General features: G+C 37.5%; 4 protein-coding genes and 1 long non-coding RNA gene across 9 annotated transcripts in view; 4 read left to right on the forward strand and 1 right to left on the reverse strand.

Annotated features, from left to right (window-relative positions):
* The first annotated feature begins 6,966 nt into the window (after positions 1–6,966).
* Positions 6,967–24,402, forward strand: LOC109246234 (guanylate-binding protein 1-like). Its single transcript, XM_019414076.2, has 11 exons — positions 6,967–7,151; positions 13,348–13,556; positions 14,837–14,964; positions 16,373–16,482; positions 16,752–16,948; positions 17,535–17,777; positions 19,263–19,543; positions 21,103–21,315; positions 22,098–22,200; positions 22,439–22,632; positions 23,227–24,402. Exons 2-11 carry the CDS (start codon positions 13,367–13,369, stop codon positions 23,341–23,343), a joined length of 1,776 nt encoding a protein of 591 aa, XP_019269621.1. The 5' UTR covers positions 6,967–7,151; positions 13,348–13,366; the 3' UTR covers positions 23,344–24,402.
* Positions 24,403–31,533: 7,131 nt separating this feature from the next.
* LOC109246233 (uncharacterized) lies at positions 31,534–34,299 on the forward strand. Its single transcript, XR_002071273.2, has 2 exons — positions 31,534–33,216; positions 33,304–34,299. It is a non-coding gene; the product is annotated as an uncharacterized LOC109246233 (long non-coding RNA).
* An 8,501-nt stretch (positions 34,300–42,800) lies between these two features.
* Positions 42,801–115,986, forward strand: KYAT3 (kynurenine aminotransferase 3). 4 transcript variants are annotated; one of them, XM_019414072.2, is made up of 14 exons: positions 42,801–43,074; positions 49,384–49,483; positions 79,473–79,531; positions 80,318–80,462; positions 84,083–84,232; positions 88,248–88,334; positions 89,581–89,706; positions 89,806–89,926; positions 97,503–97,579; positions 98,977–99,066; positions 104,681–104,867; positions 108,847–108,923; positions 109,199–109,285; positions 115,425–115,986. In XM_019414072.2, exons 2-14 carry the CDS (start codon positions 49,385–49,387, stop codon positions 115,485–115,487), a joined length of 1,368 nt encoding a protein of 455 aa, XP_019269617.2. In that variant the 5' UTR covers positions 42,801–43,074; position 49,384; the 3' UTR covers positions 115,488–115,986. The 4 variants fall into 4 exon arrangements, with proteins under 4 accessions (XP_019269617.2, XP_019269618.2, XP_019269619.2 ...); XM_019414073.2 differs by lacking the exon at positions 42,801–43,074 and adding an exon at positions 43,362–43,485; XM_019414074.2 differs by lacking the exon at positions 42,801–43,074 and adding an exon at positions 43,786–44,129.
* Positions 115,987–137,230: 21,244 nt separating this feature from the next.
* Positions 137,231–169,649, forward strand: GTF2B (general transcription factor IIB). Its single transcript, XM_019414071.2, has 7 exons — positions 137,231–137,363; positions 142,271–142,377; positions 160,303–160,436; positions 164,315–164,461; positions 164,594–164,723; positions 166,961–167,242; positions 169,223–169,649. Exons 1-7 carry the CDS (start codon positions 137,347–137,349, stop codon positions 169,354–169,356), a joined length of 951 nt encoding a protein of 316 aa, XP_019269616.1. The 5' UTR covers positions 137,231–137,346; the 3' UTR covers positions 169,357–169,649.
* A 29,626-nt stretch (positions 169,650–199,275) lies between these two features.
* PKN2 (protein kinase N2) overlaps positions 199,276–288,358 on the reverse strand; it is a 127,975-nt gene continuing 38,892 nt past the window's right edge. Inside the window, exons 2-22 of one of the 2 annotated variants that reach the window (XM_019414068.2) lie at positions 279,042–279,342; positions 261,429–261,583; positions 253,644–253,761; positions 253,193–253,338; positions 252,888–253,101; positions 243,236–243,421; positions 242,204–242,313; positions 225,663–225,806; positions 225,269–225,344; positions 224,496–224,670; positions 224,130–224,256; positions 223,517–223,647; positions 223,359–223,434; positions 223,188–223,279; positions 216,849–217,025; positions 212,214–212,276; positions 210,958–211,034; positions 205,773–205,915; positions 202,407–202,514; positions 201,951–202,031; positions 199,276–201,865 (exon numbers count right to left, since the gene is read on the reverse strand). In XM_019414068.2, coding sequence (XP_019269613.2) covers positions 201,662–201,865; positions 201,951–202,031; positions 202,407–202,514; positions 205,773–205,915; positions 210,958–211,034; positions 212,214–212,276; positions 216,849–217,025; positions 223,188–223,279; positions 223,359–223,434; positions 223,517–223,647; positions 224,130–224,256; positions 224,496–224,670; positions 225,269–225,344; positions 225,663–225,806; positions 242,204–242,313; positions 243,236–243,421; positions 252,888–253,101; positions 253,193–253,338; positions 253,644–253,761; positions 261,429–261,583; positions 279,042–279,342 — 2,904 coding nt within the window. In that variant the 3' untranslated portion in view covers positions 199,276–201,661. The remainder of the gene's footprint in view (positions 201,866–201,950; positions 202,032–202,406; positions 202,515–205,772; positions 205,916–210,957; positions 211,035–212,213; positions 212,277–216,848; positions 217,026–223,187; positions 223,280–223,358; positions 223,435–223,516; positions 223,648–224,129; positions 224,257–224,495; positions 224,671–225,268; positions 225,345–225,662; positions 225,807–242,203; positions 242,314–243,235; positions 243,422–252,887; positions 253,102–253,192; positions 253,339–253,643; positions 253,762–261,428; positions 261,584–279,041; positions 279,343–288,358) is intronic. The other variant, XM_053892852.1, reaches the window with a different exon arrangement.

Consider the following 288,358-nt stretch of genomic DNA (forward strand, 5'->3'; position numbering starts at 1 on the left):
TGTCCGACTTCAGCTCAGGTCACGATCTCGCGGTCCGTGAGTTCGAGCCCCGCGACGGGCTCTGGGCTGATGGCTCGGAGCCTGGAGCCTGTTTCCGATTCTGTGTCTCCCTCTCTCTCTGCCCCTCCCCTGTTCATGCTCTGTCCCTCTCTGTCTCAAAAATAAATAAACATTAAAAAAATAAATAAATAAAATAAAATAAAATAAAAGAAGAAGTCCCTCGAAAAATTCTCAAGTCTGACATTAAAAAAAAAAAAAAGCACAAAAACGGTACACAACTCATTTTACTACACAGGAAGGAGCTTTTTCTTAACATCTGGCCTGTTTCTGAGAAACTAAGAGCCTGTTCCTGCTTTCATTTTCAACCGACATGTGTTCAGTAAAAATAGGTTCAAGTTGTCTTTAACTGAGACAAGAAATTCCTTACTAATAAGAAAAAGTAGAGAAGAACCAGACTTTTAATTTATAAAAGAACTAATCAGACTGTCATATTTAGCGCGGATATGGGAGAGACATACATCACCAGTCTTCTAGTCCACTTTTGCAGGTACAGAGCCATGAATGAACTTAATTTGACCTTCCCCTTTTAATACACTGACTTATCATTCAAGGAAATCTCAACTGTCAGTCTTGTGGCCCAGTGAACTGCCATTTAAAAAACATCTTTAAATTCCAGTTAGTTAACATATGGTATAATATTAGTTTCACGTGTACAAATAAAAAATTAAAATAAAGAATTCCAGATATATAAAAACTGAGAATTTTTTTTTACATGTTTATTTATTTTGGAGTGGGGAGGGTCAGAGACAGAGAGGGAGACAGAGGATCTGAAGCAGGCTCTATGCTGATAGTAGAAAGCCTGATACAAGGCTCAAACCCACAAAATATGAGATCATGACCTAAGCTGAAGTTGGATGCTTAACTGACTGAGCCACCCAGGTACCCCAAAACAGAATTTTTTGCTAGCAGACCCATCTCATGAGAAATAGTAAAAGAAATTCTTCAGACTGAAAGTGAACCCAGATAATAAATGCATGCATATAAAAAGAGAAAGAAAACTAGTAAATTATGTAATTATAAGACAGTATAAATACATATTTGTTTCCTTATCTTAACTGATTTTTAAAATAAGTAAATAAATAAATAAAATAAAAAATATCTTTAACCTGTATTAACTGGTCTGTAAAATGCAGATAATAATATCTACCTCATAAGCATGTACTGAGGGTAAATTCAATTTAGTTAGTAACACCTGTAAGGAATTAGCACAATGTCTACCATACAGCAGGCACCAGATGCATTTTACTTATTATAATATGAACTTAAGCTTCAATGCCTCAACAAAGCTTATATACTGTGAGATAACAATGTGATAAAAATAATTATATAAATATATGTTCTTTTTCAATAGTAATAAGTTTTTTTTTCACGTTTATTTATTCTGAGAGAGAGAGCATGCAAGAAGGGGAGGGACAGAGAGAGAGGGGGAGACACAGAATCTGATGCAGGCTCCAGGCTCTGAGCTGTCAGCATGGAACCCAACACCGGGCTGGAACTCACAAGCTGTGAGATCATGACTTGAGTCAAAGTCAGATGCTCAATCAACTGAGCCACCCAGGTTCCCCAGTATTAATACAAAATTGTCTATTAATACAGCACAGTATTTTCTACCTCTCAGCGTAGGTCAGATTTTAAACAGCATGATTCCACCTGTTCAGGGCGATGTGAAAGTACAGGTGCTTTTATATGCACTTGGAGAGTAGGAGAGTGCAAACATTTCCAGAAGCAAATTTTATAGTATGTCTCAAAAGTCTCCAAAAAGAACATAACCTTTAACCAACATGTTCACTTTCCCAATTTGATCCACTTAATCACGAATACTTACTAAAGGCCTATCATGTGTCATGCACTGTTTTTGAGGGATTCAAAAGTCAAAAAGAAACAGAAATCTCTGCCTTCGTGGAAGTAACATTTTAGTAGGCAATAAAAACATAAACTATCCAGAATATCAGATGACAGTTTCTATGCAGGAAAGTGAAGCAGGAATAGGGGAGAACAAGTGCTGGCAATTTGAAGAAGAGCAATTTTATATAAAGGATCAGAAACAGCACCGATGAAGTGACATTTCAGTGAGGATCGAAAACTGTAAGGGAGAAGGTCATTGGATATCTAGGGAAACAGCATAAGTTGCAGGGGAAACAGCAAGTGCAAAGGCCCTAGGGAAGGAGCATGACCAGCGTGTTTCAGAGAGGCCAGGAGAGGGAAGTTATAGGGAAGAAACCCCAATCCTATAGCCCCTGTAATCTCTTGTGAGAACACGGCTTTTACATTACTAAAGCAAGATGCTAACCACCTGAGATGAGTTCAGGCCTTCTCTGAACTGTCCACTACAGCCAGAGCTGGAATTGGAAGTGAGATTGAGAGGATTCAAGTTAGCGCACCAGAAACATCTAAAATGGTCCACCCCTTGCATCATTCTGATCACTGTGCCCTATATTAAATGCAATCCATCATCGTATCTTCAAATTGGTGAGTAGCTACAATTCTATAAAGGACTTAATACACATGACTTGGTATATGCCACAGACTTTAACTCCTACAACTTGTCACAGGTCATAGTTGATGTTCATCATCTCCCTCCTCCACCATCCATTCTAGATTTTCCTTGTCATAAACAAAAGCAGGCATCCCACTTAAAAAAAATTTTTTTTAAAGTTTATTTATTTTTGAGACAGAGAGAGACAGAGCATGAACAGGGGAGGGTCAGAGAGAGGGAGACACAGAATCTGAAACAGGCTCCAGGCTCTGAGCTGTCAGCACAGAGCCTGACGCGGGGCTCGAACTCACAGACCACGAGATCACGACCTGAGCCGAAGTCGGCCGCTTAACCGACTGAGCCACCCAGGCGCCCCAAGCATCCCACTTTAGCTTTTCAACCGTGTGCCTAAAATACTCCTTCTACAAAACCAGACTAACCCAAAGAGAAAATATAACTGGAAAGATACTTAAAGGTTTGATAACTTCAGGTACTAGAAGGTCAGCATATCATCTGATGAAAAAGGTAATGAGCTCCTATGGGGACAGCACATTCTACTTATTAATGTTTATAAAAAGTGCACGCAGCCCTAAGCGTGCCTGGCTGGCTCAGTTAGCCACGCATGTGACTTTTGGTCTCAGGGTTGTGAGTTTGAGCCCCATATTGGGTGAAAAATTACTTAAAAATAAAATCTTTTTTTAAAAAAGAGTGCATGCAGCCCTTTGTCTTTGTTTTTTGTATGGCTGCATTGGCATATGACAAACTCACAGTAATGTCCACAAATACTGTCTCATGGCAAGTTACAATCACCCAGACCATATTTCACATTGTTGAATAAAGTCACCGATAAGAAGGGGTGCTTGGGTGGCTCAGTCGGTTAAGGGTCCAACTCCAGATGAGGTCATGATCTCATGGTTTGTGAGTTTGAACCCTGCATCAGGCTCTGTGCTGACAGCTCAGAGCCCGGAGCCTGCTTCAGATTCTTTGTCCCTCTCTCTGCTCCTCCCTGCTTGCACTCTGTCTCTTGCTGTCTGTCAAAAAAAAAACAAACAACAAATTAAAAAAAATTTAAAGGTACAGATAAGTTATTGCAATTGGAAAAAACCCACAACTTTCTCATGGTTTTCTGTAATAACTTAAATACACAATATTGCCAATTGATCAGTATTTGTTGAAATCGTGGAAAACGTATAGTAATGGAGTAACATTTGGACTCTACTTAACACTTGACTTTATGTTTTCCTTATATTTTGACTAATTCATTATAATCTGGGACACAGATATGATATTTTGTTGTTGTTGTTGTTGTTTTTAATTTTAGCATTTTTCCAAGTAGCCATGCAAAAGTGGCTTAAGTCTAGCAAATAGTTTGATGATTCCCATGACATTTTCATTATTGGAAGAACATCATTTTTCATCATGATGTTCAGTAGAGCAAACCTCATTTTAAAATATAATAATCGCAGGGGCACCTGGGTGGTTCAGTCAGGTAAGCATCCGACTTCAGCTCAGGTCATGATCTTGTGGTCCATGAGTTTTAGCCCTGCATCTGGCTCTGGGCTGACAGCTCAGCGCCTGAAGCCTGTTTTGGATCCTGTGTCTCCCTTTCTCTCTGTGCCCCTCCCCCAGTGGTGCTCTCTCTCTGCCTCTCAAAAATGAATAAACGTTAAAAAAATTTCTTTAAGCATGTTATAATTGCAGTGTTCCTGGTTGACTCAGTCGATTGAGTGTCTGACTCTTGATTTCAGCTCAGGTCATGATCACAGGGTCATGGGATCAAGCCCCATGTCAGGCTTCATGCTGAACATGGAGGCTGCTTAGGATTCTCTCTCTCCCTCTGCCCCTGTCCCCTGCTGACGCTGTATCTCCCACTCTCTCTCTAAAATAAAAAAAATTGAGTGCCCAGGTGGCTCATTTGGTTAAGCATCCAACTCTTGATTTTGGCTCAGGTCATGATCTCATGGTTTGTGAGTTCAAGCCTTGCATCTGATCTGAGCTCCCAGTGTGGTGCCTGGTTGGAATTCTTTTTCTCTTCTCGCTTTGCCCCTCCCCTGCTCTCTCTCTCTCTCTCTCTCTCGCTCTCTCTGTTTCTCAAAATAAATAAATAAATAAGTAAACATTTTTTAAAATAAATAAATTAAATTAAATTAAAAATTTTTAATGTAATAATTGCAGCAATCCCTTCAAAATAATGGTCAAGTTTCTTCAAGACATTAGTAAATACTTTTATATTTTATTTACATTGAATTCAAGTAAATTCAAGGTTTTTTATGCTCTGTGGAGTCTTCAACAAATTTTGAAGATTCTTTTTTTTCACTCACTTTGAAAACTACATGTCATATGTAACATCTGTACTGTTGTAAACATTTCACTAACTGAACAATATATACAAACTTTTAGTTCTGGAATAGACTAGCTAGGATCTCATAATAGTTTGAACAACTCTTACAATTTGAATATTGTTTATTAGGTCAGAGACAAATGCAGGCCTGAGTAGTCCCAACAGAATGACTCCAATCCCTCATCGTAAAAGCTTAAAGAATGGCACCAAAGGATATCACAAGTCTTGATTCAAACTTCCATCATTTCATGATAAAGTGGATAGACATATGGAAAAAAGACATTAACTACTCATTTGGACACCTGAATGGCTCAGTCAGTTAAGCATCCAACTCTTGGTTTCATCTCAGGTCATGATCTCACAGTTCATGGGTTTGAGCCCTGTGGGTTCAGGCTCTGCACTGACAGCTTGGAGCCTGCTTGAGGGTCTCTCTCCCTTCTCTCTCTCTCTCTGCCCCTACCCCGCTTGCACTCTCTCTCTCTAAATAAATAAACTTAAAAAATTTTTTTAAGTTTACATATTCAAATTGCCAAAAGTGTGGGGTTTCTTGCATAGTTGGGGTCATTTTATACTTAGTCACATAATATCCATTGAACTTCTACTCTATGCCAAATCCTATTGTAAGTGCTGTGAATACATTAGTTAACTGCTTTTATGAATTTGAATTTCAGGTATCATAAGGGGGAAAAATCAAGGTGATGTGAAGGAGATTTGCAAAGGATTCACAGGAGACCAACAGAATAAAAAGGGATCTTGCCAAGATCAAGGGTAAGAAAGTTTCAGATCTGTAAAGTTGTGCCTCAAGGATCAAGGCAGGAAGGAACTGGGTGTGTCCCAGCAACAGAAAGTCCAAGCTAACTCATTTTTCAAAGCAAATTTCAAAAAGGAAAAAGAAAAGAGAGTATTCAGTTCTATTTGTTAAGTTTCTCACACTGGCTTCCGGGTATAGAGATCTGGGATCAGCAGAAAACCTAATCAATCTCTCCCTTTCTCCTCATTTCCCTATTCCTTCCTTTCAGAAGCAATGTGAAAGAGGAGAAAAAGCAGAGAATTTAAAGGTAAAATGAGTTTAGGGGCACCAGGGTGGCTCAGTCAGTTGAGCATCCAACTCTTGATTTCAGCTCAGGTCATGATCCCAGATTGTGAGACCAAGCCCCATCTTGGCTTCCATGCTGAGCATACAGCCTGCTTAGGATTCTCTTTTTCTCTTTCTCTCTCCCTCTGCCCCTCTCCCAGCTTGAATTCTCTAAAACAAAACAAAACAAAAGGTAAAAAGAGCTTAAAATTTGATTCCCACCCCTGTGACTTGCTCAATGAATATGGACCGGCATACTTACCCTCCCTCAAGCCTCCTTGTTTTCACTGTAAGATGAAGACATTGTTGCTTATTTTGCATTATTGTAATCAAAAATGAATTAGACTTGAAACACACATAGTTCTTTGCAAACAATCAAGAAATAAACCCATTACTTCTTTTGCTATTCACTCAGAAAGCCTAGAAAGGCAGTGGAGTGAAGTAGCTTCACAAGAGTGTTTGGGATCAAGAATGATTCAGTTCAGATTACTTATATATACTACTGTGATTTGGGTTGAGACATTCAACTTTTCTGTTCCTGTTTCTATAAAAACATGGGGAAATGTTTAGCATATGATATGTTATAAAACCCACATAAAGCAGTCAGCATAGAGCCTCAAACATGTGTGCAATTCTTGGAGCCCCTTCCTGACTGTGCACTGGGTATTAGTGCCAGGTGCTGGGTGTTTGTGACTGTGTGTGTGGCATATTCTTCTCCTCACTTGCTGTATGTATAAAGCCAGGTCCACTGTATGTTCATCACGTGAGGAAATTAGACCTAAAAATTCACATGATGCTTCCTCACTCTAGGTTTCTCAACCTGAACCCCAACTCTGAGCTCCATTTCATTGTATTTGCATATCTGATAGACATTCTTTAAAATCAGCGAGCGTTCTCTGAAATCTCTTTCAAAAAAATGTGAAGGTTCTGGTTGAGAAATTGTGTTAAACCCATATACCCTCCCACTAGCACAGCCTCCAGAAATTCCTTTTATGGTCTTTGAATAATTGTTTTGTGTCCCAATGCTTTCAGTTTCAGATAAAGTCTGTTACAGTGGTTGCTTTGCTTCTAGTTTGTCTTTAAAGGAAATCTGGAAAGTCCAATGACATTACACAAGTAAAATAAAAGATCCATGATCCAGTGAGAGAGGGAGAAGTAACAGAAACTGCTCCACCTAACTGAAGAGGAAAAAATAAAAGGTAAGAACTCCACTTCATTATCAAAGCAGCTTTTTCTTCAGCTTTAAAGGAGCTCTGTTCCAGGAAATGGGGCTCATGACAAGGTTGGGGCAGGGATGGGAAAGGATTTTATAAAGGTCAGTTTTCTTAAAAAGTGACCAGCCTAAGGGCACCTGGGTGCCTCAGTTGGTTGAACATCCGACTTCAGCTCAGGTCATGATCTCACAATTCATTAGTTTCAGCCCCACGTCGGTCTCTCTGCTGTCAGCACAGAGCCTGCTTTGGATCCTCTGTCCCCCTCTGTCTCTGTCCCTCCCCCTGCACTCTCTCTCAAAAATAAATACACATTAAAAAAAAAAAGTGATCAGCATCAAGACGGGCTGCAGTTGAGCCTGCTGTGGGATACTAGGTCGGATAATGAAATACTGGGGTCATCAGATGGTAGCATGTTCCTACCTGTTACTACTGTGCTTGTGTGAAATTAGGCACCAGCAGACATGGGGATAAATGAAGTTTGAAGTGCATTAGGATTGTCTTTCTTTTTGCTGACTTTGTCTGTGTTGACTGGGGACACAGTTAAATTCCCATTATCTTTGATAGAACTTGCTCAGTACAGATCTGACTGCAGCTAAGAAACTGAAAGGCTGCAAATATGTTATATTCATGAGAAGGAAAGAATAGTAAATGAGGTGTGGTGTGGTGAACAGCCACGCGACACTGATTTTTTTTAATGTTTATTTATTTTGAGAGAGAGAGAGAGAGTGCATGAACAGGGGAGGGGCAGGGAGAAGGAGAGAGAGAATCCCAAGTAGGCTCTGAGATGCCAGTGAAGAGCCCAACACAGTGTGCAAACTCACGAAACCATGAGATCGTGAGCTGAGCCAAGATAGAGTCTTGAGCCACTGAGGTATCCCCACCTGGTACTGTTAAAGACAGAGAAAGAAAAATCTGAAACCCAGAGCTAAAGGTGAAGATTTATGAAAACATCATTCTTTTTAATCACACACTTGAACTTTGTCTCAAAGTGTATTTCTTCCTTCAGAAATAGTCCAGGTTCAGTAGATCCAATTACTTAGTGCCAACTTACTCCTTACCCCTTACAAGTAGAATCTGGAGCCCATTTGACTAGAAAGCTTCCTTTTTAAAGAATCTACTGTGATGCATCACTAAGGGCTACATCTTTGTTTGCCTTGACCTCTCTGTGCTCTCAATCAGTTCCAATCTTGCCTTCTGGAAACTCCTGCCCTGAATTCCTTGGCTTGGCACGAGCTTTATTTATCTTGCCTGACAACTCTCTCTCCTTTCCAGTTTCACTTTCCCTTAATCTCTCATCCCTCTTCCCCACCGTCTATTCTCCTCTTCCTGCTTCTCCTTCTCTACAAAATGGAAGAGCAGAACAAAACAGAAAACCTAGAAATGTATGCTGAAAATACAAATATTTCCTTGAACAACTTGCCCTTTACCTCTCCTGATCTGCCTCCTGATTTTTTTTTTTTTTTAGTTTCAGGTGTACAGTATAATGATTCAACAATTCTATACATTACTCAGTGCTCATCACAATAAGTACACTCTTAATCCCCTCACCTGTTTCACCCCAAACCCTACCCACCTTGCCTCCAGCAGCTTCCAATTTCTTTTCTATATTTAAGAGTCTGGGTGGGGTTTTTTTGCATTTTTTTACCCTCTTTTTTGCTTTGTTTGCTTTGTTTCTTAAATTAATTTCATATATGAGTGAAATCATATGGTATTTGTCTTTCTCTAACTGACTTATTTCAGTTAGGATTATACCCTCTATATCCACCCATGTTGTTGAAAATAGCAAGATCTCATTCTTTTTTATGGCTGAGTAGTATTACATTGTGTATATACACCATTTCCTCTTTATCCATTCATCTATAGATGGACGTTTGGATTGCTTCCATAGTTTGGCTATTGTAAATAATGATGCAGTAAACAAAAGGATGCATATATCCTTTCAAATTACTGTTTTTGTTTTATTTGGGTAAATACCCAGTAGTGCAATTACTGGATCACATGGTAGTTCTATTTTTGAGGAACCTCCATACTGTTTTCCAGAGTGACTGTACCAGTTTGTATTCCACCCCCCAGCAGTTCGCCAGAATCCTTTTCTCCACATCCTCGACAACTTTCTTGAGTTTTTTATTTTGGACATTCTGATAGGTATAAGATGATACTCATTGTGATTTTGATTTGCATGTCTCTGATGAGTAGTAATGTCAAGCATCTTTTAATGTGTCTATTGACCATCTGTATGTCTTCTTTGGAAAAATGTCTATTCACGTCTTCTGCCCATTTTTAATTGGATTATTGGTTTTTGGGTGTTGAGTTGTATAAGTTCTTTATAGATTTTGGATATTAACCCCTTATCAAATATATCATTTGCAAATATCTTCTCCAATTCAGTAGATTGTCTTTTTGTTTTGTTGATGGTTTCCTTTTCTGTGCAAAAGCTTCTTATTTTAATGGAGTCTCAATAGTTTATCTTTGCTTATGTTTCACTTGCCTCAGGAGACATATCTAGAAAACTGTTTCTATAGCTGATGTCAAAGAAATTACTGCCTGTGTTTACTCCTAGGAATTTTGTGGTTTCATGTCTCATATTAAAGTCTTTAATCCATTTTGAGTTTATTTTTGTATATGGCTAAGAAAATGGTCCAATTTCATTATTTTGCATAGAGCTGTCCAGTTTTCCAACACCATTTGTTGAAGAGACTGTCTTTTTCCTATTATTGTATATTCTTACTTCCTTTATTGTAGGTCATTTGACCATAAAAGCATGAATTTATTTCTGGACTCTCTATTCTATACTATTGATCTATGTGTCTCTTTTTGTGCCAGTACCATACTGTTTTGATTGCTACAGCTTTTTTGTATATCTTGAATTCTGAGATTGTGATACCTCCAGTTTTGTTCTTCTTTTTCAAAATTGCTTTGGCTATTTGTAGTTCCATACAAATTTTAGGATTGTTTGTTCTACTTCTATGAAAAAGGCTATTGGTGTTTTGATAGAAATTGCACTGGGGTGCCTGGAAGTCTCAGTCAGTTGAGCGACTGACCAGCTCAGGTCATGATCTCATGGTCTGTGAGTTCAAACCCCAAGTCGGGCTCTGTGCTGACAGCTCGGTGCCTGGAGCCTGCTTCATATTCTGTGTCTCCCTCTCTCTCTGCACTTCCTCTGCTCTCACTCTAGCTCTCTCTCAAAAATAAATATTTAAAAAATAAAAAATAAAAAAATTGCATTAACTTTGTAGATTTCTTTAGGTAGTATGGACATTTTAACACTACTCATTCTCCCAATCAGTGAGCACAAAGTATCTTTCCATTTGTTTGTCTCACTGAGATCCTCCACTCTTTTCTCAAGTCCAGTAAATATCTTTATGCTCATTACTTTGAATTCTCTGTCAGGCATATTTCTTATCTCCATTTCATTTAGCTCTTGTACTGTGATTTTTGTCTTGTTCTTTCATCTGGAACATATTCCTCTGTTTCTTCATTTTGTATAACATTCTGCACTTGTTTCTGTGTGTTAGGAAAGTTAGCTATGTCTCCTGATCTTGAAAATAGTGGCCTTATGAAGAAGAGGTTTTATAGTGTCCTCTAGTGCAATGTCCCCCCTTCACCAGAACATGGCACTTTCAGGGGTGTCTCGTATGTGTGTTGTGTTAGTTTATTTTTGTGGCTGAGCCATGTTTGCCTTCAGTGAATTGTCTGAAACGGCCCTCTTTCCCTATTATGAGCAGGGTTTGGTCTCTGTGCTCTTACAGGGCCAGTCTGGGGCAGCCTTGGGCTTGTAGCTAGGTCAAACCAGATGCCTGCTCTCAACCCATTTGCCAGAACTGTGGTCACACTGAACTGCATGGTGCTCTTCCTGCATTGTTCCCTTAGATGCTTTCATTGGTGGACAAAGCCTACAGTTAGACCCCAGTCTGATCCCAGTCTGTCTTTCAGGGTTGCAGGTAACCCAAACTACAGGGCTCTTCCTTTGTGCTGCCCCTTGTGAGGTTGGTTGGTAGAGCTAGCAGTCTGATCGGATGTCTGCCCCAGCCCACCATTGAGCCTGCAGTTAAATTGGTGTGTGTGCTTTTCTTCCCCCTCCCAGTCAATGTGGAGTGGTGCTGGCCACTGTTGGTGCTGCTTGAAGGATGAGACCTGGCCAGAGCATTTTGAAGGAACTTCTCTTGAGTGGGGTGTGTTGGATGGAGGGGATCTGCAGGAGAACAGGGCACATGGTGTTAGCAAACTAGATGATGTGTGGTCGTGCTAGTTCCCACAGGTGTCCATGTAGCTAATCTGGGGTTAGGAGAGAGAAATGGCACCTACCAGTTATTTAGTTCTTGGAGAAGTCTCCTAAAGATCCCTGCCCCTACTGCACACATTCTGAGATTAGTAAATAAATCTCCTCATACACCCGAGGTGCCTCTCAAATTACTGCTTCTATGCTGTATCTCAGTGGGATTGTTTGTTCTGCTGGATCTATAGGGGTAGGGACTCAGTTTTCTATTACCCTCCATGCTCTCTAATATTTTTCTTAAGATGTTAAGCCCTACTGATGGTAAAAACCTGAAAGTTTAAGCCCTCTGATTTTCAAAGCCAAATGTAATGGGGACTTTAATTCCCCACTACATGTGCAGGTACCCCATGTCTCAAGTGCCCAGTGTGGGGTCTGCTCCTCTCCCTTCTCTGTACTTAGGGTATCCACAAGCAGTTAGTCTTGCAGATTAGCTTAGTTTCCAACCAGACTTCACCTTTGCTACTGTTTTTGATGTGGCCTCCTCTCTACGATTAACCGTAGACAGTCTGTTCTGCCAGTCTTTGGTTCATTTTCTGGGTTAATTACACTGGTGTGGCTGTTATTTAGGTGGGACAAGGTGAGCTTAGGATCCTCCTACTCTGCCATCTTCCCAGGGTCCTCTGACTCCTGACCTTTTAATCCTTATTTCATAGTCTTTTGTTCCCTTATCACATATATATAAATATGATTTTTAGCCATGGTAAGTATTTCCAGTAGTGCACTTGTACCCCCATGTAGCTGGAGGCTAACTTACTGTGAAGTTAATGAAGTTTAAAGGCCCCTTGTTTATAAAAGCCCATGCCAAGGCTTTCGAAGGGTCCCTGGTCATGTGTTCCAGATGGTCATATGTTTTTATAAAATTTGCAAAAGTAAGTTATATTGGTTTCACTTTTGGAATGGCAATTTGAGAAGTTCTGTGGACCCTCATTCTAGCAAAACAAGCATATCTATCAGGGGAGAAACACATTTAAAATCTATGGGAACTGTTCAAAGGGCATGCATGAAATAATGTACAAAAGTATTCATAGTAAGAATTAATGAATAAATAAATCAACATTGAATTTTTACATATAACCGGAATGTAAAATAAATACCTCTAAATTCTATTCTATTTTCCATTTAACATTTACTCTAAATTTTTTTAAGTTTTTCTATTATATTGAGAGAGAGCATGCACACATGCATATGTGCATGTGAGCAGGGGAGAGGCACAGAGAGAGAGGAAGAGAGAGAATGCCAAGCAGGCTCTGTGCTATAAGCGTGGCCCAATGCAGGGCTCAATCCCACAAACTGTGAGATCATTACCTGAGCCAAAATCAAAGAGGTGGATTCATAACCAACTAAGCCACACAAGCACCCCTGCTTTACTCTAAATTTTAAATTTTTTAAAACATTTATTCATTTTTGAGAGACAGAGAGAGATGGAATGTGAATCAGGGAGGCGCAGAGAGAGGAGACACAAAATATGAAGCAGGCTCCAGGCTCTGAACTGTCAGCACAGAGCCCGATGCGGGGCTCGAAATCACGGACCACAAGATCATGACCTGAGCTGAAGTCGGACGCTTAGCCGACTGAACCACCCAGGCACCCCTCTAAATTTTTTAATGAGAATACAAAAGGAAAGTTTTCCATGGTGAATTTAATGACCGATTTTGTTCATGAGAGTGGCTGAACATTCATAAGATATGGTCATACCAATATTTTTTCAATGGACTACTTTGATAATACTTCTGTAACTTTCTAAAATGATACAGATCTTACCCTCATCTATCTCAATGTTGACACAAAACTTATGTCCATGTTGTGGAAACTGAGGACTCCAGCTTCTGAATGTAAAATAACCTGGTGAGGTTCTTGATCTAATTGGACTGGAAATTTTATTTCATCCCATCTCTTCCCTTGCAGACCAGGGAACACTCTGAACATGGCCTCAGAGATCCACATGCCGGCCCCAGTGTGCCTCATTGAGAACACTGAAGGGCAACTGGTGGCTAATCAGGAAGCTTTGGAGATCCTGTCAGGCACCAAGAATCCTCTCGTGGTGGTGGCTATTGTGGGCCTCTACCGCACAGGCAAATCCTACCTGATGAACAAGCTGGCTGGGAAGAACAAGGGTGAGTGGCACCAAAAAGCTCCGAGGAGTCCCTTCTGTCCACTGACACTGCCTGCATTGAACGTGGTGATGCAAGGACAGAAAGTTAGAGAACGTGGAGGAATATTGAAAGTTATCTTTTAATCCACGATTATGCTCTTATCTTCACTATAATCTGAAAGAGGCAGTTCATCACTCTTCCCACTTTGCCTTAGTTTCCTCTTTTAAAAGCATAAATTGTTCCTTTCCTAGAAAGACTAGTGCAGTAATAAAAATAATTAATGTACATAATAAGACATTTACTAAAATGTTCATGTAGCAAAAGCAAGTTTCCACTGGTTATTAAGATGCAAAGAATGTTTAAGTCTGTATTGGCTTTTTTTTTCATTGTTGTAAAATATACATAACATAAAACTTACCATTGGAATCATTTTTAAGTGTACGTATAGTTCTATGGCATTAAGTAAATTCACACTGTTATGCAGCCATCACCATCATGCATCTCCCTAATTTTTTCATCTTCTTCAACAGAAACTCTGTACCCATTAAACAATAACTCCCCAGCCCTTGGCAACCACCATTCTACATACTATCTCTATGAATTGGACTGTTCTAGGAATCTCGTTTGAGAGGAATCAGACATTATTTGTCCTTTGTGATTTGCTTAATGTGATTTGGCACAATGTCTTCGGTGTTGTACCCTGTGTCAGAATTCTCTCCCTTTTTAAGGCTGACTAACTAATATGTGCATACTGATTTGTTTATCCCTTCATCTATTGAAGGACTCTTGGGTTGCCTCCACCTTTTGGCTATTATGGATAATGTTGCTAAAAACACGAGGGTACAAATATCTGTTCAAATCCCTACTTTCGTTTTGTGAGGGTTATATATCTCCAAATCATAGGGTAATTCTATTTTAATTTTTTTTAAGAAGCCATCATATTGTTTTCCACAGCAAGTGTATCATTTTACATTCTCACCAGAAATACACAAGGTTTCTAATATCCCCACATCCTCCCCAACACTTCCTATTTTCTGGGTTTTTGATAGTGGTCATCCCAATGAGTGTGAAGTAGTATCTCATTGTGGTTTTAATTTGTTTTTTCCCTAATGACTAATGATGATGAGCATCTTTTCATTTGATTATTGGTCGTTTGTATATTTGCTTTGGAGAAATATCTATTCAAGTCCTTTGCTCTTGTTTTAATCAGGTTGTTTTTTTTTTGTGCGTTGCATTGTAAGATTTCTAGTTCCATCTGCTATTAAAACACCACCTTCTCTTATCCCCACTCTCCCTCACAGGCTTCTCTCTGGGCTCCACGGTGCAGTCTCACACCAAAGGAATCTGGATGTGGTGTGTGCCTCATCCCAAGAAGCCAGACCACACCCTAGTTCTTCTTGACACGGAGGGCCTGGGAGATGTAGAGAAGGTAAGGATTGAGGATTCAGTTTTGAAATAAGACCCTCATCCCTGAATATTCTCTACACAATTTAATTTTTCTTTAAATAAGAACTTACACTTAACCATAATATGTTTTTGTTTTTGTTTTTGTTTTATTTCTGTTTATGTGCCCTCCGACCAAGTTTAGCAACCAGGGATCAGGAAAATGTTTATAAGGCAGAATTCTAGAAGAAGATCATAGTGGTCAGTAGTAATTAGTAATATTCCAATGATTAACAATAGGCTGTGTGTGGGCCACCTGTGTGGCTCAGCCCGTTAGGTGTCCAACTTCGCCTCAGGTCATGATCTCAGGGTTCGTGAGTTCGAGCCCTGCGTTGGGCTCTGTGCTGACAGCTCAGAGCCTGGAGCTTGCTTCAGATTCTGGGTCTCCTTCTTTCTCTGCCCCGCCCCCACTTGTACTCTGTCTTTCTCTTTCTCAAAAATAATAAATAAACATTAAAACTATTTTTTAAAAAAGATTGTATGCTAAACCAGTTAACCCAGAAGCTTAAAGGTAGAACAAATAAAATCAATGTCACGAGTTGAATCCTGCAGAGAATTTTAGTTAAAATTTTAGGTTCTGAAGTTCTATACCCTTGTGTTTAAATGTAAACCCTGTCACTAACTCAGTGGCCTTAGCAAATTATTTGACCTCTTTTAACCTCAGCTTTCTGAATTTGTAAAACAGATGTAGTAGATCTTTATTTGACTCATAGTGTTGTTTTGGATAAGATAAGTAATGGAAAATGTTAGGTGCCTAATAATTGCTCAGTAAAATAGCTACAGGTATTATTACTCTCACATAAGTCAATTTTGCTGTAAAAAGGAAGAGAAAATTCTAAATTTATTATTTTTTTAAATGTTTATTTATTTTTGAGAGAGACAGTGAGACAGAGTGCAAACAGCGGAGGGGGAGAGAGAGAGGGAGACACAGAATCTGCAGCAAGCTGCAGGCTCTGAGCTGTCAGCACAAGCCTGACGCAGGGCTTGAATTCACGAGCCGCGACATCATGACCTGAACTGAAGTCAGATACTCAACTGACTGAGCCACGCAGGTGCCCTGAAAATTCTAAATTTAAATTATATTTAAAGCCTTAGAAAGCCTACCAACCTTTACTATTGGTTTTGTAATTATCTGCCAATGATGATAAGAAGACCTAGTGAGAATCAGTGTAAATTAAAAATACTAATCATAAAATGATCCAAAATCCAAATCCCACTAATATTTTCGTTTGGATTTGGTTTTCTCATATAGGTCATTAATCTTAAAAAACAAAAAAAAAAACCAAAAACCTCTAGTTAAATAAGCATCTTTTTACTGCTGCTGATCTAGAAAGTCAGGATCTAGATATCAGGAGAGTGAAACCTAACAGGCTTGCACATGTTCTGATTCACAGGGTGACAACCAGAACGATTCCTGGATCTTTGCCTTAGCAATACTCCTGAGCAGCACCTTTGTGTACAATAGCATGGGAACCATCAACCAGCAGGCCATGGACCAACTGCAGTATCCTTTTTGTAGTTCAAAATAGCCTCAAAGTAAGAGGGAAGAATTGTATTTAAAAACCAGCTGCTTGGTTGTGAATCCTGGTGAATCAAGCACAAAAAGAGAAAACATGAAAAATAATTCAAGGGCAGGGGAAAGATTCTATGTACCCACTAGAAAATTGATGCTTGGGTTAAAAACAAAGGTGAAGTGAAGGTTTTAATATGTGGAACCAATATGGGATGGGGACACTATTCTTTGATGTCAGTTTTCCTTAGTTTGCTACTCAGCTATGTGACAGAGCTGTCAGATCGGATCAGGGCGAAATCCTCCCCTAATTCCAATGGGATTGAAGATTCAGCAGACTTTGTGAGCTTCTTTCCAGATTTTGTGTGGACGCTGAGGGATTTCTCCTTAGAACTGGAAGCAGACGGACTACCCATCACAGCTGATGAGTACCTGGAGAATTCACTCAAGCTTAAACAAGGTAAAAGGGACTTAGAAATAAATGGAGATAATAAAACATAAGAAACTATTATTTTGTCCGTGTTCCATTTACAGTTTTCTTACATTTATAGTTTTCTATTTCTTCTTAGCTGGCCATCAGTAAGAATTAATGCTTGTTTAATACATGAATTAATAGATTTGATTTTAAATTATATTCTCCTCTCTTCTAAGAATAGTTTCTTTCTCTTTTATTTTTCCCTGTGCTATTATCAGATTGATTTTATCTCCCTGAATAGGGCTTGTGATTAGCCAAAGAATATGGAGAAGAATAGGCGTTGTCTGGAAGAAAATAGGTAAAAGCATGAATAGTGCTCTAGTTCAGGGGTTGGCAAATTATGGCTCACAGGCAAATGATGGCCAACCCAGACCACCAGCTGTCTTTGTAGATAAGGTTTTATTGGAATAATGCTATGCCCACTCATTTATAGATTGTCTATGGCTGCTTTCTTGCTGCAATAGCAGAATTGAGTACTTGGAGAAGAGACCACCTGGTTTGCAAAACCTAAAATATTTACTGTTTGGTCCTTTACAGAAAAAGTTTGCAAGCCTTTTTTATCTTCCTGCAGGTACCACTCAAAGTGATCAAAATTTTAATCTGCCCCGACTCTGTATCCGGAAGTTCTTTCCGAAGAAGAAATGCTTTATCTTTGATCGACCCACTCATCGGAAGAAGCTAGGCCAGCTTGAGACACTGCATGATAATGACCTGGATCCTGAATTTGTGCAACAAGCTTCAGCCTTCTGTTCCTACATCTTTAAGAATTCCAAAACTAAAACTCTCTCAGGAGGCATCAAAGTCAATGGACCTCGTGAGTCCTCTTCCCAGTCTTTTTCTTCCATTGTTAAGACTAAAGGAGAGTAGAATTACATCCACCTAGTTTCAGCTTTAAAAAATGTGAATCTAGGGGCGCCTGGGTGGCTCAGTTGGTTAAAGTGGCTGACTTCGGCTCAGGTCATGATCTCGCAGTCTGTGAGTTCAAGCCCCACGTCAGGCTCTGTGCTGACAGCTCAGAGCCTGGAGCCTGTTTCAGATTCTGTGTCTCCCTCTCTCTGACCCTCCCCTGTTCATGCTCTGTCTCTCTCTGTCTCAAAAATAAATAAACATTAAAAAAAATGTGAATCTACTGCTATTTCCATGTTAAATTCTTGATGACATCAACATTTCTAATAGATTTTACTAGTCAAATTTCTTGGGTGAGAAAAGATAGGAAAGGCTAAAGAAATCAAGTTCTATTTCTTAAAATTGCCCTATTTATTAGGACCTGCATTGTCCAATATGGTAGCCACTTACACAAGTGTAGCTATCTCAATTTAAGTGTGAGCTAATTAAAATTACAGAAAATTTAAAATTCTGGGATGCTTGGGTAGCTCAGTGGGTTAAACGTCTGACTTTGGCTCGGGTCATGATCTCACAGTTCATGGGTTCAAGCTCCGGGCTCTGTGCTGACAACTCAGAGCCTGGAGGCTGCTTTGGATTCTGTGTCTCCCTGTCTCTCTGCCCCTCCCCGACTTGTGCTCTGTCTCTCTCTCTCTCCCTCAAAATTAAATAAACATTTAAAAAAATTTTTTTAAGAAAACTTAAAATTCCAATTACACAGATTTATTTATTTATTTGTTTATTTATATCTTAATATGAAATTTATTGTCAAATTGGTTTCCATACAACACCCAGTGCTCATCCCACCAGTGCCCTCCTCAATGCCCACCACCCACTTTCCCCTCCCTCCCACCCCCATCAACCCTCAGTTTATCCTCAGTTTTTAAGAGTCTCTTGTGGTTATATATTTCAAAAGCCTATACCTACATGTGGCTAATAGCTGGATGACATAGAATATTTCCATCATAACAGAAAGTTGTCTTGGACCACGCTTTGCTAGAATAAACAAAATCGAGTATCCTTTTGATTTTTCCCACAACAATGATCAAATGCTTGCCACAGACCAGGGCTGATGATAGAGATGTAAATTAGAGAGGTATGGTTCCTGTCCTAATGGTACTTAAGGGTAAAGTGAATGAAAACACTCAGTAAACATAGGCCTATGCTATCTAGAACAGATTCTCAACCTTTGATGTGTAAACATATCACCTGGACATCTTGCCAGAGAGGAGGGTCTAATTCACTTGATCTGGGTCAGAGGCTGAGAATCGACATTTCTAGCAAGGCTCCAGGTGATGTTGAGGACATTGATGCTTTGAGGCAAATGGGTGGTAGTAGACATGATCAGAATCACACAGAATGGAATGTTTCCTCATCCCACCTACAACAAGCAACATTATTTGTTCTCTGTTTGTAGGTCTAGAGAAACTGGTGCAGACCTATGTCGATGCCATCAGCCGTGGAGATCTGCCCTGCATGGAGAATGCAATCCTGGCCTTGGCCCAGATTGAGAATGCAGCCGCAGTGCAAAAGGCCATTGCCCACTATGACCAGCAGATGGGCCAGATGCTGCAGCTGCCCACAGAAACCCTCCAGGAGCTACTGAACCTGCACAGGGCCTGTGAGAAAGAGGCCATTGAACTCTTCATGAGGAATTCCTTCAAAGACAGAGACCATTTATGTCAAAAGGACTTAGCGGTAATTTTTTCTCAAGTTCTTATGGATTAGGGTCTTGGAAAGCAGAGTACTACCGGAAAATGAAATGGGTATTTATTTTGAAAGAGGCAATTCCTACTAGACTTTAAAATGGTGATAACCACTCTTTGTTTTTATCATAAAAAGAAGAACAAATTTTATTACAATGAACTCAAAGGTTTTTTTTCCTATTGTTTTTAATATATGAAATTTATTGTCAAATTGGTTTCCATACAACACCCAGTGCTCATCCCAAAAGATGCCCTCTTCAATACCCATCACCCACCCCCCCTCCCTCCCACCCCCGATCAACCCTCAGTTTGTTCTCAGTTTTTAACAGTCTCTTATGCTTTGGCTCTCTCCCACTCTAACCTCTTTTTTTTTTTCTCCTTCCCCTCTCCCATGGGTTTCTGTTAAGTTTCTCAGGATCCACATAAGAGTGAAAACATATGGTATCTGTCTTTCTGTGTATGGCTTATTTCACTTAGCATAACACTCTCCAGTTCCATCCACGTTGCTACAAAGGGCCATATTTCGTTCTTTCTCATTGCCACGTAGTACTCCATTGTGTATATAAACCACAATTTCTTTATCCATTCATCAGCTGATGGACATTTAAGCTCTTTCCATAATTTGGCTATTGTTGAGAGTGCTGCTATAAACATTGGGGTACAAGTGCCCCTATGCATCAGTACTCCTGTATCCCTTGGGTAAATTCCTAGCAGTGCTACTGCTGGGTCATAGGGTAGGTCTATTTTTAATTTTTTGAGGAACCTCCACACTGTTTTGCAGAGTGGCTGCACCAGTTTGCATTCCCACCAACAGTGCAAGAGGGTTCCCGTTTCTCCACATCCTCGCCAACATCTATAGTCTCCTGATGTGTTCATTTTGGCCACTCTGACTGGCGTGAGGTGATATCTGAGTGTGGTTTTGATTTGTATTTCCCTGATGAGGAGCGACGTTGAGCATCTTTTCATGTGCCTGTTGGCCATCCGGATGTCTTCTTTAGAGAAGTGTCTATTCATGTTTTCTGCCCATTTCTGCACTGGATTATTTGTTTTTGGGTGTGGAGTTTGATGAGTTCTTTATAGATTTTGGATTGAACTCAAAGTTTTAAAACATTTTTTTCATGAATAATATTCTTCCTCTTAATTTACCTAAATTCACATAAGTCACAATCAGAGCTTCTAAATCAAATGCCCACTTATTACCTGACTGATTTGATATCCTAATCAATCAGGATATTGCCCTGATTATCCATATGCAGGCTTATGTTGAGCCACATTTATTCCATATGCAATCACTGGCCCAATTTGAAAAGCAGAAGTTTATCTCTAAAGGTATAGCAAGAAAGCTAGCAATCTCTGCTCTGAACTTCACCTCTAAGGAGAAAGGGACTTCAGTAAAAGTCAGGAGCAGGAGGAAGGATATGGTCCTGTTGGGGTGCCTGTGACTTTTTCTAGGGTCATAGGCTTATTTCTGAGAAGCCCTTCCAGATATTCTAAGGTCATGCTAACATCTTTTCCCTGTTATTCTTTTTACCTCCTATTTTTACATCAAAGGCCCAGCTGGAAAAAAAGCGAGATGACTTTTGTAAACAGAATGTGCAGGCATCAACAGATCGTTGCTCAGATTTACTTAAGGATATTTTCAGTCCTCTTGAAGAAGCTGTGAAGCAGGGGGTTTATTCTAAACCAGGAGGGTACCGTCTCCTCATCCAGAAAATACAAGAGCTGAAGACAAAATATCTTCAGCAACCTAATAAAGGGATACAGGTAACCAAGATTTATGTTCTGATTCTGGAAAGCTGCTGACATGCCTCCTTGAAAGACTAAAATAACCACGTGTAATTGCACACCTTGTGAGAACAACAGCATTCATACTTTCATTCAGTAAACATGTATAGGGAACCAATTACACCAGATACGTCCTATGTGCTCATCCAAGAGTGCACTCAATTAATAATTGAGTTATTAATTGGGTTTTCAGATCAACCACAAAGTTGTTATTGCAATTCACTACTGTGGCTGGATCTTTATGCTGCAAGGAACAGAAACCCATTTTCTTAAACAAAAATGGGAATTCATCAGTTTAGGCTTTAAACTGGCTTTAAGGACAACTGGATCCAAGATTTCAAATAATGTCATCATCTGTCTGTCTGTCTGTTACTCCCCTCAACCCTACACTTCCTTCTTTCCTATTCTCCCTCCACCTTTTCTCTGATCTGCTTTCTCCATAATGACTTCTTTTTCAACAACTCACTCCTTAGGGGGCCAGAGCACCAACACCTCCAAAATTAGAGCCCTCATTCTAAAAAAACAAAGAATGTCTGTTTCCCAGTGTCTATCTCAGTCTCTTATAAAGGATTCTGCTTAGTAGGCTGCCATGATTGGCCAGCTCAGAGCATGTGTCCATGCCTGTGGCAAGGAGTCTTGACCACCAGGCACACTAAGGCCAAGAGGAGCAATTCCTAGAGGAAAAGATGATAGGAAGACAAACAGGAACGAGTGCTTATATCCATTTCCTATTACCAACTCCATGCTCTCTGGGTCCTAAGGCTGAAGAGGTTCTTCAGGAATACTTGAAGTCCAAGGAGTCTGTGACTGATGCGATTCTACAGACAGACCAGACTCTCACAGAAAAGGAAAAGGAGATTGAAGGTGAGGAGCCAGTCAAGAGATTAGATAGCCTCAAGAGTTCTTAAAGCTTAAATAATTTGGCCGGGTAAGCCTGGGATCCTTAAACTGGGGCAAGGTGAACAACAATGCCCCTTACTTGCTGAAGTCATTTCTGAGTAGGGCATATGTAGTCAACAGCAACAATGACCGGTAAGTGTGCAAGGAAGAAAGGGACAACATGCTTACTCACATACATTTGTCTTCTTTTTCCTCCTCTCAGTGGAACGTGTGAAAGCTGAATCTGCACAGGCTGCAGCAAAAGTACTAGAAGAAATGCAAATAAAGAATCAGCAATTGATGGAACAGAAAGAAAGGAGTCATCAGGAACATGTGAGACAATTAACTGAGAAGATGGAAAGGGATAGAGTCCAGTGGCTGGATGAACAAGAGAGAATTCTAGCTTTCAAACTTCAGGTATTTAATTGTACTGCCCTAAGGTTTCTGTTTTCTGTTTTCTCTCCACTCTCCCTCATCATATCTTAGTGTGGCAGTGATAACATGATGCCTACAAGAAGGACCTTGCTTGCCACTTGTACTTTTCAATTTCTGTCTGCCTGCCTGACCTGGCCCCTGCCTCTATCTGGTTATTAAAAGATTTATTTGTGGTTAGGTCACATCCAGTCCTCTATCTGTACATCCTTTCATCCATGGTAGCTGTTCTCTGCTAGGCATTCTGAAAAATCTCTTATATGGATCTCTTGCTTAATACTATACGAAGCAAGAACTGCTGTGTCTCTATTACTTACGAAAAGAAACAGAAGTTCAGAAAGGATTAAGGAACTTTTATAGGGTCACACAACTTGGTAAGATATCTGAACTGTCTTCACCACTTAGTGGAAATGTAATCACAGAGCTAAGACACCCAAGAGAACATATAATGAAACTTAAGGGTAGAGAAAATGTCAAGAAGAAATTTAATACTAAAAAAAATGAATGCGGAAACTAGCTATAAATTAGAGATTTACTTCAGTCCTACACTTTATTCAGTCTCCAATTGTCCCTTTTTAGGAACAGGCTCGTCTACTAAAGGAAGGATTCCAAAATGAGAGCAAACGACTTCACACTGAGATACAAAATATCCAGAAGAGCATGGAAAAACCAAGGAAAACATGTTTCTTAAGCTGAAGACCTAAAGAATAGAGCTCCTGATCATTCTTATCCAAGGCATAACTTAAGTAACCTTTGAATTTGGAAAAATATCATTACACTCGAAAGTAACTGGATTTTGCATTTTTATAACACTAGAAATTTGCAAAGATGTGCAGTACTGTAATTAAAAATCATATCCATCTTCCAAAAAAATATTATAAATTGTATGACAACGGTCAGTTTTACCTCTCTAACACAAAAAGTATATGAGCTGGTACCATTCAGGAAAAATTTATTCCTCTAGGTGACTACTAGTAGACAAAGGGAAACTGAACAAAGTCTTAGGTAAAAGTTTAGGAACATAGTTGGGCTTCAGTCTGGCCAAGTGTACAATGGATTTCAGTGTCAGGAGGACCATCCTAGCTTCTTAGTGAAAGCAAAGTGCAGTTTTCCATTATACCACAGCTGCACCATCTGTGAGCAATGATGTGATCACTAGGCCCTAGGAATAGACAATCCTCCCTGGATTCTAAGCAGAAGCAAACCACCTTATATAGAGATCTAGAATCTACAGAATTTTCATAAGAAGGTAGAAGAAACCATTAGCATGAATAGGGATTGGATCACAAACAAATGGGCCAAAAAAGGAAACTCCTTTTTTACTTAATTCACCCAGGTTGTAACTTTAATGGTACATTTTAGAGGTTTAGATAATTGACACTGGACTGAACATAGTAACATGATGACAATTATGCATTATGTGTTTGTAACAATATATAATTCACAAAGATGGACTTTAAATGATGACAGATAACATACTAGAAAACTGAACTAAGTTAATTAATAGATCATTTAAGATCCTATAAATTAGGCAACCTTTTTCCACTTCTCAACAGTCTATACTTGAAAGTTTGCTGATTTTCCCCAAAGTGATTATAGATTGTTTTTTATATTTTTTGAATAACAAAACAATGCTCTTGGTATTAGTATGCACAGACTTTCTCCTAATTTTCTAAACTCCTAGGTAAATGGTTGATATTTTTCAAAATGATTAAAAATTATTTTTAAGCTGAAAATAAAATATGCTTCACTGGGCTTTTTTTTTTTTTTTTTTTTTCAGTTTTCACCCAAAAATAAGACTTTACTCTTCACACCAATGGTTGGCTAACTCATCTGCAAAAGACCGGGTAGTGGCTATTCATGACTTTGTAGGCCCTACAGTCTCTGTCTCAACTGCTCAATTCTGCCATGTAGTGTGAGAGCAGTCATAGACAATACATAAATGGTTGGACATGGCTGTGTTCCAATAAAACTTTATTTTAAAAAATAAGTAGCACTCATAAGCCATAGTTTCCAGATTATTGCTCTATAAAAACATTGGTCAAAGTCTATGTATCCGCCTTATGTTGCTTACATTTGTAAGGAAATGTGTATTAAATTGTATGTTAAGATCTTGAAAATATTATACAATGTTTCAAGATATTAGAAGATGAGAGAAATGCAGAGACGTAGCTAATGCCATTAAATCCACATTAATAAGCCTGATTTGCTGATTGCATAGGGACATTTTCTTCCAATGAACCCCCTTACCTCCTATTACATGGTGAATACCTCTTTCCACAGTTAAACACATGCTACTAAGCAGTATTTTTTCATTTGACTGCTTTCACTGGAGATCAGGGAGATCTACGGCACATATGTAGGTATGCACACAGACCCACAATGCTTATATAAATAGGCTTTGTCTTTTCTTATCCAAGCTGCATTGCAACAAAGGAGTAAATAAAATACATTTTTATTAACTAAAGAAACTTCATGGTAGAAAGAACACATATGCCTTCAAAACCAAGTAGTGGTCTCTTTAATAACCATTTAAAAATACTAACATTAAGGGGCGCCTGGGTGGCTCAGTCAGTTAAGTGTCTGACTCTAGACTTTGGCTCAGATCATGATCTCATGATTTGTGAGTTTGATTCCTGCATCAGGCTCCATGCTGGCAATGTGGAGCCTGCTTGGGATCCTATCTCTATCTCCTTTGCCCCTCCCCAGCTCTTTCTCAAAATAAGTTTTTAAAAAACCTTAAAAATAATAACACTGAAACTAAGCAAAATTACATAACTTCCTTTCTAGCTTGATAGCATGAGTCTATACCAGATTTCAAATCATCTGACGCCTGGTTTAATGCTTTTTCTATACTATCTCCAGGAACAAAATGAAGCTGTCTCCAGGGAGGCATGTTGCTTTCACCAGTAGTCTTCAACCCCACCGTGCATTAAAACCAATTTATTAAATATAAAGATTCTCTGGGCCCTAGCCTTCCCTTGACTTTCTGATATAGTAAATTTGAGATGGGTCATCGGGTGATATCTGCCAAAGCTAGCATATGTTAGGACCTATATTTGCTGACCCTTATGATGTTCTTGTGTCAAAATTCTTTTTAACTTGGGCAGGTATATTTTCTACTGTTTAAGTGACAGTCTGTTACTTTTCCTTCTATGGGTTTAATGAAAAGATATATAAGGTCCATTGATATAGTGGGAGGGGCTGAAAACTATCCTCCACATATTCAGGTCAAGGGTCAATTAGGCCACACAAGCTCAGAGCCTGGAGCCTGCTTCAGATTCTGTGTCTCCCTCTCTCAGCCCCTCCCCACTTATACTCTGTCTCTCAAAACTAAATAAACATTAGAAAAATTTTTTAAAGATTTAAAAAAAGAATCAATTAGGCCAATTAAGGTATTGACTGAAAAATAAACACAAAGATAAAAATTTAAGAAACCTTTTAAATATTTGATAGACAGATAAACTAAAACTCAATACTGTTACCACTCTGCATGCATAATTTCAACAAATTAGATGAAATGGACTAATTTCTAAAAAAAACCCCACAAACTACTAAAACCCACCTTAGGTGAAATAGATGATCTGAATTGTACTGTAACTTCTAAATTGAATTCTAATTGAATTTGTAGTTTAAAAAGAATCTGAACTGAAATCCATAAGATAATGGAATAGGAAATCCTGGCTCTCATCTACACCAATAAAAGAATGCTATTTCACTTTGCTGGTATCAGTCCCTGCCACAAGTTGAAACAGCTTAGCATCTAGAGAAAAATTTTGCTCAGCCCACGACTTTTCCCTCAGGGGCAAAATATAAGGGAAGCAACCATCTGATATCATCCTCACTTTTCCGGATGCTGCCCAAAAGACCTACTCGAGAGTGATGAGGCAAGCAGCAAAGTTAGAATGCCTGGGGGCGACTTTGAACAAAGAAAAGGGCAGGACCTCTCAGCTGACTGCATAGCTCTATGGGATTAAGAGAAGTTACATGATTGTGAGAGTTAGAGGAAGGGAGACAAGTAGAGCTTGCACCCAGTGCCATTCCAGTACATCCTGGCATTTTAGTTTATTGTCCTAGGGAAAAGAAGCAGGCAGCTCTCAACAGCTGGCATGGCTCTATGGGATAGGAAGAGACACACAATCCAGAATCTTCTTCAGAAGGGAGGGAGAAAAATGGAACTCAACAACTTCTCATTTCAGTACTGTGACCCAGAAAAAATGTGGCAGGAGGTTTGTGGTGGCCGGCATAACTCTGTGAAATTGGAAGACGGCCCATAACCCTGAGATTTCTCCCCTGGAAGAGAGGGAGAGGACTGGAATATGTTTCTAATACACCACCCTATCAATGCACTGCTCTAAGGAAAAAGAAAGCAGGCTTACAGCAGCCAACATGACTCTGTGAAATTGAAAGAAGGTATACCACCCTGAAATCTCTTCCCTAGAAGGAAGGGAGATTGGGAGGTCCACATCCACAGAAAACATTTGACAGGCCCCCAGGATCTCCAGCTGGGCTGACCAATAAATGTCTTTTCCTGCCAAAACCAGTCTGTAAAGACTGGAAGAGGTGAATGCTTCATCCTGTGCACAGAAACCAGTGCAAAGTTATAAGGAACATGAAGAGTCAGGGAAATATGATGCAACCAAATAAACAAAATAAATCTTCAATAACCAACCCTAAAGAAATGGAGAACTGTAAACTGCCTGACAAAGAATTCAAAATAATACTCTTAAAGCTCAATGAACTACAAGAGAACACAGACAACTAAAAAAAATCAAGAAAATACATGAACAAAATGAGAATATGAAGAAAGGAATAGAAACCATAAAAAATAATCAAGCAGAAAATCTGGAGTTGAAGGATACAACTGACCGCCCCCCCCCAAAAAAAAAATCAAAAGCTTCAACAGCAGACTTAATTATTCAGAAATAATCAATGACCTTTTCGTGGAAATGAAAGGTAAAGCATAGGATATATAGTCAATGGCCTTTTAACAGCATTCTATGAGGACAGATGGTACCTACACTTGCAGCGAGCACAGCATAATATATACACAGTTGTGGAATCACTATGTTGTACACCTGAAACTGACGTGACATTGTATGCCAACTATACACAAATACAAAAATAAATACCCTCAGGAGGTTGGTATTCGAAGAAGTTATGAGTGGGGTGCCTGGGTGGGTGGCTCAGTCGGTGAAGAGTCCAACCTCAGCTCAGGTCATGATCTTGTGGTTCGTGAGTTTGAGCCCTGTCTAGACCTGGAGCCTGCTTCGGATTCTGTGTCTTCCTCTCTGCCCCTCCCCCATTCACCCTCTGTCTCTCTCTTTCTCAAAAAGAAATAAACATTTTAAAAATTTAAAATAAATAAATACGAAGTTATGAGTGAAGTTTTATATAAAGTGAAAAACTAATGGCTGAATTTATCTGTGTTAAAATTTTGAATTTCATAGTCTACACTTGTTTTTCAATTTGCAACCCTATATATAGTTGTCCTCAATTTGCTTTGCCAAATTGTAATCTTTTTTCCTCTGTGTTATATGTATAGTATAAATTCCCCAAAGGCAGAATAAAATCCAAAAAATGTTCGTTAAAATATTTGCAAAGTCTGAGGATAGGAAAAGTGTTGAACATGTAAGAGATTTATTGGAATCTCAGCTTGAATTCTAACTGCAAGTACTTATGAAAATGTAAATATTAACATGAAATATCTGGCAGTTCTTATAATAAGTGTAAATTGAATTAGAAAAAAAATCAATGGCCTTGAAAACAGGTCATTTGAAATTAGCCAGTTAGAGGAATAAAAAGAAAAAGAGTAAGGAAAGCATATGGGACCTATCGGATATCATCAAGCAAAGAAATATATGCATTATGGGAGTAAAAGAGGAGAAAACAGATAAGGACAGAAACTTTATTTACAGAAATAATGGCTGAAAATTCCCCAAATCTTGGGAGGGATGTGGACATCCACATTCATGAAACTAAAGGACCCTAAGCAAAATCAACCAAAGAAGATTGTCTCAAGAAACATTATAGTCAAATTCTCAAAATTCAAAGACAAAAGAGCTTTGAATGCAGCAAGGGAAAAGTGATTTGTCACATACAAGGGAATCCTCAGAAGGCTATCAGTGAATTTTTTTTTCTTTTTATTTAAAAAAAATTTTTAGGGGTGCCTGGGTGGCTCAGTTGGTTAAGCATCCAACTTTGGCTCAGGTCATGATCTCACAGTTCATGGGTTTAAACCCCACATCAGGCTCTGTGCTGACAGCTCAGAGCCTGGAGCCTGTTTCAGGATTCTGTGTCTCCCTCTGTCTCTGCTCCTTCTTAATTCATGCTGTTTCTCTCTCTCTCTCTCAAATGTTTTAATAAACACTAAAAAAAAAAAAAAATAAACATAAGAATATTTATGAGGTAATACATTAAGACTCCCCAGTGGTTTTTTTGTTTTGCTTGATTTACCTGCTAGCACTGGTTTGATGATAACAAGTAAGTTTTTGTCTCAATGATTGCAGACCGGTGTAGAAACAAGGGGCCTAGTCCAAGTCCGTCGTTGGGAGGAGACCATAAGGAGAGGGAGTGGGAACAGGATGAAGGTGTAGGCTGAGCAAGGTGGCCCGAGTGATGCCTCTTAGAGGACTGGGAGGTCCATGTACAGCCTGACTGCAGAGAGGACACAGCTATAATTTACCTCCAGGGCCTTTTTAGGACTGCTGCACCCCCGCCCCTCCTCTCTCACAAGGGGGTCGGAACTGATAGGTTCCATAGCAATCATTTCTTCTGCCCTCTCCTTTCATACCAACAGCTACCCTGGGTAACAGTATTATAACAGGACAGTGACATACAGGTATGCCTTTGTCCTGAGAAGAAGTAAGACATTTAAACTTTATTATAACTGAACAAATAAAACCTGAGTTTTAATACCTTTATTAAATGTCTGAATTACTTGTCTAAATCTTATTACCATAATAGCTTAGATATAAAATAAAATACCAATATTTTTCTCCACTAATAATAGACACATAGGAAAAAGCAAACATCAAGAAGCAAGAGAGGTCCATTTTCTCCTCTCTTTGGGGAAAACATTTTATAATTGTTTTTAAACTTCACCTTTGTTTGGAGGGATACTATGCAGGCCTGTACTTGAAAATGAATTTTTTTATGTTAAAACAACTTGTAGTAAGTATAACAATGTTTGGCGAAACAGTGTTTAATCCTGGTTACAGGTGGTTTTTGCTGAAAAGAGCATAAGTCCAAAAGAAAATAGAAAGTGCTTATAAGAACTATGATAGTTTTTGGCTCCTAGCATGTATATGTTAAATCCACGTATACTTTTTATATACTTTATAATGAATTTCATACTCTACCAGTAAGGTCTTCAGAGGACATTTACTATTACTGCACAAAATGCCCAAGCATTTCTATTAGGTAAAATTGCAAGTAAAACAGCTTACAATAAAAATTTCTTTGGCGTTCTTTCACTAGCAATTTTATCATTACCTGATGAAATAAAAATCTTTCAGTAAAACCAATTGATGTAAGTGATACATATACTAGAATTCATATTTTAAAAAATTTTTATATTTATTTTTGAGAGAGAAAGAGAGAATGCAAGCAGGGGAGGGGCAGAGAGAGAGACACACACAGAATCCGAAGCAGGCTGCAGGCTCCAGGCTTACAAGGTGTCAGCAGAGAACTCGACATGAGGCTTAAACTCATGAACCATGAGATCATGACCTGAACTGAAGTTGGACGCTTAACCAACTAAGCCACTCAAGTGCCCTTCAGGGAATTTCTTAACAGAACCTTTGCAGGGAGATGATATATTCAAAGTGCAAAAAAAAAAAAAAAAAATGCCAACCAAGAACACTATGCCTGGCAAAGTTGTCCTTCAGAAATGAAGAAGAGATAAAGACATTCTCAAACAAAAGCTGAGGGACTTCACAAATCCTGCCTTACAAGGAGTGTTCAAGGGACTTCTACAAGTCAAAACAAAAAGAGTACTAAGTAACAAAATGAAAACGTATGAAAGTGTTAAGCTCACTGATAAAGGTAAATATATGATCAAATTTAGAATATGCTAATATGGTAATGATGGTGCATAAATCACATTTAACTCTAGTATAAAAGTTAAATTACAAAATTATTAAAATAACTAAAACAATAATTTGTTGATGGATACACAATATTAAAAGATGTAAAGTATGGCATAAGTAGTATAAAATGTGGGAGAGAGACAAGATGTAAGAGTGTAGTTTTGGTATGTGATTGAAGTTAAGTTGTTACCAGCTTAAAATAGACTATAATAAATATAATTTTATGTATGCTTTATGGTAATCACAAAGAAAAATTCTCTAGTAGATACATAATACATAAAAAGAAAAGAATCAAAACATGCATTTTTTGTAAAAAATCAACAAATCACAAAGGAAGACAGCATGAGAGGAAAAAAGGAACAAAGAAACTACAAAACAGTCAGAAAACAACAAAATGGCAGGTATAAGTCCTTACCTATCTTAATTATTTTCAAAGTAAACTAATTAAATTCTCTAAGACAGAGAAGCTGAATGGATTTTAAAAAACAGGAATTAAAATCCTTTAAAATTAAAAAGAACAGACTCCAACAGTATGCTGCCTACTAGAGATTCCATTTAGCTTTAAGGACACACACAGACTAAACTTTGTTTATGAGTTCTAAGAATTTTTATGAAGCTTTGGTACATGATTGAAGTTGTTACCAGCTTAAAATAGGCTGTAATAAATGTGTTTTATGTACGCTTCATGTGAAGTTTTATGAAGTTTCTACATACAGGATCTTGTTATCTGCAAACAGATAATTTTCTTCATGCTTTCTGATTTGAATTTCTTTCTTTTTTTTTTTTTTTAAGGAAAACATGATTTAAATGCGTTTGGAAAGTGTTTTTTATTTTATTTTATTATTTTTTTTTTTTTGAAAGAGAGAGAGTGCAAGTCAGGGAAGTATACAGGGAGACAGAGGGAGAGAATCTTAAGCAGACTCCACACTCAGCACAGAGCCCAATGCAGGGCTCGATCTCACAACATGAGCCAAACTCAAGAGATCATGACATGAGCCAAACTCAAGAATTGGGCACTTAACTGACTGAGCCACCCAGGGGCACCTGATTTGGATTACTTTTATTTATTTCTATTGCCTAATTGTTTTGGCTAGGGCTCCAGTACTATGTTGAATAGAGGTGGTGAGAATGGGTATCCTTGTCTTGTTCCTGATCATCACTGAGTATAATGTTAACTGTGGGCTGTTATATATGGTCTGTACTCTGTTGAGGTACATTCTTGTATACCTAGTTTATGAGTATTATTTTATCATAAAAAGATGTTGATTTTTGTCAAATGTTTTATATGCATATATCGAGATGATCATATGATTTTTATCCTTAATTATATTAACGTGGTGTATCATGTTTATGGATTTCCTTATGCTGAGCCATCCTTGCATCACAGAGAAAAATCAACTAATATTTGACAAGGATGCCAAGAATACACAGTGGGGGAAATTATAGTCTCTTCCACAAATGCTGTTGGGGAAAAATAGATATCATATGCAAAAAAATTAAATTGCACCCTTCCTTTACACCATCCACAAAAATCAACTCAAAATGAATTAAAGACTTCAACACAAGACCTGAAATGGTAAAATTCTTAGAGAAAAACAGAGCAGATCTTTTTGACATTGGTCTTGATGATGTTTTCTTAGATAGGACACCAAAAATACAGGCCACAAAATCAAAAATAGACAGATAAGACTACACCAAGCTTCTGCAAAGCAAAGGAAACAAGAGAATGAAAAGGCAACCTATGGAATGAAAGAAAATATTTGCAAATCATATATCTGATTTGGGCTATATGCCCTTGATCAACTGAGGTTTATTAATTAATGTAATTCACCATACTAAAAGTCTGAGGAATAAAGACCACTTAATTATATAAATAAATGCAGATAAACCTCAACAAAATAATATAGCCGTTCGTGATAAAACTCTAAGCAAACTCGGAGTAAAAATTAACTTCTTTGAGCTGATAAAGGCATCTACAAAAGCCCTACAGATAACATCATATTTAATGATGAAAAACTGCTTTGCCACTAACTCAGAACAAAGCAAGTAAGTCTAGTCTCACCACTCCTGTTCAACACCACCCATCCAGAAAATCCCAGGGAATCTACCAAAACAACCTCTTTGAACTAATAGGTCATAAGATATAAGATCAACACACAAATCAATCTTCAGGACTCCATCTCCTGTTCTGTTGATCTATGTGCTCATTTTTGTGCCAATACTATACTGTTTTGATTAATTACAGTTTGTAATATACCTTGAAATCTGGGATTGTGATACTCCAGGTTTGTTGTATAATATTGTAATATGTTGTATAGTGCCAGATGGTGGTGACCGCAGTTATGGTAAACATTGGGTAATGTGGAGAATTGTCCAATCAATATTTTTGAAACAGTGCTGACAATACTGACCCCATCATTGACTGTGTGTTCCAGGCCCCTTGGTGATTAGCTTACATACCTTGGAAATGCCCATCAAGGTAGGGATTTGGGGGGAGGGGGGCTTGCTTTGGCCTCCCAGGAATCTGTTAGAGATAAAGTATTTCTTTCCTCTTCCTGATGCATAGGTAGTACCACAAGCACTAACTGAAGTAGCCGTCAGTTAGGTGCTCGCAAGCCCTTTGAGGAACACGCAGACCCTTTGAGCTCACTACAGTGCCCCTTTTGTGTGGCCCCTCGCTCTATAAAATCTGTGGACTAAGGTCTGAATTTTGTGGAGCGTAACTATGCAGGTGACATGGATCATCCTCCACCGGATCCTTCCTGTCAGTAAGTTTCCCTGAGTAAAACTGTGCAAACTGTATGGAGTGGCCTGCTTTATTTTCCAGTCTCAAAGTGGCTTCTCAGTTTGGGGGACACTTTCCTGTCTCTTCTCTACCTTCTAACAAAGTTATATGATGTGGGAATAATGGGGTTCAGAGCCCATGGCCAAGAAAGAATTCTTGAGACATCTTCAGTGCAAAAAGGTGGTTTTATTAAAGCACAGAGACAGGACCCATGGGCAGAGAGAGCTACACTAGGGTTGTGAGCAGTGGCTGATTATATATTTTCAGATTGGGAGGGGGTTAGGGATAGCGTAAGTCTATAAGGAATTTTGCAAGCAAGGTTTCCAGGACTTGAAGGGGGCTAGCTGTTGTTAGGAAAAGGTCATTTATTACTGTCTAGGGAAACCTCAGTCACGGACCCTCCAGATGTATATCAGTGGGCCATATCCTTGGAAGATGATTGCTAACATCTATCTTGAGGGGAGGGGACAGAGATAAAGGATGTTTCCAAAGGAATTTTTATATGTTAAAGTAGACTTACAGGATCCTGGGGGGTCAGGATGATGTTAAGCTAAAATTGCCTTTTGCCTTTATCAAAGTGTTAGCATCGAGGCAGCTGAGCTCCCAAAGGAAGGTCACTCTGCCTGTTTCAAAGATTTGTCAGTGAGTTGTAGATAGTAGGGAAATTTAACTTGTTCTTATTGCCTTTGTTTCCCACATCATTGTACACTTGAAATTAACATAACATTGAATGTCAGTTTTACTTCAGTAATAATAAAAAATGTATCTTCAACTGCATTTTTATATACAAGTAATGAACAATTGGAAGCCAGAATTTAAAAAAACAATGCCATTTACAACAACACAAGAAATACTTAGGTATAAATCTAACAAAACATTCAACAGAATCTCTATGCTGAAAATTATTCTAAGACCAAGAGATTTTAGGATAGACCATGACCCATGAACCTCCTTAGATTCTCTCCCCTAGCAGTTTTTACAATGTTCCTTCTACTGGCTGTAGAGAAGGTTCAAGACCCTTTTTTATCTAGTATTAGCCCTGACAAAAGTATATGCCTAACATTGGTTAAGTTCCATTGAGCACTAAAAATATGTCCATTGTGTGTGTTAGGATTTCTCCAAGTAGAAAGAGGAAAAAATATGACCCTGAACTCAGAATGACAAAAAATATTTCTACTCGATTTGCACACACACACACACACACACACACACACACACACACACACAACCTTCCCATCCACTGGGAGTTCTTTGACAAAAAGGAATTCATAGAACACAAGAAAAGGAAAACTCACCCAAGTTTTTATTATGGAGATTTTTTTCACCAGCCAAACATCAAAACAGAGTCCCTAGGGAGTTAGATGAGACCACCTGGAAAACAGCAATTGCTTGGGCTAAAGGGATCCTTTCATTCAAAAGGTACTTGTTGAGTACCTATCAGGTACTCTGTCAAGGACTGGGAAGCATTGTTGTACTTCTTATTCAAGAAACTAATAGTCTAGTGGTGAATACAGATATTAAACAAATATCTGTATTCAGATTGGGATTCTTCCTCTCTCTCTCTTTCTCTCTCTGCCCATCCCCTGCTCATGCTCTCTCTCTTAAAATAAATAAGTAAATATTTTTTAAAAGATACATTCAGATATTAAGTAAGTAAGTAAATAAATAAATAAATAAATAAGGGTAAATACCCAGGAAATTGAGGGGAGAGGATTTCTATGATTTAGGAAGGAGCTGATCTAATTCACCTACCCCAAGATACCTCTTGTTGGCTCTGTAGTACATCTTAACTATATTTCCCCCTTTCTGTAAGCTGGTAGAAAAAGAAAATCTGAATAAGGAGGGAGAGATAAGAAAAGAGAGATAGCCTATCACCTGGCCCCCAAACACAACTTTAACAGCATATCAGGCACTCAACATCATTCTTTTTGAGAGGATTGGTGAGACATAAAAAAAAGTAATGAGCTCTATCTAGTGGCCAACAGTTTAATTTTCCTTCACAGTATTTTATCACTGATATATTGCCTGTCTCCCCCATTAGAATAGAAGCTCCATGTGGGCAGAACTGTTTTGTCTATAAGGGTGCCTGGCATAGTAAGTAGCTCATACCATGATTATTTTTAAACATGTGAGTATCAGCGCAACTCCATTCTCAATGCTTCTCCCTGAAAGTTTACCTTTTGGTTATTTAACATCATATTGAATATTTCAGGAATTTGATAGCTGTTTATATTCTTATAGTATTTATTTTTAATTTTTTTTATTTTTATGTATTTTTGAGAGAGAGAGAGAGACAGAGTGTGAGCAAGGGAGGAGCAGAGAGAGAGGGCGACACAGAATCTGAAGCAGGCTCCAGGCTCCTAGCTGTTAGCACAGAGCCCAATGAGGGACTCAAACCCATGAACTACAAGATCATGACCTGAGCCAAAGTAGGATGCTCAACCAGGCATCCAGGCCCCCCTATGGTGATGGACTTTTGATCCCTCACTTTGTCATAGTGTCAATGTCTTTTTGGCACTGCTGCCTGTCCAGTCAGTACTACATGCCTTATGCTGGGTGGATTTCCAGAGCAATGGCAGGAAAGTAACACCAGATTCTCTAGGTCTGTAAGCAAGAAATAATAATGAAATCCTATGTGGGAAGGGAGAGGGAGAAGATTCTCCTTTAAACAGTACAAGAATAGGGGTGCCTGGGTGGCTCAATCAGCTCAGCGTCCAACTTCGGCTCAGATCATGATCTCGTGGTTTGTGGGTTTGAGCCCTGCATCAGGCTCTGTGCTGAGAGCTTGAAGCCGGGAGCCTGATTCGGAATCTGTGTCTCCATCTCTCTTTGCTCCTCCCCTGCTCACACTCTGTCTCTGTCTCTGTCTCTGAAAAATAAATAAACATTAAAAAAATTTTTTTAATTAAAAGAAAAGTCCATCACCATAGAAACCCTTCAGCAGCTGAGAATCTGCATATAGCCTTAAAGAGAGAGGCCTCTGAAAGATTAAGAGCTCCATTCTGAATGTGAGTCAAGAATTCCAGAGGCAAAGTCAGACTGAGAAAGAACGCATAATACCTCACTAAGCAGAGCAATTTCTACCAGTTTCTAATGTAATGATACTTGTGTGAGGACATTTTCTAACGTTATTTAGCTGGAAACCACACACCTAGCCTGTCATAATGGGCACAGTACTTGCAAAAGCTTTCACAAGGATAATTTTTATTATTATATTTTACATTTGGACCCCATGTTTTGAACTATTTTTCCCTACCAAATTGACTTTTAAAGTCAACATTTATTCTTTTTAAAAACTGTTCAAAGATTATGAAGATTATAGAAGTAACCAATGCTAAAGGCTAAATTGCTATAAATCCAGCCAAATGTATATGCGGAAAGACAGCTGGACAGACAGATAAATAGATACATAGGTAGGCTTTCTATGGGTAAATGTTCAATTTCCATTATGGTTTTTGAAATACTTAAACTGTTTGTACAGCTATTATTTATCTGGCTGGAAAGCATTAATTTACTATAATAATACCTACACACATGCACGCACACACACACACATACACACACAGAGAACATTGGATTTAAAATAGCTCCATGAGGCTGAACACTGAACATAACTTTTTGTGACATATGTATGTATATTATATATACACACATACCTTATAGAATGATTATTAAGATCAATTTAATTACCATGTTCATCATCTCACATAGTTGGCATAGTTAACTGTGTGTGTATGTGTGTGTGTGTGTATGTGTGTTGAGAATGTTGAAGATCTACTCTCATCAGCTTTCAAGAACATAACTCTTTTTTTTTAAGATTTTTTCTTTTTTTGAGAAAGAGAGAGAGGAGCAGAGGACAGGCAGAGAGAGGTAGAGAGAGAATCTTAGCCCAGTGCAGAGCCCAATACAGGGCTCAATCTCATGACCGTGAGGTCATGACCTGAGCCAAAATTAAGAGTTGGATACTTAAGCGACTGAGCCACCTAGGTGCCACTTAAAGATTTTCTTTTTAAGTAATCCCTACACCCAACATGGGGTTTGAATTTACAACCCTGAGATCAAGAGTCTCATGCTTTGCTGACTGAAACATCTAGGTGCCCCTCAAGAACATAACTCTTGGGGCGCTTGGTGCTGTCAGCGAGGGGTCTGCTTCGGATCCTCTGTCCCCCTCCCTCTCTACCCCTCCCCTGCTCACGTTCTCTGAAAATTAATTTAAAAAAATTTAAAAATAAAAAAGAATGTAACTTTTAAAAAAATAATTAATCTTAATAGCAGGAATGTCAGGTAGCAAAAAAAGCTTTAGGAATTTACAAACCCAGATTTCACTTTCTCTCCTAGAGCAGGTCCTTTTTAGTATCTCCCTAGGGTCATGAGGTAAAAGAAGAATGCTCTGTTTGCCTGCCTCTTAGCACCTACAGGTGACAGACACCTTTTGAGAAGCATTGCCAGGTAATGAGGCTTAGCTTCCACCTTGTTCTCCTCCCTGTCACTCCTCTATTGTCACCTGGAAAGTAAAGTGGCATGCTTTTGGTAAGTAAATTAGAAGAGTCAGTAAACCATTACAGCCATAGTACAACATGTCAGAAAATCCGTATAAAAAAGTTAAGGGGCACCTGGGTGGCTCAGTCAGTTGAGCATCCGACTTCGGCTCAGGTCATGATCTCGCGGTTTCTGAGTTCAAGCCCTGCGTCGGGCTCTGTGCTGACAGCTCAGAGCCTGGAGCCTGCTTCAGATTCTGTGTCCCCTTCTCTTTCCACCCCATGCCTGCTTGTGCTCTGTCTCTCTCTGTCTTTCAAAAATGAATAAACATTAAAAAAAAATTTTTTAAAGAGTTAAAATTGAAGTTGACTTATCTCTTATTTAAATATAGTAGGTCTGGGGCTGGAGTAGTGGCTCCATCATGTCAGGGCCCAGGCTCCTTCTCTCCCATTCTATTGCTCTGCCATCTTCAATGTGCAGATTCCACGTGCTGGTCCAAGCAATCGTGTCTGCACTCAAACTGTCAGGGAAACTGCAAAACAAGGGAGCAATAAGGGCATGCTAGCCCTTTAAGACTTTTCCTGAATGAAGCACACATAGTTTCCCTTATACCCCAGTGGCCAGAATTTAGTCTTATGGCCAACGTAGCTACGACAGAGGCTGGAAATATAATCTCTATCCCAGTAGCCACAAACTCTGCTGAAATTTGAAATTTCTGTCATCAGCTAGACTCCAAGAGCTGACCTTTACTGCTCACCTGCTTGTACCCACTGAGACATTTGTCCCACATTTTTCCTTAAACTTTTTTTCCAGCTTATCTCTTAACTCAGGCAAATGATCCTACAGGCGTAGCACCCCATTATGGAAACTGAAACTGCCCCTCAAGCAATAATGACTGCCCAGAGGAAGAGCTCCTGGGGCCCAGACCACCCAGACCCAGTTTGAGTTATAAACCCCCTACTCACACCTCCCCAGGTGAACAATGGAATGACCTCTGGAATGACGGAGATATACCTTTACCTCATTATAATACTAAAATCTCTGCCCAAGGAGGGCACAAGCCTCCTTTATATAACATACAGGTCATGTACAGGCAAGTTTCCTCAAGGCGCAGGTGTGACCTAACGCCCGCCTCTACGAACGGTGCCAAGGCTTCCCTTTCTAAATGTTCATCCTAACCCTAGATAAAAGGAACCCATTCACCCCTACTCAGGGAGTCAGAACTTTGGAAGTTATTCCCTGGGATCTTACTTGCTTATTTGCTGCAAATAAAGTTTCCTTTGTGTGACAATTCACCTGGTGTAGTTTCTATCCGTGAGTCACCGAGAACAAACTCGCATTAGTTCAGTTCTATTACTAGAGTGTGGTAGGGTCCCCTCCCTAAGGAAAGAAGAAAAAAAAAACAAAAAAAAACTCAAGGCAACCTGGCTATACCCATACGTGACAACATCCCTCACGATCTTGTAACATGAGACACTCAATCAGACTACATGTTTGTGTGTTACCATATATGGGAGACAAAGAAGTGAAAAATATGTTTAAAAAAACCCTTGCCACGTGGCATTCGGGGTTGAGTTCTCTGAGTACGAACCCACCTGCGTGGTGCCGGCAGGACTAAAGTTGCTTCCTGGAAAGAAAAGTCTCAGTGTCATGACTCTGCCAGAATCCTGCTACATGACTTGGGGGTTCTCCTCCGGGATTCGGAGACAGTGCATTTCCACCCCGTTTGCCACCAGGGATGAGAACCTCAGGGCAAGAGGCGGCTCACCTGGCGCCAGCAGACCCCTGGATCCGCAGGGGACTATCCCTTCCCGCGATCTGGGGCGAGAACCGCCTGTGCGCTAACGGAATCCCGTAAAGGCCAGGAACCAGCTCGGGGAGCGCCGTCAGACTGGCAAGAACCCGGTTCGTTTTGGCAGACCTGCCCGTAAGAGGCAGAAGGGGAGCCTGATCACCTCCCAGAGTTGCCCTAGTAGTTGCATAAGGGGCGAGGAACGAAGCTGCAACTCTAAGGTGTTGGGCGCTGGACAATGGGTGGCAGGTTGGAGTCGCCGTGTGACTGTGTATGGGGACTTGTCTGTCCTTCACTTCCTGGGTAAATGACTATGATCATTAGAGCCAACTGTCTTGGTTATTCTACCTCAGAATGGGGACTTTAAGGAATAGTCCCAAGCGGCTGCTGAAACTCCTTTTCTTTCACGGAAATTCCCTGTCTTCTCCGACTGACATGGACTAATTTCACTGGTGGAAAACAAAACAAAAGAAACTTGGAGTCTGCCCCTCTGTCTGAGCTGACAAGATTTAAAACTGGGAATTCTCTTTCTCTGCCTTCTGCTGGCACCTGGTCTCTTCTGCCTTCCCTTCCCCTCCTCCTATTTCTACACCACCTGGGGCGCAGCCGGCAGAACTGGCTCCTCAATGCCTCAGGCACCATCAGCTCCTCCCACCCTAGATGTCAAGGAGCAAAGACCATCACCGATGTCAGATTTCCCCACCAACATTCCAGGTAAAAATTAACCATGCCTTACCTGGACTCATCAAATAGCCTTATGTGGACTCAAGTAAAACGTATTCAGTGTTTAAGCTAATTTAAGTTTGTTGGTTTGAGATAGACAATGTTTATCAACATCAAAAAAATTAAAACAAAAACTTTTATTCTACCTACATTTGCTGAAGATCAAATAAGCTCATGTTATCTCTGTTCCAATTTGTTAACAAAAGGATGACTTAAAGTGATGGCTAATTTTGTCCATCTCAAAGCTTTCATGGGTAGGGGCGCCTGGGTGGCTCAGTCGGTTAAGCATCCGACTTCAGCTCAGGTCACGATCTCAGGATCCGTAAGTTTGAGCCCCGCGTCGGGCTCTGGGCTGATGGCTCAGAGCCTGGAGCCTGCTTCCGATTCTGTGTCTCCCTCTCTCTCTGACCCTCCCCCGTTCATGCTCTGTCTCTCTCTGTCTCAAAAATAAATAAACGTTAAAAAAAATAATTAAAAAAAAATAAGGTCATTGTATACGTTTCATTAGATTGCCAGAGGGGCCAGAGCACAAAAAACGGTTAGGAGGCCCTGAGTTAGCCCTTTTGTGTTACTACACCCTGAATCCAGTTCTTTGCCTCCATGAACCTCAGTCTGCCCATCTGTCAACCAAGAACATTAATGGCTATGTTACAAGATTATTGTAATGTTTAAATGAAATAAACAATGTCCAGCCCGCTGCTTAACACAACAACAACAAAAAAAACCACACCAAGATTATTGTGAAAACTACAAAAATACTAAATTTCCTCCTCTCCCATCTAGTCAAATTGTTGCCTCTTTTCCAATTACGGATTTAGCCTTGCAATTATCCTCCCCTTCTTCTATGTAAGAATACAATACCTCATTTTACAATTACCCCTACTTCCTGACAACACCCAAAACAGAATGAACCTCCCTTTCTTTGAACCCTCCTCCAAAATCACCGAATACAAGCCCAGGTTTTATAAGTCATTTCTAACATCCTGTTACTGAATGATCCATGCTTCCCCAAGGTGTGTGTGTTCTCCCTCATTGCAACGAATAGTATACCTAACTTTCTGACTACAGTTGTGTTTTCTGTGGTCTTTGGGACCACCAATATTCTCCATATTTGCTGGAAAATACTGACAGATGAATGGGCTCACAATAGTTCACAATATAAAGGTAGGTCCTCTGAAGTACCCAGCAATTTCTTCATTCACTTAATCATATTTTTTTTAATTAAAAAAAATGTTTATTTATTTTTGAGAGAAAGAGATAAAGAGAGAGTGCAAGCAGGGAAGGGGCAGAGAGAGAGGGAGACACAGAATCTGAAGCAGGCTCCAGGCTCTGAGCTGTCAGCACAGAGCCGGACCGGGAGGTTGAACCCACCGGGATCTGTGAGATCATGACCTGAGCCGAAGTCAGACTTAACCGACTGAACCACACAGGCGCCCCTCACCTAATCATCTTATGACCCTCCTTGTACCTAGTTTAAGAGTGTATTCCTTTGGGGCGCCTGCGTGGCCCAGTAGGTTAAGCGTCAAGCTCAGGTCATGATCTCACCCATGGTGAGTTCAAGCCCCACATCGGGCTCTTGACAGCTCCGAGCCTGGAGCCTGCTTCAGATTCTGTCTCTCTTTCTCTCTCTCTGCCCCTCCCCTACTCACGTTCTGTCTCTCAAAAATAAAATAAGCATTTAAAAAAAAAAAGTATATTCCTTCAACCAAAGATTATCTTTGTTCTTTCCTCTAGGCCTGAGTACGATGCTACTGCCACACTCACTCCATCTACCCTCTCATCTTCTTAAAATAGGAGAGGAAGAAAATCCAATTGTGAAATTCGATTTTTAACAGAAACTGTGCTTTCGCTAGCATCGCCTCCCCCAAAGACATGTGGTGTCCTTAACTCTCCAGCGATTTTTTTGTTCAATTTTAAAATCTCCTGTATTTTCCTTGGTGGCACATTCCCTTCTCAGTTCTTTAATCAAACCCATTTTACTGTTCAGAAATGTAAATTCCTGCTTTTTTTCTCACCCCTGTCCCAGATGACGAATTACATCTACAAACCCCTTTTCACACTCTGTTTAGTGTCGCCCTCTCTCAAAAAACCTTAGCATTATTCTCACTACAACTTTTCTCTGGCCTAAGCCCAGGGCCCCGCGGTTTACCCTTTCTTCCAAATCAGCCCTCTTCCTCTAACATCCAATTAGGGCCCAGGGCCTAAATTTCATAGCCAATCCGCGGCCACATCCAAGGCCCCTCCTCGACCCCACCCCCCTGCCCAGCCCAGCCTCTGTTCCTCTGACCTAACACCGCCCCCGCACCTCCACCTGCCCCGAGCAGTTCGCGATCTTCTCAGGCCCTCCAGCCCCTTTCAGCGCCTTCCGTCCCACCCCGCATCCCTTGGCATCCAGTCCTCGCTCGCGGCCGACGCCTCAGCCAATCCGCGTGCTGCATCCCGACCCCGCGGGCACCCGCGCCCAGACTCCGCCCCCACGCCCGAATCCTGACCCACCCGGCCCTGAAGCGCAGGCGTGACCCGAGCCGGGGGAGGCGAGACTGGCTCTCGCGTGGGAGGTGAGTGGGGTGTCAGGGGGGCGCTCCGGGTCCCGGCGCGCGGAGTCGTGTGGAGCGAGGCCGGGAGGGAGGCGGCCGGAGTCGGGCTCCCGGCGAGCCGGAGAGGCCGACTGGATCTCCTTCAGGACGGGGACTAGCGTTTGGGAGCAGGCGGCGTGACCCGGGGCTGGGTCCCTTGATCCGCACTCTGGCGCTGCGGGGCGCCCGCGCTGGCGTTGTTTCCTCTGGAGAGGTGGCTGGCTTGGCAGGTGGGGCCCCAGCACCCCGGTCACCCCCCCCCCCCCCAAAAAAAGCCTTTTTGCCCCTTTTGCTCTTGATTTTACAACTTTGGCATTTTGAAAACACCGACAACAGTTCATCCAAAACCGGGATTCCTAACTGGAAAGGAAACGAAGGCTGTTCACTTGCCGTGTAAGTGAAGTGTGGAGTCTGAAGTGTGTGGTTAGAAAAGCAGCCCAATCTGCCGCTCCACGAGTGCGACCCCCCGCCCTTGGGCTGCCTCCCGGGCACGGGGGCGCCTGTCCCCCTCTGCGGCCTGAGGCCAGAATTGGGCAGCCCGCCCACTTCCACGGCAGGCGCCAACCGAGCACAAAGTCACTTCGTGTTGTGCTAGAACCTCATTCCTTCTCATGGAAACAAGGCAGCCACACTTCTTCCCCCAATCAGATTTATATTCGCCGAAGATCGGCTTTTTAACAGTTTCAGGATCCTGCCTCCTTAAGTGTGGTGCGGGCTAAATATGGTTCGGGTTTCCCGTTCTTGCTCCAGTGACAGGGCTTTGAGGCCTGTTATTCCCACTGTACTTCCACGTCCAGTACCTGTTCACCTAGATGCCCTCTGTTGCACCAGGGAACTTTGCAAACAAAAGTTTGGAAGAAGTGGGCCGACAGGGAGAGCGTAAGGTAGAAATAATCTTTGTTCAAACTGCTAACGTGGGCTGTGCATTGGCGTCAGCCTTTTTTGGAGTCACCTCACCTTGAGGCTTGCAGTTAATCTGAGCGATCTGAACATCGTCAGATTAAACCTTTTCGTCCCCACAAGCAAAGCAGTTATATGTAAATTGATCATTTGGGTTTAAGGCCAGAGTTTCAAACTGATAAGATTAATTTTGACTGCTTTGCTTACATTGTAGCTCTGGGTTCTGCTCCCCGCCCCCACCGACAATTCTCGACCCTTCTCAGCTTGTGGCACACACACCTTCTGTATCTTGGTTTTAAATACTCTACTCCAATGATGAGAAATAGTTTAATTTTATATTGATCATGATTATTTCAATATGGAGCTGACCTTATGTATAATATGCTGTAATCAGGTTTACCAGATCGCCTTGCTATACAATTGCCTGGTTTTCTTCTCAGAGCATTGTTTTTAAGGAGAAGCTAGTAAAATATAGTGAAAATGTTGTTTAGGGTTAAAAGCCATATACCTTTGATTTTTTTTCTGACTTTTCAATGACATCCGAATTTGTTCAGTTATTTTTATTATTTGTAAATATACATATGGAATGTTAATTGCATTAGAAAGTGCTGGTCAAAATGTGTTTATGTAAACTGCAGAAGAAAAACAGCTTCAGAGGTTCTGAATCTATATCTGTCAGCCTACTTAGATTTCTTTGGAGCCTTTTTTTTTCTTTCCCCCCACGGATACCCCACAATTTCTCCCACAAACAGATTACCTAGTGAGAGAGTAATGGTTGAGGAGAGAGCCCAGATCTGGGTATTGAGAAATTCTATCATTTAGTGGCAGGTTGGAGGAGAGGTAGGAGGGAAATGAGGGATCCTATTACGTCCAAAGCCAAGAGAACACGGGTGTTTCTGGGAGGAGATAGGACTTACCCAGTAGTATCTGAAGCTGCAGAGAGCTCAAGGGTCAGAACTGACTTGAGCAAGATCTGCCTCTGTGGAGTAATGGGTACAAAAGTCAGATTGCATACAGGAAGAATGAAATCTTGCCATTTGCAACTAACTATGTGGATGGAACTGGAGGGCATTATGCTAAGCGAAATTAGTCAGAAAAAGACAAATATCATATAACTTCACTCATATGAGGAATTTAAGATACAAAACAGATGAATAAGAGGGAAGGGAAGCAAAAATAATATAAAAACAGGGAGGGGGCAAAACATAAGAGACTCTTAAATATGGAGGAAAAACAGGGTTGCTGGAGGGGTTGTGGGAAGGGGATGGGCTAAATGGGTAAGGGGCATTAAGGAATCTACTCCTGAAATCATTGTTGGACCATATGCTAACTTGGGTGTAAAATAAACAATAGATAAATTAAAAAAAAAAAAAAAGACTACATCAGGTTGAAGAGTATGTAGATTGAGGGAAAGGAGACAACTAATCTGTCTTTTTAAAAGTTTTGCTCTTAAGAGAAAGTAACAGGAAGGTTTTGATTTGAAGAGGAATTGTACGATAGGGAGGAGAAGTTAGAGTCAAGAGTTTAATTCTTGGTTGGTGTTTTGTATTTGCTGTTTTTTGTAACTGGAAGAGATGTGAGCAAGGAAAGTTGCATTTACAAGAGAAAGGGTAATAATCATTGGAGAAAGATCTCTGTAGTGCTAGGAGTGAATGAGATCTAAGCCATGGGAGGAAGAATTATCCTTTTGTGGGAGGGTGAGTTCCTGTAGTATAGAAAGGAAGGGAAAAAGGATTCTTTGGGCTTGGTGTTTTCTATTTGGGTAAATTGAGATGGTAAATCTGATGGCTTCTATTTTCTCTATGATAGGAAGCAAGGGCATCTATTTAGAACAAAGCTTTTAGGTTAGAGGAGTGTGGGAAAAATTAAAATCTGGACTGTAGGAGAGAAGTGTGGCCTGCCCTCTTAGGGTTTCCAGCTGGGCCTTAGAATTATACTGACATAAGGCAGATAGTAGGAGAAGCGTACAAAGAAGCGGCCAAAACAACTGCTTTTATACTAGGTTGAACGTGGAGAGGCAATTGTGGGAAAGTAACTAAAATATTTAGGTAAGCTAAAGGAAGATAAGGATTATTTTAACAAGGCCTCTTTTTACAAAATTCTCTCAGCTTCAGTTTACCATCTAAGAGTGTTCCTTTTCTCCTGTAAGGGAAGGCACCTTTCACATGGAAATTTTATCTCCTGTTTTCAGGAAGAAAAGGAAGGATCAGATTGCTCTTTTTGGCATTTGCTATTTTTCAAGTGCCTTTAGCTCAAAATAATTCTTATTCCAAAGTGGCGTATTTTGGGGTGGCATATCCTGCCATCCTTCCCCTACAAAATAGAGTATAACGCTGCAGAGTGTTGGGGGTCAATTCGAAGTTAATGGCCATGTATTTATGGTGAAACCACGCATCCTGTATGACCTTCCCCAGCTTGGGAAAACCAAACACTGTAGATGAGTTGATCCAGGGCTAGAGTGTTACAGACAGGTGAGAGGCTAGACAGGGTGGGGTAGGGCATTGTCTAGAAGATTACTGAAGTGATGAACTGGCATCTATATTGGAAAATAAAGGAAAGTGCAGGCTGATTGGGAAAAGGAAAGGCAGCCTCCTAGAGATCTTGATAATACTGAAGAATAGAATAATTAATTGAAAGGAAAGATAGTTTATGGTCAAAGAGCAGAATGTTTCAATCAGTTATTTTGCAATTAGACCCGACTGAGGTAATGGCAAGGTGCAGTGTATGGTAGCAGGAGAGAGTCTAAGGTGGAATGGAGCAGAAGAGCAGTGGACATGGGGATGTCACCTGTTGGGTGGATCATCTCTGAAGCCATTGAAATTACCTGGAATGGTCACAGTATTGAGTTGAGAATACTGTGCGTACTGACAAAGTCCTTAATAAGGACAGGGAGTTACCAGCAGGACAGAAAATAATGTCAGATGAGGGAAGTAATAGTCTGGCAGTAGTAAAATGGATGGCAAGAAAGAGTTAGGTGGGGCATATATGAGCAGAAGCCAACACTGAGGAACATAGAAGTGATATGTTCAGGAAACGGTTAAGATTTGTGTTAAAACAAGGAGAATACTCTGAGAACATAAAGATATATTGGAATTTGCTGATTATGGTCCACCTGTTCTAAAAGACACAATGGAAGGTTTGGAACGTGGAAGAGAAATGGAGAACTGGGTCAGTTGCCTGCAAGTACATTGTATTATGGAGGTAATAACGCTGTTGAAGGTAGATAGAGAGGAGGCGAGATTTAGGCTTTGTGATTTCCAGATGAAAACAGGTAGATTGAGTGTCAACTTCCTAAGGAGAATGGGCACTGAGGCCTGGTGGCCAGAGATTTCCCAAGAGCTGGAGTCTAAGCTCCACTCGTGATCAGTCAGTGACTTACCAGCACCTTCTGGATTTACCTTCAAACCAAGGACTGATGTATTCACCTGTTTTGAAAAATGAGGGAACTGACGTTCAGCAAGAGTCAGCAACTTCTCCAAGGATAGAAAACTTTTTAAAATATCAGAATAAGGACTCGAATCCAGGTATCCTGATTCCTAGTACTGTCCCCGCACCCCTGCCCAGTTCTTCTCCAGAAGGTGGAACAGGTCTCTCTCATTTGTCCACTTAGAAGAAAATATTTTGCTTATACTTAGTCTAAATACCTAAGGAATTAGGCTGAACTGAAATAAATGAACATTGATTTGCTGGGGGGGAGAGGGGGGAGCAGCTAATTATCCTAAATCAAATAGCTCCATGATACTCAATAAAGATTTTTTTATATTGTTCCCTTTGTTTGGTAATACCTTTTCTTAAAACTATCCACGTTGCCTAAACTAGTTAATAATTTATTCCTGAATAGAACAGTTAATGATGCAAGAATAAGCATTCCTTAATTTAAGAAAACCTGTTCTTCAACTTGAAAGACTTAAAACATAAGGGGTAATTATTTACTTTACAAAAGGAATCAATATTTCATAAAAAGATTCATAAATAGCCACTGATACCATTAATTTGTAATGTGATTTGATGTATTTATTCAGTAATTTAACATTTTATTTATCAAGTGCATACTATTTGCCAGAGAATGCAGTAGTAAACTAAATACACCAGGCCCTGCACATGAAGCATCAAATGAGTGAATGAATGACCAACCAAACAACAACAACAAAAGTGCTTTGCAGAAAATTAAAATAGGCTGATGTGATAGAATGGCTGAGAGGCTGTTGTTGTTTTTTAATTTTTTAATGTTTATTATTTATTTTTGAGAGAGACAGAGACAGAGACGGAGTGCAAGCAGGGGAGGGGCAGAGAGAGGAAGACACAGAACCTGAAGCAGGTTCCAGGCTCCAAGCTGTCAGCACAGATCCGGATGCAGGGCTTGAACTCTCAAACTGCGAGATCATGACCTGAGCCAAAGTCAGATGTTTAACCAACTGAGCCACCCAGGCACCCCTAAGAGGCTGTTGTTTTAAGCTCAGATATTGCTGACAAGGTCAGGATTTTATATTTAACTTCTTAAGAAACTTCAATATATTATTTCTCACATTTAAAGCTTTCTGTAGCCTTAACATTTTGGTAACTCAAAGAGAGTCCTAGCTAGCTTTGGTGGATTCCTTTAAATCTGTAGAGTATGTCTCTTCTAAAGTTTAATTAACCACTGGAGATAGAGGAAATGACACCCACTGATACAAGATTCTCAGACTAAAACTTCTTCTAAGTAAGAAGTTTCTGTTTACCTGAATGCTCTTAGAAAGTTGAGTTGTCTTCTAATTCCAGGTGACAGTATAATAATAGAATTTCATATTGCTTTGGTAACAGTTTTCCTTATAAGTAGAGACGTAATTCAGAATGCATGCCTGTTATGTGACTAGAATCTATTGAAATAGCTTGCTACCTTTCTATGGGATTGTTGAGGAAAGTGCCGTCTGAAAATAACCTAAAATTCATTCGTATATTCTTTATGTTTGTCAAGGACCTGCTATAATGCTTTTCAAACAACTTGCTAAACTCTAACCACTTTAATTTACTGTCACAAATTGTGCTTTTTTATATGACTTTATCCGGACGATTCTGAAATTTGAGTAGTTCCTAGGTTGAAATATCCTGGTTTTTATAGCTGCTATAAATGAAACTTCTACTTACTGTAATTTTATGCTCTTGACTAAATTAGAGCTTTTTATTTTTTGAATTCACAATATGCTTACACACCTCTAGTTTAAAATGACATATCCATAAATTTTTATAAGATAAAGAGGGTTCTAGTGATGAGAGGTTATATGTAGAAAGAGAACTGTGAAAAAGTTTTACTTATATTTTGTGTAAGCTTATGGTCTATTAGCTAGCTGTAAGTGTCTGATAGTGATGTGTCATATATTTTCTTCTTGTTAACATATTTCTTTTATCCTGCAGCATGTTTTTGGCCCAGAGGAGACTTTGCTCCCTTGAAAGTAGAGCAAAATTCCTGAAGACAATTTATTCTTCAAAAATCCTCGGACTTCCTACTTCTGCTGTAGGTATTGCTTAATCACTTATACAGATACGTATTGTACTTATCCTGCCATGTCAAAAAAGGATACAATTTTCTGGGTACTTTAGAAGCATTTTATTGGAATGAGTATTTCTATGATGTGTAAGCTGAAGGTATTGCTGGTCATTGCTGGAACTGACATTCACTGAGCTGCTTGCTGTTTAAGTATCATAGTGCTGGCTGTTGCATACTCATTGTCTCCTTTTATCTTTGCATAACTCTTCAAGTTATGAATTGTTATATTCTTGCGTTACAAGTGAGAAACTGGAGACTTAGACAGGTGTAGTAACTTCCCCAAGGTCACAGCTTTTAAATGGCATAATCAAAATGCCCACTCACCCCTGTCTAGCTCTGGCACTCTCAAGGGCACTCCCTGCCCACTCGAGATAGGAAGTTATAGTGAATGTAAGTGCTGGCCCTGTGACTTCCAGTTTATTAGAAAATATGGCAGATTGAGGAACAGATGATGTGAGAGCATGGAAAAGCAAACAATCCAAAATGTGGGTCATAACAAGATAGATTAAGTGACCCAGTCAGTGGCATGGGAAAAAAGTTGGGGGAGGGATATTTCAGAAGGACTGCTCTAGGATGAAAAGAGGCTTCAGAACTTCATCCAGCAAATACAGCATGTAGACCTTGTTTAGGAACTTGATTGCAATCAACTGAAATGCAAAAAAGGTATTTTTAAAGACAGAAAAATATGGATATGAATTGGGTATTAGATGGTTACAAAAACAAAGTCCAACTGAGAAAATTTGCAGATCTAACTGGCTTTATTAAATGATTCATGAACCGGCACCCTCCCATCCAGTGAGCAGAGAGGAGCCCCAAGGAGTTGTACAAAATGGAAGGCTTTTGTGGAAAGGAGGGTGGGGAAAGGAAGTTATTAGCAAAATGAAAGGATTGCTCCATGCCAGGAGCAATTACTTCATCTTTCTTTGAGGGATAGGGTGACCCATGTGGTAGACTCATTGGCAACTAATTGAAAAATTCCTGGCTGACTGATTAAGACTACATTTCTGAGGGAAGTTGATGGTGCAGTTAGATTAGGTATTAAGCCCCCGTTTGGCAACTTGGTCTAAGTGACATTATTTTGGGCCTGTGGTTTTGTTTTTAACAATTCTCTCGATTCTCCAAGTAACTGAGAGATGTGATCAAAATTTAAGGCATTAGTGCCACTCTCAGTTACCACTCTGAAGTTGACAGTTTTGTTCTTTTAGGTGGTGTCTATAGGTTACGATATTCCTCCTTAACCTCTTGATACTCACAGGTCATAACTTCCAGTTTACACTCATTAAGTTGGTCACTTTCGTCATTCCTTAAACAGCCCAGTCATTTGCTTCGTAATTAGTAGAGGGAGATATGATTACTATAAGGAGGATAATTCCCAGTGTTTGGAGTGCACTCTGAAGCCATTGTCCAAAGACTCAAACCAATCAAAATCCACAAAGTCAAAGAAAGACTCCAAGGAAGGAATCACCTTTTCACCTTTTTCCTTTGGTCTTATGTAATTGAGTTCTTCCCCAGAGATACTAACCCTGGTATAGCAGGTGGTGTTGGCCTCAGCACAGACACCTCCTTGTTCAAGTAAAAGATAATCAAGAGTTATTCTAATATCGAGGACAACTTTTGCCAGAGAGGCTAAAGATCTTTGTAGGACAACTATCCCATTAGCAACAGATTCTTCATTATCTTCAAGAGTTTGGGAGAGGTTTCTGATCACATCCTCCTTTTCATTAACTCCTAACCCGGGAATCATGACCCTGCCAAAGGAAGCAAATCCCAAATCCTGACTGCCTCCTGGTAGGTCTTTTTTAACTCAACGGTATAAATTCAGGGGAGTCGACCAATGAGATGTCTTAGTTTGCTTGTGAAAAGTTAAGGGTACAGTTAGATAACTTAAGAGGCCTTGCCCAGCTTGTGCCAACGAGGCATTCACAGGCCCAAAGAGAATGATAATTGCCACAAAGACACACAAACCATTCCCATTAGGATGGGATTATTGCATTTGCCCTCTCACCTGTCACCCCAGCCTGGGGTCAGTTAGATTTTCAGCACAATGGGAAGAACATTTCTAAACTGAAAGAATGAGTCCTTATAATACCCTGCAAAGATGGGTGTTGCTGGTGAGATGTCTTAGAGAATGGGAGCAGATGTGAGCTAGATGATGAGGAGAACGAGGATGTTCAAATAACAAGATTTATAGAAGTGATTGTATCTAATTGGGTGCTACACTTACAATTGAAGAAAGAAAAAAAGCACAGTTTGTTCTATCTATAAAAGTTGAAATCAGTGGGAGACTTCAGGGGGTGCAGAGTTAATTGTAGTTTTCAGTGACATTAGGAAAAGAAGAGAAATAAGTCACAGGGAGGACCAGGGCTCTCTAACATCCTGGACAGATTGGAATCTGATGACAGATCCAGCAGTCTGAAAGATTACTCCCCTTTCCCTCTTAGCAATGGCCTGGGAGATACAGATGAAGGTCTTGTCTTTCCAGGCTGATGCCAAAGGAAAGAAAGAGGAGAAAAAATTTCATGTTAAAGTATGAAGTCTTGATCTGGTGTCTTGGGAAGAAGCAGTTCACTTCGATGTCAGCTACTTGTCTTGTCAATTTGATTTATATGTCTCCAGCATCTTTACAGGAGCAGAGGTCAAGTGAGGCTGCCTTGTCTTTAGCTGTATGATATGTATGCAAGGCTTAATGCCCTCTAGTTTTTCAACAGTGTCAGTGGTCAGGAATACTTGGTAAGGTCCTTTCCAATGTGGCTCTAGAGCTGCTTTTTTTTTTCCCCCTTCTCAGTGGTGTTTCCAAAATACCCAGTCCCCAGGCTCCAGAGTGACCAACAGGATCCTTGGAACTGGGGTCAGAGAAAGCTTCTTTAACCTGTTGATGGTAGGCCTTAGCATTAGACATTAAAGACTCACAGTAGGGGCGCCTGGGTGGCTTGATTGAGCAACCGACTTCAGCTTGGGTCACAATCTCACAGGTCGTGAGTTCAAGCCCCGCGTCGGGCTCTGTGCTTACAGCTCAGAGCCTAGACCCTGCTTCGGATTCTGTCTCCCTCTCTCTCTGCCCCGCCCCCACTCACATTCTGTGTCTCTCTCAAAAATAAATAAACATTAAAAAAAAAAAAAGACTCACAGTAGCTAGTCATACTGGCATGAGGTGACAAGCAGAAAGTTGCATGCCAATAGAAGTTGGCTTGCGGGGCGCCTGGGTGGCTCAGTCGGTTAAGCGGCCGACTTCGGCTCAGGTCACGATCTCACGGTCCGTGAGTTCGAGCCCCGCGTCGCGCTCTGTGCCAGCAGCTCAGAGCCTGGAGCCTGCTTCAGATTCTGTGTCTCCCTCTCTCTCTGCCCCTCCCCTGTTCATGCTCTGTCTCTCTCTGTCTCAAAAATAAATAAACGTTAAAACAAAAAAAATTAAAAAAAAAAAAAAAAAAGAAGTTGGCTTGCAGGTGGCTATCTCATGTAGAGTGAGTTTATGTTTTCCAAGGGGGACATTGTGAATCATCAGCAGAGCCAGTGGCAGAACCTTAGACCAAGGGAGTCCAGCGGTTTCAGTAAGCTCAGAGATTTTAAGTTGGAAAATTGCATTAGTTCTTTCAACCTTGCCCAATGAATTGAGGCAATAGGAAAAGTGATATGTCTGAGATGTTTGTAAGGCCTTTATTAAAGCTTGTATGATTCTCCCAATGAAGTGGATGCCTTGATCACTAGAAATTATGGAAAGTATACCCCAAATGGGAAACATGTTTTCTACCAGTTTCTTTGTCACTTGAGGGAGTAAGCCTTGCAGCAGGGGAAAGCTTCAGCCCATCTGGAAAATATACAAACAATAACAAGAACATATTGATAACCCCAGAATGGTGGCAGTTGAATGAAGTCCAGCTGTAGGTGTTCAAAGGGTCCATAGGAGGCTGGGAACAAAAATAGGTTTTCTAGAACTGTGGTCCTGACAGGTTAGACACTGATGGTAAACTGTGGTTTGTTTGTTTGTTTGTTTGTTTGTTTGTTTTTGGCAGTCTTGTAGAAGTTTCTCCACCAATGTTTGTTTATAATTTGAGTTATGTTAAACCTACCATGGTGGGTGAAGGAATGTAAAAATCAAAAAATGGGATTTGCCAAGGAGCCGGAAAGAACCAAGCAGCCATCATGGGCTTCCCGTATCCTTGACTGTTCATTGAATTTACAAGCGTTATTTGCACATCCTAATTTTTCTGATTCAGGAGCAAACTGTTACCATGTCGCAAGGACATCAGGATGGCAAAGGTCTGGCAACAAAGGGACGTTTTTTTGTAGAAGCAGAATGGACTTTATCCACATGTGCCACATCCTTTACAGATTCTCTTGCTGCTGCCTCTGCATGAAAGTCAGCTGGGGCATGTCCCTGATGTTCAGGTTTAATCCTTTTAGTATGTGTCTCTACTTGAGGACAGGAACTTCAGAAGATAGAGTAAGGTCGTGTATGCGTCCATTTTTCCTTGGGGTCCCAGTGGACATGAAAAAACCCCTTTGTTTCCATAACATTCCAAACTCATGGATTACCCCAGTGGCATATCCTTCAGCAGTGTAAATATTAACAATGTGCCCTTTTGAAAACTGACCTGCGCTGGTGAGGGTCTGGTGCTCTGCTTGTTGGGCTGATTTAGCTTTTGGCACATTTCCCTTTCCGGATAGTTCATATTGGGTGGTAACAGCATAATCAGCCTGGAACTTCCATTTTCATTTTTACAGTATGACCCATCAAAAAACAAGATTAGATCAGAATTAGTCAAAGGGGTGTCCTTTAGATCAGGACACAGTGTCCTGAAATGGGACGTTAGTACCTCACAGTAGTGAGGCTCACCTTCATTAGGCAGGGGGGCCCTAATGTGTCAGGTCTAAGAATATTGCAACATTTAAGATGAAGATTGGTGGTGAAAGCAGAAGGACTTTGAGTTTAGTGGGTCAATTCAGAGTTAGGAAGGCTTTGGACAGCATGTGGGGTTTGTAAGTAGACATCCCTTCCAGAATGTTAGATCAGCTGAGGCTTCTGACTGAAGCTGCATCTTGCCTTAAAGCAGCTGGGATAGACTGAAGCACCTGAATCAAGCTGCATACTATAATGGGCAACAAGCCTTTGTCACCATCTTGTGTGAGCATCTCCAGGACTTGGTTATTTTTCATGTATAAATTAGGCGAACGATTTTTGAATAGTTCAGCTTCCCTGGGGCAGGTGGCTCTTGTAAGGCTTGTTTCGGTTTTAGAAAGGTCTGTTTATGTAGATCATCCCGGGGAAAGGGGTCCAGGAACCAAAATGGTAATAAGTTCATAAGATGGGGAAGCACATAAAAATTAGCAACCCATAGTCTGTGACATCAGCTAGACCTAGAACTCCATGAAGCTGTCACTTTGTTGTAGGCCTAGGAAATTCCTGGATTAGTCTAATTCTTTTTGGAGATAGCCAGATCCCACCAGTACTTACATCATGATCTAAGTAATAAACAGTGTCTGAGGATGATTGCGATTCTTCAGATACCTTATGTCCTTTTCAACTAACTGTTGTAGCAAATAAATGGGATCTTGTATGGATGCCTTCTTAGTAACAGAGCACAGCAAGAGACTGCCCACATGCTATAAAAGAGTTCATTACCTGGGGAACTGGAGGGTATTTCTGTCTTTGTGGAGCAGCTGGGAGAAATAAGAAGGGGACTCAATGAGCCTTGGCCTCTGTACCCAACTGTTCGGGTGTATTGTTGATCATTCTGAGTAAAGGCAAATAGATCTTGTCTGTCAGGATCTGCAGGGATGCTGAAAGAGGCTGAATGGAGGTCTGCCACAGCGAACAATTTTGAGTCAGGTGGAACTTGGGACAAAAGGCATGTTTGGAAAAAAGGGGAATAACTGTCTTGTTAATAGATCTGAAGTCCTGGACAAATTGCTATTCCCTCCCATTAGGTTTCTGGACTGGCAAGCCCCTTGAGTGTTAGAAGGCCTCCTACAGAATTGGTTAACTCCTGGCTGATTAGGTCTTCTCGTATTGGTTGGAGGCCTTGCATGGATGCTGAGGAAATTCGGGAGGAAGTTTAGTCACATCTATACGTATTTTTATACGCACTGCGCTTTTTATCCTTCCATTGTCTATACTGGAAGCAGCTCATCGAATTTCAGGCATCTTGATTAAATTAAGGAACTTCTGTTAGAATTCTTCTATTTCGGGACACCTGGGTGGCTCAGTCAGTTGGGCATCTGACTTTGGCTCGGGTCATGATCTCACAGCTTGTGGGTTCGAGCCCCGTGTCAGTCTCTGTGCTGACAGCTCAGAGCCTGGAGCCTGCTTCGGATTCTGTGTCTCCCTCTCTGTCTCTGCCCCTCCCCCGCGCTCGCTCTCTCTCTCTCTCTCTCTCTCTCTCAAATAAATAAGCATTAAAAAAAAAATCTTCTATTTCAAGGACAGAATGGAAAGAACATGAAAGATCAGGTTCAGGTTGGTCAGGGAGCTCCAAAGTGAGGTCTTCCTTGGAGGCAACCCATATTAACCCTTTGAGTTTGGACGGGGATGGTTACCTGATAGAATGACTAGGGCTATGTCACACAGCAAAAAGGAATGTTTTTCAGTAAAAGGTTCCAAAGTCATTGGTACTGGTTGAGGTAGAATTTCTCTCTGAATTTTGTTAGCCACCCCCACAGTGGCAACTTCTTTTTCTCTCTGAGGGAACTGTTGCCCTATGAGAGTGAACTTTAAAGTACAAAGTGTGGTGGGGTGGCTGGGTATCTCACTCGGTTAAAAATCTGATTTTGGCTCAGGTTGTGATCTTGTGGTTGGGCTCTGTGCTGACAGCTCAGAGCCTGGAGCCTGCTTGGGATTGTGTCTCCCTCTTTATCTGCCCCACTGCTTGCACTCTGTCTCTGTCTCTGTCTCTCAAAAATAAATAAACATTAAAAAGAAAAAAAAAGAAGATAGAAAGTGTAGCTGCAACTTCAGGCAGCTTAATTTCAAAAGGTAGTTCTTGAACAGTCTCTTCAGAGTATAAAGGCAGTTCAGACACAGAATTAGTAAAACCTAGCACCCAGGTAAAAAAGGATAGAGTGGAGCAGTAGGGGTCACATCAGTCTTAATGTCTTTTGTTTCAGGTACCTCTGCTGTTTTTACTTTTTCATTAGCCTTTTGTAATGAATCTTTTAATGAAGCTATTTTAGAACCTTGAAGTCTTTTGGAAACTTTTGTATACCAATTAAAATAGGTATCCTATTCTGTTCCTTTAATTTGGGAACCTTTCTTTTCTTTTATTTTAAAGTTTATTTATTTATTTTTAGAGAGGGAAAGCACAAGTCAGGGAGGGGCAGAGAAGGGGGGTGGGGGGAGAGAGAGAAAGAAAAAGAATCCCAAGCAGGCTCTGCACTATCATCACAGAGCCCCAAGCAGGGCTTGAACCCATGAACCATGAGATCATGCTCTGAGCTGAAGTTGGACAGTTAACCTACTGGCACCTAGGCACCCGTGGGAATCTTTATTTTTAAGTGTACTTTGCAAATAAATGATCTTGTCTAACTGGAATCTTCCCCTTAATGGCCATTGCAATTCTAGGTGTTCTTAGTAATATTTTGCCATTTCTATAGATATTACAGCTCCCAGCACTATAGTTTTTAGACCTAACATAAGCATGCTTGACTCTAGAATTCAAGGATCCATCCCATTAGCCTTTGAGTCTCTCAGAGCTGAACTAACACCTAAAATGATGTGCCTTGGGGTTGAGAATTGTGTATTTTACAGTGCACCTTGTTGAATGGAAGTTTTCTTGAGGTTGGCGGGTGACCTAGTGTTAATCCAACTTGTCCATGACCAACTTCTCATAGGAATCTTCTTAAGGTGGCAAGCACTCCAACAGCTCTTAAATGCCCCACCCATGGTCACCAATTTTTGCAGCGTTTTGGTCTCCAAGATCCCTGCTAGCAGTAACCTTTATTTACACAAGCAAAACAAGACAAATGTGCACCTTAACATACCAGCAATAACCAAAACGTGAGGCATTTAAAGCATTGCTAGCCAATAGAAGGCCTCATGTGCACTGCTAGCAATTCCCAGTGTGTACTAAACCAGCAGACTCCACAGTCAGGGAGACTGTGGATAGGAAACTGGGAGAGGATTCCGACATGGACTTACAGACTGAGCCAACAGCTAGGGACTGGTGTTTCTTTAGAGCCTTCTCTGTCAGTCTAGACTGACTCCTTAACCCTGGGCTGGAAAGCCAATTAGATGCGTAGCTTGAACACAAAAAGAGCAAAACTGAAACCGAGACAGACTTACCTATGGATCCAAGGAAATAATGTTAATTAGGCATGATAATGACATCAAAGTTCTATAAGAAAATGTTGATAATTTTTAGAGCTATATGCCAAGTATATAGGGGCAGAAGGACTTAAAGTCTAAGATTTGTTTACTCAGCAATAAAAATGATTTTAAAAGAAGTGGAGAGATGAAGCAAATGAGGTAAAATTGTGATGTGTGTATGAGTATTTTATATTAGGTTGCATCATATGACACTGTCGTTTTCATAGGTCAAAATGGATGAATAGTGGCACTTTCACGTTCAACCTAATTCTAATCTCTCAACTTTTCTGTAGGTTTGAAATTTTACAAAAACCATCACTAGCTTCTCCCTCTACTTGTGAATACTATGATTTCTACCTCATAAACGTCTTGAATTCTAGCTCTCCTCTTTATTACCACTGTAACTATCAGGAAAATGCCTACAGTTCACTGGAGCCTTTGCAGTGAACATAGTCAACACAGATAAGTAAGCATTCTTCCTGCCTTAGGCAGATGAAAATAAGCAGGCTCATCAGTGTTATCAAGGGTAGCATTGACAAGTTTAAATCAAGAGATAGTGGACCTAGCTAGACTCCTTCCTGTAGACCTGTTTTCTCTAGAAATCCTCATCCACACCATCATTAATATCATTGGAAAGTTACATAAAAGTCATCTCTGAGGAAAGGACTGTAATGGACGTTGGGCTGCACTTTATCTGTATCACTTGCTTTATTTTTTTATTTTTTAATTAAAATTTTTTTTTAACGTTTAGCCCAATGCGGGGCTTGAGCTCACAATCCTGAAATCAAGACCTGAGCTGAGGTCAATAGTCGGACACTTAACCCACTGAGCCACCCAGGTGCCCCTCTTTTCTGCTTTCTAAGTAGACAACTAGGTTTTAAGTATGTGGTGTGTACCAAGAACTTTTTCACTATGGATTTAACTTATTTAATTATCACAACAGCGGCACAGGACAGGCATTCATTTTCCTTATAAACAGATGAGGAAATTGAGTTTCAGAGAAGAACCTGCTACTTTGCATAGCCAGTAGGTTTTGTTTTGTTTTAATTTTTTATTTGAGAGAGAGAGAGAGAGAGAGAGAGAGAGAGAGAGAGAGAGTGAGCGAGCATGCTTATACGTGAGCTGGGGACAGGGAGAGAAGGAAAGAGGAAAATCTTAATCAAGCTCCATGCTGAGCATGGGGCCTGACTCGGGGCCAATTCTTTTACCTCAGGATCGTGACCTGAGCAGAAATCAAGAGTCAAACAATCAACCGACTGAGCCACCCAGGTGCCCCTGCTAGTAGTTTTGATGTTTAATTTCAAAGTAAGATCTACCTGGCTTGAAAGTTCATTGTGTTAAACAAGTTTGGAAATTTTAATTGGCATGTAGGCGTATATTCCAGGACACAGATTGGTGGGACCCCAATCTGCTTTACATATCTTCCTGGTGTTAGTGCCCAGTAGAAACCTGAGACCTGTTGTACAGTCTTAAATCCAAATTCACAAGAGTTGTCCTGATTGGTTTAGCCTGACTCAGTCGATTCCTAATCTAATAAACTGTGGGGGAGGGGGGGGTGAGATTATATAGTCCAGACAGGCAGAGGTTTCACCCCTGTGAATATAGGTGGGGACAATAAACTCACTTATACTCAGTCTTGGCTTGGACCCAATTTTCAAAGAGAATAAATCAGGCTTTTTTTTTTTTTCCTTGACCTGAGTCCATTTTTTTTGGTATTTCCATTCTGTATTTACCTACTCTGCCAGCTCCCAGGTTTGAAGACTCTTATTTCCAATAAGCTTGTTTTTCTATAGGTATTGGTAAAAGATAATTTTCAGAAAAAAGGCAGAATCATGACTTATACAAATGTAAAGATGCATATGTATTAAAGATTTTTATTTTATTCATATGAGAGAACAAACAAGTTATGACCAGTTCAAAGGAAAGTAAAAAAGCATAAATTTGTATGTGATAAAGGAATTGAATTGCAAATGAAGGTAAAACTCATTTTTCCACTGGATGGAGGGAAGTCAATCAAAACTCTGGAACCATTTTGCCTGTCAGTTACCTTCAGTCTACAAAGGTATAAAATATGTCAAAGACCAATTTTAGCTCTGCTGGACTCAGCCCTGGAAGGGTGTGTTCATGTAGCCACTGCATAGTTCTCCCTTAAAGAACACATTTTTCCTCTTACATATTATCTCTCAGAGGGGATCCAAATTCCTTCCCTTTCACTCACTTATTTAGTCAACAAATATCAAATAGCTACAGCATATTAGACACAAGTAATTATAATTTGAAACAACTGTATATGTTGCTTAAAAATTCCAGTTAAATATATGTGCCTTTGATTTATAAATTGGATTTTTATGTAATTAGTTTTTCTCCTTGTATATCTTAAGTCATCAATCCCTGCTCTACATTTGCACTTCTGAGTTTTAACTTTGTTCTTCTACCATTACAGGAACAGGAACATTCTATGCCATCTAGTGGCAAAAGAGTGTGATTTGTCTGTGTTTTGTTTTGTTTTTGCAGAGGTGGGGGAGTTGGAATATATAAATCATCATACCTTGGAAAACATCTAAAATCTATGAGATAATTCTGTTATTATCTGCTTGCTTGAGAAGTATTTTGTCCAAAGGGAGAAAGAAGACATTTCAGCATACCCTGGAAGCTTTTTTTTTTTTAATTAAAAAAACTTATTTTCCATTTATTAATAGACTATCTTTTAGAGTATTATATGTTCAGAGCGAAACTGAGCAGAAACTAGAGAATTCCCATCTATCCCCTGCCCTCCCACATGCACAGCCTCCCCTATTATCAGTATCCGCTACCACAGTGGTACATTTATTACAATTGATGAACCCATAGTGATGCATCATTGTTACCCAATGTTCATAGTTTTTATTAGTGTTCATTCATATTGTTGTACATTCTGGGGATTTTGACAAAGGTATGAGGGAATGCACCTTCATAGTATTATGCAGAATAGTTTCACTGCCCTAAAAATCCTGTTTTCTACCTATTCATACCTTCTTCTGCCCAAGCCCTGGCATACACTGATCTTTTTACTGTCTTCATGATTTTGCCCTTAAGGTTCCCTCTTGTCATCTTTGCCTGATGCCTCATTTCTTTTTAGCACTGAATAACATTCTGTCATCTGGTTCTACCACAGTTTATCCATTTGCCTACTGAATGGTATCTTGGTTGCTTCTAAGTTTTGGCAATTACAAATTGCCAAACATCACACACGGGATTTTTTTATGAACATAATTCTTCAACTGCTTTGTGTGAAATACCAATGAGAGTGATTGCTGGATTGTATAGAATTTTAGTTTTATAAGAAACTACCCTGGCAGCTTTTTAAAATCAGCTTTATCAAAATACAATTAATGGTATCCACTTAGGCTATAAAATTCTATGATGATTTGAAGAAGTATCATAAAACCACTGCTAAAATCAACATATAGAATGTGGTCAAGATTCCTCCTGTTCCTTTGCGGTTCATCCCTCACTGTTGATTGGCTCTGGCTCCATACGTTAGTTTTCTTTGTAAAAAAATATTATTTTGTATTAATTGGATTATAATAGTATGTACTATGTCATCTTTTTTTTTCACATGCATAATGATTTTTAAATTTACTCATGTTGTGATGTATCATTAGTTCATTCCTTTTTTTAAAAACAATTTTTAATGTTTATTTTTAAGAGAGAGGAGGGGTACAGAGAGAGGGAGACACAGAATCCAAAGCAGGCTCCAGGCTCTGAGCTGTCAGCACAGAGCCTGATGCAGGGCTCAGACTCACAAACCACGAGATCGTGACCTGAGCTGAAGTTGGACGCCTAACGGGCTGAGCCACCAAAGTGCCCCAGTAGTTCATTCCTTTTTATTACTGACTAGTATCACATTATATGGATATACCATCATTTATTTATCCATTTACCTGTTAATGGGCTTTTAGATTGTTTCCAGGTTTTGCTATTGTGAGTAAAACTGTTGTGAACATCTGTATACAAGCCATTGTGTAGACATATGCTTTCATTTCTTTTAGGTAAACACCTAACAGTGGAATGGTTGGGTTGTACTATACATTTACATTCAATTTTTAAGTAACTGCTAAGTAGCTTCCAAAGTGGTTGTACCATTTTACATGCCCACCAGGTTCCTGTGAGTTCCAGGCTGCCCCACATCCTTACCAACACTCACTATCAACATTTTTAGCCATTCTCATGGGTATTTAGTAGCACCTCATTATGGTTTTAATTTGCATTTTCCCAATGACTAATGACATTGAGCATCTTTTATGTGCTTCTGGCCATTCATATATTTTCTACAAAGTGGCTGTCAAATCTTGTTTACCTTCTCTTGAGTTGTAAAAGTTCTTTATATATTCCAAATAGTTTTTTGTAAGATATATGTTGTAATTCTTTCCCCCTTCTGTGGCTTACCTGGCAACTATTTAAGATTTGTGAGCCCATTGAATGATATTTAGGGGGAAGGAAAAATAATTCTGTTGTCTACCCTCCTAGGTTTTCTGGCTGAGACCCTGCAAATTAGACTTACAAAGACAGAGTAACAAGAGTAAAAGAAACATACTTAATTAACATGTAACATGTGCATTGTACATACAAACGGGAGAGCTCAGTAATGAGTAACTCAAAGGGGTGCTTTCGGTTTGAATAGCATCTTAAGAAAGAACAGTAAAGGGACGCCTGGGTGGCTCAGTCACTTAAGCGGCCAACTTCTGCTCAGGTCATGATCTCATGGTTCTTGGGTTCGAGCCCCATGTTGGGCTCTGTGCTGGCAGTTCAGAGCCTGGAGCCTGTTTCAGATTCTCCTTCTCTCTCTGTCCCTCCCCCACTTGCTCATGCTTTCTCTCTCTCTCTCTCTCTCAAAAATAAATAAACATTAAAAAAAAATTTTTAACTAAAAAAAATAAAAGCATGGGAAACAGAAACACCGTGAATGCAATTAGAGAAAGGCAAGTGGTCTTATACTGTTGATTCACTGTATGTGAGGGGATGGCATGGTGGGAGAGAAGACTGGAAATAAATTAAGGGCCTTGAATGCCAGGTTTGAATTTGAACTTTGTTCCATAGTTTGAGGAAAGTCAATAAAGATTTTAGAGCAAAGTGGTAGCATCCCCTAATCTATTTTATAGCTCTGTAGTGATGGGTGATGGGTTAGAGGGAGGATGTCATTGAGGTATTTAAAAATAAGGATAGTTAAAAAGAAGTAGGATTTCATTGTGTTCAGAAAATACTTGTGAATGCAACCTGCCAAAAACCATTTTAGATACCAGAGATACAGCACTGAACAACACAAGTCCTTATTATCTGAAGTTTTCATTTTAGTGAGCAAGATAGATAATTAAGGAGTAATAATTTCAAGTAGTGGTAAATGTCATAAGAAAATAAAATAGAAATAAGCTAAAATTATTGGTGGGGCTAGTGGGAGAGAGGCAATAATATTAGGGCATATAGTTTTGGAAGCCCTCTCTGAGGTTATATTTCAGTATTGTGTACATGTGTGTATTTAACCACACAAATATTTATTTCTATAGTAAGGAAAAAACCTCATTTTCGTCTTCTCCAAGGTACCATGAGGTCTGACTACACGGGTGCACACACACAGCTTCCTTGCTATGCGCCGTTGCTTATCCAGCATTCACCCCAAGGAAACAAGCAGGGTGAAGAGGGGTGGGGTGCGGAGTCATATTGAATAGAGTGACATAAAGAGGCAGGCACATGAAGATCTAAGAGAAGGGCATTCCAGGCAGAGCACACAGCAATTACAAAGTTTTTTTTTTTTAATAAATTTTTTTTTTAACATTTATTTGTTATTGAGAGACAGAGACAGAACGTGAGCAGGGGAGGGGCAGAGAGAGAGGGAGACACAGAATCCGAAGCAGGCTCCAGGCTCTGAGCTGTCAACACAGAAGGGGCTCGAACTCAGAAACCATGAGATCATGACCTGAGCCGAAGTCGGTTGCCCAACCAACTGAGCCACTCAGGCACCCCCAAAGTTTTTTTTTTGTTTTTTGTTTTTTTGTTTTTTTTTTGAGAGAGAGAGAGCAAGTGGGAGAGGGCAGAGAAAGAGGGAGAGAGAAAGAATCCCAATTAGGCTCTGAGCTGTCAGCGTGGCGCCCGAACTCAGAAACTGTGAGATCATGACCTGAGCTGAAACCAAGAGTTGGACACTTAACCAACTGAGCCACCCAGGCGCCCCACAAAGGCTTTTATGTCATCAACTTTGCTACAGTAACAAAACCCACCAAATCTTACCTTCTTAGGTCACTAAACACTGCATTCTCACCCATAAGACATACAGGCTACAAATAAGTACTGGCTTTGCTCCAGTTTGCAACTCCACTCTGTCTTTTTAATCTAGGATTGAGGCTAAAGGAGTAGCCCCTGTCTGAGACATGGTCTTCTCATAGTAAAGGACAGAAGAAATTAAGGCTGAGCCAAAACCATGCAAAAGTACTTACAGCTTCTTGAACATAGTATATGTCACATCCACTTGCACTCAATTGACCAGAGCAAATCACATGGCCAATCTCAAAGTCATTCCTTCCGACAAGGAGAGGTGAATATATAGGGTAATAATATATGATAGATAGGAGCAAACTGGGTGTGTTTAAGATATGGAAAGATTGAAAGGCTCAATGGGAATAGGGAATCTTGGTTTGTTTTGCTTACTGGTATATCCCAAGCCAAAGAGTGCCTTGTACACAATAGGTATTCAATAAATATTTGTTGTGTGAATGAACGAAAGCCAATGTGGTTAGAATGTAAAGAAGACATGAGCTTGCAGTTAGCAGCAATGGGGGAGATTGGGTAGAAATGTAGTTGAAGTGGATGAGGTACAGGTGTCTGGCTTCACTTACCCTTGAGCCTGGGTACACTTCTCTCCTTCTCATGGTGACACGAGCTTTCTTTTTATTTATTTTTATTAATGTTTATTTATTCTTGAGAGAGATAGAAAGATAGAGTGCCAGTGGAGGAGGGGCCAAGAGAGATGGGGACACAGAATCTGAAGCAGGCTCCGGGCTGTCAGCATAGAGCCTGACACTGGGCTTGAACTCATGAACCGTGAGATCTCAGCCCGAGCTGAAATCAGACACTTAACTGAATGCGCCACCCAGGAGCCCCCCTAATAAATTCCCCTTTTTGCCAAAACTGTTTCAGATGGAGTTTCTGTGCAACAAGAGAGCTGATTAACAGAGCCTGGGAGCTTCAAAGGCATCTATGCACTGGTCTGTTTATCACTCTTAAAGCTAGGAAAGAGTATATAGCAAAGTTTCTTTTTAGTCAGGTTAGGGAACATTCAAATTTCTAGCAAATTCAAACTGGTAAAGTGTCAATAAATTATGCAGTTTATTATACAGTAAATTATGCGGTTATGCACATTTTCTTTTTAAAATAGATCCATATTTTTAAAAAATATGGATCTTCTACTCTTAGGAAGCAAGTGTTAAGGAATGAAGGGAAACGATACTACGTGTCATCATGGTGGTTGTTGGAACATCAAATTTTATACCTTATATTTTCTATAAAAGTAATCAAAAGTTGTGTGGTTAGGTAGTTTAGCTGGAACTAGATGACTATAATATTGATGACATTTCATTTTTTCTTGTGGTAATGAATACTTTACAATGTTACAATAGGGCATTCACCTTCCACATCAGACTTTAAAGGAAACAGAGCAGGAACCCTATAATTAAATGCACAGTGGAAACACACTGGAAATAACAAATGTTCAAACAATGAATGACTAAAATGTATGGATACTTATGTATCCATAAGTAACCTGAAATAATGTCTGCTAATTAAAAGTGAAAGTTTTATGATGACTAAGAAAAACTTAAAAAAAATTTTTTTTTTTACGTTTTATTGTATTTTTGAGAGACAGAGTGTGGGTGGGGGACGGACAGAGAGAGAGGGAGACACAGAATGTGAAGCAGGCTTCAGGCTTCAAGTCGTCAGCACAGGGCCCGACGCTGGGCTCAAACTCACGAACCATGAGATCATGACCTGAATCGAAGTCAGACGCTTAACCAACTGAGCTACCCAGGTGCCCCGATGACTAAGAAAATTAGTAAAATGTTTAAGGTACTCTGCTAAAAGACAAGGCAAATGTTTAAAAAATCACATGTGATTGCAACTATACCGAATTCATAGATCTGAAAGATAATAGATGTTTTGGCTGCCCAGCAGCTGGGCACCACATCAAGGGGGTGCCCACTACAAGCTTGTTTACTTCCTTCTCCAGCCTGGTCTTGACGCACAGGGTCTGTCTGCTTCTCATGTCTGATTATTGTCTTCACCTCTCTAACCACTAGCTTTGTTTTTTTCTGTTTCTGACCTTTTCTTGCACTCTTTATCTTTGTTACACTTGACTCAGTCCATGCTTCATAGATGTTAACAGCCTCAGCTTCCCCAGCTTCAACCCACCTTTCGGGGAAACTTTTTCTACACCTATTCTATCCCACCTATATGCAGCATGTCTTACAGACAGAGTCTTCACAATATATGCAGTTGAAACTTTAGTATTCTAGAGTCTTAGGATAATGGGTAATATTTTCTTTTCTTTCCAAAGTTTCCTTGTTCCAACACCATTGCAATAAACATTTTAAAGACAATAGCAATAGGCCTTTTTCTCATTTCTGCCAAGAGTGGCACCTAGTGGTGATTCTTTAGAACTGCACTTTTCAGCCACAAGTTGATTTAAAAAAAAAAAGAAAGAAATCAAAGAAGCAGATGCTACTATTACTACTACTATTACTACTATTCACTAGCAGTTTTGTGTTTATAATATAACAGTATAATATATGTATGCCAGGAATTAATCTACCTGGGAGCAGAAACCACCTCATGGAGTTAGCTGGCTCAGAAATTATACAAGCCTTGCAGATTTCCCAACATACATGTAAGGCAATTCCCCATAGGAATCCAGTTTTCTTCACATTTTAAAAAATTTATTTATTGTTTAATTTACTACATCCAAGTTAGTTAGCATATAGTGCAACAATGATTTCAGGAGTAGATTCCTTAATGCCCCTTACTCATTTATGCCATCCCCCCTCCCATAACCTCTCCAGCAATGCTGTTTGTTCTCTATATTTAAGAGTCTTATGTTTTGGCCCTCTCCTGTTCTATATTATTTTTGCTTCCCTTCCCTTATGTTCATATGTTTTATACCTTAAATTCATCATCTAAGTGAAGTCATGATATTTGTCTTTTTCTGAGTAATTTCGCTTAATATAATATCCTCCAGTTCCATCCACAGAGTTGCAAATGGATTGCCTTTTTGATTGCCGAGTAATACTCCATTATATATATATATCACATCTTCTTTATCCATTCATTCATCGATGGACACTTGGGTTCTTTCCATACATTGGCTATTGTCGATAGTGCTGCTATAAACATTGGGGTGCACGTGCCCCTTCAAAACAGCATACCTGTATCCCCTGGATAAATTACTAGTAGTGCGATTGCTGGATTGTAGGGTGGTTCTGTTTTTTATTTGAGGAACCTCTATACTGTTTTCAAGAGTGGCTGCACCAGTTTGATTCCCACCAGTAGTGTAAAAGGGTTCTTCTTTATCTGCATCCTGGCAACATCCATTGTTTCCTGAGTTGTTAATGTTAGCCATTCTGACATGTGTGAGTTGGTATCTCATTGTGGTTTTGATTTGTATTTCCCTGAGGATGAGTGATGTTGAGCATTTTTCATGTGTCGGTTAGCCATCTAGATGTCTTCCTTGGAGAAGTGTCTATTCGTGTCTTTTGCCCATTTGTCCACTGGATTATTTGTTTTTTGGGTGTTGAGTTTGGTAAGTTCCTCACAGATTTTAGATACTAACCCTTTATCTGATATGTCATTTGCAAATATCTTCTCCCATTCCATCGGTTGCCTTTTAGTTTTGCCGATTGTTTCTTTCCTTGTGCAGAAGCTTTTTATCTTGATGAGGTCCCAATAGTTTCATTTTTGCTTTTGTTTCCCTTGGCTCTGGAGATCTGTTGAGTAAGAAGTTGTTGCAGCCGAGGTCAAAGAGGTTTTTGCCTGCTTTCTCCTTGAAGATTTTGATGGCTTCCTGTCTTACATTTAGGTCTTTCATACATTCTGAGTTGAATTTTGTGTATGGTGTAAGAAAGTGATCCAGGTTCTTTGTTTTTTTGTTGGTTTTTTTTTTGCATGTCACTGTCCACTTTTCCCAGCACCATTTGCTAAAGAGACTGTCTTTATTCCATTAGATATTCTTTCCTGCTTTGTCAAAGATTAGTTGGCCGTACACTTGGGGGTCCATTTCTGGGTTCTCTATTCTGTTCCATTGATATGAATGTCTGTTCTTGTGCCAGTATCATATTGTCTTGATTACAGCTTTGTAGTACGTCTTGAAGTCCGGGATTGAGATGCCTCCAGCTTCAGTTTTCTCTTTCAAGATTACTTTGGCTATTCGGCTATTTTATGGTCCCATACAAATTTTAGGATTGTCTGTTCTAGCTCTGTGAAGAATGCTGTTGTTATTTTGATAGGGATTGCATTGAATATGTAGATTGCTTTGGGTAGTATTGACATTTTAACAATGTTTGTTCTTCTGATTCAGAAGCATGGAATATATTTCCATTTTTTTGTGTCTTCTGTTTTTTCATAATCTTCTGTAGTTTTCAGTGTATAGATTTTTCCCTCTTTGGTTAGGTTTATTCCTAGGTATTTTATTGTTTTTTTTTGTGTGTGCAGTTGTAAATGGGATCAATTCCTTGATTTCTCTTTCTGTTGCTTCATTGTTTGTGTATAGGAATGCAACTGATTTCTGTGCATTTATTTTATATCCTGTGACTTTGCTGAACTCATGGATCAGTTCTAGCAGTTTTTTGGTGGAATCTTTTGGGTTTTCCATGTAGAGTATCATGTCATCTGCAAAAAGTGAAAGTTTGACTTCCTCCTTGCCGATTTGGATGCCTTTTATTCCTTTGTGTTGTCTGATTGCTAAGGCTAAAACTTCCAATACTATGTTAACAGTGGCAAGAGTGGACATCCCTGTTGTGTTCGTGACCTTACGGAGAAAGCTCTGTTTCCCCCATTGAGGATGATATTGGCAGTGGGTCTTTCATATATGGCTTTTATGATCTTGAGGTATGATCCTTCTGTCTCTATTTTCTTGAGGGTTTTTATCAAGAAAGGATGCTGTATTTTGTCAAATGCTTTCTCTGCATCTATTGAGAGGATCATGTGGTTCTTGTCCTTTCTTTTATTGATGTGATGTGTTACATTGATTATTTTGCTGATATTGAACCTGCCCTGCATCCCAGGTATAAATCCCACTTGGTCGTGGTGAATAATTTTTTTTTTTTTAATTTTTTTTTTTTTAACGTTTATTTATTTTTTTGAGACAGAGAGAGACAGAGCATGAACGGGGGAGGGTCACAGAGAGAGGGAGACACAGAATCCGAAACAGGCTCCAGGCTCTGAGCTGTCCGCACAGAGCCCGACGCAGGGCTCGAACCCACAGACCGCGAGATCATGACCTGAGCCGAAGTCGGATGCTCAACCGACCGAGCCACCCAGGCGCCCCGGTGAATAATTTTTTTAATGTATTGTTGGATCTGGTTGGCTAGTATCTTGTTGAGGATTTTTGCATCCATGTTCATCAAAGAAATTGGTCTGTAGTTTTAGTGGGGTCTTTGTCTGGTTTTGGAATCAAGGTGATGCTGGCTTCATAGAAAGAGTTTGGAAGTTTTCCTTCCATTTCTATATTTTGGAATGGTTTCAAGAGACTAGGTGTTAACTCTTCTTTAAATGTTTGGTAGAATTCCCCCTGGAAAGCTCTCTGGCCCTGGACTCTTGTTTTTTTTGGGAGATTTTTGATTACTACTTCAATTTCTTTACTGGTTATGGGTCTGTTCAAATTTTCTATTTTCTTCCTGTTTCCGTTTTGGTAGTTTATATGTTTCTAGGAATTTGTCCACTTCTTCCAAATTGCCCATTTTATTGGCATATAATTGCTCATAAGATTCTCTTGTTACTGTTTGTATTTCTGCAGTGTTTGGTTGTGATCTCTACTCTTTCATTCTTGATTTTATTTATTTGGGTCCTTTTTCTTTTTGCTCAAACTGGCTAGGGGCTTATCAATTTTGTTAATTCTTTTCTTTTTTTAAAATTTATTTATTTTTGAGAGAGAGACAGAAACAGTGTGAGTGGGGGAGGGGCAGAGAGAGAGACACACACACACAGAATCTGAAGCAGGCTCCAGGCTCTGAGCTGTCAGCACAGAGCCCGATGCGGGGCTCGAACCCATGAACCGTGAGATCATGACTTGAGCTGAAGTCGAACGCTCAACCAACTGAGCCACCCAGGTGCCCCCCCCCGCCCCACAGTTTTAGTAATTCTTTCAAGGAACCAGCTTCTGGTTTCATTGATCTGTTCTACTGTTTTTTTGGTTTTGATAGCATTGGTTTCTGCTCTAATCTTTATTATTTCCTGCTTTCAGCTGGTTTTCGGTTTTATTTGCTGTTCTTTTTCCAGGTCTTTGAGCTGTGAGGTTAGGTTGTGTAACAGACCTTTCTTCCTTCTATAGGAAGGTCTGAATTGCTATATACTTCCCTCTTATGACCACCTTTGCTGCATCCCAGAGGTTTTAGGCTGTGGTATTACCATTTCCATGGCTTCCATGTGCTTTTTAATTTCCTCTTTAATGTCTTGGTTAGCCTATTCATTCTTTCAAAAAAAATTTTTTTTAATGTTTATTTATTATTGGAAGACAGACACAGAGTGTAAGCAGGGGAGGGGTAGGCAGAGGGGCAGACACAGAATCTGAAGTAGGCTCCAGGCTCTGAGCTGTCAGCACAGAGCTTGACACGGGGCTCGAGCCCACAAACTGTGAGATCATGACCTGAGCTGAAGTCGGTCGTCCAACCAACTGAGCCACCCAGGCACCCCACCTATACTCCAAGTATTTGTTATCTTTCCAAATTTTTTCTTATGGTTGATTTTGAGTTTCATAACGTTGTGGTCTGAAAATATGCATGGTATGATCTCAATCTTTTTGTACTTGAGGGCTGATTTGTGTTCCAGTTTGTGATCTATTCTGTGATCTATTCTGGAGTTCCATGTGCACTCAAGAAGAATGCATATACTTCGGCTTTTGGATGAAATGTTCTGAATATATCTGTTAAGTCCATCTGGCCCAGTGTGTCATTCAAAGCCCTTGTTTCCTTGTTGATTTTCTGTTTAGATGATCTCCTTTGCTGTAAGTGGAGTGTTGAAGTCCCCTACTATTATGATGTTATTGTCAATGAGTTTCTTTGACACAATGTTTGTGATTAATTGGTTTATATATTTGGGTGCTTGCACGTTGGGGGCATAAATGTTTACATTTGTTGAGGCTTCTTGATTATGATATAATACAATTCTTCACCTCTTGTTACAATCTTTATCTTAAAATCTAGATTGTCTGATATAAGTATGGTTACCACGGCTTTCTTTTGGCGACTATTAGCATGATAGATGGTTCTCCATCCCCTTATTTTCAATCTGAAGGTGTCTTTAGGCTTAATATGGGTCTCTTGTAAACAGCATATAGATGGATCTTGTTTTCTTATCCGTTCTGTTATATTCTGTCTGTTGATTGGAGCGTTTAGACCATTGACATTTAGAGTGAGTACTGAAAGATATGATTTATTGCCTTTCTGTCACCTATAGAGTTGGAGTTTCTGGTAATGTTCTCTGGTGCTTTCTAGTCTTTGTTGCTTTTGGTCTTTTTTTTTTTTCCCCCTCATCTTTTCTCTCCTCAGAGAGAAGTTAAAATTTCTTGCACGGCTGGTTCACTAGTCACAAACTCCTTTGATTTTTGTTTGTCTCGGAAACTTTTTATCTCCTTCTATTTTGAATGACAGCCTTGCTGCATAGAGAATTCTTGGCTGCATATTCTTCCCATTCAGCACATTGACTATATCCTACCACTCCTTTCTGGCCTGCCAAGTTTCTTTGGATAGGTCTGCTGTGAACCTGATATGTCTTCCCTTGTAGGTTAGGGACTTCTTTTTTTCCCTTGCTGCTTTCATAATTCTTTCCTTGCCTGAGTATTTTGTGAATTTGACTATGGTATGGTCGGTTTTTGTTGAATCTAATGGGAGTCCTCTGTACTTACTGGATTTTGATGACTGTCTTTCCCCTGGTTAGGAAAGTTTTCTGCTATGATGTGCTCACATAAATTTTCTACCCCTTTTTCTCTCTCTTCATCTTCTGGGAACCCTGTGATTCTTATTTCTTTTTAAAGAGTCACTGAGTTCTCCAATTTTTATTTCATACTCTTTTGCCATAGTCTCCTTCTTTTTATCTGTTTCATTATTCTCCATAAGTTTGTCCTCTGTATCGCTGATTTGCTACTCTGCCTCATCCATCCTTGCCGCCATGGCATCCACTCGAGATTGCAGCTCAGTTGTAGCATTTCTTATTTCATCCTGACTAGTTTTTACTTCTTTTATCTCTGCAGAAAGGGATTCTAATCTATTTTCCACCTCAGCTAGTATTCTTAGTATCATGATTCTAAAGTCTGGTTCAGACATCTTGCTTGTATCTGTGTTGATTAAGTCCCTGGCTCTCATTTCTTCCTGTTCTTTCTTTTGGGGTGAATTCCTTTGTTTCATCATTTTGGAGAAGAAAAGGAATTAATAAAGTAAAAAAATAATAAAATTAAAAACAACTCAAAGACATCAAATAAAGTTTGCTAGATCCTAGGTGTGTTTTGGTGTGGTTGTTGAAAGAAGCTTGATAGATTAGAGAAAAAAGGGAAAGATAAGGAGAAAAAAAGGAAAACTTCTGGAAATTTGAAAAAATGAATACAATAAAATAGAATAAAATGAAATGATAAAAGTAAAACAATTTAAAAAATTTACAAAAAAGTAAAAAATGTAGAAAAAATTTAAAGAAAAATTTTTTAATATAAATGGAAAATACAAGTAGATTTTTTTCTCTTTTCTGTATTCAAGAGTAAGAAAAGAAAAAGGAAAAAATTGAGTAAAAGAACCAGCGAACAGAATGCAGTATGATTGAAATTATATCTGTTTTCCCAGAGAAGTCAAGCTATGAAGTACTTTATAGTCTGCAAACTAAGCAGGCAGAGAGACTTGCGTTTGTCAAGAACACTGTTGGCCTAGTTGGGCAGGGCTTAGTGTAACAGGTCCATTCTCCACTTGATGGCCCTGCTTAGCTTACTGGGCTGGAGTGCTGTGGCGCATGTAGACATGTATGCTTATCCGCAGGAAGGGTGAAAATGGCATCACCCAGCTACCCAATCTCTTGTATTGGAACTCTGTGCTCTCCACAACCGGCACCCTCCTTTGTCTCTGGCTTCCGTCCACTCCCCACTTCTAAACTGCCTGTGATAAAGCCGTCAGGCTGCCAAGCAGCACCTCCCTCTTGAGTTTTATCTCAAATGGGGCTGTGTTTCCCAACCCCTCACTTCTATGGGACTGCAGCTTTGACTCACTCAGATCTTCTGGGGGAGGGTCTTACTGAGCAATGGCCAAGTGCCAGCCATCCCTCAAAATGTTCAGGAGACTGCACTGCTGCCAATGCCCAGAGCCTGTGTCTGGGTGCCAGCCTGCCCTGGAAGAAGTTCACGCGATTGTGTAGCAGCAGTGTTTCAGGGTTTATGGAAAATCACAACACACATCTGGCACCAGGCTTCCCCTGTAACGTCTTTGTTCCAGCACCAGTGAATGTGGTTGTTCTCCAGAGTCCACTGGGACCTTTTCCTGTGGGGTGACTGCACAGTCTCTACCAGATGTCCTACTAACAGGGGAACCGCCTCTCCCCATGTGGCCTGAGGACCTCTCCAACCTTGCTCTCTGCTCCTGGGGATTCTCCCTTTCCACCAGAGCACCTCCAGATATTGAGTTGTGACGTTTCAGACTCCGCTCCCCCTGTTTATAGAGTCTTAATGGAATTTAAACACTCTTCTTTCTCCTTTCTCCCTTTTGTGTTCAGTCTCTGCGGCTATTTCCACTTTTCCACTTTCTTTCCAGCTGCTTTTTTTTTGGGGGGGGGGTGCTTTTCTTGTACTCTTCCCCCATCTCCATCCTCTCTCTGCAAGGAAAAACAGCTCCCTGCCCTCCACAGCTTCTCTCTCCCCCAGTTCTCCTCTCCATGCTGCGTACCTGCCAAGTTCTGTGGTTTAGATTGTGCAGATTGTTGTGTTAATCCTCAAATCAGTTTTCTAGGTGTGCAGGATGGTTTAGTGTTGATCTGCCTGTATTTCAGGGTTGAGAGACGCAATAAAAAATCAGTTTTATTTTCATTTCCTAAGACTGGATCTCCTCTGAACAGTAATTCTTATATAGTGAGAATTTGCATCTTCTGCTGAATCCTGATGTTTTTGGACACTATAGGGTGTCTTGTAAATGTTCACCACTGTTTTAATTTCCTCGGGCTGCCTTAACCGTACTACAAACTGAGTGGCGTAAGCAACAAAACTGTATCAGCTCACAGTTCTGTAGGCTTAAATTCCAAGAGCAAAGTGTACCAGGGTTGGTTTCTTTTGTATGATGTCAGAAAGAGTCTGTTGATGCTTTTCCCCTAGTTTCTGGTGGTTTGCTGTCAATCTTTGGCATTCCCTGACTCTCTTCTTTCATCTTCATGTGGCATTCTCCCTGTATACCAGACCGTCTCTAAATTTACCCTTTTTATAAGGCCACTGTCATATTGGATTAGCGCCTCCCCTCCCCCCACCAACCCGTGACCTTAATTTAACCAATTACGGCTGCAGTGAACTTATTTCCAAATAAGATCACATTCTGAGGTACTGGGTGGTAGGGCCTCAACATGAATTTGGAGGGGACACAGTCCAACCCACGGCAATCCTTGTACTTTCAGACTTTCATTTCTGCTATGTTGGTATTAGGCTTAGCCATGAAATTGCTTTGGCCAATATAATGTGAGGAGAAGTGGTGTGTGCAGTTTAAGCAGAGACTAAAAATTTGTTTCCCTCTGCTATGAATCTGACAGTATTCCAAATAGAGACTATTTCACCAGCTTATGTCTCAGAGTGACTGTGACATGGAGCAGAGTAGCAGCTGACATTGAGTGGATCTGTTGTATGAAAAAGAAATAAACCTTCATGATTTTAAGCCACCAAGACTTTGAGGTCATTTGTTACTGAAGCATATATTAACTTAAGCTGACTGACACAGTAAATACCTAACTTAAGCTGATACCGTAAATTCACTTCTAATGTGGAGGTTTTCTTCATTCATCAGATATTTGTTGAAAAATTACTATGTGATAGGCCTAGTTTTATGTGTTGGACACTGTGATAGTTAATTTTATATCAATTTGACGAGGTCAAGGAACCCAGGTGTTTGTTCAAACATCAGTCTGGATGTCTCTGAAGGTGTTTATCAAGTGAGATTAACATTTAAATCAGTGGACTTTAAGTAAATTGTCCTCTATATAATGTGAATGGGCCTGATCCAATCAGTTGAAGGCCTTAGGAGAAAAAAAGACTAACACTCCCCTAGGAAAAGGGAATTCTGCCGCCAGACTGCTTTCAGACTCTGAGCTGTAAAATCAACTCTTCTTGGGTCTCCAGTCTCCTGGACTGCTCTGCAGATTTCAAACTTGCTGACCCCCACAAGTCACATGAGCCAATTCTTTAAATAAATCACTGTATATATGCACATCCTATTGGTTCTGTTTCTTTGCAGAAACTTGATTAATACACATATCAGCAAACAAGCTAGAAATAATCCTCAGAGATTATAGTCTAAGGAAGGATGTACATAAATAAAGAGGAAAATTACAGTGTTATGTAGTAAATGCTGGAAAATACTCCATGTAATAGGAGTACATAGAAAGAGCATATAACCTTGACTTACGGAGTCAGAAAACAGTCTCTGGAGGAAATGAAGTCTAACATGAGAACTGAAAGTGGCAAGTGGATTAGGAGTTAGCCAAATGCAGAAGCAGGGTGGTGGGGACCAGGGATTGAATTGAGTATAGGACATGCATTCTCAGTAGAGGAATTATTGCCCTTAAGGGGAGAAAACTGGTATTTGGCAGGTGAAATCAACCATAACTATTACAACTTCTTGTGACCTTGTAAAACTGAATCCTTACTGACAAATTCATACTCCTTCATTTATGGGGCAGTGGGGGAGATGAATAGAAGAAACATCTAAAAGGTCTTCTTAAGGGGGCAGTGACGAAAAAGGTTGAGAACATTGGTGTAGAAAGACCATTAAGGTAGAGGAATGATCACATGGAAGCTACAGAAGTAAACTAGTATATAATAACTAGTATATACTAACTAATTTACTAAATAGTATACTTAGGTCTATCCTTAATCTTTGGGGACTTTTGAAAGTAGAATATATTATTATGTAAAGGAACTATTCATGTTTATGTTACCTTCCTGCATTTAACCTCTTCCATAGGGACCTATTTCACCTGTAAACATCTGTTTCTATTTGCAAAGTCTTTCAGTAGCCATGATGACTGATCCTATCTGTGCTTTGCTAGTTATGTCATGTATCAGATCCAAGAGTTACTAATTTCTATAGTATGACTGATTTATATACTATGACTATTTCTATACCATTAGAATGGTTGGGGTATAGGGGTGGGACAAAGCAGAAGCAGGGAGGTGGTGAGAGAAGAGGCTGTTCTGAACACAAATTTTAAAATTAAATCTGGAAATGTGATTTGCCTTCAGTTACCTAAATAAGGAAAATTGGACTTTATGTCTAAATTATCTGCTGCAGACTTTGCTCACTTTTTAAATATATGAATCTGTCCTTTGTGTGTGTAGACACATGCTGAATGAATCATTAAGTTTTAAACATTTTCTTAGAAATGTTGTTTCTAAGGACAGTTGTTAAAATATCTTTTTCTGTCTATCATGCCAGGACTTTTTAGTTTTATAATTGTAGTTTCTAGAATAGCATCATGTTCAGGTGGGTACTTAATCATAAAGCTATTCTGGAAGGTGCATTAGCCTCTGGAGAATTTGCATGTGATTTACGTCACTGGAGTTTCAAAGATTAAAAAATAGAAGAGTAAAAAGATATTCTTCTGGGCTCCATTGTTGGAATGCACAATGGTCTATTTAGTAACCGTTATCATTATCTTCCTCCCAGATTGAATTAAAATTACTTTAATATTCTATTAGGAAAATCTTTGTAAAAATGCTGCCAATCATTTTTATTTTTCCCCCAGCAGCTTGTTAACAGTGAATTCAAGGCTAATTCAGTGCTTTGGGAATATAGTATAAACTTAATTTTAAAATCTAGAGAACTAAGAAATTGTATGTTATACCATCAATTTTAACTTTTAATATTTTTCTACCATATCCCTAGCTTGCTTGATGTAAGTAGACTTGATCTAAATTAAAAAAAAATTTTTTTTTAATGTTTATTTTTGGGAGAGAGAGAGAGAGGGAGGGACAGAGAGAGAGAGAGAGAGAGAGAGAGAGAGAAAATCTAAAGCAGGCTCCAGGCCTCATGCTGTCAGCACAGAACCAAACATGGGGCTTGAACCCACGAACCGCGAAATCATGACCTGAGCTGAAGTTGGACTCTTAACCAACTGAGCCACCCAGGCGCCTCCGACTTGATCTAAATTTATAATATACTTTTCTTAGGAGGCAGCATTCTTGTACTATTTTTTGTAAGGTCTTTTTACATAAAAGACAGTATATAGAAATAGGTCTGAGTATGTACTCTGGAGTCAAACTGCCTGGGTTCAAATCCTGAGTTGAATCTGTTTGGGTTTTGGAGCGCCTGGGTGACTGAGTGGGTTAAGCCTCCAACTCTTGATTTCAGCTCAGGTCATGATCTCACAGTTTTATGAGTTCAAGCCTCGCATCGGGCTCTGTGCTGACTGTGCAGAGTCTGCTTGGAATTTTCTCCTCTCTCTCTGCCTCTACCCACTTGCACTCTCTCAGTCTCTCTCAAAACAAATATGTAAAATAAATTAAAAAAAAAAAAGAATCTGTGTGGGTTAAAATGTTACACAAGCTTTTATAAACTTGGGCAGATGAGTAAAGTTCGGTAACTTTATCCTCTGTACCTCACTTTACTCCAATGTAAATGATGGCTGATAAGAGAACTACCACATAGAGTTGTTGTGAATTGTAAATGAGTTAATTATGTAAAACACTTAGAACAGTACCTGGTATGTACTCAGTACTCAATAATGTGAACTATTGGGGCACCTGGGTGGCTCAGTCAGTTAGGCAGCCGACTTTGGCTCAGGTCGTGATCTCGCAGTCTGGGAGTTGGAGCCCTGCATCAGGCTCTATGCTGACAGCTCAGAGCCTGGAGCCTGCATCAGATTCTGTGTCTCCTTCTCTCTCTGCCCCTCTCCCATTCGTGCTCTGTCTCTCTCACTCTCAAAAATAGATAAACATAAAAAAATTTAAAAAAAAGTTAATGTGACTATCAACAATAGCCAAAGTATGGAAAGAGCCCAAATGTCCATCGATGGATGAATGGATAAAGAAAATGTGGTGTGTGTGTGTGTGTGTGTGTGTGTGTGTGTGTGTGTGTGTGTATACACACACACACACACACACACACAATTGAGTATTACTCGGCAATCAAAAAGAATGAAATCTTGCCATTTGCAACTACGTGGATGGAACTGGAGGGTATTATGCTAAGTGAAATTAGTCAGAGAAAGACAAAAATCATATGATTTCACTCATATGAGCACTTTAAGAAACAAAACAGATGAACATAAGGGAAAGGAAACAAAAATAATATAAAAACAGGGAGGGGGACAAAATAGAAGAGACTTACAAATATGGAGAACAAACTGAGGGTTACTGGAGGGGTTGTGTGTGGCGGGGGCGGGTGGTGGGCTAAATGGGTAAGGGGCATTAAGGAATCTACTCCTGAAATCATTGTTTACTATATGCTAACTAATTTGGATGTAAATTTTAAAAAATAAAAGATAAAATTAAAAAAAAATGATGTGAGCTATTACTATTTGGAGCTCTGTATTGAGTTTTAAAACCATTTGTTGAGTGCTTCTTGTATGCAATACAAGGAACTTACTTGTGGAGCTGTTCATACATCTTACCTAAAATGATCTTCAGAGAATGACTCAAGGTATTTTTTTAAACTGACTTTTTTTTTTTTAGTATCATTATTGTTCTCTTCAGTACATTTCAGGCCTTCATATTAGTTTATGTTGTTTAGGCTAGGATGATATTTTTGTTCTTATGTGAGAAGATAAACATCTATGGTTCCTTAGAAAAAGCATTCCTTGGGGCAGTTGGTGGGAGAGGACTTCCTCTTCAGAATTTTGTATTGACAAATGCTACACATAGCATTTGTCATTGTGGCACTGCTTTTTCTGTGGTGACAATAGGAAAAAGGTAGTTACCCATGATTTTCTGACTTTTTGAAAACATTTTAAATGTTTTACTTATTTGTGAGAGAGAGAGAGAGAGAGAGAGAGCATGCGCAGGTGGGAAAAAGAGAGGGAGACAGAGGATCCCAAGCGGACTCTGCGATGATAGCAGAGAGCCCATTGTGGAGCTCGAACTCAGGAACCATGAGATCATGACTGGAGCTGAAGTTGGATGCTCAACCAACTGAACCACCCAGGCGCCCCTTGAATTTTTATTAAAGAAATTTAAAAACTTTCAATATTTATATCTTTCAGAAAATGTCTTTGAAAATCACCAATGCAAAACGAATTGAAGGCCTTGATAGTAATGTGTGGTGAGTACCTCAGAGTAAACAATAATAATTTGGTGAAGTTTTTTTTCCTATACATTTTATATACACACCTATATTGGGAATTTTTAGCCTTATCTACAGTCTACAAATAAAAGCACTTATTTTAATTTATTCATTAAGTGGAATTGTAAGGAAGTTAAGGATCCATACACTGATTTATTCATTTAGCACATGTGTTAAGCCTGCAAATAGAGAAAAGGACAAATTTGGATGATGCCCACATGGCACTTAATTTGTAGTCCATTAGCTAGCAGCCGCTGGTGTGGTTGAGGAAAAAAAATAGATGATGAAACTGTCGGTGTCATGGAATTGAGATTTGTAAGAAATTTTTAAGTTAATTAATTCAGCTATCATCTTATTAGGTAAAGTCATTTTGTAGGTGGTAAAATTTTGGGGGGGAACTCATTTTTTTTTTTTTTTTATTTGTAAGACTAAAGTAGGTCTTAGTTTTTCAGTTTTAATGTTAAGATTATGAGGTATAAGGGATGCCTGGGTGGCTCATTCGGTTAAGCATCCAACACTGGGTTTCAGCTCAGGTCATGATCTCATAGTTTCATGAGTTTGAGCCACGTGTCGGGCTCTGTGCTGACAGTGCTGAGCCTGCTTTGGATTTTCTATCTCCCTCTTTCTTTCCTCCTCCTCCACTCATGCTGTCTCTCTTTCTCTCTCAAAGTAAATAAATAACATTTTATAAAAAGTAAAAAAGATTATGAGGCATAAAAATCTAACTTTGTAATTATGGTACTTATTAGTATTTTTTAATTTTAGGATTGAATTTACCAAGTTGGCCGCAGACCCCTCTGTTGTGAATCTTGGCCAAGGCCTTCCAGATATATCCCCTCCTATATATGTAAAGGAAGAATTATCAAAGATTGCAGCAATCGATAGCCTGAACCAGTATACACGAGGCTTTGTAAGTATATTAAGACCATGTGTGACATGAACTTGTATTTTATGTTGTATTGTGTGTGAAAGGTGAAGTGAACTTCTATCACTTCTCTGTAATTGGCTTTCTGGGGCCAACTGTCCCAAACAGATAATCAGAGAAACCCCCATCCTTGCCCTGATCTCCTAGAAGGAGCCATCCCCAACTTCTAACGCCTCCATAGTCCTTTACCATTGTTCCAGCATAGGGTCTAATGGCAACAAGGAAGAGAGAATATTCTCTTTTTTCCTCCAGTTTTTTTTTCTTAATTGCAGTGGAGTTAACATTCAGTGTTATGTTAGTTTCAGGTATACAGAATAATGATTCAGCAATTCTGTACATTACTCAGTGCTCATCATGGTACATGTACTTTTAGTCTCTATAACCTATTCACTCGTCCTCCTACTCATCTCCCCTCTGCTAACAGATTAGTTTGTTCTCTATAGTTAAGAGTCTGGTTTTTGGCTTGTCTCTGTCCCTCTCTCTTTTTTTCCCTTTGTTTTGTTTCTTAAATTCCACATCTTAGTGCAATCATAAGGTATTTGTCTTTCTCTAGCTGTCTTCTTTGTTTAGCATTATACTCTAGCTCCATCCATGTTTCATTCTTTGTTATGGCTGAGTAATATTCCATTGTATATATTTATACCAACTCTTCTTTTCCATTCATTCTATTGATGGACACTTGGGCTGCTTCCATAGTTTGGCTATTGTAAATAGCGCTGCTATTAATATAGGGGTGCATATATCTTTTCAAATTAGTGTTTTCAAATTTATTGGGTAAGTATCCAGTGGAATTACTGGATCCTATGGTAACTCTGTTTAATTTTCTGAGGAAGCTCTGTACTGTTCCACAGTGGCTGTACCAATTGGCATTCACACCGCTAGTGCTAGAACTTCCTTTCTTCACCTCCTTGCCAACACTTGTTGTTTCTTGAGTTTTTTATTTTTGCCATTCTGACAGCTATAAGGTGATATTTCATTGTGGTTTTGATTTGCATTTACAATTCTATTTTTAATTTTTTGAGGAACCTCTATGCTGTCTTCCACAGTGACTATACCAATTTGCAGAGAATATTCTCTCAATGCACATATTTTCTCTGCCATTAACACATGCATTTATTAGGCCATCAGCACTGGCCTCTTAATTAATAACCTCTTTTTCCAATTAGTTACTTTCTTCCTCTTTTTTTTTTTTTTTTTTAATTTTTTTTTTAATTTTTTTTTTTTTTTCAACGTTTTTTATTTATTTTTGGGACAGAGAGAGACAGAGCATGAACGGGGGAGGGGCAGAGAGAGAGGGAGACACAGAATCGGAAACAGGCTCCAGGCTCCGAGCCATCAGCCCAGAGCCCGACGCGGGGCTCGAACTCACAGACCGCGAGATCGTGACCTGGCTGAAGTCGGACGCTTAACCGACTGCGCCACCCAGGCGCCCACTTTCTTCCTCTTTACCTGTCTATCAATCCCTGTCCTTCTGTGATGAAATACTTAGGATATCCAAAGTTTCCTAGATTCTACAAAAAAAGTGCCACAACGTAGTAAGTGAATTGAGCAAGGTTTCAGGGTGTAAGGCCAATAGATAAAAATCAATTGTATTTCTGTATACTAAAAATGAGCAGCTGGTTAAGATTTTTTGAAATATCATTTATAATAGCATCCCAAAGCATTAAATATTTGAACTGATGTTTTAAAATATACACAAGATCTGTGTGCTGAAAACTACAAAACATTGCTGAGAGACATTAAAGAAGACCTATATAAATGGAGTCATAATGTGATATCCAACAGACTGGGAGACGGAATATTGTTGTCAGTTCTCTCTAAGTTGATCCATAGTAGAGTTTGGCAGCCTATGGCCTTGATCCATATCTGACTCACTCCTGAGTTTGTATAAATAAAGTTTTATTAGATCATAACCATGCCCATTCTTTAAATATTTTTCAGGTTTTATAAATATATGTGAGTATGTATGTATATGTGTTTGTATGTTAGTATAAGCACAGGGAATGGTGTTGCACTGTCACCAGGCCGTGGACGACATTGGTCACCTCAGGGAGATGAGATGGAAGGTTGTTGAGGAGAGAACATAATTTTTTTTTTTTTTTTTACACATCTCTGCCTAGTTTTAAATATTATATGAAGCATACTTTATTTTTATAAGTAAAAATTTCTTTAAGACACAGACCCTTATAATTCTGAGGTAAGATGTGTAGTGTTTATAGTTGCTTTCAGATCACCCTTTGCTAGAGTTTGTTAGACCTGTCATTGAAATGAAATTCAAAGGGAATTTTGGATTTCTGGAAGTAGTGACAATTTCCTGCTCTTTCCACAAATCATGTATATTTTTTTGAGGTTGAATTTAAGTAGTCTTTTCTCTTGCTATTATTTTTTAGTTTAGTGGCTTTGTTCTATCACCTCCCCTATTAATTATACTTAATTTCTCTCATATTGTAATATCTCTCATCTCAAAATATGAGAAATGTGCTATAGCTTTGTTTTTATTGGTTTTAACTGTGTGGGGGTCTGTGACATACTAGCTAACATTCTGACAAAGGTGACAAATAAAAGTATCTTTGAAAAAAGAGCCTCCTTTTCACATAAACTGGGATGGATAACTTACTTCATAAACATGGGGTATATCCTGCCAACCTCCATCTTGTCCTGTGTCCTGACCAGTTTATTCAGAGCTCTAGGTGCTTTGCAAACAAGGGCACTTGCCCTGCACTTAGACTCTTATTTGGAACTGACAGAAAATCAAGATCATTCTCCAAAAGCAAAAACAAGAGGTACATGCTACACAAGAAAAAATAAGTAATATTGACTTTGATACCAGATAGACAAAGAAGGGGGATGGGAAGGGAAATAAAAGAGAAGGAGGGAAGAACAGGGAACATAGAAGGAAAGAATTGAGGAAGCACTAATCAAGGAGTTAAGACTCCCCGCATGTCTCAGACTTTGTGCATTTATAGTCCCTTCGTTCCTCTGGTGAAGGTTCTTCTCTTAGATGACTCCTCCCCTCTTGGCTGTCATGAAGAATGTCCTGCTTCCTCCTAACATTAGCTCTCACGTCAGCACTAATGGGTGTTTCTTTGGGGAATTTGTGTTTGCCCTCACTCTGTCATCCGTTGATTGGCATAATAACTTACTCTTTGGTAACCTGGAAGAACAGATTCAGGGTATATACTGTCAATGCAGGCTTTTTAATTTTAATTGCAAAAAAGTCCAACTCTATTCAGTATAATTTAATTACTATCAAAAATAAAGTAGTTCAATATGATTTCATGGCTGTCCAAAAAGGTACTGTCAAAGGTATATTTGGTACTGATGTCAATTTTTATCAAAGCAAACATGTTGGAATTTTGAATTCCAAATCAATCATTTAATGGGGATTTTTTAGTCATTAGCAAGTTTTCATGACCATTCATGTAGGAACTGTCTGTGAGTAGGGAAAAATGTTTTTTATTTTCATCAAAAAAATAAAAATTTTATATGGATAATTATAAACAAAAAACCCAAATTTTAAAAATTCTTTCATTTTAAATCCAGATTGCTTCCAAGAAGTAGATCCCATAATCAAATTCAAGGTTTTTTTCTTTTTTATTCAACAGGGTCATCCATCGCTTGTGAAAGCTCTATCCTGCTTATATGAAAAAATTTATCAAAAGCAAATCAATCCAAATAAAGAAATCCTTGTGACAGTAGGAGCATATGGATCTCTTTTTAATACCATTCAAGGATTAATTGATGAGGGAGATGAAGTAAGTATATTAAGATTATCATCTTACCCATAGCAATCATTATTATCATTTGTATTGCCTTTGAATCTGTTACTTATTTTACACTATTTTTAATTATTTTTGAAGTGTAGTGCATATGAGTAAAATTCACAGATCTTAAGTGTACAGCTTGATAAATTTTTTACCTGTGTGTATATTTACATATATACATATATCCATGTAACCCCAGCCAGATGAAGATATATATTCCCAGCACCCAGAAGGCTCCCTTATGCCTCTTCCTAGTTAATATTCTCCCAGGGGTAACCACTCTTCTGTCTTCTATCACCATAGGCTCATTTTACCTGCTCTTTAATGTAATATAAATGGAATCACACAGTATGTTCTTGAATTGGCTTCTCTCATTTATCATTATGTCTGTGAGATTCATCTGTTTTGCTGCATGTGACTCATTCTTATTTCTATAGCCTATCTAGAGAAGGGTAAGTGGAAGGGGCCAACCATGATGGGGAAAATGAATCTTTAGTTTGCACTACTAAAATTACCCTTATCTGAACTCAGTCAGCCAGTATTTGGTCAGTGTGTTTTTGTGCCCGGCACTGTTAGCAGCAGCATGTGAGGGATGTGTAACAAGAAGGTTGTGTGATTTCTGCTTTAGTACTGGGACTCTTTCCCTATTATTCCAATACCCCTGCTTCAGTATTTCCTGACCTCTTTCATTCATTCATTCAGAAATCACTGAGGATCTCCCATAATAGGCACTGTGGGAGATTTTTAAAAGACAGTTTCTGGGGCGCCTGGGTGGCTCAGTCGGTTAAGCGGCCGACTTCGGCTCAGGTCATGATTTCGCGGTCCGTGAGTTCGAGCGTCGCGTCGGGCTCTGTGCTGACAGCTCAGAGCCTGGAGCCTGTTTCAGATTCTGTGTCTCCCTCTCTGACCCTCCCCCGTTCATGCTCTGTCTCTCTCTGTCTCAAAAATAAATAAACGTTAAAAAAAAAAAAATTAAAAGACAGTTTCTGTGTGGAAGGAGTTCCCCATCTAGTAGAGGAGATAGACTCGCAAGCAGGTGAATAGGAATGTGTGTGTATGTTACAGTAGTGACAGAAAGAAGTGATTGACTCTACTAATGTAGGCCTGGGAAACTCCAGAGAGGCACTGCTGAATATTTACCATGATCTATGTTGTTAATTCCTTTCTTTGAACTCTCATGGCACTCTCTGTACCTCTTACATACAAGATACTGCTACTACATTGTATTATGTTCCTCTTTTACATCTCTAATTCTCTCTACTATGCCAGACAATAAGCTACTTAAGGAAACATCTTAAGGAAGTGCAGTTACACTTTCATATACATAATCTCCTTTAATCCTGTAAAATAGTTGAAAGTTTTATCTCATTCTTTGATGTTGTTAATCCTTTGTTGCTTCCTCTTTTTGCATCCCAGAGGCTCAGCCCTTGACCTTCTTTATTCTTTCTTCCCTGATCACTGTATCTGATATTTTGAAATCACACACGTGTCACTTTCTGTCACATTGACCTGTTTTATTTTCTTTATAGTATTTGTTATTATCTGAAATTATCTAATTTACTTCTGTTTTTTTCTTGTTTATGGTCTCTCACAGTAGAAAGTTTATTGCTATATTGCCAGTCCCTAAAATACTGAGTGCTCAATAAATACTCTTCAGAAAGTGAGGGGAATTATTCCCATCATAAAAATAAAGAAATTACAGCAAAGAATATCAAGTATATTCTTTCAATTTTACCTCGCTTCCTCCCAGTTTTCTTTTATATCTCACTTCAAATCAGGTACTAGGTTTCTCACTAGGGTTCAAAGATAGGTCATCTTGGTCCCTGAGAATTTCACAGACTAATTAAGAGCTTACAGTTCCCTTGAGGGAAAGATCCATTCCCAGAGGGAACGAACAAAGTTCATTTCTTTGTCCTTCCCATTACCTAACACCTAACATAGCAGATTTTATAGTAGGTACTCAATGTGAGTTGAATGACTAGTAGAAATGAAGGGGCTTTAGAATGTAACAGCCTTATATGACTTTAGTGAGAAAGGCCTTGAAGAGTTACTTCACATCATATGAAATACACATTAAATGTGCAAATGTAGAACAAGAGTTAGTGGTGTGCCTGGGTGGTTCAGTTGGTTAACCATCCGACTTCGGCTCAGGTCATTGTCTCACAGTTTGTGGGTTTGAGCCCCACATCAAGCTCTGTGCTGACAGCTCAGAGCCTGGAGCCTGCTTTGAATTCTGTGTCTCCCTCTCTCTTTTCCCCTCCCCCCATTCACACTCTGTCTCTATCTCTGTCTCTTTCTCAAAAATAAATAAACATTAAAAAAAAATTTGAAACAACAGTTAGATATCACTAATTTAGCCAACAAAAGTTAAGTGAGACAACTTAGTGTTGACTTAGGAAATTATAGTTATCCAATTTCCTAAAGCAATTTGACTGTATGTATGTATAACGTGCCCTAAAAATGTTTATACTCTTTAATCTAGCAAAATAACAATCATGTGAATTTATTCAACTGTTTAAAAATAGAGAAACTACAGGGGCACCTGGGTGGCTCTGTCAGTTAAGCATCTGACTTTTGATTTCGGTGCAGGTCGTGGTCTCACGGTTGTGGGATTGAGCCCCACATTGCACTGAGTGTGGAGCCTGCTTGGGGTTCTCTCTCTCCCTCTCTCTGCCTCTCTCTGCACTTTTTCTCTCTCTCTCAAAATAAATAAACATTTTTAAAAATAGAGAAACTACACATACAAATAAATATAGCATTGTTATGTATATAAGCAAATGATTAAAACTTATTTTAGAATTCAGTAGACTCCCAAATAGCCATTAAGATAATAAATATTAAAAAAAAAAAAACAAACAGCGGGGGGTGGGGGTTGGCGCCTGGGTGGCTCAGTCAGTTAAGTGTCCAACTTCGGCTCAGGTCATGATCTCCTGGTCCCTGAGTTCAAGCCCCACATCAGGCTCTGTGCTGACAGCTCAGACCCTGGAGCCTGCTTCAGATTCTGTGTCTCCCTCTCCCTCCAGCCCTGGCCCTTCCTCTCTCACACTGCTTCTATCTCTCTCAAAAATAAATAAACATCAAAAAAAATTCCTTAAAAGATAATAAACATTAAAACTGTAATAATATGAAGTTTTCATGTAATATTGTTAGGTTTAAAAAGATAATAAAAATTGAATATACATGAAAGATATAAATTATGTGTTCAGACTTTCCTTACAGAAAAGTAAAAAATCAGGGATGCTTACTTAGATCCAAGCTGGTGGACTCTGGGTGGAATACCAAAGGGACTGGTTGGATTGGCCCACTGACCTAAAAGCCAGCCCACGGGTGACTGAGAGAGAGCATGTAGGGGCAAAGGAACAAGGAATATATCTCAAGAGATTGGGAAAAAAGACTGAATCTAGCTAGGTATAAGTCACCAGAGGGAAACTGAGGGTATCAGACAATAACAGTAGCATCTTAACTAGTCTCCCTGCGTCCATTGTTTGTTTTGGAGTGCTTTTGACCAAAGAGAAACATCTTTATTCTCAGGATAATACTTATAAGTTAGTTCTCCATAATGGAGAGCATTGCTGTTATCTTTCCTCAGAGTCTTTTGCTTCTGCCCCTCTCTGATTTTTTTGTTTGTTTGTCATCTAAAATTTAAAGAAATTCTTCATGTTTTTGGCTGGAACATTCTTTGGAGGATGTGATGGGAATTATGGCCTCTTTCCCCAGAAAAATCTACCTAGGCACATGTAAAGTTTTGCATATAATTTCAAGAATCCCCACTGTAAGCCCTTCTGTGGATCTCATTAAGAGAGCCAGAACTCCCTGGACACATCTGTCTCTAACGTCTCTTCCATGTCCTCTCCCACGAAGAGGCAGGCATGAAGGCAAGGAAGGCCAGTTCTTTCATTGCTGCATTTCAGCATGTAGGACAGCACCTCACACATAGGAGGTACACAGTGTATTTTAAATGAATGAATGATTGATATGTTACATTCTTATTTGGTTTTTATTTTAGGTCATAGTAATAGTACCTTTCTATGACTGCTATGAGCCCATGGTGAGAATGGCTGGAGCAACACCTGTTTTTATTCCCCTAAGACCTGTAAGTTTGCCAATGCGATACATATACTTTAAGATGCTTTGAAAATATACAGAATTGCTTTGTCACTGATGAAGTTTCTACTTTTATTACATTTTGGGATTTACTGTGTATCTCTACAATGGCTGAAGGTAATCAACATCTTTAAGAGGGCAGCTGTTATTGCTTTATAACTGTGTTTGCCATGTGTCTCTGTTGTATCAATATCCACACTATATGTAACATTCTTTTGTGGTTATGTGTCTCCCCCATAAACTATGAACACCACCAGATCAGAGACCAATTCTTTTTTTTTCCTCATTTTTAATGTTTATTTATTTTGAGAGAGAGCATGCAGGAGTAGGGGAGGGGCAGAGAGAGAGAGAGAGAGAGAGAGAGTGAGAGAGACAGACTCCCAAGCAGGCTCCACACTGTCAGCACAGAATCCGATGTGGGGCTCGAACCCATGAACCGTTGAGATCAAGACCTGAGCTGAAATCAAGAGTAAAATAGATGCTCAACCATCTCAGCCACCCAGGCGCCCCTCTTTTTTTTTTTTTTTTTTTTTTAAGATTTTATTTTTAAGTAATATGCACCCAACATGGGGCTCGAACCTGCAACTCTGAGATGAAGAATTGCACACTCCACCCGACTGAGCCAGCCAGGCACCCCAGAGACTATTTCTAACTCACTTTTATAGCCCTGCTCCCTAGTGACTAACAGTGTAGGGTATATGCTGGGTGCTTTATAAATGCTTGTTGAATTATGAATGAATTGTCTAAGGACAAACCACCCTGAATGTGCCCGATCTCGTCTGATCTCGGAATTATGAATGAATTATTTTTTTTAATTTTGCTACTAAGGAATTGAATAAAGTATGCTACTATTGTCTTTTTTAAACATCTTACTATAATAAGTAATACACTAAGGTGAATCACAGAATCTTGTATTAGCCTTACAGTCTCAGACATGTTAACCATAGTTATAGCTGTCTCCTTTGAAGGCATGTACATACTTTAACAGCTGTTTGTGTTGACAGAGTTTATTTTCCCATTTACTAGGTGTGAGCATGAGACTTAAGTCCTCTTGGGCACTTAAGGCAGAATGAAAGCTTAGTTATTTCTATTTTCTTTGTTAGTCATTTATTCAGTTACCTTTGCCATGCCTTTCTCTACTCTGCCCTGCCACCCTGTGCCATTAGGTTATTTATTTGTAAGACAGCAAACATGAATTAATTGGATTAAATCACATCTTGATTCTTCATATGTAGAAACCTGTCGATGGGAAAAAATGGTCTAGTTCTGACTGGACATTGGATCCTCAAGAACTGGCAAGTAAGTTTAACTCCAAAACCAAAGCGATTATACTGAATACTCCACATAACCCGATTGGCAAGGTGAGTCTTTGATCTCTTTATACAGTCTTCTGACCTATCATTGTCTCACATGTTGAATCATAATTGGCTCTGCTCTTTTGTTTTCTTTAATACATATAGGTATATACCAAAGAAGAACTCCAAGTAATTGCTGACCTTTGCATCAAATATGACACACTCTGCATCAGTGATGAGGTTTATGAATGGCTTGTATATACTGGAAATAAACATGTAAAAATAGGTACTGATTATTACATAGAGTCACAAATCTAAATGTGTTTGGGCACATGTGGAACAACTGATTGGAAGGGATCCCAGAACAGCTTTAAAATAGTCCTTGCAATGGGTATTGGTCTGTGTGAGCACTTAAATGGGATTTGGATAAATGATGCTTGAGTGAACTAATAAACAGACTGAAAGACAAGCAGTACAAACTTTGGGGAAGAGATTTTTGGATCATACTATAAGGCTATGAAACCAGAGAAGTTATACTTTTGCCCATATCCTTGGCTTTTTATCAAGAATTTATCTTTTACGTGGTACATAAGATACAGGGAGCTTACTTGTTCCCAAGTTGGACTGTCTCTGCTGAGCAAGTTGCCAAAATGCCAAGTCGACAGGAGAAAATTGCAGGGCGAGTAAGCTGTTGCTGCTTGGCTCTTGCCTGAGGTTTCATCATTACTACCCTGCCATCTCCCAAGACACCCTGACTCGGTGTCTTCTAGGGTTATCTAAACTGATATCAACCATAAGACTATATGCTGGGTTGCAACCTTTGGGTCTGAACATTTGCCCTTTCTATGCCTGGAAACACTTTCCCCCCAAATATCCACATGGCTCAATCTCCCCCAGGGCTTTATTCAGATACCAGTTTTTATGGCCACATTTAAGATAGTTATAAGTCTTTCTTCCAGAATTTGCTTTGCTTTATTTTTTTTTGTTCTGTTTTGTTTTTTCTATTATAATAATATATATAGTTTACTTCTATATAGTTTACTTCTAACCTGCTGGAACATAGGATATTTGTTTGTTTTAGTGACTTCTGAATGTGCAGTTTCTAGGATAGGAACTTGAACGTGTTAGGTAATCATAAAGTAATTGATGAAGAAATGAATAGGAAATATGAAGGAGATAAGGGAAGAAAAACTGAAATCACTGTGGCAGATATCAATAAATAAATTAGTGCGCTTATATATAGTTGTTTCATATATCATAATTATCCCTGTGGTACGTTTTAAAGTGTAGAAATATGGAGGACAAAGCAGCTGCTTGAGAAGATCAACAGAGGAGTGGGCAAAAGATGGAATTTGTTAAGCAGAGAGGTACAAATAAAATTCCTATCAGGGGGCACCTGGGTGGCTCAGTCGGTTAAGCGTCTGACTTCAGCTCAGGTCATGATCTCACAGTTTGTGAGTTCAAGCCCTGCATCAGGCTCTGTGCTGACAGCTTAGAGCCTGGAGCCTGCTTCAAATTCTGTGTCTCCCTCTCGCTCTGCTCCCCCCCCCCCCCCCCTCATGCTCTGTCTCTCTCTCCTTCAAAAAATAAAAATTAAAAATTAAAAACATTAAAATTCCTATCAGATAAACTAATGTGGACTGAGGCAAGAAGGCATAACAGATCAAGATATACTTAAGATTAGGGCAAGTGGTTTATAAGGATATAACAGTCACAGATGATAATGGAAAAGTAGAGTAATTCTGACAATCTTGATTATGAGAACAAAGTTTAAACTTGTTGAGGAGGTAAGTGGTTCTGAAACTCAATGTTAGTGTAGAGCACCTTGAAGCCACAATGTTCACATTGTAGAATAGGGATACGTTGCCTTCCATCCTGAAACTAGAAGCAATTTTCTTAATAGAAATTTAATAATTAGGGGCGCCTGGGTGGCTCAGTCGGTTAAGCGGCCGACTTTGGCTCAGGTCACGATCTCGCGGTCTCTGTGCTGACAGCTCGGAGCCAGGAGCCTGTTTCAGATTCTGTGTCTCCCTCTCTCTGACCCTCCCCCATTCATGCTCTGTCTCCCTCTGTTTCAAAAATAAATAAACGTTAAAAAAAAATTTTTTTTAAAAAGAAACTTAATAATTAGAAGGAGTCAATATAAAAATCCCGGTTGTGTGCATATTTGTACAAAGAGCCATTGATACAGACATATCAGAGTTTTTCTGATTTTGCCTCTCACTAAATGTTCATTTGTTTCACTGTTGGTAGCATACACTATCAGATAATGGTAGTACTTTAGGTGCTTGAGAAAATTTCATGGAGGAAAACTTAAAATTGATTAAAAAAAAAATTCTACACATTAATTTGATCACCAAAGTTCCAGTGAAGCATAATTTGAGAACTACTGCAGGAGGTGTGCCAAGACAAGGGAATGGGTTCCTTGATTGGATTTGTTTTATAAGGTAAGAACCGGTTACAGGCGAGGACCTGAAGTGAGTTAGATGCCCTAGCAGTGGAGTTGACACAAGTGGGCTATTTAGAAGTCAACAATAGGGGAGAGTATAGCATCTGAAGGTGGGAAGGGAACCAGCCAGTGGGATTCTGAAATCTCTGGCCCAGCCCCTTCAGCAGTGGTGAGGCCTGTAAGCAGAGGTGGACGTGTACAGAGGAGGGGCAGCTCTGTGGGGAGTAAGGAATATTCCTGCCTCTCATGCTTTCTTTAGTCTTGCTAAGTTTCAGTCTCTATGAGGCCTAGAAGAGAAGATGTCTGGAGACAAGTAGAATTATAGGCCTGACAGTTAGGATCAAATTATGAGGGGAAAGGGTTTTGGCAGTCGTCAAAATTTTGTTGGTGGTGGAACCCATGGAAGAGAATTTTCTCAGGGAGAATTGATAAACAGAGAAGGCAGCCAGAGATGTGCAAGGCATGGTGCCTCAACACAGCAAACTGCTGTTTCATGTCAAAATTGCATCAGAGTTCACCTTCGTTCACCCTTCTTGTTGATGACCTCTGTTTCAGATCATTGAACCATTCCCAGTCGAAAATCAGGTCAACATAGACAAATAATTATTTTTTGTAATTAAAAAAAATGTTTAAGTTCATTTATTCTGAGAGAGATTGGGGGAGAGGCGGAGAGAGAGAGTGAAAAAGAGAGAATCCCAAGCAGGCTCCGTGTTGTCAGTGCAGAGCCTGATGCAGGGCTTGAACTCACAAACCATGAGATCATCACTTGAGCTGAAGTCGGACACTTAACCAACTGAACTACCCAGGCACCCCTTTTTTGTAATTTTTAACAATTAAACAGAGGAATAGGCATCTAGCTAATTAATAAATATAATTTTGTACTCAACACATATGTTCATTTCTAAGTGATAATGTCTCAAATCCTTAGAGTTTTAGTTAACTAAGTTCAGCAATATTTTTCCAATAGATAACTTAAATGATCTTGAGTTATTGTTTAAACCTTTATTATATTGTTTAAACCTCATATAAGCCCTTCATAGTAAAAGTGTAACACATATTACTTGCTAAAGATATCAAGACCTATATATTTAAAAAAATATATATGTTTAATCTTTATTTTTGAGAGAGAGAGAGAGAGATACAGAGTGTGAGTGGGAGAGGAACAGAGAAGGAGACACAGAATCTGAAGTTGGACGCTTAACTGACTGAGCCACCCAGGTGCCCCAAGACCTATATTTTTAACTCAGATATTTTAGTTATTATAACAGCCCATAAAGTTAAAACAAGAAAAAAAATGAATTCACTATTTCATTATTTAGGGAGTGGTTTGGTTCCATGAAAACTTAGGTATTCTATCAAATATGAATACACGAAAGATGCAAAGTGACTATTCCATTAATCTGCAGAGTGTGATAGTAGTTCTTTAATATAACACAATAAAGCTTTCCAGCCATACATCGTGAATTAGCATCACCCTCATGCTTTCACTGAGGCCATTTTCCCTGGGGTAGCACTCTTCCTTCTGTCTATAATCTTTATCTGACTTCTGTTGAAGCCTAAGCCACCTGTAAATAACTGTTATTGCTGCTGCAGCTGATTTAAAGACCACGAGTCATAAATGAGAAGTGCAATGACCACTTGCCTTTCAGATACAAATGCAACCTAAGCTTAATACTAGATATCAGTTTTCCTTTTTACTTTTATTTATGCCTGTAAGTAATCTCTACGACCACCATGGGGCTTGAACTCAACCCCAAGACCAAGACTCACATGCCAGCCAGCCAGCCAGCCAGGTGCCCCTAGGTTGTGTTTTGTAAGTAATCACTATGTCCAGCGTGGAGCTTGAACTCACAACCCTGAGATCAAGAGTGGCGTGCTCTACCAACTGAACCAGCCAGGCACTCCTAGGTACCATTTTTTAAAAATGATCAGACATGCAAAGATTTTTTTTTCTTCTAGATTCACACACAGTGTTGTGGTCTTCTGTTCTATCCGTTTGCTTTAATTTCTGTGGCTCCCCAAGTCTCGGAGAGGATATGAACATCCAGATGTTTTAAAAAAATTCCTTAGGGCCCTTTTTAATGAAGTAGTAGAATTTGTTCTTGGATCAGATTCTTGATTCAAATGATGTCTCTGCATTTCTGTAAAATGACATGTCAGTCAACAGAGAAACCTCTCTTCTATAAAAAAGATATTAATACATTTATATTGATATACTAATCTTTTGGCATTTAGACAAATAATATAAAATTCCTTGTAAGTTATTCAGTTGATTAGCTTACTGCTTGAAAAAAGACATCCATTTTTTAAAATGGCTAAAATAGCCATCAAAATTGCTTAGCTCTTTTCAAAAAAATATTATACCAAAACTATTACATTGATGTTTTGTGAATGAAACCTACATTTGACATGTGGGTAGTTTTGCTTTCCTTTGGATATAACTTAAGAAAACATGTTAGGATTGTATTCGTTTCTCTGGGTAATTCTTAATTTCAAAGAATTTATTTCTGATTTTAATGTTTGTTTATTTGTGAGAGAGAGACAGAGCACAAGCAGGGGAGGAGCAGAGAAAGAGAGGGAAACACAGAATCTGAAATAGGCTCCAGGCTCTGAGCTTTCAGCACAGAGCCTGACGCAGGGCTGGAACTCGGGAATGGCGAGATCATGATCTGAGCAGAAGATGGATGCTTAACCGACAGAGCCACTCAGGTGCCCCTTAAAGAACTTATTTCTAAATATTGTGTTTACTAATAGACTTTCCGGGTTTTGGATACATATTGTTACTTTAAAGGAGGTGATACTCTGCATTATACATAGTTTAGATTTTCTCTGGTCAAATAGGAAAGTGGGACATGTGTCATGGTATTCTTTTGGAATGCTAGAACTGTTTCAAAACTTGAAATGATAGGATATTTATATCAAATGTTAGAATATTCTTTCTTTGAATTGATTCTCTAAATATTTTCTTTATTTATTATTTTTGGGTTTTGTTTTACTCCACAGAGAATACAATTATAACATCCTGATTTATGTAGTTTTCCTACCTTTACAGATATTGGCAAGTATTTCACAATGGACTGATTACGTATGAATCCATTTTGGAAATTTCTTTAGCTACCTTACATTTTAGTAGCCACATGACTTGTATATGAGAAGATTAAGAAAACGGTAGCTTAGATCACACAGAAATGGCTATTTGTTTTCTCTTTATGTATACCAACACTCTTAGAACAATACAAGAGTATCTACTGTACCTCTGAAAAACAAGTGAAAAACTCATGGGATTGCATGTGAAGAACTTAACATCTAAACTACTCGAGCAATCCAAAGAGCAGCATAGGGGGACGCCTGGGTGGCTCAGTTGGTCAAGCGCCGACTTTGGCTCAGGTCATGATCTCATGGTTCATGAGTTCGAGCCCCACGTCAGGCTCTGTGCTGACAGCTCAGATCCTGGAGCCTGCTTCCGATTCTGTGTCTCCCTCTCTCCCCCTTCTCCGCTCGTGCACTCTTTCTAAAAATAAATAAACATTAAAAAAAGGGAACAAAGAGCAGCATAGGTAGCACTCTCCGAAGATTAACAAGGGAATAATTGACCAATTTTGGGCAGAATTCACAAGCTCCTGCATTTTATACCTGTATGATTTTACCTGCATTCTCTTTGCCCCAAATACCTTTCCTCCCCTTCTCTGACTGGCAGAATTCCACATGGTCTTCCAGGTCTCAGCTTAAGCTTTACTGGCTGCAGAAAGCTACCCCTAACACCTTCTGTCCTTGCATGATACTCCATGCTGCTTACTATTACAGCACTTACCACACTGTATATGACTGTTGTTTTACTTTTCTCCTATCCCCACTAGACCATAAGCTCTTCAAAGATAGGATGTGCTTTTTTCTCATCTTTGTTTCTTTTAGACATGGCTTAGTCCCTGGGACCTGGTCATTGGTAATAAATGTTTGCTAAGCAAATGAGTATGTGAATGAATGATTTTATTAAAGATGTCAATCACTTGAAAACGTTTACACTGTCATTTCTCATTATTTGTGGAATCCATATTTGTGAATCACCTACTCGCAGAAATCTATTTGTAACTTCAAAGTCGATACTCACAGCGCTTCATTCACAGACGTGCCAAGAGGGGCAAAAAATTTGAGTCACCTCATATGTGTATTCTCAGTTGAGGTCAACAAGGCAACACTCTGCCTTCTTATTTCAGCTTATACTATAAACAAGTGCCCTTTTCATGGTGATTTTGTTGTTTAAAATAGACCCCGTAGCATAGTGCTGAAGTGCTGGCTGATGTTTTGAAGTATAAGAAGACTGTGGTGTGCATTATGGAGAGAATAAGTATGCCAAATAAACTCCATTCAGACAAGTTCTAGGGCTATTGGCCACAGAGATATTAAGGGGTGATACCTAAAAGGTATGGGCTTTTGGGGTGAAAAATTGTTCTAAAACTGGTTGCCCAGCTCTGCAGATATGCTAAAAACCATTGAATTAGACAATTTAAATAAGTAAATTTTATGGTGTGGGATATATATCTTAAAATTGTTAGCAAAACACACATGCACACATGCATCGCGGGGCCCTACCCCCAGAGTTTCTGATTGAGGAGATCTGAGGTATGGTCCGATAGTTTGCCTTCCTTACAAGTTCCCCATTGATATTGCTAGTACTGGTGTGAGAACCACATTTTAAGAAACATTGTCTTAGGAATCCTGTAGAGGTAGACTCGGAAAATGGGCAGAGTAGAGGGGAGTCAACAATGGCCAGGACCACAATCAAAATGGTGCCACAGGAAGAGTGCAGTATTAGTGAATGCACAGCTACCACTGACACTGAGCGCCAGGTGCCACGCCACGGCTGTGCTACCACTGCCTGGAACGCTGCCTACTGACACCTTTGCCACTTCTGACCCTTGAAGTGATTTTGCTACTTAACATTATTTAATCTATCACATATTATACAGTATTTTTAAGCACTGTGACATTTTCAACTATGTTTGGCTTAAAGTTACATTATATTTTAAAAACCTGCTGAAATAGGGGTGTCTAGGTGGCTCAGTTGGTTAAGCGTCCAACTTTGGCTCAGGTCATGGTCTCACAGTTCATGAGTTCGAGCCCCACATTGGGCTCTGTGCTGACAGCTCGGAGCCTGGAGCCTACTTCAGATTCTGTGTCTCCCTCTCTCTCTGGCCCTTTCCCTCTCGAGCTCTGTCTCTCTCTCTCTCAAAAATAAATAAACATACATTAAATAAATAAACATACATAAATAAATAAACATTAAAAAATTAAAAAAAAAAACCTACTGAAATATACCGACTGCATTATACTACATTTATGTTTTTAAGTTATACTGAATGTAGATTGATTGGAAAGCAATTATTTAACTTTTTTTTTTCTTTTTCCGGTTTAGCTACTTTTCCAGGTATGTGGGAGAGAACAATAACGATAGGAAGTGCCGGAAAGACTTTCAGTGTAACTGGCTGGAAGGTAAGATGCAAAAGAATAATTGCTTAAAAACAGACACGTATTTTATTTCTTGGAGAGAGAGAGAGAGAGAGAGAGAGAGAGTGTTAAATGCATATATATTCAGTTTACCCAGGTTTTTGTACTTACTGACCTTTTGTTTACTCATTCAGCTTTCCTGTTGACCTTTCTCCTTTTTGAGACCTAATCATTTCTTTCTTTTTTTTAAAAGTTTTTTTAAACTTTATTTAAAGTCTAGTTAGTTAATATACAGTGTAATATTAGTTTCAGGTATAGAATTTAGTGATTCATCACTTCATTACCATACCCAGTGCTCATCACAGGTGCCCTCTTAAATCCCCATCACCTATTTAACCCATCCCCCCACACCTCCACTCCCGTCCACTAACACTCGGTTTGTTCTCTCTAGCTACACATCCATTTCTTGGGTGTGTGTGTGTGTGTGTGTGTGTGTGTGTGTGTGTGTCTCTCGTTTTTTCCTTTGCTCGTTTGTTTTGTTTCTTAAATTCCACATATGAGTGAGATCACATGGTATTTGCCTTTCTCTGACTTATTTCACTTAGCATAATACTCTGTAGCTCCATCCATGTCATTGCAAATGGCAGAAAAATAGTCATTTTTCATTTTATAAGTAACCAACCAATGGCACTCTTCTTTGCAAAGAATGTTCAGGTTATTGCATATGAATAAAAAAGGAGGAAAAATATAATACATAATAATAGCTAATATTTTGGCACTTACTATGTGCCAGGTTCTAAGTGCTTTACACATACTCATTCTCATAATGGCATTATGAAGTGAGTATAATTTATTATCCCCATTTTATAGATAATAAAACTAGTAAGAGAAGTTAAGTAAGTTGCCTGAGGTTATACTGCTAATAAACTCAAGCCAGCCAGGCAATCCAGCTTCAGAATTTATGTACTTAAGCACTGCACTATGTAATACATTAACAATTTACCCAATCGAAGCTTGATTATCTTCCAACCAGCCCTATCCTGAACATGGCCAAGAAGCAAGGAGTATCAAAAATGGGGCCTGCAGAACCAAATTATGGAAGAGCCCCTTAGGCCCTCATTCAGAGTTACTTTTATCTAATTCAAATAAGCTTTGTTATGAGTTTTTAGACGTTCAGAAGTAGCGAATTAGAAAAGGGTTATAATGACTGTGGGCACTATTTACCTTCTGAAGACAGAGTTTAGTGACTCCGGTGGGACACTTTCCCACAGAACAGTGTTGAAATGATGAGCAAATACTAATAACTACACTACTTTCATAGAGTGAACATTTTAGAATTACATATGTTTAATAATTACATTAAGCTGAGCTACTCTATCAGATTTAATACATACAGTTAGATTCACTTTCTGAAATCTGCTTTTCTTTTTTTCCTTTTTCAGCTTGGCTGGTCCATTGGTCCTAATCATTTGATAAAACATTTACAGACAGTTCAACAAAACACTGTTTATACTTGTGCTACACCTTTACAGGTAGGTGTTAGAGTAACTTGGGGTTGAAGCATGGTCTTTTGGTGAAGGTGTTACTAGAATGGTTTTTTGGTTTGTTTGTTTAAAGTCATTGAGTTTTAGCTTTGAACACTGGTGGGATTGCAAAGTAGAACAGACTCTGTGAAGGACAGTGACAACACCAAGCAAAATTATAGATGTGCATGTGCTCCAAAGCAGGAATCCATCTTCTGGGAGTTTACTCTGTTGCTATTATCTGTATACCTGAGAAGCAAGAAGCTCTGTATGTGCGTGGCCATTCATTGCAAAAGATAGGGGATGCACATTATCCATCCACTGGCAATTAAATAAACCATGGTCTAGCCAAACATTTAAATATTATCTGAGTTTTGCATTAGTTTCCCATTTCTCTGTGACAAATTACCACAAACTTAGTGGCTTAAAACAAAAAATTTTAATCTTACAGTTCTGGAGGTCAACAGTCTGAAATGGGTCTTACAGGGCTAAAAACAAGGTGTCTCCATACTGGTGTTCCTTCTGCAGGTTGTAAGGGAGTGTTCGTTGCTTGTCTTTTCCATCTTCTAGGGGCTGCTCACATTCCTTGGCTTGAGGTCACATAACTCTAACATGATTCTGACTCTCCTGCTACCTTCTTTCCCATACGAGGATCCTTATGATTGTATTAGGCCCATGAATAATCCAAGATAATCTCTTCGTTTTGAGATCCTTAATTTAAACCTCATTTGCAAAGTTTATTTTACTATGTAGAGTAACATATTTATAGGTTCTGGGTTTTAAGACCTAGACACCTTTGGGGTCCATTATTCTGTCTGTCACCATGACTATTTAAAAATGAAAAGAAAGGAAAGAGAGAGGGAAAGGAGGGAGCTCTATAATTATCGATATGGAAAGATTTCTAGAATATACTATAAGGTTAAAAGAGCAACATACAGAGTAGTGTGTATTTGTGCTATATCCTGTATAAGAAAGGGAGAAACCATACACTTTTATTTTCTTAAAGGATATCTGGAAGGATCTGTAAGAGGCTACTAAAAGTGGCTATTTGGGTATGAGGAATAGGCGATATGAATAGATAGGGATAGGGGTGGGTACAAGACTTTTTAATGTATATCTTTTTTATATTGTTTCTGTGTGTTTTTTTTAAATAAATTTATAAAACAGGGATATGTGTACCATCATTCTGTGAATAATCAGATCACTGAAAAAAATATCTTTTTCTGGAAGGCTGTTAGAAGGCTGAAAGATTGAAATGTGTTGGCTATAGTAAGTTTACTTTTTTTGCTTCCTGCCAAAAATATCTACTGAATGAGACAAAATTTTGTTTTAAAATTCTCTTTCCTGTGACTCTCTAAAGCAGTGTCATAATAAAGGTTAGTTTTGACTTCTGGTTTTATATATATTAAACTCATTTCATCCACTCAAAATCAATCCATTCACTTATTCAACAAATATTTGCTAGTAGAAGAAATACAGCATAAAGAAATTCTTCCCTTATTGAGCTTACAGCCTATTGGGAGTATGCAGATAATAAAGAAGAAAATATTTTATTAAAAAAATTTTTAGATATAATTTATTGTCAAATTGGTTTCCATACAACACCCAGTGCTCATCCCAACAGGTGCCCTCCTCAATGCCCATCATCCACTTTCCCCTCTCCCCCACCCCCCATCAACCCTCGGTTTGTTCTCAGTATTTAAGAGTCCCTTACAGTTTGCCTCCTTCCCTCTCTGTAACTTTTTTTCGCCCTTCCCCTCCCCTCTGGTCTTCTATTAAGTTTCTCAGGATCCACATATAAGTGAAAACATATGATATCTGTCTTTCTCTGCCTGAATTATTTCACTTAGCATAACACTCTCCAGTTCCATCCATGTTGCTACAAATGGCCAGATTTCATTCTTTCTCAATGCCAAGTAGTATTCCATTGTATATATAAACCACATCTTCTTTATCCATTCGTCAGCTGATGGACATTTAGGCTCTTTCCATAATTTGGCTATTGTTGAAGGTGCTGCTATAAACATTGGGGTACAAGTGCCCCTATGCATCAGTACTCCTATATCCCTTGGGTAAATTCCTAGCAGTGCTACTGCTGGGTCATAGGGTAGATCTGTTTTTAATTTTTTGAGGAACCTCCACACTGTTCCAGAGTGGCTGCACAAATTTGCATTCCCACCAACAGTGCAAGAGGGTTCCTGTTTCTCCACATCCTCTCCAGCATCTGTAGTCTCCTGATTTGTTCATTTTAGCCACTCTGACCGGTGTGAGGTAGTATCTCAGTGTGATTTTGATTTGTATTTCCCTGATGATGAGTGATGTTGAGCATCTTTTCATGTGCCTGTTGGCCATCTGGATGTCTTCTTTAGAAAAATGTCTGTCCTGTCTTCTGCCCATTTCTTCACTGGATTATTTGTTTTTGGGGTGTGGAGTTTGGTGAATTCTTTATAGGTTTTGGATACTAGCCCTTTATCTGATACGTCACTTGCAAATATCTTTTCCCATTCCATCGGTTGCCTTTTAGTTTTGCTGATTGTTTCCTTTGCAGTGCAGAAGCTTTTTATCTTGATGAGGTGCCAATAGTTCATTTTTGCTTTTAATTCCCTTGCCCTTGGAGATGTGTCAAGAAATTGCAGCAGCTGAGGTCAGAGGGGGTTTTTCCTGCTTTCTCCTCTAGGGTTTTGATGGTTTCCTGTCTCACATTCAGGTTCTTCATCCATTTTGAGTTTATTTTTGTGAATGGTGTAAGAAATTGGTCTAGTTTCTTTCTTCTGCATGTTGCCTACTCGGAGTATGCAGATGATAAAGAAGAAAAAATTTTATTAAAAAAAATTTTTTTAATGTTTATTTACTTTTGAGAGAGAGACAGACAGACAGAGGTGGGAGCACGGTAGGGGCAGAGAGAGAGGAAGTTGCAGAATCTCAAGTAGGCTCCAGGCTCTGAGCTGTCAGCACAGAGCCCGATGCGAGGCTCAGACTCAGGGACTGCGAGATCATGGCCTGGGCCAAAGTCGGACACTTAACCAACTGAGCCACCCAGGTGCCCCAAGAAGTAAATATTTTAATAATATGTCAGATGTTGATAGATACAACAGAGAAAATTAAAGCAAGTAAGAGGAAGGATATAAAGTGCTAAGGGGAAAATATACAGTGTTAAATGGAGTAACCTTTGAAAGTCTCACTGAGAAGGGGTCATTTGAGCTACAAACTGAAGGTTAAGTAGCCAAATAGTTACCTAGAGAAGAACCTTCCAGACTGTGAGAACAAGTGCAAAGGCCCTGGGGTAGGTATTCTGGCTGTCATATTTATATCAGTGAAAAACATGAGACTGGGTTGAGATGATCAAAGGACAAGAGTAGGAGGAACAAAAGGAGCCAGATCAAGTAAGGCCATGTTTATCACTGTCAAGGCTGAGTGAGATAGGAAGCCACTGGAGAGTTTGAGCACAAGGATTACATCATCTAACTTGTGTCATCAAAGGGACTCTGGCTGCTTTATTGAATCAGAGGACTGTTGAAGTGAACCAAGAGAGAGACAGTAGTTGACTGAACCAATATAGGGATGGTGAAGTGGTGGAAGGTGATTGGGTGCTGAATATATTTTGAAGGTAGAGCTGACTGTATTTGCCATTGGGTCACATGGTGGGGTAAGAGACAGAAAGAGTCCAGTATAATACTATAGTTAGGATCGATGTTTATGTCTCTTGAGCTTTGAATTTTCTAGGGCAATATCTCCTACTATACGGAGTGAATAAGTTGCTGAGGAAAAAGCAAGATTCAGCTAAGGATCTGGAACTTCTTTTTCTGAACCATCTGACCCTCCCTGTAAGCTAAGTGCCTGGTTTTTTTCCGTGTAGTCAGATAGCCATGTTTGGAAACTGGCCCATGCTTCCAGGGGACCACAGATTCCTAGGCTGAAGCAGCTGATCCTCATTTATCCAAGATTTTTTTAGTACTGTGAATTATCAATTCTTTTTTCCTGGTGGATTCTTTTGGCATGCAGTCTTCTCTGTCTCTCCATGTCATCTCCTGCCATGCTGTCTCTCTTGGTACTCTGCAGTCACACCAGATTCCGTTCTTCCAACAGAACAAATTATAGCCTGCCTTTTTCATGTATTGGTTTCCTCATCCCTTCTACATGCCCCCTCCAATAGATACTAACTAGAGTCTCCATAAAGGCAAGGACCATATTTATCTTGTTTATCATTATATCCCCAGTGTTTTATCACAATGCCAATATTTAACATTGGTATTCAGTATATGATTACTGAGTGAATGAATTTATCCTTTAATTCTTTGAAAAAAAAAATTTTAATGTTTATTTATTTTGAGAGAGAGAGTGAGTGGATGCATGAGGGGAAGAGTGGCAGAGACAGGGAGAGAGAGAATCCCAAGCAGGCTTCTCACTGGCAGTGCAGAGATCAATTTGGGGCTCCATCCCATGAACCAGGAGATCATAACCTCAGCTGAACTCAAGAGGTGAACGCTTAACTGACTGAGCCACCCAGGCACGCCATCCTTTAATTCTTAATACCTCTCAGTTCTGATTAATTTTTTTTTTAATTTAGCGACTTTGCTCTGCCCCTCTATCTCTTAATTATTCCCAGAGTCTTGATTATTTGCTTAGATGTCCTTGTTTGCTCTGAGAACTGATATTTCTTTTCTTTGTTCTTTTTTAAAGTTTATTTATTTTGAGAGAGAGAGAGAACATGTGAGCAAGTAGGGAAGGGAAGAGAGGGGGAAAGAGAGAATCCAAAGCAGGCTCCATGTAGGGGGCTCAGTCTTGCAAACTGTGAGATCATGACCTGAGACGAAATCAAGTTGGACTCTTAACCGACTGAGCCACCCAGGCAGCCCTGAGAACTGGTATTTCTAAGGGGTTTCAGTTCACACTCATCTACCAAGCTTCTGTCCTCCTGCTTGTACAGATCCTTGTTCTTTATGTGTGTCCAGATTCAGATTTGTTTACCTTTTCCTGACTTGTTGCCTTCTCAGACACCTACCTGGTCGTCTTTAACAACATTGTTTTTTTCCTCTTGGACCAATTTCTCTTCTGTCACTTCTGAGTTTTCTGGGGAATGGTACAGAAGTGACTCCACATGCCCCAGAAATTCTTTTCTAATCCCTGTGACACTTAGACACTTCTGGGATATGGATGATTAGAACAGGGATTACAATTTAGATAAGAATGATTGCATACCTATGGGGAGTGATAGTGGGTCAGCTTTCATTTCCACTGCATCCTCCAAGGTAATGGGAAAAGGCTGTCTAGTCCATCATCTTTCACACTTAGATCTAGCAAGTCATTCTATAGCTGACCTCAGTGGAAAATAACTTAATGTCTTTTCATTTCCAAGTAAGCCATCTTTATACAGTACCTCTTTTTAATTTGGATCGTCATGCCTAATTCTCAGTTCTTCACGTTAGATTTGATCATTTGCATGTAACCGATTCCTCCATTAATGCAGTCTGACATAGGTTCACAGGAATTTAACTGTAATTCCCTGAATGACTTTTTTTCCCCCCAATAATGTCACTTAGGGCAGTCTCAATTACACCAGTAAACTCAGCAGTAAATAACATTACTGTATTTCCTTTCCACATGTTTCAATCTTAACATGCAGGAAGCCTTGGCTCAAGCTTTTTGGATTGACATCAAGCGCATGGATGACCCAGAGTGTTACTTTAATTCTTTGCCAAAAGAGTTAGAAGTAAAAAGAGATCGGATGATACATTTACTTGAAAGTCTTGGCCTAAAACCCATAGTTCCTGATGGGGGATACTTCATCATTGCTGATGTGTCTTTGCTAGGTTTGTAAGGGTTTTTATTATTTCAAATATATGGAAACTTATGTGTGAAATTACATCAGAATTAGGGAGTAAAGATTGCTGTCAAAGCCATATCAGCATTTTGTCTATGGAAAAATGGCTTTTCGTTATGTCCGTGTTTTTGTTTTGTTTTGTTTTATATAATCATTTTGACTTTAGGTCCCTGACCTTAAATGCAACTGTTATTAACATGGTTACAGGTATTCCATTAAACATCAAATTTGCTATCATCTTGTTCTAGTGTGTAGTTTGAAATACAGGTACGTGAAATAATATACATACCCTGTGTTCCTTTGAGTAAAATTTTCGTTTCCTTTTTACTGAAGAAAAAGGTGGTTTCTAAAAGGTTGATGCTATTGGGGAATATTAAAATGCTATTTTAGAATTTACTGAAATGAAGTAAAGAAGAAAAATAATATTTATTGAGAGGCTACTACATGCCTAGCACTTCCACACACCCTTTTGAAGAAAGTGTTGTTAGCTCCATTTTTAAAGATGTGAACACTTAGAAAGCTTTAAGTAACTTGCTGAAGTCACATAGCTACATTCCACGTAGTTTTGACTCCAAAAAGCAATGGTTTTTATATTACCTGAAGCTGTTGTATGTAGTTCTGACATGCCATACAAATCTGAAATTAGAAGCATGGTAACATTTTGTATATAACTTATTTTCTTAAAAAAAAAATTATGATGTTAATGATGGTACATTTAAAAGTTTAATTTATTCTGACAGAAATTATAGCCAAATTGTTTGTTTCAAGGTTATATTACAATGAAGTGATATTCTACTGAACTTGAAAAGCCTTTTATAGATACCAAATTTTATAAGGCTGGAAACTTGATTTTATAATGAAACGGTGATTATTATTTCTTCATTTGTTGTGAGAGAAGGAGAGACCATGGTGCCCAGAGGTTTTTCCTGTCCTTTTGCCTGAGAGCTGGATATGTTTGGCTCCCAAGCTCTGTTCTTATTTAAAACCCCTTAAGATGTCTTATACTCTGAGGTTTGGAAATCACTTTTCCTGTGTTATGTCCAAATGTACAGCTCATTTTGTGAAATGATAAAAAGAAATGGCACAGTTTTCATCACGTACAGTTTTGCTATTGAGTTGGAACTCCGTAAGATTTTCAACATGAATTATTTTTAAAGTAATTGATTAAGTACTTGATCTACTTCTAAAGAGCATTTAAGCTAACTCATATTAAAAAGTTTTCCATGTATAATATATAAGTAGAAATTTATGTAACGGAGAATCAGTGTCACACAAGACGAGGAGGAAGCAAATGTTTTAGTTGCCTAGGTTCAATATAGTGTTGTAATTAACATTAACTTGGGACTGAACTTTGTGGCTGCATGAGCAAATAGAAAATGAAATTAGTTGCCAGTTTCTTGGATAAAAGGACACTTAAATTTTTATATAAGGATAATTCTCCCCTGGAACCAAATTGTTCGAGATGGTAAATTCTGAAAGGAATTTATTGCATTGTAACATGAAACATCAAAAAGACAGTAATGCAACCTTTGTGTGGAACGTTGCCCTAAGCTCTTAAATAGTTTCCCATATTATCTTCAGTCAATCCACCTTGCTTGCAATACCAGTTTAGGTCTCAGATCTTGAGCTAGTGTGGTTGTAATGGAACAGAAAGGATTTTGGTTAGAAAACCATTTATGATGATGTGGGGAGAAAAAGATGTCACTTCCTTATAGTCCTTTTTCACCTGTGGGGGAAAAATATTAATGTCTATAAGACCTTCCTACATATGAGGACAAGTTCATTCTCTTGTACCCTTTTATCTACTCAGATTAATTTAAATGTGGACATTCTTCCAGGTATTAGATTTTGGTCCCACCATTTGCTAAAGACAAAAGCAAAATCCAACATTTTCATTTGATGGTAGCTTGAAAATCAAAATAGACCATAAGATTGATGCACATAGTAATTAACAACCTTTACAACTCATAACAATGGCTAACTGGTTAATATGATTTGAGTATTTATGATATAGTAGGTATTATGTTAAGAGCTTTACAAATATTCCAATCTCACAAAAGTCCAATGAGATTGGTACTATTATATCTCCATTAATAGATGAGAAAGATGAGAGAGAAGAGAGAGAGAGAGGGAATTAAGAAATTTACTGAATCTAATTAACTACTTAGTAGCAGAGCTGGGTTCTTAACCCAGAGATCCATTTCCTAACCAGTGAATTTATCTTTTTTCTGCTGTATTAAGCAACTTTCCAGGTCAGTGAGCTTCACCCTAGAACTAAAGAGGGGACCATTTGATAAGAAGACAAGATGACAAATAGGGAGATGATTGCAGTTGTTCTAGTGAGATAATAAGGTCCACAACTGTGGAGAAGTGGGTTGCAATACCAATAACCAATTTTGATTTTAGTAGATTACTTAAATATGTTAATGTTATTATACTATGGTTCAAACTGCTATCTAAAGAAATATTTTGTTTAGTTATTTTGAGCATCTCTGACTTGAGTTTTCAAAAGCAGTAGATTCCAACATTCTTCTAACTATAAAATCTTTAGAATTGTATTTGTTCCCTTCTTTCCTTTTGAGCACCATGGCAATAAATTCAACTTTTCTAAGCTTCACAAGAATAAATGAGTACTACAACCGGTGTCGGTTACAGTTAGTTAATATCCTGCTTTTCTTCTTTCTTCTGCTGTAGGTAATCACTTCTTTCTCTGGGTTACCTTTGAATACTTGTTACATGGAATTTTGACAAAACTTATAATTAAAGTCTAACTTTAAGTTGTTATTGTTAGAGCCAAACCTGAAGTAAACACACACACACACACATACACACACACGTACATATAACTTGAAATAGTAATTTAACTTCCTCATCTGTAAAGTGAAGATAGCTACCTCTCAAATAAATGACTCTTTTTTCATGCTTAACAAATAGTAAGTGCTCAATAAATGGTAATATATTGTTAGCATTATATGGAAATTTTACATTCTTAAAGCACAGAAGAAAATGGAAATAAAATCATTAAGTAAAAACATATTAAGACTTAAAAAAATAAAGATGAAGCTTTTTTCAATGTCAAGGTTTTTACACTGTTAATTTGAAGAGACCTAGTATTTAATGAATAAAATATAAGTAACTGCCTCAATTTGCTTTGAGCAATAAATTATAAAATATTATTGATTACAGTAACTGTCAATGTTATTTGCTTTGGGGCATTCAAAAAGATCTAAGAGTACAGATTAATAAAACAGACAATATTGCTGATACTGAATACCAGAAAATATCTTGCCCAGACCTTAAAGCAAGATTGGAGCAAGAGGTAAGAATGGAACACATATTTGAAGTTTTTCCAAAAAAAATGTTTTTAATGTTTAAAAAGCATAATATAGAAGAAAGAAGTAAACAGTCTATCTTGGAAGATCTACACAGATATTCTCCCTTTATAAATGATGAATAGCATTAAAGTATGCACTCAACAGATGCACTTTTCATTACTTATATGCTAGACACTGAGCTAGGAGTTGGAAATAATGATAGGTTGCAATACAGACACTTTATCCTTGTGGAGCTTACAATCTAATAATGAATGACTATTTGGAGATATAATTATTACTGATGAATACTCTATAAGTTTAGATGTTATTTCTTTAATAATGATCATAGAAGTTTGCATTATTTCTGTATGGAAAGACAGCACTCCTCTTTTCTCCCGTCTTCCTATCCCTCCCCAGTTCTAAGATCAATATGCACAAGCATGATTATCCATATATATCCATAAAGTTCTACCTTAGAGTATCACTAAAACTTATCTGTGAATTCCTCACTTCCCACCCCACCATGCAGTATGAGAGTCCAGTAAGTTCTCTGAAAATCTTCTGAGAACATTTTGAATCTTGATAGATATAGATGAAATACATGTTGGCCTCAGATATAATACATAGGCCGTCTAATCTTCATTGTTGTTTTAGATGCAGACCTCTCTGATATGAAGGACAGCAATGAACCTTATGACTATAAATTTGTGAAATGGATGACTAAAAATAAGGTAATGTTTATTTGCCTTTGAGATATTGTGATGTATTTTATGGTTAATTTATGAAGGAAACTTGCTGACATGTTTTGAACAATGTTAACTATAGTTTTGTTATATCATATTCCACTTATGGTTGTGTAGAGGATTTTTAAAACATTTTTCTTTTTGGAAGTTGTTGTGAATATTTAGAAGTATCTATTTGTTTTTAATGTTAATGTTTATCAGCCTAAAATTCATATTTGACATAGAAGTAGTTTTCCTATTTTATTTTTCTGTTTACTTTTCAGAAACTGTCAGCCATTCCAGTTTCCGCATTCTGTAACGCAGAGACCAAATTACAGTTTGAGAAGTTTGTGCGATTTTGCTTCATTAAAGTAAGTTCCCTGTTTTATTAAAAAACACATTTATGATGTTCTTCCTTCTGATTTATAAAGCACCTTTTTTTTCTATTGCTAGGAATGATGTGTTCATATGTAGTTTTTTAATTTTGGCTTGCTGCCATGAAATTAACTGCCTACAAGGACAAAACTCAACACTTGAGCATTGAGTTTACTGTCTTACATGATCAGACTCCTTACTGTGTGACAATGCAATGTCCAGCATACAATAAAAAATTACTAGACATGTGAAGCCATAAGGAAATGTGACTCTTAATAAAAAATATTAAAAAAAAAAAGCAGTCAGTAGAAACAGATTGCAAGGTGACCCAGATATAGGAATTAGCAGACAAGGATTTTAAAGCAGATGTTATAAGTATGCTCAAGAAATTAAAAGAGGGCACCTGGGTGTCAGTCGGTTAAGTATCTGACTCTTGATTTCAGCTCAGGTCATGATCTCCTCCCCTGTGAATGCGTGTGCTCTCTCTCAAAAATAATTAATTAATTAGTTAGCTAATTAATAATTTAATTAAAAAAAAAGAAAATATGGTCATAATGAGTGAACAAATTAAGACTATAAAAAATCAAGTGGAAATTTAACAACTTTAAATTGTAATTTCTGATATGAAAAATATATGGGGTTAACACAGAGAGGATTGAGGATGTCAGGAAAAAAATAACACACTTGAATTACAGATTCACAGAAACCATCCAGTCTGAAAAACAGAAGGAGCAATTATTTTTGAGAATCAGTGGAGCCTTAGGTCTATGAGACAGTATCAAGTGATAATATACATGTAATTGGAGTACCAAAAAGAATGTGGCGGAAAGAATATTTTTAGAAGTAATTTCCTTGTATTTGGTGAAAAGCAACTTAGAGATCTAAAAGCTCAGTGAATCACAAGGAGGATATAAAGAAAACCACACCTAGACACTTAAACTGCTAAAAACCAAGGGTAAGGTAAGATCTTGAAAAAAGCCAAAGAAAAACTATACCTCACATGCATATGAATTTAACAACTTCTCATCAGAAACAATGGAGACCAGAATACAATGAAATGAAATCCTGAAACTGCTGAAATAAAAAATGTATTAGCCCAGAACTCTTTTATCCAGGAAAATAGCCTTTAAAACTAAAAATGAAGTGTACATTCCTAACCAGTAAAAGCCGATTGAATTCCTTACCATCAGACCTGTACTAAAAAAATACCTGAATATATGTATTATTGCTATTTTTAAGGTGTTATTGCCACTGAAGACAGGCTTAATACATTTAAGAAACTCTTTTTACAAACACATTCGTCTATAAATCTAGTCAGAATGATGTAATCACTGTTTTCAATTTTAGAGACAATCTCTAGACAAACTATGGAAGACTTACTCAGAAGAGAATAAATTTTTTTTTTTTCAACGTTTATTTATTTTTGGGACAGAGAGAGACAGAGCATGAGCGGGGGAGGGGCAGAGAGAGAGGGAGACACAGAATCGGAAACAAGCTCCAGGCTCTGAGCCATCAGCCCAGAGCCTGACGCGGGGCTCGAACTCACGGACCGTGAGATCGTGACCTGGCTGAAGTCGGACGCCCAACCGACTGCGCCACCCAGGCGCCCCAGAAAGCACAGGCAGGTGAGGGGCAGAGAGAAAGGGACAGAAGATCCAAAGTGGGCGCTATGCTGACAGCAGAGGAGCCCCACCCACATAGGGCTAGAACTCATGAACCACGAGATATGACCTGAGCCAAAGTCAGGTGCTTAACCAACTGAGCCACACAGGAGCCCCTTACTCAGAAGAGAATAAAAATGTTAACAACCTAATGTCAACATTTAATTGACTGAAATGTAGAAGAAGGGTAAGGCCATTAATATTCTCATCTTACAGTGGATCTAGAAATAGAGGCATATTATTTGAAGTTATAAATAGAACTAAGAAAAGAGTAACAGAAGACTTCCTGTTTTAAAATCGTAAACACAGCCCTTCCCCATTCTCTGCTTGAAAGTTATTCAAAACAACTAGGAAAATGGAAAACAGATTCACAAATTCCCCAGTAAGTGAAGAAGAGTTGCCAAATCCAGTGATTTGGTAGAGGGAAGACACCTAGAAAGTCTCTTGTGTCTACATCTTCAAATTATAGACAGCCAGCAAGCAACCTGCTCATCAGAAGAATAGGACAATAAGTGCACTGGCAGAGGGAGCTTCTCCAGACTCATGAAAGGCAGAACAGAAACATACAGCTGTATCATCTAGAACCTATGTGGGGCAGGGCGGAAAGGAGATTCTAGTTGGGTTATAGATTTTCTCATTCACTGCTGTCATTTTTGCTAAAAGCCTTATTGGGGAAATGTAGAGGAAGATATACTAAATTCCAGGTAGCGACTTAAATTAGCTGGGAGGAAAAAAAAGTATCCTCCTCCCTCTCCACTGAAGTCCACATCAGTCATATTAAACTTCACTGTGAGCCAGGGAGAATTTCTCCTGTCTTCTAGTGTGGCTCTGGTTCCTCACTTACACTGAGCTGCAGATACATCTTCAAATCACAGAGTCAGTAGGTAGCATATTCATTACCCAGAACAATAGGAACCGTAGGTGTGCTAGCAGTGGGAGCTCACAAAGGTAATTCAATCAAAAATGAGTAATGAAAAGGAGTCCACTATGAATCTATAAGAAAATACTATAAGGAAAAAAGGGGAAAGGTACAAGGAAAAACAAGCATCGGAAAGAGAATATTCAACCAGAAGAATGTTGCTGTAGAACAAATAAAAATCAGTAGCTCAAATCCAAAACCTTTAAATAGATAATATAAGAAGATGAAATGGCAGTTTGTCAGAGCTCAGGTACAAAATTGAAGGAGAAAAGGTAATTGTAGTGGCATAGGAAACAGCACAGAGAACACTCAATACTTCTGTAAGATTATTAAGGATTGGGGAAAGTGAACAAGTAAGAGTGGAAAGGATCAAAGATTTTTAAAATATTGGAAAAATTATGGATGTGGAAGACAAATGAATTGTGTTGAATCCCGTGGGAGGTGGAAATAAATGAAACCTGAAAAGCATTTTATGGCTTTATTTCGAGAATGCTTTCTATTTAAAAACAAAACAAAACAAAACAAAACAAAAACAGACAAATCTAATACTTGAAAGGGAATGCCTTGTCTCAGGCAAAATTGTCCCAGAACAATTAACACTGAGATACATTGGACTTAAAAGATAAAGAAACAATCCTTTGGCATCTAAACAAAAAGACCCACGCCTTCTTGGGGGCAGGTAAGAGGATCATTGTGGACACACCTCCTTTACATCAACACTCAATATTGGAAGAGAGGGGAGCACCACCAAGAAGTCTCTAGGGAAAGTTAATGTAACTAACCCAACCTCTTGGAAAGGCTAAAAATAAAAGGATGGCAAAACATGCCAAGAAAATGGAAATTGAAAGAAAGCAGGTTAAATTTAAGGCAAAATAAGCCGAAAAGCAGCACTTCCCAATGGTTATGGGTAAAATTCTCAGCAGCTATCACATATATGAAGGGATGTCCCACTTTACTCATATTACAAGAAATGAAAATTAAAACTGTGACAAAATTTTACTTTATTTATTAGATTGGAAACAAGCAAACAACTAAAAAGTTCCATGAGACAATTGTATAGATTGAGAGTGGGGGTATAATTTGTAAAATCTCTTAACAGTCAGTTTGAATATTTCCATCCAAATGTAAATCCACATACTTCTTAACCCAGAAATTCTACTTCTAGGATTTTTTTTTCCTGTGGATTTACCTGCACATTTTGAATGACTTGTGCTTGAGGATTTTCCATATTTGTAACTCCCTTCTTTGAAAAAAACTTGGCTCTCATCACATAATCACTTCTTTACTCAGTCCCTCTGTATGAGCCACCTGCCTTTCCAGCCACCACTGCTGACAAGCACCCTTTACCCTACTCAGGCTTTGACCTGAGGCTTTGTACCAGGCTGCCACTGTCACCTACTGCAGGGTCTCCTTCACCCCTCATGGGCTCTGACACCCCATGCCCATCTACCTTGGCAGATGCCTGCCTCATCCTGTCCAGGTTCCAGCACCCTGCACAGAGCCACCCCTGTGATCCAGATGCTGGTTTACCCCGCTTGGACTCTGACGCCCTGTTCCAGTCAACACTGCTGCTGCCATCATCACCACCTCATGCCACCCACATTGGAAACCCTCCTCACTCCACTCTGGCTGCAACATCCTGCACCAGGCCGCCTCCATATATGAACACCTGCTTCACTCAGCCCCACCTAATGGCTTTTGCACTAAATCATTCTGTAGAGAGGGAAGAAGAAATAAAAGAAGTAGTGAAAGCAGAAGAGAAAAACAGGAGACTTGATTTTCACTATTTTCAATTTAATTTTATACCAAATTCTGGTATTACCTATTCAAAAGGCAAATGAATTTTATTAGTAATTATAACTATGAAACATTGATGGGAATGGGCAGAGTAGTGTGGAAGAATGAATTTTTCCCCAGAGCAGAGAATGATGAATTTTGCCTGAAGTTGATAAATAAGGAAATAGAACCAAATGCATAATTCAGATCTTGGAGGTAACCGCTGGAACTAAAATGAGAAATTGCCATAAAAGGTTGTCTTGGAAGATGGTGGGTATAGTAGGAAGGAGTAGGGAGAGGAGGAGCAGATGAGTCTTACTCTGTGGAAGCTCTTCCGTACTCTCTGATTTGTTTCTGCAACTATATATTAATTTGATTGCTTTCCTTTTGTAGGTCTGCCTTTGCATTTTGAGTTTGAAAAATTCTCTTCACTTAGATCAGATATTCACTTAAATCTTCATTTAGTGCTATGATGTTTCATACTTTTTCTACTTTATCAAATCTGTCTTTATCTTAAAGTGAACAAATCATTAGAGTACTATCCAAAACTTAATGAATGGTGGCTGTAATTTGCTTAACTGGCCTATTTTCAATTCGGCAAATGCCAGCTAGTGGTAGTACCGTTCGCTGTGTGTCAGAAAGAAACATCTTCATGTTTGTAAATGTCATTATAGCAGAAGACAGACTTTGCAGATTTTAGTGCTTTTAGTTAACTAGTCTTTTCAGTAAACTTTTCTGAGCAGCAAGGAAAAATAATTTTTTTCAGGAATCTTAGTGTTGGATAAATAGATATCAATAAATACACAGATTTCTCAAATGAAGAGGATTTCTCCCATATGAATTCCTTTCCTAAAGACATTCCAATACCTCAACTGGAGATTGACTATCAGTCCTATAATCTCCCATGCTTATAAATGGACATCGTGAGGGGTGTCATGTCATGTTCAGAAGGGCATGAGGTGAGAAGCAAGGAAGCAAACATAATAAATATCAATCCCATCAGCACATCCTTGAGTCTTGCTGCTGGCGTCAGTGTCATTTATGAGTCTGGGTCTCTGGCACTGCCAGTTGCTTGTGCTACGAAAATGGTTATAAATCGTGAGAGGGTCCACACTGGTAGACATGGTTTGGGCTGGGATCAGGTTAAACCGTTTTCAATCTGATTTGCATTTATACAGTTTGGTGATGCTTTTTGGCCCCATGGCACTTAATTCTGTACATTTTTCAGTGTCAGGATAGTAGCAATGAACTGGCAGCCACTATCACAAAGCAGTATGACGTAGTGACTGGTGTCACACTTCTCCAGCTCCTCTAATATTGAATTCTTAGGAGGTTCGTACACTTTTCCAGCCAGGCAGTAATGGGATATAACATTATAAATAATTGGCTTGTTTGATTTGCTGGTGGGCTGTTTAAAGAACTTGGAATCTGTGTACCACACAGTCAAGCAAGGGAAGATGCTACAAATGCCATTTCCCAGTTTCTGTCTGTGCTCCTCCCAGAGTTAAGGCTTAATACAGGAAAGGCTTCCAATGACTCATCTCCTGGGAAGACATGATCCCAGAATGAATGCTCTGGGGTTTGGCGCCGCAGAGGCCAAGGACAGCCTGGAGCCCAACTAGGCCTGGCTCAAGTTGTCCGGGATTGAGGAGCACTTGGTTTCCAAATCACTACATGACTCTTCTGATCCATTAACTTTGGCATATTTTTTATATTTAAATATTTAATTCATCTTGAATTTATTTGATATGTAATGATGATTATTTCATTAATTTACAGAAAGACAGTACACTGGATGCTGCTGAAGAAATCATTAAGGGATGGAATAGACAGAAGTCTTGATACGTGCAGACTGTTTCTACTAGATGACCGAATATGTAATTATTATTTAGTGCTGCCATCTGCTGGATATTGAAAAACAAATATTTCAGTACAAATGAAATTTGAAGAAAATTTTCCAAATGTTAACCCTACTGGGTTGTTTTGTTTGTTTTGTTTTTCAGTTGAAATGTATGGAAACACCTTCCATAACCATTTTATGAGAAGGAGTATAGCATTTGGCTTAAGAATTGTGAGAAGCTGGTTGGTGTTTAACCTCTCATTGCTTCAGTTTCCTCATCATAAAAGGGGAATAAAATATAGCACCTACTTTAGGATGCCTGGCTGGCTCGGTTGGTAGAGCATGCAACTCTTGATCTGGGGTCATGAGTTTGAGCCCCACGTTGGGCATGGAGCCTGTGCCAAAAAAACCCCAAAACAACAGCACTTATTTTAGATGAAGTTTGTGAGGATAAAATAGATTGATATATGTAAAGCCTCAATAAACACTCAACTAATGTTAGCCGGTTTCATGACTCCACCTTGTATAAAAACTCTTAGCCAGTTATACCCCCTCAACTCCATGTCCTTGCTTTATCTACCCACACGTAGTTCTCTCCCTTTCATTTACCAGTGGCTTTGAACTTTGCTCCCAATTTTGCTTCTCTGTCACAAATACTGCCATCATCTGGAGTAGCTTCAAGGTTCACAGGGATTGCCTAGGCCTTCAGCACTTTGACCTACTCACCTTTAGTGATGTTCACCTTCACTCCACACTCCAGCCACTTACCCTTTTGGGCACACCCTGAACCTTTCATCATTTAAAGCTGTGCCACCTTTGAGATAATAAGTTAGTCATCTCACACTGTAACCACCTATCCTAATAGTATTCTCTCTGTGTGTCTCATCTGCTCTTAAAATACCACTTTTTAAAACTCACTATAATTTTAAATCCACTATTTCTCAAAAAGAAAAAAAGGGTTTATGGCACTCTTATAGCAGAATCACAATCAATCTACGAGAATAGATTTCTCATCTTCACTCTAGACCTGCTGAAAATAATTTCAAGATCTGGCCTTTCCAAGCTGATTTTTATACCCGCTGGATTTTGATAATCATTGCTGTAGTCCACGGAGCCTTTTATTCCTATTGGTTGGTCCCCTTATATCTTCCTCACCCAGCTTAGATTTCATCATCTGTCACTTCAGCCAAGATACTTTTGCTGCCTTAAATAACTTGCCCATTGTTCTATCTCACCTATCCGGTCAAAAAACAAAAACAAAACCACCCTAAAACTCCACCTTGGGATTGAAGTTCCATGCTTACACCTGGGTTGCTGAGCACTGCTGTAGCAAAATGAACAATTATGCACACAGCAACAACCATGAATGCACATCATTGACCTTAACTAGATTTTATCCTTCCATGATACCTTAATGAGCTTTTTCTACCTTTTACCACAGTAGCAATTCCTAATACTCTCCCATTCTCCACAATAAAAATATCCAACCTCCTTTCTCTTCACACCTCAAAGCCGAACACTACCAGCGCACTGAAATCACAGCTAATAACCTCATCTCCCACTTCTGTGAAAAACAAAACAAAACAACATGTAAAAGCAGAAACTAACAGACGAGCACTCCTAACTGGGATCCTACCAAAAGGTCCATGACCTATCTGCATCAGCATTCATCCTTAATTCATTTCATCCAGGAGAGGTGAGGCAGATTGGGGAGGGTTGGTAGGAAGGCAAAACCAGGTCCAGTCATGCAGAAGGAAACCTAGGGCCTCAGGAACCAACTACTGCATAGCAATATGAATCCCATGTGTAATTTTTAGCCTGTCCACTCTTGTAGGCTTGATACAGTTTCACTAGGGTTTAAATCTGCTCTTTGCAGACCTGGGCTTGTCCAGTGCTGATCCTACCATCTGTGCTCTGCATCCCATTTCTTCTCGCATTCTCACTTGGTTCTGTCCATTCTCTTGTATATTCAGCCTCTACTGGCTCCCTTCCTCAGCAGTGAGACATGTCCAAATTTCTCTCCTATTAGAAAACTCCTTGGGGCGCCTGGGTGGCTCAGTCAGTTGGGCGTCGACTTTGGCTCAGGTCATGAAATCACGGTGTGTGGGTTCGAGCCCTGTGTCAGGCTCTGTGCTGACAGCTCAGAACCTGGAGCCTGCTTCAGATTCTGTGTCTCCCTCTCTCTCTGCCCCTCCCCCGTTCATGCTCTGTCTCTGTCTCAAAAATAAATAAATAAACATTAAAAAAAATTTTTTTTTAAAAAGAAAACTCCCTGATGCTATCTACTACCCTATTACCTCTTCCACTTCAGGGCAAAATTTCTTCCTTCCATCTTTCCTTCCTCCCTCTTCCCTTCCTTCCTTTTTTGTTCCTTTAACAAATACTCATTGAAAAAAACCCACCAAATCAAATATAAGAGTTCATTGAACTCATGCTATGTACCAGACACTATTATAGGCACTTACACTGAACACATAAACAAAAATCCCTGCCTTCCAGGGCTTTCCTTCTGGCGAGGGGTGTGAGAATAATTCATAAACATAATGAAATATATTGAATGTTAAACTTTTTTATGTTATTAAGTTTTTTGTTTTAATTTCAGTATAGTTAACACACAAGCTATATTAGTTTCAGGTATACAAAATACTGATTCAACAATTTTATACATTACTCAGTGCTCATGATGATAAGTGTACTCTTTAATCCCTATTTCACCCATCCCCCCACTGACCTCCCCTCTGGTAACCATCAGTTTGTTCTCTATAGTTAAGAGTCTCTTAATTGGTTTGTCTCCTTTTTTCTTTCCTTTTGTTCATTTGTTCTGTTTCTTAAATTTCATATATGATGAAATCATATGGTATTTGTTTTTGACTTATTTCGCTTAGCATTATATTCTCTAGCTCCATCCATGTTGCAAATGGCAAGATTTCATTCTTTTTTATGGCTGAATAACACTCCATTGTATGTATATACCACATCTTTATCCACTCATCAATTGATGGATACTTGGGCTGCTTTCATAATTTGGCTATTGTAAATAATGCTGCAATAATTATATATCTGTTTGAATTAGTGTTTTTGTATTCTTTGGGTAAACACCCAGTAGTGTGATTTCTGGATTGTGGGGTAGTTCTGTTTTTAATTTTTTTGAGGAATCTCCATACTGTTTTCCACAGTGGCTGCACCAGTTTGCATTCCCACCAACAATGCACAGTTTCCTTTTGTTCCACATCCTCACCAACACTTGTTTCTTGTGTTTTACTTTAGCCATTCTAACAGATGTGAGGTGATATCTCAAATGTGGTTTTGATTTGCATTTCTCTGATAATGAGTGATGTTGAGCATCTTTTCGTGTCTGTTGGCTATCTGTATGTCTTCTTTAGAAAAATGGCTGTATGTTTTCTGCCCATTTTTTAACTGGATTATCTGATTTTTGGATATTGAGTTTTATTTTAGACGAGTGCATGAGCGGGGGAAGGGCAGAGGCAGAGGAAGAGAGAGAGAATCTTAAGCAGGCTCCACACACAGCGTGGAGCCCAATGCCAGGCTTGATCACACAACCCTGTGATCATGACCTGAGCCAAAACCAAGAGTTGGACGCTTAACCAACCGAGTGACCCAGGCACCCCTGGGTGTTCAGTTTTATAAGTTCTTGATATATTTTAGATTCTAACTCTTACTAGATATGTCATTTGCAAACATCTCCCATTCAGGAGGTTCTTTTAGTTAGGTTGATCGTTTCCTTTGCTGTGCAGAACCTATTTTGATGTAATCTCAGTAGTATATTTTTGCTTTTATCTCCCTTGTCTCAGGAGACCTATCTAGAAAAATGTTGCTATGGTCACTGTCAGAGAAATTACTCTCCGTGCTCTCTTCTAGGATTTTTTATGGTTTCAAGTCTCACATTTAGGTTATTTAATCCATCGTGAGTTTATTTTTGTGTATGGTATAAGTAAGTGGTCCAGTTTCATTCTTTTGCATATAGCTGTCCAGTTTTCCCAGCACCATTTGTTGAAGAAACTGTCTTTTTCCCATAGCATATTCTTGCCTTTTTTGTTGAAGATTAATTGGCCATATAATCATAGGTTTGTTTCTTGGCTTTCTATCCTGTTCCATTGATGCGTGTGTCTATTTTTGTGCCAGTACCATACTGTTTTGATTACTATAGTTCTGTAGTATAACTTGAAATCTGAAATTGCAATACCTCCAGCTTTGTTTTCCTATTTCAAGATTGTTTTGGCTTTTGAGGGTCTCTTGTGGTTCCATACAAATTTTAGGATTATTTGTTCCAGTACTGTGAAAAATGCTGTTGGTATTTTGATAGGGATTGCATTAAATCTGTAGATTGCCTTAGGTAGTATGGACATTTTAATGATATTTGTTCTTTCAATCCATGAGCATGGTATACCTTTCCGTTTGTTTGTGTCATCTTCAGTTTTTTTCATCAGTGTTTTGTAGTTTTCAGAGTAGAGGTCTTTTTCCTCCTTGTTTAAGTTTATTGCTAGATTTTTTTATCCTTTTTGGTGCAATTGCAAATGGGGTTGCTTTCTTAATTTCTCTTTCTGTTGTTTTATTATTAGTATAGAAATGCAGTGGATTTCTGTACATTGATTTTGTATCTTGTGATCTTACCGAATGTTAAACTTATATATGGAAATTGTTTGAAAAAAAGAGAAGCGGAGCAAGATAGAGGAGAATGAGAGTGTTATGAAGCAAATTGAGGTGTTAAACACTTAGCCAGGTAGGTCTCATGGAGGGAACATGGAGACAGACTTAGAGGAGGGGAGGGAGGGAACCTTGTGGAGATCTTGGGAAAGAATACTCTAGCCAGAAGGAATAGCCAGTACAAAGGCACTTTGACAGGAAGGTGTACTCAGCATGTTTGATGAGTACCAAGAGTCTGGTATGGCTGGATGTAATAAGCGAGGGACAAAGTAGCAAGTGTGAGGTCAGTGAAGTAACATAGTGTAAGGATAATGGTTTAATCCAGAGAATCAGGGTTCTATCTATACTTAATTTTTAACATGATAAAATAATGTGTACTGCAGCACTGTGAGACATAAGTGAAATTAGAAAACCTTATTTGTCTAATCCTAACCTGTGTAAATACCTATGTTTTCTTTGGAAACTTCTGAAGCATCTTTTTCAATGTTGTCTTTCTGAGCCACTTTTACTTTACTTTCCATCTGGGATTTAGGTGTTCTGCATCTTCAGAGCTACTTCCCTTCCTCTTCCCTTTTCTGACTGAAGGTAAACTGGATATTTCAGCTTTTTCCCATTTTTTTTCTTTTCCTTTGAGAGTGGCTTTTAGGGTTTAGTAATCTGTACTTCAGAGCCCTCACATGTGGTCCTGGATCTTCTCATTTTACAGATGCTCCCCTTGCTTGTGCCCATTGGCTCTTTTTGATCTGGATATTGTCTTCTTTCTTCATTCTGCCTTTCTGCTTTTTCTTTTTTCTGTAACTTCTGTTCTTCTGTAACAATGCTATGATTAGTTTTTATTTCACTTCAACGACATCTACATGCATTTTAATGTTAAATAATGTGCCAACCACTATTAGGGCATGAATGAGCTTATTTTTTTATCGTCTCAGGAAATAAACCAGGTTTTCTTGGTGCTTCCTCTGGTAGGTTGTTCAGAAACTGAAATAACATCAGTAAAAAAAAAAAAAAAAGTTGGTTACTATATAAAACACTTCAAATTTTCCTTGCTTTTCTTTATAAGTTCTGGATCTACCTCAATATTTTGCTGCTTGTTCTTTTGTTTCAAATTCCACAAAGGCAGATCCCTTTGGATTTCCAGTAGACTTATAATGTGGTAGACTTCTATAAAAAGACATGGCCACATTTTCCAGATACTCTTTCAATCCAGCTGTGATTTTGGGAAGTAACTCCTATATGTTTAACTTCTAAGTAAGAATTGCTTACATATTTACTTGGAATGTTAAAAAAAAAAAAAAAAAAAAAGAGTCCTCTTTCTTCCCTGAGCAACTGGAAGGATTGAGGTCAAGAAGGTTCCGGAGGAACAGATTTGGGGGAAGGTCAGGAGGTCAGTTGTGAACACATTGACTTTGAGATGCTTATTCCACTTTCAGATGGAGATGTTGGGTAAGCAGCTGGAGAGTCTGCTTGGAGTTTAGGGAAGAGGCTGGACATACACACATCTGAGAGGCTGTGGCATATTGATGGCATTTAGACTTGAGAGTGGAGAGGATCACCAAGTATGTCAGTATTAGCAACAAGAAGAAGACTGATAACTTAGCTCACGAGTTTTACAAAATTTTACTGCAGAGTGGAATAACTTCTGAAAGTTTTTTTCATTTGATGACTCCACTGTGACACACCCACACCACCTACCTTCAGCCCTCTGCAGTCTGGATTCCATACCCAATACTCTGGTAAGTTCTCTAAAGATCTCCATTCATGTTCTAGATTTGAAGGAAACATCTTAGTCCCATCTGGCTTTAGCTCTTAGTATTTACCACTGCAGACCACTCTGGCCTTCTTAACTCCTATCCTTTCTTGCTCCTGCAACATTGCACATCCATGAATAGCCTCCCACCTCCCTAGCTGCTCCTTCTCAGTCTTCTTTACCTGTTCCTTAAATACTGATATTTGACTTTCTCACTAACTTCATTTACTCTTTATGTGCTGGTGATGCCCAAATTGGTATCTCCAACCTAGTCCTTTCTGTTGAATTTCAGACCCATATACCCAACACCCCATTTGTCATCTTGTATGGATTTTTCACAGGCAAACCGTATACCCAGTCTGGTCTCCTCACCAATCCAGTTGCTCAAGTCAGCAAAAAAAGAAATCATTCTTAACTTTTCTCTTCACATCCCACTTCCTCTATGTATTATCCTAAATATCTCTTAAATCCATCACCTCTCTGCCCCCAACTGCCACCCCTCTAGTACAGGCCAATGTTATCTCAAGTAGATTACCAGTCAATTTCCTAACAGTTCTCCCTGACTTGCCCTTGGCAATCCATTATCCTTGTAGACCAAATGAGCTCTCTAAAATGCAAATGTGATCATGTCACATATATTAGGTAAGCATATGCATGTTACAAGTTACAGAAATTCTAGCCCATATGGGTTTAAATCAAATAAAAAGGAATTTTCTGTCTTAGCTGAACATCTTAGGAGTAGTCTAGTTTCAGTTACAGCTTGATCCAGGACACAGATTATAATCTGTTACCAAGCTCTATCTTGCAATTCTGTCCTCTGAGTCAGCTTTATATTCAGGTTGCCATGTCCTGTGATAGCAAGTTGACTGTAGCAGTTTCTAAGTATCATATGGTCACATTAGCCAATCCAGCAAAAAAAAAAAGGGGGGGGGTACTTTTTCTGAAACTCCAGCATTGGTCATACTGTGTCATATTTGTCCACCCCTGAGCTACATGCTGTGCCAAGAGGATTGGACGTCCTAAATACTCAGGCCAATCCAAGGTCAATTCAACACAAACTACATTGGTTGACACAAGGGACAGAATGAAGAAGAGGGGAAATGAATGAGCAACCATCTTAAGTGACTAAGAACTCTTTAATCACTCTGCACTTTTTAAAAAAATTTTTAAATGTTTATTTTTTGAAAGAGAGAAAGGGAGAGGGAGACACAATCCGAAGCAGGCTCCAGGCTCTGAGCTGTCAGCACAGGCCTGATGGCAGGGCTCAAACTCACAGACCACGAGATCATGACCTGAGCCAAAGTTGGACACTTAACCGAATGAGCCACCCAGGTGCCCCCACCCTTCATCACTCTTAACATAAGGGCTACTGTCCTCATCAGGGCCCTGCAATGCCCTGCATGATAATGGTCTCTTTCACCTCCCTAGCCTCATCTTTCCTGGTCATTTTTTCCAACTCACAGGTCTGGTAATGCTGAACTCTTTTCAATTTCTCCTTCTCTTTTCTCCTTATCCTCCATGTCTTCCTCCTCCTTTTTCTTCTCCTCCACCTCCTCCTCCTGCTGCTGCTTCTGCTTCTGCTTCTTTTACCTTAGAGAGCGAGTGAGTGGGGGAGAGGAGCAGAGGGGGAGAGGGAGAAACTTAAGCAGGCTCCAGACTCAGTGCAGAGCCTGAAGCAGGGCTTGATCCCATGGTCCAGGGATCATGACCTGAGCTGAAATCAAGTCAGATGTTCAATCAACTGAGCCACCCAGGCGCCCCTCATTTTGATTTCTAAATGAGTTTTTTTTCCTCTCTGATCATGAGAGGTTTTTTTTTTTTTTTAATGAGTTTTTTAAGCATACGTCATTTCCTGATGTTCATACTTAATTTAGGTGGTATAATGCTTAATTTTATGTGCCAACTTGGCTGGGCCATGGTTCCCAGATAGGTGATCAAACATTATTCTGGATGTTTCTATAAGGGTGGTTTTAAATGAGATTAACATTTAAATCAGTGGACCTTGAGTAAAGCAAATTGCCCTCCATGATATGGGTGGACTTTATCCAATCAGTTGTAGGCCTGAGAACAAAAGACTGACCTCCCCTGAGCAAGAGGGAATTCTGCCAGCAGACAGACTTCAGACCTGAACTGCAACATCATCTGTGTGGGTCTCCAGCCTGCAGACCCACCCTGCAGATTTTGGATTTGCCAGCATCCATAATCATGTGTGCCAATTAAAAAATAATAATAAATCTCTGTGTATATACACATGTCCATTGGTTCTGTTTCTCTGGAGAATTCTGACTAACCCAGGTGGATTAGCAAAAATAAGAAAAGTTGTCTATGAATTCCCAAAGTTAGGTGAGAAGTCATTCAGTGATATCATACCATAGGATAGTAAGAGATGTGGACTTTGCACAGTGAGCAATGATGAATTTCAGCAGATTTTTATGGAAGAGAGGGAGGGAATATGGAAAACATTATGGTTTGGCTAACCAAAAGCCAATTATATTCTTATCCTTTGACCACTTCTATATAGAGACTAAAAAGCCAAAATTTCCCATTTCTCAGCTTCTCTTACAACTAATCAAAACTACCTGAGAAGAGCTTCCCTTTGTGGAAAAAGATAAAGGCAAAGTCATCCTTAGACTTTTTGTCTTTTCTGTGCTCTTCACCCTTCCACCTTCTTCCTGCCTTGAATGTAGAAGTAAGGTCTGGAGGCAACACCGCCATATTGCATTCATGCAGCAACTGGCATGAAAGTGAAGGTCTATGTGATCAGAAGGCTCCTGCTCCTGCAGGAAAAGATGATGAAGGCCTGAAGGATTAAGTATGAGAGAAAGGCAAATAATCACAAATCTTTGTCAAATTTGTGAATTTTTCCCCTCATTCTTATGATGAAAACAATTATATAACTACATAATTACCAAATATTTAAACCAAAAATTATTCCCAAATAAAGCAAGGCGTCTCCTCAGTCTCAGTTGGATAAACCCACGGGTGAAACAAAACAAAACAAAAACCTCAACCATGTTCTTGAGCCATGAGAATTTCATTTTATTGCTGCTCTGAGAATACATCTAATTACTCAATCATGCCAATTAAATAGGAAGTTCACCTGCTGACAAACAGCTATCTTGGGATATAGCAGAATAAATTCTAGAAATAATTGGATTTCCTAATCAATATTAACTTCATCATATTACACAGCTGCTACTTTCTTTTACATTTAGGTACAGCATTTTTTTCTTACAATATGTAAAACTTTTCATTTGTAGCAAAATCTCATGGTTAAAAAAGATGAATAATAATTTTGTCCTTTTGTCACTGAGTGTGGTTGCCCTGTCTGAAGCATTATTTTCACAAACTCTTATCCCTCTCATTAGTTAGCCTATAAAAGTATAAACATCCTGTTTTAGCTGAAACCTTACAACTGTATCTTCTAACACAACTCCATTACTCTACAACTGTGTAAATTTCTGAGGTGACTTATTATGACATCACTTTTGTAATTATTCTTGAAGCATCCTGCTGGCCAATACATGCATGAAAGTACAAAACTCATGAAAATAGTTCACCAGTTTTCTAAAATGTCTTCTCTCTGGAATGCCCTTCTCCTGGTAAGACCCTAGCCTGGGAAGTAACCATTTAAAATTTTTTTAATTTTTTAATTTTGTTTATTTATTTTGAGAGAGACCGAGAGAGAGCAAGAGAGAAAATCCCAAGCAGGCTCCATGCAGTCAGAGCCAAGCCCGACGCGGGGCTCAAACCCATGAACCGTGAGATCATGACCTGAGCCAAAATCGAGAGTCAGATGTTAAACTGAGCCACCCAGGTGCCCAGGAAGTAGCAGACCATTTTAAAAGAAAGTCAGCTCATGAAATTTCTCTGGTGAAAACCCCTCAAGGCCATTTCATCTCACCTCAGAGTAAAAACCAAAATCATTATTCTGACCTTCCAGCTCCTGCATGACCTGATCCTGCTCTTCTGTAATCTCATCTCCTACAAGTCTACCCTTCCCTCGAGGCACTCCTTGAGAATCCCTGATCACAGGTGTAGCTCCAGATTAGATCTTTTTTTTTTTTTTTTTTTTTTAATTTGGTATTTAAGTAATCTCTCCACCCAACATGGGCTCGAACTCATAATCTTGAGATCAAGAGTCGCATGCTCTGGGCCAGCCAGGTGCCCCCAGATCAGGTCCTTTGCACCTGAGGTTCCCTCTTCCTGGAATACTTACCCCCAGTGTTCACCTGGCTACCTCAGATCTTTATTTAAATGTCACTTCAGGGGAATTTATCTGACCCACCTTCAAAATTGTAAACCCTGCCTCCCTCCATCCCCTTTTCCTGACTTATTTTTCTCCTTGGCACTTAGCACCATGGAAGTTACAACATGTCTCTCTTATTTAATGTACCATCCATGTCCTCTCCTAATACCTATTCCATGAGACCAGGGATTTTAATGGTCTGTTCACTGCTGTATCTCCAGCACCTAAAGCAGAGTCTGGCATGTTGTAGGCACTCAACAAAAATTTGAATTTCTGCAGATGGAATTTGGCACTCAGAACAACATTGGTTCTTTGTTGTTGTTTTGTCTTTAACCACTGGCTCTCTCTTTAGCCCTTGTTCTTCTCTTATGAATGATTTTTGAAGTGCCAAAGATTGTTCCTAAAACTGCTGATATGATTAGCATGTCTCAGAGTCTTCTTCCTGACTCCCAAGTCATCTGTGCTGAGGGATCCAGCTAATCACTAATGGGATTCTGTCTGGTCTCTGGAAGCCCAATCCCAAGATATAGGACTCAAAGTTGTGTTTGGCTCCTAGCTCCAAGATAATTATATTCAATTAGTGGTCTGCAAGCATTTTTAAGCCAGTAGTGCATATATACACATGCAAACGCACACACATGCACAAATGCATACATAAAAGCTTAAAATTACATCCATCTCCCTTTTGCCTGGCAATAAATATTTCTAATCAGGCTCTGCTTTTCTAAAATCATATTGAAAGGATACCTCAGCCTCTGCTCTCCAAACATGGAGAAATAAGCACTTAAATCAGTGTAACATTTCTGGAAGGCAATTTCACAATATCTATCAAAACGTTTTGAGCATGACCCTTGATGCCCTGATTCTATCGCTAGGTATTTATGTTCTTTTTAAAAATTTTTTTTAAATATTTATTTTTTGAGAAAGACAGAGTGTGAGCCAGGGAGGGACAGAGAGAGAGGGAGACAGAATCCGAAGCAGGCTCCAGGCTCTGAGCTGTCAGCACAAAGCTCAGTGTGGGGCTCAAACCCATGAACCGGGAGATCATGACCTGAGCTGAAGTCAGATGCTTAACCCACTGAGCGACCCAGGTGCCCTGGTACCTATGCTCTTTTAACATGTAAACATTTGTCTATACATATGAACAAGAGTGTTCATGACAGCATTGTTTATAATACCAAAAAACTGGAAATAACCAATTCCTCCATTACTGATGGTGTAGTTAAATAAATTATGTATATAGTCAAAAAATGAAGTTCATTTCTGTTACTTGAAAAAAAAATGAATAGACTAGTGAATATTATATGTTTGTGCAAATAAAACAAAAGTACATCAATGAATTAATATGCCAGGGTACAGTATGGGTTCATTTGCATGAGTTTGACTTGTGCAAATTAGATATTGGAACATATAGAATTTTTAACAGTTTTTCTTGTGCTCAGAATTTTAAATAATTTTAACTTCCCAAATTAGAAATTCATTTAAAATATTACATGATTTCAAACCTGGCAGGCCCAGTGCTTACACAGTTGCAACATAGTAGTGTCACCTGAGCTGTAAACATTGTCATCTTTTGGCCAAAGTGCTAAGGCAGGAGGGAGTTTGGGCGGTCTGAAGGACTGAACGACCGTCAGTGTGGTATGGCGCCCCCTGGTGCTGTTTTCAGGCAGAGACTTTTATTCAGGAAATGGGAGTAGCTGTCTGCAGTGCTGACAACTGATCTTAAGAAGTCACATAATCTTTCTTTTTTTAATCTCACCATCAGCATTTACAATTGTGTGGAAAAGTAAATTTCCATTAATAGATCCAAATACTTTTGAGTTCCAAATAAAAGTCCTTGAAGGTATGAGCCATCATAGTGTAGTTTAGTAGTTTGAAGGCAAGTCATAACTAAATTCTTACTAACTTAACTTTAATTCTCATTAAAGTGTAGCTAATATGTTACTCTGGAACAATTTTATGAGAATCTGAAAGAATCAAACAAATCTAGTTATTTTATATGTAGAGATTTGTGACCATTTAGTTTGGTGGGAAATTCTCAGAATTTCTTTTTTTTTTTTTTTTAACGTTTATTTATTTTTGAGACAGAGACAGAGCATGAACGGGGAAGGGTCAGAGAGAGAGGGAGACACAGAATCCGAAACAGGCTCCAGGCTCTGAGCGGGTCAGCACAGAGCCCGACACGGGGCCGAACCCACGGACTGCAAGATCATGACCTGAGCCGAAGTCGGCTGCCCAACCGACTGAGCCACCCAGGCGCCCCTCAGGATTTCTATTGTAAAATCAAACTAATGACCTTGGGTTTCTGAGGAATCTTTTTTTTTTTTTTTAAACACTAGCTTTCATACATAACAGAAAAGAAAGCAGAAAGGTATAACCAATACCTCATTTGCAAAATAAACAATAATAGAAGACTACAGCAAGAGTGTAACTTAACCGAAAGGGTAAAGATGATAATCCACAGACCTGCTAGAAACGAGCATTTGATGAGAGGCTACAAAGTTAGCCTGAGTGGTCAGAATAGAGGAATGCAAAAAGTGGCACGGGTTTGTGATGGCAGGTTTTATACTGCATCTTGATGCAAAAGCCATAGAATAAGGTCGTTAGAACAGTGGAAGATGGCTAACCAATTAGGGCTTTGTCCTTTTAATTAAAAAGCTGCGTCCAAATTTACTTTGGTTTTTCTTTAACTTGAAAAAATCCACTTGCAGTAAAAGTATTCTATATAAGTGATGGTGTACCGAATACCAGCTCTATTAAGCTCTATTTGAGAATTACTTATCTTGGGGCGCCTGGGTGGCTCAGTCGGTTAAGCGTCCGACTTCGGCTCAGGTCATGATCTCGCGGTCAGTGGGTTCGAGCCCCGCGTCGGGCTCTGTGCTGACAGCTCAGAGCCTGAGGCTTGTTTCAGATTCTGTGTCTCCCTCTTTCTCTGACCCTCCCCTGTTCGTGCTTCCCTCTTTCTCTGACCCTCCCCTGTTCCTGCTCTCTCTCTCTGTCTCAAAAATAAATAAATGTTTAGGAAAAAAAAAAAAAGCAGAGAATTACTTATCTTACTGTCACACTCATTACATGACTTGGTTTAGCAGTGGGTGCACTGCTAATACTCAGATAATAGTAATACCAGTAATGAGAGCAGAGACTCTTGATGTCAGAACATGAGTCCGTGAGCAGACTACCCATTTTGACTAAGATCAGTGGTAGAACAGTGTGTGGCAAATACCTTACTTCACAAGTGTGGGGCAGGGTCCGTTCATCTCGTTAATGTGAAAGAGTAAGAATACTAGGTACGAAAGGTCAGAAAATAGCAAGAGTGAACAGGTATAATGGACAATTTTGTAGAAGAGAGAAAGCATGAAGGATGCAGAAAAAGGGAAAGCTATAATTCAGAAAGCTCTTTTGGTGAGCCTGACTAATTTCGTCTAATTATTGTGAAGAACAGTCAGAATAATGATATTTTAAATATATTATTTCTTTTATTCAACCAACAACCCATACAAACCAACATTTATTGGGTGTCTTCTGTGTGCAAAGGATTAGTCACAAAGGTCCAAGGAAAATTATGCTTCAGCCCTCAGTGAGCTCACTGCACTTTCCTTTCAAGCACCTGAAATAGCAGAATCAGCAGTGGTTAAAGCATTGCTTAAAACAGATCCCTGGTACATGCATTGGTTTTACCACTTACATTGCACTAAGACTTAAGGACCTTCTGTACATCATTCCCCTATTTCAAAGGCAGAGGTTGCTTCCTATTTTAGAGCATTATTACCAAAGCTCCAATTTTCCTATTTTTAGCATTTATCTTGCTTCCAGTGTTATATTATTATAAATAATGCTGCAATGGACATCTTTGCAAACATAGTATCCCATATTTTAGATTATTTCCTTACTTTGGTTCTCAGAAGAGGGATTGCTGGCACAAGAGGTTTTAATATTCTTGGAGTATTGCCAAATTGCTTTCTAAAAGGTTGTATTGATTTATACTAGTGAGCAACACATGCTAATAATGAGACAAGCAATTTTATATTCTTATTACATGGTCATCCTTTATAATTAACACTTTCAGAGTTTTCATTTAATATTCAAATCATATGAGATTATTTGGAAATAGGTACTTATTTTATACAGTAAGGTTTTTAGCACATGATTTTCATGGAAACAATATCTAATATTAAAACTTAGTCTTGGGGTGCCTGGGTGGCTCAGTCTGTTGAACGTCCGACTTCGGCTCAGGTCATGATCTCACAGCTCGTAAGTTCGAGCCCTGCGTCAGGCTCTGTGCTGACAGCTCGGAGCCTGGAGCCCACTTTGGATTCTGTGTCTCCCTCTCTCTGCCCCTAACCCACTTGCATTCTGTCTCTCTCTCTCCAAAATAAACATAAAAAAATTAAAAAAAAAAACTTAGTTTTTAAGAAAGTGTCAAGTAACAGGTCACATGAATATGAACATGTCCATGTTCTTATTTTCCCCCAATAGTTCATCAAGGCACTTGAAAACCATTAACAGAATTTTAAAGCTAAATGATTTAAAAAAAATTTTTTAACGTTTATTTATTTTTAAGAGAGAGAGAGAGAGAGAGAGAGAGCACGAGTGGAGGAGGGGCAGAGAGAGGGAGACACAGAATCTGAGGCGGGCTCCAGGCTCTGAGCTGTTAGCACAGAGCCTGTTGCGGGGCTTGAACTCGTGAACCATGGGATCATGACTTGAGCCGAAGTCAGACGCTTAACCAACTGAGCCATCCAGGTGTCCCTAAAGGTAAATCTTATGTACACTAAAATAAATATGCTTAAAAACATTTTTAGGAAATTATAATCACGTAGATCGTTTAATGTCCTCATATTTTTTATTAGAAAATGAGGAAGTTGGTATTTTGGGAAAAATATTAGTTTTAAGACATAGAATAAAACAGCATTAAACAGTGCAGCATAACTTTTGATGTCACATACTTAATGCCAAATTATATCTTTTTGGAAAAATATTAATTTTAATAGTGACAAGGTATTAATCGAACTTTCTATTTTTTTTAAATGTTTATTTATTTTTGACAGAGAGAGAGAGACAGAGCATGAGCGGGGGAGGGGCAGAGAGAGAGGGAGACACAATCTGAAGCAGGCTCTGGGCTCCAAGCTGTCAGCACAGAGCCCGATGTGGGGCTTGAATTCACAGACCGTGAGATCATGACCTGAGTTGAAGTTGGACGCTCAACCGACTGAGCCACCCAGGCACCCCTAATTGAACCTTTTAGAGTTATTTTGTTTTGTTTTCCTTTTATCAGAGTATTTTAGAAGTTTAAGAGAAAAGTACCCACTGAATATTGAATTAAAAAGTGAACTAATTTCTAACAATCTTTGTTCCTGATTGTGTAAGGAGATAACTGACAGTTAATATCATCCGCTTACAGATTATTAATGTTTTAAGCCTAAATTCTACTTTCTAGCATGTGGAGTAGCTGCTGGCTTTTCTCAGTGAAAAGCTAGATTTATTCTCAAATGGAGGACAAGCTGCCAATACTGGGGCCTAAAAGATGTCACATAAATCAACAAACAAATGGAAAAGTTAAATTCAGGATCATGTACACAAGTACATTTAGCAGTGGGACATGAGCCAGGCACATTTCAGTGCAGGCAGCACACGGTCTGACAAACACGAGTAATCTTATGCAGACAGCTGATCAGAATATTTTAGAGCACAGCTGCCCCATACAATCAAGCCCACACGGTTGCTGCAGGTACACTGCTTGTTGAATCTATTCCCTGATCTCCAAGTCTGTAAATTGAATTTCTGTACATTGGGTTTCTATTAGGAGGCATACTGTGTGGACTCTGATGCAAATTGCCAGGGTTCCAATCCCAGCTCTGCCATTTACTAGCCTTGTGTTTTCAGGCCATTCTTAACCATCCTGTGCCTCAAATTTCCCTATCTATAAAATGGGGACAGGAACACTATCCAACTTATAGCTTTGTTGGAAAGATTAAGTGAATTAATATACACAAATCCTTAAAATAGTACCTGGCACATAATAAGCACTCTGTGAGTGTAGGTTACTTTTTTTAAATAATAAACCAAGTAAGCCTTGGTTCTACCTTTATTTTTTTTCAAAAGAAATTTTTTTTAACGTTTATTCATTTTTGAGAGACAGAGCATGAGCAGGGAAGGGGCAGGGAGAGGGAGGGAGACACAGAATCCGAAGCAGGCTCCAGGTTCCCAGCTGTCAGCACAGAGCTTGATGCGGGGCTGGAACTCATGAACTGCGATATGACCTGAGCTGAAGTCAGAGGCTTAACCGACTGAGCCACCCAGGCTCCCCTACCTTTATCCTTTTTAATACATTTTTTTAAATGTTTATTCTTTTTTTGAGAGAAAGAGACAGAGCATGAGTGGAGGAGGGGCAGAGAGAGAGGGAGACAGAATCTGAAACAGGCTCTAGTCTCTGAGCTGTCAGCATAGAGTCTGACACGGGGCTCGAATTCACAAACTGTGAGATCATGACCTGAGCCAAAGTCGGACGCTCAATCAGCTGAGCCACTCAGGCACCCTTAACTTTATTATTTTTTTTTAATGTTTATTTATTTATTTTTGAGAGAGAAAGAGAGAGAGGGAGAGAGAATCCCAAGCAGCCTCCACGCTATCATCACGGAGCCTGACACGGGGCTCCATCCCACAAATTGTGAGACCTGAACCGAAATCAAGAGTCAGACGCTCATTAGACTGAGCTACCCAGGTGCTCCTGTATGTGACTATCATTAATATCATGATTATTAACTTTTATTACCACTTCTACCTGAATTTAAAGAAAAATTTTATGTCTTTATTAAAGAATCAGAAGGATAGGGATGACTGGGTGGCTCAGTTGGTTGAGCGACCGACTCTTGGTTTTAGCTCAGGTCATGATCTCACGGTTCGGTCTGCAGGTTTGAGCCCCGCATTGGGCTCGGTGCTAACAGTATGGAGCCTGCTCAGGATTCTTTCTCCCTCTCTGCCCCTCCCCAACTGGAGCATGTGCTTGCTCTCTCTCTCTCTCAAAATAAATAAATAAACTTAAAAAAAAATCGAAAGGATAGTGAATGCTTCTACAAATAGCATCTGTATTTCCCAGGGGACAGTAATTTGGGCCCCAAAATATAGTCCTGCAGTATCAGTTACATAGTGGACATGCATAGAAGGGGACAAATTTTAGAGTCAGGTTTTCCTGGTTTGAATTCTACCTCCACCACTAACTTCTTGTGTGACCCTGGGCACTTTACCCACTCAAACTCTCTAAGCCTTTAGAAGGAGAATAACATCTTGCCTGATATGACAACCCAGATAGATAACCTAACGAATGTGAGGTACCTGACAGATGGCCTGACGCATAAGAACCTTAGTTCTGGCACTTCCCATGTGGGGCCCTCCTTTTCCCTCTCTGGCTCCCTGCCACCTTCAGCAGGATTTTACTTTTCTGCCTGGTGAAATCAAACCACCACAAAGCAGGCCCAGGACAATCACCAACTGAAAACTTCGTGTGTAAGGTAATTGGTAATATAGTAAGTATTATAGTGCTATTTTTAAGACACGTACGCTAAAATATGCGTGCGTCAAGGTGATGTGTGGGATTTGTTCCTAAAATGCTTTAGCAAGGGGAGACAGAAAGGAAGAAACAGATACATGAAACAAATGCAGCAAAATCTTGATACTCGTTTAATCAAGAAGAGAGACACCTGAGGATTCATTATGTTATGCTCTAATTTTTCGTGTGTTTGAATGTCTTCATACATGATAAAAATTTGAACAATTAAAAAACCCCCGCACATTTCTGGAAGTAATAATATTACATTAGTTATCAGGCGCATGAGGCTTCATCCCATTTCTAAGAGTCCAAGTCAGGTCTGGTCATATATTTCACTGAATCCTCTGTTCTTCCTAGTCCAGCAGAATATGTCATTTAATTTCCAAGTGAATATTTTTCAAGCCTTGCTTACATTAGGAAAATGTTATTTTCTCTAATGTCACCATAACAGACACTTAAATATCAATGTTTCCAAAAGTGAGGTCACAAGATAAATTCAATGAACCTCTACAACATTATGCCAAGTAAAAGAAGCCAGACAACATATTATATGATTCCATTGACATGAAAAGTCCAGAAAAGGCAAATCTATAAGACAGAGAGTAGATTAGTGATTCCTGGGGCTGGAAGTGGAATTTGCATTAACTGTACATGGTCATGAGTGCTTTTATTTGGATGATGGGAATGTGCTAAAACTGGATTGTAGGGATGTATGCACAACTTGGTAAAGTTACTAAAGGGGTGCTTAGCTGGCTCAGTCAGTAGAGCATGTGACTCTTGATCTCAGGGCTGTGGGTTTGAGCCCCACATTGGGTGTAAAGATTACTTAGAAATAAAATCTTAAAATAAAAATTTTAAATTACTAAAAATCACTAATTTCTAAAGAGGTGAATTCTGTAGTATGTGATTATACATCAATAAAGTTTTTAAAAATATTTCTAGGTGGGTCACGCACTTTTAAAAAATCATTTATTAGGCACGTAAAAGCATTTTACACTTCAGAAGAACCATAGCACATCAAGTGATGTGAACGTTTAAAATAAATGCTTAAGTTAAAAAAGATGAGTTTGGGGCATCTGGATGGCTCAGTCAGTTAAGTGTCTAACTTCAGCTCAGGTCATGATCTCATGGTCTATGGGTTTGAGCCCCATGTCAGGCTCTATGCTGACAGCTCGGAGCCTGGGGCCTGCTTCCGATTCTGTGTCTCCCTCTTTCTCTGCCTCTCCCCAGCTTGTGCTCTCTCTCTCTCTCTCTCAATAATAAATAAATAAAGTTAAAAAAAAGTTTAAATTAAAAAAAAGATGAGTTGATTTAAATAATTGATTTGAGTGAATTATCTTACTTAATTCAGTCACATATTTAAGTTAAATAAAAATGACGATATTAACAAACCAGAAGTTTTGTTAAATTCTAGTCTGGGTCGTTAATTCCTATGTGATAAAACCCTAACTGTGAGAGAGTGTGTGTGTGTGTGTGTGTGTGTGTGTGTGTGTGTGTGTGTGTGTTGTGTTTTTTAATCTCAGGATCAGATGTAAAGATAAAATGGGATAACTGTTGATGCAAATGCTGTATAAATTGCCAATGCTGTACTAACAACAAAAAAGGAACGGCTTACCTAAATGGTTTCTATTTTAATATAAAAGAAATCCTGGGGCGCCTGGGTGGCGCAATCGGTTAAGCGTCCGACTTCAGCCAGGTCACGATCTCGCGGTCCGTGAGTTCGAGCTCCGCGTCAGGCTCTGGGCTGATGGCTCGGAGCCTGGAGCCTGTTTCCGATTCTGTGTCTCCCTCTCTCTCTGCCCCTCCCCTGTTCATGCTCTGTCTCTCTCTGTCCCAAAAAAAAAAAAAAAAAAAAGTTGAAAAAAAAATTTAAAAAAATATAAAAGAAATCCTAACTAGGTTATGACAGATGAGAGACTCTCCAGGTGAGGCAGGAGTAATTTAACAGGTTGCCCAGCTTTCTTGCTCCAGGGTTTCAACCCCTCGGATTTCTTCCTTTTGGAAACATTACTGAATTCCTACCATAAACCATTAGGTGGTAGGTCCTTCTTCCTTTTTTTTTCTAAAATTTTTTATTAACATTTATTTATTTTTGAGAGACAGAGAGAGACAGAGTGTGAGCCGGGGAGGGGCAGAGACAGAGGGAGACACAGAATCCGAAGCAGGCTCTGGGCTCTGATCTGTCAGCACAGAGTCCGATACGGGGTTCAAACTCATGAACGGTGAGATCGTGACCTGAGCCGAAGTCGGACGCTCAACCACTGAGCCACCCAGGTGCCTGCGTAGGTCCTTATTCTCGATCTTCCAGAGGTGCCTAGTTGTCCTCTTCTTCCTCCTCTCCCTCTTCCTCTCCCAAGTCAAGGTTCTCTACCTATGAAAACTTCCTGCCCCTTTGGGGTGGAGCACCCCCAAGCCCTTTTCTGGTTGCACTTGGCACAGCTGAAATGAACGGACATTTTTGAAACTTTTCCAGATATTAAGGGGGAAACCCCACCTCCACCCACACCCCCCCCCCCGCCCCGCCACCAGCCAAAGTACAGTCATGTTTTTAAAAACAGAATTACACATAGGAAGACTGAAGGAAATGAGACAAAACAAAACTATCCTGTCTCCAGCCAGATTTCGTTTCCTAAACTTCTGCTTCTTACACCCCTTGTTCTTTCCAAGAAAGCGAGTCTTGCCCATCTTTCAAGAAACAATGAGGGCTCAGTGGCATTTAAGTCCCATGTCCAAATGAACAAAGCAGCCACTATATTCCAAGTCCTCATCCCCATAGAAACCTGGAGCACCCTTTTCTTCTGATTCCTACAGGGACAAGGGTGGTTTATTTTCAGCAGATTGGTGGTAGTGTTGTTATTATTATTACTATTCTGAGGTTAGTTTGGCTAATTAATAAATCTAAGGAACTTTTGAGGTATCAAACGTTCTACTAAGTTCTCTGTACTTCAGCTAACAGCCAAATTTGCAAAGACCGTGAAAATAAATTAGGATAGGGCTCACATCTCCCTGTCTCAGGGGTGCGGAGTGTTCTTACAAGGTTTTGTTTCATCTCCTGCCAATTCTAAAGGGGTATGTAAAGCAGATACTATTACCTCTTGTACCGAAAGGAGAAGGAACGTGCCTAAGAAGTCACAGCTTGCCTGAATTGACACCTGTTCTGGCTGACCTAAGTGAATTTCTCTCTTTATTTCAAATTCCTTAGTGGAATCACCCGTCTGGGCCAGTAAGAAATGCGCTCAAACTGGAGTAACTGATTCCCCACTGGGAGGGGGATGGTTAGCCCTCGGTAATGCGGGCTTTGCCCCCACCACGCAGGCCGGGTTGTCTTTGTGTTTTATATCAGCAGGCTGAGGGTATCTCTGGTGTACCCCGTTTGCTGAGTTCCCTTGAGAATTTTCCTGGGTAGTTTCGTCGATTGGCTCAGCACCATAGCATATCACAGAAACGGAATACGAAACTGAAAAAACGCAAAGCACGTGGCGTACAGGATCTCACTTTTCTTGGCCTTTCTCCCGACCCGTAGCCGCGCCCTGTTACGACTGCGTGGGTGACTCGCCTATAAAAGGCCGTCTCCGAGCGTCTTGTCGCCACAATCTCTTCCTGTTCTTGGTGCGTTTGTTGTGGCTTCTAGCTGGGACCGCAGTGGCCGTGAAGATGGCGTCTACCAGCCGGTTAGTATGTCCGGCCGAGTCGGGCGAGGTGAGGGGCGGGCGGGAAGTGCCAGGGTTGCTAGGCTGCTGCCGGGGCTGCCGCGTCGGGCAGAGAGCCCCGGAGGTGCGGGGAGAGGCGGCGGACTGGCTGGCCGACCCGGACAAAGGCACTTCCAGACGGCAGTGCTGTCAGGGGTGTCGCAGGGAGTACCGAGCCGTCTGCGTTACCACTCCACAGTCCTGACTTGTTTTCTCACCCAGACACCAACCCTGTGGGGGCCCCTGTGTTCCCAGCCCTGGCTTCGCATCTTTTGGGGGGGTATTTTAACCCGTCGTTTTTCTTGTTAATTTTTCCTACGCTTGCTTTTCCAGCTGTGGCTCAACCAGCCCGCGATCCTTTCCAAAGGGCGAGAAGGGGTTAGTCCCAGGCCCCTATCGATCTGACAGCTAGAAAGTTAGGGACGTCAGCATTGGTAAGCCTGGTGGAAACTGGTTACCATCCCAGAGGCCTTCTGAAATGGAAGCTAGGGCATTTACCAAGAGTTGATAGGTTTCCTTCTAAGAGGTTTATTTTTCTACAAATGTCTTCTGCTTACTCCTGAAGAAAATCTTGCTTGCAGAAAATTATTTGCATATGTTGGGAAGTCACTGTCTAATATATTTTTAAAATGTGATGTATTCCTATCTACAGGAAATGCTTGCACTGCCCTTAGAGACAGCCTTTAATCCTGTGATCAGAAAAATGCTTGTAGACCCTAATTATATCTCTCATGATCACTATGAGGTAGATATTAGTATTTTTGCATAAATGTAAACTGAGTCATGCCAAGGTTGACTTTTCCAAGGTTAGTGTTCGAACAAAGTGTAGAATCTCTTATCTGTTTTCTGTTATCACACAGTTGGTCCCTAGTTAACTCATAATGTATTAAAAGTATCAAATTAAGTACAAATTCGAATTAAGTACAGTATCAAATTCTGTAGCTTCTGAGAGGCAACTGTGGCATAATTTTCTGAACTTGTTATCTTCTGTGGAATTGAGTTCCTGATGAAAGCCATCATCACAAAGTAGTAAGCTGAAGTCCATGCCGTTTTGTGTAACTGCTAAGACTTGCTACTTCATGTTACTGTAGTTTTAGAAAAGGTGTTGGGGAGGCAGTGTTAGCTAAAACAACCTGGAAACAACTCTTAAAGCCACTGACACTCTTGTTTACTGATTGTAATTTTATGATTGAATGCTCAATCATTCTGTCTGGGTGTGGCTCTGTTGGGAAATGCTTCCTTGTAGGTAAGTGGAAAACTTCAGTTTCCCAAAGACATCTAAATACGACTTATATTCTCTCGTGGCGATAGATCTGAAAGGTAAATGTGATACTTGGGCACAGCTTTTCCATACGATAGGACAGGAAATTGTAAGAAACGTTGCAACATTAAATATAGTAAATTCACGTGATAGATTCTTTACCAAAATAATTTTGCTTTGTGTGAGTTTTTTCTTCTTCCTTTGTTAAAAAATAATCTTTGAAATGAATTTTTTTCTGGAGATGTCTAGGTTTTAAATATGTGTGTCATTGCAGTTGTCTGTCTCTGAAGTTTTTCTACCAGTGAGAACAAAGGTTAAGTGTTAGTATTTCTGCCTTTAGCTTTGTTCCCCTCCCTGAGGAAGATGTACAGTTACTAGGTTATGAAACCGCCTGATGTTTTCACAGAGAAGAGCACGAATGTGAGTTCAGGTCTAAACTGCACTACTTAGTCTGTGATTTCAGGCTAATCGTTCTCTGATCGTAATCTTTGGAAGGGAAATATGCTTACTTTGCAGGGTTGCTGTGAAGAGTACTGATATATTTATGGCATTAGACACACAGTGGACTCCCAATAAGTGATAGCTATAAAGTGAGATTTGGATTTATGTGGTTTCTTAGGTCCTTTAAATGATTTTAATGTCATTAGTGTTTGGTTGTTTACACCATTCCTTTCCTTTCGTTTCTCTCTCTTACTTCCCCCCACCACCCCACTCTTGTGGTTCCTCTTTTACATCACTCTTGTGGGTATTCTGATCGAAAGTTGACCAGTTTGTCATGATTCATTTTATTTTGGATCGGTAACACAAATAGTACAAAAACAAAACGAAAAGTGAAAAGCAGTTTCTTTTCTTCCCTGTCAGCCATCTCATTCTCCCTCAGAGCAGCCACTGTGACCAGTTTCTTGGTGTTTTCCTAATGATTCTGAGGTTTAACAAACATATGCATGTAGTGCTAACCTCTCTTCTTCCCCCAAAGGATGTTGTAAATACTGTTCACTACCTTGCTTTTTACCTTTTTTCATGAAGTTAGTACACACATTTTAAGTGCACGGTTTAGTTGGAAAATGAGCACACACACATAGCTACCACCCAGGTCAAGAAATTAAATACGACTCGCACCCTGGAAGCCTCCTTGTGCCCTCAGTCATTACCCTTTCCCAAAGATAACCACATCCCAACTTCTAACTCCATAGATTTGTTTTGCCCACTTTAAGGTTTATATAAATGGCTTATATTTTCTTCTCTGTCTAGTTTCTTTTGAACAACATTTTGAGAGTCATCTTTGTGATTGCAAAAACTGTAATTCATACTTTGTCCAGTTTTGTATAAAATCCCTACCTTACTCTTTTCACTTAGCATATCTGGTTTTTTGGGGGTTTTTTGGCATATTTTTGAGGTGTTTACATATCATTTATATACTTACAGACAAGAAGATAATTCTACTTTTTAATAGCAAAAACTATATTAGTCCTTATAGTTGTATGATATGTGCCATATGGCTGCCCATTTGCAATTACTGTTATTCTAACATTTTCCTTTATTTCAACATAGTTTTTCATAATTTATACTAAGTTCTTAATTTATTTGTTATAATGTATTAGAATATTTTCCTAATAGGAATTTATGGAATGAGTGTGACTATAAAGCAAATCTCCAGTTCTCTATTTCCCCATTTCCCACTGAAAAGATCCAAGACATGTTCTGGTTAACTTAAATATATACATTTTGGGAACGTGGATTATTTTATCACTTTTTCAGTGAGAATCACCTGTGTTGAGAGTTAACTTTCCGATTTGTGTTTGCTGACATTAGAAATTTATCCAAAACCACAAATACCTACTTACTACTGTAAGAATGGTCGATGATGTCTTCTGAGTGTATATTTGTGATGGCTATAACATAACCTTGTATTGTAGTATTTCAAGTGAACGTTTAAAGAGGGCTTATTTTGCATAATACCAAATATTTATTTATTTAAGTAATCTCTATACCCAACATGGGGCTTGAACTCACAAACCTGATATCAAGAGTTGCACATTCTTCCAACTGAGCCAAACAGGTGCCCCTACAGAGTTCATGTTCTTTTTTTTTTTCTTTTTGAGAGAGAGTGCGCGAGCGTGCACACATGAGCCGGATAGAGGAGCTGAGGGGGAGAGGGAGAATCTTAAGCAGGCTCCAAACTCAGCACAGAGCTCAACCCGGGGTTTGATCCCATGACTCTGAGATCATGACCTGAGCCGAAATCAAGACAGTCATTCAACCAACGGAGCCACCCAGGTGCCCCGATACCAAACATTCATAATTGTGTATAATTAATAAATCCATGTTAAATATTTTTGTTGCTTTTTATATTATTTTATATCTTGTTAAAAAATGTTTATTGATTTATTCTGAGAGAAAGCACGCTCTACCTGGGGAGGGGCAGAGGGAGAGAGAGACTCCTAAGTAGGCTCCATGCTGTCAGCACAGAGCCCTACACTGGGCCGTATCCCATGAACCTGAGCCAAAATCAAGAATCGGATGCCTCAGGGTGCCTGGGTGACTCAGTCGGTTACGCGTCTGACTTCAAGTCAGGTCATGATTTTGCAGTTCATGGGTTCAAGCCCTGCATTGGGCTCTGTGCCGACAGCTCGGAGCCTGGAGCCTTTCGGATTCTGTGTCTCCCTCTCTCTGCCTCTCCCCAACTTGTGCTCTGTCTCTCTCTCTCTCTCTCAAAAATAAAATAAAACATTAAAAAAAAAAAAAGAGTCAGGTGCCTAACCAGCTGAACCAGCAAGGTGCCCCATTTTATTACTACTTTTTAAAGTGAGCTCTACACCCAACGTGGGGCTTGAACTCACAACCCTGAGATCCAGAATCACGTGCTCTACTGACTGAGCCAGCCTGGTGCCCCCTTTGTTGCTTTCTAAAACTGATTTTATTTTGTCTTTTAAGATTAGTGTGTCTTCTGCAAACTGCTTTATTTTCAAAATAAAATGATCAAGCACATTAGTACTATGACAAATAGAATAAAAAGTAGTTTTTGAAACCATTTCTTGAGTGATCTAGCAAACTCAGTTTCTGGACTAAATGAAATCATTGATCTTAAGTTCAGCAGAGGTATATCTACCACCCTCCTTTATCATACCCATTAGGTTCAGTGTGTACTATTCTAAATCTATTACTAAAATATCCAGCAAGTAGGAAAAAACAAGACTTGAAATGTATTCTCTGACCAGAGAAGTAAGTGATAAGTCACACAATCCAGATGATTATATGTAAATGTCACAGGTTATAAATGGTAGCTAGTCATTTCTATGCTAATCAGGATTTTTTAAAATCTCAGTAGCCTGTACGAAGAGAAAAAAACACTTGCTTTCCATTTAGGTTTTTAAAGCTTCCATGTCTGCAAATAAGTTACTGTTCTTAGAAAAAACAATTCCAGTGGAATCTATCTGTTAATGACTAGCTGGAATTAAAAATTACCTAACTGGGATATTTATTTTGAAGATTTCGCTTGAGTGTATTATACATGGATAGTATTGGAAAAGTATTCAGAACCCTCATTTTTTTCCCCTAGAACACTACTTTGTTACATGTTGGTTGGGAGGATATAAAAACAATTTTTTTTTTTTTTTTTTTTATTTAGTTTGGATGCTCTTCCAAGAGTCACATGTCCAAACCATCCAGATGCGATTTTAGTGGAGGACTACAGAGCTGGTGATATGATCTGTCCAGAATGTGGCCTGGTTGTAGGTGAGCAATTATTTTGGTTTTAACTGAAATCACTATTTTAGGTACTTTGCTTTTGTGTATTTCCCAAAGTGTCTTTTAATGAATACATTTTGATTTTTTCCCTACAGGTAATTCATATTTATTATAAAACAAAAAGAATTAGAAAAGAGTAAAATCAGAGACACCTTATTTTATTGTTTATACGAATGCATATATTTCATAATGTGGGGTATGAAGGAACATTTAAAATTGAGACAGCCCGTCCAGAAGAAAAAGTCCTCAGTCCATAGTCTCCTGAGTCCTTAGTCTTAACTATTTGATGGGGTTTGGGGATGGTAGTAGTGACGCTTGTGTGTATGAAATAATAAATTTAATCCAACTTTTGTGGCTTTTAGATATTTAAACATGATTCGTTTCAGGGTAGTAAAGGTATAGCTGTACTGAGTCTCATTCCAGGCCTTTTAGTGAATAGATCCCATTAAATAGAATGACTTAAGAATTTCTAGTATAAAATTGTTATTGTCAGAAATACTGCTCATAGGAAATTCTTAAAAAATGAGAACAAACTGAGGGCTGATGGGGGGTGGGAGGGAGGGGAAGGGTGGGTGATGGGTATTGAAGAGGGGGCATCTTTTGGGATGAGCACTGGGTGTTGTATGGAAACCAATTTGGCAATAAATTTCATATATTTAAAAAAAAATACTGCTTACAGTTTTTCATTTTGTTCCTGCTTTCTTACCCAGATATGTAGCAGAACTTTAGAATATTCTTATGGTGGAGTTGTATTTAGCAACTGAAACAAAGGAGTAATACTTAGCAGTTCGAAATGCTTAAAAATGAAAGTGCTAGTAGGATTATGGGATGTATAACAGAAACATTGGTGGTGATATACTGTGGAATAGTGTTGGAGGATATCGGTAACATTCATCCACGTAGCCTGCTTGCCTCAGACCTCCAGTGGGAGGCTTAAATCATACAGAGTTGTTAACAGGAACTGAAATCCACTTATAGTTGAATTCTTCTCAATAAGCAATATTAACAACTTATATATGCTGGGCACTTTTTAAAATGATTTCTATATTCATTAAGTTTATCCTCAGAGAAACCTTTGAGGTGAGCGCCAATATTACCTTCATTGTAGAGATGAGAAACTCAAGTTTAGTGTGGCAGTGTAGCTCTACTGTCCGTACGGAGCCAATTTTCTATCCTGTATTGGCTTTTGTAATAAAATGAGTTCAGTCTGATTGGCAAACTGTGACCCACTGCCCGTTTTATATATGACGTGCGTGGTGAGAATGGCTTTTACATTTTTAAGTGGTTGAAAACAGTCAAAAGAATACTAACATTTGGGGACATACGAAAATAGTATCAAATTCAAATTTCAGTATCCATACATAAAGTTTTATTGGAACACAGCCACACTTGCTTGTTACATATTATCTATGACTGCTTTCACATGATGACAGTAGGACTCTGTAGTTACAAAAGAAACCATATGTGGTGCTCTCATCACTTCATACTGCCGCCCAGTGCACCATAAATCCCAGGAATGCACTTAAAACTCCTCAGCATCTTGAGTACAAAGTTTATCTCCATGCTGCAGCATTTTATTTTGTTACCATTGCATACCCATCGTGTCAAAAAACAGAAAGAAAAAAAGTGAACTTTGAAAGCCATGCCCTTAAGGTACAGTGGAGTGTAGGTTATTTTGTTATTGATCAAGATGGCAAAGCTCTGTGTTTATTATTCAGTGGTACGATAACTCTGCTAATAGATACAAGAAACTTAGGCATAAGCACTCATCCTGCCAATTCAGTAAAACAGCGATCAGAAAATTTAGAAAATGTAATGTCAATTATCTCATCACAGCAGAATTTCTTCACAAAAATAAAAGAATAAAAATAAGGCTGCATCTAAAATAAGTTTCTGAGTGGCTTATTTGTAGCTTATGCAGGGAAAGTCAACGATTAGTTAATGATGAGTTAATTAGTTCATGTTTGTTTGATTGTGGTAGTTGAAGAAATGTGTCCAGAGAAAACTTACTTAAGATGAACAGCTTCTCAGAAAAACAGTTGCTTGAAGAGTTGAGGATGTTGGGAACAACATCGATAGTCAATCAATTAAAGTCCAGGCAAATATCAAGGGTTTCTCCTAGACTCCTGATGACTAGGTAGATGTTACTGATACTGCTGAGTTGTTTATTCAAGGAGTCAGTGCAGAGTTTCTAGAGTTTGAATTGTCTGCATGGAAAAACTGCAGGAGAAACTAGTTTTAAGGAAATTACAAGAATGCTAATTCAGTACAACCTGAAGTGGAAACTGCTAAGATATATTATAACTGATAGATGGTAAAAATACGTGTGGAAGAAGTCTTAGGTGGACAGATTTACAAAGATTGTGAAAATGTAAGGTTTTTAAAGCTTCTAGTTATTCATTGTATTCATCAACAGGTACTTGGTAGAAAAGGTTTGAATCTATCATGTTACTGATCAGTAGGGTCAGTAGTGAACTTCATTCACTCTCGTGGACTTAACGGTCATCACTTCATTGAATCTTTGTCAGAAATAGAAGCTGACTATCTTGACTTGCCCACCACACAGTAATTTGGTAGCTTAGCTGCAGCAAAGTTTTCTTGTAATTGTTTTTGAGCTCAGGGCCAAGGTTGAAATCTTTCTGAACCAGTACTGCCTTCAGCCACTGCTGTTTAACACTGAATGGCTTTAGAAATTAGCTTTTGCTGCAGACTTACTAATATTTCATAATGAATTCAACCTAGAATCGGAAGGCAGAACAGTGCGGATACGTTAAAATCACACTGAGGTAAGGTCAGTTTGACAACAGCTAACATTATTTGAATCCCATATGGCGTCAAATTGCTTTAATGTATTTTATATACTTTCATTGCTGTCCAAAGTTAAAACGGGAAGTAGGGTCTTCATTCCCACACAAATCTGCAGCAGGTATATATTTAAAACTCAGACTGTATTTTAATCGGTATTTTCCAGACCTGAATGTAAGTGCAGAGGAAATTTTCATATTTCCAAATCCACTTAACTCTGCAATTAAGGAGCTTCCACCTAACTTTCAATTGGGAGTGATTAATCTACAATGTAATGACATGTTAAAAGGCAAAATATCAGAAGAATGTAATAAAATTCTATAAATGCCTTTCAGGCAGTGAATATGCTCAATTAAAATCATATGCTTGCAGATTAATATCAGTATTTGGCAGTACTTATCTGTGTGTGAAAAAGACTTAAAAAGGTGAAATACATAAAATCCTATTAACAGCATTGACAGATAACATTTGTAATTGATTTTGATGATAGAGAACACGAACTGGATTCCAGTTAAGTGAAATATTCTCACCCCAAAAGAGAATGCTGTTCTTTCTCAGTAGTAGATTTGTATTACAATAAATTATCCTCAATTTTTATATTTTTAATTTCATCGGTAAAAAACCAGTGGAGTCTTTCCTCTTTATGGAAGTACCTATGTAGTATCCTCAGTTTAGCCTCTTGACCCACAAACCCTAAAATATTTACTATATGGCCCTTTACAGAAAAGGTTTGCCAACCTGTAAGTTAAATGAGAGCATTCTAATTCCAAAGTATTAAGATCAAACTGATAGTATGTAAGAGTGAGACAGAAGATTGAAGGTAATTTCAGCTTCTTGGGTCTCGTAAACGGAGCCATTTAAAAAGTAGTGCAGAAATACTGCATTATATCTCCAGCCCTTCCATCTGCTTCACTTCTGCTTCAGACTAGCAAGATATAGTTGGGTGAGATTAACCAACTGGAGAAGGAAGATCTCATTCACAAGGCTTTACATGCTTTTTTATGCTTGAAATCACGATCTTTTACTTGCATTTTTCTGCTTATATCTAAGCCAAAGGAAGTTAATTTTCTTTTAGTTTTGTTTAATTATCAGTCTTGAACACCAGCATTGGAACTACGATATTTTATCCTAACTAAAGCAACTAGGCTAAATTGTAAAGCCTGAAAATTAAAAAAAAAAAAAAAAATACAATCTGATTAAACTTCCTTTATATACACAGAAGTATCTTCTTGTAACAATTGGTTTTTCTGACCTAAACTGTAACAAACACCTGTTTTAAAATATACGGTACTAGCCTCATTCGCATATTTGTAGCATGTGTAATATAACCTGCAGTGTGTCCTACAAGTGAAGAAACTATTCCATGAAGGTGGGCAGGCAAGACTCTGCTAACAAAGTTCTGTTTTGCTGAAGAGATGATCAAATTATGTTGAAAAGAGCTTAATTGAACATGACAGACCATGAGTCAAATTTTAAAAAACATGTGCATGCGAGCAGATACACACAAACACGTATATTACTATCATAGATCCATAATAAATTTAGATTCTATGTATATTTAATTAGACTTGCATCAGCTTGCTTGTTCATTTATTTTAAATTTTTATGATTTTTTTTTTTTTTTTTTTTTTTTTTGAGAGAGTGCATAAGCAGGGGAGAGGGGCAAAGGGAGAGAGAGACAGTCTCAAGCAGGCCCTCACCCAGCATGGAACCTGATGTGAGGCTCGATCCCAGGACCCTGGGATTATGACCTGAGCCAAAATCAAGAGTTGGATGCTCAACCTACTGAGCCACCTAAGCACCCCCAACTTGCTGGCTTAAAGGCATATGCTCTTTGTTGCCAGCTCAGTTCTGCCTTTATCTCTTATGCTATGGAGATAGGGAAGAAATTAGGTGAGGCAAATATTCCACAATCCACTAAGGGCATAAGACTAGTGGCTCTTTTCATACTTGTGTTCATGGAAATTTAAATCCAGCTGTCATCATGTGTCTCCTAATAAATTGTCTTGGTTTACGTGGTTTGCGTGTGCTTACTGTAACATTTTACCTGGTCTGAAACTTTTTAGATTATACCATATTTATTGAATAAACGTTTACAGTAGGGTTAGGTTTAAATATCACCAGACAACTTTAGAAACTGGAACTCTTAGAATTGTTTTTGGACAACTCTGTACTTAACTAATATTTAATTTGGCTCAAAACTTAGGGCAGCCCATTGTCACTAACTCCTCTATTTATTTATTTGAAAGCATGCAAGTGGGTTAGAGGGGCAGAGAGAGAGAGAGAGAGAGAGAAAGAGAAAGAGAAAGAGAATATCCCAGGCAGGCTCTAAGCTCAGCATGGAGCACGATGCAGGGCTTGATTCCATGGCTCTGGGATCATGACCTAAGCCAAAACCAAGAGTCAGATGCTCAACCAACTGAGCCACCCAGGTTCCCCCAGCTACTCTTAATTTCCAACTCAAGACTAGATACTGCTCAACTGTCCTCTTTGGAGGCATATATTACCCCTTGCAACTGTCACCTTTTTTAGTGAAATAATTTGCAATAAAAAATATATTAATTTCACAGGATAAAAACTGCTTTTTCTCCAGTGTCTAACAACACTTTTTTTTTTTTTTTTTTTTTTTTTTTTTTTTTTTTTACTGTCCTTTAAACCTTCATTCAGTCTCCTTGAGGCCCACCACTGAGTCCCAAAACCAATGCCAAAGTGTTTTTGATTTTTCTTAAAGAAACATCGTACTTACAGGAGCCAGTTTCTGTTTTGATTACATAACAAACTATTGGAGAACTTAGTAGCTTATAGTAACCATTTTCTTTTGCTTATAGTTTTATGGGTCAGTAGTTTGGGAAGGACTTACCTGGGCCATTGTTTCTTTCCACATGGCACTGATTGGACCTGGAGTATTCACTTCCATGATGGCTTTTTCACTTATATTTCTGGCTCCTCTCTGTTCTTTGGCCTCCCCACACAGGCCATGCTCTAGGATTTCTCCACAGTTATCTCAGAGTAGTCATATCTCATACATGGTGGTTGATTTCCAAGAGAAATATCCTAAGAGCATGTGTTTCAAGAGTGTGGAAGCTGGACTCAGGTAGTTAAGGGCTATGCCTGGCATAGGATCACTTCTGTATTGGTCAGAATAGTCATAGGGCCCACCTAGATTGGAAGGAATAGAGAGACGCCAACCACCAATCAGTGTCATAGACAGGGTCATGTTTCAGAAGAACATGTTGATGACACATATTATTGCTGCCATCTTTGGAAAAATACAGTTGGTCAGACATTCATTGTCTTTAATTTTTTTCCTCAGTACTTAAGTCGTATTTAGTTTCACCTGTAGCTTGTTCCCAATCTTTTGTGGCTATTTTAAATACTGTTTAGCATGTAATAATTGTCTAATTGACTTTCCTCTTTTTATTTGAATTATAGGATTTTTTTATTTTTTTTTTTTTTTTTTGAGAGAGAGAGAGAGAGCACGAGTGGGGGAGAGGCAGAGAGAGAGAGGGACAGAGGACCTGAAGTAGGTTCTGCGCTGACAGCAATGAGCCCAGTGTGGGGCTTGAACTCACAAACCGTGTGGTCATGACTTGGGCTGAAGTTGGACACTCTATCGACTGTGCCACCCAGGTGCCACTTGAATTATAGGATTTTTTTTTTAATTTTATTTTCAATTTTTAAAATTTATATCCAAATTAGTTAGCATATAGTGCAACAATGATTTCAGGAGTAGATTCTTTAGTGCCCCTTACCCATTTAGCCCATCTCCCCTCTCACAACCCCCCCAGTAACCCTCTGTTTGTTCTCCATATTTAAGAGTCTTTTATGTTTTGTTCCCCTCCCTGTTTTTATATTATTTTTGTTTCCCTTATCTTCATCTGTTTTGTCTCCTAAAGTCCTCATATGAGTGAAGTCATATGATGTTTGTCTTTCTCTGACTAATTTCACTTAGCATAATACCCACCAGTTCCATCCACTGAGATTATGTGAGATCAGTTGCAAATGGCAAGATTTCATTCTTTTTGATTGCCGAGTAATACTCCATTGTGTATGTATGTATGTGTATGTATAGATATATATATATATATATATATATCTATACATACACATCTCACATCTTCTTATCCATTCATCCATTGATGGACATTTGGGCTCTTTCCATACTTTGGCTACTGTTGATATTGCTGCTATAAACATGGGGGTGCATGTGTCCCTTCGAAACAGCACACCTGTATCCCGTGGATAAATGCCTGGTAGTGCAATTGCTGGGTCATAGGGTAGTTCTATTTTTAGTTTTTTGAGGAACCTCCATACTGTGTTCCAGAATGGCTGCACCAGCTTGCATTCCCAGAATTATAGGATTTTTATTTTAAACATAGGAAGTGTTTTGATTTGTCATTGGCTGTTTAATCTTACCAGTGATCTGTAGGATATTGTTACTGATCTCTAAAATAAGGCCAACTTTTAAAGCAAAGCTTTGTCAATTCTACCATGAAACTATAGGCTTTAACAGCACTGTTTTGTGGGATCACCCCCCCCCCCACACACAAATCCTAACAGTGTGATTGTGTCACTTTAAAATTGAGCACTAGGTGGCAGTATAATATTTAGGTTATCAATTTGTTCATAAATTTGACCTTGTACATTGTTTATAGTCCGCAAAGTATTAGGTTAGTAAGCTGCTGTAATAGCTGCTAAAACATGAAATTGGTTATGACTTTTATAAATTAGGATTTCAAATAGGTAGTGTTTAGATCTACTGGTATCATTTCTAGTAAAAGCCACTTTTTATGTACCATTTAAAACTGAATTCTTTCATTGTTCTTAGAAGGAATGTAAGGAAACAACCAGAAAATAGTATAGGTAGATTTGAATGAGAAAAATGAGTCAATTTGACCTGTCTTTCCTAAAGTTATTCTGGATATTGTTTATACAGTGATTCTGAAGGATGAATGTATGAATGTGCATTAAGAATCAGCTGTTCAGGGGCACCTGGGTGGCTCAGGTCATGATCTCACGGTTCATGAGTTTGAGCCCCACATCAGGCTCTCTGCTGTCAGCGCAGAGCCTGCTTCAGATCCTCTGTCCCCCTCTCTCTGCCCCTCCCCTGCTCTCTCTCCTTCTCTGTCTCAAAAACAAATAAATATTTAAAAAAAAAAAAAAAAAGAATCAACTCTAAAGATTCCAGACCCCATTTCTAGAAATTCTAGCATATTAAGAAACACAAATCTGTACTATTAACTTTACGGTTTACCATATTTTTTTATACATCTTCTGTACTTTTAGAGTTTTCATATTTCATGTCTCCAGACCTAGACTGCATAGCCTGTAGAGCAGATATCTTACGTATGTCCATAGCTCCTAGTGTAACTAGGGGCCCTCGATTCTAGGCTCGGCTCAACTAGTTAATGAGCTATGTAAGTAACTAACCAAGTTATATAATTTCTCTAAGCCTGACTTTCTTCACGTGTAAAAATAAGTCATCTCCCTGCCCCAAAACAGGGAGCAGGTACCATACATCTTAGAATTGTTAGGAATTGTTAAGAATCAAATGAAATAATGTATAAAATATATAGTATGATTTCAGTATGAGATTTCAGTGATACATTTTTTGTGGGTGCAAGTAAGTAGGTGATTCTAAGTCTGAGATGCCATTCTTCATAACAGGTCATTTGCAAAATGTATTTGAGTGGGTCTAGCATAGTGAATGCTCTTCAGCCATATCATTTTAAAGATTACTGGATTACCATCTTTAAATATGCATTAGTGATGGGGCCTCTGAGTGGCTCACTCGGTTGAGTGTCCGGCTTTGGCTCAGGTCATGATCTCATGACTCAGCTCATGAGTTGGAGCCTGGAGCCTGCTTCATATTCTGTGTCTCCCTCTTCCCTGCTCATGCTTGTGCTCTCTCTCTCTCAAAAATAAATTTTAAAAAGAATTTTTTTTAAAATAAAAAAAATAAATTTGCATTAGTGTTTCCTAAAGGAAATATTCAGGTTTAATTTAATATGTTTAAGCTATATTTTAAAATTAAGGAATATTCACTTTCAAATTCTTGCTTTAGCATCTCTTATAAGCCATCAGAGACTACCTTCTTACCTAATTTAGAATTTTTAACTAATTCAATTATTATTATTATTTTTTTAGAGACCGTGTGAGCAGGGGAGAAGGGCAGAGGGGGAGAGAGAATCTCAAGCAGGCTCCATGCTCAGCATGGAGCCCAGCATGGGGCTTGATCCCACAACCCTGGGATCCTGACCTGAGCTAAAATCAAGAGGCAAGACGCTCAACTGACTGAGCTACCCAGGCATCCCTAGAATTTTTAATGTAGATGTTACTTTAAGCATCAGAGAATTACTAACTTTACTCAGTTTACACAGCTACCCTTTGAGTGACACTGATGCTTTGAGTACTTAGGTAATTAGCTGAAGATTCCACATTTAGTAAGTGACAGAGTGGTTCAAATCCAGGTCTGTAGGACTTAGCAGGCCTGTTTCTGTTAAAGCAGTGTGCTGGGCAGGGAGAGTGAAAGAAGTATCAGATGCTGTAAGCAAGCTCTGGAGCAACTCTGGCTAGCGCGTGAAAGGGAGGAGGGTGCCTTAATACAACATAGCATGGTAAAAGCTCTATTACAGTTCTTCCAAGTTTGGTAAGAACACAAAGGAAGGAAGCAGTGATTTCCTGGGGAAATTGCTGTTGAATTTACATTGAAATATGACCATTAAGCATGAGTAAAGGTTTATGGAGGGAAGGTCATTCCAAGTGGAGGGAAAAAGAAACATGTGTCTTAGGATAGAGGCCTGAAAGTACTGGTATGTGAATGACTCAAATTATTGTGACTAAGGTTAGGATGCATCTTCCATGAGAGCTGCGGGTCTCTAGCTTAGATGCTGCTGCAAACCTGCCTGTATTTGAGGAAAAGCAAGATGTATTGACATACTCCGGGATGGAATTTACAATGCATTTTGCATTTTCCTTTACAAATGATTTTCCAAGTGGTAATTATACTCTCGACTTGTACAGTTTTGTGTTTGTTTTTTAAGGGCCTAAACGTCATGAGTAAAGTACGCTTTTATGGGCTGGTCTGGGAAATTAACGATGATGTGGGTTGTTTCTAAGGGATAATTCATTTTGAGTTCTTACTCAGTTTACATTTGGGGAAGATAAAACTGTGATTTAGAGACTGGCTATAGTATTAATGGTATTTCTTTTTAAAGTATCTGTTGATCAGACTTCTCTTGAAAATTATCTTTAATCCAGGCTTTCTGATAAGAATGTTTAGTAACACTAAACCAAAAATCAGGATTCTTTGAAATATCATAAGAAGGAATGGTTAGAAAGGGGTAAATGACTGAAGAAGGTGTGAAAGCTAAAGATGCATTTCAGTTTCAGCATTAGATTTAACAAATGTAATGTGTTGACTTAAACAATTTTCCACAGTACCTTAGTATTTTTTTAATTTAAAAACTCCCAATTTGGGGGGCGCCTGGGTGGCTCAGTCAGTTAAGCGTCCGCCTTCAGCTCAGGTCATGATCTCACAGTTTGTGAGTTCAAGCCCCTCGTCGGGCTCTGTGCTGACAGCTCAGAGCCTGGAGCCTGCTTCAGATTCTGTCTCCTTCTCTCTCTGCCCCTCCCCAACTTGTTCGTGTTCTCTCTGTCTCTCTCTCTCTCTCTCTCTCTCTCTCTCTCAAAAATAAATAAATGTAAAACTTTCTGAGGGTTGAAAAAAATTTTTTTTCCCAATTTGGGGTGCGTGGGTGGCTCCCTTGGGTTAAGTGTCTGGTTTGGGCTCAGCTCATGATCTCACAGTTTGTGGGTTTGAGCCCCGTGTCGGGCTCAGTGCTGACAGCTCAGAGCCTGGAGCCTGCTTCAGCCTGGAGAGATTCTGTGTTTCCCTCTCTCTCTGCCCCTCCCCTACTCACACTCTGTCTCTCTCTCTCTGTCTCTCTCTCCCTCTCTCCAAAATAAATAAATATGAAAAAAAATAATTAAAAAAAAACTCCATGCTTAGGGTTTGTCCACCTTGAGTACTGCATTTTGATTATTGAACTTTTAGAGTTGGCATGTTTTGAAAAATTTTGTAGTTCAGACAAAATGGTTTTAGATAAATCTAGCCTGTGTCCACAAGTAACTTGCAGACTGTTGTTCTAAGACTCCTACTTCTGAATTTTCTACTGGTTGTATACCAAAATGCTTAAGTAAGATCATTTTCCAGAAAGATGGCAGAAAGAATTGAAATTTGGGGTGATTCTAATACTCTTTTTTAAAATACCTTTATTAATTTAAGTTTACAATAAGAAACAAAAACGTTTTGAATCTAGGTCAGGCCTAGAAAATCACTCTCCAATATTGGCTTCCTGGCTGTTTTTAGTATGTTGCAGTATTCCCCTGCAGTGTTTAGATTGCTACTATGAGCCATTCTAGGTTTTTCTCTTGTTTTGCTTTTTGTTTTGTTTTGTTTTAAATTTTAGAGTGCGTGAGTGGGGGATAGAGGGAGAAGGAGCCCTAAGCAGACTCCATGGTCAGTGCAGAGCCTGATTAGGGGCTCGATCCCACAACCCTGGAATCATGTCCTGAGCTGAAATCAACCAACTGAGCCACCTAGGTGTGCCCCAAGCCATTCTGGTTTTAATGTTGTACTACAAAATACCTCTGGTTGGATTTGTAGTTTATAACTTGCTTGGTTAGGAGCTTACATATCTGTCTTTGTGTACTGTTTCCTTTAGAGTATAAGGCAAAGTATACTGGTTCTACTGGACATTCTTTCTCCTCTCCTTTCTCTCATAGCTAACCCATTATTCCTTGTAGTAGTAGAGGCCACTGATCGTCCCACTCTTTCTTTAGTAATAGAATCCCTATGTTTTAACTGGGCATGTTGCTGCCCAACTGGACTGTATTTCCCAGCTTCCCTTGTAGCCAGGTATGACCATGTGATCTAACCAGTGGATTGTACATAAAACGGGTATGTACACCTCTAGATCCTGCCATAAGGAAGTGCCTCCTCTTTCTTCTTTCCACTGGCTAGAATGCAGACATGATAAAGGGAACCACCAACAGCCATATTAGGCTGGAAAATCGCATCATGATGAAGCTGGCTTATTAAAAAGATAGGAGGAGCCTGGGTCACACTAGTCTATGACTATTAACTATGGACTGTTAATGTGAGAAAGTTATAGCCTGTTTTAAGTCACTATTATTTTTGCTTTAATTACAAACCTGCCTGTATCCTTCCTAATAAATTTGTAGAGTCATACTGGGAATTTATTTTATTTGGGTCATATCTTAACTGCTAGGGACTGTGGGTATGCAGAGAGACAGAATTACTGGTAGTGGTGGATTGGGAGGTTTTCCAACATGACCACCACCACTGGACATGGATTGATAGTTCTTTAGTACAGGAGTACAGGATGAATAGGCACAAAAGTCCACATGGAGCTTCTAAAGACAGATTATTACAATGAAGAGGAGCAGTGATCCAGCGGACTGAACAAAATTCTCCTGATGTAGCTCACTAGAAGGAAGTTATGGAAAATAAATGATTTTTGTGATCAGTGAAATAGTTTCCATAATATTTCTATTAAATGTTGTCAGAGGGATGCCTGGATGGCTCAGTCGGTTGAGCACCTGACTCTGAATTTCAGCTCAGGTCATGATCTCATGGTTTGTGGGATTGAGCCCCCGTGTTGGGCTCCGCGCTGACAGGGCGGAGCCTGCTTGGGATTCTCTCTCCCTCTCTCTCTGCCCCTCCCTTGCACGTGTGTGCTTGCTCGCTCTCATAAATAAGTTTTTTAAAATGTCAGAAAGAAATAAGATAGCACAAGGAAACAAACACAATAAAACTGTTTGAGATAGTGATTAGCTGACAACATTCTAGGAAATTGGATCAGTAAAGCAGAGAAGAAACCTGAGACTATAAAGAGTGAATGAGAAAGTGGTAAAGACAAGATAGCCATTATGGTTCTACTTGAAGATCCAGGTGAATATTGTAAAGTATTAAAGGTACAGTAGAAGAAAACGTTACATTGTACCAGAAGACCCTTAGGGTTGCAAGTCAATCCACACACCAGTGGGGAATGTATCTTTTAAACATTTAAAAAATGTTATTAGTCAAGACTTGCAAATAATCAGCCAGTAAAATTAACTCTGATTCCTTGGTTTGTTGTGTGGCAGAAAAAGGAAGTCCTAGAGCAATCTTTTTTTTTTTTAATGAATTTATACATAAATCCCACAAAATACAGTGCTTGATTCTGTTTGCTAATTGTCATGTGGAAGAACATTGATGATTATTTGCTAATAATTCTGGTTCTTCTCTTCTGAGCTACATGGCACATTTATGTTTCCATCCCCTCCAGAGTTAAGCATCATTCCTTGACTGGCTTTGGTCAAGGACATGTGAGTGGAAATGTTACTGTTGGAAAGTATATATAAGTCAGTGCATAACTTAATACATTCCCTTCCCCCTAGCATGTCTCAAGTGGCAGGAATTCTATCATCTTGAATAAGGATGGCATAGAAAGCTGTCCTACCCCTATATAGACATGTGGTATGAATAAGAAAGAAATCTTCATTTTAAGCCGCTAACCTTCTGAAATTACTTATTACTCCAGAGTAACTTAATTTATCGTAACACATAAGTACTAGAAGAATAATAACCCACAAACAACTATGGCTCGCTTTTATAATGTAAAAAGATAGTAGGTAAGAAATGCTATGGTTTGCTAAGATGACAGACATTTAATGAACTCAACACATTCTTAATAATGTAAGACACTCTGCATTGGAGTAGAATGATGTTTTAATAGATGACTATTTCAGTTCACCTGTTACTTTTCTGCATAATGTTGAAATATTGGAGACATTTCTGTTTTAAATCAAAGGCATTGTTTTGAAAGTTCTGACAAGCGCTTTAGATATAATATAGAAATGGGAGTTAAACATTGGAAGGGGAACAAGTTCTTTGCCACTGATGAGATTCTATATCTAGAATATTCAGATCAAATTTTAAAAATTAATAGTCTATTAAAAGTGGCTGAATATAAGCATATAAAATATTACAGCAATTACTAGTTAGAAAATGAGATTTTTAACAGAAAAAAATTAGATCTAGTCATAAATGTGACATACATATAATCTAAAAGATGAGTTTGAGAAAGAGTATATATATTCCCTTGTCCAAGAAGATTGTTATTCACAAAATCATGGATAGGTTTGGTGTGACTTAATTCAAAATCAACAATATTATGGTGGGAGCGAATTTTTATTTTTAATTTATTGAGGTCTAATTGCATGCAGTAAAATGCACAGATCCCAGATATACAGTTTGCATTTTGACATCTGGACACTGCATATACTGGTATAATCACACTAATCAAGGTGTTTAGACCATTTCCTTCCATTCCCAGAAGTTCCCATATGTTTCTTTCTAATCTGTTACCTCTGCCCCCCACCCCCAGCCCAGTAGCAACCACTGTACTGATTTCTATTTTCAGAGATTATTTTGCCTGTTTTTGGACTTCCTATAAAAATTTTTATTTATTTATTTGTTTTGAAAGAGACAGAGACAGCATGTGAGCAGGGGAGGGGCAAAAAGGCAAAGAGAAAAAATCCCAAGCAGGCTCCCCCTACATGGGGCTCAAACTCATGAAACTGCAAGATCATAACTCGAGCAGAAACTAAGAGTCAGACGCTTAACCAGCTTAGCCACCCCGGTGCCCCTGAACCTCCTATAACTAGAATTATATAGTAGTTTTTTTATTTTTTATTTTTTATTATTTTTTTTAGTAATTGACTTTTTTCGGGCTCAGCATATAGTTTTTGAATGCATTTACATCACTGCATGTATCAGTAGTTTATTTGTGGAGGGATATCCCATTGTATACATTTTCCTGTTAACACACATTTGGGTTGTTTCCAGTTTTTAGCTAATATGAGTAATGCTGCTGTGAAGATTCTTGTATGAGACTTTCTGTCTCGTGTTCATTTTACAAAAATTAGTGTTTGGTTGAGAACATAACTGGTAAACATTTCTATGTTTTTCCTGTTTGTGGAACATTAAAGGATATGGGAGGTTGTGTGTGTGTGTGTGTGTGTGTGTGTGTGTGTGTGTGTGTGTGTATTGGCAGGCTTCTTTGCTGAAGGTTGATTATACACTTACCCTTGAAAAGACTGTATTGCAGTTTCCTTCCAGAGCATCTTTTAAAATGCTGCCTCATTTAGGTTTCTTCAAATGAAAATCCTTTATGCACTCTGATTTTTCTGAATGGTCTGCCCTATTTTGTTACTCGTGCACTTAATCTGGTGCTCTAGTTATAGTTTCATGATGTGCTATTTGAGTTATTTTGGAAATTTTATTTCTTATAAATGCTATGTTTTGAGCAGTAAAATATAAAAAGAGGGAATGTCTCTTAGCACAAATCACAGATTGTTGAATGAGTCATGTAGATTGTTCCCACGTATGTGGAAAAATTACATCACTACCCGGTTCTGGCTTTTCTATTTATACTGTCCTAGGCCAACTCCCGCCACCCCCCTTTTTTCCCTAATCCATCTTGTCTTTCTAAAGGCAGTGCAAAGCAACCAATAAAAGAGACTCTTGGTAGGTTTTTGGGGGGCCAAAAGGAAAATGGTATGAAATAAAGTATTAGCCAAGATGTTTCATCTTTAGATTTCTAGAGAGACTTAAAAAGATGTGAGCATACCTACCTGCCTTTTCATATACCGTGTTCTCTTAATTCATTCATTAAACAAATTAATGATGACATTTGAGTTTTTATTTGAACTTAGATTTTTGCAAGTAACTCCAGATATGAAGGCCACAGTTTTTTGTTATGTGCATGTTTGTGTATTTTTGTTTTTTGACTAGGAAAGTTGGATATAGTGTGTGGAGACATCATAGTATCCCTTTAATTGTCAGATGCTATTAAAGGGGCTGACCTGTTTAAAAAATCTTGTTTTGGTGTTTATGATGTGGATTTGGTGAACAGAGCTTTTCATGGAACAGGCACAATATGATCTAATTTTAATTTAAGGAAAAAACATACACATGAATTAAAAAGGCAGAAAGTATATATACCAAAATATTTACAGTGGCTTTCCCTAGTGTTGAGAATACAGGTAGTTTTGTTTTGCATACACACAAACACACACACACACACACACACACATTTGTAAGCAGGCATTATTATAATTCTGTTATGAAAAGGAAGAAAAATCAGTCTTTTTAAATTGGTCTCTGAGATACAGACCTTGTTTAGTTAGTATTACAGTGAGACTTCAGTCCATAATTACAGGTTTTGTTACTTTCAGGTAAGTTTTTAAAATCTTAATTTATATAATTAGAATTGCTTCCCAAGTTTAGTGATGTTTATTTTTTTGAGAGGGAAGCAGAAAAATCCATCATGACAGTCCCATCCATTTAACCTTCTTTTGCTCTTATTTGGGGCCACCTGCTCAATCTCTCATCTCCTGAAGTTGCCTTATAAACTGATCTGCCTGCTTCTGCTTTCCTTGGCCATTCTTACTACATACGGGTAGGGCAGATGGGGACCCTGCCTCTCATCTCAGTTCCCTTGTAACAGGAAATAGTCCAAGTGATATCTGGTTACTCCCAAGTGTTTTGAGTGTTCAAAGAAATATAAATTATTCCAGAACCATCAGGAATGATTCTGTTGCACATTTACCTCCGTCCTTAAATAAAGCAGTAAGATTAGATTAAGATTACTATACTTGGTTCATAAGCATTTTAATTAATGTACTACATAGACAGTATCTCAGAGGATTTAGCAGAGTTTACGTTGAGTTCCTTCCTTCTTTTCTCTTTGCTGTCCTTCTGGTCATATACCTGTAGCGGAGCACTCTGCTACTGTTAAAGTCTCAAAAGGAGGGAGATGTCAGAAGATGTGTCAAACTATTTTCATTTTCCTAGTAGTAGATAGCTAATATCAGGCACTCACCTTGAACTTTTTAATCACTTTACATGCAGGTGCTGTACCTGTTTTGGCTTATTTAATCTTTATGATCTTTAGACTGTGAGGTTATTAGGGAGATTTAAAGCTGAGAAATGCCATGATTTGTCCAAGGCTAAGTGGCAAATGGTACAGTCTGTGCTCGTAACCATTATATTAATTGACTGTCACCAGAAGCTCTTTTAATTGCTGAGTTAACTAATTTCTGCCATTTCTTTCTCCTTTCTCTTTAGGCAACAATGAAAATGGTCTGGTTCCTGCTCTCAGTTTTGTCACACTTTGGTGGAAAAGCTCATGTTTTACAAATCCAGTATAGAACAGTCTTTGGGATCAGTTGCACATTTCCATTCTAGTTGTGTCATCTTACACAAATTTTATTTCTAAAGTGGCAGTAAAAGTGGTACCTACCTTTATCAGACTGGAAGGATTAACAGAGAACATTTACACAGTGACTAGCGTGGGCAGCTGTTCAGTGGTAATAACTCTTGTCGCTGTGGAGATGTTACGAGCTACTGAGCATTCCCCCCAAAGCAGTGATCAACCAAATCTGTTCCTATTTAGTTTCCTAGTGTGACCTATTTTACCACTGGCCCTTTGCTTAAAAAGAAAATACCTACCTGGTTTTCTTCTCACTAATTCTAGGCTTAACATTTTACTCTGTATAAATTATTTAGCCAGAAATATTTTTTTCATTTAGTAGTTACTAAAACATAAGTTTCAGCTTAGTTCTTTGCAAAACATTTCCCATGAAAGCTTAATTTTTTTTTTTATATGAAACTGTGTGCATTAATACCATTGTGAAAAGTGTTTTCTGGTTTTTTCTATGTCCCTTGCAAATTTTGGTTTTGAATCACATTTATCTTTGTATAACATATGAATAGCTTTATTTTGCTGTGTGTGTTTATTTTGACTAATACTTTTTTCTTCCAAAAGTTAGAATATGACTAATCAAAGCATAATGTCTAAAAAGGGTTATTGGCCTGGCATCATAGTTAAAGGAACGCTTTAGGACAGATGTCTGAGACCTGATACTTAAGCTGGAGCCTAGATGTCCATGTTGAGATTTCCTAGGAATAAAAGCGCCTGAGTTGGGCATTAAAGAGTGTTCAGTAGATCCTATTTAGACTTGTGCTTGTATTTTTAGGTGACCGAGTTATTGACGTGGGGTCTGAATGGAGAACTTTCAGCAATGATAAAGCAACAAAAGATCCATCTCGAGTTGGAGACTCTCAGAATCCTCTACTGAGTGACGGAGATTTGTCAACCATGATTGGCAAGGTAATAAATCCGCTCAACAGGAAGTAACAAGTATGGACTAACCAAAGACCTGGGGGTTTTGGAAACTTTGCAAAAGTATCAGTCACTGCCCCGTGAGGAATCTTGACCTGAGAATGAGATTTACCAGTCATACTGTTGTGGAATGATTATTCCCTTACACATATCTTCCACACAGATCAAAATTACAGTCTTTATATCTTAGGCCCTTGTTTTCATGAAGCACATTTTGCCCAAAAATTGAATGTAGAATGATCTTTATGAGGTCTTATTGATATGTTCCTTGAATATTATAAATGTCTTTTCTTTCCCCCCCACATTACCTAAGATAATTGTAGGTCAGCATAGCCTGTTTTCTAATATTGGTGAATTTATGACCTACCTAAATGACGTATAAAGCTTCACACTCCTCAGCAGTGAAGTGAGAGTAAGAGTACTTCATAGAAACATTGAGGGTTACATGGGAACGTATTGTAAAGTGTTTATAACAACATGTAGTGTGTATTCAGTAAATGGTAGTGGCTGCTATTAGATAAGGCAGTAGTGTAATCTGTCTGGCAACCTGGCTCTTTTTTGCTCTTTTATCTGAATTGGAAGTAGTGGGGGCAATATTCAAGAAAACTAATCAAGTGATGCTGTTTCAGAACTTCATCTATACCACTGCATAGTCTATTTTTAAGAAAGTGTTCTGAAAAGGCAAGTTATTAATTATTTTTTCATGCTCTATAAAGTACATATAAAATTTGAAAAGTGGTATAGGCTTTGAAAAAAGCTGATAGTATCTTAAGTAGGTGATTTCTGCATTTGCTTTAACCTTACAGGCTGAGTAAAAAGCATACTGAGGACATCTTAAAATCTAAGATCACAGCTAATGGACACTGTAACTTCTTTTAGTGTTTGTTTTTTAATAGGAAATACATGACTCATACACAAATGTAAAAAGAACACAATAAATTTTCTCTTGACCCCCAAACTCAGTTCCCACCACAACCCTCTTTCCCTGTCAAAAACAGGATAACCACTATCACTTGTTTTCTCCTGTATCCTTTGACCGTTGTTTATGCCTACCCTGCAGAAATTCTTAAGATGCTACATTTGTCATACACTGAATTTCTGTATGTATTTGGGAATATTTCTGGACATTCTGTCCTTTCTCTGTCCTGGCCTAGTCAGTCACATGTCACACCACACTGTGTTAATATCTAGTAGTATTAGTTTTTCCTCGTTGCTCTTCTTTCTTAGCATTTTCTTCACTAGTCTTTTCCATTTAAAGGTTAGGATCACTTTGTTAAAAAAAAAAAGTTGGTATTTTCAGTGAGGTTTTGGTTAGACTTATTTGCAAGTTGACTTAGGGAAAGTAGACTTCTTCCTGTCCAGAAACATAGTATGCTTTTCCACTTCCTTAAGTCATGTGTGTCCTTCAGAGGATGTTTTCTTCATAAGGGTCTTGAATGTTTAAGTTGATTCCTAGATACGTATCTTTTTTGTTGTTTTGTATTGGCGCTTTTGTTTTTCATTGTCTTCTGTTTGGTTATACGTATGAAGGCTATTGATTTCTATTCATTTTGACCTTGCCTCTAATGAATTCTATTATTTTTAGCAGTTTTACAGTGATTTTGAGTGTTCTAAGTATATAAAAAGACTACCTGCAAATCGTTTACCACTTCCTTCTCAAATTAGTACTTCTAATTTTTCTCTTGCCTAATTTTAAAATAATTACACCAGTATAGTTAATATAATTTTTGTCTAATTACATTATGTAATTATAATTACATTATATTGGCTAGTTTTCCTAGTACAGGGATACCTTAGAGATGCTGCGGGTTTGGTTCCAGACCACCACAGTAACACAAATATTCCAATAGAGAGTCAAATGCCTTTTTGTAGCTTCCCAGTACATATAAAAGTCATACTTATGCTGTACCATAGTCTATTAAGTATGCAGTAGCATTATGTAAAAAAAAAAAAATGCATATGCCTTAATTTAAAAATACTGTATTGCTAATAACCATAATGTGAGCTTTCAGCAAGTTACAACCTTATTGCTGGTACAGGGTCTTGCCTCGATGTTGATGGTTTCTGAAGGGTAGGTGACTGTGGCAAATTTTTTTTAAAGTTTATTTATTGATTTTGAGAGAACACGCATGTGCATGTGTGAGCAGGGGAGGGGTAGAGAGGGGGAGAGTGAGAATCTCAAGTAGGCCCTGTGCTGTCAGCGCAGAACCCAACGTGAGGCTTGATCCCATGACCGTGAGTGAGATCATGACCTGAGCAGAAATAAAAGAGTCAGACCTTTAACGGAGCCACCCAGATGTCCTGGCAATTTCTTAAAATGAGACAGTAATGAAGTTTGCTCTGTCAATTGACTATTCCTTTTCACAAGTGATTTCTCTGTAGCTTGTGATGCTGTTTGATAGTGTTTTACCCACAGTAGAACTTCTCTGAAAATTGGGAGTCAGTCCTCTCAAACCCTGCAGCTGCTTTATCAACTAAGTTTATGGAAGTCCTAGATGGCATCTTCTTCCAGTAGAAGGCTGTAAATCTGTTTGGTGTAGCCGCCTTCATGAATTCTCTTAGCTGGATCTTCTGGATAACTTGCTGCAGCTTCTACATCTCTTGCTGCTTCACCTTGCACTTTCTGTACTATAGACAGCTTCTTTTCCTTAAACCTCACGAACCAACCTCTGCTAGCTTCCAAATTTCTCCTGCAGCATCCTCACCTCTCTCCACCTTTATAGAAAGGAATAGAGTTAGGGCCTTGCTCTGGGATTAGGCTTTGGGGATTGTTGTGGCTGGTTTGACTTTCTGTGCAGACTTCTAAAACTTTTTCCATATTAGCAATACGGCTGTTGCATTTTCTTATCATTGGTGTGTTCACTGGAGTAGCACTTTTAATTTTCTTCAAGAACTTTCCCTTTGCATTCACAACTTGGCTGTTTGGCACAAGAGCCCTGTCGTTTGGCCTGTCTCAGCTTTTGACATGCCTTCCTCACTACGCTTAACATTTCTAGCTTTTGATTTAAAACGAGAAACATAGGACTATTCCTTTGACTTGAACATGGAGAGGCCATTATGGGGTTATTAATTAGCCTGATTTCAGTATTGTGTCTCAGGGAATAGGGAGGCCTGAGGAGAGGGAGAAAGGTGGGGAGACCAGCTGCTCAGTGGCGCAGTGAGAACATGCAGATTTATTAAGTTTCCCGTCTTAGAAGTGTGCAGTTTGTGGAGTCCCAAAACAATTACGAGAGTAACATCAAAGATCACTGATCACAGATCACCATAATGAATAAGTTTGAAATATTGCAAGAATGTGACATAGAGATCTGGAGTCAGCAAATGCTGTTGGAAAAATGGTGCCAAGAGACTTGATCAATGTAGGGTTGCTACAAACCTTCAATTTGTTAACAACAACCACCACCACCACCACCCCAATAACAAAATACAGTCTCTGCTAAATGCGGTAAAGTGAAGCACAGTAAAACAGAGCATGCCTTTTTTCTCCATTAATCGTTGTTCTGGCCTAAGCCTGGAGGAGTGATTTTCTAATAAGCACCACCCACTCATTTGTAGTATTTTGCGAGTTCTTCTCGAAAAATGGCTTTTGAATTTTGTTTGCCTGCCTTTATAGCACCTTTGGAGAAGATCCTTCAATTTTTCTCCCTAGGTCTGTTAATGTGACAGTTTGTGTTATTGGCTTCTCTCACAGATACTCATTTAAACCATCTTAACCTGGTATTTGTTCTACTAAGGAATAGGGAGGAGCCACAGGGTAGATTTCTTGGGCATATGGAGTCAGATCATGTAAGTTATGTTTTCTTAGAAATGTCGGTTCATTCTTTGAAAACTTTTTTTGCATAAAGTTATAAAACTTTGTTTTACAGGGTACAGGAGCTGCAAGTTTTGATGAATTTGGCAATTCTAAGTACCAAAATCGGAGAACAATGAGTAGTTCTGATCGGGCAATGATGAATGCTTTCAAAGAAATCACTACTATGGCAGACAGAATCAACCTCCCTCGAAATATAGTTGTAAGTTCTTGTCTGTCTTCTTTAAGCCATTCTGGCATTGACTTAGCATAATTTAATGAACATATGAAATTTTGATATTGCAACTAATTAAATGGCCTAGAGTTAATTAAACTTCGCTTCTTTGCTTTAAAGGATCGAACAAATAATTTATTCAAGCAAGTGTATGAACAGAAGAGCCTGAAGGGAAGAGCTAATGATGCCATAGCTTCCGCTTGTCTCTATATTGCCTGTAGACAAGAAGGGGTTCCTAGGACATTTAAAGGTAAGTTTTTAGTTGCGAAGATAAAAATGTTTTCTATGTTAAAGTAACAGACTGAAGTCAAGGAGCTTTGACACTACGTAGCTGAGTCATGTCTTCCTGGTTACCTCCAGTAATCCATCTTTGTATCATTTCCAGATGCCTCCTTATTTTGTTCCTTGACAGAAGATCTTAGCCATGTTCTTTTCCAGCTGTTTTAGTCATTCTAGTCCACGTAAGCTCCGTGTTCTTTGCTCGTGAGATCTTCTGACTGACTTCATCTTGTGGGCTTTGAGGCCTGGCTTCGTAGGCCAGAGTAAGCCTTTGTTACCAAGCGTGTACCCTTGATGCATGGAAAACCATTTCCACTCCTAGCACAGGTCTCTACAGGTGAGGGAATCAGGCCTTAGAAAACATTCTCGAGGTTTACAATTTGCACTTTTACACTTAAGCTGAAGGCTTTGGGAGAACTCGTATTTTTGTCCAGTTTGCAGTCACGAATACATGACAGCCTATTGGCTGTGACGCTCACACTGACTTGCCCTCCAGAGTTCGTTTTAGCTTAAGGTTTTCATTACCTTTCATTCATCAGTGAGTACTTTACGATGCGGCAGTGGCTTTTATCATCATCATCGTTTTTATTATTACAACTAAAACGAAGGCTTTTGGTCTGAAAGTGGTAGTTTAGTATTTAGAATAACAGGGTCGAATATTTGATCTCATGTTATTATGCCTATAATCCCAGGGGTTGCATGTACATGTGACATTGGGTAGCTTGAGAAGTACGCTTTAGCTTTGAGGTTTTTTGTTTTTTTTTTCCCGTGATAGACATACTTCTTATAACAGATTAATACATAAATATCAACAAAGTTTGGATTAGAAGAAACTTAACTTGTTTGAATTGAAATTTCAGAGAAGTTAATATTTTGAGATATTAAGAACCTACATTTAACTTGTTTGAAAGACTTCTTTACAGCTAAAGTAAAAATGGTATGTTGTATACCATGCATGTATATATATACACACCATGTATACTATATATGAGTTTTGGGTGGACAGTATTATACATTTGACCCTTGAACAACACGAATTTGAACTGTGTGCATCCACTTATACACTGATTTTTTTTTATATAGTACTGTAGTTGCTCTTATAATATCCTTAATATTTTCTTTAGCTTACTTTATTATAAAAACAGTCTATAATACGTATACAAAATCAGTGTTGACTGTTATCGATAAGGCTTCCTGTCGATAATACACTATTGGTAGTTAAGTTTTGGGGGAATAAAGAGTTCTCTGTGGAGCTGTGACTGTGCTGGGGGTTGGCACCCCCTAACCCGAGTTGTTCAGGGGTCAGCTGTAATTTGACGTCTGTAATCACTATGAAGTAATCACTAAAAGTCTAGTTACCATCCATCATCAGACAGTTGCCTCCCTTCACTTGTTTTGTCTACTCCCCAAGTCCTTTCTCCTCTGGTAATCGCCAGTGTGCTGTCTGTATCCATGAGTTTTTGTTTCATTTGTCTGTTTTGGTTTTTTTGGATTCCACTTACAAGGGAAATCATTTGTCTTTCTCGGGCTCATTTCACTTAGCATAATACCCTCTAGGCCCATCCATGTTGTTGCAAATGACAAGATTTCATTCTTTTTTTATGGCTGGGTAGTATCCATCGTGTTTATATAGCACCTCTTCATCCATCTCTCCACTGATGGACATTTGGATAGTTTCCATTTCTTGCCTTTTGTAAATAATGTTGCATTGAACGTAGGGGTGCATATATCTTTTTGAATCAGTGTGTTAGTATTCTTTGTATGAATACCCAGAAGTGGAATAGCTGGATCATACGGTTTTTCTGTTCTTAGTGTTTTGAGGGGCTCCATAGTGGCACCAATTTACATTCCCACCAACAGTGCATGAGGGTTTCCTTTCCCCCACATCTTCTCCCCTAAGACTCGCTATTTCTTGTCTTTTTGAAAATAGCCATTCTGACCAGCATGTGCTGATATCTCGTTGTGGTTTTGATTTGCATTTTCCTATGATTAGTGATGTCGAGCATCTTTTCACATGCCTGTTGGCCATCCGCATGTTGTCTTTGGAAAAGTATCCATTCAGATCCCCTGCCCATTTTTTAATCAGGCCATTTAAAGCATAATTGCATTTTTGCAAATAGAATATATTTTACAATCAGAAATGATTTTTTAGTGAACCATATGACTTATGTGGATTTAAATTTTTTTTTTTTTTTTTTTTTTTTTCAGAAATATGTGCCGTGTCACGAATTTCTAAGAAAGAAATCGGTCGATGCTTTAAACTTATTTTGAAAGCTCTAGAAACCAGTGTGGATTTGATTACAACCGGGGACTTCATGTCCAGGTTTTGTTCCAACCTTTGTCTTCCTAAACAAGTACAGATGGCAGCTACACACATAGCCCGTAAAGCTGTGGAATTGGACTTGGTTCCTGGAAGGAGCCCGATATCTGTGGCGGCGGCAGCCATTTACATGGCCTCACAGGCCTCCGCTGAGAAGAGGACCCAAAAAGGTAGGATTCTTTCTCAGGAAGGGCAGTGATGAAACTGAAGTTTTAGTGTGTCATTGTATTTCCATTTTAGGTACAAAGCAGGTAAATGTCCCAAACCCACATTTAAGAGGTAGTTTCTTAGAGTCAAAACTGACAAGCAAAATACTACATTTTCTTAAGTGGCTCATAAACAAAAATATTTGTGGAGTTGTAACTCTGTGTATGACATGCTTTGTTCCCATTCACTTTAAGAATTGAGTTTGTCCATTTTTCATTTCTAGAAGTTGTTTTTGTCCCACCTAAACATTATTTTGAATAGTTCTTTTTTCCCCTCAAAACTTAACCAAAATTTTTTATATCTTGAGAGGTGGGGGCCATGCCTGTTTCCTGCTGTCCGGCGTGGCCCGCACAGCTCGGCACATGGGAAATTTGTGCTGATCGGCAGCTGTAACATTCCTCGAAGCCTCTTCTCTTTCTCCTTTCATATGTTACTCACTTTCTTAATGAAGATCCTGATAGAAGTAGTTCAGCCTTCTAGTATATGTGCTGCCAAAGTGAGCACAGTAGTTCAGCCTTCTAAAGCCAGTTTTGAGTTTACTGTCATAGGGGAACTTTCAAACAGAAGTCCTAAGTGAATTTCTTTACAAGCATGTATTCATCAATTACTTCTCTGATCCTTAAAAAGATGCATAAAGAAAAAGGAGCAGTCAGTTCAAAATTGAAAAGGTAGCGAAATTCCTTGCTGCGATGACTGTACTACCCTACTCAGAACAGCCTTTCGCCTCAGCTTAGGCCGTATGTTTCTATATTAATAAAAGTAATACATCACATAGAAGAATGATTAGAAGGAAGCCAGCCATTGGTTATCTGTTCCCTTTGGCCTCCAGTCATATTTTTTAAGGAAATTTTGAGTCTTCTGGTAAAATTGAGAAGTTGAAGCAAAGCAGATTGTCCTTACCTTTATTCCTACTTGTAAAGTTTGTTCTAATCAACACAGAAATATTGATCTTGGCACTTTGTTACATGAAGTTCTTTGTTTTTAAGGCCCCTTTCTTCCCTTCCCAGCGGCCGGTTGGCGTTCACTGGTATCTGTGTCTAGAGGATAAGAAACTTACAATTAGCTCGTTGCACAGTGATGGCAGGCATCCACACTGAAAACTCGTAAAACCTTATGATTTGAACTGTGGAAAGGTTATGGTAAAATGAGTTTGTTTTAAAGCCTGTTTTTTAAAACTCCATATCGTTTAAGTATTTATAACCCAATACTTGTCAAGTGGCAGTCCTTTGGGACTTTTTAATAAAAAGGAAGAAAGGTGACAATGACTTTGAAGGGTAAACGTGGATCTACTGTACACTAGAAATACTCGTGAGCTCCCTGTGCTCAGTGTTCTGTGTTTGCAAGAGTGGAAGCTTCCCATTGTGCTAGAACGTACAGCTGTATCAAGTAGCTGTGTGTACTATCTGAGGTACGAAGTAGACAGAAGAGGTTGTGGAACTATTTCTAGTACGATTCCCTTTTAGCTTGAACCTTTTAACCAGAGAACCTCTTAACAGAATTAACTAGAAGTTAATTAGAAGAGGAACTTTTAAAAATAGCAATGATGATGTGAGTTTCTTCATAAGAATGTATTCATGGGTTACTCCCGGGATCCTCAGAAAGACTTCCTGTCTTTCTAGATACTAGATCCTATGGCTAGTATAATTGTTACCACTCATGGTGCTGTGCCCTGGGCATTGTTCCAATGTTTTACATCTAGTGAATCTTTTCCTACTACTGTGACAGCCCTTTGACGTAATAAGGGCTCCTACCTCATTATTGTTACTAACTGTAGCCCTCCATTCTGCCTCTTCGTATGGACTTCCATCGTCAGGTTTTAAAAATCAACATTTCTCGTTTTCTCACTGTGGCTTTTATATTACCGTATCTCACAAACTGGAATGCAGGTAGTGGAAGGAGATAGGATGGAAGTTATCCTTAATATGTTGATTTCCGTCTTTTAGAAATTGGAGATATTGCTGGTGTCGCTGATGTTACAATCAGACAGTCCTACAGGCTGATCTATCCTCGAGCTCCAGATCTGTTTCCTACAGACTTCAAATTTGACACCCCTGTGGACAAACTACCACAGCTGTAAATCGAGGCAGCTGATGTCAAACTCCTGTGAACACTGAACTCGGCCTGTTGTACATAGCCTATACCAAGTGCTGGATTGAGCCTTTCTTTAATAAGGAAAAACAAAAGACATGGTACGCATTCCAGGGCTAAATATTAATTGCTTGGCATTCTGTATGTATATACTAGTGAAACATATTTAATGATTTAAATTTCTTATTGAATTTGCTTTCTTTTGTAGCAACCTAGGAAACTGTATTTTGGAAGATATTTGAAATTATGTAATTCTTGAATAAAACGTTTTTCAAAACTAAAGTTTTTGTTATAATTACATGTTATATGTAATTTATAATTACAAATAATGCATATCATTGCAGCTAATAAAGCTGATAGAGGTTCTCGTTTTGTTTTTTTCCATTTATAGATTTAGGTGTTTTTTTGTATAACAAAGTCAGAGGTTTGGGGAACCACTTTTGACATCAAGAACATCGGGGGGCCTGTGTGAATTCTTAACTGTACATATAGAACAGTAAGAAGTGAACTGGACCTTGAAAGGCACTGGCTTGAGAGATATAAAAACATTCCTGTGTTTTTCCTCAGTGAGCTTATGGAGCAGAGAAGATGAAATCTGTTGGCCTACCAACATCAATTTTTGGATGTTACCATTTCGTAACTATTTTTACTTACTGATATAAAGAATATTTAAAATGGAGGTTATTGGGCCTCGGAATGTCTGGTAATTTTTCTAGTAAGTACGCCCCCTGTAGGTGATTGGGATGTGAAGGTGTTCATTGTAAGCAAAGACCAATAAAATGTTGCCCTTTTACCAACTAGCTTACAAGGGGACTCGAATCCATGCTAGACACACACCACTGTAGACGGCACTGCCTCAGAGCAGGTGTACGGTTCTGACACGTAACGAGCTTAGCACCGGGTTAGAAGTACGTCTCCTGTTGCAGCCTAGTAGGGGGATTCAGACTCTAGTCCAAAAAGGGGCTTGCGCCTCTAGAGGATCAGACCTTCTCTCGTTTCTGTTGGCCACGGAATGGGGATGACTGCTGGGCCAGGAAGACAAATGCTGTTTCTCCCTTGTACAAAATCTGCGACACGCAAACGGCACTACTCAAAGCCGGGGGAGAACACCAGAGAAGTAAACGCAAGCACACTGTCACCAAATACGGGATCGCAAGGCTCGTGAGGACTCCAGGCAGAACTCATCCCACCCAGCATGAAACTCAGGACAAGAAATCTTAGGTCAGTCAGTGTCTCCCTCGGCACCCCCATCTTTGGTCCCCAGCACTGCACCTCTGCATTTTTCCAAGTACAGACTGAGAGCAGGGGTCCTCCCCTCTGTTCTCCCCAGTTTATAGCGACTGACCACAAAACTTCCCATCCACTGAAGACTTTTCACTGCAAGCTGCAACCAGTTAACTAGATCTTAAAATAGTCATTTTTGCTATTATAAGTACATGCACATTATAGAACATTTGGAAAATGCATAACGATAGCACCCAGAAGCCACTTAGGAGTGAGCACCGGTATTTTGGTATTTTTTTCTTTCCTGCTGTTGTGCTGTGTTTTATTTTTAAAACATAGTTGGCAGTTCAGGTATACTAATATGATTAGTATTTTCATTTTACTGGCTAGAAAAATGGAGATAAGCATAAAGGGGATTAAAAAACCTAGCCCCTACCAGTCTGCTGTGTCAACATTTTGCTCTATTTTTTGTGTTCTATCCATTGAAAGAGCTTAGATCAGTAGAACTGATTTTAAAGATTAATCTGGGGGCAGAAGGTATATTTGGGGGATGTAATTTATATTCTGGTAGATAACCTCTGAAAATAAAATTCTAGTTTTAAAAACTCTACGCCACCCAGATGGTTTGATCTGTTTAACTCAATTGCAGATATTGAAAGAAGTACCTCATCAAGAGCTAAAGTAGCAGGGTCACTTGTTCTTTCCTCGTACCCCAGGCCTCAGAGCATGTGTGTCCTTGATAGGGACAGCGGTGTTTGGAAGTGATGCATTGTTAATGACCCTGTTGAGGAGTCATTTCATCTGACCACTAGAACATTTTCACTTAGGGAAGGGGGGCAATCCACAGCAATGCAACATTTTGGCCTCTGGCCCCTCTAGCGTTCTCTCTAGCTCAATGGGACTTACTCCTTATTTGTCCATCTGCTTCAAGGCTGTTATAGAGGTTTAAAATCCACTCGTGATGTGGGGTGTTTAGTTGTAACTACTTGATTGCTTAGTACGGCAAAATTAGTAATACTTAGAAATTCAAAAAAATCATGGCCAGGTCTTTCTAACCAGCAAAAGGAATCTGACCCATATTCTAAACCAGGGATTGTGCATGGTTTCACAAAACCCACCTTGTTGAGAGCTGATCACACCAAGAAGTTGAAGCCAGCTTCTGTGTGGGCTACATTTTGGCCAGTTATGGATATTCCCCATGCAAGGCAATTTCTGTGAAGATAAAGTGGGTCCATCTTGTAACAGTTGAAACCTTGGTTAAGGTGGTCCATTCCATTCCCAGTATTTAAAACAAGGACTCACTACAGTCCACTTTGACAGTCTCTACTATGACTACAAGTTCGAGGGTTTGATAAGTTTCATGGAATCTGGGGCGCCTGGGTGGCTCAGTCGGTTAAGCATCAGACTGTTGATTTTGGCTCAGGTCATGATTTCATGCTTCATGGGATCGGGCCTTGTTTCTGGCTCTGCACTGACAGTGCAGAGCCTTGCTTGGGATTCTCTCTCTCTCTGCCCCTCCCCATGCTTTCTTTTTCTCTCTCAAATGAACATTAAAAAAAAAAAAAGTTTCATGGAATCTGAGTTTGAGCACTCTGGTCCAATCTCATTTTGTAGATTAGAGAAGACTGGAGAAATCAAAAGATGTGTCCAAGTTTACTATTAGGAAAGAGGACAGACTCAGGTCCCTTGATCAATCTAGTGCTGGTTTCTATTAAACTATACTATTAGGTTTTATTTCACAGGAGGATGCCTTAGGACTGACTTTAGTTGTAACTTTCAAATACAATTCGGTTCAGTTATGAAATTAACAAAATTATTCAATGCAATACTCGTATCTGGCTTTTTGGGGAAAGCTCTTCAGAGTGAGTTTCTGAATTATTTTTGAATCAGCTCAGGTGGCAAGGAGTTAATAGCTAGAGATCACTCTAGCTCTTTCTCCAAACTAAATGCTTCTTAAACTAGATGCCTCTTGATAGTAAGCCTTTGTGTTCAAACCAACAAACGTACTTTACCCATGGTTGTCTTTGGTTTCTGAGCTAATTTAATATCACAGGTGCAAGATTTACTTTAATTATCAAGATGAACAGCTGAGGGGGTCAGCCTATTACCCATCTGGTCCTAATCCAGCCAGGAGGCCTCTCTATGCCCCATGCCAATATTTCCAATTGTCAGTGGCCCTGACTTTTCCTGTTGCTGGAGTTTTAATCTCATCTGCCAATTGTGGAACTACTGACAGATTCCCCAGTCCCCTAAACACCTCCCTCCCTCTCCCCCTCCTGGATATTTCCACATACACACTCATTTCATCGGGATCTCAAGACTTCAAGGTGTCACTACAAAAGTACCATTCAGCTGATCTCTAGGCCACAGAGGCCCAGCGTCTGGCACAAGCATAAACCTCCATTCATAACCTTCACTGGCATTTCTCTAGTCAAGGGGACTTTTAATCGCCATCCCGGGAGACTGCAACTCTTGCTTAAGGAAAGAGGAAGGGAGGCGGGCTCACCTGGGTGACTCAGTAGGTTGAGCATCCGACTTCGGCTCAGGTCACGATCTCACAGTTTGTGGGTTCAAGCCCCACGTCGGGCTCGGTGCTGAGAGCTCAGAGCCTGGAGCCTGCTTCGCATTCTGTGTCCTGCTCGCTCTCTGCCCTTCCCCCATTTGTGCTCTGTTTCTCTCTCTCAAAAATAAACATTAAAAAAGAGGAAGAAGGAAAAAGTGACCACAGAGCTTTTCTTTTCCTCTGCACATTATCAGAACAATTCTCAAGCACTGTCTGTGATCTGCAACAGCCTGTGGCTGGCACAGCCACTATTGGAAATGATCAATGTTTTCAGACATCTGAGAAAGAAGGAAGATGGCTGGAAGGCAAGGTACTTAGGAAGAAAACAGAGAGAAGTGGCATTTTGTTGAATTGAAGATTCTGCCAAGAGGTAATTTGTTTCAAACTGACACAGGTGACGAAACCACAAGAGAACTGGGCCCAGTGCCTTTAGAGATATTGGAAAGCCTAGCTTGTTCTACATTGTTCCAAAAGGCAGGTCTAGGAGGGAGAACTCACCTGAAGCTCTCAGATGAAGGCATGTCAGTCATGTTGAATACTTCACTGCAGGTATTTAAGCAGAGATTCGGTTGCTCTGTCAGAGATTTCTCTGGCATGTTCTTACTCCCTCTGTTGGTTCCTTCTAGCTCTATGGCTATGAGACACCAGAAAACCAAATGATGGGCCCAGAACTTCAACCCCTCCCACACTGTGGTGGCAAAGAAATCTCACCTGCTATGCCATCAGCTTCTCTCACTGTCCTAATTTGTTAACATGAGGGTGATCTTTACACCCTGGAGCTGCTTCTGAGGTCCTCCAGAGAAGCCCCAGGCCTGCATGGTTTGATGTCCCTGCACTGACAGCGCAGAGCCTATTTAAGATTCTCTATCTTTCTGCCCCTCCCCTGTTCGCTCTCTCTCAAATAATAAAGTTACTAAATAATAAAAGTAAAAACAAAATAAAATACAATAAAATAAGTTACTGAATACCCACCATGTCTAATATGCAGATAGAAGACAGTAATGCCAAACTTAAGGTCACAGCTAAACTGTGGTGTCTGGGCTAGGGTCCAGGCCCCTGTTGTGCATGAACTAGGCCCCCACTCCGCTTCTGCTCTGGTCATCTTATGTATTAAAGTCATACTGAAGACTATGTTTGAAATGGAAGGTTACAAATGAATGAGTAACTATAAGTCCTCCATTTAACAGATGAGGACACTGGGGTGAAATGTTCACATGTCACTAGCGAGGTGAAACAACATGTCCAAGGCCACACTACTAGCAGACGGCAAAATGATGGCTCGTCCCGGTCCTCTTGCCTCCACCATGGGCTGATTTTGAAAACACTCCCTAGTCTCAAAGGACAGCATGAGTGTGGAAGTTCTCTAGATTAGGAGGGAATAAACTTAGAGAAGAGATGATGCTTGTGGGGTGCCAGAGGGACACCTGTGTTATGTTGGAGCCCAAGTTCCTTTGGACAAAGTAGCGGTTACTTTTTTTATTCTTTTGATAGCATAAAACTTGACTTTGAGGAGAGTTCTTTGAATCTCAAGTCTCCCTTTGAAATCAGCTGTTCACGGAAATAGAACAAACACTCCTAAAATTTGTATGGAACCACAAAAGACTCTGAATACCTTAAGCAATCTTAAGACAGAAGAACAGGGGTGCCTACGTGGCTCTGTTGGTTAAGCATCCGACTTCGGCTCAGGTCATGATCTCACGGTTTGTGGGTACGAGCCCGGCATCAGGCTCTGTGCTGACAGTGCAGAGCCTGGAGCCTGCTTCGGATTCTGTGTCTCCCTCTCTCTCTGCCCCTCCCCTGTTTGTGCTGTCTCTCTCTCAAAAATAAAAATAAAAACATTTTAAAAAGATAATAAATAAATAAATAAATGGACAGAGGAACTGAATAGACATTTTTCTAAAGAAGATAAACAGATGGCCACCAGACACATGAAAAGATGCTCAGTATCACTCATCAGCAGGGAAATGCAAATTGAAACCACAATGAGCGACCTCATACCTGTCAGAATGGTGACTGTGGAAAAGGACAAGAAATAACCAGCATTGGTGAGGATGTGGAGAAAAGAGAACCTTCATGCAGAGTCGGTGCAGCCACTATTGAAAACAGAAGAGAGTTTCCTCAAAAAATTAAAAATAGGACTACCGTATAATCCAGCAATTCCATTTCTGAATATTTATCTAAATAAAACAAAAACACTAACTTGAAAAGATACCTGCACCCGATGTTCCTTTCAGCACTATTTACTATAGCCAATCTATGGAAACAACTGAAGTGTCCATCGATGGATGAATGGATAAAGAAAAAAATACATACAATCACACACACACACACACACACACACACACACACAGAGGAATATTATTCAGCCATAAAAAGAAGGAAATCTTGCCATTTGTGATAACATGGATGGACCTTGAGAGCATTATGCTAAGTGAAATAAGTCAGAGAAAGACAAATCTCAATTTTATGAGAAATTTGGGAAAAAAAACAAAACACTAAGCTCATAGATAGGACAGCTGGGGGTTGCAGTGGTGTGGGTGAAATAGGTGAAGGTGGTCAAAAGGTACAGACTTGCAGTTATAAAATAAGTAAGTCATGGGGATATAATGTACAGCATGGTGACTATAGTCAATCCTACTGAATTGCATATATTTTTTAAAATTTTTAAAATATTTATTCATTTTTTTTGAGAGAGAGGGAGACAGCATCAGCAGGGGAGGGGCAGACAGAGAGGGAGACAAAGAATCTAAGCAGGCTACAGGCTCTGAGCTGTCAGCACAGAGTGAGATGCGGGGCTTGAACTCACGAACCATGAGATCATGACCTGAGCCGAAGTTGGACACTCAACCAACTGAGCTACCCAGGCACCCCCTGAATTGCATATTTGAAAGTTGCTAAGACAGGTATGTCTTAAAAGTTCTTATCACAAGAAAAAAACTTTTTGTAACTAAGTATGGTGACAGATGTTAATCAGACTTACTGTGGCAATCATTTCACAATATATACAATGTTGAATCATTATATTGTACACCTGAAACCAATATAATATTATATGTCAATTATACCTCAATAAAAAAAAAGAAAAAAATTGGCTGAATGTAACAAAAAGAGCTGATTTGTTTTGGGGGGATTATAAATCATGACTAAAATTTTATTTATTTTTAGATCAAATGGTAAAACACCAAACTGTTTAGATTTCTTTTCCCATTCAATGTAAGTTTCTCGAATAGAGGAAGTAGACTTTAGTTAAAAAGAGAAACTTCAGGGAAGCCTGGCTGACTCAGTCAGAAGAGCATGTGACTCTTGATCTGAGTGTCATGAGTTAGAGCCCCATGTTGGGTGTAGAGAATATATAAACAAACAAACAAACAAACAAACGAAAAGAGAGAGAAACTTCAAACTCTTACTATAAATATGGTTCTGAAAATATTTCAGAAGGAAAAATGAGCTGGTTTGGTAAAAGCCCACCTTGTATTTTGTCTGAGTGATCTGAAATAAAGGTGGATTCGATTCTTTTCTTTTGATTGCATTTAGCTTAAGACTGAAGAAACAGTTTAGAATTCTGAAAACAAAACAAAACAACAAAACTTGCGGCAGGAGACCAGGGGGAAATAAAGGCAACTTTTAGAATGATTTAAGCAAGTCTAAATCAATCTGTGGAATATAGTATAATTATTAAAATATATAAATTTAGAGGCACGTGATTGACTCAGTCAGTCGAGTGTCTGATTCTTGGTTTCAGCTGAGGTCATGATCTCATGGTTTGTGGGTTCAAGCCCCGCGTTGGGCTCTGTGCTGACGGTGTGGAGTCTGCTTAGGATTCTATCTTCTTCTCTCTCTCTCTCAAAAACAAATAAAATAAACATTAAAAAAACATGTAAATTTAATCACTGAGAAAATATTTCAGGTAACATCCTGAAGAGAAATAGAATGAAAATTTATAGACCAGATGAAGGGTTTGTAGGTCAATGGAGAAGCAGCATGTTAGAGGAATAGACATCAAACCAGGGGAAGAACCTCACTAAATCTCTTGGAGCCAAATTTCTCATTTGTAAGATGGAGCTGAACAAGATAGTAGTAATCACTAGTACTTTATGGCAACTAGTGTGGGTGGGCTTGTCCAACATTCAACCTCCTTCTAGAATGCTTTCTTGGACGGAAGGCTAGAAGTAAAAAAATTAAAAAATCCCCCAATCCCAGATTTATTTGAAGCTAAGATTTTAGGTATAAATTAAGTTCTGACCAATCAGATGCACCCACATGATACTTGAATTCCAAAAGGAGTCAAGTGGGGGAAGACATGTGGCATCCATTTTGTTAGTATATATTGTGTAGCAAAAGCAGCTGCCAGATTCTCCAACAACTGCTAGATTGTGGCATGAGCAGCAACTCGTTCTTGGCCTTGCACCGGGGCTGTGGCTGTTAGTCCTAGTTCAGTCTGGCATCGACTTCCTTGGTCCTCCCAATGATTCTCTTAGCCATTTAATAGCTGGAGCTAAATCCTTTCTGGAAGGGAGTTCTGTTTTCTGCGAGTGGTAGAAGTAGTGGGGGCAAGGCTGTTCAAGAATGTTATGGTCATGGAAGTTCCAGAGAAGCTTACTGAACAGGGACTATCACTAATTCCATTTTACAGATGAGAAACACTGAGGTACAGAGAGTAACCTGCCCAGGACATACACTGTGATTCATTACTCTATATGGTTCCCCAACTAGATGATTCCAATGAGTTATTTCAAATCCAAAGTTCTAACTCTAAATTTTCTGGATCTTGGGATTGAACAGTGATATAAAATCATAAATCAATGACCGGAGGAAATTTGAGGTCCTAACATTCCCAGAAACAATTTCAGATTATGTCAGACATGAGATGGCTTCAATGTGATACCAGCATATGGTGGTCTTGGGGACGTAAGCTTTTCTTTTCATAGGTTGTGTGGCAGTTAGGCCCAGCACATAGAGCAGGCTCTCGGTGTCTCTTTATGTCTAGAGTAGGAGTGGACAAATGGGTTTGTGCGGTCACTGCAGGCAATCATTTTAAAGCAAAAGCCATTTTCTTTTTCCATGAAGAATTGGTCTTTTTAAAGTACCAATAAGTTCTTGGACCAGTGTGTTCACAGATGAACAAAGAGAAGATGATTGTTAATCCTTTTTGTTTTGTACAAAGGGAGAATAAGTGAGCTCCAGTGTTTGACAGACTGGAAGTTTACGCTTACTTTCAGCTTTATAATTGTTCCCTTTTTTTTCCCCAAAAAGTATTTATTGAACAATCAGTTTCTCTAAGTATGGGTTATGTTTGCAATGGGTGTAGAGGTTCATTTGTGGGAATTTTTTCCTTTTGAATTTCTTTCTCCCCATCCATTCATGCATTTGTTCACTTACTCATTGAGTATGGTGGGAATAAGAGCATGAATCTTGCTAGCAGATGAGGTCTGAGTCCTTGCTTTCCCAACCTACTGCGTGCTTTGCACACGTTATTTAACTTTCTTAAGCCTCTGGTTCCTTATTTCAAATATGAGAATACTGATAGTGCTTTTTCACAGGGTTGCTATGAAGATCCAGTATGATCACACAGATGCTTCATTTTAAAAATGAAGGTTATTCAGACTTCAAGATGTATTGCAAAGCTGCAGTCATCAAGACAGTACGGTACTGGCACAAAACCAGACACTCAAATCAATGGAACAGAATAGAGAACCCAGAAATGGACCCACAAACGTATGGCCAACTAATCTTTGACAAAGCAGGAAAGAATATCCAGTGGAAAAAAGTCTCTTCAGCCAATGGTGCTGGGAAAACTGGACAGCAACATGCAGAAAATTGAACCTGGACCACTTTCTTACACCATGCACAAAAATAAACTCAAAACGGATGAAAGACCTAAATGTAAGAGAGGAAGCCATCAAAATCCTCAAGGAGAAAGCAGGCAAAAAACCTCTTTGACCTCAGTCGTGGCAACTTCTTACTCAGCACGTTTCCAAAGGCAAGGGAAACAAAAGCAAATATGAACTACTGGGGCTTCATCAAAATAAAAAGCTCCTGAAGACCAAAGGAAACAATCAGCAAAACTAAAAGGCAACCGACGGAATGGAAGAAGAAATTTGCAAATGACATTCAGATAAAGGGTTAGTATCCAAAATCTATAAAGAACTTATCAAACTCAACACCCAAAAAACACAATCCAGTGAATAAATGCATGAATAGACACTTCTTCAAAGAAGACATCCAGATGGGCAACCGACACATGAAAAAAATGCTCAACATCACTCATCATCAGGGAAATACAAATTAAAACCACAATGAGATAGCACCTCACACCTGTCAGAATGGCTAACATGAACAACTCAGGCAACAACAGATGTTGGTGAGGATGTGGAGAAAGAGGCTCTCTTTTGCACTGCTGGTGGGAATGCAAACTGGTATGGCCACTCTGGAAAACAGCATGGAGGTTCCTCAAAAAATTAAAAATAGACCTACCCTACAATCCAGCAATTGCACTACTAGGTATTTACCCAAGGGATACAGGTGTGCTGCATGAAGGGACACATGCACCCCAATGTTTATAGCAGTGCTATCAACAATAGCCAAAGTATGGAAAGAGCCCAAATGTCCATCAATGGTTGAATGGATAAAGAAGATGTGGTGTATGTGTATATGTGTGTGTGTGTGTGTGTGTGTGTGTGTGTGTAAAGTGGAGTATTAGTTGGCAATCAAAAAATGAAATCTTGCCATTTGCAACTATGTGGATGGAACTAGAAGGTATTATGCTAAGCAAAATTAGTCAGAGAAAGACAAATATCATGTGACTTCACTCATATGAGGAATTTAAGATACAAAACAGATGAACATAAGGGAAGGGAAGCAAAAATAATATAAAAAAACAGGGAAGGGGACAAAACATAAGATATTTAAATATAGAGAAAAAGCTGAGGGTTGCTTGGGCATTGTAGGTGGGAGGATGGGCTAAATGGGTAAGGGGCATTAAGGAAGACAATTGATGGGATGAGCACTGAGTGTTGTACATAGGGGATGAATCACTGGAATTTACTCCTGAAATCATTGTTGCACTGTATGCTAACTTACTTGGATATAAATTTAAAAAAATAATAAAAATTATTAAAAAAATAAAAATGAAGGTTATTACTTAATGAAGGATATATTAGTATTTATTGAACACCTACTGTGTCAGCCACAGTGCTGTGCACTTGGCATCTACTCTGAATAAAAGTTGCATATGGAGAAAAGAGATATATACCCAGATAAATGCAATAAAGTATGAAGAATCTTTGCAGATTATGGTGGGGGCACAAATGAGGATCTGATTAGTTCGATTTGGGGGGAGATGATTAGAAAAAGATTAATGTTTTCCTTTAATAGAATCTGGAAGATGATTAGCATTTTAGGTCATTAGGTATAGTCCCATCTCTGAGAGAGAAGATGAGCATCATGAACGCTGGAGGCCCCAAACTGCACGGATCCTGTGCGAATTATAAGCATTTTGGCAATCCTCATCACTGGCTCCTTACTAGCCACATGTAAACACATTCCAATCACTTCTGTGTCCTGATCTCCTCAATCCCTGGCATTTCTTGCCCTTTATAGTCAAACTTCTTAAAAGATTCCCTCCCATCCTCCTCGTAAAACACTGCAAGCTAATTTCAACCCTGGGCAAACCAGTAGAACAATTCTCATCATGGTCCCAATAATATCTGTTTGCTAAAGCAGGTGGAAACATCTTAGACCTCACCTTAACTGATTAATATTTGATATTATTGTCCACTTTCTCCTCTTTCAAACACTCTTTCCCTAGGCTTCCACGAGAGCCCTTTAATCTTTTCATTGTCTTCCTACTTCTGGCAACTAACCACTTTCAAGTCTGTGTGGAGTGTTCCTATTCTACTCATGCCTTTTGTCCTACTCAACCTTGGATGATACCATCTACTCCTGTGATTTCAGCTACCATCCAGTGACCCTCACATCTCCAACCCTGTTCTCTTTCTGTACTCTGGACTTGGACATCTCAGCATAGGTCATTATGAAACTGATTACAGAATACATATGAATTGTTTTATTTTTATCCGAGGCATTATTAGGTAACTAAGCTAGACATAATTTCCAGTTTAAAAGTCATGCCCACTCTGATACAGACTGCTGTTTCTTTTACCGGCCTCACTTCAAAGGTCTTCAAGATGGAGTGTCATCCTCAGAGGACAACTTTTATTTGAGAGAGCAGAGAGAGCAAGAAGTAGCGCAGGGGTGGAAGAGAGGCAGAGGGGGCACGGGAGAGAATTTGAAGCAGGTTCTGCAGAGTCAGTGCAGAGCTGGATACAGGGCTCGATCCCACAAAGAGGAGATCATGACCTGAGCCAAAATCAAGAGTTGGACACTCAACTGACTGAGCCACCCAGGTGCCCCAACAAATGACAACTTTTAAAAGGCTATGACTGAATATTCTTATTTTAGGTATAATAACATAATAGCATTTTTTCACCTTAAATAACCAAAGCAACATTAAATAATTCCAAAATATACACTTGATGATAGCACCAAACTCAAATACCTTCACCAAACTAAGAAATGCTTGACAACTATCCCTCAATCCCCCCCTTTAACTTACCGGATTTTTCCCAGTTGACTTAAATCTATTTTTTTCTTTTCTTTTCTTTTTGTAATATGATATTGCAGATATTCAACAGCCTTTCTTTTTAATTTTTTTTAATGTTTATTCATTTTTGAGAGAGACAGAACATGAGTGGGGGAGGGGCAGAGAGAGAGGGAGACACAGAATCTGAAGCAGGCTCCAGGCTCTGCACTGCAGCACAGAGCCCGATGTGGGGCTCGAACCCAAGATCCGGGGCTCGAACCCAAGACCCATGAGATCATTACCTGAGCTGAAGTCAGACACTTAACTGATGGCCAGATGCCCCAAACTTATTTTGTTTTCATTATCATGATTTAATAGCAAGCAGTATATGACAACTAAATGCTGTGTAAAAGGATTGTATTTTAGTTGATCTAAAATTACCTTTTTCAGTTCCACATTTAACTCATTCATTCCACAAACAGTATACACCAACCAGTAGTATCTGGAAGTATTTTGCATGCTGGGTATATAGTGTTGAACATGGCAAGGCCTGTGCTCTCATTCTAGATGGAGAAATAAATAAATAGATAAATAAATAAATAAATAAATAAATAAATAAATAAATAAGAAAAAAATTGGATCACTCTAAGGACAAAGCAAAGAACTAAAATATGATAGTGACCGAATATATAGTTACTTTTAAATAGTTGATAGGAAAAGGACCCTTTGAGATGTTTTTAAAAACCTTTTATTATGAAAACTTTCAAACATATTCAAAACAGAATTTGTAAATTCTTTCTTCTGCTTCCCATGTACCCATTACCTAGCTTTGCCAATTAGTAACATTACTCAATACTTGTTTTATCTACTCTGCCTCTTTTTTTCTTTTTTTGCTAAAGTGTTTTTAAAGCAAATGACAGATATCTTATCATTCCATCCATAAAGAGTTCAGTATCTATTGATAGGGAATTTCAGAAAAGCACATAACCTTGTGGTGCCTGGCTGGCTCAGTTGGTGGAGCATGAAATTCTTGATCTTGGGGTCATGAGTTCAAGCCCCACATTGGGGTAGATTTTACTTAAACAAATGCACCCCAAAACCCATACATAACCACAAAATTATCATACCCAATTATCATGATATGCAGTCCATACTCATGGCTCCTCATTTGGTCTCAAAATTATCATTTTCCTTCCCAAATTAGGATCAAAGTTCATACATTGTTGCTAAGATCCATTATTTCAATAGGAGCTGCAAAAAGCCAATATTCTAATTCCAAATTTGTTTCATTTATTAGCTATGACTCTTCTATATTAAAAAAAAAAAAGAACTCTCCCCCTATCAACTATTTGTTTACCCTGAAATATAGAATGGTATAGAAAAGACAGAATGGATGCTTGATTCTTTTATTTATGCATTTTCAGAGTAATAAATTAGAGTGCTTATCAAATCTGAAGAGGTGACATTTAAGCTGAAGCCTGAATGTGAAAATATAGCTATGCAAGAATTAGGAGAAATAGCATTTCAGGAACAGAGAACAGTTAGTGAAAAGGCCTTAACGTAGAAAAGATCTTAGTATGTTTACAGGCTAGAAAGGAATTTGTTTTGGCATGAGGGGAGTGATATGGCCAAAATTAAATGAGGTAAGATTGAGAGTTAGTTTGGACCACATTGTGCCTTGTGAGCCAGGGTAAAGGGTGGACATTTTATAATGAAAGAATTGAGACACCAATTTGGAGGATCTGGAGGGTTTGCATGTTTAAAAGAGAGCTCTGTCTGCTATAAGGGGCAACAGACTTTAGGTAGACAAAGGTGAAAGCTGGGAGACAAGATGTTAAAAAGAAGCCAATGGGCAGGATGTTAACAGCTTGAACTGGAGTGATAATAGAGCAAAGGTAGGAAGGGGAAGTCAACACTGTGTTAACCATCTTAAATTTGATCTGTCGCTAGGCCATCCATGTGTAAATGTGGAAAGGTCACACAGGCAATTGGCTATGTCCTCAAGTTTCCTGGAAGAGTTGGGACTGGAAATATGATTTCAGAGTTAGTGACATATGAATTGTACTTCGAATCCTGGGGTAGAGGATTGTATCAACAAAAAAGGGGAGGATCTTAGAACAGAGCCTGGGGGGTTACATGAGCATCTAGAAACCAGAAGAATGTACAGTAGTTATGCAGAGAAGACACAGATACTGCACCTAGTATATCTTCCCCTCCTTAGAAACAGAACACATACATATGTGCACCAGTTAAAATGTATGTGTCAGTCATTCTTGCAGCTAATTTTAGGTAAATGGAACAAGAGTGCAAGTGATGTAAACAACTTGAGTCATCCCAGTAAGGAAAAGGGTGTGCTCCCCTTCCTTTTCCCCTCCTTCTAATGACTATAATGCAAATGTGCTGTGAACCGTCTTGGACCACGAAGACTAGGGCACCTAGAAATGGCAAAGCAATAAGCTAAAATGAGTCTGAGTCACAAGGATAACCTTGTGATAAATGCAGCCACACCAGCCTCTCCTTTATTCAAGTCATTGCTCTTTTGCATCTCTGTTACACGCAGCAACAGAGTATTCTAACTCTATTCTAACTCAGAGTCCAATCATTCTGTGAGCTGATAAATATCTCTGAACCTGCAAAGCTGAGGACCACACTATGAATCTCTGGTAACTTCATAATATGCCAATACTCACAATACTGAATGGCTTAATTTGCTACCTATCCTAATTAGACTATGACAAACTCAAGGGAGTAGTTAGGTAAAGAAAGAGCGGGTACCAAGGAGGCATCAAGGGTCCCTTAGAAATTGGATTGCAATTTATTTACTTTAACCTAAAGAGCCCTGGACTTGATGAGTTCAGGATTCCAGATGAGCAATAAAGCCACAACTCTCTCTTACAGTATTTAGATTGCTAGAAATCTCTAGAAGTCTACAAGTGGTTTACAAGCAGTTTGGTGGTCAGAGAATAATTAATGTGATTATTTTTTTAAATATAATTTCAAATTTATAAAAGGTAAAAGTGGTTATTTCCATAGAAATCCAATTCTTTTGTTCCAATTCTTTTGTTAATTCTTAAATATGCACACTAGCACAGATTGCCTTAGATAAAGCAATAAGGTATTTTCATGTCATTTGCATATTAGTTTTGGTTCATTTGCATTTTTTCATTATTTTTACTGTGTTGCATTATGTCCACATTCCACAAGAAATAAACCAAAGACTCAAAAGTGCTCATCGAAATGTAAAAGTACAAGGAGACAAATACTACAAGTCAACATAATGCTGTAAATGTCAAAACATTGAACTGGATTCCACTGAGAATCTAAAATGTGAATCTGTACATTAGGACAAGTAAATTTGCATGTGTGATGATTTTGCATAAACAACTAAAAAGAAAACAGAAATTAGCAACTATGTTGACAATCACCTGAAGACTGGATTTTTTTTAAGATCACTGATCTATCCACCTTGTTCTCATTGGCATGAGACATTTAAATTTTCATATATTTTCAAATAAAATATAGTGATCCCTTTGTTGACAGTTTAAAAACTGCCCTATTAGGCCTGGAACCAAGGTGGTGATCTTGATATTTTGGACTTCTGGTTTTCTGCTTATGCGTGTTCATGATCAGGAAATACACAATGCTATTTGAAGGGAGAAGGGCTATTTTTATAAATTACTCTACATTATTAATATTACTATAAAATACCAAGCAGGTATTTAATTTATACAAATGTAACTATACCTACTTGGCATGCATACACACACAAGAAAGATAACTTAAATTTTAAAACTAATTTTGCCTCTAAGTATGTCCTCCCTCCCTCCCTCTCTTCCTCCCTTATCTCACCTCTTCATGATTGTATCTTTCAGAGAGAGCATGAGAAGCCATTTTTACGGTCCTTTGGCTGGTCTCAATTTTGCATGCTTTTCATAATAAGTACATCTCACTGTGCTATGTGATTCTAGTACTTAAAGATTTGAGATATATCTATATCTATCTATATCTATATATCAATAAATACATGCACACACACATTTTTTTGGTGTGCCAGTGTACAAGAAAGTTCCTAAATGCAACCCCATCACTTAAACCTACACATGAAACACAGCAATGTGCTCCAAAGATGGAGGACACTTGACTCCTTTGACATAGACAGTATGTGTCTCTAGTGTATAAAGAAATAGGGCTGCAACAACATCAACAAGCATCAAAATTAGAACAAGAAAACATCAGGCAAGAAATAAAAAAGGCATCCAAGTTGGAAAGATACAAGCAAAACTGTTATTTGCAGATAATGTGATCTTATATAAAGAAAATGCTAAAGAGTCAACCAAAAAACTGTCAGAACTGATCAATGAACTCAGTAAGGTTGCAAGATATAAAATCAACATACAGAAATCAGCTGTATTTCTATTCACTAACAATGAGAGATCTGAAATAAAAAACCATCCCATTCACAACAGCATCAAAAAACAATAAAATATTTAGGCATAAATTTAACAAAGGAGGTAAAAGATATTTGCAATGAAAAGTACAAGATTTTCATGAAAGAAATTGAGGAAGACACATACAAAAGGAAAGATATCCTATGTTCATGGATTGAAAGAATTACTCTTGTTAAAATGTCCACATTACCTAAAGCCATCTATAGATTCAATGCAATCCCTATCAATTTCCAATGGAATATTTCACAGAAATAGAAATACCAATCCTAAAATTTATATGGAACCACAAGACTCCAAAAAGCCAAAGTCTTCTTGAGAAAGAACAAAACCAGAGGTGTCACACTTCCTCATCTCAAACTATAGTTGACCCTTGAACTCAAGCAGGGTTAAGGGTGCTGACCCCTGCGCTCCACACATAACTTTTGGCTTACCCAAAAGTTATTAATTGCTAATAACCTGTTGACTGGAAGCCTTACTGATAGCATAAACAGTTGATTAACACCTATTTTGAATGGTGTGTTATGTACTGAATTCTTACAATAAAATAAGCTAAACAAAATGTTAAGAAAATAATAAGAGAAAATACATGTATAGTACTATTCTGTGTTTATTAAAAAAAACTCCGCATATTAAGTAGACCCACATACTTCAAATAGGCATTGTTCAAGGGTCAACTGTACACACCTTCAAAGCTTTAGTGATTAAAATAGTATGGTACTACCATTAAACAAACAAACAAACAAGCAAAAAAACAACACAAAGACCAATGGAACAGAATGGAGAGCCCAGAAGTAAACCTCTGCGCTTGCAGTCAACCAATATTTGACAAAAAAGCCAAGAACACTCAACAGGGACAGGCTCTTCAATAAATGGCACTAGGAAAACTGGACAATCACATGCAGAAAAGTGAACCTAGACCCTTATCCTGTATCTCTCACAAACATTAACCTGAAATGGATTAAAGACTTAAGATCTGATACTGTAAAACTTCTAGAAGAAAATGTAAGGAAAAGCTCCTTGACATTGGTCTCTGGGGAATTATTTTTTTAGATGTGACACCAAAGCACAAGCAATAAAAGCCAAAATCAACAATCAAACTAAAAATTCCAGCAGAGCAAAATAAATAGGTAGCTTACAGAAAGGTAGAAAATATTTGCAAACCATATTATTAGTTATATTTGTATATAAACCATATATTCGATTAAAAAATGGGCAGAGTAGGGCGTCTGGGTGGCTCAGTTGGTTAAGCGTCCAACTCTTGTTTTCAGCTCAGGTCACGGTCTCATGGTTGGTGAGATTGAGCTCTGCATCAGGCTCTGCACTGGGGATTGAGCTCTGCATCAGGATCTGCACAGCCAATTTGGAGCCTGCTGGGGATTCTCTTTTTCTGCCCTTCCCTTGCTTGTGCTCTTTCTCTCAAAATACATAAACTTAAAAAAATTGGCAGAGTAACCAAATAGACATGTATATCAAAACAATGAGATATCACAATCCCTATCAAAATAACACCAGCATTCTTCACAGAGCTAGAACAAACAATCCTAAAATTTCTATGGAACCACAAAAGACCCCAAAGAGCCAAGCAATCTTGAAAAAGAAAACCAAAGCTGGAGGCATCACAATCCTGGACTTCAAGATGTATTACAAAGCTGTAATCATCAAGACAGTATGGTACTGGCACAAAACCAGACACTCAAATCAATGGAACAGAATAGAGAACCCAGAAATGGACCCACAAACGTATGGCCAACTAATCTTTGACAAAGCAGGAAAGAATATCCAATGGAAAAAAGACAGTCTCTTCAGCCAATGGTGCTGGGAAAACTGGACAGCAACATGCAGAAAATTGAACCTGGACCACTTTCTTATACCATGCACAAAAATAAACTCAAAATGGATGAAAGACCTAAATGTAGGACATGAAGCCATCAAAATCCTCGAGGGGAAAGCAGGTAAAAACCTCTTTGATCTTGGCTGCAGCAACTTCTTACTCAACACGTCTCTGGAGGCAAGGGAAACAAAAGCAAAAATGAACTACTGGGACCTCATCAAAATAAAAAGCTTCTGCCCAGCAAAGGAAACAATCAGCAAAACTACAAGGAAACTGACGGAATGGAAGAAGAAATTTGCAAATGACATATCAGATAAAGGGTTAGTATCCAAAATCTATAAAGAACTTATCAAACTCAACACCCAAAAAACACATAATCCAGTGAAGAAATGCATGAATAGACACTTCTTCAAAGAAGACATCCAGATGGGCAACCGACACATGAAAAAAATGCTCAACATCACTCATCATCAGGGAAATACAAATGAAAACCACAGTGAGATACCACCTCACACCTGTCAGAATGGCTAACATTGATTGACAACTCAGGCAACAACAGATGCTGGTGAGGATATGGAGAAAGAGGATCTCTTTTGCACTACTGGTGGGAATGCAAACTGGTGTAGCCACTCTGGAAGACAGCATGGAGTTTCCTCAAAAAATTAAAAATAGACCTACCCTACAACCCAGCAATTGCACTACTAGGTATTTACCCAAGGGATACAGGTGTGCTGCATGAAGGGACACATGCACCCCAATGTTTATAGCAGTGCTATCAACAATAGCCAAAGTATGGAAAGAGCCCAAATGTCCATTGATGGATGAGTGGATAAAGAAGATGTGGCATATATATATATATATATATCCATCCATCCAGTGGAGTATTCGTTGGCAATCAAAAAGAACAAAATCTTGCCATTTGCAACTACATGGATGGAACTAGAGGGTATTATGCTAAGCAAAATTAATCAGAGAAAGACAAACATCATATAACTTCACTCATATGAGGACTTTGAGAGATAAAATAGATGAACATAAGGGAAGGGAAGCAAAAATAATATAAAAACAGGGAGGAGAACAAAACATAAGAGACAAATACAGAGAACAAACAGGGTTGCTGGAGGGGTTGTGTGTGGTCTAAATGGGTAAGGGGAATCTACTCCTGAAATCATTGTTGCACTGTATGCTAACTTACTCAGATGTGAATTAAAAAAATAAATAAATTATGAAACAAAAACAAAAACACCAATGAAATATCACCTCACACTTATTATAATGAATGGCTCTTACCAAGACAAGAGATAACAAGTGTTGGCAAGGATGTGGAGAAAAGGGAGCCCTTATGCACTGTTGGTGGAGATGTAAATTTGTTCAGCCATTATGGGACAGTGTGGAAGTTCCTCAAAAAATTAAAACTAGAACTACCATAAAATCCAACAATTCCATTCCTGGGTACTGTTAAAAAGAAGAACACAGGCACCAAATGGAGATTCTTATGCTATGCTGTATCACCAAACTGGAGCTTAGTACCTATACTAATTTCAGTTTCAACCTTTCTCAGAAATGTAGTCTTAATCAATCAGTCGGGAATTTTCTGGTCAGCACCAATAAGTTGATATGTCACTGGGGCCTTCTCCATCTCTCGAAGGACGATGAGGTAATCCACCTAATCAAGACCCAACTATCCTCAAAGGGAGATGACCACACCCATCTTTTCTCTTTATGACTTTCTTATCCTGCCTTTGAAAGCCTCTCCTTTTCTGCAGCCCATCGTTGCTCACCTGTACTTTGTAGAGAAAATGCTGCTTGAATCATGAATAAAGCCAGTTAGCTCTTTAAAATTTCTTTGGATTTTCATCACTTAAGTTTATATCCAATGGAAATGAAAATAGGATATCAAAGAGATATATATGCACTCCCTTGTTTATTGCAGCATTACTCACAATGGTCAAGATATGACAATTAAAAAAATTTTTTTACATGTTTACTTATTTTTGAGAGAGAGAGAGAGAGAGAGAGAGAGAGAGAGAGAGAGAGAGAGAGAATGAGCAGGGGAGGGGCAGAGAAAGAGGGAGACACAGAATCTGAAGCAGGCTCCAGGCTCTGAGCCCAACATGGGGCTTGAACTCATGAACCGTGAGATTGTGACCTGAGCCGAAGTCGGGCGCTCAACCGACTTGAGCCACCCAGACACCCCAAAATGAAAACAATCTTAAGTGTTCATCAATGGATGAATAAAGATGTGGTATGTGTGTATGTGTATGTGTATGTATACACATAGATATATAGACATACACATACATACACATGTACCCATACATACACATATATATGGACATATTATTCAGCCATAAGAAGGAAATCCTGACATTTGGAACAACATGGATGGCCCTTAAAGGTATTTGTTAAGTGAGAGGTATATGCTAGTGGTACAGTGGTAATTATATTACAATATGTAAATGTATCAAATCAACATATTGTACACTTTAAATTTACATAATGTTACATGTCAATTATGTCTCAATAAAAATAAATTAAAAAAAAAGGGAAAATGTCAAGCCATGCTAACAAACAATCCAGTATCTCATAATGTGATGAGCTGTTATAAGACTTTAATGAAGGTAAAAAATATATTAAACTTGTGGTTAGAAGACACAAATGGCAAATGTGTGCCTACAGTTGGTTACACATTGTGAGAAAATGAACTTTTCAAACTTCCTACATTCAGTCACAATTGGCTGTACTATTATAAGTTAAATAATTTTCAAGGAAAATTGATTACATGTAATTCTTTACTTAATTTTTAAGTGTTTATTGCATAAGATTACACTATTTGTGAACTACTTCAAATGTTGAATTAAGGAAGTGTTACTGTATATTTCCTTTGGCTTCTTTTGACACCAACTGCTTCACAAAAGTAGTAGTGTGTTTTTAGAGTTTACAATTACAGGGGTGCCTGGGTGGCTCAGTCGGTTAGGCATCCAGCTTTGGCTCAAGTCATGATCTCACAGATCTAGGGTTCGAGCCCCGCGTCGGACTCTGTGCTGAAAGCTCAGGGCCTGGAGCCTGCTTCAGATTTGGTGTCTCCCTCTCTCTGCCCCTTCCTGCTTACACTCTGTTTCTCTCAAGAATAAGTAAACATTAAAAAAAAAAACAAAAAACAAAAAACCTCTAGAGTTCATAATTACATAAAAACATGGGTACATTAGTCTGATTATATTCCCTTTAAGATTTTAACTCTCTTACTGACTTTAGTAGGAATAACATGTCACTATTTTCCAAGCAGATCACATATAATGGATAGGTAATAAGGAAAGTTTTGTTTATTTCCTGGACTTTCCCTTAGTATGTAAATAGCTTTGCCTCCTATTATCCATTACCCAATCCGAAATCCACATTCTTGTCATTTTTATTACTTTTGCAACAGAGCTGCTACAAGGAAACAATATGTAATTGATAACATAAATGTTATAATTATGAAATTGTTTGGATTGTAGATACTGACATCAAAGTGATTTAAAAATTTCTTTATCTTTTAAAATTCATGACACTTGTTTTATAGCTAGACCAGAAGCATCAGTAGTACCTGGAAACTTACTTGAAATGTAAATTCTCAGCACCACGCCCCCTACTCCATACCTAACGAAGCAGAAAATAGGCGGCGAGACCCATGTACAAGTCCTTCAAGTGATTCTGATACATTGTGAAGTTTGAGAACCACCAGACTAAGGAAATTCAGTACTGGTTCACTTCATGGTAGCGAGAGGAGTTAGCATGGTTGTTTGCACTCCAGAGATGGATTGAACAGAGGTTCGGTGGGGGTTTTAACAGGTTTGTACAAAGAAGCAAGAGAGAAACAGGATGCTGAGGATATACGTGATTATGATGGATATGGGAATTTAAACTGGAAAAGAAGAAAAGGGAGGACTTATAGGGGAAAGAGGTATATTACCTGTTATTAACATATTGAAGACTGACCAAGCTGAAGACCTAAAATACCAACAATTTCTACCTATCAACATATTGCACCAATACCATATTCTTTTGCCTCCCATCAGAGAATCACTATCTTAATTTTTGTTTAACATTCCCTTGCTTAAAAATGAAAAAAAAAAAATTATCACCTTTGTGTTTGGTTTGGCTTAAACTTTTAAAAATGAGATCATGCTGCATATAGTCTTCTTTGATTAGCTTCTTTCATATATTTTGTTCTTTTGTACTGTTCTCCACAGCTGCAGTTAATTTTCATGGCTGTATAATATTTCGTGGTGTAAGTATACATTGCTTATTATAAAATAGAAAATATTTTATTAAACCATTCTCTTCCATTGATGAACATTTGGGTTGTTTCCAGTTTTTGGTATTACAAACAGTGCTATGAACATTCTTGTTCATGGACCCTTGGTACATATGAATAAAGAATTTCTTCAGGATACACTACTTAGGTGGAATTGCTAGGTACCAACGTGTGCAGATGCCCAACTTTACAAGATAATACCAAATTATTTTTCACAAGTGGTTGTATTTGTCTATACTCCTCACAGTAATTTATTGGAATCTCATTGTCCCACTCCATCTCCACCACTCAATAAGGTCAGAATTTAAAATTTTTATCAATTGAATGTGTTCAAATTATATCTCAAAGTCTTGATTTGTAGTTTCTGATTACTGTTTAGAGTGGGCATGTTCATTGTCCATGTGAAATGTCTGTTCACATATTTTGAACTTTTGACTGTTTCCTTCCTGAGCTCTAGGAATTTTTAATGTGGTGGCTATTATTCTTTCTCTGTTCCATGTGATGTAAATAGGCTTCCACTTTGTGCCCGGTCTTTTCACTTTGATGTCTTTTGATAAAAAATTCCTAACTTTCTGATTGTTAAACTTGTCAATTTTTCTTACATTTTTGTGTTTTCCTATACACATTATTTTCAGTGTTTTAAAGTTTTACTTTTGACATTTATGTTTTACTTCATTTGAAATATTTGTGTCCACTATGAGAAAGAATATTGAGTTTCTTTTTTCATTTCCACATGGGCACACAATTTTCCTACTTCTACTGAGAAAACATGTTTTCTTTCTCCACTGAATTATGTGGTTCTTTCTGTAAATTAAAATTTCAGATATATTTAAGTCTGTTTCTTGGCTCTTTTATTGTTCCATTTGTAATATGTACCAATACCTCAGTAAATGCTACACCTTTATAATTCTTGTTATATTGTAGGGCAAATTCCCTCTCCTCTTTGTTCTTCAGGAATTTCTCTATCCTTTACTTTTTGCTCTTCTACATAAATTTTAGAATGAGCTTATGAAGTTCCACAAAAAAATTGTTGGGATTCTAACCAGAGTTGCATTGAATCTGCAGAGGATTTTTGAGAACTGACATCACTTCAAAAGATATGTCTGTCTATATTTACTTAGGTCTTCTTTAATGTCTCTGAGTTTTTTTTTTTTTTTTTAGTCTATGTTTTTTTTATTGAGGTATACTTTATATACAGCAAATGAAACAGATCTTAAGTACACTACATTTAACATAATTACAGATTTACTTGGGTTTAAATTCACCATCTTTCTTTGAAAAACTTTTTTTACAGGTCTTGCACATCTTTTGTTAGGCTTATTTCTAGATAACTTGGTTTTGTTGCTATCATAAAAGTTGTGCTTTAAAAATATTATGTATTCCAGTTGTTTGATGATGGTGCATACGTCACTGACTTCTGTATTTTCATCTTACAACAAGCATCTTGGGTAAACTATGATTGCTACTAAATTGTAGTCTTTTGAGTTCTTCAGATAGACAATCATCATCTGCAAGTAAGCATTTTGTTTCCTTCTTTAATCCCTATCCATGTAGAAAAGTAGCGATGACAGGCATCTTAGTCCTCAATTCTTAAGGAGACACTTTCAATGTTTCCTCATATGAGATGATGGCATTGAGTCTATTTTTGTTGTCTTTTTAAAGTTTATTTTATTTATTTTGAGAGTCAGCGAGTGCAAGAGGGGCAGAGAGAGAGGGAGACAGAGAGAATCCCAAGCAGGCTCTGCACTGTCAGTACAGAGCCTGATGTGGGGCTTGATCTCATGAACTGTGAGATCATGACCTAAGCCAAAATCAAGAGTTGGATGCTTAACTGACTGAGCCACCCAGGTGCCCCAGTTGTTGTTTTAATATCTTTGTCAATTTAAGGATCCCCTGACCCCTTCAAATCAGAAAAGTGACCAGCTTTTTCTAAATATATTACTTTTTCCTCTTTAATATGGTAAATGATAATCAGAGATTTTCTAATATTAAGCCATCCTTTCATTACTAGCATAAGCCCAATTTATCGTGCCCTTTTTATACATTTGGTAATATTTTGTTTAGTATCCTTTATCAGTATTCATGAGTGAAATTTGCCAGTAACATACTCTCTTTGTATATTTTGTTTTCTAGATTATATTGACCTCACAGAATGAGTTAGGAACTATAACTTTTTCACATTATTTAAAAAAACTTTCTATGTGGTCAAAATAATCTCCTCCTTGAAAGTTTGGGAGAATTCACTTGTAAAACACTTTGGACCTATTTTTTTTGTGTGTGTGGACTTTTAATTTCTGCTTTTAAGTGATTAATGTTAGAGTGACATTATTCACACTAGCTTAAGCTAATATTTTTAGAGTTTTCAGATTATTTTCACTATTTTTTTCATATTTATTTGCATATGTTAATAGCATCTTTTAAAAAATCTTTGCTTGTATTTGTATTTTTCATTTATAAATAGCATTTATATCTACTTTCATTTTTCATAGCTATATCTATTAGCATTTTCAAGGAATAAGCTTTTGGCTTATTTCTATTTTACTGTTTTTTCTATTGTTTACTTTCAGTTATTCTGTTGTCCTTTTTCTGATTTCTGAAGCTGAGCAATTTGATCAGTTTTTTAAAACGTTCCTTTAAAAAAATTTTTTTTTAATGTTTATTTTTTGAGAAAGAGAGAGTGAGTGGGGGAGGTGCAGAGAGGCCGACAGAATTTGAAGCAGACCCCATCCAGGCTCTGAGCTGTCAGCACAGTACATTGCGGGGCTCGAACACAAGAACCACATGATGATGACCTGAGCCATAGTCAGATGCTTAACCAACTTAGCCACCCAGGCGCCCCTAACCTTCCTTTTTTAAATAGGCACTTAGTTTGCAAATTTCCCTGGAAGAATCATTTTCGCTGCATTTAATTACGATTCTTTCTGTGAGCCAGTAAAGGGTATTTAATATTGGTTTTCAAATCTATTTATCTATTAAAAATCTATGTGTTCCAACCAATTAGAAAATATAATTGGTGTAACTATACTTTGTACCAATTAGAAAATATAATTGGTGTAACTATATTTTGTTATTTTCTACATTTTTTTTTATGGCTCAATTTTTATAAATGTTCCATGTAATCTGGAAAAGAATGTGGAATCTCTTAATTGCTGGATGCAGAATTCTATATACATTCAGTGGGGATCAAGCTTATTCTATTCATTCTATCTCTCTTGATTGTAAAGTCTATTTTCCAATAATGAAAGTTGTGATCTTCCAACCTGATGGGTATAAGTATTTTGTAGTAGCTCTAACAATTTTTGCTTTATGTAGAGATTACTTTATTAAATACACACACATGATTAGTATATCTTTTTGATGAATGGAATCTTTTATCATTATGTAGAAACACTCTATTCTTGGTGATACTTATTTTTTCATGATGGGTCTAAAATCTGTTTTGATATTAAGTAGAGCTACCATAGCTTTACTTTTGTTTTTGCATTGAATATTTTTACTCATACTCTTACTTTCAACTTCCCTTATATTTTAGACGTATCTTTTTGCTAATAGTATAAAGCCAGGCTTTAAGAATCGATTACTTTGGGGGGGACCTGGGTAGCTTAGTTGGTTAAGTGTCTAACTCTTGGTTTTAGCTCAGGTCATGATCTCACAGTTGGCGAGTTTTTGAGTTCTGTGTCAGGCTGTGTGCTGACAGCAAGGGGCCTGCTTGGGATCCTCTTCCCCTATCTCTCTGCCCCTCCCCCGGATGTGCACACACACACACACACTCAAAAAAAAATAAATAAAACTTAAAATGAAAAATTTTTTTTTTAAATTTTTTTTTTAAGGTTTTATTTTTGAGACAGAGAGAGACAGAGCATGAACGGGGGAGGGCCAGAGAGAGAGGGAGACACAGAATGGGAAGCAGGATCCAGGCTCTGAGCCATCAGCCCAGAGCCCGACGTGGGGCTCGAACTCACGGACAGTGAGATCGTGACCTGAGCTGAAGTCGGACGCTTAAGCGACTGAGCCACCCAGGCGCCCCTGAAATTTGTTTTTAAATAGTAAGTTTGTTCCATTTATTGTGATTATTGGTATATTTGATATTATTTTTACAATCCTCTCTCTTGGTTTGAATGTTATATGCACTATATTCTTTTCATGAATATCCCTGGCATTTTATAATGTATATTTAACTAAAGTTAATTAATACCCTGACACCCCAATGATACAACAGAATGTTTCAGCTCTGATCTTCCCTATCTCAGCTGTTTTACTACTACTGTCTAGAATTTCTGTTGACTTAAAACAAAGAAACAAATCATCTGTTCTACTGAGTTGCATTTATTGTGATTTACCTAAGTGTTTACCATTTTATTTTTTCCTAAGCGTTTTTGTGTTTTAGATCACCATTCTGGGATCACTTTCATCTCTTCTTGAAGCACTTCCTTTAGAGTAGGACTCCTTTAAGAGTAAACCCTTTAAAAAATACTTTCATTTGGGGGTACCTGGATGGCTCAGTTGGTTAAGCGTCTGACTTCGGCTCAGGTCATGATCTTGCAGTTCATGGTTTCGAGCCCCGCATCAGGCTCTGTGCTGACAGCTCGGAGCCTGGAGTCTGCTTCAGATTCTGTGTCCCTCTCTCTCCTCCCCTCCCCCGTTTGCACTCTATTCCTCAGAAATAAATAAACATTAAAAAAAAGAAAAACTAAAACACTTTCACTCTTAAACTAATTTCACTTTCTACACAATTCCAGGCTGACATTTGGTTTTTCAATGCTCTGAAGAGAATATTCCACTATTTTCACCGTTAATATTGAAAAGTCAGCTGTTAGTCTTTCTTTTATAGACAATTAGTCCTTTCTCTTTGGGTAGTTTCAAGATGTTGTCTTTGGTGGTCTATAGTTTCACTACAATGGTTCTATGTATACTTTTATTTATATTTATCCTTTATGGAGAATATCCTACCTCCTGGATGATTTTTAATCTCTGGGGGAATTTGCAGCCATTATCTCTGCAAGTACTTCCTCCCTTCCATTCTTTACTCTTGGGTCTCTACTCCATCTTTCATATCTCTTAACCTTCTTTTCATATTTTCCATCTCCTTATCTTTTTATCTATTTGAGATTGATTTTTCAGATATATCATTCAGTTCTCCAGTTGCCTCTTCAGCTGTCTAATGTGTTAACACTTCACTGAGTTTCAAATTTGGTCAGTCACGTATTTCATTTTTGGATTTTAAAAATGTTTGTTAATTTCTTTAAAATTTCATTGTACTTGCTTATCCTGGTAATTTTAGGTATATAAATATTTTGTACATAACTGTTTTATATTTTGTATCTGAGAATTTGAATATTTGCAATATTTTGGAGGGGATATCGAAATTTACTATTTTTGTTGGCTCTCATTCAAGGTAGTTTCCCATTTCTCATGTGTTGCGTGACCTTTAACAGTATATTACTTGATCTTAATTTGTGGAAGTCCTATGTTCCCATTCTGGAGAAACTTTCATTCACAAAGTATTTGATTCTACTGGTAGAAAAACAACGACCTGCAAATCAGAACTTGAGCTCCTCTAGAGGATTTAAACATAGAACAAAAGTCTTACTGCTATTGCAGGGTTTGTTATCTTCATAATGGCGTTGCTATAGGAATCCATCCATGGCAACCTCGCCTCTTCTGAGTGTTTGCATTTCCAAAGCTAGATCCTTGCCATTCTGGCTTTTACGCTTTCCACCTTCCTACTTCTCTGGCCTACTTTGTGGACTCAAGTTCCAATCCCAAACTCTGAGTACTCTCACTCTTGTGCTTGGGCACTCCTCCTTAATTCTTAGGTACTAAAGCTATAGCTTGTCCAGATCCATGCTCAAGTGTGTCTGTTTGTTTTGGGGTGGGAGGTTGCCAGACACCACTCTTACCTTTCATGAAACCAGCAGTGCCTCAAATTATGTGTCTTACTGGCAGTCTTGGGAGCTTCTATTTAGTCACAATACTAGAAGTGGAAATCATGCAAGATTTTTGACACTTTGAAGTTATTTAAGAACTTATCTCTATTTATATATGTATATATTTATATACATATGTTTATAAATACATATATTTATATACATATAAGGCCAATAGTTGGAGATACAGCAGATCTCAAAAGATAGCTAGAAAGTAAATAAGAATTTTCATTAAGATCCATGATTTGGCATTTGATCCTCTGAGTCTCTCATACTCACCCTCAGTTGCTTTGGAAAGATCAGTAACACCTGTAAAATTTTTGTTAGATTTGAATCTCTAATGCAGCTTTCACCTAGTTAACATATAATGGCAATTTCCACTGTGACCTCAGTTTGTGCTACAGGGATAGCACAGACCTATCTTAAAATATTCCTAATAATTCCTAATATTCCTTAAATATTCCATTTGTAATAGTTGAATAAGAGGACTATATAATGACTAGCATTCTGTTTTCATTTACCTATTTTCTGAAAGGTCAGGTCCTAAAAATAAAGTAAGTTACCTCAAACAAAAGGATACTACTGGTATCCTGATTTACTGGTGCTTGAATTTTAATGTATACTATTCCTCATTTATTAAGATTTTGATTTTTCTTCAACTTTCTATCCACATTGTCTAGCACACAGAAGGCATCCCATATATATACATATATATATATATATATATATATATATACACATATATATACATATATATATGTGTATATATATATATATGTGTATACATATATATATATATATATATCTCCACTGAATAAAAGATGCTATTGATCTTACAGAGGTAGAATGCAAACTTTCCCCATTACTACCAGTGAAGTGGACAGTTCGCGCTCAGATTTTGCCCTTCCCCAGGACCAAAAACACTTGCAAGAAGGCTAATAAGCAAAGTTAGTCTTTGAGATCTTGAATATAGTAGAGCTAATACACATTTTGACGAACAGAAAGCTTCCAAAAGGAAATAATACTTAAAACCAAAGTTACAAATTATAATCTATTTATACTTTAATTTGTGCATTTGTGGTAATTTATGACTGCAAAACACTTTTTTCTTAGAATGACATAAAGGCACATTTCATTTCAATGCATAGTGTACCATTCTAAAATATACTAATAATTTCCTTACAAAGTGCTTGAGCAGTCACTTACACATACAGTAATAGCAAAATATATTTACACTCTATAGAGTTTAAAAATTTAAAATCTGACTAAAATATATATATTTTTTAAAAACTACAGAAAATATTAGTGCTTTCTTCAGCTTAATTGTGTGAATATACCCTGCCCTCTAATTTTTTCTTAGTGATTGACTTCAATTAAAAAAAAAAAAAAAAAAAACTTCTGTACACTGTGTAGTTACATAATGCTATGTCAGGTTTTAATGCTAAAAGCCTATTTTAGACATTGCTTTCTATGCATATTTGAGAACCAGGAAAGGTGAGCAGACTGTACCTCAAAAGTATTTAGTGTTTTTTTTTTTTTAATGTGTTAACACTCTGTAAATTAAAGCCAGACAATTAAGCTAAGATCCTTTCCTGTCCTTTAACAAGGAACTTAACTGGCATTTTAAAATAACTTTAAACAACTTATTGCTCCCTCTTTCTATAAGATTTTCCCCCAAAGAATCTTGGGTAATAATAGAATTGGAAGGAAATAAGAACTCTTGGAAAAATTGTAACTGTTCTCAGAGTATACAAAAACATGCCAGCACACCCTAGCAAGGCTGAAGTATTGATAAACTTTCTATAAATCGATGTGCTTTTATGTTTCTCATAGAATTTAAATTTGAACAATTTTTAAGACATGAGATCACTGTGATTAAATGGCTAATTCAGTATGGTTAGTTCACAACTTGTTATTCCTGAGATATGATGACCCTAACATGCTAAGCACAGAATTAAAGATGTTATTATTGAACTAAAGAAAAATAATGCAGTCATACACGAGAGGAAAAGGATGCAAAAACTAACAACAACAAAAAAACCAAAAAACTCCAGGCAAGTGGAAAAGTCATGGCTTGCCAAAAGACTTTCCTCTAAGAGCATTAAAAAAAGCCACAAATGGATCCTCTGAAGAGTTGTAAAAAGTATTTGATCAAATGGTTTTTGAGACTTTTGAGGTACAGCTTTAGTGTTATAATAATTTTATAAAATATAGACTGTTTTATCAAAAATATTTATACATTCTGTTACAATATATTGCTTTTGCCCTCAGTAACTGCCAATATAAAATCTGGATCCAGTGGCCTAAAATGTACAAATGCACTTAACGTAAATGCTGGAGTTTGAGGTGTCTGCTTGGCCACTGTACAAAAGTGATGAAGTGGTGAAATTAAATAATAAACCTACAACACAGAATACATTACAACTTGCACATATACATGTTCACAGCATGTATACAACGATAATCCCTATGTTTTAACAGATATAGTTCCCTTCTACAGTAGATACAAGAATAAGATAAACTGGGCTGAAAAATGTACAACGAATATCAAAAAAGGAGTAATTAGTCCACTGATTTTGGAAGAAGGTATGATTGAATATATCGAGTGTCTAGACTTTGGGAATGCATACAGGTAATACAGTATCTTGGTTCAGGCTAATCAGAAGTCCTCATTCTTAAAATTTTAAGTAAATGCTGATGTTTAGTTGTTCCTGTTTGCTTCAGCATGGTTTAATAAACAAAAAATTGTTTGGCAAGTAGCTCTGTTGGAAAGCTATGAGGCTCTGTTACATGGTTGGTAAAGATAAGGCGATAAAAATTTTCTCCTAATAAATATAGAAAATTTATAAAACAAGATATCAATTCATTTTTTTAAAAAAACAAGCCAAAAAATGTGCACAAACTACCACTACATTTTTTTTGATATTATAGTAATTTCATTAAAAAAATAAGAGCATTTGCCTTATTCGAACAGATTTACTATGTGTGAACAGTAATAGCATCCCAAACCCTTTTTGTTCTTTTTGTAAAATATAGCTAACTGAAGTGAAATGATTAATCTTCCTTCCACTTAAGGCAGGCATAAGGCATAGCGAGGGACTGTGGAAGAGTGGTGTTTTTTTCTTTTCTTTTTTTTTAAATAGACTATTGATCCAAAAGTATTCATTTGTGATAGGTTTTCATGGCCGATGTTCATTCCGCTTAAACTCCATGAAACTGTTTCCAGTGCTCAGATTTACGTTGAAAATACATTAAAAGAAGCCACTTTCAAGAAGATTTTACAATAGTACTTTTAAAGAAATCTTCATGTGTTTAAACAAAAAACTCAGAAGCTACTGGTGGCACAGAGAGCAAATGAAGGGTTGCTATTGTTAAGAGGTCTTCTTGTGAGTTAGTTTGCTTGGTTTCACAGTGTCTAGGAACTTAACACCAATCAGCAATGTAGTCAAAATCTCTGAACATTTCTTGCTCCTCTTCTGAAAGTATCCTTGGTTCTCGAGGCGGAGTCAAAATAGGTGCTTCTGAGGTAAATTCATCATCAAAATTACTAACATCTTCTCGTCCTCTAATGGTAGGTACAAATGGCGGCTTTACTTTTTTGTCCATCAGAGCACTCCAATCAATTAGCTGGATTACAAAATATAAAATGACCAGTTTAGTTTCCTACACTTAATTTCTATTTTCACAAAAAATTTTAAACTGTCACACTTACCCGGAAAAATGGGTGCTTTTTTACATCCTCTGCATCTTTCTCACCAGCTCCAAGTCGCCGCTCAGGATTTCTTCGTAATAGCTAACACAATATAAAATATAAAAGTTAAAATAAAACCAGTGACTTCGTTGATAAAGATTCTCATAACTTGCAAAGATTTAGATGTTTTTTTTGGTATGTGTTTGTCTAAACCATGCAACATCTATGAACTAAAAAACAACTTCTAAAGTTCTAATTGGGTTCTCCCGGGAGGGTGAAGAGTTAAGTCTGGGGAGCCACCCCTGGAGCCAGAGATGTCGAGTCCCCCTCCTCTTTAATTTCCCGTTGCAAACAATAAAGGCCTTTTCTGCTGTAAAAAAATAAATAAATAAATAAATAAATAAAAGATAAAGTTCCAACTGGGAAATGTCCTTCAATAAAAGAAATTTAAGCAGTTTATAAACCATTAGCTCTTACCCTTCTCATTATTGATATGGCTTCTGTAGATAAGAACCTTGGATACCTTACTTCATCATTTACAATACTGTCAAAAACTTCCTCTTCATCATCACCAGGAAAGGGAGACTAGAAAAAAAAAAATCTCTAAGTCAAAATGAATTTCAATACTGTAAAATCTTATCACCTATCCAAAGTACAGACAAGAACCAAGTAGTGAGAAAAACAAAGAACTTACCAAAACACCAAACAAGAAAAGACTGTGAGAAGCCACAAAAGATATACAACAGATCTATTATACAGAGGATATACCATATACTCTTATTGAAATCTTCATCTTTATTTCACAGACTTTAATAACAAACTTGGTTATATTATACAATATCATTTTTTCACTTAATTTAATTCCATTCTATTTTATTTAATTCACTTTTTCATTTATCTGGCCAGTCAATATTTTGAGTGCATACTAGACAGTAAAAATTATTTAGATAATCAACATTTCTCAAGAAGCTCAATCTTGTGGAAAGACAGAAAAAAATGGGTAAAGTAAATATGGTAATAAGTGTCACCATAGAGAGAAGCTCAGAGTTTGTGAGAATACATCTGATATGGATGTACTTTGAATTTCACAGTCAATCGCAAATTAATTAGCAAAACACAATCAGAGATCTGCAGGCATAATGACGGCACTAAGTAGCAGCTGCCAACAAAATTCAAGTCTTAGGGGCATTTCAGTTAGCAGAGTATTATTAAAATGTTGCTCATATTGACAGGAATGACCCTAAGTCATAAAAACATATTTAAATTACATTCAGTATAACAATTTGATGCACAAAATGATAACTCTCAAATATATTGAAATGTTATTATGAAATATGACTTACTATTTCAGAATTTGAAATGACTTAGATTTGGTTGCTTGTTTCCTGTAAAGTATTAATGAATAAGAGCCAAGCAGAAAGCAGTATCAATGGAAAGGGAAGAATCTTTGACTTGAGGAATCTATGAAAATGAATTTAGAACCCAACCTCCTAAAGCTGAGCTGCCCATCTTATTGCTCATATGTAAGGAAATTTCACACTTTTCATTTACTGAAACCTTAGCTCATTTACGCACTCAAAATGAATAAATCAAATAGATAAATGAAGTAACTACTATGTGAGATAATATCATTTCTTTCTGGGATTGAGATAGCAGCAAATTAGAGAAAAATTCCTTTTCACAAGAATTCTCAATCAGAATTTCAAGTGGTAATACAAAACACTTTTGTCTATTTGATCAATTTTGTATTTAAAAAATGTCACTTTATAAATCCCTGAAGAGTGAAGATATACCCACATATTCATTAAGATGTTAAAGTTCTTTGTTTCTGCAAATAGATTATAAATTAACAGGATGAACAATGGAATGCTAACAAGTATGTTTTAAACAGATATAAAAAGAATTCAATAGTCTGTTCAGAGATGTCAAGAGTGCAACTCCAATATCTAAGTTTACTTAAAATTTCTCTGATGCTTCAATTCTCATTTGGCACCAGGAAGGGGGATCTGGTCCTTCCAGTCCTCAAAACCCATACAAACACAAATACACGTTTGAAAATGCATGATATATCCAGTGAATTTTCAAATCTTTGTAATAATAGAGTAATTAGACATAAACTTCAGCCAAACCTGACTTTTATCACAGTTAAAAGTTATTGCTAAAATTTTACCAATGTTAAACTGGTAAATTTAAAACTATCAAGTACTGATGAGTTTTAAGTTTAGTTCTTTTCCCAACTACCCTCTTACAAAGGTGCTAAAGAGAAAGGAAACTGCAATAAGCAATTGTGAAGGAATAGCTGGATCCACTGTCTTTTATATCCTAGTAATTAACAGGTTAATCAATTAGAAGCTCTTTTTAAAAATACAGAACAGGAGCTTCTTCATTTGCTCATTGCCAAGTTTTCCCGTCACTGTAGAAGAGGAAGCAGAATCAACTGGATCTTAATTGTAGTATTCTGCAATAAATTCACATTTTTTGCCTGTCAGAGCTAATATGGAGAGTCAATTTTAAGCAAGCATGTAATTTTTGGTAACCTAATTAAATCTCATACATAAATGAATACATTAAAAAAACCCAAAGCAACAAAACTATTACTTTGAAAAAAGGTATGGGGTGGGGGGAAGTTCAAGTAGGTCAGAGCTTACAGAAACAACTATTATGAGTACTTCTTCTTCTTCTTCTTTTTTTTTTTTTATTATGAGTACTTCTGGCATTCTTAGAAAGCAAAGACCACTGTGGATTAGGGATAAAATACATCTTTCCATCTTAAAACACTGTATAGCAGCTTTTCTAGATAGAGGTAGAAATTTTACTAAATCACTGGTCTTAAGAATAGAAATAAGGTTAGGTGGATTCTATACCCTGAGGTAACAAAGCATAATGGTTTAGGGATAGGAAACCAGAGAGCCAGAGTTAAAAATCGCAGCTCCACCACATGAGAACTCTGTGACTTTAAGCAAGTTATTAACTTCTTTGTGTTTCCACTTATACACCTGAAAATGGGCCCAAGACTAGTACTGAGCTCATTAAAGGCTGCTGAAAAATTAAATGAGCTAATATTTATAAAGCAAATAGGATAGTGCCCGGCACATGGTAAACATTTTAATTAGCTACTTCTTTTCCTCCTTTCCTAAATATCCACTCCAATATAACATACCAAAGTGGCTGTCATTTGGATGGACTAAAATACTTTATTTATATGAAATAAGTGCCATTATATGACAATACAGGGTAAAACTTCAGAAATTTCTGACATTCAATAATTTGGTCAATCATTTATTCAGCTACTAATTTATTCATGCCTAGAATGTACAAGGAAGGTTTTTGGTACTGGGAAAACTGCAAAACAGTGAACCAAACTCATTTTTTTTTCATCCCAAGATCATCCCAAGATCAAACTGTAAGCAGTTTTCAGTTACTTGTCTAAATATTTACCCTTTCCCAAGTCCAATTTATTTTGACCAATGCATTTATTTTGACCAATGTATAACTGACTTTTTGTTACAGGTATAGAGTACATTCTTTTCATTAGTCTTTCTGTTATTCCCTATGAAATGATCAATTATATATGATCATGTCTTAAATTCATAAAACACAAATAACTACAGCATACTGAAATACAAGGTATGATTTTCAAAGTTCTATAGATAATATAAAAACCTAAAAAACACAGTGAAGGTAATATAGAATTTCAGGCAATTACTAGTATATTATAAATGTGTATACACATTAAGTATGTGTAACTTAAGCTCCACTTATGCAGGAAACATATGAAGTCATTTCTCAATGACATATTTTGTTCTTTCCTAATTTCTCTTTCATCTATTTTATACTGCTTACCTCACCAACGAGCATCTCATATATAAGAACACCAAGGCCCCACCAGTCTACAGCCCTTGTATAGGATGTTTCTGTTAACACTTCTGGGGCAAGAAATTCAGGAGTGCCACAAAATGTGCTTGTTCTATCTCCATATCCCATTCCTGAAAAGGTAAAATTTAAGCATTTGTTAGCAAAGAAAAAAGTCTAGACCAACAGATAAAAAATTAGACGATATCCTTAGGAAGCAAAATTAAAGTTCCATTTGTGCGTGGTGACCAAACTTAAGATATACCAGACTTCTACAGAAAATGTTAAGGACTGGTACAGAGAAAACTGTGCAACAGTAACTCTATTATTTAATTAATGGGTAAAAATAAAGAAGTGCAATTTTCACACTTTATTTTATTTATTTTCTCTGTCATTACAAATGATGCTAAGAAGTTACAAGAAAAAAATTGATTCTGAGCTTCAATTTTTATCATCTTTTCAATTCAATCTTTAAAATATTTTATCTGGCTCATTATAAAAAATAACATTTAGTTTGGAGAATACCAAAATGCAAACCCTTGGATAAGCAAGAGTTAACCAACAAAACAACCCTGAAGAAGAAAAAACAAAACTGGAGGTATCACAATCCCAGATTTTAAGTTATACTACAAACCTATAGTAATCAAAGCAGTATGGTACTGGCACAAAAACAGACACATATATCAATGAACAGGATAGAAAGCCCAGAAACAAACCCACAATTATACGGTCAATTATTCTTTGACAAAAGAGGCAAGAATATGCAACGGGAAAAAGTCTCTTCAACAAATGGTGTTGAGAAAATCAGACAGCTACATGCAAAAGAATGCAACTAGACCACTTTCTTATACCATACATGAAAATAAACTCAAAATGGATTAAGGACCTACATGTGAGACCTAAAATCATAAAGATCCTAGAAGAGACCAATTTCTCTGGAATTGGTAGTGGCAACATCTTTCTAGATATTTCTCCTGAGACAAGGGAAATAAAGCAAAAGTAAACTATTGGGACTACGTTGAAATAAAAACTTGTGCAGAGCAAAGTAAACAATAAACCCAACTAAAAGCCTACTGAATGGGAGAAGATATTTGCAAATGACATATCCGATAAAGGGTTAGCATCCAAAATATATAAAGAACTGATACAACTTGATACCAAAAAACCCCACAAATAATCCAGTTAAAAAATAGGCAGAAGATATGAACAGACATTTCTCCAAAGAAGACATCCAGATGGCCAAAAGACACTCAATATCATTCATCATCAGGGAAATGCAAACCAAAACTATAATAACATATCACCTCACACCTGTCAGAATGGCTAAAATCAAAGCCACAAGAAACAAGTATTAATGAGGATGTGGAGAAAAAGGAACCCTCTTGTGCACTATTGGTGGGAATGCAAACTGGTGCAGTCACTATGGAAAACAGTATGGAGGTTCCTCAAAAAATGAAAAATAGAACTACCTTATGATCCAGTAATCACACTACTGAGTATTTACCCAAAGAATACAAAAACACGACTTTGAAACCATATATGCACCCCTCTGTTTACAGGAGCATTATTTACAATAGCCATAATATGGTAGCAGCCCAAGCACCCGTCAGTAGATGAATGAAGACTATGTGGCATGCATATGCGCACGCACACACACACACACACACACAATGCAATATTACTCAGCCATTAAAAAGAATGAGAAATGTTTCCATTTGCAACAACATGGAGGGAACTAGAGAGTATAATGCTAAGTGAAATGAGTTAGAGAAAGACAAAGACAAATACCATATGATTTCATGCACAAGTAGAATTTAAGAAACAAATGAACATAGGGGGAAAGAAAGAGAGATAAACCAAGAAAGAGACTCTTAACTATAGAGAACAAATTGATGGTTACCAGAGTTGTGTGGAGAGGGTGGAGGGGATGGGTGAAATAGGTGATGGGATTAAAGAGTACACTTATCGTAATGAGCACTGGATAATGTAAAGAATTGTTGAATCACTATATTGTACACCTGAAACTAACGTGACACTATATGTTAACTATGCCAGAATTAAAATTAAAAAGTTAATAAAATAAAAAAGGAGTTAACCAATGGTGCCATATACACATACAGTATTAATCTTTTAACTAGTTCACAAATTTATATTTCTTATAATTTAGTTTAGTAAATTTTGTTTAGTTCATAATTTTAATTTTATTTATCATAATTTAGTAATATATTAATCAAATACACATTCTACATATTGAATATGTCTCAATATATTCTAAAGTGTTAAAAGCTCCTTATAATCATCATCTTAGTAAAGAATTTGAAAGAAAAGCTCTCAATTCTAAATTTTAAAAGGTATGCATTTATAATGACTGAAAATCTCAAATGAACTTGGGAGTCTATGGACCAAGATTTGAAGAGCGTAATTAAATACCTTAGCACAGAAGGGTGGAAAAATTTGTTTTTGCAAAATTTCTTTAACATTGTCACACTTTTCTTTTCTTCAATAAAATATTATTTTTAAAAAGAGCTGATACAGTATCTACATAGGTTCTACACGAACCTTTTACGTGACTTGGCCAAGATTAAAAAAATGTTAATTAAGACCAAAATAGAACTAATATTTCTTGATTTTTATTTTATGCTTTGATAAAAACCAGAGGAGATTACAAACTCCCTATTTTCAGGATAAAACTACTCTTAATTTTTTGTTTCGTTTATAGTTGTAGTAGTAGTAGTATGAAATCTGTCACATTTTAGTGTAGTATATATGTCAACTGCAGTAGTTATCATATTTCATTCATTCTGGTAAATTTTCTTATCCTGATATTTTTATTGTCATTTATTTATTCTTTTTTTTTTTTTTTTGAGAGAGAGAGAAAGAGAGAGAGAACACATGAGAAGTAGGAGGAGAAAGAATCTTAAGCAGGCTCCACAAGCACAGAGTCTTATGTGGGCCTTAATCTCATGACCGTGAGATCATGACTTGAGCTGAAAGCGAGTTGGTTGCTCAAAGCGAATGAGTCACGCAGCACCCTTGTCCTGGTATTTTTTTTTTTTAATTTTTTAAACATTTATTCATTTTTGAGAGTGAGAGAGACAGAGTGTGAGCGGGGAAAGGGCAGAGAGAGAGGGAGACACAGAATCCGAAGCAGGCTCCAGGCTCTGAGCTGTCAGCACAGGGCCCAATGCGGGGCTTGAACTCACGGACTGCGAGATAATGACCCGAGCCAAAGTCAGATGCCCAACCGAGCCACCCAGGCGCCCCTGTCCTGGTATTTTTAAAAAAAGGTGAAAGTAGGCCCAGTTGGCTAGGACTTCAAATTGGTTAAACTCCAAGGAAGGAGTTAACCACAGGCTCTTAAGAGTCAGAAAAATCTGGGTTTAAATTCCTGCTTTGCCACTAGTTAGAAAGCTTAGAAAAGCTATCTAACCTCAAAGGCTAGTTTCTTCATCTATATGCTGGGGGTTAACGGTACTACCTACCATCACAAGACTATTAGAAATTAAAGGAGATCATGCATATGAAGAATTTGGTAAATTTCTTGGCAATTATTAAGTGCTCAAAAAATGTTATTAGCACCTACATGGCAGGTTGATTTGCTGGACAAAAAATCTAGAGACAGGAAAGTTGAAGAAGCTATTAGTTTTTCAAAACAAGAGGACAGCTGGCAGTAGTAGAGGGGAAACGAAAAATTTAAGAAATATTACGGAGGTAAATGTCAGCACATTTTGGTCATTAACTTGATGTGGAAAGAGAACAGAGTCCAGGATGATAGTACATTTTCAAATAGGGAGACTGTGAGAAGATTGTGGCACCATCAACTATGAACTGGACTACCTGAAGAAAAGAACCTATTTTTGGTTGTATAATGTTGGAGGTACCTATGCATTATTCAACCAAAGCTGTCTAGTAGACAGTCGAATATTTATGTTAGGAAAGGAATAATAGATTTTGGAATCATTAACCTATTATTTATAGTTAAAAACTAGCAATGATGAACAACAGGCTAAGGACAAACTGAGGAACAAAGGCATTTAAATCAACGGTGTTTAATACAGGAAAGTCCAATAAGAGGAAAAAAAGTATTACTGAATTCAAATTAAGAGGCTGGTGGGTAACTGATGGTGATATATTTACAAAGTTCACTCATTTATTCATCCAGCTGCTTATTAATTGAATATTCACTGAATACTTAAGATGTGCCAAGCACTATACTGTGCTATGAAAACAAAGCCGAGGAACAAGAAGCTTGTGCAAAAGGGGGAACACAATGTTCATTACAATGCAATGTAATGAATTAAATGTCAAGATAACAATAACTATTTACTATATGTTAGACACTGTGTCACATATATCCAATTCTTGAAATACTCTTAAACAAGAAGCACTATATTGATTTTATATTTGAGGAAACAGACTCAATGAGATTCAAAGTAACTCATCCAAAGACACAGCACGTAAGTGGCAAAGCCAGGGTTCAAACCTAGGACTGTATGGAGCCTAAACCTACAGTCTTTATACTTAAGCCAGCTCTGATTCATATTTCCCCAGTTTACTTATTTACTTTTGAATATATAGACAAGATTCTGAGATATATGCATATTTTCTTCCTATTTAAAAATGTTAGCAGTTTTAAGAAGCTGGACAGAAGTCATCAGGCCTATGTAATTTACTTTGTACAGTCCCAGCAAAGTAAAAAAAAAATTGGTGGCCTAACCAATGCTTTCTCAGAGTAGTGACAGAATTTATTTTTTTAGAAAGAGAAAGAGGGGGAGGGAGAGAGAGAGAGCGAGAGAGAGAGCATGCGCACGTGTGTGGGGGAGAGTCAAGAGGGAGAGGGAGAGAGAATCTCAAGCAGGCACCATGCATAGCGTGGAGCATGGGAGATCATGACTTGAGCCGAAATTAAGAGTCGGACACTTAACTGACTGAGCCACTCAGGCACCCCCATACAAAGAGGATCTTAGGTTTTACATTATGATTTCTGAAAACCTACCTTATTCATAACCACAGAATTCTTAATAATGTGATAATCAGATTACATGAACCGTGCATAATGTCTTAACAAAGAATAAAGTTAAAAATACATTTTGCTTTCCATAGACAAAGTTGAAAAATACCGAAGTACAAAGGAATAGTAATCCATTAGAAAAGGAACTTTAAAATATCCAATTACCTTCTTTGCAAAGACCAAAATCAGCAATTTTCACAAAGCCCTCTGTATCTAGCAATAAGTTATCCAATTTCAAATCTCTGTTCAGGATAAAAAAAAAAAATGCAAAATGAAAAAAAATCAATAAAATCAGTAGATAATGTAGGATAAAAATAATTTCAACAGGAGCTGTACTTTTTTTTTTTTTTTACTAAAAATGAGTTTTTCATGTTATGATCTGAGATTTAAATATATTACAAATGTTCACTTTTCTTCCTTTTTATTACTCTACATAATATAATGTCTGAATAATTTTCTCCACTATACAGAAAAGAATGTTTTTTAAAAGGAATGTTTTATCTATTTAAATATGTATTTTAAAGCGTGGAAGGAGTTCAAGTATTTTTAACTTTGGTTTTATTAATTTGTTATTTGTGATAGTCTGACTTGGACTAAGTTTGAAGTTCTTCTACACACCATCTGTAAGAAAAGACTGTCAAGGTATCAAGAGGGCAGTTTTAACCAGCCTTATTCTAAGAGAATAATGCGAAATAAAGAGAAAGCTATCACTGACCAAAACTGATTAAATTAAAAATTGATTAAAAATTAAGTTAAAAATATTTTATCCTTTGAGAGTAAAACAGGGCCATGAGGAAACACTCACCTTGGATATATTGTTAGAAGTTTGAATACACTGATGTTTATGGTCTCCTTACTAGCCTTCCTGAATTTGTCTAGTCTAGAGCAATGCTATTCAAAGTGTGGTCCATTGCTTGGCTGCTGGGCTATTATTTGTTGCTAGTCTGCAACTTGATAAGGAGCTTATATCAGTACATAAGGCAACTGTGTCACCAAGTACAGTGTTTAGGTGACAGCAAGACTTAAGGAAGCAGGGTGATGTTTTATACTCTGGTACACGCTACTTATTTTATCATGGACAAATTCTGAGTAGTATTGGTCTATCAAAGTTTTCTGTAGTGGCTCAGCTGGATGTAAAATATTCACCAGAATGAATATTGTTAGTGAATTTTGTTATCAGAGCTCAACTTATAATCTGACTATTTTAATTAGGTAATGGGAAGAAGAATAGGAACAAAGAGGTTCATCACATAATTATTGTGTAACTATTTCTTTCAAAATTGGAGTTTAAAATTTTTAGAGGTCACTTATCATTTGAAAGAGAAAATTAAAAAGCTGGTTAAACACAAAATATCCTTAATTATTTTTAATTCAAATTCACACCAAAATAAGCCATTAAAAAGCATCAAAACTTTACTCACCTATAAACAATTTTGTGTTCATGTAAATACTGCAACCCAAGAACTACACATGCAGCATAAAATCTGTTTGAAGAAATAAAAAGATGTTCAATAAATTCCACTGCTGTTGAATCCCAGTTTATAATTTTATGCTCCAAAGCAGAATTCTGTAGTAAACTAACTTCACAAGTATTTATTTAGTCCCTAGTATATGCCAGACACAGTAAGACATGTCCTAACAATCAGGGATAAAATTAAAAACTAAGAAAAATACAATGTCTACAATGGGAGCCATTAACTTTGCCTGTCACTAAAGTCCTCAGAGTAGACATTTGATCTGGAAAAATACAATTTACCACAAGGGCAGAAGGACAGTGTAAAAGGCAGAACTCTCAGGGGGGAAATACAGGGCATTCCCTAGGATGGAAAGCAACAGAGGTGTAAAAGGCACCTGTGGTAACCAATAACAAGTTTTTTGTGGCTCAAGTAAAGAATGGGGAAGAAGTGGGAGACAAGGCTGAAAGGACAGCCTGGAGTCAAGTTGTGAAGGACCCTAAGTGCCATATTACGGATACTGAAATTTCTATTTTCAGCGGTAGAGAATCACACCATTTAGGTCAGAGCAGAACGATCACATTTATGTTAGATTTTTCTGAGGGTAGTATGAAGGCTGGAGTAGAAGTAGGTAGATACCCAGAGGAAAAACAAACAGATGAGGCTATTGTGGTAGCACAGATGGGAGACCATGAGAACCTCCAAGGTAGTGGCAACAAAGAGAATAAAGAGATGGGTTCAAAAGAAACTTTAAAAGTAGCACAAGACTGGTGTCTCCCTAGCAGCAGAGGATGAGGGAGAGAGAAAAACTTAAGATGACTCTTAAGATTTCCTTAGTGTAAAGAGTAATAGGTAAAGAGACAGAGAAATAGCCAAAGTTTTGTGGGGAAAATGAGGTTGACTTAGGTTGACTTTGAATGGTCTTGGAGCTGGTGAAGAAATTGGGTAAATGGGTTTGGATCTTAGGCAAACTTGAGTCCAGCTAGAATATTAACTCTTGAGGAATAGGACCATGAGGGTCTTTTGCAGTATTTATCCTAAATGTTTAGAATAATGCCTGAAACATGGCAGGCTTACTAAATGAGAAGGGAGGTAATAAATACATGAATTTAAAAATGCAGATGTGTTTTCAGTGCAGAATAGTCTATAAGGAAACACTTAGGAGAATCAGTTTTTAATTATGCAAGTAATACATAGGTATTTTCTCTATCAAGTACACATAATACCTCTGGCCCCAAAGCACAATACTTCATTCATCCATCTATCCATCTCACCCCAGTGTCACTACCATCTATAGAGATAACTAACTACTCTTATTGGTTTGGTGAATGTTCTTCGAACTCTTAGAATGCACACATAGATAATTTAGCTATGTCATGTGTTCCCTTATTTAACAAAAAATGGGATGATAATTTGGAAAAATTTTAAAGTGCAAGTATTTAGAAATATTTAATTATACATTAGATCTTACATAATTATTTGTTGAAAGTTTAAAGAATTTAGCTCAAGTCCCATTCAAACAGATATGATTCTAAAATTGCTTATTTTTATACATAAGATTTTGGTTAACTTATTTTGGTAACAAAACAATATTATAACAATTATAAAAATACCTTGATTTCTCTTTTATTTCATTTTTTGTAAACAAATCACCCTAATGACACCCAACAAATAATGGGTATATTGTTTAAAATATATATTTCACTAAATGCTTACTATGCTATGTGTCAGGTATATGTTACATATTTTCACTTATTAGCTTATTTAATCTTCAAATCAAAGCTTTAAATCTCTTACAGAAACATAATGAAGCTTTCAGAGAGAGTAACTACTCTGTGTAAAGGTACAAAGCTAGGAAACAAACTATTTTTGATACCACAGTCTCAGTCAATAAAAATTCACTGATCACCTAATATGTGCAACCACACTTCCAGGTGTTCCACTAATATACAGAACAGACATCCTCCTCCCTTTTAATGAGGGGAGATAGACAATAAAAAGATGAAAAATAAATAGATGATTTCAGGTAGAAATAAAGTGCTATGGAGATAACAGAAAACAGCGTTAAGACTGATCTGATTTGGACATTAGTGATGTAGTGGTATTTTAGATAGGGTACTCAGGAAAGGATTTCAAAAAAATAACATTTGAGGTGAGATCTGATCTAATCCAATGGGATCTAATCAGAGTGAGGTACTTCAAATTTGAAATACAGCAATGTAGCATTTTATTCTTTATATACATATTTTTTAAATTTTTTTTTTAACGTTTTATTTATTTTTGAGACAGAGAGAGACAGAGCATGAACGGGGGAGGGGCAGAGAGAGAGGGAGACACAGAATTGGAAGCAGGCTCCAGGCTCTGAGCCATCAGCCCAGAGCCCGACGCGGGGCTGGAACTCACGGACCGCGAGATCGTGACCTGAGCTGAAGTCGGACGCTTAAGCGACTGAGCCACCCAGGCGCCCCTATTCTTTATATTTTAATGTTTGAGAGAGAGACACACACACACAAAATGAGTGGGGAGGAGCAGAGAGAGAGGGAGACAGAGAATCTGAAGCAGACTCCAGGCTCTAAGCTGTTAGCACAGAGCCCTACGTGGGGCTTGAACTCACATACTGCGAGATCATGACCTTAGCTGAAGTTGAATGCCCAACCAAGCCACGCAGGTGCCTCTATTTTTTTTTTTTTTAAGTTTATTTACTTTGGGGGGGGGGGAGAGAGAGAGCGAGCGAGCATGCACTATCAGTGTGCAGCCAGACACAAGGCTCAATCTCAGAAACCACGAGATCATGAACTGAGCTGAAACCAAGAGTCAAACATTCAACCGACTGAGACACCCAGGTGCTCTGGAATTTTATTCTTGTATTTCATTGGGCTTAACTGTTTCATCTGTACATGATTTGTATTCTCAGCAAAAACAAAAGTTCCTTAAAGGAGAACTGTATTTTAAATTTCTTTTAAAAGGGGGGTGGGGGTACATATCAAAACAAAAACAAATTCCCATGTGCAGGCGGGACAGGCTAGGCATAGTCCAGATGCTCTGGTTTTAATTTTTAAATATTGAGGAAATGCCTTTTACTTTCTGGCTTCTGTCTCCATTTTGAAAGTTTCACTAACCATCAGAAATAATCTATTTCTTCCTTTTTTTTTTTTTTAATGTTTATTACTTATTTTTGAGAGACAGAACGAGCATGCGCAAGCAGGGGAGGGGCAGAGAGAAAGGGAGACACAGAATCTGAAGCAGGCTCCAGGCTCTGAGCTGTCAGCAAGAAGCTTGATGCAGGGCTTGAACCCACAAGCCAGGAGATCATGACCTGAGCTGAAGTTGGACGCTTAACTGAGCCACCCAGGCACCCCAAGAAATAGATTTCTTAACTATAGGGAACTGATGGTTACCAGAGGGGGAGGTGAATGGGAGGATGGACTAAATAGGTGATGGGGATTAAAGAGTGCACTTATGATGAGTACCACGCATGAAATTGGTGAAATCACTATATTGTGCACCTGAAACTAATATAACACTGTATGTTAACTAACTGGAATTCAATAAAATAAAACCTCTTAAAAAAAATTACTTCCTATCTTTTGGCTTGAACAACTGGTACTGCCTTTTATTAAGGAGAAGATTAGAAGAGTAGCAGGTTTGGGACAAGTGGGTAAGGTTGGGGGAAATAGGAAAAATCAGAAATTCAGTCTGCAAAGAGAAATACTTGTTAGCCATATGAAGGGAAAAGTCAAGTTGGTGCTGAATGTTATTAGAGTTGGAAGTTTAGGGAAGAGGTCAGGGCTGGAGATACAAAGTTGGTAAACATCAGCATACAGAGTGTGGCTATTCAGAGCACTTTCCTAAGATCAAATCCTAGCTTCACCATTTAAGAGTGATAAAACTGGGATAACAGTAAGGGGAAAATATATACACATCTATATTTAATCTCAAACATTTCCAATTACTTATTTTTATGCATTTGAAGAAGCACAACCTTCATATAATAGCAAATTAAAAAACTACAAAAATACAGTGAAAAGTCTGCATATTTCTATACCTTTCATTGGAAGCTATATGCATATGAATTTCTTTTATATTCTTTCAGAGATATCTTAAGCACGTGCAAAGACTTAATACACATTAATTATTACCCTTTAAAATGCAAAAACAAATATTTCATACAAATACTTGATAAAGACTCTTTTATATTATGTTTTTTCACTTAACAATGTACTTTGAGTATAGTTAACTATTTAAAGCCATAGTTCTAAAAAAAAGTAAAATGAATAAATAAATAAATAAAGCAAGCCATGGTTCTAGATGGCATTTCCCAGGAAGAAAATATAGAAAAAGAAGGTATTTTACTAAAATGAACCTAAACTGTTCGTCTAAATTATCAAGTGTGATTTAGGGTAATCCATAAAATTTTCAACATGAACAAAGTAAAATAGATACATTTATATGTAGCAAAGAGGTAAATAAGTAGAGTTCTAATATTCTTTGCAGAAATATATTTTCCATTTGGAAAGAAAAAAGAAACTGAGAGACCTTTTCTCCTTCATAGCAAAAAATCTGTCATGAAAAAACTCAGAGAAATGTCCAAAGCATACTCACACAGCTCTTGGTTCAGAAAAGACATCAGTATGAATGTGCATCATTAGGTCCCCACCGGCAGCATATTCCATTACAAAGCAAACATGCTCTTTGGTTTGGAAACATGCAAAAAGGTTCACCAAAAAGGGATGTCTTACACTATTCACAGTTTCAAAAATTCTTTTTTCACACATCAGGCTGTAAGAGAAAACATTTAAAAATCAATAGGTTTTTCAAAAAAAGTTCTGGTTGGAGGTAACATTCTTTAAAAAAATTACTGAACTCTAAAATAAGCAAAGTTCTTACCTATTAGAACTTTAAAACCATAAAATATGCCTTAGTTTTGCTATAAATGCTTTGAAAAATTTGGTCTACTTGATATATAAAACTTCAACTGAAATATATTAATGAAAACTCAGGGTGCCTTGGGGGCTCAGTTGGTTAAGCGTCAGACTCTTGATTTTCGGCTCAGGTGATGATCTCATGGTTTGTGAGTTCAAGCCCCAAATAGGCTTCTGCACTGACAGTGCAGAGCCTTCTTGGGATTCTCTCTCCCTCTGCCCTCCCCTGCTCATGCTCTTTCTCTCAAAATAAAAAAAGGAAAAAAGAAATATATTAACGGAAACTAAAATATATGATTAGAATGACATAAAAATTAGAGTTGACAACGATAGCATCAGAGTAGCACATACAGGGCTATTGGTTATAGTTAATTAAAAAAAGGCTTACTTGGGGGTGATTTTATTGGGAATTGGTGAGAGAATAGACTGACCTAAAGAATAATTTAAAAAATATAAAATTTGTGGTGAAGGTAATTTCAAGGACAGTATTTATAATTCATAAGCTATAGTATTCAAATATTTTTTCAAATAATATATGAAGTTAAAAGGTAAAGATATGATGCATAAAATTTTAATTTACAAGGCTGACTAGAAAATAAAGACGTACATTGAGAATTCTATTAATTAACATGCTTGAAGGAAGCTCCTTGAGAATGATCTAATTTGTAAAATCTATAGCAATCACAGGTTTTGCCTTTGTAGCAGCTTGTGACTCTTACAAGCTTCTACAAAGAACAATGATCAAACTTACAGACTCTGGAACATTAATTTTGCCTACATAGCAAAAAATACCTTTCTCCCTTTCTTTGAAAATATTTAGTAAATCCACCTGACTTTAGAACTCAAAGTAGAAGAAAACCAGGTCAAATATTATTCAAATACAAGTTAGAATTAACTTATTAATATACATTTTATTAACAATTAGATTATGTGTTTTTTTTTTTTAATGTTTGTTTATTTTTGAGAGAGAGACAGAATGTAGAGGGGAGGTGCAGAGAGAGAAAGAGAATGGTAGAGGATCCGAAGCAGGCTCCGTGCTGACAGCAGAGAGCCCAACGTGGGACTCAAACTCAGGAACTGCGAGATCATGATCTGAGCCGAAGTCGGATGCTTAGCTGGCTGAGCCAGCCAGGAGACCCTATATTTATGTTTCTAATTAAAATAGACACTTTTCTGACCTTAGTGTTTTAAAAAAGTATTAATAATGCTTTTATTTTTAAATTAAAACATTTCTTAGATTTTTGTTATTATTGCTAATTTCAAAACACCAAACTTTAGCTAATGTTAAGAGGGAGGTAGATCCATTCTTCTTTCTTTTGGGTCTTTTAAGAAGGAGTTATTTAAAATTTTTTTTTTTTAACGTTTATTTTTGAGACAGAGAGACAAAGCATGAACGGGGGAGGGTCAGAGAGAGGGAGACACAGAATCTGAAACAGGCTCCAGGCTCTGAGCTGTCAGCACAGAGCCTGACGTGGGGCTCGAACTCACGGACCACGAGATCACACCCTGAGCCGAAGTCGGACGCTTAAGCGACTGAGCCACCCAGGCGCCCCAAGAAGGAGTTATTTTAAAAAGGTAATTTTAAAGATAAGTATTTATTTGTGTATCCCGACTACCCAGGCGCCCCTGTGTTTGTTTATTTTTGAGACAGAGAGAGAGAGACATAGTATGAGCAGGGGAGGGGTAGAGAGAGAGGGAGACAGAGAATCTGAAGCAGGCTCCAGGCTCTGAGCTGTCAGCACAGAGCCCAACATGGGGCTCGAACTCACAAGCTATGAGATCGTGACCTGAGCTGAAGTGGGACACTCAACTGACTGAGCCACCTGGGTGCCCCGAAGGAGCATGGAATTTTTAATACTATGTTAATATAGTTGTCTTCTGGATTATGAACTGAAACATCTGTTCAGTTTTAAATACTGGCAGTAAATCCAGCTATTATGAAATAGTGTTTAAACTCCATTTAATAAGGTCACATTCTAACTCTTACCTTCTGATTTCACACAATCTGTTTATAGTTTTATACATACTCAGAAACAGGAAACACCACTACAATTGTTTTAAAGCTTTAGGCTTATGTCTACATATATTTGGCAAGGTTTCTAAATGTTATTACAAATTAAGTCATTATTAGAAATAAATTCATAAAGGGCTTTTAAAAAGTTAATAGCTTTGATTTTCATCACCACCAAAATTTAACGGAAAGTAATGTCCAACTGGGATCTAAGACTGATAAGATGGCTTCCAAAATAACAGATTCACAAAATCAACCTAAATTTTGGGCACTGTAGATAAAATATTCAGACAAAATAAAAACAAAATGACAAGATGTTTGGGCTCAAGTAGATGGCAAACACTGTCTCTTCATTGTCTATATGGTTTATATTTATGGGTGAATCACTAATTCTTATGTGTATTAGGTATTAGGTTAGACCTGTGCTGAACATGTAAATGATATAAAAGATTGAGAATTGTTGATCAGAATGCCTCCTAAATGGCTTTAATGCCATTCACAGGAATGCTTTGATGAGGACCAGCAATACTGATGAAGACTGGATACATGTCTCAGACTCTTAGTTAAAGGAGGCAGGCTTTTTATAGACCACAATTGTCACAATAATTTAAAGCATTTTACAGCACACCAAAAAGTTACGCTGTTAAGAGTTAACTTTTCCTAGCCTTATCTAAATTGTATACTTCCTTTAAAAGTTCATGAAACAACTCAACCTTACTCAAAACTTCAAACTTTATTCCTTCTATCCAGAACATTTCCCTCTAAATTGTCATTTAACTTTTCTCCATATTCCCCAGTATCTTCCATCAGCCAAGGAAGAACACAAATCCAACTCTTTTATAAGGTCTGACCTAAATCCATCAGCACCCCATGATGCTCCCCTTTGAGCTGTTCCTGTCTGTACTGTTTATTTTAAACCAAGCATATCTAGCCTCTTTTATTTACATAACTAATGCACTTATGTCTTATTTCCCTAAGTGATTAGTTTCATCCTAACATTTTTTGTGTACTTCCTTATGTACACAAAGTACACTACCTTATGAAATGTTCTAGAAACTTAAAAACTTGTATAAATAGTTATTTTGGTCACTGGAAAACAACATTGTTAATAAAGCTAAGATCTTAGGATTGAATCATATTTATATATAAATTTTTAAATATAAAGGTACATATATATGTTTAGCTGTGCTTTTGTTCTATGACTGCAAAATGGTATTTCCAGCTCTATTCTGTTGTCTTGAAATATGAACTGGTAAGAAAAGGAAGCTGAGTGAGGAGGCACTACAGGGACACAAATTTATCATTCTTACTCAGGACTGGGCATAAATGAGACTCACAGAGAATGTTCTGTGAATGGTAGGTGGAGAATGTAATCTTTGTACATGAATTACATTACTTTGGAGTTAGCCTATAATTTTCATTTTAAAAAGAGGTTGATTTGGAATTTTCTATGATCTATTTTTAAAAAAAGAAGGCAGTTTTTGAAGTAAAATAATGAAATCCAGACTAGAGAAAGAAAACATCAAAAGAAAAACTGTCATTAAGTAGCATCAAATATTTTGGAAACATCGATTTAAAAAAAAAGTCAGTAAGATGTAATAAGATTGAATTCTATGGATCTATTAAAAGGATGAATTAGGAAGTGAATATAAAGGATTCTGTTTATTAGTTTAATTTGAGTTGTTTACTATTCAGAATTACAAGTTATAAATATGTATTACTTTTCAAAATATGTTGATTTTTTAATTTTCTAAGGTATTTCTTCTTGCCTTCTTTTTTTTTTTTTTTTTTTTTGGAGAGAGAGAGAGAGAGAGAGAGAGAGAGAGAGAGAGAGAGAGAAAGAGCGAGCATGGGAGCAGGGGAGAGGGACAGAGTGAGAGGGAGAGAGAAAATCTTAAGCAGGTATCACGCCAGCGTGGAGGCCAAAGCAGGGCTCGGTGAGATCTGATGTGAGCCGAAACCAAGAGTCAAATGCTTAACTGACTGAGCCAGCTAGGTGCCCTAATTGCTACTTTTTGATGCCTTCCTCAAATTTCTATCGAAATTTTCCATTTCTCTGTTTGTATACCTACTGGAGGTTATTTTACTTCCATGTTGCAGAATATATGGATTTATAACTGAAGTTGGGTAAGGATCACTCCTCAACTTTTCAACAAGGCTGGATTAATTTTCAGTAGGGGTAACAGCCTAGATTCTGGCTAAAGCTCCATCCTCAAATCTGGACATTCTTCATTAATAGTAATATTAATGTTATTCTGTTAGATTTAATTAGAAAGTGTTCTTCTGTAAAGACTTGGCTCAAAGTAGTAACAATGTAGCGGAAAGCTATACAAATCATCAGGATTAACAGAGGTAGTACCAGTATATTATTATTTTTGGAAAACAATGAATTTACCATTCATAGATCTGGAATAAAGGAAACATTCTTCCAGAAAAGAAAAATATTTGGCTCATCTATTATTATAGTTATCAACAGACTGACAGTGTGATTAAAGGTTTGCTTTAACCAATTATTTCTGTAAAATAAAAATATAGTTCTAAACATACCACATGGTACACAGAATATTGCATAAATATTCAGCAAAATTGTCTCTGAATAGTTTTACATATCAAGAGTTTATTTTGATGTAATTGAGGGATATGAAAAACAGGTAAAAAATAAATAGGCAAATCCAAAGGGAAAAATTTCTTTTTTACATAGGGAAAACTTCATTTTCAAGATCTATCCTAATTCTAAGAACTTCCCATATGATGGAAAAAATACTAAAAATAGCAATTTAGTATGTGCGTGTATGTGTGTGTGTGTGTGTGTGTGTGTGTATGTATACACACACACACACACACACACACACACACACACACAATGGCATGTAATATAATTAAGGCAAGCATTACCAAAAAAATATGTTTTAAAAATATGCAGGTTAATTGAAGTTTAAAGATGTTCAGTGAATTGCTCTGGGGTCAAGTCCTTAATTAAGAAGGAACAACCAGAAGTAGATAATTCAGTCTTCTCATTCTTAGTACCAGGCTCTTTTCATGTCCAGGGCTGTCTTCTATTAATATCAACTGATGCTCCCAAGTGGCTTAAAAAAAATCCTGCTTGTAAATATCAAATGGAAGTCTATTTCTGTAATAAATATGCCATTTGTGGGGTGTCTGGGTGGCTCAGTTCGTTGAGCATCTGACTTCGGCTCAGGTCATGATCTCATGTTCTTGGGTTTGAGTCCCACATCGGGCTCTGTGCTTACAGCTCAGAGCCTGGAGCCTGCTTGGAATTCTGTGTCTCCCTCTCTCTCTGCCCCTCCCCTGCTCATGCTCTCTCAAAAAATAAAAAGTTAAAAAAATTTTTAAAAACAGCATGTAAATATGCCACTTGTTATACAATTTTTAGTCACTTTGTTAACATAAGTCTTTCTAAAGCATATTCTCTAACCTAATTACAATATTGTCTCCAAAGTCCTTGCATTTTAAAAATTGTACATAAAGATGTATCAATATCAACTTACATTTATTAAACCCAGAAAGGTAAGATGCTCTGGTCAAAAAATACCGTTTTAAGAAAAATGAAAGAAAAAGTAGATATATGTGCATTTTATAAAGCAGAATACATTAACCATTCAATGAAGTTCAGGTTACTTGTAAACGACATTGTATTACTTCGGTAATATGAAATGGGAAATAGTTTCACCCGACCACAGATGAGTAACAATTCCTATTGCATCTAAACACTTTACCATCTCCAAGTATGAAAAACTTAACAGAAGTGGTTTAAACATTTCATCATCTTTCTTTGGTACACACTAACCTGTAAACTGTCATAAGGAGACGTTGACTAGAGAGAAAAATGTAATTAATGCCTACCTTACATCAAGTACAAATACATTAAGTTAGATTCTTCATGTATTATAGAAATGGAAAGTTTGCTGTTATAAAATATACATCAATTTTCATGATCTTATGTTAAAACTTTAGAAAAATAAACAATTTCGTGAAAAAAAAACTAACCTGTCTACTTCATCTCGAGCCACAATATCTCCTTTCTTTAAGGCTTTTATAGCAAACATCTCGTTTGTGTGTTTATATTCAGCCAAAAGCACCTGAAATGAGATTAAAATAGGTACTTTCTATTTGAGTTATTACTTTTAAAGTCATTCCAAGAAAACTTAAAAAGATTACCTTTCCAAAATGTCCTCTACCCAAGACAGCACAACATCTGAAGTCTTGGAGATTAAACTGAAACATCTGTTGAGATCTGAAAACAGTATGTCAATTAAAAATAAGGAAAAAGTATGGGACCAAACATGAAGTAGCAAAGCTGTATACATATTCTTTACCTTCTATCCTCAAGTTCTCGAACACCACTGTATCCTAGGCCTGGTTGAGGAATATCAGGCTCATATTCAGATTGAGATTTTGGAAGTATACTATTTCTGTCATTCTCAAGAGCAAAAACAGCTTCTGAATCCTATAAAATATTAAATACTCATTAAATCATAGAAACATTAAGAAAACAACTTATTTGGTAAAGTTTAAAAATGTCAAAAGTCAATAAAAATATTAGTGAGAAAAGTAAAATCCAGATAATGGACATTCATTCTTAAGAGTTGTTAATTCTACATTACACTTGCCTAAAAAATTTGAAAAATGAACACATTAATCGTCACCTTCAATGAATATTCTGAAATTATGTTAACCAAGTTAGAAGATGAAGAGTGAGGCAATATACCATCTTATACCAACCATGTTCCTATGCTTTTAGCTTCAGCAATCTATTCAATCCCTACTGGCCCATGAGCATCCAGAGGTTTCATGTTTCACTCACAAGAAACATAAAAACATAGTTCACACACGCAACTTTTAACTGAAATGTACACCTCATTCACTATGATGCTTTTATTGGTAATTCATTTGGCAAAAAGGAATTATACGAGGTTTAAAACGCCTTGCCTGTCTCGGTGTATCCGAATCTCTTAATTCAGCAGATTCATCTACTTCTCCAAGGGAAGAGTCACGTGGTGGGGCCGGAGGAGGTTCAGGTTCAAGATCAAAGTCCAATTTGGTTACTGTAGAATCACTTATAGAAGATAAAGCAATTCACCAAAAACGGAAATCAAAAGTATATATTTTAAGTAGCTTTAAAATTAGAGCAAACTTTTTTTTTCTTTTTTTACTTTTTGAAAGTAAGCAGAACACTAATTTCAAAATACTCTTTAGAAAAAATCAGATTTTTACTAGACCCACTGTAAGCAGTATGCATGAATGTTACAGTAACTATTTTATAAAAGCGATGCTTAAAAATCTTAAGACACATACCCAGCTGGAGGTGCTAGTTCAGGGATGCGTACATCAGCCACTGGCACTGTAGCAGGCACGGAGGCTTGAGGGCTAAAGGTGCCAGAATGATTTACTGTTGGAATAGCTCTTCTCACTAGTCTTCCCCAAGTGGCAATATTAATATTCATTTGAGGAGCTCTGAGAAATGTTTTGCCTATGGATATTGTGAATAAAGAAAATAGAATAAGTAATTTTTTTATATATTACCAAAAGCCATAATTTAAAAATTCATATTCATTGGTTTATAATTTATGAAGAACAAACAAAATTTGTCACTTAAAAATAGTTCTTAACTATTTGTTATTAAAGGCTGGTGAAAAGTAGTGAAAATAGTTTTAAAAATAAATAGGAAGGAACTGCTTTTTGTTTTTTTTGTTTTTTTTAAGTCTAGGAATGATATGTGGCTAAGGTTTAAAAAACAATTCTCTAAAAATAAAAGAATTATCTTTTAGAGATACTAACTGTATTTGTGGATGAATCAATAGGAGGTCTAGGTTTGCTTCTTATAATCTGAGAAAGTAGTATGTGGACGGGCTATAGTGAAACAAAACTGGCCATGAGTTGAATGCTGTTGAAGATGAGTGATGGTACATTGTATTAGTCTGTTAGGATATGTTTGAAATATTCCTTAATAAAAAGTTAGAAATGAATAAAAGGAAAACAAAAAACAAAGTTGGGTATTACTTTTAATGTTGGTTTTCTATATTTAAGAATACACCAAAATAAACTGTATTTGATTCCTTAGTAACTACCTTGTTGTTTTGAAAAAATTTTCTTTTGTCTTTGGAGTTTGGGTCTTCTTTCAATAACTGGATTAAAAAAGGTAACCTGCAGTGAAGAAAATTCAAGTTGACATGAATATAGCTTTGGATTTATGCTTCATGAAATTCACTAAACTCCTAAGTATTGAAAACTTGAGAATCTTAGATATAATTTAAGCCCAACTTCTCATTTTCTAGGTGAAAAACCAGACCTAGAGAGGATGATGATTTGTCTTAAGGTAATATACTTGTGCAGTAGTAGAGTTGAGCCAAGGATTCAAGTTGTCTAATGTTCAGCCTAATTCTCTGTCTACTTCTATGTCATGCTGCCTACATATATAATTCCAATTATAGTGATGTACGTTTAATAAAATATATTTATTACCTCTGCAAATAAAGTACCCTGTGGTTCCAAATAGAGACACATGCCATGCCGTTGGTTGTCTAAAAAATCTTCTAACCTCAGAAATTTTACAGCACACAGAGATCGCCAATCACGCCAATAAACTGAAATTTCCAGTTCACGTGACTAGGATAATTAAAAAAAAATAAAGATAACAGAGAAGACATGATTGGACACACACTTGAATAAAATATCACAAAAAATATAAAATACAAATACATAAACAAAGATAACACACACAAAAGGTACACTATTTTAAAGAGTGCTTTGTAATGTTTCTCTATTATATATTATTTTAACAAACTTATATATTTTAACTCCAAGGAACAAATTTATATTTCCACAATCTCTAGCTAAGATATTCCTATTATAAAGAATACACATCTGGGACCAATACAGATGAATGACCACAGAGACTCTTTGCTATGCAATAGCTTCAGTCTTTCAGATTTTCCTTCTCCACTTGGTATCACTTGCTGAGCTGTTGCTGGAAGACCTCAGTGCTCTCCTCAAAGAACCCATTTCAAACTGTCTTATTTCCTTGTCCCCATGTTGAATTAGGGAAAGGTCTACGAATAGCATTTATCCTGCACTTACAGTGCGCCCCACACACTGTGCTAAGCACTTTAAAAGTATTATGTCATTTAATCTTCAGAAGAATACCACCGGGTAATAGGACTAGTGACAGCAGGGGCCTGTGCAGGTAGGGGGCAAAAGGGAAATTCAGAATAGTTTATACAAAAAGATATTCATTTATTACAACAGCTCCCCCCACCCCCTGGTTCTCCCTGCAAAAGGCAGCAAATTAGCAACAAACCGAATGTCCAAAAACGAAGGGACAAGTATATTATACCATATCCATATGAGGGAATTCTCTATAATCATTAAAAATAATGCTTATGTGGAAAAACATACTTAAGACTTTAATGATTATTTTAATTATTTTTAATTTGAGAGAGAGAGCGCGCGCGCATGTGAGCAGGAGAGGGGGCAGAGGCAAAGGGAGAGAAATCTCAAGCAGGTTCCAGGTTCAGTGTGGAGGCTAATGCAGGGTTCGATCCCATGGCTGGGGGATTATGACCTCAGTCGAAATTGGGAGTCAGATGTTCAACCGACTGAGACAGCCAGGCGCACCCCTTTTTTTTATTTTAGAGTGCACAAGTGGGAGAGAGGGAGGGAGAGAATCTTAAGCAAGCTCCATGCTCAGTGCAGAGCCTGATGTGGGGCTCTATCCCACAACCTTGGAATTATGACCTAAGCCGAAATAAAGAGTCAGACACTCAACCAACTGAGCCACCCAGGCACCCCCATATTTAAGGCTTTAACAATCAATTAAAACATAATTACAACAGTGTAGAACACAGCTTATAAGTTGGGGGCCAAGCCAAACTCTGCATATATGTTATAATCGACATACATTCTAATTAGAAAGCACCAGACTTTTCTATGATTTTGCAAACCATCTGCAAGAACAGATAAACATTTTTCTCCCCTTAGGCTCAACAAAGTAATAAACTACTTCTTTCATATACTAACTTTCAACTCAGGAACTTATGCCTATTACATAAGCTCCTAGTACTTAACAGATCCTTTGACTTTAAATAATGAGTTGATGCAAATGAATATAAAAAACACTTAACAAAAAACAGAACATGAAAAAAAAATGAGTCAAGACACAACGTGCAGGTCTCATCAGAAAAAGGTATCTATGGCAGTATGTGAACCAAGGGCCTCTTCATTTCTTCTGATACATAGTTACTGTGAGAGAGAATACTCGTCATTAAAGGGGAAGTATGAGTAGAGTAGAATTTTTTAAGATCAGCAAATGACATTTATTTAAGCTAAAAGTTTAAGTATTTTGGTAAATACATTGAATGGATAACTGAACCAGGGATTGGTAATTTACACTACACTGTTTCAGACTAGAGGAGAAGAGGTCTACTTCCTCCTATATTATTTTGCCACATCAAGGGGGAAGACCTGTGATGGATCAGACAGACAGATGCAAGGGGCATAGATGCTGGGAAGTTCTTACTTATAAGAAGTTGTAAGAAGTTCTTGCAAGAAGATCTTATACTTTCACGTTGCTAACATCTGACACATGGTTAAGTTTATATCTTTCTCTGGATGAGAAGAGGTCCAATCACCTTATTTATATTTATTCTAGCCACTCTGGTAAAACATACCGGCTCATTTCGTTCTGCTTTCTCTTCATTCCATGCCTTAATCTCAAGTGTGTTAGAAAGATCTCAGAGTTGAGATGGATGGTCATCTCAAGGCCTTAAGCTAGCTTTCCTAGAGTTCTACTTTGAGATTTTAGGTATAAATTTATTCACTTTTTGTTACTTTGCATTGTTCCTTGGGAAATAGAACTGTACGATTTAAGGGGGAGGGTGACTGTGATCTAGAGCAGATTATGTTATTTTATGTCAATACTCCAAACACTGTTTCATGGAACCCCAAACCTACTTCAGTCTCTAACATCTGGTGTGATTTGGGTAGGTAAAGTAGGGATACAGCACCTAAAAAGGAAAATACTTTTTATATAAAGACATGTCTCTAATATTTATAGAATTTAAACTGTAAGTGTGACTGCTCATCTGCTGGCAATTTTCCAGATGAAGCAGGCCAGTTCTATAGAGCTAGAACATGCTTTAAGTGATGTCAAACTGTAAGAGCAACAAAATTCTAGATAGTGTAAAACCACCACTACAAGAGCTGAGCAGTATAATCTGAGCTACTGATGGGCAGCACTAGTAAACTGTCCCAATTTGTTCTTTATTTGGTCTTACGAATTTGAACCTAGGGTCAAAGAAAAAAACACAGAAGATCTAAGGCACCTGTAAGATTTGTCTCAAGTCTCCTTAAGGCCTTGAAAGTAAACAGAAAAAGGTAAAAAAGACATTGAATCAGCCCTACATGTAGGAGAAGAAGGAGAACAACTTAAAAAAAAAATGTGCTTCAATTTAAAAAACTTGGCACAAATCTAGCATAAAAAGACCTGAAGCACAAGGAAGGCTGAAGTTTCCAAACTGTTCGTGAGGAACTCTGGGACAATGGAGGCTATTTTAACTTTACAAAGGAAACACAGTGACATCTGTGGGACACTGTTAAATACTAGCTCATGGTAAGCTCAGTTTCAACAACCGAATGTACCACATTCCTTTTGATGACATCTTCCTATCTTTGCTAAATTGGGTTTTCAACAACTGATTTTTTCCACATGAAAAATCAATGTGTAAGCATGCTGTGTTCACGCTTTGAGAAGTTATGTAGTATACAACAAGCAGACATACTCCATTAGTAAGTAACTGGTTATGCAAAAATGAAGTAAAAATACTGTATTTTCTTTCAATTTTTTTTTCACTCAAAAAGTACTAATTAGTTAGAATATAAGTACTAAATAAATATTTTTTAAATACTTTTTAAGTTAGGTATAAATTATGAGAACAATTTGACAATAAATTATATTAAATAAACAAGTTAGGTATAATGACAAATAAAATTGTGACATAAAATATATATGATATTTTGACATATGTATATACTATGCAGATTCCTCCCATTTAATTAGCACATTCATCACCTCAGTAAATTGCATTTATATAGTGTTATTAACTACAGTCACCATGTTATACACTGGATGCTCAGACTTTATTCATTTTATATCTAAAGTTTTTACTTTTTTTTTTTTTAACCAAACTATCCATGCTTTCCCCACCCCCTATCTCTCGGCAACCACTTTTTTTTTTTTTTACATTTATTTATTTTTGAGAAACAGTGAGACAAAGCGTTGAGTGAGGGAGGGGCAGAGAGAGAAGGAGACAGAATCTGAGGCAGGCTCCAGGCTCTGAGCAAGCGGTCAGCACACAGCCTGATGCGGGGCTCGAACCCACAAACCATGAGATCATGACCTGAGCTGAAGTTGGACGCTCAACTGACTGAGCCACCCAGGCGCCCCTTGGCAATCACTTTTCTACTCTCATTTCTAGGTGTTTGACTTTGTTTTTTTGCCTTTTTTTTTTTTTTTTTAAGAATTCACATATAAATGATACCATGTAGTATCTGTCTTTATCTGGCTTATTTCACACAGCATAATGTCCGCCAAGGTCCATCCATATTGTTGCAAACAGCAGGATTTCTTCCTCTTTCTCATGGTTGACTAATGTTCCATATATATCTCCCATCTTCTTTATCCATTCACCCCTTGACAGGTTATTTCCATAACTTGGCCATTGTGAATAATGCTGCAATGAACATGGAAGTGCAGATACCTCTTCGATATTATTTTCATTTCTTTTGAATATATAACCAGGAGTGGGATTGATGAATCATAGGGTGGTTCCATTTTTAATTTTTTGAGAAACCTCCATACTATTTTTCATAGTGGCTGCACCATTCCCAACAACACTGCACAAGGGCTCCCTTTCCTCCACATCCTTGTCTGCATTTGTTATCTCTTATCTTCTTGGGAACAGCCACTCTAACAGGTGTGATAACTGTGATAACTCACTGTGGTTTTGACTTGCATTTCCTTGATAATTAGTGATGTTGAGTACCTTTTCATGCACCTTTTGACTATTTCTAAAGAATGTCTTCTTTAGAAAAATGTCTACTCATTTTCTATACATTTTTAATCAGATTTTTTTGCTACTGAGTTATATGATTTTTTAATATATTTTGAATATTAACCTCTTATCAGATACATGATTTGCAAATACTTTCTTCCATTCTGTAGGATGCCTTTTCATTTTGCTGATGTTTCCTTTGCTGCACAGAAAATTTTTAGTTAGTACTTTTTTTCTTTTTTTGAGAGAGAGAGTGAGAGACAGAAAGAGTATACACACGTGCTCAAGTAGGGGAGGAGGAGAGGAAGAGGGAGAGAGAGAATCTCAAGCAGGCTCCACGCCCAGTATGGAGTCTGACACTAGGCTCAATCTAACAACCATGAGATCATCACCTGAGCTGAAATCAAGAGTCAGACACTTAATGGACTGAGCCACCAGGTACCTCAATAAGTAGTTCTTAATAAATGAAATTGTTGGATATTTCCTTTGGCCTGGACACACTGTAAAACAACAACAACAACAACAAAAACAAAAAACCAGGACACTGAGGATGCTGTGAACCAAGAAAATTTGGGAACCTCTAATAGAAGAACATGAAAGCTAGTCTCCACTGCTGAAAAGAAAAAAAAAAAAAAAAAAAAGGAGGCAAGATGAAGCAGAGCATGGAATATTCAAGAGCCAAGAAAAGGTAAGACTTTGTAAAGGTACAACATGGTAGATATCATATCAATTGGTCTTCTATTTCTTCTTTAATTGGCCTTCTATGGGCTTCTGAAGACAACACAACCTTGAGAAATATCAGTTAAGGTCATAGAAGCAAAGAAGCTGCATACTCAAACAGTCTGAATTTTTTTTTTTTTTTTTTTTTGTTTTAAAATTTTTTTTCAACGTTTTTTTATTTATTTTTGGGATAGAGAGAGACAGAGCATGAACGGGGGAGGGGCAGAGAGAGAGGGAGACACAGAATCGGAAACAGGCTCCAGGCTCCGAGCCATCAGCCCAGAGCCTGACGCGGGGCTCGAACTCACGGACCGCGAGATCGTGACCTGGCTGAAGTCGGACGCTTAACCGACTGCGCCACCCAGGCGCCCCAAACAGTCTGAATTTTAATAACTGGCTATTTATGGAGGTGTGATTAAGGTTAAAGAGCCAACAAGGATGAAGCAACTGACATCTAGCAACAGCAGAAATCCATTACCACCCCTTGCCTCAATGTGTACGAGGTAATAGTTGTCAGAATCCAATGAGAACTGGACCTTGGAAAAAGGGACTGTCCAACAGGAGCTGTAGCCATAGTTGAACGAATGCTGTGAAAATAGGGAAGGGAAGAGGGAAACAAACACCTTGACTTCTCTCTCCTCCTATCCTTACACCTCCTAACAATGTCTCCCACTGTAAGTCAGAGCCTAGTTGTTCAAGTCCACAGCTATCAGCTTCCAGAGTCAAAGCACTGGCCAGGGAAGGGAGACCACTGGAATCTACTAGGCGCAAACCGAAAACAACCGTATGAGGAAACAGCAGTATCTCTTTTCAGTTGAGGAGTCCAATAAGGGTGATTTTCCAGCTGGACCAAATATGACAAAAAGAGGAAAATCCTAGGATCTTTGGGGAGGATGGGAAATACAGAGAGGAGAGTTTGAGACTGAGACAATAGAAAACATAATGTTATGATCTTTGCTTGAAAAGTCTGCCTCCTCTATATGTGGGTGATTCTGCTCTTTTCGTAAGAGAGAAGTAAACAATTATGATACAAACTAGTGCTTTAATAGTTACATATAAAACTGCTTCCTAAAAAAATAAATAAATAAATAAAACTGCTTCCTTTATCAATTCATATTGTATAAAAAGTTCCAAAGACTCCCTATTATTCGAAACCTATTATAAACTTCTCTGTCTTTACATACACAATTCCTATGTCTAATCTTATATCTTATTCCCCTGCTGAAACGTATATTTTCATATGAGATTTCACGTTTTTCCCCCTGTACCAGGTTCAATTTTCTCTTTTCATCAAGACTGAATTAAACATCTGTGTTCCTCACAAAGGCATTCTTGACTAAACCCAGCCCAGAGGTCTTTCCCTTGAGTTCAGATGTGTATAACTTTTTATATTTATCCTTCTAGGGACTTGTGTTCTCAAATCTGAGGATTCAATGTTTGTCATTAGTTCTGGAAAATTCTAGGTCATTATTGCTTCAGATCTGACCACTGCTCATTGTCTCCATTCGCTCATTCTGGAATTCCTCTTAGTGTGGTAGTCATTTTCATCCCATTCTTCCTGTCTCGTAGCCTCTCTTTCACATTTTTCATCTGTCTCCTTGTGTTGCATTAGGGCAACTTCTTTAGCTCTATCTTCCACCCACTAACTCTTTTGTTATTTAACTCATCCACTTAGTTTTCAACTAAAAATGTTCTATTTCTGATTTTTGTTAAGTGTTATTTTACTCTCCTTCCAACACAGCTTCAACAATTGGGGACTAATGGTCCCCCAATTATTTTGAAGATAATCTCAGATGTCTACTATTTGTTTTTTTAAAAAACTCTGCTTAGTCTTTGTATCACTCATTCTTTGCTCATGTTTTCAAATTCCTCTATTATTTAAATATTTGAAATATTTATTTTATATTCTATAACAAATAATCCCATTATCCATTGCTGCTTACTCATGGTGTTTGTATCTTCATGTATTTTTAAATTCTTGATGCATGCTCATGTTAGAAGAATTCTTCCCTAAGCTTCTGAAACACAATTCAACAGTTTTTTATTTTGTCTCCAACTGTTTTTTTTTTTAAGCCTACCAGACTATAGAGTCCTTTATGGAAAGAATGCTTCTCGCTGTTTTGTTATTTCTCACTGTGCTAAATGTAGGCCTTTGCACATTAAAGGTTGGAAAGGTAGAAGAAAGCTAAAATGCCTATGCTGTGCTACAGAACAGTAACAGGTAAGCCATAAGGAAATAAGTCAGACTCAGTTGTGTGTGGAAGGGTAGGAGCAGGTAAGAAAGAAGACATTTTTAAATTATATATATGATCCCCCTCCCCTCAGATTCTAATGTGTGTCATTTTGGGAATCTATTTGGGAATCACTGTACCAAGCAGAGTGTGTTACCTGCATAAGTAGGAAAAAAAAAAAAAAAAAAAAAAAGGAAATTATATAAAAAAAACTTTTAGTTTTAAAAATATTTTTGCATTAAGTTATTTTCAGTCATTCTGTTGTATATTTAATGAATACCTATACTAAATACTGTGATGGAAATACAAAGAGACATAATGTATGGTCCTGTTCTCATATGGTTCATAGTTTTGTTGGGGAGATGGAAATGTAAATAAATACTGGCAAAAGAGAGGCATATACAATTGGTATAATGACACAAAAGGGAGAACTGACCAATTTTTCCTAAGGGGAAGGTAGTAGGAAGATCAGAAAAGATAAGAATTGCTCAAATTGTGTTCTTAGATACAAATTATAAGAATAAGGGAGAGAACATAGGAGTCAAAGGGGAAAGAATGTACAAAGTTAAGCATGCACAAAGTATACTGTAGGGATAGGAAATAGCTTCATCTAGTTAACACCTAGAACAGAAGCAGGAACGCTTTGGGAAATAAAGATTAGAAGATGGGCAGAGACAAGTCATGAAGGGCTCTGTATGACTTGCAAAAGCATTTGGTCTTTAACTTGTAAATTATAAGCTCCTAGTAAAGGATTTAAAATATAGAGGAGTAGAGGTCAGGTCAGGCAATACAGTAATTAAAAACAAGGCCCCTAAAATCAAGATGGCCTAGTGCTGCATTCTTAGTAAATTTCTGTAGAAAAAAAGAGGTTAAAATCTTAGCTCTATACCACTTACCAGTTTTGTGACCTTGGGCAAGTTATTTACTTAGCCTTTTTGAGCCTCATTTTGCTCATCTGCAAAATATGTATAATAATAGTATCAACCTCCTAGGGTTGTGTGAAAATTAAAAGAGTTAATACAAGCTCAGCACATAGTCAGTGTTCAGTAAATGTCAGCTTTTATTATTAATATTGTGGTATGTAATTAAGAAAATCTATATTGGAAACAAAGAGACAAGTTAGTCCACTATTTAAAAGAACATATTGGTTTCAGGTAAGACCTGGCTTTGATATAAGATTCTTGTGATGATTCCCAGAACCACTGCTTTCCAGCCGTGTGGCAAAGTTATTTACCTTTTGGAACCTCAGTAATCCCCAAAACAGTGATAATAATTATACATGTAAGATTACCGTGAGGATTAAATGATACTACATGTAATGTGCGTGGTTCAGAACCTCGTACAGAAGTTTTAGTGTAATGTGTAATGAACGATAGGATGAGGAAGAACAGATTGTGAGCACAAACTACTACTTCAAGAATCTCGTCTATGAGAGAGAGTCCTGTCAATAGAGCTATGAAGAAGCAAAACAATTTTTTTTTTTTTTTTTTTTTAATGGAAGGAAATGTGAACATATGCAGTAAGGATCAGAGGTGAGAAGCAAGGAGGTAAAAAAAATACTGGTGACAGAGTAACTGATGGAACAGGTTTAGGAGATGAGAAAGAATGGAAATTGGAGGACAAATTGGATGCTTATAGGCTCTTACAGGGTGGAAAGAGACCTCTTTCTCTAAAACCAATGAGGAAGATACAGAAATATTGGCAGGTGATAGGAGGAATCTGAGGAAGCTGCACCCTAATGATCTTAATCTTATGTATAAAATGGAAACAAAGAGGTCTGAGGTGGGATAGAAGACTGGAAGAGATAGGTGAAAGAAAAGCTCCTGATAAGGGGATAAAGATCTGAAATGCAGGACAACATTTACAAGCCCAGCTGAAGTCAGAAACTAAAATTTATAGTAATAGGTATGATTAATATTTCAGCAGCATTCAGTAGATTAAAGCAGAAAAGACAGATGGTAGGACTGATTTGCTGTTGGGGGTTTCCAAGACAGGTCTGATATAAAGATAAGATTAAAGGCTGCTTGATGTGGGAGCATCAGTAAGGGAATGGTTCAGGGTAACATTGGTTTTAGGGTACAGAGAAAAGAACATGAAATTTGCAAGGGGCTGATGGCCCCTTCTTCAGCCTCTTCCTGAAGAATTAAGGATATGAAAAGATTTGATCAAATATCTAGTTCTGTGGTAATACAGAAGAGACCAGAGGAGTAACAATAATTTAAGCTATCATTTACTGCATAATCATTATCTGCATAGTCATTAATCTAGGTTCTTTGTCTCATTTAGGGAAATAAAAGATTTGGTGAAAGTGTGACATATCAAATTTAAGATTTCATTGCTCAATTCATTGCTAAAATGACAAGCAGTAAAGGTACACAGTGGCTGAGGTATTCAAAGAAGTTTGAAATAATACTGTTAAATGGGTTGTATACGTATGTAGTTTTTTTGTTTTTGTTTTTAATGCCCCATAATGATGCCGAACTGAAGAACCAAAGCTCTTAAGGAATACTGGAGCGTGTCTGGTGATTAAGAGACGTCAGAGATGGAAAAAAAGAAAAAAAAGAAAAAAATGTAGACTGTATACATAATTCACTGTCTCAGAGGATTCAAAGCCTCAGAGGAGAGTATGATGTGTCATTTAATAGAATTTGGAAGAGGTAAAAAGGGTCAGTATTTTTGTAGTTTCAATTTTTTTTTAATTAAGTAGGTTCTATGCCCCAAATGGGTTTTGAACTCACAACACTGAGATCAAGTCAACTGAGCCAGTCAGGGTCCTTGTCCATTTTAAGTTAAAAAAACAGCATCTCAGCTTAAACAATATGCTCAAAACAGCCAGCTCTTACACAGAAGAAATTAAAATGTCTTTGTATTCCTATTGTATGGCTTGTTCCCCCAGGAGGACCGAAGGAATTCAGAGAAAATGAGAAATTACATGGTTATTGCATTTACAATAAACATTAATAAGGATCAAATTTTATAAGAAAATATAAAAAGGGTAATCTGATAAGAATGGAAAGAACACAGAACTATCAGTCAGGAGACTTCATTATAAATCCTAGATTATTGGGGCACCTGGTTGGCTCAGTCGGTGGAGCATGTGAATCTTGATCTCAGTGTTGTGAAATGGATTACGTAATAAAAAAAAATAATAATCCTGGATTATTATGAAAAGCAAAAACTGACCCATAAAAACAGAGAAAAAACTGGTGGTTGCCACAGGGACGGGGAGTGGGAGATAGAGGCTTCTAGTTATGGAATGAGTAAGTCACAGGGATAAGGGATAAAAAAGCATAGGGAATATAATCAGTGGTATTATAATAGTGTTGTATGGTGACAAAGTAGCTGGACTTGTGGTAAGCAGAACAATTACTTGCAGATTTGTTGAGTCACTATGTTGTACACCTGAAAATAATGTAACACTGTGTCAACCATACTTCAGTAAAAATTAAAAAAAAAAAAAAAAAAAAAAAAAAAAGAATCCTGGATTATACCTCAGGCTAGTTATTTTATCCTTAGGCCATAATTTCCTTAGTAATTTGTAAAATGAGGGGGCTGAAGGGGCTGAATTATATCAGCAATTTTCAAAGCTTATTTTTCTTAAGTGGCAAATTCCAAATGATATCTTACCCAGAACAAAACAAAAAAGTCTCCGTGTTGCCTCCTAAGACAATTCTACAGAGCCCTGACCTCCCAGGAACATAATTTGGGCTTTTTTAGATTATTGTAGGTCTAGTTCATTTCCAGAGTATCTTACAACTCCAAAAAGATCTATAAATCTTTGTGTCTTGAAAAGGACAGAAATAGTATAACTTAGTTCCAGAATCCCATAGAAAAGAAACTTGACATTTGAGGCAAAATGCTAGGCATGGACACGTCAGACAGTTTAAAATAACATTTTCTATAAATATTTCAATAAACATTTTCCACAAATAAATATTCTATAAATATAAGGGATAAAGTAAAAGGGTAAAAAGCACATGAAAAAGTAAAACACAAGTAGTTATCATGATAACGAATGTAGTCTCTGCCAAAGAGAAGTTTATAATCAAATTAGGGAAAAGTAACATGCCTATCAGGAGCCTAGAAGCTCTAGTTAGCCTCAGGGATGAATAGCTTTTCTTAGTCACGCATTGTCTTCAAACTTTCAAGGGGAGTACTGCTCCCAAGTCGGAAGAATGTTTGAAGTAATGAAAAAAAACCCCCAAAAACAACAACAACAAAAAACAACTTTAGGTGAAGATCACAACTTCACATAAAAAACAACCAATCAAAAGTTATCAGTCTTTGTAGTTTTCTAAGCTTGTAGTCTGGGTAATTTTTAATTATTTTCTTTCTTTCAGGTTTTCATCATCTTCTGTCATTTCCTCCTCTGTGTGACTGTTACCTATCTCATTCAAATTGCCATAGAGGAAAGAGCATCCATTTTGAAGGGCACTAAGGTCTAGTAGCAGCTCTGAAATTTATTAATATTTAACTACTCTGGTGCTCAGTTTCCTTAACTATAACATGATGATAACTTTTGAGTTCTATTTTATTTTATATTTGTGTAAGTATGTATATACTTACTACTTTTAAGTTCTATTTTAAATATTAAACTCTGTAATGCAAAAACATGGTGACAAGAGAAATCTTCTAACCAGCTGTTTTCTAACAATAATTCTCTTTGAGTTTCATTTTGATCATATCACTCATAAAAAATCCTATAATTACTTTAAATAGGCTCTGAAATGAAAGAGACACTGCACCAATTAATTCCCCATTACCTACCATGCTCTTCTGTTATACTTAAATTCATAGCCACCCACACATCAAAGCCTATGGCTAAGGAAAAAACTAATGCCATCGAGTGGCTAAAATGAGACAAGCAACACAAGGGATTTTATATACACTACCTCAGTTTTTCTTCCTAACTGTCCTGTAAAGATTACAGTTGACCCTTGAACAACACAATGGTAAAGGCACCAACCCCTGCACAGTGAAAAATTTTAGTACAACTTTTGGTTCCCCCAAACTTTACTACTTTGGTACTGTTGACTGAAAACCTTACTGATAACATAAACAGTCAACTAATATGTATTTTATATGTTACATGTATAATATACTGTATTCTCACAGTAAAGTAGGCTAGAGAAAACAATGTTATTAAGAACATACAAGGAGGAGAAAATACATTCATAGTAATTTACTATAAAATATCTATGTATTAAGTGGACCTGCACAGTTCAAACCTGTGTTGTTCAAAGGTCAACTGTATATTTTATCCCCATTTTAGGGATGGTGAAACAAATGCCCAGTAGTAAGGTTATGTACTTTGTCTACTATCAAAAGCTAGTAAGTAGCAGATGGACAATGAACCTATTTTGCCTGGCTTCATTATAGCAAATCTATTCACATTAAAAATGAAAGTGAAAGAAACATTTTATGGCCATAAAGATTTATATGTATTCACACGGTTTACAAAAAGATACAAATATAATAAGACATAGAAACAGCATCTATTTATACTAACAACCTCAACTTTTATTCCCTCTTAGTGGGCTTGACTGAATTATATTGGTCTATTTAAACAGCTAATTTATAGCATGTAACAATGCTGGTTCTTCTACCCTGAAAGAGAAAATATCAGAGTTGAAAGACCCATCTAGTAGACCTTAACAGTGAGCTCTAGGAAAGTCACTATTGATTAGAATAAACATATACAAACTGAAATCTCATTGCTATCCTTACCCTAATTTTTTTCCCACATGTTCCTCCCTTTAACTTCAAAGACAGTTATCAAATCTTTGTTAAAATTCTTCTTTGACTTTTAAAAATCCCATTTTTCTTCAATTGTTCCACATGTAACAGGATTTTCATCATCTCACCATTCCTGCAATTATTCACTGGATAAGTTTTAATAATGCTTCTCTAAGGTATGATCTGGCTCAACTCAAACTTTATTGTTTTTGTTCTCTCCCCCCCCGCCAACTCAAAGTTTTTTATTTCTTTTTGGGCAAACCTTCTTTCTCCTCCTACCTTTGGGATACGGCTTAAGATTTGATTGTGAGATTTTTTGTTTTCTGTTTTATAAAGTTTTTCCCACTTTGTGTTAATAACTCTTCTATTAGCTTCTATGGTGCATGGTACTTACTTCTATCAGATCATTTACCATATAGGTAAATCAAATGATGCCAACTCCCCTATTAAAAGCCCTTCAACAGTCTCCCAATTCTTAGTCTACGAAGACCCTAGAGATCTGGCATCTACCTACATCATCTACTTTACACTGATCTTCTGTCTCACAATTTTATTTTTTATTTTTTTTTTAATGTTTATTTATTTTTGAGACAGAGAGAGACAGAGCATGAGGGGGGGAGGGTCAGAGAGAGAGGGAGACACAGAATCGGAAGCAGGCTCCAGGCTCTGAGCTGTCAGCACAGAGCCCGATGTGGGGCTCGAACTCACGGACCGTGAGATCATGACCTGAGCCAAAGTCGGACGCTTAACCGACCAAGCCACCCAGGCGCCCCACAATTTTTATTCTTACAACATATCAGGTTCTCTCCTACCTCAAGGGGTTGTATACTTTGTCTCCTCTGCTGGAAACACTCTACCTGGATCTTTAAAAGTCTGGCAAATTTTCACACATCAGGTCTCTCAGGTCAAATGTAGCATCCTCAAAGAGATCCCCTAACTATCTACAGTGGCTGCTACCCCCTCATTATACCACCCTACTTCCTTCTTTCCCTATCCTTGTAGTTTTTAAAAGTTGTTTCCTATTTATCTTCCCTCATTAGAATATAAGGTCCTTAAGTATACGGACTTTGGACTTTTGATCAATCATTACCAGCATCTAGAATGGTGCTTGGCACAGAATAGAGATCAGTGATTATCAAGCTTAAGAGTTCTGTTACAGCAATACGTACATCTCCGTAAATCTAGAACCTAGTAAAAACCCTGGTACATATGAAATGTTAAATAAATATTTGTGAAATGAAAAGACTGATCTTACCCACTTGGATGACATTCACTATGACGTCTAATTAGATGATCTCCAAATCCACCTATCCAGCCCTGACCTCTACCTTCCACATCTTTATTTAATTGCTAAGAGACTAGGTATAGAACCCATCCCCCTCCAATATAGATTTTTTCTAATGATTGTGGTATAATTTGCTTTGCAAACTATAGACAAATCCCTTCCTTTGTACTCCAATCCAATTAGTTACTGACTCATATTATTTTTTCCTGCATGTATTTTTTTCTATTCCTACTGCCAAGTTTTACTTCAAGTTCTCCTGATCTTACAGTTGTAGCACTGGAGTAGCCTCCTGCCAAATTGCTTGCCTTTAGTTCCTCCTCCCTCAAATTCATTCTTCATACAAATTCCAAGATCAACTTTTCCATTACGTGTCTCCCATCCCGTCTCCGACACCAACAAGTATAAACACCTCAAGCCCAGCATTCTAAGACCTTAATATCATTTTAAATGAAATCATCAAAATAAAGGTACATTTGGGAAATGAGGTGGTAGACTCTTACACACTTTCAGATATGATGCTAAAAAGTCAGGTATGTACTGAAAGACAATGAAGTAGAAGTTCCTTGAGGAAACCTGCAAGACCTTGTTTATGTCGTTCATTGCTAATCTACCCGAAGTGCCAGGAATACAGTAGATATCAATGAATTATATTTGTTGATTAAGTAAATACTTTCATAATAATTTTAAAATAAATGAAGGATCATAAATGAGAGAATGAATGCCAAGATGAAGGTAGTATTCTTTGAAAATCAGTTTGGTATTTAGACACATGGAGCTTAGTAAATTACTTTTTATTCTTTTTATTTAATGTTTTGTAAGAACATTAATCAAGTTCTTACCACTTTCAATGATTTTTACATGGATTTAATCTTCATACATCTCAGTGAGGTAGGTCGTATTAAAGCTAAGAAATCTGGTATACATAAAGTTTAAGCACATAAAACATTTTTTGAAGCAGGAAAAGCAGTGATGAGGATGTGATTAGGATGCTGGCCATGAGGAAAGAAAAAAAATAAATTGGAAAAAAAATTTTTTAAGTAGAGGCTAGAGTAGTAAAACCACCACCTCACATCATCAAGCACTGTAAATCTGCTTTCACTAATAAATGTAATTTTTAAAATGACATATGTATCATCAGTCTAAATACTAAATGATAAAAAGTTTGCTATCTTTCTTATTCTTTAGATAAGATTAAGTTGTATTATTTTCTTCCCACACCCCAGTGGATGGATTAGAATCTGAGTAATAAAGTCACCACCATGGATCTGAATCCAGTGTGGACCAGCTTTACCTCTGGATTCTACAGCTATGTATCATATTCCAGCCATTCATGTCATTCATGAAAGCCACTGAGACACATGGAAGCCTGGGTAACTGAGCACATTAGCTCATTTCAAATCCAGCTTTAGTAGTATAACCTACAAATGGTGAATCAGAAGAATCACCTTCATTTTTAGAGTACATCACTAAAGTAAATATATTTCAATACTAGCTCTCACTTGGTTGTCTTTTATGTTAATACAAAATGTACATTCAAATCACTGCAGAAGCGAAAGCTACTGCAGCACTCTGATGTTCACCTCTGTCTTAATGCAGGCTTTTATACAACTCACCAGATGAGAAACATCAAAAAAAAAACCCCTAGGTTCTTCTTTTATTGTGTTAAAAATAAAACTTTCCAGGGGTGCCTGGGTAGCTAGTCAGTTAAGCGTCTGACTCTTGATTGTTGGCTCAGGTCATGAGCTCACAGTTAGTAAGTCTGAGTCCCCACACTGGGCTCTGCACTGACAGCTGCGGAGCTTGCCTGGGATTCTCCGTCTCCCTGTCTCTCTGCCCCTCCCCACTCGCTCACACCCTCTCTCTAAAATAAATGAATAAGCATTAAAAAAATAAAACTTTTCAAAGTCTTCAAAGACATAAAATTTACATTCAAAATGAATTATAAATATAATGAAAATTTAAGTAAAATGTTTTTCCTCTTACCCTGTCCAGTTCCAGTGTAAACTTCTGGTCCCATGACTGATTGGAAATGGGTTTCCAGCTCGTCTGACCAACCACAGTATTATCTAGCTTCAAAACCGCACAGACATCATCTGTAATTACAATTTATAAACTTGCTTAAATATTTTAAAACTTTAAAATAGAAGCATCACTGTTTAATAGGAACAAAAGTCTCATGAGCCTTTAAAAGTAAGATTTTTCTTAATACTGAAGCTTTTGAATCTTAAATGGCTACTTTTACATGTACACATACTTCTACCAGATGCTCCCAAATTATCCTCTGTGTTTGACAAAAACACAGAGATCAAATGCTGTCTATTTTGTATGTTTGTATATCAACAGTAATCATTCAGTTTTCTCCCTCTACACTTCTATTTGTAGAGTTTGTCACCTTAGACAATTTTTGTTTCCACACTTTCCCTAAAATCCCTTTCTAGATGAAGGAAGACACTGACATATGCACCTCTGTACTCTGTAGTAGGTTTAACTGTCACAGGCCTTCCCCGCCCCCAGTGCTACCTTTATATCATAGTTTATAATTACATTTTAGAACATCTGCAAAGTGCTTCATAAACCTATTGCATATTGCTCTTACCACTTCCACCTATTCCCCCATTTTGTTTGCTAACTGAGCCACTACTAGTAAACACGTTTGGTCCTGTGGTTAGTTATCAAGATTGAGAAGTGTCACGATGTCATTAAAAGATAAAGATGTGACAAGACTCAGAGCCTCCGAACACTTTCAGTTTGGCATAGATTGATCCTGAGCATTTCATTCTTCCAAAAGAATTAATGTTATGTGTCATTCAGTTTTCTAACATAATTTCAATAAATTTGGTTGCCTTTGTTTCCTGTCAGTATAGCTTTCGATATTTTAAAGTTAAATTATAGAAGTCAGAACATAAAGCTTTTTGTTCAACTTTGGCTCTTTCCCATTGCTAGCTGCATTGTTAAGTTCTTTGTATAGGCCCTTTAATTTGTTATACGATTTTTTAAAAAATTTGGTTACTGAACTGGACAAGTCGTCGGTTTTTAGGAGATTTCGACTACTTCCACTTTTACTTTTACTTGTTCTGCTCATGAAAGATGATCTGGTTTCACTTGGACTCCAACCAGGTAGTGCAACCGATGTTGCTTTTGACCGTCCAGGGACATTCTCTAGAATATCTTGACAGCCCATAAGACGAACTTCCAAAGTACCTATCAGCATGAACAAATATCAAATAAGAACATCAATTTTTAATATATAGAACTATGTCTTTGTTACCTATTCAGAAAGGATGGGGAGAGATCTGCTAAAATAACAAAATCTCTTCTCCCAGAGGATCTGTGAGGTAACTAATCATCCTTCCTGTTTTAATTAGAGAAACCTATTGAAAATTCTTAATAAAACTATAAGAAATTTTATGGAAAGAACAGCGCCTTCCAATAGCTGTCCAAAAACTTGTTCTAAAAGAGGTTACATAAACTTCTTCTATGTCTGAATACTCATTTATATAATTACATGGAAGAATTACAAAATTATGTGGATAGACCATGTGGGAGGGAAAACAAAGCCAAATATCAACATAAACATACAGAAATTAGAAACAAGGAAATCTGACTACATGAAAAGCAGCTAGCCATGTTTAGTAGTTACGTAGTTAATACAGAAAAAGACTTTACAGGGTTTTTTTGTATAAATGGGTTTCCTGTTCTATTTGATGTGTAAAATAATATTAACTTTCTAATAGTGTAATGAGTCAAATAATTGACTATAATTATCTAAGCATAATTCTGATTTCCTTAGGCAAATAAATACTGAAGGTGTTCAAATGAAAATGAGTAACTCTAAGGCTATCTAAAGATACGGTTTGTCATCATTTGGGCTAGATTTAGTATACCAGAAGTTAGAAATGGTGCTATAGTATTAAAATTTTAGATAATGCACAGAGAATAACATTTTAGGAGTTATTTAAGTACTCCTATATATAACATTTAGGGATACTTCCTGGTCCCAATGAACTTAAATAATTAAAGCTGAACTCGAAAGTAAAAAGGCCTGGATTTATACCCAACTCTAAAAAAAAAAAAAAAAAAAAAAATCAAACAAAATACGTGAAAAAAGTGTTAAAGACATTGGAGGTCAGGAAATGAAGAACACTGATCCCCAAGAGATGGCAAACAAATGAGATGAACCCTAAGACTGCTTGAGTTTACTGCCTGGAATATACCTAGGACATAGTGCAGGGAGGGGAAACTCAGGTGCAACCAAGTGGACTACCTGTGTGAAGGAAACGGACCGGAGAGTATGACACAGAACTGATCAAGGTGGCTAGAATTCACAGGCAGAGTAAAAGATAGACAACAGCTGTCCAGAGACAGAACTAAGATGTGCAGAGGGTTCCCCTAATCAAGTATTCAGTCTTGCCCCAGTAGTAGAGAATAATTACTCCTACGTTAAATGATGTTCTGGTCTGTATAACAAATCTTAAAAGCAATACCCGGTATTGTTTAAAATCAATACAGGTATTGCTTCAAAGCAATACAGGTAACTTAACTGTGACCTAGAACAAAGCTCAAGAATATTTATAGGAATACAAAAATATCCAGCACCCAAAAGCTAAAACTCACAATGTCTAGCAATCTAATCAGAGACTACCAGGCATATTTGTTTTCTGTTGCTGGATTACCAATTACCACAAATTTAGTGGCCTAGAACAACACCCATTTATTATCTCACAGTTCTGTAGGTCAGACTCTGGGTGAGTTGTCTGTACTCTCTGTTAGAAATCTCACAAGGCTGAAATCCTCATATCTGCCAGGCTGGGCTCTTATCTGGAAGATTTGAAGAATCTGCTTCCAAGATCATTCAGGTTGTTGGCAGCCTCCAGTTTCTAGCAGACATAGGATTGGGGTCCCTATTTCCTTGCTAGCTGATGGCCAAGGGTTGTTTTCAAGTTCTAAAGGCCGCGTGAATTCCTCACTACATGCTGGCCCCCTCTATCTTCAAGCCAGCAATGGCACATACAATCTTTTTCATGATTCAGATTATTCTTCCCCTTCTGCCACTGGCCAGAGAAAATTCTCTGCTTTTAGGGGGTTCATGTGATCATATTACACCAGCCCAGATAACTGCCCTTTATATTAACTCAAAGCCAACTGATTAATAACCTTAGTCACACAGGCAAAATCCCCTTTTCCATATAACATAGTATTATCACAGGAATGATGTCTCATCGTATTCACAGGACAGGGGTTCCAAGGGTCATTCTTGAAATTCTGACTATTATACCAGGAAAACAGATAAACAGAAAAGTAAGAAACATAGTAAGAAAAAAAGAAACCAAATGAAAATCAATCCAAAACTGACATGAACACATTCACACAGTGATCATAATTATAGTCCATCTGTTCAAAAACTTGAATAGAGACATGCAAGAAATCAAAAAGACCCCAAACAAAATCCCAGATATAAAACTACCATGTTAGAGACTTTAGGAAAAATATACTGGGATGAGATTAGTGGCAGATTATACACTGCAAAAGAAAAGCTAGTGAACTTGAAGCTAAAGCAGTAGAAATGGTAAAAAAAAAAAAAAAAAAAAATAAGAGAAAGGAAAGACTTGAGGGGTAAAAAACACAACAACAACAACACAAAAAACCAGTGCATATATAAACTAAGTTTAACTTCAAGTGGCCCAATATGTGTACAACTAAGTCCCTGATGAAGAGCAGAGACAATTGGGACAGAAATATATTTGAAAAAATAATGGCTGAAAAATTTCCAAATTTGATGAAAACTATAAACCCAGTAAGTATCCAAGAATTTCAAAAACACCAAGCAAAAGAGCAATAAGTAAATCACATGAAAGCACACGATAATAAAATTTCTCAAAACAAGTAATACAGAGAAAATATTAAAAACAGCCAGAGGAAAAAAGATACGTTACATACAAAGATTAGGATCACAGTGGATTTCTCATAAGAAACAATGAAAAGCAAGATGCATAAGCAACAATTTTAATGTACTGAGAAAATGAACAAGCAAATAAACTGTGAACTTAGAATTCTAGACCCACTGAAAATATCTTTCAAAAATGAAGACTTTTCAGATTTAAAAATGGGTAAAGAATCCATTTTCAGCAGACTACCATGATCCAGCCATATCATTCCTAAGTATTTACCCAAATGAAATCTACATTTACACAAAAACTGCATAAGGATGTTATTAGTAGCTATATTTGGAAAAAATACAAAGTGGAAACAACTCAAATATCAGTTGCAGGTGAATGGATAAACAAATTATGGACTATCCATACAACTGAATGCTATTAGTAACAGAAAGGAACTACTGATAGACACAACATAGATGAATATTAAAATAGTTATTCAGAGTGAAAAAGGTCAGAAATCCTTCTCTTCCCAAAGAACACAGTATATACTGAATGATTCCACCTATAGAAAATTCTACAAAATGTAAACTAATAGCAAGTGACAGAAATAGGTCAGTGATTGCCTGGAGTCAGATGTGGGTAAGGAGAGCATGAGAAGAGCAGGAAAGAGGGATTACACAGAGGCACACAAGGACACTTTTGGGATAATGGATATATTAATTATCTTGATTGTTGTGATGGTTTCACAACAAAATTTATGACAAAAATCTTCAAGTTATACACTTCAAATAAAACTGGATGTTGATGATGGTGGCACAACTATATACATTGCCTAAAAATCCTAAAACTAGGGGCGCCTGGGTCATTCAGTTGTCTCTGCCCCTCCCCCACTCGTACTCTGTTTCTATGACCCTCTCAAAAATAAACATTAAAACATTCTTTTAAAGTTCTAAAACTATATTCTTAACAAAAAAAAAATTTTTTTTAACTTTTATTTATTTTTGAGAGACAGCATGAATGGGGGAGGAGCAGAGAGAGAAGGAGACACAGAATCAGAAGCAGGCTCCAGGCTCTGAGCTGTCAGGACAGAGCCCGACGAGGGGCTCGAACCCACGAACTGTGAGATCATGACCTGGGCTGAAGTCGGATGCTTAACCGACTGAGCCACCCAGGTGCCCTAAAACTGTATTCTTCAAGTGTGTGAATTCTATGGTATATAAATTATGTCTCAATAAAGTTACTAAAGTTGGAGGGGAAGCTTCAATTTTTATGTTTGGTTAGGCTATGGAAATATTCTGTAACTATAAAGTGCTAAAACAGATTAAATAGATATTATTTTAATTTTAATTCAAAAGAAACAACTTGTTGTGTTTGTGTGTTTTATTTCCTTTTTTGTTGTTAAACTGGCAAACTTAGCTCATTTCCATTGTAAATGTTTAGCTGTAAAAGTCATCCTGGGGAAACTGAAAACATCTGGTCACTACTTCAAACCCTGGTAGCTTATTAAATATTTTAGTAATTTCAATATATTAGGAGATGACAATGCTCAGCACCTGCTTTCATTTAGGAAAAAGAAACCTGGAGGGATTTAAGAACTTTAGTAAGCATCTAGAAGTTTCTTTCCTTTATGAGGTGACACAGTTGCAATTGTGTGTAACCATATTAGAAATACTTTAAAATATTTTACTTTTATAACCCACAATATGAAATTTTTAAAACAAGCAATCCAAGAAGTAAATGTCTGTATTCATAAACAGTAGCTATGAATTCCATTAGAACAAGTAAATGTGTTTTTTTTTAATGTTCTGAAAAAACTATTTTATATCCATTTTACTAATTCAGTATTTCATCTTGGTACAACTGAGTAATGAAGGTATCTTCTTTCATAAAAACAAGTAAAAGTCTCAAAATGTGGACCAAAAATTCAATTATACCTTAGTTCAAAGTAGCACCAAATTTGCAAATTTCAATTTTTATTCATACAACCACAAAAGAAATCAGAATATAAAGGAGACAAACCACAAATAGCATGTAGTGAAAAACTCAGGAGGGTAAATGTTCCTACTACTTATCCAATATAATTCTTCATTGTGTCTAATCCTTTATTAAGACCAATAGTATTTCTCTTTCTAGTTACTCTGTCTTTAGCTTAAGGTTCAACATGAATTCATTAAAAGGTTCAGCAGGAATTTAAAATAATATTTTTAAAAACCAAAATGTCTTGGGGTGTCTGGGTGGCTCAGTCAGTTAAGTGTCTGACTTCGGCTCAGGTCATGATCTCGCGGTTCGTGAGTTCGAGTCCCGCGTCAGGCTCTGTGCTGACATCCAGAGCCTGGGGAGCCTGCTTTGGATTCTGTGTCTCCCTCTCTCTCTGTCCCTGGCCTGCTTGCACTCTGTCTCTCTCTCTCAAAAATAAACATAAAAAAAAATTAAAAAAAAAAAAAACAAAATGTCTTAAGAACTGTAAGATACTTCCCTTTATGCTGACAATTTACATCACTTTGAATAAAGTTCAGTAAGGCAATGAAGAACAGGAAAAGAGAATGGAAGAGGTTAGAGTTGGGGAGAGAAGTCAACAAGAATAGAAAGGGAAAAATAATTCCAGCTGTATCAGATGTTTTCTAAAACATGGCTTTATTACTTTTCTAGAAATATTGTTGATTTCCAAATATTTGACAACCATATTTTAATCAATGAATCATTCAAAAATTCTAAAATATTATTAATGCATTCAGCACTGAGTCATACAATGGCAAAACTTAAGTGCAGTGCCTTCCTTATTGTCAAATAATCTTTACCAAGTTTCTCCTGAAACTATAAATATCCTGTGCTAGGGGCTAGAATTACATGTAGGCAGACAACAAAGTCTTTGTTCTTCACAGGTCTATATTCCAGTTTTGATTTTAAGAAATACAGTAAGAAGATGGATAACAAGGCAGATATTAAACAGGGACTGTGCACAAACCAGTTTAACTGTGATAGAAAATTCATAATAGGAGTTACAGAAGATGTGACTAGAATGATAAACACTTTAATAAATATTTAAAACATTTAAAATAAAATGGAGCATTCTGACCAAAGATTCCCAAGCTTTCTTGTTTCATGGTACCCTAATGTACCAATTTTTTCACTGTGCTCCTAGTCTGAAAGATACCTAACAGTTCTGTTTCATAGAATATTGTAATCAATTAATAACTATAAAAACAATACACATAACTTGAAAGAAAAGGTAATCTTATTTCACTCGTAAATAACCATAGTTATTTCCTAATGGGATGTTTACACTGAGCACTGTACAACTTCTCAAACTCTGGAATTACACTGGAAACCACCACCTTCTTTTCTACTCCATGTTGATTTTCACATGGTATTTATTATATCACAGCAATGCAGGAAAACCCTGTTTCATCAACATTTATGACTTCACTCGAAGCACCATCTCCTGCTAAAACTATAACTACTTTGAGCTAGTAGTTTAAATGGTGACTGTAGGACGTGAAGTAACACTTTACTTTGAGGGCTTCCCTCAAAAAAGTTAAAATATCCTGTTGTATTCTGTTTATTCATTCTGGCATCCCAGGATACCTCAGATTTAGAAACTCAATTTGGTAACTGCAGGTTTAGACTGATCCTATTAGTGGCAACAGCACAGTTTAACTATAAATTTGTCCTTCAAGTTTTAATATAGAAGTCTGACATAAAACTGATTAATGATACCCAAAGCTACCAGAATGTGATAGCATGCTATGCAATTCTGAAGAACACTTTCACATCTTCAAAATACTCAATGACATTATTAAAGTAAAGCCCTTGTTGACATTCACATTCATATGGTAATTTAAGAATTTCCAGGGGTGAGAAGTCAATGTAACAAAAATGTCATAATCACATGGACCATAAAAACCTTTGTAGCTGATAGAGAAAACGGTGGGGCAACAAGGTCCTAAAGCAATTTCTCCACAGAAACACAGGAAACAAACAAAGCAACCAAAAATTAGCAAAAACTGTTAGAATCAAGTGTATGAGAAATGTGGAAGATAGTCAAAGGTTTACTGCAACCAAGCAAATGCTTACTTAACAAAAACACAGTAAGTACTCAATAGGAGACTCTGTAGCACTTTAATTTACCCTTGCCTCATCTTCCTTCTACCCACATGGTTTGTTGATAATTTTCAAGACAGCAGTTGGAAAAGAAGACCTCATTCTCAAGGAAGTGTGATTGCCTGCTTTGAATGAACTGAGGGCTCTCTGATGAACTAACACAAAAGCGTGCCTTAAAAAAAATTGTTTTTTGCCTTACTAGGAAATCTCTCAGGGCAGAGAAATAGCTAAGTGGAAGGCATTTAAAGGCAAATAAACCAGTCATTGCAACCTGAGGCAAAAGATATCAATTGGGACAAACAAGATATCCCAAAGACTCTTGGAGGAGAACATAAGGAGTGGGATGTTTTGGGGAATAAGGGCTTTGCAGTATTTCCACTGAGAAACTAGAAGGCTAGAGAGAAAAGGAGGCATCGTCAGAAAAGGCCTGAGAAAGTCCTAAGTTCTCACATCTGGCTGATCTTCAAGTTTTGTGCCAGCAAAGGCAGAGTTGTAAGATGCCTGGGTGACTGTTGGGGGTATGCCCCCAACACACAAACACGAGCCCAGCTACAAAGACAGGCAATTTTTTTTCTTTCTGCCTGCATGCATGAAAAGAAATGTCTGTTAAATTACTAGCTGACCACTAGTCTTAATAAAGACTTCAGTGACCATACATGACAACAACTACAGTGTTTACAAAATCATTTATAAAAGCCCCTAAAAAACTATATCCCACACAAACAACAAGAAATTCTAGAGAAAGGGAGTGTCTTCCAGAGTTACACATTATAATATTCACAATATCCAGTTTTCAATCAAAAATTAAGATGCAACCTGGAAAATAAGGAGTATGGCTGGGGTGCCTGGGTAGCTCAGTCGGTTAAGCGTCCGACTTTGGCTCAGGTCATGATCTCGCGGTCCGTGAGTTCGAGCCCCACGTCGGGCTCTGTGCTGACAGCTCAGAGCCTGGAGCCTGTTTTGGATTCTGTGTCTCCCCTTCACTCTCTCTACCCTCCCCTGCTTGCATTCTGTCTCTGTCTCTCTCAAAAATAAATTAAAAAAAAAAAAAAAGAGTATGGCTAATTGACAAGAAAGGCAGAAATTAATGGAAACTGATGAAACCAAGACACTGGATCTATTAGACAAGGACTTCATATCAACTGTCTTACATATTGTCAAGGACCTACAAAACAAAACAAGAACAAAACCAAAACCAAAACTAAACGAAAGAAAGGAGAATGGTGTTTTAACAAATAGAGAATATTAATGAAGACATAGAATTTATCAATAAGAACCAAATGAAAGCACAATACTAAAATTTTTAAAATTTACTAGAAAATTGCAATAGAGTTGAGCAGGCAGAAGAACTGGCAAACTTAAAGACAGGTAAATTAAAAGCACCCAGTCATAGGAGCAGAGAGGAAAAAAAAAAAGAAAAGTGAATATAATTCCATGTTATTTGAAGCCAATGGTAATAAAGAACATTGCATGAAGAGATATATTGATGAAAAAAAAATACAGCTTTTTATAATAGGAAAATAGAAACAAGAAGATGAAATCACATTTTTAAAGAGCTGGAAAAAAGTGAAAGGGCAGAAAAAGATATTCAGTGCAAATAGTAATAAGGAAAAGACAGTTGAGGGAGCTACATGAATATCAGACAAAATAGACCTTCAATTCAAGATTCTTACAGGAGATAAAACAGGACATTATATTTTGATAGAAGAGTCAATCCATCAAGAAGATATAAAAATTATAAACATAAGTGCACTTCACAGCAGAGCCCAAAAATACATGAAGCAAACATTTACATAATGAAAAGGAGAAATAGGCACAAAAAATAACTGAGACATCACTAACTGACTTTCAGTAATGGACCTACTAGAATGGCAATAATCAAAAAAAAAAAAAAACAAAAGAAAAGGAAAATATCAAGTGTTGGGTAAGGATGTGTGCTCTTAAGAACATAAAATGATGCTGCAGCCACTGTGGCAAATAGGTGACCATGCCTCAAAAATATAAACATAAAATTACCACATGACCTGGTACTTACATTCCTAGGTATACACCCAAAATAAATGAAAACACATGTTCAGACAAAAACCTGAACAAAAATGTTCATAAGAACACTATTCACAATAGTCATAAGGTGGAAACAACCCAAATGTCCATCAATTAATAAATGGATAAACAAAACTTAGTATATACCCACATATAATTGAGAACTATTTAGCATAAAAAGAAATGAAGTACTGATATATTCTACAAGGACAAACCTTGAGAACAGTACACTAAGTGAAAGAAGTCAAACACAGAGGCCAAAAATTATATACTTCCATTTATAGGAAATATCTAGAATAGACAAATCTACAGAGACAGAAAACCAACAGTGGCTGCCAGAAGCTGTGGGAATGGGGAGTAACTACTTAATGGGTACGGGGTTTCCTTTTGGGATGATGAAAATGTTCTGGAACTACATGATGGTGATAGTTTTGCAACACCATAAATATAGTAAATACTTCTGAATTGTATATTTTTAAATGGCTAAAATAATATATTTTATGTTATGTGTATCTTATCACAGTATTTTAAACATCTGTGCATACTTCTTAAAAGTACTCATACTTTTTATTCATTTATTAAACCAGGACCCGATGTACACACAAAAAAAGTGCACCCAAAACAATTAGGAGATGTATGCAACCTACCTGTTAGTGCTGCCGGTTTGGACAGTGTACTATATTGGTTCTGTGTAGATATCATACTTTGACGTGGACTTAGTGTTGGTGATGCAACAAGTGAAAGCTCCTCAATGATAATACTGCTTTTGGGGTGATTCTTGGGGAGTTCATTTAATCTTTGCTCTAAGGAATACTTTAAAAGGTCCAACTTCTGACTTGATTCATTAAATCTTGCTTGGGCCTTGAACAGGGAAAAGACAATTGTTGTCATTTAAATAATTACATTCTTTGAAAAATGTATTTATTAAGTTAAAATATTTATTTAAAATTACTTCTGAAAGTGCTTTTCTGTCTGTTACTTTTCCTGAGCCAAGTAATTTCATTACATTCTTTGCACCTTCTGCTACTGCAAATTCTATCCTAAAATGATGCCTTAATTCTTCCATCCGAAGTTCAAGAGGACTTATGACAGGTTTTGCTAGAGGGGGGAGAAAAAAAATGCAATTGAACCATTTATTTGGTATTTTCATATACAGTGATTAAAACTCATGAAAAAGAAATGAATTCTTACAATGTAAGAGAAAAATTAGTTAAGTAAATAAACACTGAAGTAATAATAGATACAATGTTGAAATAAAGAGCCTTCCATTTTAGCCATCAAAACTCAAAGACATAAGGCCTCCTCCTCCTTAATTCTGAACCACTGCTTCTTTACTACATGATATTTATTAAGCACTATAAGCCCATAATAATAAGCATGACAATTTATCTCTATTCCATCACCATTATCAAAAGCCAATTCATTGGTCTGGACTGCCTGAAGAATCTGCATTCGTATCACTTCTATTTTTGTCTTGCTGTCCTGGAGCAGCTGCTGAGCTGTGCCATGGAGTTTCCGATCCTATTAAAATAAGTTTGAAAAGGTAAGCATATGAAAAGACAAACAGAACATTTTCACAGCTTCTAAATAAGATAAAACGATTATCAGCAAGTGAAAAACAGAGTTAAAAGCACACTGTAAGCGCTATAATAGATACACTTGTAGATACATTTATTTTAAAAAGCCATCAAACGAAACAGCTATAAATGAGAAAAACAACTTCATTTAGTTAAGACAATTTGTGAGAAAGCAAGTAAATCTTATTACTGTTTTAAAGAATTCCAAATTCACATTTGTAATTTTCTCTGCTTTTACACAAAATATAAAGGATTTTTTCACACTATGTTCAATAATTCTCAGAAGCATTGCATGTGACAGACGCCTCAGTGACTAAACCTAAATATTTTAGAAAATCTCTTCCTCTCTCATAACATTACAGTTAAATTCTTATGAACCTTCATATATGTAGGGAAATTTTTAAAGTAACTAATCATAGATGGTATTTGTGTTCCCTTAAATCTGATAAAGGAAACAGGCAATAGCATTTGTCAACACTGGTGAGATAATAAGAAAGGTCCCTTGACACTCTTTAATGTCAAAAAAACCCAAGACATTCTCAATAAAGCAAAGGAGGAAATTATAGTGAATAAACTTCTGTTATCTCTTAAAACTTCAAGAAAGGTCCAGAATTAAGTGAAATAATGTTACTGTCATACCAGTTTAATTCTAACAACAATGACTGTTACTGACAGAGAGTAACAAAAAACTTACCATTTTAGGAATTGTGGTCTGCTAAATAATGATCCACCCAAAGATGTCCATGTCCTAATCCCAGAACCTTACGAATGTTACATAGCAAAGGGAAACTAAAATAGCAGATGGAATTAAGGTTGTTAATCACTCAACCTTAAAATGTAGAGATTATTTCCAGTTGGGCCCAAAGTAATTATAAGTCTCCTTAAATGTGGAAGAGAAAGGCAGAAGAGGAGGGCAGAGTAATATGAGAAGAAATGGACCCACTGTTTTTGGCTTCAAAGACAGAGAAGAAGGCCATAAGCCAAGGAATGTGGGCAGCCTCTAGATGCTAGAAAGAACAAAGAAACAAATTCTCTTCTCCATCCTTCAGAAGGGAATGCAGCTCTGCCAATGCCTTGATTTTAGCTCAGTGACATCCGTTTGAGACTTTTCAATTACAAAATTGTAAAATAATAAATTTGTATTAAGCTACTAAATTTATGATAATTTGTTGCAGCAACCATAGAAAACTAATACAGCATTTTTCCCCAAAAGTTTCATATGCAACAAGTAACAGAAATTAAAACCATCTGCTGCTTAGATTGTTATATTAATTGTCAAAGTCTAGTAGGCTTCAATCCACAAAAAAATGATAAAACTATGCATCAAGTTAGAAAGTACTTATTCAAAAGAAAAGCCAATTGTTGCTTACTATTTAAGCATCTCTAGTTTTATCACTATGGCAGTCAGTACTGATTTGCAAATAAAATAGGATACAATCAACCTATATTCTCTAGAAGAGTTCAAGACTAGAAGCTAAGAGACAAGCATCAGATGTGCAGCATCATTTCAATAGAAACACACACACAGAGTCTATTATGACACTGAATAAAAGAGGAAGAAGGAGATGTGGGGTGGGAAAGATAGTATTGCTATTATATAAGGGAAAAAAAATAAAGTGAACATATTTTATGTTAAACACCAAACAAGGTTAATATACAGTGGGAGAAAAAGAATTTGCAAATTTATGAATTCTTCTTCCATTTCTTTCCTGCTCCTAAGGCCAGTCAATTTAAGAAAGATCTCTAGTCAGATTTCATTCTTTATTAAATATTTAGATTTCACACCAAGGAGTTGAGCCAAATAATCTACTAAGTCTCTTAAATATCATTTTACACCATGAAGTGTGTACACACACACACACACACACACACACACACTGAATTTGTTAATTATGCTTTACCATTAAAAATACTTGCTTGAGTTTGCTGCTTGGCTATGACTAATTATATGCTTTTATGAATATACCTATTCACCCTTCAAATTTAAAATGAAAATACTTTTATTTTAATTCCTCCTCCTTTCCACTATTAAGTACATCAGAAAAACTGAAGATTTGAAACAGCTTTTCTATTCCTTTGAGAACTTATTGGAGTAAGAAAAAAACTTAGTATTCCAAAGCTCCTAATTTAGTGGGGTAAATATGTTTTACAATCAGATAGACTGGTTCCCAAATCTTACTGTACTTTTAAACCTGGGCTTGTTAACCTATCTTCTGCAAGATTTAGGTTTCTTGCATAAATTACACAAATTGGGATACCATTCTTTAAAATATGAAGCTTTTGTAAGCACTAGATAAAACTAAAATCCTATTGCCTAGCACATGATTGGCATTAAAAATGTCCCCTTTTAGAGCAATAAAAATGATTATCTTATTTCAATGAAATCCTAATATAAATGAATAACTATTAACAAACTATTTAATGCTATGCTTTTCAATTGAGCTACTCCTTTTATTATTTAATCAGTATATGAGAAGACAGAAGTCATTTACTTCTTTGGAAATACTTTAACTATTTCAATTCAACATGTAAAGAAGAGCATTTTTAGTTCATTTTAAAAGTAATTGAATTTTCCCAGACTTTTGGAAGATCTGCACAGATGTCAAAGTATGATGAAGGCTTTTAAAACTGACACTGGATATTACCTGTCACAGGCGATTTATAGTTACCACATGTCAGTCTTATGCTTTCCAGCATTCAATAAATTTTTAATGTCAGTTTTATGCTTCTAGGCATTCAATGGATTTTTACTGAGCACCTAATATATATTCAAGGCAAGAGACAAGGTAGGTCCAAAGTATAAGAATTGGTTTAGGCATTAGAGAAATACTGGCTTTTATGTTAATTAAGGCTTTGGAAAAATTTTTATGTTTGTTAGGTTGAATCATATGAAAATGCCAATTTATCTGACTAATTCTGAACTAAAAAGAACAATTTTATATGGTTTATATTAGTAATTAGCACTCTATAATGGCTGATAGTTATATTTTAAATGTATAATATATTTTAATCATAAGTTAAAAAATTTGTAATATTTTCAAATTATATAATTTATTTTATAAAACAAATATTGTTTTGCATGTCATAGTGGGACATTATAACAAATACACTCCATCACACAGATTTCAGAAATAAGTAAACCGGGGCGCCTGGGTGGCTTAGTCGGTTAAGCGGCCGACTTCAGCTCAGGTCACGATCTCACGGTCTGTGAGTCCGTGAGTTCGAGCCCCGTGTCGGGCTCTGGGCTGATGGCTCAGAGCCTGGAGTCTGCTTCTGATTCTGTGTCTCCCTCTCTCTCTGCTCCTCCCCCGTTCGTGCTCTGTCTCTCTCGGTCTCAAAAATAAACGTTAAAAAAAAAAAAAAAAAAAAAAAAAAAGAAATAAGTAAACCAATAATTATCCTTCTTTTTCCATCACATATTGATGGCTTATTTTGCATGTACTAAATGTTACATCCAGTGAAAATACAAAGATTAATCAGGATGGTACCCTATAAAACCTATAGTTTAATTGAACAGATACAGATAATTATTGTATGTATCAGAATGTTTAAAGTAGTCAAAGTAAATTCAAAGGAAGATGGGATCAATTTTCACTGAGGGAATCCAGAAAGGTTTCACAGGCTGTTAATACAGATGAGTCTGGACTATATCAAGACTGGACACTTAGGGGAGTGAGGCCTGGATATATGGTCAGGTATTTTCAAATGAGAAAAAGGTCTGAAAAGACCTGGATACATTTTAAAAGGTTAAAAAGAACCCCATATTTTAATAAATAGTTCATTTGCCGTCTGAAAACATCAGTGGAAAACATCTCTTCAACATGTCTTATCAAAGCCCTCATATTATTCTGAAAACCAATGGAGTTACTTAGAGTCATGACATTTACATTTTAATGTTGATAAAGATTATAAAGATGTAAACTATGGTAGTAGTAAAGCAGTGAAAGAGATAGGAGAGATGGAGGCTGCCATATACACATATATATGCGCATATATATATATATATATATATATATATATATATATATTTTTTTTTTTTTTTTTTTTTTTAGAGACAGAGAGAGAGAGAGAGAGGCAGAAGGAAGAGAGAGAATCTTAGGCTCCACGCACAGTGCAGAGTCTGATGTTTGGCTTGATCTCACAACTGTGAGATCATGACCTGAGCCGAAATCAAGTCTGACCTTAACCAACTGAGCCACCCAGGTGCCCCAAAAGGACTGCTATTTTACATAGGATAGTAGTAAAGAGCTCACTGAAGTGTTAGCATCTACCAGAAACTGTAATGGAGTGAGAGATGAAAGCATTTGGGAGAAGAGAAATCTAGGTAGAGACACAGTAAATGCAAGGCCTCTGAGGTAAGAGTGTGCTTGGTATGTTCAAGAGATAGCAAAGAAGCCAATATAGCTTGTAATGAGAGAGAATGAAAGTGTTTTAGAGAAGATCAGAAGGTATCTAGGGTAAATCATGTATGAACTCGCAGAGCCACAATAAGGACTCTGGATTTTGTTCTAAGCATGCTAGAAAGCCAATGGAAGGTTTTGAACCAAGAGTGTGAAAATACATGACTTGGCTTTTAAAGGACAACTCTGGCTACAATGTGTACTAGGATGGCAATTTTGTCATACAGAATTCAATAACCAGAGTCTTCAAGATGATTTTTACCACCAAAATAAATTCATTATCCCTGTCCCTAAATTTGCTCCCCATTGTGAATTACCTATACTTATGAAGGGCACCACCATCCACCAATGTGCCCACATAACCAATCTAAAAATCATCTTTGACTCTGCTTTCTTCCTTATAGCCAGACACCACATATTTATTCTACCCAAACAGCTTCATTCTGTCTTCTTTGCTTTTACTGCTGTTACAAGAGGAATGAAGCATGTTTAACCTGGACCCCTACAGAAGCCTACTTAAACTTGCTGTCTATATACTGGACCCTTCTCTAATTAATTCTTCAAGTCTGAGAAAGATGAATGTGAACTTTCTTAACTTTAAATCTGATCATGTATTTACTGTCTAGAAGTCTTTCAGCAGCTCCATATATCTTATAAGATAGAATCTCAACTGCTTAATTTTGTCCAAAGTACTTTATAATCTAGTTTGTCTTTCAATTATGCTATACCTCTCACTACACCTCACTCACTTAAAGCTCTACCAGTGAAAGGAAAAAAAGTCTTGTTGGAATCACTTGAAAGACTTTTCCCCAGAATAAATGTGCTTTTCTGGAGATTGAGATTTGTTTTTCCAAGAGGGCATGGCCTTCCACTGAAAATGACTGCTAGAGCTAATATTCTATCTACCTCAGATATGTTGGGAAAGAAATAGGTTAAGAGTTTCTGCTACAGCCATACAAAAGCACTTCTATTTCTTAGAATAAGCCATGCTATTCAACAGTTCCTTACTCTATCTGCTGGGTTTACCCATCATCTTCCCTAGAAAATAATTCCCTTTTAAACTCCAAATCATCCTTAAAATCTCATGCTAAGACTTTAATGATTTCTTCTGGTAGTTAAGTGATCCTTACCCACTGTTTCTAAAGTAACTTGGACAAATCACTATTATATAATTATTTACAGGTGATATCTCCTTTTTGGACAGTAGGGCTTTTGAAAGTGGAAATATTACCTGTTAAGTACCTATTATAAGGCATAATTTTATTACATTCATACTCCAGAGCCCAGCTGTTAAGACCTTAATAAATTAAATATTCCACATAACTTCAATTTACAATTTTCCCTAATCTCGTAGAGATATACTTTGACCTTTTGAGAGGTTTAAAGATGAGAAAGGAAAACAGCTAAGACCAAATCTAGACAGAAATAACTGGCAGGTCTACGTCAGAGACTACAGAAGCTGTTATATGCTCTGGACCTCCACCTGACCCCTTCCCTAATTAACAAATCTCCTAATTAAAAATAAAAGGCTATTGGAAAATAATCTTTTGTTTTAGCAGGATGCTCATAGTTCTGTTCATTTTGGACCTGTATTTATCGTAAGTTATCTATTTGTTTTACTTTTAATATGTCCATAAACCTGTTCAATTTGGGGGTGGAATGGGCAATTACAGACCACTTCAAGAATAGTGAAACCTATGGCCTTCTCATTCAGCCATTCATTCAAACACACTCCATTTTCCTTTAACTTCAAAGGGTTCATAAACATCTCAATCTAATCCATCAACTGTATATTTAAAAATCTTATTCTAGAGGGTGGTAGCTGGATAAATTTAAATATACCATGCACTCACAACTCCAAGAACACTACTGCCTTAAAACAAAAAAGTCCAAATTGATAAAAATGAAAAATGCTCAAAACTAAAGGTCAATACTAAAAATAAAAACACAGAAAAAACAACATGCTATCATGTATTATATATCAAATAGAAAAAATTGTATTTCTCTAAAGATAAAAATTTATTTGAAATATGGCATATAATCTAATTTTAATTACTAGGCTTAAAAAATCTTACTTATTAACATATGCACATTTCTCTCTTTTCAGCATCTTCCCAGAGATCTTTGGGTGGGTAGGTAGGGTGCATAACTCCAAGTAAAAAATTCCACCCCTGCTCCTCCCCAATTTTAAATTCTTAAACAAAAACACACACACAAAAACCTCCCCAAACACAAATAACTTTAATTCTGAAATTACTTAAGAAATACCTATAAATATTAAAGAAACATTAATTTTCAGAGGCAAGATCTTTAAAATAATTTAGTTAAGACTACCAATGTAGATTTTATAATAAGTCCACCTTTCTAAGACTTTTTGGAAATTATAAAATTATAGAACCTTAGATTGGAAAGAACCTTTACAATAATCTGGTTCAGTGGTTCCCAACATTTTCTCTTCTACATTATACCTCAGAACAAGGACACATTCTCATTAGTAACAACTGTTCCCCATAAAAATGATTCTCAGTGAGGAGTTACATGCCCACACCAGATTCCCCAAGAACTCACAGGTCTAGTCCAATCAGTACTGCTAGAATGTCCTGTCTTTTCATTTGTCCTTTCCTAAAAACCCATGATAGAGTGATAGAAAACTCATTAGAGCCCAAATTTTTAAAAGTAAACTTTTTGTCTTAGAACAATTTCAGATTCACAGAAAAGTTGCAAATATGGATGGTCCTTTACTCACATAACTAAATTTTTTCTTGATTGATTTTGGTAGGAGTAAGCAATTTTAAAAACATTATTTTAAAAACTATTTGTTTCCAACTTATTTTATTGTCAATACTTTCAAATTTGGAGGCTAAATTGGTCTTAGAAATCAAAAAACAGTGTTTAAACAGCAAAAGCACAGTAAGCACAAAAATGCAAAAACTGTGGCACTACACAGACCGTGAAAAGGATACTTGTTTACAGTGTAAGAGCTTACAGAAGAAGGCAGAGCACCTTGTTTGACCTCAGCTGTGAGCATGCACATCAGACGATCACATTTTTCATCCCTCTGTGCATGTTCACGAATGACTGTGAAGGTGCCGCAAGTACTGATGCTGGGGTCACAAATAAATTTTATCAGGTGGGTGAATTCACACATATGGAATCTACAAATCATGAGGACTGACTGTATAGGTTTACATTTATAATTTATAGTACTTACCTTTGAAGAGCCATTTGAATACATCTGTATCATGTTCTCTGCACCTTGTTTTACTTTAAGTTCTATATCCAATTGTTTTTGTAAAGCCATCAATCTATTATTGCTAGTGGAACAACGAGGGTCACTGCTAGGGGTATCTGGAGTCCTTGGGCAATCTGTAAATTAAATAGTTATATCACAATTACTAGGACAAATTGCTGTTTAAAAATGAATGTTAATATTCTCAAAGAATAAAGAATTACAGGGTTTGAGATGAGCTTAATGTCACCTAAATGGAATCTCTTTATACTTACAGATAATGTAAGACTACAAGCCAAGAAAATGTTCAAGTAGAGTTGCAGGATCATCTGCCAGGGATATACTGAGTCTGAAACTGAATTAGAGCATCGCCCCAAGTTTTCTCAACACTATTATGTTTAAATTAAATTAATTTGACTAATCTATTCAAAATATCCAACAATTAAACTAAATCTCTATTCATTACCTGACTAGAGAGCAAAGCACATTTAAACATTATACAAATTCCTCTAAAGTAATTCTTTTTAAGTAGAACTAAGGATACTTCAAATATAATGCCAGCATTCTTTATAGTAATAATCTAAGCACATATATAAAGGACTTCACATTTTGTTTTCTATTAGGAGGATGTTCAGTCACAATGGAAAATGTTTCAAAGATACTGACTGATACCACACTGCTGGTATGGGGATATCCAAAAATTCAAGTCCATGGCTTCTCATAAAGCATACGTGGTGCTTCTATTTTAAAACAAAAACAAAAACTTCAGCTAGAACCTTCTCATTATTTTGAATAATCCATTATCATTGAAATACTAATAATACATCATGAATACTAAAATTCATCATGTTGAAGTTCATTATTTTGTGTTTTATCTGCCCTAGGTCTCTCGTCATAAAAATAATAAGCTAGAAGATGAGAGTACTAGACCTGATTTAGTTATAAGTATTGGCAATCACTGGAAAACTGTCTAAACTGCAAGTTACTTAACTTTGTGCTTCAGGGTTCCCTTCTCTCCTCTGCAATAAAAGATGGTGTGACCAACTGATTTTAATGAGTATGTTTTATATTTGGCTTTACATTCCTTCAAAAAATTCATTAGTTTAAAAACATTTCAACATAATTTGTTAACTGACTTGCAAAAATGCAGGTGCTATGCTAAATAATGACATAAAATACCATTTTATCATTTATATACTATGTTACAAAGTGTACGTCCTGATGTAAGTGCTCTATAAACTCATCCATCCTCATAAATAGCCCTGTAATGAGCACTGCACCCATATTTCAGAAACAAACAAACAAACAACAAAAAAAACTAGGGTACAGAGTAGTTAAGAAACTGGCCCAAGATCATATACCTAGTAAGTTACTTCCATACCAAAGTCTACCTTAATTCCTGCGCTAAGCTGCTTTTTTGCCATTTAAAAACATTGTAAACAACTATGCTAGCTTCTGCGTGTGTGCATACTTACATATATGACAGTATAATTACACACACACAAATACATAAATATATGCATATTAATCTTAAATTTAAAATAACTTGAGACAGATATTATCCACATTTTACACATCAGGAAATAGGCAAAGTTGCACAATTATTGAACTGAGATTCAAATTCAAGAAAGGTTTCTACTGTAACTGAATTTCTTGCATTATAAATGAGCTGCTCCAAAAGGTGATTTTGTAGAGGACATATTCTTATAAAAAACTGATATTAAGTATAGACAACTTTTCAGATTAGGCTCACAAAAGAACTACTTAACATATTGCTATGGACAGAATATTTATGTGTCCCCAAAAACGCATGTGTTGAAGCCCTAGTGTGATGGTATTGGGGGTGAGCCCTCTGGGAGGTAATTAGATCATTAGGATGCTCTTTCTCTGTCATGTAAGGATGCAGAGAAAAGATGTTGCCTACAAACCAGGCAGAGGGCCATTACTAGAACTTTGCCCCTGCTGGCACTTTGATCTCAGTGTTCCCAGCCTCGAGAACTGTGAAAAACAAATATCTGTTATTTAAGTCTCCCCATCTATGGTATTTTGTTGAAGCAGCCTAAACTAAGACATACACACACATATATATATATAATAGTAGTTAAGAGTACCCAGGTTTGAATCTTAGTTTTGGAACTGAGATTCAGTACAAACCAGGTCATAGAAGGTAAGTTACTTAACAGCTCTGTGCCTCACTATCCTTACTGTTAAAAAAGTAAAAACAGCATCAAGCTCACAGGATTATTATGACTGAATAAGTTACATGTACAGAGCTTAGAAAAGGGCATGGTGCATGATATTCAATAAACATTAGCTAGTCATACTCATTGTATGAAGTATAAGCATATCTCCTGTTGAGGCCACAAATGAAATTCACATTAGTAATGACTGAACAGTTAGGTGTATTCAGATCATGAATAATTAGGTTTTCTTTGTTTTTTTAAACTTTTCTTAACATAAATGATAAACGACTCTTGAAAGAAATCATAACCACATAAAATATGGCATACAAAGTTAATTTATAGTAAGCACATTTTAAAAAAGAACTGGGATGCATTCACAGAAGGCTCTCAGTTGAGAAAAGTGTGGAAATGTGTTATCTGTAAAATAGTTGATGGTGTTTAGTTTAGGATGAGAAAGAGAAAGGATTCTTGTTAAATATCTGTCTATGAAAGAAACTGTCCACTTACAGAGAATTAGGGCAAGAGAATTAGAACAAATGGGTAAAGGTAGTGAGGGCAAAAATTTTATCACAGAATATAAAGAAATTCTTTACATTTTGAATTATTTAACAATGAAATAGTTCCATTAAAATGCAATAAAATCCTTGTCTCTGGAGGCATTTATACAGAAGCTAGATTATAATCTGTAAAGGATGCTGTATGAGAAATTACTGCACATTAAAATAGGTTGTACTAAGGCAGTGAATGATCCATTGATTCTAACAGTCTATGAATTTGTAACAGTATTATAACATCTAACACTATTTTTATAGAAAAGTATTGTCAGTTTTAATAAGGATTAGAAGAACATAAGAAATAATATAATGATTAGGAGTCTGGGCTCTGGAGGTCCGAATGCCTGGGTTAAAATCCTGTGGCTACTGCTTACTGGTGTGGTCTGGGTCATACATTTACATCTCTGTGTTGCAGTTTCCTCAGCCACAAATTGGGGGTTATTGTGAAGATAAAGCCTGTGCAGTGCTTAGGCCAATGTTTAGGGCTCAATAAAATTACATGTCAGGGCACAGTTAAGTAGCTGGTATTTCTGCTTATTTAATCTTCGAAAGAATTCACAAAGTTTTGTAATATAACCTCACTTTACAAATAAAAACAAGCAAAACTTAATTCAAGTAATTTTCAAAAGTCAAAAAGTGTATGCCAAGGCAGAAATTTAACCTTAGATAGGTCTTGTTTTATAAAGCCCATTTTTTACTCCTTTAGAAGTTAGAGAAACACTTTTCTGTCCTCCTCAGATTTCACCTATTTTTCCTTTTTTCTTAAAAAAAATTTTTTTTAACATTTATTTATTTTTGAGAGACAGAGAGATAGACCATGAGCAGGGGAGGAGCAGAGAGAGAGGGAGACACAGAATCCGAAGCAGGCTCCAGGCTCTGAGCTGTCAGCACAGAGCCTGATGTGGGGCTCGAACTCACAAACTGCGAGTTCATGACCTGAGCCGAAGTTGGACGCTTAACCGAATGAGCCACCCGGGCGCCCCTTTTTAAAAAAAATTTTTTTTAACATTTATTTATTTTTGAGAGACAGAGAGAGACAGAACATGAGCAGGGGAGGGGAGGAGAGAGAGGGAAACAGAATCCAAAGCAGGCTCCATGCTCTGAGCTGTCAGCACAGAGCCTGGTTTTTCCTTTTGTTTGTTTGTTTTTTTTTTAAAGTTTTTATTTATTTTGAGGGAGAGTGAGTGAGCATGAGTGGGGGAGAGTGAAGGGGACAGAGAGAATTCTAAGTAGGCTCCAGACTGTCAGCACAAACCCCGAGATCAAGACCTGCACTGAAACCAAGAATCCAAGAGCTGGATGCTCAACCAACTGAACCACCCAGGCGCCCCAATCTATTTTTCCTTTTAATGAACTACTTTTCTTCTCTCCAGTTTCCTTTGTTACAGGTTATGGTAAATTACAGCATTATAAAACATATGGTTGCCGGTATATTTGCTAAACACTTTTCTTCACATAAAACACATTTCAAAACAGGGGCGCCTGGGTGGTTCAGTTGGTTGAGCATCCGACTTCGGCTCAGGTCACGATCTTGCGGTTTATAAGTTGTGAGTTCAGGCCCCACGTAAGGCTCTGTGCTGACAGCTCAGAGCCTGGAGCCTGCTTCGGATTCTGTGTCTCCTTCTCTCTCTGCCCTTCCCCCACTTGTGCTCTGTCTCTGCCTATCAAAAATAAATAAATGTAAAAAAAAAAAAAAAACACATTTCAAAACAGCGCTTACTAGAATTCCCCATTAATGTTCTCTTCTTTCAAAAAAGGCAATTTTTAAAAATTTTGTAAGATGAAATTATTTTTCCACTCTAAGAACAGCAAATGTTGAATTTCTTTTTTTTTTTTTAATAAAATGTTTATTTTTGAGAGAGGGGGTTGGGGAGGGGCAGAGAGAGACAGATACATAGAATCCAAAGCAGGTTCCAGGCTCTGAGCTGTCAGCACAGAGCCCAATGCGGGGCTCAAACTCACAAGCTGTGAGATCATGATGACCTGAGCCGAAGTCTGATGCTTCACCAACTGAGCCACCCAGGTGCCCTTGAATCTATTCTTAAGTAGATAGCTCAGAGCCTGGAACCTGCTTTGGATTCTGTGTCTCCCTCTCCCTCTGCCCCTCCCCTGCTTGCGCTCTGTTGGGCTCTCTCTCAAAAATAAATAAAAGCGTTAAAAAATTAAAAAAAAAACCCAACTATATGTTATACATATTCACTAAGAAGGCTTTAATATAATGTTTACATAGTAGAATCAGAGAGGTCCCAAATAAAGTCCCACCTTCAGAGCTAGGCATTAAAGGCTGTATGCTGACTAGGTCTAAGTTAACTTTCCATTACTGTTTTTCATGAAACTCTATGTTCACTTAAAAAAAAAAAAAAATCTCTATCATCCCAGAATGCAATGCACTTGGCTTCCTCCATACTACTGTTAACTCAGCTTAGGCATTACTTTTTTCTTTGCTAACCATCCCCCAATCTGATCCCCTTTTTAATATGTTTTCAAAGCATACCTTCTTCCCATATATATATATATGTGTGTGTGTGTGTGTATATATATATATATATATATATATATATATATATATATATATATATATAATATAGTGTTACAATAATCTATTTTCATGTCTGTTTTCCCTCTAAGACTACAAGCATCTTCAGTGCTGGGACTTATACTTAGCTATTTTAATGGATGAGTTTAACACCAAATTAGATATAGAAAAATAGCAGATTACTCATGAAAAATAAGGAAGTTTAAAAATGAGGTGGGGGGAATACAAAATGAAAGATTAAAAGACACAGAGGGCAAAAAAAAAAATCTAAATCTGTGTTTCAGAAGCAAAAAAGAAAAATGATTCAAAGACATTATGTGAACAGATAATGACAAATTTTTCAGAACTTATAAAAATATCAATCCATAAATTCAAGCTATTCAATCAACTTCAGACAGAAATATACAGAGGAAAAGAGTCCACACATGGACACATCATGGTAAAACTTCAAAAAATCAAAGACAAAGAGAAAATCTTAAGAGCAGCCAAGGAAAGGGTACTTTTAAGGAGATACTGTAGATTAACAACAGACTTTTCAAAAATAGTAATGAAAGCTAGAAGAAGACAGAATGACAGTTTCCTTACAAGATACAATTATCAAGCTTATATTGCAAACTCAGTGAAAATACCTTTTAAGAATAAAGAAAAAATTAAAGACTACCAAGATGGAAAGAATGTCACAACTATAAACTCTTAAAAAGAAAACTCTAAAAGTGATTAGAAATAGGTATATCAAAAGAAAAATAAGGAATGAAGAGCACAGAAAATGGTTTACTGCGAGAAACCTTAAATGACCACTATATATCAATCAATAATAAAGTAATGTAAAGGTTTCAAGAAGCTAGAATAAAAAACTAGGCATTCTAAGGCCTTTGAATTCTATGGAGATGGGAAAGAACAGTGATTAACACTACAGTCTCTGATAAGAATGCATTTTGTACTGTTTAAATTAACTAAAATTTCCAAAATAATTGACTCATGTTTCAAAATACTATAAAAATGGCAAGAAAGAAGAAACACTGAAAGCACAAAATATAAACCCAAATATATCAGTAATTATTTAAATCTAATGGACCAAATGATCTAGGTAAAAGACAAAGACTTTAGACTGATTAAAAGATTTGTCTAGGTAAAAATGAGTAAAATTAAACTCAACTATATGTATTATTTACAAGAGACATATCTAAAACATAGTAATACAGAAAAGTTGAAAGTAAAAGACTAGAAAAAAATATTCAATCAATAATCCCAACCCCCAAACTATATTTACAACAGACAAAAGATACTTTTCAGGCACAAAAATAATTGGAGATAAGAAAGTCATTTCACAATGATAAAAGGTTCAATTCATCATAAAGACCAATCAATCCTAATTAGTGGGTGCCCAATAACATGGACACAAAAGAAAGTAAAATTGACAGAATTCAAAAGAAAACAGCAATTTCACATTCCATTAAATATTAACAGTGTTTTTAGTAATTAATAGAATAAGCAGACACAAATCCAGTAAGGATGCAGATTTTAACACTACAACTAAATGCTTAACCTATAAACATACTAAGGATAACACGCAACAACTGGAGAATGTGCATTATTTTTTTGGCACACACAGAACATAAAACAGGTATCAACACAAGGCACTACAGTAAAATTAAAAAAAAAAAAATCAATAAATAAAGGATAACTGGGAAGTCCTCATGTTTAATAAGAAACAACACTTTAAAAAATTATTTATTTACTTTTGAGAGAGACCACATGCAAGCAAGAGAGGGGCAGAGAGAAAAGGGGAAAGAGAATCCCAAGGAGGCTCCACGTAGAGCCTGGTGTGGTGCTAGATCTCCCAAACCCGGAAATCATGACCTGAGCTAAAGTCAAGAGTCGGATGCTTAACTGCCTGAGCCACCCAGGCACCCCTCACATTTTTTTTAAGAGAGTGTGTGTGCAGCCAGGTACCCCAAGAAATTCACTTTTAACCAGTTCATGAGACCACAAAGACATAATGAAAATGAGAAAATATTTCAGGGGTGTCTGGATGGTGCAGTTGGTTAAGTATCCAACTCTTGATTTTGGCTCAGTTCATTACCTCATGGTCGTGGGATCAAGTCCCATGTGGGGCTCCACGCTGAGCATGAAGCCTGCTTGAGATTCTCTCTCTCCCTTTCCCTCTGCCTCTGCCCCTCCCCTACTTGTAGGTGCAGTCTCTTTCTCAAGAAAAAAAAAGAAAGAAAAAGAAAAAATATTTCAAACTCATTAAAAACTTTAGGTGATATCGGCATCATGGTGTCACAGATGTTCCTCCTTTTTGTCTTTCTTTTTTAACAATAAATTACATATCCATCTATGTGTAATTTGTGGTATCTAGCATCATAGGCCAAAGGACCTGGGAGCCATCTTATCCACATTAGCATCCAGTAATAGGCAGACAAATCTTGGTAACCCAAAGAGAATCAAAGACTTAAACATAAGACCTGATACCATAAAACTCTTAGAAGAAAATGTAGGAAAGAGCCCTCAACAATAGCCATGACAATAGTTTTTTGGATATAACACCAAAAGCACAAGCAACAAAAGCAAAAATAACTTCAATCCACATCAAACTAAAAAGTTTCTGCACAGCAAAAAACAACAAAATGAAAAGCAACATACAGAATGGGAGAAAATGTTTGCAAATTATCTAATAAAGGGTTAATATCCAAAATACATAAAGAACCCACACAATGCAATAGTAAAAAGGAGAAAAATCTGATTAAAAAGTGGGTAGAGGAACTAAATATTTTTTTTTCCCCCCGGAAGAAAGCATTCAATCATCAAGAAGACAAGAGGTAATGAGTGTCCTCAAGGCTATGGAGATACAGGAACCCTTGTACACTGGTGGTGGGAATGTAAATTGGTACAGACATTATGAAAAAGTATGAAGGTTCCACAAAAAATTAAAAATAGAACTACCATATGATTCAGTAATCCCACTCCTGGGTATATATTTAAAGGAAATTATACTCACAATAGCCAAGATATGGGAAAAAAAAAACAAACCAAAAAAACCCTAAGGATCCATCAATAGTAGTATGGATAAAGAAGACACAGGGTGTGTGTGTTTGTATTTATACGCACACACAATGGAATATGTATTATTCAGCTAGTTATGACAACATGGATGGACCTTGAGGACATAATGCTGAATGGGGTAAGACAGATAATATGTATGTTATCCCTTCTATATGGAATCTAAAGAAGCCAAGATGTGACAAAACAGAAAGTAGAATGGTGGTTACAAGATGCTGGAGGGTATGAAAATTGAGGACATGTCTTTAAGGGTACAAACGTGGAACTGGTAAATAGGTCCTGGAGATCTAATGCACAGCAGAGACTAGATTTTAATTGTTCCCACCACATAAAAGATGATAATGATGTGACTTGATAAAGGTGTCAGCTAATGCTAGGGTGATAATAATATTACAATATATAATGTATCAAACCAACATGCTGTATCCCTTAAACTTATAAAATGTTACATGTAAATTATATATCAATGAAAATAAATTTAAAAATTTACATATGGAAACTTCTATGATGCAACTAAGCAATACTGAGAGGATTATTCATAAGCCCTGAACACATATATTAGAAAAGAGAATAAATTTAAGATGCTAAGCATCTGTCGAGTTGTTGTTGTTTTTTTTTTTTTTTTTTTCAGTTTATTTATTTTGAGAGAGAGAGAGCAAACAGGGTAGGGGCAGAGAGAGAGGGGGAGAGAGATCCCTGTGTAGCGTCAGCACAGAGCCTGAAGTGGGGCTCGAACTCATCACGAACCATGAGATCATGACCTCAGCCAAAATCAAGAGTCAGAGGCTTAACCAACTGAGCCACCCAGGCACCCCTCAAGTTAGTTAAAAAAAAAAAAAAAAAAATCCATGTAATTCCAAAGAGAACAGGAGAAAGGAAGTATTAAGGTCAGAGCAGAGATTAACAAAATAAAATACACAAAAGAAAGGATCAGTAAAGTGTGTGTGTATGTGCGCGTGTGTGTGTGCGCGTGTGTGTGCGTGCGCGTGCGTGAGAGGGGGGAGGAGTGAAGGGGGCATAATGATAATATGGGAAATCTCAGAAAAGTGATCAAAGAAGAAAAATGGAGAACATACCAATATTATCAATGAATGAGGGAATGTTACTATAGATAAATGTGGACTTTAAATGAATAACAGATGTTATAAATTTTGTCAATAAATTTGAAAATTAAATGGACATCTTAAGAAACTAATGTCACCAAAATTAAGTTAAAAAAGGATAACAATTACCTATAAAATTCAAAGTGCTATGAGACACCTTAAACTAAAACGTTAGAAAATATTTGCAATCTGTAAGTACCTGACGCTATAGATTGACTAACTTCATACTCCATCTTCAATCTCCTCTCTTGCTTAAAATAAGAGGCAAGGGGGAAAATAAAACAAAATTTCTCAGTCTCACTTGCAGTTGGGGGTTAGGAAGAAGGCAGTGCATGTTGCATGTGACCCAATCCTACTGCAGATACAAGTATGACATCTGTAGGTTTATTTTTCTGAGAATGGTTTTGCTTTTCTGATAAAAAGAGACTTGCTAAGCTTTCATCATCCTGGTGGAATAAAACTTGGATTTTAATAAGAGCTCAAGAAAAGGCTGTGAGGTAATCCTACAAAGTGGGCAATCAGATCAGAAGAAACCTAAAAACAGAAAGCTCAAAAAGTGCCATCCATAATGGCTGAATTATTTGTTGACTTGGCTTTGGCTTGGGATGACTGTGGGGAAGGAGAATGGATATTCTTTAAAAATTCCTACTGCTCTCAGGGCGCTTGTGTGGCTCAGTCGGTTAAGCATCTGACTTCGGCTCAGGTCATGATCTCGCAGCTCATGAGTTCAAGCCTTGTGTCTGTGCTGACAGCTTGGAGCCTGGAGCCTGCTTTAGACTGTGTCCCTCTCTCGCTCTGCCCTTTCCCTGCTCATGCTCTCTCTCAAGAATAAATAAACATTAAAAAAAAAAATTCCTACTGCTCTCACATAGGCCTGATGCAGGAAATCATATCATCTATGTGGCCACCAAAAAGTTAGTTTAAATTTATTTTAATTGGCCTCAGGTTGATAATGCTTCTAGGCATCTTACTAAAAATATGCAAATCTTCTTTTAAAAAAATGCATTTTAAATCCAGACTTAAAAGAATTCCCACAGATAAAGTTCCAGTGAAAATGTGCACACAATTAGAAATCACAAAGCTCAGGTAGAAAAAAATTCACCACTAGTGAGAACACTACACTGTAATGTGGCAAAAATTTCACTTATTATCATTATTTTCTACCACATGTGAAAAAGTGTACCTAATAGGTAAAACTAAATACAAAGGATATCAAAAGAATGACGAGGACAAGAGACTGTAAAATATTAACAAAACAGAACTTCTAGTATTAAAAATTATATAACAGAAATTAGAAATACAATATATGTGAAAAAGAGCAAGCTGGTCACAGGTAAAAAGAATATTGGAGAAATGGAGAGGATTTGAAGAAACTGTCAATGCATCTAATTGGAGTTCTAAAATGAAAGAGTTGAGAGTATATAGGAGATGCAATATTCAAATAAAAAACAAGGGCTAAGAATTTCCCATAATTGATGAAATATATAATCTCAGATTCAGGAAACCTAATAAATCCTAAGCAAATCAAATAAAAGGAAATCTACACCATTTTATTAAAAAAGCAGAACACTGCAGACAAATATTATCTTAAGAAAAGCTAGGGAAGTATCTTTTTAGAGTGTATACCTTCAGGACGAAAAAGAAACAAAATAATTCTAGAAGGAAGGTCTAAAAAGCATGAGGAAATGGTGGACAAAGAAAATGATAAACATATGGGTAATTATAAACCAACAATGACTATATGAAACAATAATTAGATCTAATTTGTGGAACTGAAGATAAAATGATAGAACTAGAATACGGACAACAATGGCATATAAGTTAAGTGTAGTTAAGTAGACTGGATTTAAAGTATTCTAAGTTTGTTGTGTGGTATGAAAAGAAGGTATCCCATTCACAGTCCAGCTGACAAACAGAAACCACACTAGATATTTTGAACAAAGGGAATTTAATACAGGGAACTGGTTACATCATAAATATCTAGATATTATGCCAAGGAGGAGGGACAAAACAGTGATAAAATTAAAGAGTTTAGTCAGGTGTACTGCTTTGGAAGTCACCAGAAAATATGATGTAGTTAAAATGTCCCCAGGGAGGAGATTTTCCAGAGCCAGAATGAGGAGTAAAAACAATTTGTTAGTAATTTCACCAACAACATTTAGAGCAAAAGATACGCTGTTTTTGGAGCTTTTAGTATTTTCTCCAAAACCACAACTGAGCAGTTGGCTTCCAAGATGAATTAGAGTTCTAGAACATAGGAACAATCCATATCCTTAGAAGGCTCCTGATTACTTAAGGTCCAGCCTTAAACTGGCTCCTTCATTTGGAGGTATATAGTAACACAGCTGACCCTGAGTCTTCCCAACCCCAAGAAAGCTTCCTCAGACTTTATCTACATCCAACAAGAGGTTTCATGTTCAGAATTAGAAGAGCGTAGGTGCTCATAACTGACCTTTCGTCAAGCTATTAAAATGTCTTATTCACAAAACACCCTAGAAAGGGCATATACAGTCTATCCTCCAGGTTTTACAAATGAGAAAAACAAGGCTTAGAGGGGATGCAAGTGGTGTACAACCATACAACTATATAATGGTCCAACTTGGATGAGATCTCAGATCATATAACCTTTGATCTTTATTTTATACACAGCTGGTGCCCAGTGATCAATATTCATTAACTGGTACTTATACAGCCAGGATGGCTGATTATGGAATAAGTCTATTTACTTATTGCATTAAAAAAGATAGCACGAGGGAATACTGTTGAAACAAACCTAGCCAAATCTAAATTAATAAAAGTAGTAGTATGCTGAAGCACTCTATCTCCCTCACAAACTTCAATCTCAAGTCTTAGCTACTGTTCACTCACCATCATTCTGGTATTTACCTGGTATTTATAAACAGATATTTTAAGAATAAACTGCTCCAGAATCTTGCCATGTGTTACAGTTATATTAAATGTTTGTATTCCCCCCCAAAGCCAGCTTTTTTATTTAAACAAAATGGCTCACCTTATATAGCCATCTCAACATGCTCAGACTATAGGAATACTCATGTATTATTAATGGATGCTTATTTTTTTGTGTACTCAGGATGGCCTCTGTCATATGTCATCAATTAAAGTAACGTCACTGAGAACTTTTTTCTTTTTTTTTTTTGAAGTTTCCTTTCTTTTTTTTTTTTTTTTTTAAGTTTATTCTATTTTGAGAGAGGGAGTGGAGGGGCAGAGAGAGAAGGAGTGAGAATCCTAAGCAGGTTCCATGCTGTCAGCCCAGAGCCTGACATGGGGCTTGAACTCACAAATGTGAGATCACGACCTAAGCCGACATCAAGAGTCAGATGCTTTTAACCAACTGACTCAGGCACCCTGCTGAGAAATTCTGTAACTAGTACAAACTGTGGTTTAGCTTTCTTAATATTTTATAAAAATAGCATGGATAAGATTGTGGGCTGTAACATTTTTTTGTTTAAGCTGAAATAAACAACATAGGCATGAAAAATTTCAGAACTGCTTGTACCTGTTATATTACATCTTAATGTCTGAAAACTGTCCTTGTATTGCCTGATAGAGAAGACTTCTTCATTCTGTACATAACTCTGTACCTAGGGCATGCACAGTTCTTTCATAAATTCTCCTTAAGATAATGCTACCTTATTTTTCTTCTTTCCTACCTCTGACAACAATAATGTGTGCCATCAACCACTATACATCTGTTGGACTGGTTAAAAAATACATTAACAATACCAAGAGCCAGAGAGGATGTGGAACAACCAGAGCTCTCATATATTCCTGATGAGAATGAAAAATGGTATAGCCACTCTGGAAAAGATTTTGGCAGTTTCTTATAATGTTAAACATACTCTAACCCATGATGTAGCAATCACACTCTTCAGTATTTACTAAAGTGAATAACATGTTCACACAAAAATCTATTAACAGGTAGATACAGCAGCCTTACTGATAATTAAAAACTGGAAAACTACCCTAATGTTCTTGGTTAATGGATAAACAAATTGTGGTATATCTATACAATGGACTTACTACTCAGCAATAAAAAAGAATGAATTATTGATAAATGCAAGAACCTGGATGAATCTCAAAATGCAATATGCTGAGTGAAAGAAGTCAGTGGCAAAAGATTATACACTTTACGACTCCATTGGTAGGACATTCTTGAAAAGCAAACTATATGGAGGAGGGGAAGGAAAAAAACAAAAAAAAGAGGTCAGAGTGGGAGAGAGCCAAAGCATAAGAGACCCTTAAAAACTGAGAACAAACTGAGGGCTGATGGGGGGTGGGAGGGAGGGGAGGGTGGGTGATGGGTATTGAGGAGGGCACCTTTTGGGATGAGCACTGGGTGTTGTATGGAAACCAATATGACAATAAATTTCAATAAATAAATGAATGAATGAATGAATGAATGAATGAAAAGCAAACTATAGTGATAGAGAACAGACCAGTGGTTGCCAAGGAATATGGAATGAGGAGAGGGTGTGACTCCAAAGAAACAGCACTGTTCCTTTTTCTGATTATGGTGGTTAGATAAACCTAGTGTATATTAAAATTTATGAAATGGTATACCAAAAAAGAATCAATGTTACTGTGTATTAGTTTTTTTTAAGTGTATCATTAAAGAATTCAAAGGTTAGGAATCTATGAGTCATGTAATCTCATGATTTTAAAGATGAGGAAAGAAATCCAGGGGTGTTATAAGTGACTTGCTAACTACTCAATGGCAACCCTTTCCTTAAGAATCCAAAATTTAATACAAAGTATGTTTATCTCAAAATGAGAAATTCAGTGAGAAATAAAAAATATGTAGAATCACATAACAAATCAGGCTACATATTTCACACTTATATTTAATACATATAAAAGTCAATTACAATTTCTATGCCATACTTAGGTAGACAGGTCAAGAATTAAAAAAAAATTTTACTTCTATTCAAGAAACACTTCATAAACTTCACTTGGAAAGAAAACTCCTTTAATATAGTTATTATCTCCAGAATTTAGAGGAATTTCTGAAGTTAACTCTAAAAAAACTCCAACATTATTGGTTCTATACCAAATCAGTATTTCCCTTCTGGATCTTCTAGATATTAAAGAAAATATCCATTACTTTAATAGGTAAAAATCAGTCTAAGTTTGGTGAAGTATGAGAAGATGGAAATGGGAAGAGGTATAAGAAAAGGAAATAAGATGAAAACGGGCTTATACTATACAAATTACCAGCTATACTTCACAAAATATGAAATACATTCTTATCATCTTCTTTAGGGATAATACACAAAAGTGAAATATTCAAGATACTGGTTCTTTCCCAAATATTTCCTTTTGGAGTCTCAGGTGCCAACTAAGACTTAAATTACCACTCCACTTGACAGAGATCCAATAATCTTTTTCTTAAGGTACATTCAACCTCATCTAATAGTATCTTTATAACTTCTATGTGGGCTAGTTCCAATGAGACTATCTTAAAGTATACAAAAGGTAAACAGTTATGGGCTTGAAGAAAACATCAAAAAAATTAATTTCTTGCTACTCTTAAGAATAAATGAACACTCAATATATTTTACCAATAACAGTCCCAAATGATCAGATCTTGATATTATAATATGCAATATTTCAGAGAGTTTTATAGTTAAGTCTTGAAGTTCATCTGATAAAACTCGTTATTTTACAAATAAAAAGCTAAAGATTAAGAGTTAATTATTTCAGAAGTAAAGTGAGAGCGGGCCTAACTAGGTACATAGTAATTATTCATATAATGCAGACTTAAATTATGTCCCTTTTCTTTAAGCATTAGGCTTGCATACCTCTAAGATGAGACTTATTAATATTAATAAACACTTGTTTATTAATCCACATACTTTACAGGACTGAAAGCAAAGAACTACGTTCTTGAATCTTCCTGTCAGACCTAATTAAAGTAAATGATTTTGTTTACCTTAATATGCAATTTAAAACACAGAAAATTTTATGGCAATCTGACCTAAATTTAATTTTGAACTACTTTTAATCCTGTCCTTTTTACTGTTTTTTACTGCTATTAAATAAGTGATGATGGAAAAAGAAAAAAAAAAAACTTATTACCAAATTGTATGAATATGCCATTTGCAAAGAGAACGATTTTTTTTAATAAACTCAAAGTCAGGGAAGGTTTCACAGCGATAACCAAATTGGCTTCTGAGAAAGGAAAAGAATTTGACAGTAGGACCTAAAGCTCATTTCTTTATATGAAACTCTAAGAAAGACAAACCTAAAGTTACAGACGATAGAATAGTGGCTGCTTAAAGCCAGGGATGCAGACTAGAGATTGAGAATTAATGTATACAAGACAACCAATGAAGTGATGGAAAGCTTCAGGATCCACTGGTTGCAGTGACAGTTACCTAGGTACATACATCTGTTAAAACTCATCAAATCATATACTTAAACTATGCATTTTATCATATGTAGTTTATATTTCAGTAGAGTTAGTTTTTTAAGAGGGACTGGGAAAACAAAATAGGCTATTCTTCATGTGGCAAAAACTCTTCAATATTCCAATTACAAGGTAGTTATCAGTACTGTGTGAGGAAAAAATGTTTTCTCTAAATAAACAGAGTTTAAAGCGCCAGGGCTGTTTCTTATTTTAGACCTCTCCTAAAGCAGTCTAATGGGCAAAAAATACAGAGCTCGGCAGAGTTCCAACAGAACAAGCTATTTCTAAGTTTATATGATATTGCTAAGAAAAGTATTTTCATAATATAAATTTCCATTTATATACAATTATTGAATGTGTGGGTAAGAGAATAATACTAGATGAGGGGTTGAAGAGTTCTTAGCTAACTTTGTTATTCTGGGGAAATTAATTCACATCATTGGTATGACTTCAATTCTAAAATAAGAAGACTGGTTTCTCTATGATTTCTGTTATTTTTAAGATTCAACTATTCTTACAAGGTTGAAATCTCTACATAGAGAGTCTCCAATGAAATTCCTAAAGTCCTAGATGTTGAAACTTATACATTAAAGTAAGTTTTATCAAGTACACTGAATATCTGAAGTATTTTATGCAACTTTTTAGATTGGTAATTTGAGGTTCTTAGTCAAATTCATGTACTAGTCAAATTCAATTTTGCTTATATCTGTTATTTCTTATTAACTAATCTCAGAGATTCTAAATTCTAAATTCTATGAATTTAGATTATAAATTCTAAATTCTCAGAGTATTATAAATTCTAAAATTTCTATGCAGTTGGATACATTACTGTAGATATACCACTCCTTTTCTCTGCCAATGAATACATTGAAGGTTACAGAGATTACAAACCTTGCTCAAAATACAATCTCTGCAAAGACAAACTATTGACAAATGTGTTTTATGTATAAAGCTTTAGGAAGAATGTATATATTGATAAATATTGATACAAATATAGAAATTTTTTTCAGGAAGGATATACAACAAAAAGTAATGCTACTTTTAGGGAAAGAGCTTAGGGTAGAGAGAGCTAGTTTTCTGTTTTTACTTTCTGTACCATTGAAAAATTTCCAACATGAACATTTGTTAATTCTACTGTTTAAAAATCTTAGGTTGAACTCACAGGTTAGATTTTCCTTTTATTTTCTATATTTAAGGAAAAAAAAGTAATGTTTGGTTTTTAAAATTTTCCTCTTCCTTTTCAAATGATATGCCTGTTGGCTTAGTTGTTAATTCAGTTGCTTCGAGCACAAAGAACAAAGGTCATAGGTTTGATTAATTACGTTTGCAAAGAATAAAAATATCCCTCGGTCACAGAATACATTTTTAACTTTAAAAGTCATCTGGCAAACTCGTGTTGCTGATCACAAGGATGAATCAGGTAAGAGCATGTGGTTGACTCAGTACAAAACATTAATCTTGGAAAAATAACTCTAAGTGATGTCTTACTGACAGAGGGTAAGAGAGTAGACAGCAAAGTTACTCATCTCTAAGTAAACGTTTCAATTTTCATATCCATCAAGCCACTGTACTTCTGAACAGAATATAAACAAGACTTTAACTATCAGAGAAAATACAGTCCCTGTACTTCCAGAAAAACTAAAAACTATAGCTTCACAAAGCTTACTAATTTCAAAGATGATATACTTATTAATGTATTATAAAAACATCAAATAAAATACATATATACCTGTAACATCTTCTGGATCTGATACAACAATATGTGCATTTAGTTCCTGTAGCTTGTGATGCAGTTCTTCTAATTTTTTATTTGATTTTTTCAAAATGTTGTCCACATAAGCCAAACTTTTTTTATCTGTTGTGACTTTCCTCAGATTTTCAGCTCCTTCTTTGATTTTCAGTTCTTTCCTTATTTCTCTCTTGATTCGATCCTTGATGTCATCCAATTTCTGTTGCACCATTGTATCTGAAAAGTCTAATTTTTGAACAGCACTCACATTCTCAGAAAATGGAAGACTCCGGGAATCTCCCTACAGGAAAAAAAAACGAAACATACAAATGTGATAGTTTAGGAAAGTTAGCTGCTCAGTAAAATGTGAAGCATAAGAACAAAACTGTGTATTCAGTGATTCTTTATTAAATACATTATACCTAATTACATTTAATTCTTTTCTTAGTAAGCAAGAGACTAGTTACCTTTATTATTGCCATATAAGAGCCTAAGTTAAAAAACTCTGCCCACTCACTAAATAGCATTACCTGACAAATTTATATTAAAATAAACACATCTACACACAAAGGCATCTTAGGGTTGTATAAAGACAGTGGATTTCTGATATCCTATGAACCCAAATTAGACCCTAACACCTACGCTATGAACCTTGAGCAAGCTACTTTTTTTAAACCTTTATTTATTTTTTATTTTTTCTAATGTTCATTTTGAGAGAGAGAGAGAGAGAGAGAGAGACTGATTGAGCAAGCAGGGAAGAGGCAGAGAGAGAGAGAGGGAGACAGAGAATCCCAAGCAGGTTGCACGCTGTCAGGGCGAAGCCTGATCTCATGAACTGCAAGATCATGACCTGAGCAGAAATCAAGAGATGGACCGTTAATCGACTGAGCCACCCAGGCACCCCTTGAGCAAGTTATTTAACCTTTCAAATAAATATTCAGTTTAATCATCTGTAAAATCTACATAATACTGCCACCTTTCAGAGTTATTGTGATAATACAAAATATTTTATGTGTAGCTTCAAGCACAATTCTTGGCCCATTGTACAGTCACTCAATAAGTAAAAATTATTATTAAATTCCAAAGGTAAGATATAATTTTATTTGATCTTCTATTTAAAAAAAAAAAAAAAAAAAACTTAAAAAAAGTAATAGTGGGGGCACCAGAGTAGCTTAGCCGGTTAAGCCTCCAACTCTTGATTTCAGCTCACGTGATGATTTCAGTTGTGAGATTAAGCCCCACATAGGGCTCTCACAGAGGGGTTGGTGGTGGGGGGTGGGAGGGGGGAGTCTGCTTGAGATTCTCTCTCTCCTTTTCTCTCTGCCTCTCCCCTGCTGGTACGTGCACGCACATGTGCTCTAACACACACACACACACACACACACACACACACACACACACACCCCAAACAAATATTGGCAAAAATAAAGTTATACCCTTATGATCACTTTTTGGATAATGAATTAAATGCAACAGGATTCAGATAGACTATATACAGAACTCTATATATTTCATGGCTATTTATCCCAATTGATAATGTGATTGACTACAAAAACATCATTACCAGAAAATATGTCTCAATTATGTCTTACTGATAGAAGCTAAGACAATACACAGTACCAGTTATTCATCTTAACGTAAAAATCAGGTTGGGTAAGTACATCTAATCTACAAACCAAAGTTATGCCCTAGCTATTTGTATATCATTTGCTATTTTAAATTCCATTACTCTAATACAACTGGTTTTTAAATTTTCAACTTCTGAAACATAAAACTTAGGGATAATGTTTACTTTGGGGAAGAGGTATTGAGTTTGTGGTTATAAAAGGTTATAAAAATGAGAAACATTTCACTATGCACCCTTATGTAGCTTTTGAACAGATGCAATTAATTAAAAAATCTTCCTTAATTTCTTTGAGAATTCATCATAACCATATAAATAAGTTCTATTTAAGTTCCTAGGTACAAATACTTTTTACATCTAATTCTTAACCTCTAAAAAACCAGGTTATCTTGCAGAATAATGAGTTAATATATGAGAAGATATGGGATCTTGGCTTTGGACCAAATTACCCTGTGCCAAAGGGCATACTATGCAAAGAATGTAGTTGATAAATCTGTTCTTAAGCTTTTTAGGTCCAAGAACCGCTTTGGAACTCTGACAAAAAACAGTAGGACAAAGAAAATTTCATGTTTGTATATATAATTTCCAGGTTCCATTGATCTGAGATTAAGAATTCCTACGGGGCGCCTGGGTGGCGCAGTCGGTTAAGCGTCCGACTTCAGCCAGGTCACGATCTCGCGGTCCGTGAGTTCGAGCCCCGCGTCAGGCTCTGGGCTGATGGCTCGGAGCCTGGAGCCTGTTTCCGATTCTGTGTCTCCCTCTCTCTCTGCCCCTCCCCCGTTCATGCTCTGTCTCTCTCTGTCCCAAAAATAAATAAAAAACGTTGAAAAAAAAAATTAAAAAAAAAAAGAATTCCTAGGATAAGGGGCTCCTGGGTGGATCAGCTGGTTAAGTGTCCGACTCTTTCTTGGTTTCAGCTCAGGTCATGATCTTACTCACAGTTGTTGAGTTTGAGCCCTGCATCCATCTCTGCATTGATGGCGTGGAACCTGCTTGGGATTCTGTCTCCCTCTCTCTCTCTCCCTCCCCTGCTAGCTCTTTATCTTTCTCTCAAAATCAATAAATAAACTTAAAAAAAAAAAAAAGAATTCCTAGGATAAGTGATCTATACCTGATTGGCCTTAAATTTCTGATCCTCAACTATGTGGATACAGAATGATCTTGTATCTGGGTCGAAAAAAATGTCTACATTTTTCACTACTTATAATGGAATGTAAGTCCTATTATCCATTTATTCAGTTTCCAAAGCTGTGAATCTACCTTTGGCTGGTTATCAAAAACAATAGCATATTACTACTGTTAAAAAATAAAATGCCAAATTTCTGCTGTCTAGATTCAGGTAAAGTGGACTGAGGCAAACAATGCTCAGATGAAAAAGTTTAAGCTAACTTCATTTCTGTAGATCTTTTTATTTCTATCCTCACAGACTTAGAAAATATGAACTGCTTTCACAAATTTGTGCTTTAATATTATGTACTAAGCTAGAGACTCCCTAAGTTTCTTGGCTCATGGTGACTTTAGTGCATCAGTAATTTTTACCATATGCCCCACAGGCCAAGAGAAATATGTAACAATTCTGTTTACTAAATACTAAGATCCTAATTACTTAATAAATAGTTAAATTATGATAACTTAGTAGCTGATTGAAATAACACAAGTTGAAAGAAAACGTTACTTTTTTTTTTTTCATTCTTTAATAACCACAGTTACGTATTAATGGACTGTGTCTGACGACTGGGTACCTTCACAATTTCTCAAACCTTGAATTCATATTGGACACTACCAGCCTCATTTCCTGTTCCTCCATAAAGGGAATGTAGATAAATCTAATATTGAAACCTGAGTCCAGTTAGTTCACATGATACTCAACAAATGGTGTCACTGTGTTTCCCCGGAAATTTTAAAATACACTGCAACATCCTGAGAGTCTGCTGAGGCACCCCAGAGAGCCTTGTTGCACAGTTTGGGAACTGTGGTAGTAAAACATAAAGGCTGTTAAAAAATACTGTTACACGAAAATGGCATTAATATTTGATGTGAATCCTTGAAGGCCTTTTGCCTACTTCAACTCATTTCTTTTCAATTTTCTCCCTAAATTCCAATTCTATCAAACTACAGAATTTACTGCTGGACACAAACTATCTTGGCTCAGCTACTAATGCATGCTGTACCTTTGGAATGTATCACCTTTCCTGCAGAAATCAACCATTTCTTCCTAGTCCTTTCTCTGCTAACTTTTACTTTCTATCAAAGTAGATCACAATTCTTCATGGAAAAGAATTTCCTGCCTATACCCTCTTAGAATTTAGATTAAATGCCTCTCCTCACCACCCCAAAGACTATGATCAATTTGAAGGCAGGCTTACACCTGGCAGAGTAGTTCTGTTTTCTTAATGATTTGTCCATTATTTAATATTTTTCTTATAGAAGTCAGGAAAATCTGTCACTGCTGAGGAACTCAGGCTTTCCTCCTTCTGATAAGGAGAACTACTTATATTCCAGGAAACTCAAAGGCAAAATTGATATTCAACCACAGCAACTACATTAGCTAAAATTCGATATAGACCATATGTGGTTAGCATGTTTGTTTCCTCTTCCTTTTTGCATAGGACTAAATTTTTAGTAACCATATTTCACTCCCATCTTTTGTTGTGACATGGCTTAAATATTTTTTGAAAAGGAGTGTAAGAGATGTCTACAATATAATCAATAATTTAAAATAACCAAAAGTCCTCTGACAGTAGATAAGAAAGGTTATAGTACTTTCTATTACTACTTTCCTAAAAATTTTAGTTGCAATACACTGTGAAATTTCCTGAAAAATAGAATTTTCTTGCATTTGGAACATGTGGGATATTTTATCTATTAAATTATGTCCCTATCCTAAAAAAAATAATAAAATAATTATATCATAAATGTCAGAATCAGTACTAGGCGATGAAATAATATTCCTGACACAAGTAAAATAAATTAGCCTCAGAAAATAAATATTTAACCAGTGAAAATCTTCAGTGATAATCTTTGTCTCAGTAGGTTGTTCTATAGGCAGCAATAACTGTCTCCACTATCTACATTATATTAATTTACGTTTACAAGCTTACCACTTTCATCCTCCATTCACAACTGTTTTCTACTCTGTAAAATTTCATGCTTACCGCAAAATTAAACAGTAGATATCTTTTTTCATCTTTTCAAAACACAGTTAGATTCAACCTCTAATCACAAACTCTCTTAAAAATTCATTAATATACTCAGAAAGTATGCAGATAAAAGATTTTTAAAAGGAAAAAAATGAACTAATCTTAAGAATAAAATTAAACTCGTAAAAGTACTCTTGATGCTCCACCAATCTATACATGAAAGAAACCTCATAATTCTCATATCTTTTATCACTGAAATCATAAGCTAGCCACTCCATGCTAGTCAAATTAATCTAACACTTTGCTGTTTATATTATTTTGCCTTTGTCTTTCTTTTTCATGCCCTATTTATCTTACTATCAATCTAAATTCACCATCACAAAATACTTGTTAAAAAAATATTTCATGTGTTTCATGGTTAATTCTACCTACTTTATATTTTATATCATCCATATCCTTAATGCAGTCATTCAAACAGATGAATCATATCCAAACACGAGGAAACTATCAGTGAAATTAATACCCTCAGGATTTATAGAACAATCGAAATTATTTTTAGGTAAGCTGGTTTCAAGTGGCTACATAAAAGAAATAATAGAGACCTCATTGAGTAGGAAACGAAAAGTAAAAATTACATGGATTTCAAAGGAATCAAAATAAATTAAAATCTCAGTAGATACATAAATAGCAGATTGAACCAAGATAATGAGTTAGTATACTGGCAGACAGAAAACTTAGGAAATTTCTGATTCATCACACACAGATATGAGAAATTAAAAAAGCATGGAAGATAAAAATGATAAGATCCAAGATCCATCTAGTAAGAGCTCCAAAATGAGAATATGGAAAATGAGGAAGTACTGCATGAAGATAAATGAATGAAAAGTAAACAGAGAAAAGGCGTTTCATCAACAAATGAATGACAATTAGGGCAACAGACGTCTTTTCCTTAGTGACAACAAAAGCCCCCCCCAACCCATCAAACTTCTATAAGATTTTGAGCTTTTATCTTTTTTTTTAACGTTTATTTATTATTGAGAGACAGAGAGAGACAAATACCACCAGTATTGTATAGTCTACAGTATATTTGCTATTTAACTAGGTTATTTTGAGTCAGTAAAATTCTACTGTAAAGGGTACTCTAGACCATACCATGTGTAAATCAAGTATTTCAAATACACAGATGTGTTAATATGTATTTAATAAATACAACTATTTTTACTTCATAAAATAAAATTTTGATCTGTAGACTAAAACATGAATTGGTATTTTCCTTTCTTTTCTAATGTTTATTTATTTTTGAGAAAGAGAGTGTGCATGTGCATGCGGGAGAGGTACAAAGAGACAATTTCTGCACTGACAGTGCAGAGACCAATGTGGGGCTCGAACTCAAAACAGAGATCATGACCTAAGCCAAAATCAAGAGTCACTCAACCTACTGAGCTGCCCGGGCACCCTGTTATTTTCAATTTACTACATTTTAACAAACTTCCAGTAAGGTTAAGAAAACTTAAAATAGAACCAGATCAGATTCAAAGAACAAAATGGAAAAGTCTGTCACTTATGATCAAATACTTCATTTAGGGAGAGATAGGAAAGGATGTTTACTCCTCACTGGCCAAGTTCCCAGAGAAGAAGTGAAAAAGCTGTTACTTTCCCTACACTATAGAAATATAAAACAGTCTGACCTGATAGATGCCAAGAAATGCTAGAGCACCCATAAAAAGTCACTGGGTACAACGGCTCATACAATGTTTTAGCTAGAAGGAACTTCAAAGATCAAGTAGCCTAATTTCCTTTTAGTTTTGAGGAAAGCAGGTTCAAAGCAGCTAAGCAATTTGCCTAAGGTCACAAAGAAAAGTCAGTAACCTGGCTGGGTTTACAATGCCAGTCTTGTGATTCCTAATTCGGTGCTCTTTTACTCCATACTGCCTTCTTAGAGATCTTAGGAGTATCCATTTCCTTACATTTGAACTACACCTTGATCTAATTTGCATTAATTAATGGATATTAGGTGCCTTAAATCAGGAATAGTGGCAGGCCATACTTCTCATCTCTAATTTCATCCTAATCCAATCTGTGTCTCAGGGGAGAATACTCTCAACTGGAAGCAAGAAACCAGTTCTAACACCAGCTCTCTGTCACTAGCTATATGCAACCCCAAGCAGGTTATCCCATGTCGCTGTTCCTGTTTGCTCATCTGCAAAATGATGTTTGACTTTCCTATCTTCCAGTTTTTAAAAAAACTACATTTATTCAAAACGTTCACTGAATGCTAGGCAATGGAAAATAGCACAGTCTACTTTTCTTCCAGATATTCAATTTATTAAGGTAGACAGACATGAAAAACATACTCTGAAGAAGCAACATAGCTTTACACAAATGTAATAGGCCATAGGGGTTGTGTGTGTGTGTGTGTGTGTGTGTGTGTGTGTGTGTGTGCGTGTGCGTGCGCGCGCGCGCGCGTGCATGTGTTTAACAGAAAGCTCAGCTGGAATATAGTATGATGGCAAGAACTAAGCATTTGGAGTCAATCTGGTGATGTACAAATTCTGATACTGCAACCATGTTAAAGCTTCAATTTCCTCACATGAAAATGCAATTATTGCAACTACCTTGACTGTATCATTTCTAAGTCTCATAATAGATATGCCTAAGACTAAGAAGTATGCTTTCATAGTAACAGTGCAGTTCCTGGCACACAGCACTGAAGCAGATAGTACTAGATGCCTACATAATATCCATCCTCCCTTTATCCTTACTGAGAAAATTCCCACTCTGCTAAATGCAACAAAGTACACAGATAAAATTGTCACTTCATTAGACTTTCTAGTTGCTAGAAGTAGCTATATGACAATTTTTGTCAATGAGAAGCCAGCCCAGGATTTGGGTGAACCTCTCTCTCATTTTGCTTAGACTGCAGACCCAAAGCCTGAAGGTGCAGGAGCCATCTTCATGTGACAATACGGGACAAATAGGACAAAACCCAACAAACTAAAGATGGCAAAGCAGAGAGAGGTCCTGGGACCCTGCCAGCTTTACTAAACTGCTACACAAGTCCTACCATGCCTACTTTGGATTTCTTGTTTTAGATATAATATAAATCCCTATCTGACCAAGGATCATTAGGGTCCTGTAAGCAATACAAAGACTTTGGCTTCTGGCTTAGGCAAATAAGTGATATGCTATGACCTCCTGCGTTAAGAGTAGATTTGAGGATTGGGAGAAGCAGGGAAAAGCAGGGAAGCTATATGCTCTATGAAGCTCTGGTAGACCACCGCAAAATGGTCTCAAATGAATCCTGCCTTCCTGCATTTACACTGTCTTGTAGTCCCCCTTTCAAAGTGATTCAACACTAGTCTTTTGACTTATTCTGACAGTGTGATGGAAGTGACATTTTGATGATGAGGAAGGGGACACAAGAGGTCTCATAACTTGTGTTTTCACTCTTGAAACCCCAAATACTAATTACAGAAGTCCAGACTACTCTGCTAGAGAGAGAGACAGGCCCTGGAAGATGAAAGTGACCATGTGGACAGACGCCATGTGGACGAGAACCAAAGCACTCCAGCTGTTCCAACCATTCCAGCTGAGACACCAGACATGTGACTGAGGCATTCCAGTCCAGGTTAGCCACCAGCTGAATACAGCTGCATAACTGAGCACAGGCAAGACCAGAAAAAAACACCTAGTATACCCAGAGAATCTTGAAAGTTTGTGACACTATAATAAATATGTAATTGAAGCTACTGTAGTAATGAAGGCAAGAAATAATGATCGCTTTAAGAAGTCTCTTCAATAACAATAATTATTAATTACTCATTGTGACTTCCAAGAGATAAAAAGTATAACAATCTAATGGGGATGATGGGGATGTCAATAACATTGTCATTATGTTAAAAATTGTTTTTCCTTTTCTTTCCCACCTTACGCCCCCTGCTCCCCACCTCCACACTTTGAGAAGGAAGTAGATAGAGACAACAATCCTCTTCTTTCAAAAAAACAAAATCATCACCTTTCAAAACAGATTTGCTTAAAAAAATCCACCTTACTTCCTCACCATTCCTGTGATTAAACTAACCATAAACTGCATGTAGGTCAGAGTACCCAATCCTTAGATTCAGTGATTGATTTAGGATTAGTCATGGATTGAAGTAGTCCTATTCAGAGGTCCTTTTCAGGGATTAATAAGAAAGTCCTTCTCCAGAGAACACCAGTTGCAAAGACAATAAAAAAAGCTATTAAAGCTATTGACAAAGAGAAGTGCATTTTTTTTTACTGTAAATCATGCAACATTGTTTTTTATTATAATGCATGGGTTTTAAAAATTATTTCCTCAATCTCTCCACACACAGGCAAAAATAAGTATACCATTTAACATATCGGAACTTGCAAACATTGATCATTGCCTAGAGAAGGGAAAATTATCCCTAAAACATGCTTAACCAGGAGGCCAATTCATCATGATAGACAGGCTGTCTGTCCCCCATCTGAACCTTCATTTGCCACCATTCAGTAATCTTTCTTCAGGCCCAGATCAGCAGCACATTTCT

This window comes from Panthera pardus, unplaced genomic scaffold (assembly GCF_024362965.1).
Source record: "Panthera pardus isolate Hobbes unplaced genomic scaffold, ASM2436296v1 HiC_scaffold_11, whole genome shotgun sequence".
In the NCBI taxonomy this organism is placed as follows: Eukaryota; Metazoa; Chordata; class Mammalia; order Carnivora; family Felidae; genus Panthera; species Panthera pardus.

Excerpts from the sequence above, each read along its gene's own strand:
- LOC109246234 (XM_019414076.2), top strand. The coding sequence starts at position 13,367 with ATGGCCTCAGAGATCCACATGCCGGCCCCAGTGTGCCTCATTGAGAAC. Across the intron at positions 16,483-16,751 it reads CAGGCCATGGACCAACTGCA|CTATGTGACAGAGCTGTCAG; the intron begins GTATCCTTTTTG and ends TTTGCTACTCAG. Across the intron at positions 21,316-22,097 it reads AACCTAATAAAGGGATACAG|GCTGAAGAGGTTCTTCAGGA; the intron begins GTAACCAAGATT and ends CTGGGTCCTAAG.
- KYAT3 (XM_019414072.2), top strand. The coding sequence starts at position 49,385 with ATGTTTTTGGCCCAGAGGAGACTTTGCTCCCTTGAAAGTAGAGCAAAA. Across the intron at positions 49,484-79,472 it reads TCGGACTTCCTACTTCTGCT|AAAATGTCTTTGAAAATCAC; the intron begins GTAGGTATTGCT and ends TATATCTTTCAG. Across the intron at positions 97,580-98,976 it reads TCAGTGTAACTGGCTGGAAG|CTTGGCTGGTCCATTGGTCC; the intron begins GTAAGATGCAAA and ends TTCCTTTTTCAG.
- GTF2B (XM_019414071.2), top strand. Across the intron at positions 160,437-164,314 it reads TGTCAACCATGATTGGCAAG|GGTACAGGAGCTGCAAGTTT; the intron begins GTAATAAATCCG and ends TTTGTTTTACAG. Across the intron at positions 164,462-164,593 it reads ACCTCCCTCGAAATATAGTT|GATCGAACAAATAATTTATT; the intron begins GTAAGTTCTTGT and ends TTTGCTTTAAAG.